This window comes from Alligator mississippiensis, chromosome 1, assembly GCF_030867095.1.
Source record: "Alligator mississippiensis isolate rAllMis1 chromosome 1, rAllMis1, whole genome shotgun sequence".
Lineage (NCBI taxonomy): Eukaryota > Metazoa > Chordata > Crocodylia > Alligatoridae > Alligator > Alligator mississippiensis.
The window spans coordinates 68,949,288-69,237,645 of record NC_081824.1 but is presented as its reverse complement, the minus strand read 5'-3'; the positions used below and the strand labels follow the sequence as shown (position 1 = coordinate 69,237,645).

Genomic DNA, 288,358 nt, shown 5'->3' with positions numbered 1-288,358 from the left:
TGATAACTATTCTCCAGCCATTTGGGTTGGTCTAATAAAAGATATCAAATTCACCCAAGGAACCTTGTCTGCCTAAGTGAGAGAGACAAATTTAAAATAAGTTGAAAACCACTTTCATCCAGTTCCCATCCGTGGTCCTTTTCCTTTCCTACCCAGGAGATCTGTTCTTTCTCTGGCCTACTTGCTTCCCCTAAGCTATACTAATAACACTTTTTGGGTCATCATTTGATTTAGAAAAGTTGACTGTGGCATTACACTTCTGCTCATTCAAAAGGGGAAATGGAAATCCTGAAGCTCTGTTCCACTCAACTGAATAGCAAAAGCCACTAAATTTCCCACTTATTAACACCTTCTCCCTTTCTGTGAAAGCAACCACATGCCTTGGCCTCAGCCCTTGGTGATGTGCTTCACAATAGCCTTATGGCACCTGTAATTGTCTATTCCCCCTCCAACAATTTACAGAAGTGAATACTTTGCCTTTCATTCAAAACCCAGAGGGTCACATTGGACTAATATTCTTCCAGTCTAACCATTTTGCTCTTCAAGATTTCTATTTGATGCAGTATGTGAAGCCAGCCAGGAGACTAAGATAACAGGAGCCAAAAGATCAGCAACATAAAGATGCATGGCTACATATCACCTGTAACAACTTGTGTAACCCTCCCCCCCCATCTCCCACTTCTCCCAGTGCCTAACAGCACTTGGATGAAGAGCAGCTTGCTACAGTTAATCCCAGACAAGACAGAGATTGTGGGGAACTCTACTTGTAAGAGCCTTGTGTTTATTTAATGTAGACAAAGTTGGAGTGGTTTTAGAGTGACTGAACAGCATCTAGTACCAGGAGTAACTACAGAGAAAAAAAAAATCCTAAGTGAAAGAACGGAGCAGCTAGAAACTGTAACAATACCGAAATCTTCAGAACTGTGGAAGTAACTGGAAGATCATAGCGTTTAATTCCACCACCGCAAGCGCTGGGTGACAGCAAAAAAAGGATAGAAGCTAAACCTGATTTTCAACCATGGGTTGAAAGCACTTGATCTACTTAATACATTTCCAATTAACACAGACAGAGGATGTTAACTAATAGGGCTGTACAAAATTTCGCCAGCTGTTTCATTTTTACATTGTTTCTACTCATTTCAAGCTCAAAACAGCAACATCGAAATGAAACAAAGGGCTTCGAAACAGCCTTGAAACAAAACGAGGGTAGTAGAAATGTTTAAAAACTTTCGAAACATTTCAAGTTTCAAAGCTCAAGCTGGGCTTGCCTGCAGGGAAACAGAAAGTAAGGAGAGGGAGGGGAAGGGTGGGGGGAAGGACTGCTGTCATATTGACTGTGTACACCATGATCCTTCCCTGAGGTTCCTTCCAATCTCAGGGCTCTGGGGGAGGGATAGAAAAACAGTATAAAAGGCAGCATTGTTTGAACTGCCCCGCTTTCTGTCTTGGGGTCTGACAGTCACTGAGCTATGTCTGCCAGCACCTCAGGAGCATTAGACAACAAAGGCTACTACTAGCATTGATTTGAATGATTTCCTACTTGCTAGCCTAGCATAACAAGTGGCATTCCAGAATACCTTTTTCTACCTTCTAGACCCTTTCATTTTATTATTCTATTAATTGCTTTATTCTTCTCAATTTCATAATTATATTGGATATTACACTATAGAATTTAATTTATATAGGAAGGGAGATATATTTGTATCACAACGACAAAAACAAGCAAGATAAGGCTCATGGGAGGCATGCCGGGAATGACAGCCTGCCCACTGTGGATGCTGAGTGGGTGCAATACCAACTAGAAAAGCTAGACATTTATAAGTCAGCGGGAACAGATGGCCTCCATCTGAGAGTGCTGAAGGAGTTGGCTGAGGTCATCGCGGAACCCCTGGCAAAGCTCTTTCAGAATTTGTGGCACACAGGAGAAATCCCTGAGGATTGGAAGAGGGCCAACATTGTGCCCATCTTCAAAAAAGGGAAGAAGGAGGACCTGGGCAACTATAGACCAATTAGCCTAACCTCTATCCCAGGGAAAATCCTGGAAAAGCTCATTAAAGAATCTATATGCGATATGCTCACGGAAGATAAGATTCTGAATGACAGCCAGCATGGCTTTGTCGTGGGTAGGTCTCGCCTTACCAATCTCATCTCCTTCTATGACCAGGTCTCTTGCCACCTGGACATGGGAGATGAGGTAGGCATTATATATCTAGACTTCCAAAAGGCTTTGGATCTAGTATCCCACAATATCTTTGTGAGAAAACTGGACGATTGTAGGCTCAGCTGCTTGATGGTTCAGTGGGTGGGAAACTGGCTGCAGGATGGGACCCAGAGAGTTGTAGTGAACGGAATTGTGTCATTCTGGCGCGAAGTGGCCAGTGGTGTCCCTCAGGGGTCTGTGCTTGGACCGGTGCTTTTCAACATCTTTATCAATGATTTGGATGGGGGAGTGAAAAGCTCACTGGCCAAGTTCATGGACGACACCAAGTTATGGGGCAGCGTGGTCACCTCAGCAGATAGGTTGCAGATACAGGTGGACCTGGACAGGCTTCAGAGTTGGGCAGACCAGAACCAGATGAAGTTTAACACTTCCAAGTGTAAGGTGCTCCATCTTGGGGAAGACAACCCTCAACACACATACAGACTCATGGTGACAGCTTGACTTGCGCCACGGCCAAAAGGGATCTAGGGGTAATGACTGACCATCGCATGAATACGAGCCATCAGTGCAAGGTGGTGGTCAGCAGGGCAAATAACATGCTGGCATGCATCAACCAATGTATCTCATGTAAAACTGAGGAAGTGATACTCCCACTGTACTCCTCACTGGTGAGACAGCAGTTGGAGTACGGCATCCAGTTCTGGGCCCGCACTTCAACAAGGACATAGGAAAACTTGAGAGGGTCCAGAAAAGAGCCACCCGTATGATCAGGGACTTGCAAGACAAGCCATATGAGGAAAGACTGAAGAACCTGGGCCTCTTTAGCCTAAAGAAGAGACGGTTGAGAGGGGACTTGGTAGCAGGTTACCTCTGTATCAGAGGAGTGCATCAGGAGCTTGCTGAACAACTGTTCAATAGGGCACCCCTGGGGAAGACCAGGACCAATGGCTTCAAACTCCTGGAAGGCTGCTTCAGACTTAATACCAGGAAGAACTCCTTCACAGTCAGGATGTCCAGACTGGAATGAACTCCTTCCAGAGGTGCTGAAGTTACCTACCCTGGAGGTTTTCAAGAGGAGACTGGACAGTTGCCTCAGTGGGGTTGCCTAACCCCAGTTGTCTTCCACTGTCCCATGCTAGCACACCACCCACCATCCAGTCTCCTCCTCCACCACAGGCACTGCCAATGTGAGTCAAGGGCATAGCTTCCATGGCGGGCTCCAGAGGCACCAGACCCCACCATCAGGCAGGTAGCACCCAGGCCTTGGTGGCTGCCTATCTTGCTGAGGATGTGGAGATGCTGCTGTATGACCCCTTGGCCTACTGAAGTCCCCTTGGACTTGGCAAGCTGAAGCCAGGTCCGGCTGGATCTGGTCATGGTTGCCCGGAAACACCGGTCCTGTCCATCAACCAGTGTTCCGAGTGAGAGGGTGTTCAGTATTACAGGGGATATAGTGACACCCCACCTCACCTCCTTGGATCCTGGTTTGGTGGAGCAGCTGGTGTTCCTGAAGGTGAACCTCCCACTGCTGGTGTTCCCTAAGTTTCAGGTGCAGACAGAGTGAGTGCCACTCTCCTCCCTCTGTCTGCACCTATTTCTGTTTTATTTTTTTAAACCAGTTAATGCCCCACTCTCAGCTGGAGGGGGCATTCACTGCATCACCAGCCAGCAGCGGAAGAACATGTCCCTGCTTTGCTCCCATGCTAGGATGAACTTAGAGGTATGAGCTGGGGCTATGGGGAAGAAGGAGGCCCCAGGTCCTGGGCATGACCACTAAAACTTCACTCTGCCAAAGTTGGCAAGGCCTGTTGGGACTGCTGGTGGTGCTGTAGCCCCAGGAAATGCTAGGACTGAGGATCCACCTGGTGAAAGGTGGGTAGGAGGCACCATAACCTCCACCTACCACACTCACGCACACAGTCCTGGCTGGGGAAAGTCCAGATCCGTCACATCTCCGAGAGGCCTGAGGCTTGGTGGTTGCAGTGGAGTTGTGAGTCTCTAGGTGAGCTCAGCTTAGCTGCCCAGGATGTCAGCTTTCGGGTTGAAAAACGCTTTGTCAGGCTGAGGAAGCACCTTCAATTGGTGTCTCTGTGTGCTGCTCCTGGACAGAAGGAATATTAAAGAAGCCAGAGGCTGGCATGAAATGCAGGCAAGAAAGCCAGTCAGTGAAAGTGGAAATGGAGGCATCAAGGGGTGAGGGACAGGCTGGGGTGGGGGAAGTAGCAGCACAGGTAAAGGTGGAGAGGTACCTGTGGAGTCAGATATCCGGCAGGTTGTAGTGTGTCAGAATTCCAATGTCTATATTGGAGTACGGCATCCATGAGTCCATGTGTTTCTGTACCTAGGAGGTTGATGAAGTGAAGTTCATAGGCCCAGCTGTGAAAAATGGTTTGTAAACTCCCTTTCAGGATCAGGTCTGAGAGACTGGAGACAGAGCAGTTTTTTTGTGAGGAATGTGCCCCCACCAGTAGTTGGGTATTCTTGTCTTTGATAGATTCTGGTGTGCAGTTTGTGGGGGTACTGGAGATTATTGGTGGGTTTTGTGTTTTGAACTGTAGGAAGTTGGCTTCTGGTGATGAGGTTAGGATAGCAAGGTTCAGTACTTGTTTGAATTTACAAACCATTTTTGGACCCTGTTCCCCACAAAGGCTGCCCATGGCCCCATCTTGCTCCCCGCTGGGCCCTGCAGCTGTGCATTCCAGCCCCAGTCCCCAAGCCCCATGCACCTCCCGGCTGTGCAGCAGCCCCAGCCCCCCCCAACTCCCGCCCCGCCCCCCCCACCAGACTTACCTGTGGGAGCTGCTCTCCAGGCTGCCTGGCAGCCACGTGCATGCATATACATGCACGTGGCGCTTCCCCCCTGCAAGGCCCTTGCAGCCTGGAACTCTGTCAGCCTGCAGAGAACTCTTTGCAACACTGCAAAAATTCATGGGTTTCTCCATTAAAATGAAAAATCCATGTTTTTCTCAGGTCAAAGGGGAAATTCACGGGGTTTTTTCATTTTTCTGGGGGGAAACAGGAAACCCAGATCCCTGCTCATTATCCAGGTCAACTCTGAATCCAGCTGTGGTCAACACTTTGGTCTTTGAAAAATTAATCATGATGCTGTATCTCTTTCCTGTCATGACTAATAGTTGTACTAAGACTTCTAGGTCTACTAGAGTAATGGTAACCACAACAGTGCCTCAGATCCCCTTTGCATCCTGGTAGTGTTTCAGGCATGATAATTTCCACATAGACAGTGACTGAGACAAAAATGCAACCTTGCCAAACTCCTTTCCATATCTGGAACCATTCTGCAACGTTAACTGTGGCTTTCTTTTTTTGTATAGTTTATGCAGGAGGTCAATCAAACGTGGTGGGAAACCCATTCCAAGCATACAGTTTCACATGTCCCACCAAATCAAGTTTTAGGGAAGTGAACACAACAGAGGTTACAAAACTTGTCCAAACTCTGTGTTCTCTGTCATGATTTGCAAATTAGTCACCTGATTTCTTATCCTTCTGTCCCGCCAAAATCCTGCTTGCTTTGTGCATTCTCTCTTTCTAATTTACTCTATAATATTCTCCCTTGAATTATTTTTAAGAGTATTTTGCCTTTATGAGAGACTAGTGAAATCATGCAGTAGCTTGAACATCGCTTTGGATGGCTGTTTTCCTGTATTGGTATATAAACTAAGTTCATTCTGGCCATTTTCCAGTTTCCTATACTTTATAGCAAATATTATGCATAGCATCTATGACCAGGGTGCCTGTATTCTTAGGGAAATCTACTGAGATTTCTTTGGAACCAGGAACCCTTCCTGACCTGTTTTTTTTTGTTTGTTTGTTTTATTATCACCAGGGCTACTTTAGACTTAAGTGGTGGTGGTTTTCATGTAATTCCACCATCTTTCTGTTATCTGATTAGAGTCAGATTGCCCAATTGCGATTTGATGACACCTACCAATAGTTCTTTGTTAGTGTTCTCAAATGTTGCAAAAACCTCGCTGACTCTGAAATATTACAAATACTAGCCAAATATCTTTTCTCATCTCTTCTTCATGTTCTTTATCGTCTTGTTTATGTTCATAGATTACTCCTTGGCTTATACAGTATGCAGATTTTTTTCCCCCCATTTCTTCCTTTTCCTTAAGAGGTCCAGTGCCTCATCTGATATCCAAGGCTTTTTTCTTTTGTCTGTGTAGTACTGCTTTGATGGCTGCTGGTACAGGTTTCCCTGGGTTTATGCGTGTTCTGTATGTGCAAATTCACATTCATGAGATAACCCTTTTTGTACCAAAATTTCATTATATGCGAGGTAAATTCACTCTTATGCAATCAGTGTGGTGGAAGCCCACAGTCAGTGGGTCCCCTTTATATGAATTTGAGTTATGTGCCCTTTACCAGGAACACATGTATAGTGAAGGTGAAGGAAACCTGTATCGTTTTTGTTATTCCAATTTTTCTCCTGGTACGTACTTCATCCCTTAAGCCTCTCAGAGATCTGTACCTGTTCTTGATTGCCTCGTTCTTCAACTCAGCTGACAGGAATTGGCAGTTATTGCACCTAGTTAAGTTTTACGACTTCCACCTTTGGCTTGCCAAGATGTAACAAATTCGATTCCTGGCCTTAGCACTTGTAAAAATCCAAGTGTATCATCATTGCTTTTGTTACTGATACAAAAGATGAAAATAAACATTTGCAATTCACCCATACATTAGGTGCATCTGTGTACTGACCCCTCATACATTCTGCATTTATAGCCCTACCTCCTGAGACCATGTGCTATGGGAGCAGACGAAAGGGTATAAGATTCTGGATGTGTTCAGCCTCCTCCTCAGAATTTACTCTATGCCACTGTGCGAGACACTAGGCTGGATGAACAGCTGGTCTCCACAAATAAACAGTGTTTCTAATTTTCTTATCTAGATCCGGTATCTAAACCTGACTAAAAAGCAGGATGCCCAACCTGTTTTCGTGGTCTCACCAGAACCCTGCCTCAAATTCAATTAAAACTCAAACACATCGAGTCAAAAACGTTCTGCTCGAGACCCCTTGAACTAGTATTTTCCAACAAAGAAACCTGTCTTAGAAAAAAACCCAACCCTCTCCCCCCTCCAAAAAAAGAAAAAAAAACAGCTGCAAGGATTTCCCATAATGCATCGTAATAGAGAGAACGTGCACATGCATGCACACAGAGCAGAAAGTGAGTTGATGTCCTTGATGAACTCCTGTTGCACAGGGAGCTGGGACGAGGAAAAACTAGTCAAACTAGTTACACGGGCAAGGTTAGGAGACTTGTACATGCAACTCAGTGTGCCGAGCTGGGTACTTGATGCATCCTTAATCACCAACCTACTCTGCTTGCCAGGGATGAGTCAGTATTGGCTGTCAGAGTATTAGCAATGTTACACATTCATTAAAGCCATGCCTAGGGCCAATTGTATGAATAAGTGATTACAAACTAAGTTGAGAAAGTTATTACTGTAGAAAGGGCCTGAATGTGTATGTTTATACACTAGAGCAAAACAGTCTACTTCTCTCCAAAAGTATTGCAGTTGGACAGTTGTTTTAGCTATTGCCCTAATGTAGGTCTTCCTTCTGCTCCAATACCTCCACTTGTGTTATCCAGACTTAAAGAAACAAATCTAGTATTTACAATAAAAAGTCATGTCAAGGAAGTCACTCTAAAATTTAAAAACTTGTATAACTCTTGCTGAATGTTAGATAAGAGGTAAATGTAGGAAGTGCAGGTGTCATGGCATAGACATGTCTAAGGCTTTGCTGAGATACAAAAAACCTAGTTAAGAATCATAGAATCACAGAAGTAGGGTCGGAAGGGACCTTGTAGATCTTCAAGTCCGACCCCCTGCCTGGGCAGGAGGAAAACTGGGCTTGAAGATCTACAAGGTCCCTTCCGACCCTACTTCTATGATTCTATGATTCTTAACAAGGTTTTTTGTATCTCAGCAAGACATGATTAAGTTGACATGATTGCCTTTCAGAAAAGGCTGGTCTGAAACTGTTTAATCGAACATATTTTAGAGTTGGTATCAATCTATCATGAAAATGAAGCTGCTGCTTGTGAAACCTGTTTGAAGACTAAAATTTAGTCTCGTCTCTATTTAGTCTTCTGATAGCAATAGAACAGCCAAGGCATTAATTCTGGCACTACTTATTATGAGTTTCAACCCTATTCTAGAGATCAATTATAAAAAAAGATAAGATGGTCTCTATACCTAAACAGTGCTAGAGCTTTACAAGCCCTGCAAGGCATTCTCAGCAATCACAACATACTTTTCCAGGGCCTTCGACTGCACTCAAGCTTGCAAAAACCTTTCCCTCATCTCTGCCACAGAAGCATGGGATACAGATTGAGATACCCTAACTTTTACAACCCAGAAGGCAGAAGCTGGGAAGTGCAGACAACTCAAAGGCTACATTTAATTTTCAAAGCAATGTGCTTTGAACACTTAAGTAAATTAAAAACATAAGTAAAAGTTATTTCAGCTTCTCTTCTTTGCCAAAGAAATACAACGGACCAGGGCATGAACACATGAAAAATTAAAATCTTCTGAATTTTTTTCAGCTCTAAAGTCCGCATCTTTTTTGTTTGTTTATTTTAGTACCTTTATGAAGAAGGCTAATGCCTACAGGCTCCTGGGTAGAACCAAAACTGCTCAACTGTACACCTTTACGGGTAGTATCTCAAAGAAAATTTTTTGGAGACCTGAAATGAAATAGTAGGTATTTGTGTTTTGGAGCATCTGTTCCTGCCATGGGAAAGTTGCAGTCATCTGTGATGTGCGATAATGTGACAAACAAGAAAGCAGATGGAAGTCAGTTCTTTTGCCACTCCTAGGTCACCGTGGCTTCCTACTGTGTCCCTGAAGCACTTATGAACATCTAGACAATAATCTACCTGGCACATTCACTTGCTGGTGTGGCAGAACTTGACTGCCACATACAGCAACAATGCTGCAGAGAAAGAGGCACTCTAAGTTTTGTGCATGTATTTGTATTACTGTCCTTCTTTCTCCACTTCCCCCTTCTGTTCGTCTGCCTTTCTTCTGCTCCTTTCCTCTTCCAACTCACCTGGTTGGGACCCATGCTGTTTTGTCTTTATTTGTCCCACTCAAATCATTCCTTCTCCTCATTTCGCTGTATTCTGCTTATTTTTCACTCTTAGGGGTTCTCCTTTACAGTCTCTCACCTACTTTTTTTGTTCAGAAGTATGGAGTGACTCTTTCCTGCTTCCCTGTCTTCCTCCAAGACATAGATCAAGAGAACAAGCTATAATGGCAATAATAATTGCACTACATTGGGCACATCTACGTGTGTGCTTTAATGCACAGTAGCGTACTTTACTGTGGATTAAAGCAGCATGTGAAAAAATGCTATTATGCTAATGCAGAGTAAAATAAGCTAAGTAAAATTGTAGCAGAAAGCCCCCTTTTTCTCTTGCCTGCATTTGCTCTCCCCTCTTTGGATATGTTTCTCTTTTTCTACCTTTTCTTCCTTCTTCTCTCTTTCACTTTAAGATAAGGAATTGTGTTTTAAAATTTGTATGTATGCATTTTGTATCTCCCCTTGTAGTTTGGTATTTTTATCTATTTGTGTGCCATGGCATTTGTAGCTTATATTTTATACTCCTCACCTTTCAACTGAATGTGTTTAGTTTCATAAGTAAATTATACATTGTAACAATGTTAACAAGGGCAGGAATCAAACTGCCCTTCCCTGTATCAGGCTGGCCTCTGAAAGAGCGAGTGAATCAGTGATTGAATGTGTAACACAGTAGCAGCAGACAGCAATTATCACCTGGAAGCTGCAGATCAACCAACGGAAGAACTCAATAGAAGACAATGTAACAACCGGGAAATCTCTAAACGTCACTGATCAAGGGCTAGAAGCCCTGGCCTGAGTTAATCAATGCCAGAGACCAACTTTTGGGCTGAATATCTCCAGATCGACCACTCTAGAGCCCTATTCTAAATTCATCAATGGACTCCCAAACCTGCACATACATGCGGACGACCCCTGGGGCTGACAGATGCCATCCAGTAGCCACTGAGGGGGGGGGGGGGGGGGAGTCCCACGAGGGTCAATGACCCCTGGATTGGGCAAACCTGAAAACTGGGGAGTCACCAGTCTGCCAAGGACAGATAAAAGGCAGTGAAAAGTGACCCTCAGTGGCGCCCTCTTGATCTCCAACTCGACCAGAACTGTCCAGCCAGAAGGACCAGCCGGCGAACCCCTTCTGGAAGATAACACCACGCTGAAAGAAGCCTCAATGACAGACTCCAGCGCTTGTAGGATAGGTATACCTGACTCTGTAGCCTGCTACTGTGTGTGTGTGTGTGTGTGTGTGTGTGTGTGTGTGTGGACCAGCCCCAAGGTTTATGATTACAGTGTTTCAATCCACCTAATAAACTAGAATTTTAAGGATCCCGAGTTGGACATTTGTAGCCAACAAAATAAGCAACTGCACATGGAGATGCTGATACACAAGATGCAGGAGGCTGCTGGAGCACGGTCATTGCCATGCTCCAGCAGGTTCAATTAATTGAGTCTGCTGCAATGTGCTAGAATTCTGTGCTCATGTATAGGTGCCTGGAGGTACTAAAATTAATACTCATTAGGAAAAGCCCATTAATGCACCTGTAAGTGAGCCCTCTATGGGCCAAATTTTTTGGCAGGCATGTCACAAATGACTGCCACTCAGATCCCCTTCCCTTGTCCAACCTGCCACTCTGCCTCTGCTCCAGGCCCTCTCCCCTATCTGCCACATGCCACACACACACAAACACGCTGCCTATGCCACTTGTGGCACATGTGCCTCAGGTTGGGTACTCCTAGCATAGAATTTTTTTTTTTTTAAATAAGCAATAGAAGGGAAAGGAGGAAACAAGGAAAAAACCCAAGGTTGGAATGGTTGGGATAACCAGGGTTTTTTGTTGTTGGTTTTTTGTGCAAGGAATACAACCTAAGTTTTCCTACTTCTGTGCAGCAATTGTTTAATTGTAACATTTTACTACATGTCTTTACAAATACAAAAATATAAAACCAGAAGACTACTGGATACAAGCCAGCATTTAAAAAAAAAAATCAACTTATTTGCTTTTACTTAGCGACAACCTGAATGTATGTCTGTAACCAAGCAGAGAGGGGAGCAAGAGCTCATTATGCTTATACATGAGATGTTTGACAATTGAACCAATACATATTTAACCACTGACTTTTTACATACATAATTATTAAGCATCCAAACCATTAGGATTGTTCTTGCTCCTTGAATTAGTCATCTCTACCATTGCAAAACCTGCCTGGATTTTAGCAATTCATCTAATTAGTACTAGCGTCCCAAGATTGCACCACTCTCCTGCTGCCAACCAGCATGAGGAATTAAGGTGAAAAGTCAGATTTTATCTTGGCTTTTGTTTCAATGATTCCCATGGAGGCCTACAGGGGAGACTGCGTGAGGTGTTGTCCTCCTTCAACACAGATGTTTCCCGCACAGCCGTGGACACCGGGACATGTTCTCACTGTGGAAAGAATTTCCCACTACATCAGTGCACCCTCCTCAGCACTTACTTAGTGATAAGTTTCCCATTTTCTTCATTTAAGAAAAAAAAAATTGTGGCATAAATGAAGATGTAAGAACCATCTGAAAAGGTATCAAAATGACTGGGAATTACACAAACCCTTTGCAATGCTCTATACAAGGATATGGCCGTTTCAGGAACAGACCCGCTTTTGGCAAGAGTACTTTGGGATTATTTCTGGGAGTACACTGGATGGGATACATTTGGAAGGACTTGCTATTAGTCACTGGTATCTACCAAAACAGGAAAAAAAATCTTCATTGGCCAAAAAAAAAGAACCTCCCTCAGATGCAAGCATTAGCAAAGAGAGGTCTTCAATAGCCCTATTTTTATTTAACTATGAGTGAGGTTCCAATTCTGCTAACTAGTGCAGCTATGAATTCCACCCCTTGCATTACCTCAGACTGCTTGTGCATTGAATTACACAAGGGATTGGTCATCTCTGACAGAATAATTTATTCTCTAATCTTATCTTGAATTTACCAGTTGCAGTGCTGGTATAACTAGTTATTACCCATCCTAATCCCCAAAGAGTTTGTCTATGGGGCATTAATGAGCAAGAATTACACTTTCAAAATATCACTTCCTTCAAGGAACCATTAGCTGTCCAATTTATATTTAGACATTTGCCAATACTTACCGGTATAAATATTGCAGTCTTTGGGGCTACTTGCGTGTGTTCAATTTCATAAGGTGGGTCTAGAAATTAGGGACTGATCATGTCTGACAGAGAACAATTTAGCTCTTCAGGAACCATTAGTTGTTTTAATTAAGTTTAAAGACAACCTAACAATTTTTCAGCCTGGTAATATCTTTTTCATCACTAGAGTTAATTTATGCTCTTGCACACATGCTGTCTCCAGAAAGAATGAGCACAACAGTGCACTAATTAAATTAACTCCATTCAGTGACAAAAATATGAGATATTACCAGGCTGAATTTTTTTTAGGGCTTTCTTAAACTTAGTTTGCATTACATTTTTAGTAAGTCCAAGTGCAGAGTGGGTAAATACAACAACCAGTTTCACCAATAACTGGCTATTTGTATGCAATCTTCTATTGTTGCATACAATTCAAAATCTAGTGATTAAACTATAGAGCAGCTCTATTAGAGCAGTAGTCAGAATCCAATGTCAGACAAACTAGAGGTGTTTTCCTTTTATTAGTCAATATTGGCAAAACACCTAGTTCAGAGGCATGTGTGTACATGATTTTAATAGGTCCAAATTTAGGTTTAAGAGGCTATGTGAACTGTATGACATCAGATTCCTGATTTTTACAGTATTTTTAAAATTATCAAAAGTTATATATGATTTTTACTTCTCTCAAATTCCTGTGATCCTGGTACTTTCAAACTCAGTTTTATTCTGTGGCAATAGTCGGTCCAAAAGCAACCTTGCCAGTCTTCAATAGTAGCATCAGTTTTCTGGTGCCTATAGGCTGCTTTAAAGTAACTTCTATTCAATAGAACGTGTGTATATCTTTTTTTGTTGTTGCTTTTGTCTAATACTAGTTATTAACCTAGGCCTGCTTCTTTCCTTATAAAAGAAGGAATGTATCTATTTTGGCTTATCCCAGTAGCATTCAGTCAAACTTTTACTCTGATGTGAAAAATTAATGCTATTTAAATTCCTAATTCTCCACTAAGGGCAAGGTGTGCAGAACCATGCTCCTTAATGTTTTACTATACTTTTGGTAGTTCTTCCAATGACTTTGTTCAGGATGTATTCTGGGTTTTTGAAAAAAGCAGGGAGACTGTTCTCATTAAGCCTTTATTGTAACAACTCCCTCTACATTTTAAAAGCTCAGGATTATATTCCTTTTTCTTTCCAGTCATCTGTTTAGCCTATCTTCTGTTATCTTCAATTTATGCAAACGATTGTACTAGGTAGAGATTTGTTTTAAGACATAGCTCTGAAATTTGACAATTATTTCCAGGTAATTAGAACGTGGGGTGAGATTACATGTTAGTCATCAGGTGCTGATTCTAAGGAATATTAATTTGTGTTAGGGTAATGCATAACTGATCATTACAATTAGTTAACCTTTACTACTCCATCCCTCCCTTCTCAGGGGATAACTCGATACAGTTACAAAATGAACCTAAACAAAGCAAAAATATTGGTAAGTCTATTTGTTTAGACCCAACTAATTCACAGGTCTGATCTCTTTGGTGAAACTGAGGTGTGTCCAGACCTAGCATGGTAAACTGCTGGGATTTAGCACACACGTTCTCAACTCCTAAGGAGACCACAAGGTGTCTTTACCCAGTATGAACGAGGTGCATCTGCCCTAGCCTGGATGGTGCCTTGGATCTCTAGCTTTGGGATCCAAACTTCCTGCTAGGGAGAAAAGAGTAGGTACATGTCTTGAAGCATGCCAGGTGTCATAGTTCCATCTCTGCCAGTCTTTTATCTGTTTGTCGCTCTCGCAAAATGCCTGTGGATTGACAAGTTTTGGCACCAAGTCATTGCTCATGCTTGGGAGGGTTTATGGAGTTGATGACTCATAAGCAACTCAGCTGGACTCCACCCATGTTCCAATGGGGTTGAACAGTAAATCAAGAGTGCCTTATAAAGATCTTCATTCTTCTGGAGGAAATCCTTCACTGTATGCACTGCGTGTTCTGCATCTCCATTACTATGGGGAACACGTGGACTGGTGGTGGCCATGTTTAAGCAGTTTGCAGCTTAAACATGGCTCCAGAAAATTGTGGGCCATTATCAGTTCTTAAAACTGAAGGTATGCCTTTACTCTTCAGTGCCATTATAACTATCTCTGTTGCGGTGCTCTGTAATTGCACCATCTTCATGTAACAGGTATCATAATCAATAGCAATGAGGTAAACAGAACCCTGTCAGGTGAATAAATCAGCCCCCAACATCTGCCATGGATAATCTGGTAAATCAGACGTGAGGCATGGCTTAATATGGCTCACCTACCCTGGAGGTTTTCAAGAGAAGACTGGACAGTCACCTCGATACAGTTGCTTGACCCTAGTTGTCTTCCTGCCTAGAGCAGGTGGGGTGGGAGGGGGGTGGAAACGGGGAGCTGGAGCCAGTGATCTGCAAGATCCATTCCAGCCCCTAACAATCTATGAATCTATGGACTGGTCGGTGTTGGGCACAAACCTTACAACTGGCCACCCAGTTGTGCATGTCATCACAGATGAAGGGCTACCAACTGCCTGGCAAGCTGCGAGAGGGGAGGCAAAAGCCCCCCTAACTTGCCCCAGACCCTCTCCCAATGCACCCCAGTACTCACCATGGGGGCCAAGAATGACAGCTGGAGAGATACACCAGTGCAGGCTTGGTAGTTCAGGAGCTGCCCGAGCCTGCGAATTGGCAGGTGCCGGGGGGCGTGGCCTCAGCGAAGCGCAGGCTGTTCAAAAGGCAGCTGGAAGCACAGCTGGGCTGGGGCCAGGAAGAGCAGAGAGGAATGCCAGCAGGGAGACACCGGCTGCAGAGCTGGGGAGCACAAGCCCCCGACACAGGGAAAGGAGGCTGAGCATCCTCCAGAGAACACCAGCAGGCGAGACAGGGAGCTCAAGCCCCGGAAGCAGGGGGATACCGGGGAGCTCTACTGGAGGGAAGCAGTTCCCTGGGACGCCCAGGAGAAGAGCCAGGACTCTGACAGGGCACCCAGGTACTGCACTGGGGAGTGGCAGAGAAGGGCCACCAACACCCTTGGGCAGCCCAGCCGGAGGGAGGTGCAGGAAACTATGGAGCCCAGCGCAGGAGACCTAGGCAATGCCGGCTGGTGAAACCCAAGCAGCCTAGCCGCAGGTTAGGTGGACTTGAAGGGGGAAGGGATATAGATCCAAGTGGGACTTGCCTGAGAGGGCCAGCAGGGTCCCAACACATGGTGGCCAACCCTTCCAAATGCCTAATAGGCAGAGAGGGATGACGGAGTCCTCGACAAGACTGAAGACCCCTGGGAGACAAGATCCTAGGAGCCCATCAGCGGATGCTGACCTCGTGTTCAGTTTTCTTCTAAGTTACAGTTAACCCCAGACTGGGGCATGTTTAGTTGCCCAGGCCGCAGTCCAGAGACAAAGGATGGCCTTGGGAGGAGTGACGGCCAAGACTACACACCCCATGGAGGCAGGTGGTGTGGATGAGACAGGATCATCCTGGGTAACACGTGCAGAAAGCAGAGTCCACCCCTGGCCGTGGATGGTGGGGGGGGGGAGGGGGGGAAGGGGAGGCTGGAGCCCCACGAAGAAATCCAGGGTTGAGTTCTCCTTTGGGCCACCTATAGGGAACTGCCTCCCAAGAAAAAGAACAAACATCAAAAGACATGGGCAGGCGAGTAGAAGTACCTGAACCATCTCAGTGGTGCCGAATCTGGATCTCATCCTGATATCACTGGGGGGGCAAGGCACCAATCAGCAAGGGGCCAAAGCCCTATAACACCTACTAGTGACACAAGCCCTGACTTGACACTTTGTAATGCCCTAGTGAGCATCATGAATCTTCTCTAGGATTTCCTGGTGTAGTGCAGAAGAAATCAGTACTCCGTTGTGGAACATAACTAAGACTCTGACAGCATGGAGACAGTCTCTCTTGTTGGTACTTTGCTAGCTCATAGTCCTTGAATCTTACTTGAGGCCATCCTTCCAAGCAGTATTTCTTTAAATATTGGTAAGAGAAATAAGCTTCTTAAGCTTCCTGAATTCTTGTTTGTAGTGAAGCAGATATGGGTATCCCACCCACAATAAAGTCCACGTAAACAGCACTCTCTCGCTCCTGGCAGAGTTCCTCTGGAGACAGTGGAGTCTGTAATGGTACCCTAGAAAGAGCATCAGCTGTTTGTATCTCTTTTCCCAGGATATGTACTATATGGTAAATGAATTTCAGCATTCTGAGGTGAAATCACTGGATTCTTGGTGGAAGCTCATTGAGAGGTTTGTCTCCCAACAGAGACAAGTGGTTTGTGATCAGTTTGTAAAGTAAAAGTAGGGCCCACAAGGAAAGTTCTGAAATCACTCATATATCTATGTAATTGCTAGTGCTTCTTTTTCCATTTGTGCATATCGAGTTTCAGGTGGAGAAAGCATTCTCGACAAAAGCAATAGGGGCCCAGTGGCCTGCTTCTCGAACTTGTTGTAATACTCCTCCAATCCTGTATGCTGAAGTATCTGCTGCAATACGAGTTTCTCGTGTTGGATCATATTGGGTCAGTATCAGCGATGAACTGAGCATAGATTTGATCTCGTTAAAAGCCGACTGCTGTAGTGGTCCCCAGAGCCATATGTTCTTGTCACTTAAGAGGTATCTTAAAGGTTTTGTTATTGTTGCCAAATTTGGCATAAAATGGCCCAAGTATGTGGCCATGCCTAAAAATCTGTGTAATTCAGGGATACCTTTGGGTTCTGGGAACCTCTTGATGGCTGCAACTTTCAATGGATCTGGCTGGATCCCATCCAATGCCCCACAAACATGGGTTGTGAAGCAGCAAAGGTACATTTTTCATTAAGTGTAACTCTAGCTTCTTGGAGTTCTCTAAGCATTGTATCTACTCTTGCATAGTGATGTGCATTGATGGTCTTAAAAATCAAAATATCATTGGCATGATAAAGAACTCCTAGGACATCCAATATCTGTGACATCCGAAACTGAAAGAATTCAGGAGCTGATTAGATTTCAAAAGGTAGCCGTTTAAACAGTTAGCATCCAAAAGGGGTAATAAAAGTTGTTAGCTTGGGTGATTCAGTGCCTGGAGAAATCTGCCAGAACCCTGCCCAAGCATCCAATTTTGTAAAAAACTTTGGCTCCTGCAAGTTGAGCCAAGGTATGTTCCACAAAAGGAAAAATGTCTTTCTCTGCACACGTACTTGTTCAGCTGTGTGAGGTCAACACATATCCTAATCTTACCATTGGGTTTTGGCACAACCACCATCCCAGAACACCAAGGAGTAGGTTCTTTAATCTTTGTAATGAATCCCATTTCTTTCATGCATGTTAGCTCTTCTTTAACTTTGTCCATTAGAGGCAGTGGTACCTGTCTTGGACTAGTTAATGCAGTTAATGGACTGGAACCAGCTTTTCGGCATATCAGATGCATCCTGTCCTGTGACTTCACAGACTCTGGTGGTGACGTGACAAAGAGAAGCACAGTGACCTTTCTTTTTGCATCGCCAACGTAGCTCTTCCACAGCAGGACACCGAGCATGACTATGTCCTGGAGTTTGTCCACACCTGTGGCACTGGCTTCCTTTCCTGCTTGTTTGCCACTGTGGGGGCAGGGGAGACCACTCTGTGTTCGTTGTCCCCATCAGTTGTATTTGTAATTTCTTTACAGCGTGCATTGCATCCATATTAACCAATACCTGATAGGACTGAGAATCATTCTGGATTTCTTGCTGTTGCTACTTAAGTAGTTCTGATTGGTGAGCCTGTGAGACAGCCTTCTGGAGCATTAAATCAGGCTCCAACTGTAACCTTTGTGAGAGCTCTATACCACAAAGTCTCACAATTAAGCAGTCTCTAATTAGCTTCTCCTTAAGTTCCCCATATTGGCAGGATTTGGCCACTGTATCCAAAGATGTGATGAACCTGTCCACAGGTTCTGAAGGCTTCTCTTTAGGGATGTTGAATCTAGCTAGTTCACAAATCATATTTCTTTTGCCCAGAAACTGATCAGTTAATGCTTCTATCACTGTAGCATATTGCTTTTTGTCAGCATCTGTAAGAGACAGTGACAGTAGAACTTCATCCGCCTGATCTCCCAGAGTAGATAAGATTCATAGATTCATAGATGTTAGGGTCGGAAGGGACCTCAATAGATCATCGAGTCCGACCCCCTGCATAAGCAGGAAAGAGTGCTGGGGCTAGATGACCCCAGCTAGATACTCATCTAACCTCCTCTTGAAGACCCCCGGGGTAGGGGAGAGCACCATCTCCCTTGGGAGCCCGTTCCAGACCTTGGCCACTCGAACTGTGAAGAAGTTCTTCCTAATGTCCAATCTAAATCTGCTCTCTGATAGCTTGTGGCCATTGTTTCTTGTAACCCCTGGGGGCACCTTGGTGAATAAATCCTCACCAATTCCCTTCTGTGGCCCCGTGATGAACTTATAGGTAGCCACAAGGTCGCCTCTCAACCTTCTCTTGCGGAGGCTGAAAAGGTCCAGTTTCTCTAGTCTCTCCTCATAGGGCTTGGTCTGCAGGCCCTTAACCATACGAGTGGACCTTCTCTGGACCCTCTCCAGGTTATCCGCATCCTTCTTGAAGTGTGGCGCCCAGAATTGCACGCAGTACTCCAACTGCGGTCTGACCAGCGCCCGATAGAGGGGAAGTATCACCTCCTTGGACCTATTCGTCATGCATCTGCTGATGCACGATAAAGTGCCATTGGCTTTTCTGATGGCTTCATCACACTTCTGCCTCATGTTCATCTTGGAGTCCACTAGGACTCCAAGATCCCTTTCCACTTCCGTGCCACCCAGCAGTTCATTCCCTAGGCTGTAGGTGTGCTGGACATTTTTCCTCCCTAGGTGCAGCACTTTGCATTTCTCCTTGTTGAACTGCATTCTGTTGCTTTCTGCCCACTTGTCCAACCTGTCCAGGTCTGATTGCTGCTGTTCCCTGCCCTCCGGCGTGTCCACTTCTCCCCATAGCTTTGTGTCATCTGCAAACTTGGACAGAGTACATTTCACTCCCTCGTACAAGTCACTGATGAAGATATTGAAGAGTAACGGTCCAAGGACCGGGCCCTGCGGGACCCCACTGCCCACACCCTTCCAGGTCGAAACCGACCCATCTACCACGACTCTCTGGGTGCGACCCTCCAGCCAATTCACCACCCACCGGACTGTGTAGTCATCCAAGTCACAGCCTCTTAACTTGTTCACCAGTATGGGGTGGGATACCGTATCGAAGGCCTTCCTGAAGTCTAAGTATACGACATCCACCCCTCCTCCTGTGTCCAGGCGTTTTGTAACCTGGTCATAAAAAGAGACTAGATTGGTCAGGCACGATCTGCCCGCCACGAACCCGTGCTGGTTTCCCCTCAGCATAATTTGTCCTGCTGGGCTCTCACAAATGTGAGCCTTGATAATTTTTTCAAAGACTTTACCAAGGATGGAGGTGAGACTGACTGGCCTATAGTTGCCCGGGTCCTCCTTCCTCCCCTTTTTGAAAATGGGGACCACGTTGGCCCTTTTCCAGTCCTCCGGGACTTGGCCCGTGCACCACGAGCGTTCGAATATTCCCGCCAGTGGCTCTGCAATGATGTCGGCCAGTGCCTTCAGCACCCTCGGATGGAGCTCATCTGGGCCTGCCGACTTAAAGGCATCCAGTTCTTCCAAGTGACTCTGCACCACCTCAGGATCTACGTATGGAAGTCTGGCGCCTTGCTGCTGCCTCTCTACAACCCCAGTGAGAGACTTATCGTGCCCCTCACTTAGGAACACTGAGGCAAAGAACTCGTTGAGGAGTTCAGCCTTGTCCCCCCTGTCCGTCACCAATTGTTTCTGCCCATTTAGCAGGGGTCCTATTCCTCCCTGGGCCTTCCTTTTACTCCCTATATATCTAAAAAACAATTTCTTGTTGTCTTTTACTTGGGTTGCCATCCTCAGCTCCCTGGTAGCTTTGGCCCGTCTAACTGCCTCCCTACAAGCACGAGTAGAGGAGGTATATTCGTCTTTGGTGATCTCTCCCTGTTTCCACTTTTTATGTGCTCCCCTTTTGGCCCTTAGGCTGCCCTGGATTTCTGTTGTCAGCCAGGGAAGCCTCCTGGCCCCTTTCCCTCTTTTGCCTCGCACGAGGATTGTCTTGCTTTGTGCCCGAAGGATCGTTTCCTTAAGGCACAGCCACCCTTCTTGGGCTCCCATCACTTCAAAACTCCTACTCTGCAGTGCGTCCTTGACTAATCGCCTGAGTGCATTGAGATCAGCTTTCCTAAAGTCTAGCACTTTCACCCTACTAGTTACCTTACCCACTCGACGTTTTATAAAGAATTCTATTATTAGGTGATCACTGTCCCCCAGATGGCTACCGATTTGTAGGTCCCCTACCATGTCATCCCCCATTGCCAATACCAGATCCAGTATGGCATTCCCCCTAGTGGGACCGTGTACCTCCTGTGTCAGGTGGAGGTCCTGTACACAGGTTAGAAACCTGCGTGAGCGGTGGGACTTTGCTGTCTGTGACTCCCAGCAGATGTCCAGGTAGTTTAGGTCCCCCATGACTATTGCCTCTTTAGCTTTTATGGTCTCCGAGAGTTGCCTTAGGAGCCCCGAATCTATTTCTTCCCCTTGATATGGGGGTCTGTAGCAGACCCCTACCACCAAATCCCTTTCTCCTTGCCCCCCATGTAGCCTAACCCACAACCCTTCTACTTCCTCATCCTTGGATTCCGTCTTGATGAGGGTTGATGTATATTGCTCATTGACATAGAGCGCAACCCCTCCCCCTTTTTTCCCCCACCCTGTCCTTTCTGTACAATCTATAGACCTCAATATGTACTGCCCAGTCATGGGATGAATCCCATCAGGTTTCTGTTAGCCCCACTAAGTCATAGGTGTTTAGTGCAAGCAGGAGCACTAGTTCATCCTGCTTGTTTCCCATGCTCCTAGCATTAGTATATAGGCACTTGAGCCCTGCGACTGGTGCCTTTGCTGCCCCCCCCGCTCCGAGTCCCAAGGGGCCCTTTGTTTCTTACCTTCTTGTTTCTTACCTGTGCTGTAGTGCTGGCCTCCCCCTGGCTTTCAGGTTCCCAATGCTCTCTTTCTTCAGGCTGGGCTGTCCTTGTGGGTGCCACATGGTTTGGTGGTCCACAGCTTCCCCCGCCCTCATCTTCCCCTCCCCCCAACGAGCCTAGTTTAAAGCCTGCCGGAGGAGATCCGCCAACCTAGAAGAAAACACATGCTTACCTTTGGGGGACAGGTGAAGCCCATCCCAGCTGAGCATGTCCCTCGTTGTAATGTGGGACAAGAGTACTTACTTGGTAAGAGTGAGTACTCTTGTACACAATTACCAAGAGTACTCACTTGGTAAACTTCTGGCTGTTTCTCCAGACCTGACATTTCCCTGAAGTGATTAAAACACCTGATTCATTGAGGCCACGTTCTAGGGGATGGGAAATCAAACTGTTTTGGTGGTGCAACTTTGAGTGCCTGCATGGTCTCTTTACCCAGACTCAGTGCTGTGCTGGGCTCTGCTGCAGGTAGAGGCACCAGGCCCTGCTCTGTGCTGGATTCAGCTGCTGCTAGATCTGGATCCATCAGTTGGGAATCACTTCTTCAATTTTCTGTTGGTGGCAGGATTCACCACTCCTGACACCATGTGTTATTCTGGGTTTTTTGAAGAAGCAGGGAGACTGTTCTCATTAAACCTTTATTGTAAGAACTAACCCCTGACCCAAAATGGTTCACTGACCACTTCCTGTGGATGACATCCCTCTTTAGTAAGGTAGTTAACCCTTACTACTACACAGGACATTATTCTTGCTCATGCAAAGTAGTTGTTGCTACAAGGACTTGATGGCAAAGGATGACAATCAGTTCAAACACCAGTTATACTGGCTTATCCTGCAACAAGGACTTTTAGGCATCTGCAGTACTTCTTCATGTATGAGCCAGTCTGCTACTGCAGTAGTACTTTCATGCATAAATAGTTCAGCTGACCAACAGAAATAGGGCATTTTTTAAGTAGACAGTTAGTAGCAACATGGTATCATAGATCTGTTTTTAAATACCATAGCTTTTCTAGTATTTAAAAAGTCTAGGCTTATCATCAAGTGTCTCATGGTACAAATTGGGGTACTTATGGCACCTGCCACTAAACACAATTAGGGAATGAAGAGCACTTGCAAGATCAAGAACAATGTATTCTTGTAGACTTTATAACTTATTTTCTGTTTCTGTCTTACACCAATACATTGTCCTAAAGGAAGCTTATTAAAGCTGAGAGCTGGAATCGATACAGAATTGCATTGCTTTATTTTGCAATATTGAGAAAAAAGTGTTACCTGAAAGCTTGTTGCCCAACATTAACAAGCAGATTAAGTTTTTCTGCCTCCTATAATCATGCAAATCTGGTTATTAGGTAATATGTGCCTTTCACAGTAGCATCCCTTACAATGCTCCACATAGCCCAATACAGTCTGAAACTAGGCATTTGTGGATTTTCTCACTAAAAAGTTAAATGTTCAATCTATTTTTAAATTATAAGAGATCATTTTTATTCATACTTACTTCTAAAGTGGCCAAATGGAAATTCGAATTTGGCAGACAGGTAGGCCTCTGGCACGTTGAACCATTTAAATACTACAGATGAAAACAATTAAAACCACTTTCACAGATGGGTCACAATGGACACCTGTTGCTAGCTAGATGTGGTTCAATTAAGCTCTGTTTTCTATGGTATTGCAAAAATACAGGAATACTTGCTTACCTTCCTAAATCAGTGCCTGCCAACTGCTAGTTAGCTTGCAAATGTAAGATTTTCAATTAGATATTTACACATGAAGTATTAACAAACAAAATCCTTAGGACTTAACCCACATTTTGAGGATCTCCAGCTTCTGCTACTTTTTCAGATTATTTAAAATTTCTATCGCTCAGATAGCACTCCAGCACCAAAAAAATAAAAAAGTTGTATTCTATTGTGCCTGGTGTCTTGGCCAGGCTGAGCCGACCTGAGGTGATTTAGAAATTGCTCGTTCGTCAGGGCGGGCTGGTGAATGGAGAGGCTGACAAGGTTTAACGGTTGTAAAAACTTTACTTACGTCACGGGTGGTTGCGACGGAAACGGTCCGGTTGTCTGAACAACAATGTAAGTTGTTCCAGCTGGCGAGGCCAAAGCCAGCAAATCCGTCCGTAACTTAAGCCGGCGGGAAAAGGGTACGTCTGGGATTGTGCTCAGCGATGGGAAGAAGGATCGATAGGTGATCAGTCTATCGACCAGCTAGCCGCAAGTCGGATCTCTTTAGAGGCACTCTGCAGCGTGCTCAAAGTTCTTCAACTTGGGCGGAAGTCGCGCGAATTTTTAAACGGCCAGCAAACCAATTACCAGCTGCCACGTGTGAATAATTTAGCACTAGCCAATAGCAGGACACAAATTTGCACTCGAATAGCAGGAACTCTTTGCACCGTGCATCTCTGTGCTGCAAAGGGAAAATGTATCCTGAAAAGACAGCTGCAAATTGGCGGGAACTCCCTCCTGCACGCGGGTTCTTTATGCAGCAAAAACCCTCGCTGTGCAAGAGGCTCTCATGTGACAAGAAAATTCCATAGTGCCAAGGCACCAAAATCACTGGGTTATGACACCTGGGTTCAGCCTGCCACGCAGCGGAGGTTCTCAATGATATACAAAATAAAAGCAGCATAAAATAATACATGTTTCTCATAACTAATTCATGCTCAATCCACTCATTATGGGGACAGTTACTTGTTTCTCTCGCTCTCTCTCTCTCTCTCTAACTGGATTGAATGATGGTGCAAATCGTCAAGGAAGCCAGAATCTCATTTCAAGCTGATATTGTATAAAACCTTCTAGATAAGATGGTGGAAATCTTCAAAATCAATTTAAAATGTCCAGTCTTTCTAAGGTATCAGTGTTTTTATTCTATTTCCTGATGAGCAGCCTTGTCAAATAAGCTGTGGTATATGCCAAACATTCTATAAGGCAATTCATTATAAGAGGACTGAGACATACGGAAGAAATACAGAAGAGTTTCTTGAAGTTCTTCTTTTAACTGGTGGATTAGTCAAAGAGTAGACAGGAGTAGTGTTCTACAGTACACAACTGTCCCTATGCCACTAGTGAATGGGAATCAATCAATACTTAGGCAGGAAATGTCATTATAGAAAAGTAAAAACTGCTGTTGGGGCATCACTTCTTAGCCAGGGTGCCATGAGATCTTTTTAAGACTGCTCCAGAGCACCATGAAGTATGACCTATTAGGTGTGTGAACACCCATACATGAATCACAACATAAACTCAGAGAGTTTAAATAAAAAGCTAGCGTGAAAAAAAAAACAAAAAAACCCAACAAACCAAAACCAAATCAACCCGTTGTGGTCTTCAAGTTCTTTGCAACAGAAGAATTATAACCATCTTCTAAGGGATGCCTGGAGTCAATGGTTGAGAACCACTGTGTTAAGGTATGCAGTTTGGGAGCTCTGATCAAACAAGCCACCTACTTTAGGGTCCCAATAGTAAAATCATCAACTGAATGCTTCTGTATTAAAAACTGTCAACAAAATATGGTTGGAACAGAATGTCCATCTTCAACAGAGTGCATCCAATATACTGGTCAGACTGCAACAAAATCTGAAGGTAGCACAGAGGAGGAAAAGCAACAATCAAACGTGACTTCTTTACCATTTTCTCCAAGCAATGTGGAACCAACAAAGCAATGGCTCTACAGTCGTTTGTTAAGATACAGTTGTTTAAGGCAATGGATCTTTTAGAAAGGAGATTAATATAATAAGCAACTCCTATATTGTAAGAGACAATGTTGGTATTATTCTCTCCTGTTTAATGTGACAAGGCTCTTTGAGATGGTCTGTGTCATGAGAAATGACAATTTCTTATTAGGAAAGCAAGTAAGTTCCAACCGCTAGAAGTCAGAAGAGTCATTTTAAAATGCAGCCAAAAAATCGGAGAAAGGCCTCCTTATTTCACAACACTTGTTTCAGAAAAGCTGATGATTTCTCTCAGATTGAGGAAAGAATTGAACTTGTACCACCCACATCTTGGACAGGACAACTGTTCAACCACTAGGTCTTTGTAAGCAAAAAGGATAAGCAGTCAGACACCTCCCGTCAGAAGCAGGACAAGGCATTCCAAATTGTGATGAGAGCTGCCCATGGTACAGTCCAAGTGAGATGCCTAAAGTGGGTGAGAATTGAGACACTTTTCTGCTTAGCATGTTCCCCAATGACTACTTCTAGGCACCCAGGTTCAGTCTTCAGAAGCACCAGAATCTCCTATTGTTTGATAGGGACCTCAGGAACCTAAACCGAGTCTACCTGAATTGCCCTCTTGGAGCAATGCATTTAGGTTGCCTATACACATGCTTAGGAGTAGGGCCTAAATTAAGAGTGGTTCTGGAGAGCTGCTCCAATTAAAAAAATTGCAGCTTCATGAGAATTGAGTCCCCGTGTTTAAAAGTGGCCACAGGACCCTTTAACTAGAGCTCATTCAATGAGCTTTTGTTAAATGCCCCAGCAGCCATTTTGAAATGTGGGAGGAATTAATATATGTAACACTACGGCCATGCTAGTGTTCCAATTAGAACGTGTTGGAGCATATGTATAGGCAGCCTTACATTTTAATTATCTTAACATGAGTATGTAGGCATCTACACAAGTAAACTGATATGGCTTCAAAGGCCCAGCATTCTAGATGGAGCGAGATGAACAAGCACTCAGGGTATGTATATTCCACATGCTTAAGATGGGTTCTCAGTACTAGAGATTCCCAGTGATGTCACAACCTTCCAATTGAGCAAAACGTAGTCTGATGTATGCCACAAAAGGCATGTTTCCTAGAAAGCAAAGGAAGAATTTAATCTTGAATGCAATTTTGTTTGAGACTTGCGAAAATATCTTCCCAGTAACAGCATCATGACCATCATATGGTCCTTTACCACCTGGGCAATAGCAATCATCACCTGCTGGATTTCACTATCCAATGCAGGGCGTCTAGGGCTCACACCAAGGCTAAAGCCCTTGACTTCAGAAGGCCAACTTCAATGAGCTTAGGAGACTAGTGGGGAAGGCACTAAGGACCCAGAAGGTAGAGGAGATGGGAGCCCACGAGGGATGGTCGTACCTTAAGGGGGCGATCCTCCAGGCCCAAAGGATAACAGTCCCTGAGAGAAGCAAGGGGGGGTAAGAGCGCTCAAAAACCCCCTTGGCTCAGCAAGGGCATTCAGCAATGCCCGAGGACTAAAAGGGAGGCGTACAACCAGTGTAAGGGAGGAACTATCACCAAGGAGGAGTACTCCTCCTTGGCCCGTGAGTGTAGGAGGGCTATTAGAAAGGTCAAGGCAGAGATGGAACTCAGGCTAGCTTCCAGGATTAAGAACAACAAAAAGTCCTTTTTCAAGTATATTGGGAGCAAGAAGAGGGCACTAGGCAATGTAGGGCCCCTGCAAAACACAAACGGTAATCTGGTGGCCACGCCAGACAAGAAAGCTGATATTTTTAAGTTTCTTTGCCACCATTTTCCTGAACAGGGACCAGGATATCCCACCTACCAGAGGTAGGGACAATCTTGGGGATAGCTCTATCAAGCCTTTAGTCAGTGCAGATGTAGTGCGGGATCTTCTGGAAGGGCTAGACATTTTTAAATCTGCAGGTCCAGGTGCCCTCCACCCAAGGGTGTTGAGGGAGCTGGCAGGGGTCAACGCAGAGCCTTTGGCCCGGTTGTATGAGCATTCATGGTCATCTGGCCAGGTGCCGGGGGATTGGAAACTGGCTAATGTGGTCCCTATTTTAAGAAGGGCAGGAAGGAGGACCCAAGTAATTATAGGCCTGTAAGCCTCACCTCCGTGCTCGGGAAGCTCTTGGAGAGGATCATCAAGGAGCATATCTGTGGGGGGCCTGCAGGGGAGATCATGCTCAGGGGCAATCAGCATGGGTTCACCAAAGGCAGGTCCTGCCAGACCAACCTAATTGCCTTTTACGACCAAGTAACTAAATCCTTGGACGATGGTGTTGCTGTGCACATAGTCTTTCTAGACTTTAAGAAGGCCTTTGACACTGTCTCACCCCATCCTCATCAATAAATTAAGAGACTGTGGCATTGATACCAACACAGTTGGATAGGTAAAAAATTGGCTGACAGGGCGCACCCAGACAGTAGTGGTGGATGGGTTGTATTCAACCTGGCGAGATGTGAGCAGTGGGGTACCCCAGGGCTCGTCCTCGGGCCCACACTGTTTAACAACTTCATCAGCGACTTGGACGAGGGGGTAGAAAGCACACTGTCCAAGTTTGCTGATGACACTAAGATGTGAGGCAAGGTGGACACACTTGAAAGGAGAGGCTGCAACTAGATTTAGACAGACTATAAAAGTGGGCAGATGAGAACAGGATGGGGTTCAACATAGACAAATGCAGGGTGCTGCACCTTGGGAGAAGGAATCCACAGCATACATACAGGCTGGGGAGTTCCCTTCTTGAAAGCACAGAGGCAGAAAAGGATCTTGGAGTCATTACTGACTCCAACATGAACATGAGCCACCAATGCCAGACCACAGCCAGCAAGGCCAGCCATACCTTGTCATGCATCCAAGGTGCATCTCAAGTCAGTCCAGAGGTGATACTCCCCCTCTATGCGACTTTGGTCAGGCTGCAGTTGGAGTACTGCGTCCAGTACTGGGCACCGCACTTCAAAAGGGATGTGGCCAGTCTGGAGAGGGTTCAGAGGAGGGCCACCTGCTTGGTGAGAAGGCAGCAGGGCAGGCCCTGTGAAGAGAGACTGAAGGACCTGAACCTGTTCAGCCTCAGCAAGAGGAGGCTAAGAGGGGAACCTGGTGGCTGCCTACAGGCTCATCAAGGGGGGGGATCAACAGCAAATAGGCAGAGCTCTTTTCTCCCCAGCACTACCTGAGGTGACGAGGAACAATGGTCATAAGCTGATGGAGAATAGGTTTAGGTTGGAGATCAGAAGGCAATATTTTAGTTAGGGTGGCCAAAATCTGGAACCAACTTCCCAGGGAAGTGGTCCTTGCCCCTACCTTGGGCAAATTCAAGAGGAAATTGGATGATCACCTGTCTGGGGTCTTGTGAACCCAGCATTCACTCCTGCCTGTGGCAGGGGGTCAGGCTAGATGATCTGTTCAGGTCCCTCCTGACCCTAGCTACTATGAAACTATGAAATATAGAACAAATACCAAAAACATGTGCCTGGGTAATCTCAACTAGAACAGAGTCAGCCACAAGGTAGCTTAAATGCATCTCAAGTCCCATTAATCAGGATATGGAATTGCTTACCTTCATAGAACATACTGTCCCTGGATGTATTCCACTGTGGAGGTAGGGTTGGTATTGTTTGAACAGTCAAATAAGGTCAGACGACCACAGTCAAATATCAAGAATTGCCTTGTGTAGGTGGCAGCTTATCCTTTTTATTGCATTATGGTGTAATACATGAGCAAGGATAGAAGTTAGGGCTCTTTGCTCCAACCCCCCCAACACCACCACTCTGGAGAAATTCTTAGCAAATCTAATGTTCTTAGATACATGATAAAGCATCCTTAGTTCCTGGTTGCTGCTTAAGTCCGGATCATAGTTTGCAACAATATGAAACTTGTCAATGCCTGCATCCAGTGGGCTGTTCAAACAGATACCTGGAAGTCTAGAGTGCATTGTCTTTTTGACACACCCTGTGGCAGATGCCAACTATCATGTTACTCAGAAATGAGACCATGCTGAACCTTTGATTTTTGGGACTCCCAGACCTTTTAAGGAGGCAGAGACACAAACTTCTGTCTCATCTTAGAAAAGGGAAATATGGTGATAAACTGCTTGTTAGGAGAGATTTACTAGCCTACCACAGAGAATCCAGCTAAATTCTGTGTGGCAAGTCACTTAACGTCTTAAAGAAGAGATCAAATTATCTAGTTTTTCCTCATTAAAAAAAAGAATCGAATGTGTTGCATATTTAACACGAGATGAACAGATCTTTATGAGGGAGCAGATTTTTAAACCAAGATTCTGGAAGCCATCATTTCTGCTTTCCAAAACTTAACAACTGGTGGAAGCAAAAGGATGAAGAAGCAAGTGAAATGATGCCCTGTTTTAAAGTTTTCCTGGGGCTTCTCTCAGGAAAAGTAAATAAATAAAACAAAAAATAAGGCTGCTTACAGATGTAGTCCCCCCACACCACAAAGCGTGCTTACAGCTGCATGCCCCTGTGCCAAGCCCAATTCATGCTCAAAAGAGGCAGCACGTTAGTTGGACCCAGCTCACCCAACATTTATATAGATCAGGCGCTCAAGCAGCTCTTAGATAAAAGCATCAAAAGCCCTGTTGAAGCACTTGATCTATAAAGACATTGCAGAACTGGGTTGAACTAATGTGCTGTTTCTTTCAGTAGTGTTTTTTCCCCCATTTCTGCCAGCACTTTAATTGATTTTAGGCACTGATGTGCCTAGCTGGCAGGGGAAGCTCCTCTGACTTCTAATCATTTTTGAGTGTTAACTAGGAGTTCCAGTTGGCTGAATACTGAGGCTTGGTCTTCAATACCATGTTCTGCCAATATGCCTAGGTCAGGTAAGGTGTGGCAAGATCACATTCCCAAGCCCATATAGTTCTGTTGGCAACCCACCATTCCTAGTCTGGAGGAAGCTGTGCTAACAGAAGCAAGCTTCTGGGGCTTGGTTGCTGCTGCTCAGGAAGGTGGTATAATAGAGCCAGCAGAAAGAGGCCTTCCATTGCTATTCTACTCTGTTTTCTCACTAGGACAGTATTAAAAGCACTGGAACAGGTTAACCCAGAGAGACTGTGGAATCTCCATCCTTAGAGGTTTTTAAGACCCAGCTACACAATGCCTTAGCTCAGATGCTATAGTTAGGGATGGTCCTGTTTTGAGCAGGGGGTGGATTAGATGACCGCCTCAGGTCCCTTCCAACTGTAATCTTTTATGATTCTGAATGTTATATTGAAAACTGCCAAAGGTAGCATTTTAAGACATACAAGCACCGACAGAGCTGACTCAGGAGGGAAGAGCTGTGCCTCTGGAGAAGCTGATAGTGAGAAAGTGACAAGTTACAGTGTTTTTTGGTCAGTAAATGGGCAGGTCAAAATCTGAAGAGCTTGCTGGTTAGCTTTTAAGGATGGCAAAACACTCTTAAGGCAAAAAAGGTAAACTAAAGTTAGTTAAACATATTTAGAATTCAGTAAGTTACTTAAAAAACAAAACATTTCTAAATCAAAAGCCAAAACTTTTGGGAAAACAGTACTTATTCAACCTAAGGTAACAGAACAGAAATATTAAAAAAAAAAATCCACAAGCTTTCTTGGAAAAAAAAAACTTTTTACATACAATTTTCAGTTTTGTGTAGTAGCCCCAGCATCTTACATTGAATTAAGTACAGCAACTTTAATTGAAGAGCCTTCTTAAAAGCAAGTATTAAACTTTAACTAATTTCTGATAGCAACAAAAACCTGGGTAAACATTATCCTAAGAATAATTTTGCTATTTAAAAGGAAAAAAAACCACACACACAAAAAACAAGCCATTCATGGATTCTAAAGGGATTTACAAAGAATGTTTTTACACAATGAGAGCCATTTTATTTACACTATTTCTTTAGAGTTTTAATCAAAATGCCTCCAACATGCAATTTTCCACCTAACTGCAATCTGCAAGAGACTTTCATTTTTCAACAAGTGCTGTAGTTTAGCACTCTTCTGCTAAAAAAAAAAACCACAAAAAAAAAAAATACAGAAGTGGTTATTTTCTGAAACTTAAGATGATTCCCAGTTGAGCCACTGGGTGATGGTCAAGAATAAAAAAGAAGAAATACGTTACACAGGATATGCTTTCAAGTAGTATTTGCAGGGATGCAGTCAGATGCTTTGGATGTGTAGGCTTTTAACGCATTTACATTTTTTTTTTCTTTTTCCTCATTTGAGCAAAAAGTTATTTACACACTCATACAAAGATCTGTAAACCAAACTACTGAAGGGCTGTGTGAGTACATTTTCACTTTTCAACCCAAGTGACATGCAAAGAGTAAACAGGCAGCACACCGTGAAGAGTATGAGATTTTTAAAATTCTGTTTTAGTAATCAACGTTGTTATTAGCTTCAGAGATAAAGAAACAGAATCTTTATTTTGTTAGTGTCCTCTTAAAATGTATGAATTGTGCTGCTTTTATTAACTGGATTAACATATATTTAGTAAATCGCGCTCAACAGTGCTTCATTTTGTTGTCCATGTTTGGTTGCCACGTTTTGCAAATGCAGATACATCAAGTCTCTTGCCACTGCTGCACTGTTCATATAAAGTCTGAAATGTAAGAAGGAAAGAGTAGAAATAACTGTTCCAAAAATAATTTCCAACTAAAATCTTTGCAACAAAACAGTGTGTAGAGCTCTACCCTTTAATGCTTATTTATAGTGCCATTATGCACCAAAATCTGGCCTCCAGAGAATAGGGAATACAGAGAAATTAACAGGATACCCAAGTAAAATAGTTTTAAATATATTTAGAACCAACGTGATAACCCTGGAAGGAAATATTTAAAATTAAAGGAAATTCTAAATTGAATTAAAAACTTCTATATAAAATCAGGAACATTCAGAAGAAGGCAAGCAGATGCATACAGCTGGTAGACAATGTAGCAGAGTAACAGTCTAGAAGACAATGCTAATCATCTTCTGTGATGTGGACCACCACATGGAAAAGCAAGCATTTTAACTATCTGCTCATGAAAACAGGCTTCCCAGGAGGCACTGGAGAATGTTGGGTAGCTAGCACAGTCATGTCACAAGAAGACAGTGAAGTGAAAGCTACTACATAGCTACCACTTAAAATGAATAGATGACCAGACCCAAGAATGGAAGATGCATCTATGGAGAAGCAAACATAGAACAAATTAAAGTGATGGGATATAGGTAACCTTTTGCACCTGAAGGAGAGCAGCCAGACACTCAGACATGCCCTCTTCAAATTCAGCAAGCCACTATGTGGTAAAATGTGATCGTAATTCAAGTACTGCCCTGTTTGAACTACTGCTCAACAACAACATTTTACATCTTCCTGGCATAAGATTTCACAAACAGGTAAATCTCAAGTACTTAGATTTGAGAGATCCTGCCAAATCAGTCTTTGGATTGGAAACTAGGCCATAGTCATGATCCATTTTATGGGGTTTGAGGTGGTTTTTAAGAAGGGTAAATGATAATTTCCAGATTCACTTAATCCCAGCATCTTCCTTGGAAGAGAATGAATAAAGTAAACCAACCAAGGGATTGTCGTCATGGAAGGACAGAGGGAGCCCTGTTTTGATTGAGGATTTCTGTTCAATGGGTATTTTTAAAGCTTTTTAGCATGTGGGAGATAAACCAAACCCTCCCCAATTGGGAAGAAATCTGTGAAGATGAGGGAACAGATGAACCCAGCAAGCTACTTTGTATCCACCAATTTCATTCTCTTAGGCTATCTTCAATTTTGGATGGGGACTGGAAAAATCATTACACTTCAAATGCCTAATAAAAAGAAGTTGCAGGACAATATAAAAAGGGAGACTGTCATAGAGCAAAACATTTTCACAAGAGGAAGAGTGAAAGGATTCTTTGGGGGGGGGGGCAGGGAGGGAGTTCAAAATCATGAGTTGTGGTAATAACACTGTTTTGGAAAGGAAGGTTACCCCATACCCCAAAATGGGTAGGTCTTCTCTACCTCGATCCATAGGCCTTTTTGGAGATGCTTGTGAAGAGTTAGAAGGGGATATCAAAGGGATTTTTTTATTTATTTATTTTTTACTGGGAGGAAGGGGAGGAAGGAAGGCTGAAAGATGAGGCATACTACAACTGTTCAGTAAAAAAGGGACACCCCACCTCTGCAAGTTAGACGCACTGGATGCCAAAGCCTAAAACTGCAGGAAGAGCCAGGCATTAGAAGCATCTTTTGGCTGCCTCCCCCAGCTTTTTCTAAAATGTTGTGCTGTAGCTCTTCAGAGGCTTAGGAGACACAACATCAGAAGCTTGCTATCTTCTTCTAACCATTGACAGGGTTAACAGAGGAAGCCTGCCAGCATACCAGAAAGAGAAAATGCAGCAGATCCCCAAATCCTGCACTTGAATTGGCTGCTGACTGACCAGTGAAAACTTGTTAATTTGTCCATATTGGTAGTATCCCTATCAAGGAAAGAACAAAAGGTAGGGAAACAAACACACACTTCCTAGGACTTGCACAGCTGATCCACTTTGTGAACATCTAAGATGTTGCTTGGGCTGTTATTTCCAAAGATCAGTCCTCTCCCCCGCATCTGGGGCTTCAGAGACCAGATCCTGTGAGTAAAGGACCCCAGGTGCCACAACTTGACTTGAGGCCTGTGTCTGCAAGCAGGAAAATCTCTGCTTGTAGACATGCCTCCATGTCAGGGTGCAAGGGAATTCCCTGGCACAGGATTCAAGCGCAAAGTAGGGAGCTCACCTAGGGGTTCCTCCCCCCACTCTCCACTTGCATGAGGTGCCACAACCCCAAGGCAGCAGTGAGAAAAGTGCACTGAGTGACAATATGCTTATCATGGTGCTGTCCCCAAGTCAGGGACCACATGCAAATAGAGGGGGGAACCCCTGGGGGAGCTCCCCAATCCACACATAGAAGACCCACACTGGGGGGAATTAAGTCATCCTATGCCTGTCTGCAAAATGCAGAGGGCTCTGTGCCTGCCCCCTCCACTTGCATACCAGTGGGGGAACCAATTCCCCTGCGCAAGGCTGCAAGCTGAAGGGTGCTCCCCTAGCAGTTTCCCCCTGCACTTTCACATGGCCCCTGACATGGGAGCAGCAGCTCAAAAGAAACGCTAACACCCTGCATGCATCCCACCACACTGGGGGACTCTCCACTTACAAGAGCACATCTCAAGTCCACGCAGGGCACTTTTCTACCAGGATCAGGCCCCTATAGCTAGGTGAGTCTGGCCTGGGGTGGTGGGAGAGTCATCTACTGTAAGTGAACAGACAATAGACTGCAAAAAGATGAAACAAACTGTTAACTACCTTTGGTGGGGTCACAAAATTTAAGCATTTGTAGTACAAGAAAGGGATGGCATCCATTTACTCAGCTTTTGTGCCACCATAAATATTTTTATGGCGGCAAAGTCAAGGTCTATTTGCAGCCTAGCAGAGGAGGAGGAGGAAAACAAGCAACAAGACCAGTACCACCCCTTTAATCCCTATTCTACTCTACAGAATCAAGAGATAATAGCTTTCAGCTAGCAAGTTTTATGACAATTATGCACCTCCTCTGATAAAAATGTGAAGCTTAGAATGAAACATGGTTTCATTCATTACTTTAGATTTCAATTGTTCAAACCGCTTATATATTTTATTAAATCTGCAAAATATTAAATGGTACAGTATTATAATATTACATTAACACAAAGCCAAGTACTCACTCTAGCAGCTCTTGAAATAGAGTTGGGAGAATTTAGGTTAACAAGTTGGCCAAGAATGAGCTTCATCTCTTCTGTTGTTCCTTTTGCATTTGGACCACCTACAGTTCATTCAGACACACAGTGATGTTGAAATATTTCAAGTCGTTTACAAAATACAAAAACTTTGTTTTAAAAGTAGGAATTTCAGAATTAAAAGTTACTTTAGCTCTTGCTGAAACAAACAGATATGCATACATTCAAAGCATGAGTCCAATTCATAGAAAATGTGCAAAACTTACAAAAACATAAAATAAAACCTTTTGCTAAAGCAATGTAATTTTAAAATAAATTTAAAGAAGTTACCTGTCTCTGAATGGGCTTGAATGTTGACATATGGATGCATCAACAATTCGGAAACAGATGCTCTTTTTTTGGGGTCCCTTATCAAACAGCACTATGAAGAAAGAGAGGGGGTGATTTTTGGGTAAGGAGTAGAGTGAAGTTTTAGCTTTGCCTTCCACTGCCAAATTCTCATGCCTGGCATTCTAAATAATTAAAATAAATACTATGTTATATATAAATCTAAGTTATGAAAGCTGTTGACATAGTATACCAACTTAGCTGGGTTCAAAAAACTGAACCAAGCCATAGCCCCATGACATCTCTTTCAAATTTAGAAATCTTTTAGGGACTTTCCTGGCAAGGAAAGCTAAACTATCTTGTACTGCACACTTTTGCAGCCATCAGGGAAGAAGAGCAGGCCCAAACTTCAATTCGTAAATGCCAAGCACTTTGTTTAAAATGTACTTAGCAGTCATGCTACAAGATTAACACAATACCATGGACAACTCACTGTCAATAATAAAGGACAACTGTAATAATCCTACTGGATTAGTGAGCTAGGAACATCAGGAAATACAGTCTTGAGGGATCTGTGTGTACGTTATGAACTGTGCTTGTTAGCATACTAAGACAGGACACCACCACGTAACTATCACTTTACCCTTACCGAGGCTGGGGAAAGAACACATGACCGTTGTAGGAGGTAATTTTACACCTTTTCAAAAGACAAAAACGCAAATTTAAGATATGTTAGCAAACTGGAGCAAACTGCTTAGCCCATACTCAACAATGAACCAGCTTCAGGAAAAAACTCTCTCTCTTGCTCTGAAAATTCCACCTGAGACATTGCCTTCACTAACCTGGGAAACTAGTCATATATTCCAGATTGCTAACACACTACTGTGAAATGCATCTCTGAACACTTTTAATAGCCTACAGAACTAAATATTGAAAGAAAATGCACTCACAGGAAACCTGCCCTGTCCTCATGCTAGGAGAGCAGAACCACAACATGTCTCAGCACTTTCTACTACCAAGGTTCATCAAATGTCCAGTCCAGCAGCCTGCAACAGATCCCTACTGTTCTCACTACAGCTAGCAGACCCAGTACTTAGTTCCCACGCATATGCTAGCATGCAGTTTCCTGCAAATGGTAGCCAGATGCGTGGCTCTGCACACTTGAGACCCTGTCCATGTGCATCTACCTGACCAGTGTCATGACTGGCTGCCAACAGGACCAATGAGAATGAGACTATACAAGATGCCATGAGGCCTGTGGTGCTCTGGAAACATCTACCATGTATTGGCACTTTTGGGGCCTTTTCGCAAGGCAAAACATGGAAGGTTGGAATGCATTGTCCTCAGGACCCAGGACAACCAGCGGTGGCCACAGAATTTCTGCATGCGTCAGGACACTTTCATGGAGACACTTGCCAAGCTGGCTCCATGCACTGAGTGACAAGACACTGACATAAAGGGTGCCCCTGACTCCTGAGAAGTGCATCACCACTACTATCTGGAAGCTGGCAATTCCCAACCAGTTTGGCTTGGGCAAGTCCACAGTTGTCGAGGCAGTGTGGGAAGTATGCTGGGCCATCCAAGAGGTTCTGGTTATGTGCATTATCCACCTAACAAGCTCAATGCAGGTTCCCGAGGCTCACCACCACAGCAAACGGTGCACAAACCACAAGTGAATCATGGTTAGGGAGGTCATGGAAGACCTAGAGAGACTTCCTGGCCCACATGCAGTAGGTTTGACATCCCTGACTTAGACCAATTTAACTATGCCAGCAAAACCCCTGGGTTTGGGCACAGTCATGTGACAGAAAGGAAATTTGTTAGAGAGGTGAACTCACTAAGCCAGTAGGAAGCTTCATAATATAAACGTGCCCTTTTGCATGTGAGGAAAGACATCTACACCCTCGTCTGCAGAAATGTGAAGGAATCCACTCATCATGGTAATATGTTAAGCTGAATAAGAACACCCCAGGGAAATGAATACAACATGAAACTATTTCACTCCATGCATCTCAGTAGGCGTTATCACCCCTCCAAGGCATGCACTTGTGATTCTATGTGATGCATGATGCCCATTATCTACTCCTATGCACTGTGTCTGGATGCCAAACAACTAGGCACCTACTTAATTCACAGTTCTGTGGATTTTGTTAAATCTGGGACTGTCCACAAAAATCAACAAAGAAAATTATTTTAAAAAAAATGCTGGCTCCCTAGTGGGAGTTAGTGATCCTCACAGCTAGGGGAGGAAGGCGTGAGCTGGTGGGACAGCACAAAGGGCAGCAGAAAAGATGGCAGCTGCCCCTCGTTCCTCTTCCTCCCTAGGGCCTTTTCACCAATCGGCTCTAGGAGACGGGGCACATGACGGGCAGCCAGCTATCAAGATGGCAGCTGCCCCCTCGTTCTTCTTCCTCTTCCCTGGGTGTCTCTGCCAATCAGTGCTGAGGAGGGGGGCTCCTGCAAAGTGCCACTAAAATCAGTTCTGTGCACTGCAAAAAAGCCTCTTTCTTGCCACAATTTAAGTAGGTCCATGGACATTACTGTTCTCAATTCTTCACTGAAAAAGATAGGAATTCCCAGAGGACATCTTGTATCAGACAGAATCCAGGGAGAGAAGCTCAAACCCACATCAGAAAGGCAGAGCACCAAAGATCTTTGCTTGTACCTGGCAGACAGGATTAGAAGCAGTGGGCCCTTTTACTCCCCTCATTATCACTGCCATACTTGTTCCCTTTTCTTACAAAGCATCACCTATCCCCAGATTTTGAACTCTTCTGCCCCACTCTTTCCTGTCCCATGTTTCTCCCACCCTTAGCAGTACTAACACACTGCCACATTCCCTTTCATGGTCTTGACCCATTATTCCCTAGCTTTGTGCCAAGAAGTCAAAGATTCCACAAAAGTTATGAGCACCTTGCATTAAGGGACCATATACCAGGAACCCTAGTACCATTAAGGGCTCAACATTATCCTGACTAACCAAGTCATCCTTGTTAAATCACCAAAGAAAAGGTAAACCAGTTATTTCAACAATTCTAAGTGATCATTGACACTGTTGTTACAAAACTGGTACACAGAACAACAGCAACATGGCAAGCAATAACTTACATATTGGGTGGAAAGATTCACCTGTGCAAGCTTCAAAGGAAAAAAAATATTGGAGCATTTTAGAGGTTCCTGCAAATGGGTAGAATCTGATGGGTTAAGGTTCGTATGTACAGGCCTGAGCTTATTTCAAGCCACTTGTCATCATAGCTGGGTAACTTCAATGATTACAGCAAGACACCAGATAACATTCAAATTTTATTCAGTTAACCTATAAAGGTGTGCATCTACCCTGCTTTCTGACTGACTTCAGACTCTAACACAGCTCTGTTGCACCTCTGTAGCATATAGACATTTCAGTTTTTTAGGCTCATGAGTTTTAGCCCGCTGCATTGAGAACTGACTTTTTTTTTTGGCGGGGGGGGGGAAGGAGGAGAGAGAGAGTCACTTCCTAAGAGGCAGTGAGCATCATGCACTACTAGACCCAAGTGTTGAGAAACAAAGACCAGTTGGGAAAACCCTCAGAACCAAGATGGGTAGGGAAAAAAAAGAAAAAAAAATGTTAAGAACCAGCCAAATTTTGTAAAATGCTATTTTTCCCCAGGAAGCTAAAACTCTTGCTAAATTTGGGCCATTACTCAATCTACAAGCTGGTATACATGTATGATCCTGTTGTGTTGCATGTAAACAAAATCAACACAACTTTAAAACTTGCTTCATTGGGGATCCAAGTTGGAGCATGTTTGCTGCACATAGTGCTGAAAGATTATGCAGGTGTAACAGTTGAATACTATCAGCTTATACTTGTAACAACTAGATTGAATCATTACACCAGTACATTCTGTGTTCTGCACAGAAAAAGAATCAAGACAGATATATTCTTTGACATCAACCAAAGGAACATGGTCATCCTGCCCAGGATATTCATTTACTACACATGTGTTAACCAAATTAAAATGTCTTTTTTTTTTTTTTAAGTGCAAGTAGAAGCTAGGCAGCTAGCCTGACCTTCAGCAGTTCATTTTTAGAATACTGTGCAATACACTACATGCAGTATCAGAATAATGCCCAGCTGAGAAAAAACAAAAGTTTTTCCAAAGTGTAAGTCAGATATACAAGCTATCTAGAATAAAGCCTACCACAACTTGAATCTAAATTCCACTTTTTCCTAATACAAAATATAAAAGAGTTACCTTTAAGACATCCTGAAGATCCTTTTCTGAAATCTCTGGGAACTCTATTTCATGATTAGGATCAATTATAGCATGAAGTTTTGTGATTTGATTTGTTATGTGCTGAAATGGAGTCCTCCGGTAAGTCATACAATATAAAATGCATCCCAATGACCAAATATCACTTTTGGGACTTATCTAAAACCAAATACAATTATTCAGATAATTATACCACTTAATTTAAGAGGAAGCACTTCTCATACTTACCAAATATCATAATTTATATGTACAATTAAAATTTTGCTTACATTGCTGTGTCTTTTTAGTATGTATATCATTATGCAAAGCCTAGATGGTAATATACCTATCAATGATGCCTAAATGCCAAGAGTGAGTGCGCCATTAACCAAGATAGATAATACAAGGTTTGTAGAATGCCTGGTTACATTAATTCCTAAAGAAATACTTTATTCAGTAGGAGAACTACTTATGACTAGTATCCCAACAGCTTACATTTGAAAAAAGCACTCAGTGACTTCAAAGGCTTCAGAAGCTCAAATATTAAACTCTCTCCTCCCGAGAAAAAAAAAACAGGTCCACTTTTGGCCTATTTGACAAGCAATGTGGCTAAAAGTATAACAAAAAATGTTTTAAATGTCTTCAAAAATGAGGTCCTCTGTGAATGTGCAATGCTAAAAATGATAATATATCCATTGTAACATTTTTTGTGCTTAAGGTAACATCTGGAAAGTGAGCACTCAATTAGTTAAAAACACAACCACCCAGTTCCTGTTGCAGGAACTGGGTCTACCACTCACACAAGAGAAGCACTCTCTTTAAGTTCATCAAATAAGCAGATTTGAAAGTGCATTTTTATGGTCAAAATTACTTTTTCTTCATCTGCACAATTAGTTTGCCTCTTGCTGAAAAGAACCTCTAAAGAAATGAGCAGGAAAAGTCATTGCAGAATCATTAAATAAAAGTTCAGGGCACATTATGTAAATGAGTGCTCCATGAGAAAATGGACATCAAGATTGGTCTCAATGGTTCTCCTTTTTTGGACTCTTCACTGGGTTCAAAACACCCTTCATCAGACTTGAGGCCCCACACCATAAAACTTATAAGCACGACCCAAGTTCAAAAACCAATTTATACACTGCAATGCTTATTCCTTTGCTGAGGAGCTGGGCAGTGGCAGTGGAGGATCGTTCAGGCAGGCCTGTGTTTATCTACCTAGTTTACCTACTTAACTCCTTATACTTTGTGGCACCCCTCCAAGGAGCTGATGGCACCTCACATGCCTCTGCACCCTGGTTGAGAATCACTGGTCTATGCGCACATCAGATTTAAAGATTTTTTATATTTGTAAGCAGAAAAAGAAGGATGCTTTAGTTGATATTGTTTCAAACACTAATGGAAGAACATTCGTTGCAAGCCCTGCTGGAAATAAAGCAACATTTGAAAAATGGTAGCTTGGTCTTTATTAAATCAGTTCCTTGTATTTGTCTTTCAGCCTGTTACAAGTCTGCCTATTTCTATTCCAAATAAACAGCAAATCTAATTTAAGACAGAAGAGGGCATCACATAAATAAAAGGAAGATAACAGTAAAAAGGGTAAAACCCAAAGATACGGCCATGTTAGCCAAACCCACACAATTTCATAGTTTGGAATAAATTTAAGTAATGTAATCAGCAATTTATACTGCACACTAGGGTTGAAAATAGTTTAAGGATTTCCCCCAAATCGACTTGGACTAGCTTGTACCTGACTAGAAGATAGAAAAACCATCTTCATTTAAAAACCAACATCAAAAGATACAATTCACCAATTTTTTTTAATGATATCTATACACGTATTTTAGTACCTAATGCCAGGATATTGAGTAACAAACTACTTTACACCCCTAAAGTTGCAAGGACCATCCAGCATGCCTTTAGTCTGAAACCTCTGCCCAGTTACTCAAGAGCAAATTTTTAATAGTTCTGGTTGCAATGGAAAAAAATATAAAGATTTGAATTACTTAAGTCTGGAACATTTTCTCCTTGGATGGAGAGAAAGAATTAAGGAAAGAAAAGATGTTTTACCTTTGATCTGGATTTCCCATTTTCTCCATAATTGGACATATCTTTAATTGCTTCTGGTGGCATGTAATTAACTGTGCCAACCTAAGAATGAAGAAATAGAAAGTTATGTAAATGAAGCAGGCATGCAACACAAGTAAAACTTATTTTTTTTAAATTTGCTGCAAGTATTTCTTTAGTCATTTAATAGCTTTTTTTGTTTGTTTTTTTTAATTAAGACTGGTAATAAAGCACAGAACATTTACCTTTTAGAATCGTACAACATCAGGGTTGGAAGGGACCTCAGAAGGTCATCTAGTCCACCCCCCTGCTCAAAAGCAGGACCACCCTTAAACTAGATCATTCCACTAAGGGCTTTGTTGAGCTGGGGCTTAAAAGCCTCCAAAGATGGAGATTTCACCACCTCTCCAGGTAACCCCTTCTAGTGCTTCACCACCCTCCCAGTGAGAAAGTTTTTCCTAATATGCAATCAAAGCTTCCCTGGCTGCAAGCTGACACCATTGCTCCTTGTTCTGTCATCCATCACCACAGAACAGTCCAGCTCCATTCTCTTTGGAGCCACCCCTTCAGGCAGTTAAAGGCTGCTATTAAATCCCTCTCAGTTTTCTCTTCTGCAGACTAAATAAGCCCAGTGCCCTCAGCCTCTCCTTATAAGCAGGGATCCTGGTTTGAACATTATATTTTATTAATATATTTACAATTTTAAAGCCATTTGGAAGTCTACCAGTGTGCCCCAATAATTATAATAAAATAAATTCTAAATACCTATACATTTTGCCGTTTGCTTTTATCATGGAAAAATCAGAGCTCCTCAGGCCCCCTTTGGCCACCAGGATGCAAGTCCAGCTGCAGTGTCCCCCACACTGGCTTGTGGTGCTGAGCAGTCCTGACATGCCAGTGTCCTGCCCCTGCCCACGCCATTGCCCTTCACTCCTGGGCCACATGCCCCCCGGCCCTGCCAGTGCCCCTCACTCCCAGGCCACAGTACTGCAGCCCTGCCAGTGCCCCTCACTCCCTCACACAGGATCATACACTGGGGGGTGGCTCAGAAGGGGATGGGTGCGTGTGCATAGGCAACACTGCAGGAAGGTGAGGGGTAGATGTCCCTCCCAGGTTTCTGCACCCAGTGGGGCTGCAGCTGGGCCAGACCAGCTCCGGGCATAAGCCACCTCTGTAGCCTAGCTGGCAGGACCTGGCACGGGATGGAGTGTTGCACCACCATGACTGAGGTGTGGCAGCGCAGAGTTATGTCCCCATTGTTGCCGGGCAGCCAAAGGGGGGGGGCAAGCGCTCACCTTGGCAGCCATGGCAGTGCAGTGCTCCTTCCCACGCTGGGTCTAGGCTGCTGAGGCAGCTCTTGCCTAGAGCTGGACCAGCTCGGCTGCAGCCCCACAACCCACTGTGGGCACAGAAGTCTGGGGGGCACTTGTGCCTCCCTCCCGCACCCCTTCACAGACTTTATAGGGAGCTGCTCTCCATCACCCTGTCTGGCTGCCATGTATGTGTGTGTATGCACACATGCACATGTGCCCCCTGCCCACACTCCCCCACAGTCCCAAGCATCCCCTTGCATGTTGGAACTCTGCCAGCCTGCAAGAGGAAAACCTACGGTTTTCTGTGTTTTTCTCTTTTAAAGGAGAAAATCCACTTTTTTCCCTGCAGCAAACAGAAAACCCAGATCCCATCTGATAAGTCATGTGCCCTGCCCCCTAAACATTTTTGTTGTCTTCTGCTGGACTCTCTCCAACTTGTCCACATCTTTTCTGTGGTGGGGGGCCTAAAACTGTACACTACTCCAGATATGGTCTCACCAGTGTAGAATAGAGTGGCATAATTACTTCCCTCGATCTGTTGGCATCACTCCTACTAAAGTATGCTGTTAGCCTTCTTGGCAACAAAGGCACACTGTTGACTCATATCCAGCATGTTGTCCACTGGAACCCCCAAGTTCTTTTTTGCAGAGTTATTGCCTAGCCAGTCGACCTCCAGCCTGTAATGTTGCATGGGACTGTTCCACCATAAGTGCAGGACTTTGCACATGTGACAAATTTGTTAATCATTAGACTGGTAATCATTTAACACAATAAGCACTTTAGAGAGTGTTTTTCTAAAAATATTTTCCAAAAAAATTTCACCTGGGAATCTTTAACAATGCTTGTTACATCTGGCTGCATTTGGTTTGCAATACCAAAATCAATTAGCTTTAGCATTCCATCAACGATCAGAAAGTTTGCTGGTTTCAGATCACTGTGAACAATGCCTGCAAGGTAAAAACAGCTCTTAAATTCAATACACAGTTATATTAAGATGGGAAGTTCAAATTAATTCATTAGGTGTACTTTTTCTATCACAGAAGTGAAGCAGCACAATATGTATCTATTAGTAGGGACCACTATTTTGAGACCATTCACTCCTGTTGAATCTAAAGCTTCATTTAAAGAGGCTTCCAGTTCTTACAAAACTGTGAATAGAACAAACTTGAGATTTTTGTCAGAGGAGTGTCATTCCTTCGAGGTTGCAGACAGTCAGAAAGATCTTTGTGGGCAAGATTTACTATTGAACCAACTGCATGACTGGAATAGACTTAGACAAGTTTCCATATGTCGAGGAAAAAACAGGCACTGCAAGAACTAAGAACAGTTGACAGGGCTATGAAACTGGAGAACAGAAGAATTCCCAGGAGTAAAGAGCAGAAGGATCAAGACCTTTCATGAAGGAAAAAGGGTCATCATCTCCTGTAAAGTAATGATAAACAAAGATTAGCAGGAGTTCTTGACTCCTAATGTCCAGCCAGCTCATGAATTTTTGTTCTCAGGTGCACCTTCTGCAGGTGCTCTATAAGTTTCCCTTGAGCCCGAGAATAGTGAAGTCAAAAAGTGAGTGGTTGTTCTGTGGAAAAAAAAGTGTTGTCCTACATACATTTGTGGTGTTTTTGTCCTTAATGTTTTTCTGTGATCATTCATTCTGGTGCATTTGAAAACTTGCCTAAAGTCAATCCCAACCATGCGGTTGGTCCAATAAAACATCACCTGCTACAATCCTTGCCTCTTGCATGTTTCCTGAACCATCACAACTACTTCATCACTCCAACTATTAAAAAAAAACCATCTACTTGTAACAGGAGCCAGGAGCCCCTGGTGGACCAGGAGCAGCTATGGGGGCAGTTTGAAGGCCACAGGGGTACCCGAGAGACACCCACTATAGAGCCACCTAGCAAGGGTCAGAGACCCCAGGGACAGAGCAGCATGCAAGCTGCCCAGGCTGCCACACAAGATCAGGGCTAGGGGCCCAGAGCCTCAGAGGGTGAGGTGAGGCGGGGCCCAGAAGCTGGGCATGACTATGGGGGTAGCAGGATGTCACAATTATTGCTCTAATAGCCACAACTGCAACCATCTTGAAGGGGAAATCCACCCCAGAGTTTGGGGCCGAGGAGTTCTGAGGAGTGTACACAGAGGAAGGGCACCCAGGAAAAGGCCTCCCAAGTTAAGAGAATTTAAGATCCAGGTGTGACATGTGAGAGAGAGGAGGTAAAAGTGAAGCCTCAGAACTTGGGCAAGCAGGTCTGACAACTGGGGGGCATCAGATGCCAGGAAGATCTCCTGAGCCTGTGACACTACTCCCAAGTCCTGTATCTTAGTCTTGTACAAAACCTAACACTTTAGGTTGAAATCATTGACTGTGCATCTGAGCAAGTTACACAAAAAAAAAGACTATTTGGATACTTTAGCTTCCTGCAAAAGGATCTGGAAGTAAAGTATACTTCTGGTATCTGATAAAAGAAATATAGAAGTCACATATTCGGTCATGAAACTACGTTTTTAAAAAGCCAATCAAACTTCCAACAGAACAGATAGCAGTAGCCCTTCAAACCAACAACATGTTCAACATCTTCATTAATGATGTGGACACTGGAGTCAGAAGCGGACTGGCCAAGTTCGCCGATGACACCAAACTTTGGGGCAAAGCATCCACACCAGAAGACAGGCGGGTGATCCAGGCTGACCTGGACAGGCTCAGCAAGTGGGCGGACGAGAATCTGATGGTGTTCAATGCCGATAAATGCAAGGTTCTCCACCTTGGGGAAAAAAAACCCGCAGCATCCTTATAGGCTCGGCAGTGCTATGTTGGTTAGCACTATGCAAGAAAGAGACTTGGGGGTCATCATTGACCACAAGATGAACATGAGCCTGCAATGCGATGCTGCGGCTAGTAAAGCGACCAAAACGCTGGCTTGCATCCATAGATGCATCTCAAGCAAATCCCGGGACTTCATTCTCCCCCTGTACTCGGCCTTAGTGAGGCCGCAGCTGGAGTACTGCGTCCAGTTTTGGGCTCCACAATTCAAAAAGGATGTGGAGAAGCTTGAGAGAGTCCAGAGAAGAGCCACGCGCATGATCAGAGGTCAGGGAAGCAGACCCTACGATGACAGGCTGAGAGCTCTGGGGCTCTTTAGCCTGGAAAAGCGCAGGCTCAGGGGTGATCTGATGGCCACCTATAAGTTTATCAGGGGTGACCACCAGTATCTTTGTTCACCAGAGCGCCCCAAGGGATGACGAGGTCGAATGGTCACAAACTACTACAAGATCATTTCAGGCTGGACATAAGGAAGAATTTCTTTACTGTCCGAGCCCCCAAGGTCTGGAACAGCCTGCCACCGGAGGTTGTTCAAGCGCCTTCATTGAACACCTTCAAGATGAGACCGGATGCTTATCTTGCTGGGATCCTATGACCCCAGCTGACTTCCTGCCCTTTGGGCGGGGGGCTGGACTCGATGATCTTCCGAGGTCCCTTCCAGCCCTAATGTCTATGAAATCTATGAAACATCTATTTAATCTGCATCACAAGCAGTATACACTAAACCCTAGAAATATGATAAAAATCCCTGTTTTCTGTCATTCTAATAGCTGGCATACTCTAGTAACCGGCACTGCGCCACCGCCGTCTTGCAGCTGCCATCCACCACTCCGCACCATCACAAGCAAACACCTGGCACTGCCACCCACACCACCACCATCCCCCTCCCCCCTGCATGCAACGCCGCCCCCCCAACACACACCACTGCCACCATGTGCAAGCCCTTCCTCCCCCCTCTCTGGCTCCAGTATTTTTACATAACCAGCATTTTTACGTTGTCAGCACCCGGCATTCTCCACTCGTGCCAGATAAGGGAGATCTTACTGTACCGTGCTCATGGATTGTGTGAACAGCTTCCAACATGTTTTTCCAGTAGCTCTTTCTTTCCCATGGATCAATATTCTTTTTCTTTTTAAGCCAGCTATTTAAATCAATATTTCCACATTCCATTACCATGTAGATATGCTGTTCAGCAATTTCACTAAAAATAAAATATAGTTACACTGAGGTTAAACTTTTAAAGTAACCGCTTTAAGCAACATTTTGAAAGCTATTAATGAGTGTAACATATACTCACTAGTCATAAAGTCTGATGATCTTGTCACTATGTTGCTGCAGTTTATTCAAATGAGCAATTTCATTCTTATAGCTATCAACCGTTTGCTGATCAGCTTCTTTTAGATTCACATATTTGACGGCATACAGATGCTTCTTTTCATTTAGTACCTGAAACACCTGTAACAAAACACAGACAGAAAGGACTTTATTACATATTTCCAATATTGGTTCACTTACTGGTGCTCTATCACCAAACCTTGCACAAGCAGACAGCCTTGTTTGGTAGATGAAGCAGCACATCTTCATTTTACAGAGGATATACAAAAACATTTCCCCATAAAGGCCCCACGCTACTTTTGACTTTCATTTGAAATACGTATTTCCAAGGGAATCAGAGGGTAGCACAGTCCTACAGTCAGTATCACCTTGGTTTAAGTGTCTACTTTGTATGAAAGTGGCCATTTACATACTTGCCCTTGGTGAATCCACACTGATTGTTCTTAAATCACTTTCTTCTCCAAGTGCTTAGAAATTAATTCTTTGAGGACCTGTTCCATGATTTTTCCAGGGACTGAAGTGAGGCTGACTGCTCTGTAGTTTTGGGGGTTTTTTTGTTTTTAAAAGACAGACACTATATTTGCCCGTTTCCAATTGTCTGGAACCTCCTTCAATTGCCACAAGTTTTCAAAAGATAATGTCCAGGGGCTCTGCCATCACATCAGCCAACTCCCTCAGCACCCTTGGATGCATTGCATCTGGCCACAGGGACTATTCAGAAAAGCTGGATGTGAACAGGTCCATGAGTAGTTCATTACTGAGGGCTGCTCAACTGCTGCCCAAATTGTGCTGCCTGGCACAGTAGTCTGGGAGCTGACCTTGCCTGTGAAGACCAAGGTAAAAAAGGCACTGAGTACTTCAGCCTTTTCCTCACCATTTATCACTAGGTTGCTTCCCCCATTCAGTAAGGGGCCCACAAGTTCCCTGGCCTTCCTCTTGTTCTCTTAGACCCCCTTCATATCCCTTGCTTGCTGCAACTCCAATTGCACTTTGGCCTTCCTGATTTGACCCCTTCATGCCCAAGCAATATTTCTGTACTCCTCCCTAGTCATCTGTTCATATTACTTATTATTAATCCATATTACTTATTCCATTTCCTACTTTCCATTTATTCCCTCTGACCTACCGAAGTTCATTGATTCCCTTAAGCTTTCAATTTACATAAGATAAAAATCAAAATTCAAATCTTGCCAATTTGTCAGTAGCCAAAACCTACGCTGTTCCCTGCATAATAGTTTGGGTCCTCTGGTGAACATAAATCTCTGAATGGTGGTACACAATGCCCACAGTCATAAGTGTAAGCCAAATCTAAAATAGCTTTGAAATCTTTATTAAGAGCACATGAAATGTAGATAAGTTATATAGACACTTTCCTGTGCAGAGGCAAGGCCAGTCCAAAAAAAAAATCCTAAAATAAAAATGAGAAGTTGCCAATAGAGTTTAAGTTTGTTTTTAAGACTGTATCCCTGCACTTCCCCTTTAGCAGTTTTAAAGAAAAGGAATCTCTTAAAACACCTGGGCATGGTAATTGCAGCATGAGAACATGAGCATGTTCTAACTTTAAGGTTAAATGCAAATTTTGCCAACTTCAAGTACATAACACGCCCAGTTAAATTTGCGAGGAGGTTTCAACTTAAAAACAATGATTTACATATCCCATTGAGAAATAATTTTCTGCAAGTGATGAAATACGTAAGTGCAATATGAAACTATCATAAAACTGAGTAAGGTTAAGTTTAAGAGCCTGGGGTGGTAGTCAGGGAAAGCCAGCTTTAAAATATTCTCACTCCTATTCAGCACAAGGATCTGCATGATCTAGTAGACTGAGCTCTTTGCTAGGATTAAAAGAAATTCTAGTATCAGATCAAACTGATTTTCCTCTGCAGGATCTTCAGCAAATCAATTTAAAAGGAGAATTTAAAAATAGAATATTTCTCTACTGATTTGGATATTGTAAATTATTTTTAGTCAATACATATCCCTGCAAGCACCTCAGAGTAAATATAAAAACCATGGCATCCAATTTCACTTTTTGTTCTTCATGTATGCTCAACCCCTATATGCCTTTGGGGGGGGGGGGGGGGGGGAAGGTGAGGAGAGATAGGGGAGGACTTGTTACCAATCATCTTTGGGCAAGGCCCCAGCAGACACTGAGGGAAAAATTATACATATTTTTGTATATGATGGGAGGGGACTAGTTAGTGTGCTGCCACCAGAACTAAGTGGAATGACTCATGGCTTAACCAAAACTGTGATCAATTTCAGAATTTCTATAGCCAGGTTGTCTGACCCTAACCCTACCCCCCGCCCCCAAATGGGCAGAAGAGGCAGCTTCCAGGGCCTGCAAGCCACACATTAAACATGGCTACCAGTTGGACATCCTTGTTATAAACTAGTCCTTCTTTCAGCTAAGTGACTCCCTCCTTCTACACAAGCTCTTTACTACTAAACATCTTCACGTTCCATCTATCACTGCTTAGAGGCAGACAGATATCAGAGCAAAAGTAAATCATGGTCACAGGCTATGTCATCGCTGCAATAGGTGAAGGATGGAAGCAAGGCTGCAATGACCAGGTCATAGGCAGTCTAGCTTAGTAGGCCACCAAGGGAGGGCAAGAGGGAACTGGGGGATCAAGAGCCAGACAGGGGGGCAGGAGCTACAGTCCCAGTTCCCAAATCCAAAGGGACACTCCAGAGGTAGAGTCTAAGTCACAGGCTGAATCCAGGTTTTAGAGCTCTTCCAGAAGAGTCATTCTTCCCTCCCACCCCTCCAGGTTTGTCTTGGGCACCCCAGGAAAAATAATAAAATAAAATTTTTCCCTGCAGCAGTTTCACAGAATGTGCTTTCAAACTGTTGTGCTGTAATCCAAAGACATGTGTCTGCAAGTGGAGGGACCCCAAATGATTGCCTACTTGCAAACATGCACCCTGGGGCAGGGCATCATAATATAACATGCAAGTCCCAGGAATCCCTTGCAGGGGATTCCCATGGTGTTTTCAAGCTGCCATGCCACAGATTAGGGCACAGCACTCAGGGCCACTGCCCCACAGGACTGGGCCCCTGAAGTCCCTGGAACAGAAGAGGTCTGAACCTGAAGAACAATGGTGACTGGCCTGCAGCCACAGGTAGACTAATATGGGGAGGCTGACTAGTCATATCCACTGTGCTGGGACACATCCCAGCACAGCTGATACAGCAAAAATTACATCTGTTTTCAGCCTTGGAGGAACCACAACTGGTAAAGAGTACTCGACTGGGAGGTAGCTGGTTTCTGTCAGAGTCTACAGGAGAAGGGAACTACAATCAGAGAAGTAAGTCTGGAAGGGATAAGAGGTTACATAGTCTAACCCCCTGCCTGAGGCAGTCATCCCTATCCAAACCATCCCATACAAATTCAACGTCTAACTTCCTAGCAAAACTTTACAGTCAGCCCTGACATAACACCCTAATCTGCCACAGGTAAAGCAGAAGGACCACATTATCCAACACACTGCTGCTACAAAAAGTTAAAAATACACTTGAGAGATCCCAGGAACATGATGTGCATCACCAAATTAGCAACTTCACTTACTTAGTCTTTGGCAAAACACCACTGGCTCCAAGTACATATTGATACATTTTCCTGCTACATTCTTCATATTTGTCCCACTCTTATTTTCCATAGAGACTTGCATAAAGGGTCATTCCCATGAAGGCTAGAAGCTAAATTTTCACTTGCACTGAAGTTTCTTAAAATATTTGTTATATGGATTATTTAAATACTTTGTGCAGGCTACTCTAGCACATGAGCTATATCTGACACCATGACTCAAAATGTGAGTTGGTGTATTTGACTTTTGTTAGTCTTAAAAGTTAAAAAATAATCTTACCTTACTTGAACCTCCACTACCTATTTGCTTTAATATGGTGTATACTCTCCCTTTAATGGCAATGCATTCATTTGAAGGTATAGAAGCTGAAACCTGAATACATAAAAAAACAGAATGAAAATAATTTTCACATCTGCAATGGAATCCGATAGATACTTGAAAAATTCACCCAGCACTTAATAAATGAGGACAGTTTGCTAGTCAGAATGAAATATACCTGTGTGACTTCTCCCAACATGGCAATACCCAACTGTTTGCATTTAAGGAATAAAGATAATTGCTTTAAAGTAATATGTTTTACCAATTCACTTGAATTCAGCAAGTTTAAGAGATTGTGGTTTTCCATGTTTTCCTTCCTCTCACATTTATTGTAATCTTAGTGGACAGTACTGTCTAGCACCGTCTTTACTCTTTTCTTTTTTTGTTCTTCCTCCGTCTACTTCATTATAGTTTCCCCTCCATTCTTCCACTCCCCCATCTTGTCTAACTTAGCCTATCATGGTTTCCTCTTCCCCCCTTCTGCCCCATACAGCACAGCTGTCTTAATAGGACTCGGAAAAAATGCCTAACAGACAAAAAACAGAACCTACAGTAATGGGACCGTGTCCAGGGAACTGGCCAAGTGAGAAGTCAAGCTCAGCTCTTGGCCCCAAACAAGGAGTGGGATTGCCTACCAATGAACAGTAATGGATCTCTACAGCCATGTCAACAGAACATACAGAAGCACAATTAGAAATAAGTCTTGGCTATTTATTCTCACTCTCTTAGGGCCAAAGCCTAGAAGTTAGGGAGCACAGGTGGCTTGAACAGGCCTGAGTACATCCCCCATCCCACTACAAGCCATCTGCACCAATATGTAGCCTTGGGTGCACACAAATAGGTAGGGTTTATTTCTCAGCAGAGATCTGAGGTTTGCTCTAGTGTACTCACAGTCTAGCAGTACAGTCTCCATCAGTCAATCATAAAAAAATTACTCTAGTAAATAATGGCAGAATAAGGAGTTCCATCAAGAAAGAGGAGATTTGGTACTTCCCTGTATATTAGTCATTGATTCTAATAGCTAGTGACAGTAGCAGAAATACTGGAATTAGATGTCTAAATACTACCAAAGTCTCTAGACTCTACAGAACTGTTTTACACTTGACTCACGTTTGAAAAACTAATTCCCAGAGGTATATAAATAAAAGTCCCCATCACCTTTAAAACATTTAGGCTTCTAAAAGTTGATTGACTTACTTCAGAAAAAATAAAAAGCTGATTTCTTGCCATTCTTAAGTAAACTCTTCAAGCCATAAACTAAGCAGCAATGTATATTTTGGTAAAACAGTAACAGCAGCCTAAGTGTTGCCTCCACATTTATCCAGAAGATGGTTTATAGACCAATTTTAGACACAAATCCTTAAGCCCGTGCCCACCAACCTCCATAAAAGTCGTTTATTTTGAATCACTATGGAAGGCTGGAAAAACTCTTGGGAAAATTTATAAAAAAACTTCAAGAAATCATTTTACATTACCTGTAAGCCAAACTGGTTTTGAAATGGAGTTGCTGGTGTACATGGCTGAAAATAAGGAAGTTGGTTGTATGGAGTGGAAAACTGATTCGCTGGTGGGAAGTCACTCTTTACAACTGGTGTTCTGAAACTGAGGGGGGTGGGGAAAAAAAAAAAGAGTCTGGAATCAATTTAATTTTTGAAGTATGAACTTATTCCAATACATGTTGCAATCTGAAGAACCTAGATTTATCACAGTTTACCCAATCAGTTACCAAATGGCTGTGTTACTACTGTATTTATGCTACCTTTCATTATGAGAATTATAGATATATGCTCTCAAACCTCATTGTACTTATCTACCTCTTAAGCACTTAAAGTAATTCAAAAATAAAAAGTCTTTACAAGTATTTCATAAATATTTAACTATACCAAAACACCTGAGGTACCAATCTCAATCTCTGCAAAAGTTGGAAAAGAAAGCTGGTACCATAACTCTGCCCAGGCTCAGAGAAAAATTCTCTGATGGAATCTGCTTTCCTGCTCCCAAGCTTTTACAAATATTAGTTCCCTCTTGGTACAAAGAAAGTGAACAAGATTAAGCTAGTGCTTAAATTTGGAAACCCAGGTTCAAATTTTGGACACCAAAATAAAAAGTAAGGACCTTTTAAGGCCTTGCCTATTCTGCATATAGCCAAGTATGACTACATTTAAAAGAATATTAAACTTGCAGTAAGCAAGGATTCAGAAGTTGGGAAATGCCAAAATTAAGACTGGCTCATTTAGTGCACAGGACAGATAATGTACACAGAAATTAGTTACACAATGTGACATACAAAGATAGCTCTGTTAGTCAAATTGCAAGCTATTCAAACCCTGCACTACTACAGTATTAGTTTCCCCATTAGCTTTATCAGTCTTCCTCCACAGTATCATGTTGTATTCACTGATATTTCCAAATTATGGTCTTCAGAGTATGCCAGTGAGGCAAGATATCTTCATTTTAATACAAGTGGGGGACAATTGAGAATAAGACAGAACTGAATAAGTGTCCACTAATTGCGCGTGCCTGACTTGCAACATGTTGGACCTGTGTTTTTTGGAGTTTGTGCATGACAAGTACTATACAAATCTTACATATTTAACATGGTCAAAGAGCTGGTTTCACCAGCTGCAACTGCAGGAACTCAGCATATTTGTATTTAGCTCCCACAAGTACTGGCCATCTGCACAGAGCTCCAATTAAGCAATTTGCACAGCATAACACAGGGAGCAAGGATGATATCCATTTCTCTAGGATGTAAAATTAGTTGATTGTCAACAAAACCAACTGCACTTTCTGCAGTCCTGTGTTTCAGTACCTACACATCTTCTAATTTTTACAAGTAAAATTAGGAACCCTGCAGAAAACAGCCTCAATTCAGCACCATTCCTAATGTACTGCTCATCCTTTGCAATGAATTAGACAATGGTCCTGTGAAAAATAATGCAATTGTGTAATTAAAAAGCACAATATAATATCCACAAACAGGCCACATTAAAGGTTTCATGGGCAACCTTAAACTGATATTTCCTACTTTGCGTGGCTTTATAAACATGAGCTTCATGTTAAATATAGGGGATTTTTCCATATAATTATCTCCAAGTTTATTATGGAAGCTTTAGTTGACCCACACAAATAATGAAGCAGGGTTTCACAGCACAGATCTTTATTACCCAAATTAATAATTACTAGCATTGGGAGGCCGTTTTCTTTTATATGGAAGGAAGGAAGAAACTAGATGTGTACTTTGCCAATGGGTTTTTACAGCAAGAGGACTTTTGAGACTTCAGAATCCTGGGTATAATTCCACATTTTGAATAGGAGCATCCTCTAGAGATTAAAAATATCAGACTTATCTCTCTCCAGCCTCTGACTACTCATGTCTTCCACCTTCTGCATTTCTTCTTTCTTTCCTGCCTCTAAAGAGCAGTCAAGATGTCATGATTCCAAAAAGGAAACTTAAAATGTCTACAACACTGCTTTTGTAGGGAAACAGATTCAGGTTAATTGTTCAAGCAGACTAGGGCCTTTTACCCAAATAGTTACAAAATGAAAAAAGTTCAAGACAAATACTCTCCATTAGTGATTAGAGACCAACACTTAAGTACGTGTAGCAATTCCCCATTTAAAGAGTACTGAAGCCTCAAATTTGACATTGAAAGCTAGTAAATTTATTAGCCTAGTTAATTACGAATCTTATAACATGGTACTTGGCATCAAGCACTAACTGCACAGGTGTCTTTCTAGCTCTTAAGAATCTGGAACTTAAGTGCTAAACTAAGCAACTAATAAAATATTTAATGAACAATGTTACACAAAACACAGAAACTGATCAAACAAAAAAAAAAAAAAAGTAGTTACCAAGACATATAATCATTCAGTGTGTTGCTTGGGGTTCCACAAATAAATGCTGGATCATTTCTTTTAGGAACAGCTTCTGGTGGTGATAATCCTTTTGAAATGGGAAGGGCAGGCTGTTCAAAACTTGATGGTTTTCCCTAACAATAGCAAAACAGGCTGTTAATTCAAACTTTTCAGGCAGAGAAAGACTGACCAAGACTCCCACTTTTCAGCAGGAAATGAGTAGCTTCTCACAGGCAAGATCAGGGGTATACTGTTACATTTAACCGCTATATTAGAGTACCAGGGGGGAACAAAACAAAAGACACACCTAGATAACTAAGCTAAATGGAGCCAACACATTTTATACCCACTTGAGCAAAAACAATAAAAGTAAGTTACCTCTGCATAGCTCCTATGATTCCCCACTTGAATTGTTCGTTTTCTTCCAGGCATAACACAATTTAGTTTTAACTGTTCCTCTTGTTCTCTTTCACTTCCAGTGGAACCAGACTGTTGCTGGTGACTTTCCATGCATTTCAGCTCTGGCATCTTTGACCCCTGATACTGCACTTTGATTTCTGAAATATGCATTTTTTAATTTAAACAAAAGAAAAAATGATTTTAACCTAATCATATGTTTTAAAAGAGATTCAGATAGGAACTGTAGGAAAAGGCTATAATAATTTCGTTTCATCATATACCCCAAATAAAAGTTAGTGCAGAGGATTTAGGGGGAGTCTCAGGAGATTTTTTCATAGCTATTCTACTTAAAAAACAAGGGTAAAACATTCCACATTTGTTACAGTCCACTTGCAGGTACATCTGTTTCCACCAAGCAAAAAACAAACCACAACACACAAACTTGGGTTATTACTATAATTATTCTACTGGACCAGTGCGCTACTCCAGTCCTTTCCTTCATTAGAATACTTAGCAAGTGTGGCTTTGCTAAGTTAGGGTGAAAAAAAGGGTTGACAAGGCACTCTTGAAAGAAGTAACAATATTATCCAAAAAATAAGATGGTACTAAATAAGCAGAATTTTACCTTCCCTAATATCTGCTGGAAGATTACAGCCAAACAAAACATCAAGCAAGTTCCTAACTTGTGTGGAGAATAAAGTTTCAGTTCCAGGAAATTGAAGATATGATTAGGGGATTTAACTATGTTATTTTGTTCACAGCAATAAGGAAGAATTGCTTGAGAGTATACATGTGATTGTAAAACTTCAGAGGAAGAGACTATGGGGCATAACAGACTTTATGATTCTAAGAAAAGGAAAGTCTGGCATTAGCAAAATAAAGACACTGGACTTCAAAAGGGCAGATTTTAATGGACTTGGAAAAATAGTATGTAGCCCCCATGAGAAGACAGACCAGAGGATAAAGAAGGACTGGCAGTTTCTAAGTGGCATAGTATGGGAAATGGAGCAGAAAGCTATTCCAACATGGTAGAAACATAAGAATGGTAGGAGACTTGTGTGGTTACTCAAGGAGCTTCTTTAAATGCCCCAAAAATCAAAGAAACATGATTATCTAGTGACTTGCCCTTCCTGTTATCAAGAAATAGCAAGAACTCGCAAAGAAAAAAAGTCAGGAAAGCAAAGATAAAAATAGAGCTGAACCTCATAAAGGAAGTTACCAGACAATGAGGAGGGGTTGTCTAAATACATTGGACAGAAACAATAGCCCAAGAATCCACTGCTTAATAGCCAGCATGAGCTATTAGAACAGAAGAGAAAAAGAAGGCAGAGATGTTCAATGGCTGTTTTGCTTCAGTCTTCAAGAAAAAAAAAGAAACAAACTGCAACAACACAGCTAACAATAATAATACAGCAGAGAAGATGGGGAAAGACAGCAGGTCTTGATAACTAAAGAGCTTTTGATCTTGTCAAGGCCTTGCTTTGGACTGGCAAGGAATGAGATTTGGGAGAAAACTGCTACATGACTAAATTGATTAAACATGGAACTGTGAGGCAACCCTGGACAAAACTAACTTAGGTAATATCTAGTGGCCAACTCCACCCTGAAGAAAGAATAAAATAGGCCTGTCATGAGGGATTGAAATACCTTTATTCCCCTAATAGATAAACAGGAGTGAGCTATTAATGGAATAGCCAGGGAAAGCTATTAACAGAAAACAAAGGCAGTCTTCATCCACAGGTGACGGAAGGAAAGTCCAACAGGCCAGCGAGCACTATATTGAAGTCCCATGGGGAAGGGAATAGGGATTTATAGAAAGGCTGGTCAAGGCACTCAGAAATGTCTTTGGAGTGGGATTACAATGTACTGAGCGGCTGTGCTAGACACAAGTAGTCGAGATGGCAGGACATCAAGCTTCAGTTCTCAACATTACTACAGCATGCAAAATGCAACTTAACTTTTTTTATTTTTTAAATGGGATGATGGAGAAAAGGAACAACTTTTTATAAGTGCTTTTCTTAATCCAAAAAACGGTAATCTTGGACTATTGAAGAGATTATTGAAGGCAGAACAGCTGACCTGCGTTCGTAACAATGTAGGAATTATCAATACTGTTACCTTCTTTTCTTTTTGTTGCAAGACTTGAACCCGTTTTATTTTTTAGGGTTACAGTGGAAGCAGTTGCAGTTTCTATACTCTCTTCATCCAACAACTGTGATTGGACAAAGTTTTTGTCCTGTAAAAACTGAAGAAAAAAAAATGTTTAAAGCATGAGAAGAAAGAGCCCAAACAATATTTTAAAGTAATTTCCTCATTACAGCAAATTAGCCATCTGACACGGGGGAAAAACAAACACTCACATTAGCTCCAGTATTTCTTCAAACATTTTGAAGACTCCATAGGTATAATCTTTCTGCTACAGTGTTAAGATATTTTGTTTCTGGTATGCTGTTTTGAGGTTTGGTAACCATACTAAAAATAACTTAAGCTACTCCAATTCTTAGCTATATTACACTAGTAACTTAATTTGGTATATTTCTTGAGTACCTCTGCACATTACTTTATTTACACCAAGAACAGCATTTTCTTTCTCTCTCGTCCCATGGGAAAACAGCTCCTCTATATATGTAGAGAAGGGCATAAACACTGAAAATAAAGTTAAGAACTGACCAAATAAGACAGAAAGCTGCATTTAGTTTGCTTAAAGATCCTACTTATCAAACTTGGCCATCACTTTGCCTGCACTTTAGCCCCCATCTTATTATCATGACTTTTCACAAGAAACAGTAGCCCAATTTTCATGTACAACTCCCATGAAGTTGAAAACTGCAGTGTACTCAGCACCTTTGAAGAATACAGTGCAATCTGTTCATAATAAAGCTTGTAAACTGTGGGCACTCCAACAAATTTAAGTACAGTACAAGCTCTGTTACCCGGCATCCCCTGGGAATGGGAGATGCCGGATAACAAAATATGCCAGTTAACTGAGTGGCCTGGGCCACTGCTTCTCCCGCCACATCTGGGGCTTCCCGCTGCTTTACCACCCCTCCCATGGGCCCTGCGGGACAGGGAGGCGGGCCCTGCACAGCCTGTTATGCCCCTGGGCCAGGGGGCTCGGCAGCGCAGGCTGCTTTGCCTGGGGCCATGGGGGCTCGGAGAAACCAGAAGTGCCACAGTGGGCACTTCCAGTTTCACTTTACCTTACAAGCTGCCATGCCGGTTAGTGGAGCATGCCAGCTTGTAAGATGCTGGTTAACAGAACTTTTACTGTAAATGAACGGTGCCTGCCATATTCAGTATGGGCACAAAAACTAATTTCAGAAGGAAAGTCAAGAGGCAGGATACTATAGTTCTTCTACTTGAGCAAGCAGACCTCAATTAAGCCCTTATCTTGCTCTGCCTTTATTATAATATCATAGTACTTGGGGTCGGAAGGGACCTAAACAGGTCATCAGGTCTGACCCCCGGCACTGCGTGAGAAGAGGTGCCGGGGTCATATCATCCCAGCCAAATATCTGTCCAGCTTCCTCTTGAAGACCCCCAAGGTGAGCAGGGAAGCAAGAACTTACCCTACAATACAGCCTGCTGCTAGCAAGATGCCACTATCTGAAATGGAAAATAGCTGGCAGCCACTTAAAATACTCCTTGTTCACACAGGTGTTCACCAAGGGTTTAGGGAAGTCACTTGGTAAAGCAGTACCCCTACTATTCCCAGAACAGGCCCAATTTGATATACTCCCATTCTGAAGATGCAAGGCATGGTTCAGAGACCATAAATTTCAGTTTAGAATCAGAACACAGTTTCTGCAGAAAGCCAGTTTACAGCTTCAAGGACCGCAAGGCCAGACTCCTATGATAAAGGGATCTTATGAGTCCAGTAATTAAGTAATTTGTTAATTTAAAATGTGCATTCTGGCATGCAGTAAAAGCTGTGTTAACCAGCATTTTATTAACCAGAATACTCTATTAACCAGAATTTTCCCAGCCCCGCACCAGAGCCAAGGGCTGAAGCAGGGCCAGCCTCAGCTGCGCTTTCAGGCTGGAGGGGATGGAGCCCCCACACCCGCCCCACCAGGCCCTACAAAGCCGAGGCAGGACATGGGACAGAGGGCTCGTCCCATGCTCATCCAGGGGGCACAGGGAGGGGTGCCAGCTCCTACACATATCCCAGTTATTTCGATAAACAGAATGATTAGATAACTGGCACTCCCTCTTACCCCACTCATGCCAGATAGTGAAGCTTTTATTGTACTTCACTTTGAAGGGGGGCCATGGATTCTCATGGATTTTCTCTTTTAAAAAAGGGAAAAGAACAAAAACACCCAACAACAACATTTTTCCATTGCAAATGTCAAACCTGGATGCTTGCTCATGAGTCAGAGAGGCCACTTCTCTCAGATGCTTTGCTAAAGAGGAGTCTATTTCCCCCATTACAAGTAGTCAATGCCTTGGGTATATACACTAAATATATCATGAAATTACTGAAGTACATTTATATCAAACACCATAATATATAGTTATTGAAATGACAAAAGTTGAACCCAGTTCCACACTAGCTTCAAATAGAGCCTAAACAATACAGGAGTAAACCAAATTTTGGAACTATCCATGAATGCCACAAGATAAACCCCAAAAGGCAACTCAGTTTTGGGGTGAATCTGTGACAAGGGACAAGTGTATTTGTCCCTAATAAGCCATTTTAAGCAAGTGATAAATGGGTATCTTATTTTAGAAAAAAAAAAAATGAAATCTGTATCATTTGAATGCATCATGATCCTTAAATGTTACTGAAAAGGAGCAAGCTTATAATACAAGGATTCAATAGTCATTTTGTAAGCAATAGTCAAAATAAAAAAAGTACTGCACCTTTCCCCTGCAATATAAGCTTAGGGGTCAATCCCCCCCCCATAAGAATTCTTTTCTAGCTTTTCTGCATCTCATCCAAAACATGCTTATCTATTGTCCAGAGTTTCTTGTTACAATTTACTTATGTTACCTTTAGATCTCCCAGTTCGTGTGAATCACCACCACAAGATTTTGGTTCATGCATTGTAAAAGGAACAATCAAATTTGTGCATTTGGAGCTGGATACCTGCCTGCATAGAAACAAAACGAAAGGTTAGAGACACAACAGACTTCAAAATATCTAGGTTTAAAAATCACCTTTTTTCAAACTAACTTGCCCTTCAGGCAGAAGGGAAACATTTTACATCTATGAAGCCAGAAACAGAATTCTCTGAGTATCACAGAAATCATAGAAAAACTAGGGCTGGAAGGAACCTCAGGCAGCCATCCAGCCCAACCCCCTGCTCAGAGCAGGAACATCCCCAACTAGGTCATTCCAGCTGGGGCTTTGCAAAGCTGGGCCTTAAATGTTCAAGGATGGAGATTCCACCACCTTTCTAGGTAGCTTATTCCAGTGCTTCACCACTTCCCTAGTGCAAAAGATTTTCCTAATATCTAACCTAAACTTCCCTTGCTGTAACTTGAGACCACTGGTCCTTGATGTCATCTGCCACCACTGAGAACAGTTGAGCTCCATCCTCTTTGAAACCACACTTCGGGTAGTTAAAGACTGCTATCAAATCCCTCCTCAATCTTCTCTCCTGCAGATAAGCAGCCCAGTTCCCTCAGCCTCTCCTCAGAAGTTGTGCACCCCAGCCCCTGAACCATTTTCCTTGCTCTCTGCTGAACTCTCTCCAACTTGTCCACATCCTTTCTGCAGTGGGGGACCCAAACCTGGACACAGTACTCCTTTGTGCACAACCAGTTAAGCAGCAGTACTAAATACTGAACTGCCTTTGTGCGTGGGGGCAAGTATTTTGTTAAATATAGGAAGTTAGTTAAATTCTCAACCCACCACGCACTGTCTCTACCATTTTTGCTCAGTGTCAAGTTACATAAAACTCAAGGGGGAATGCAAGCATGTATGTAGACAACACTTACTAGTATTTTTTTTTAATTTTAAAGATGTCATTTCCCTAATATTTGGGAAATTCTCCACAAACGTATGTTAGTGTAGGTGACCCCAAGAAATGCCCTCATAAGTAGAGGCGGGTCTCAGAATCCCTTAGATGAACAGCAATTGAAGGGCCAAATGTAGTATTGGAGCTCAAAGCTTCTAAAGGAGTGAAATGCTTAGCAAACGTGTATTGCACCAGGGCAGATCAAGGGAACATAGTGGTGTTGTTTCACATCCCGTTTGATTCCTCTTCTACCCCAAGTTTAAACGCAACTGCCTGGCAGCGACAGCAGCACTTTTATTCAGGCAAAAGTAAGGAGTCAACTGAGGTCCTGGCTCATTACAACCTACTTGAACCCTTCTAAACTCTATGTTCCATAGGTATTAACAACCTTCTCTCTTTTTAATGTTTGCTAATGGTTCCACTAATCAAGCTATCCTTTATTCTGCAAGTCTGCTCCATTTGCTCTTCTTTCACAGCCCAGCAGACTGTTTTCAACTCTAGCTAGAAACATTAACTCAGGTGTCGAAATAGGTCTCAGTGAAGCAGTGGATGCACTGTCAAGATTCTCAAGAAGACTAGATTTTCAGATTCATAAAACAGATGTACATTTAATTAAAATGACTATGGGACTAATAGAATGCCTTTTGATTATTTTTGCCTAGTCTATGGGGTTTCATACATAATATATGAAGTAACAAATTAATGTACCATCCAATAAAAGTTGCATTTGTTTTTGCTTGGATTTTAAACTGAATAAATTGAAGGTCCCAAGCCTATTAGTAAAGCTCCTCATTTCTTTTTAATTGGAGGAAAAAAAAAAGTTGTGTGGTATACCACACAATCTGCACACCCCCAGGGTTCCACACATGATTGCACTCCATGGATGCATCCACACATGCAAGCATATGAGCTTGCAGCAGCTCAAACAGGAGCGGCAAATTTGAGCCGGGGATTTTTGTGACAGACATGCACTTTGGTGTGGGGCAAATTGTGCCACTTGGGGCCCAGATCCTCCTAGATCTGTAGCCAGGGGGAGCTAGAAGTCTCATCCTGTCTGGAAGCTGGCCACGAGTGTGTGATGGGAGGAAGTGGGGTTTGCAGGAGTGGGGTGGTGGGATCTGGGTGGGTATGGTTAAGGTGTGGGGGCAAACTGCTCAGGAGGGGTGGCAAGAGGCACATGTGGGTTCATCTGAACGTGCTCCATGTGACCACACTATAGATACACTTCCCAGATTGGCAAAGAGCAGAAAGCCAAAATAAAAGGAAGAAGTTATGGGCATGGGTAGATATACTTCAAACCAAGGAGGTTAGGGAAGGGGAACACAGAGAAAGATGTTGATATGCAGGAGTGAGCAACCCTATAACAAGCCTCTTGCATAGAGAGCACACAGCTACATGCCATTGCAGTAATTTAGAGTTCTCCAGTGCAGGAGCTCTTTCTGCTTGCAGCTGATGTACTTGATTTTTAAGTGCTTCAAAATGCAGCAGTCTTTGAAATATTTAAAATATAATATCTGTCCAAACCCTAAGCCATGGCAGTGGACAGAGGGAATATACTTGGGGGATGAAGCTCAAGAATGAAGTGTTGTCCTCGGCAGGTAGCTCAGGGGCAGGCAATTACTTCGGGCAGAGGGCCACTTACCAAGTTTTGGGAAGCCATCGAGGGCCACATGGGTAGCCCCACTCCTTGACAGGTGCCCCAGCCCCTAATTACCAATTTGGGACAGGAAGTCCCACCCCTAACCCCTGACTTTTGCCATTAGAAGTCTCGCCCCTTGCCCCATGGAATTACCCCTTTCAGCAAGGGGTTTTGCCAACTCTGAACCAGAAAAATGCCAAATTATATTCTAAAAATCAAATACGTACTACACATTCACAGATTCATTTCAAAAAAGTTTTGTCCTGATTTACATGTATTTGTGTAGTTTACATAGAAGTGATAGTATAATAGCTTAAAATGAAGTGTTATTCTTGGTGTGTGGGTATGGGTTTTGTGGGGGGGTGGGTAGCTGGGGAGGGTTGTGGTGTGGAGGGGGAGGGTTTGCCCACAGCTTGTCTGCCCCGCCCCCCGCAGCAGGCAGAGCCCCTGCCAGCACTCCCGCAAGCCCGGGCTCTGTGTCCCTGCACTCTATGCTCCTGGTCCTGGGGCACTGGCACGGGCCCCATGCTCCCACTTGCCCCCCCACCTCCCCATCTGCCACTTTCCTGCTGCTGCCCCATCCCTGTCCCTCTCCCCTTCTCCCCCAGGCTGCACTGGCACTACTTCCCAGCTGCTCCTACAGTCCCAGCACTACACCTGGGAACCACATGGTGCCGAAGCACGGTGGGCAGAAGGAGAGAAGGAAAATGGCTGTGGCAGGTAAGGGAAAGGGGCAGTGAGCAGGCGCATAGAGTGTAGCGACAGCCAGGCAGGAGCACGGGCCTGCCCCAGAGCACTGGGGCCAGCGCCAGTGGGGCCCAGAGTAGGATGGCAGGAGCATGGGGTCCAGGCTACCAGAGGCTCTATGGAGCCAAGCTGTTCTGCTTAAGCAGGGAGAAAAGGGAGCCAGCCCAGCTCCACAGAATCTCTGGTAGCCCAGCCCCACTCTCCTGCTGCCCCGCTCTGGGCCTGAGGCACCAGCGCAGGCCCCACATTCCTGCCTGGCTGTCACTGTGCTCTGCACGCCTGCTCGCTGCTCCTTCCCCCCACCGCAGCCATTTCCCCACTTGCTCCCCGCCTGCCTGCCAGCCAGCCTCCAGCACCACATGGTTCCCAGCTGCAGCACCAGGACCACATAAATCGGGCCTGGCTGGCCCCGAGGACTGCGGCAATCATCTACAATCACCCCTGCCTCCCTCCCCCCTCCTTCTTATCTGTATTTCCTTTGGTGCAGGGAGGCAGAAACAGTCCCAGGCTGAGGCTTGGGGTGGGGGGAGGCTGGCGGGGGGGCAAGGCCAGGCCTTCTGTGGCTGTTCAGTTCTGCCACCGGCTCTCCCTGGGTCCTACTGCCTCTGGCTCCTGTTATCTTTGACGGGCAGCCAGGGGCAGATTAAAATTTTAACTTTTTAGGGGCCTCACAGTCCAGATAGAATGGCCTGGCAGGCCAGATCTGGCCCATGGGCCGTATTTTGCCCGCCTTCAACATAGCTGTACCCCTTTTGTAACACTAGGTAGCAGTTAGTGACAAATGCAGTGTCAACAGGGATAACTGCACAGATATGACTACCAAGTTTATCACCACTCCCAAGGTGATTTTATATTTCTTATGTTACCCATATCATCATTTTATTTAACATTTAAACATATTAAAAATGAAAACAGATTACTGCCAGCTTTGACAGCTGTAGTGTAAGCTGTCAAAGATAGTATAAGAATTATTTGCTCAAAATAAAATAGAAAAAAAAAAACACAACTTGTTTGCATCCTATCTTTGAGACCCACAATTAGGCAAATCTAGACGTCTCATAGATTGTAAGGGCTGGAAGGGACCTCGCAAGATCATGAGGTCTAGCCCCCCTACACTAGGCAGGAAAGACAACTGAGGTCATGTGACCCCAGCAAGATGAACGTCCAGTCTTCTCTTGAAGAACTCCAGAGTTACTTGTGGCTATCAAATGGCAGGCAGATTATAACGAGCAAAAAAACTCAATGTCTAGTTTGACAAACAAAACTTTTTGTAGAGTTAAAGCGGCAATCTTAAAGAGATTTTCAGTAATATAAAAGGCACCAAATACCCCCAAGTTTAGAACAAGTTTTACACCCTAGATACTGGTTTTCCATTGTATTACCCTATAACAGCATTATCTTTAAAGAATTAGCCCTGCTGTAGGAAAGTACATAACTATACCTCTTTGTAACACTAGCTGTAACTGGAACTTCCATCATCTTCACATCATCAACATCTGTTACTAAGTTAATAGGAACTCTCCCAAATGGGCCAACCTAAATATTTAAACAAATAGGAAATTATCAAGATGTGAAATATTAATTTTCACAACATGTGAGGACCAAAAAAAGTGACATTAAACTTTAAGCATTCAAAAAGTTTCCACCTGATTAATCTTGTTTAACTGCTTTAAAGGATTGTGGCCACCAAAGACTGCATCAAGCTCTTGAGAGTTGTTCTCCCTAAAAACAAAAAAACCACACAAACTATAATTCTTGGCCACTGTTGAAGAAAGCCTTGAATAAAAAGAATAAAGTTGTTACCCAAGAGAATGTCTGCTGAAATTCCCAGAAATGTCACCAGAATCACTTTTTTTCCTAGTCCTGTAACTTCCAAGCATGGTTTGTAGTCCGGATTCTTGCGAGCCTGACGCTGTAAGTAAGTAAATGAATGTGAATTATTCTGAGATTATCACATGATGCATTAATTTCAAAATAATGCAACTCAGGTAATAGCCAAAGCTATGGACATATGATCTTCACTATAACTAGGGCTAATCACCTTGTACAGCAACGAAAGTTATTGCAGCATGCAGAATAGGCATCTAACCAGTTCTCCAAATACAAGTACAGTAAAATCTGTTATCCAGCATCCCCAGGGCAAGGGAATTGCCAGTTTTACAAAAGTTTCAGTGATGTGAAAACACCCAGCAGGGGTTTTCAGATAATGGGGGGGAGGGGGGGGCGGAAGGGTGGTGGCTGCACACGGAGTGGGGGGTGGCAGAGTGGTGGTAGCCACGGCCACATGCAAGCTTTCCCCCACCCCGCCTCCATGTGCAGTCGGCCGGAAATTCCGCTCAATGGAATCTCCAGTTACTTAAATTCCAGATAGTAGAGATTTTACTGTACCTCCATTAGCCACTAGATTATGGAAGTACCAGCAAAAATGTCTGCACTAAGCAGACTACCACCCCAAGTGGAAGACTGAATAGAGCTACAGACGTGAGGCTCATATACCAGTGTGCCCATTTCCCCGTTCACTCCGATGTGCGTAACAAAACTTTATTGGGTACAGATACAGGAAACAGAAATTAAATTCAGTTTTTAAATTATAGGTTTTTTGAGCATTCCAATCCAGGTCTTATGGAGCCTAAGGCCAGTGCCGAGTACTGGTTATTTGATCCAGCCGTTTGGTTTGTGCCATATGAAAATTACTGAAGTGATAGACAGGTCTATAGGGAAGACTTTAATCCTGAACACTTAAGTTAGTAATAATTCCTATCTCTTCTAGTAGGAAGTTCTACAGTCAGGGTCCAGACACCATAAAAGTTTTGACATCCCAAATCTTCTCATAACCAATTGATACTTCCATGGGTCCAGTGTAAAACAATCATCAGCAGTCACGATGCCCGAAAACTGACCAGCTCCCTTGTTACAGTCCGTTGTATGGCAGCAAGTATATAGGTGTAAAATAATTCCTCCTGGTACACTTTTGGTCCAGTTTTAGAGTGGTTTTTCAGATACACAGGTCCGTATGCTTGCCTTTTATACTAGTATAAAGATGATCATACTTCTGGAGAAGCACTTCAAAAAACGTGCTGTATCTGCAGCCTCAGTATCATTAATGGATTCTATCCTCAAATCACCCGAGAGCTAGAATAATACTATTCCCATGTCATGGATGGCAACAAGGAATGGAGAATTAGTGTAGATTAAGCAAGTTGTCCAAAGTTACGTAAGCCTAGCTGACTAAATTTGAGAACAGAACACAAATCTTAAATCCTAGTCCATCAGCTTATACACAAAAACTTCCTTGCAACTCTATCCTGCTATTGCATCACCAGAAAATAAAATGCATATATACATTCAGTAAGTTTAAAATACTCAAACTGTGCTGACCTGCAAAGTTCTCTTTCTCTTCATCTGAAAGCAGCTGCCGTTTCTGACAATACAAATTTTGCAGAGCAACTTCCAGCATCTCTGGTGGAACTGCACAGCATTCAACAGCTTTTTGAAGAAGCTGTTTGCACTTCTTTAAATTTCCTAGTAAAAACACCAGAAAATTAGAAATTTAGTTAAACAGGGATGAAGAGCTGTATTAAAAAGATAATGTTCTTAATTTGAAAAATACTATTAAAGGCCCCTGACCCTTGTTACATCCATTTTAAAATTAAATTGTTTAATTGCACAATAAATTTAGACCCAATACACAGGCAAAATATGGATCGTTGGCTAATTTTTTGGGATAATTAAATTGTTGCTTGGAAAAAAAAAAAAGTGTAGAAACCAGCTATACAAGTGTCCTATCAAGCTTTAAATCTGAACATGTGGCATGCCACATACAGGGTGATAGAGTTTGTCTTGATTCATCGTGATCTCCCGAAAGACACCATGATCCATGTCTACAATGCAGTCATCATCCCCACACTCCTCTACAGATGTGAATTGCAGATAACCTGTCATCATCTCAAGAGCCTGAAGAGTTATCACCAACACCTCTGGAAAATTCTCCACACCAAATGAGAAGATCACCGCACAAACACCAGCATCCTTGTTGAAGCCAGTGTTACGAGCATTGAGTTGGTAATCCTCAAACACCAATTTCACTGGACAAAATATTGTGTACAGATACCCAACTCTCAGCTCCCAAAACAAGAGCTCTACTCCCACTTTAGTAACTGCCGGAGATCTTGTTGTGGCCAAAAGAAATGCCACAAGGACACATTGAAGGCATACCTCAAGAACACGAATGCTGACATCAAGAGTTGGGAGGACCCACCTTCCAACTGACCCCAGTGGCACTGCAAACTCAAAGCAGCAGCCTGTTTTGAGGCAAAGCATCTTGCCCTCAAAGCACAGAAAAGAACAAAAAAAGGAAAAAGGGAGGAAATCCAGCCTGCAAAAAGACCTGCAACTTCTACAGACGGATCTGTGGCTTAAGGATTGGACTCTTAAGTCACCTCAAGACCCATCAATGAGCTGTGATAGAGATCAATCTGGAATCAAGGGATTGCAGATTGTGTGTTTGGCCAGGTCCTCCAGCACCCCAGAGTAGACTGCTCTTTCTCCACCACTCCACCTTTCCTGCAAGGGAATTCTGTGACTCATGCTTCATTGCTACTCCAGGGCACGGCTCAATAACTAGAAACTCACTGCCCCTACTTTCTTTCTTCAAAACAGCCTTTAAGTAGCCACCAGCACCTCTCTATGAAATCCGGAGTGTAAACAAACACATGCTTTACTCATCTGACACAGCGGAAAATGGGGTATTTGTTCAGAAACCTCGGGGGGAAGAACATGCACAGACACAGAAGCACCTCAAAGTCCCTAGAAAGTTTGAACCCTGCTGTTCCTAACCCTCACCCCGGTCTCCCCAGAACTGCACAAGGGTTGGGGGAGCAGCTCCTCCACCCAGGGGGAATCCAGCTGGCTTCTAGTTCCAAGAACAGTTGAAGAAAGATGGGATAACAGACAGTCCCTGCCAGCTGCTCTCCAGCTCCCCTTGCGGGTAAGTGCTGGCAGAGCAAGTTCTCATGGTGCATTTTTCTCCCCTTCTAGATCACGTTCAGAGGCCAAGTTAAGGTCACACAGCGCAAGTTTCCTTCGAGTGGTACTGCCTGTTGCTTGATGGAAGTAATGTTTGCCAGGGCTCTTAGTCTTATAAATGCAAGCATGCATTATTCTTGAAAATAATACCCAAACCATTACTGAACATGTGTTTTCTGACTAGTAGTAGTAGGCGCAGACTGTCCACCTACTTTATGGATATACATCCACCTGATATGCATAAGGCAGCAAATTATGACAAGAGGAGGGAGAGAGAGAGAGAGTTCGCTATGTTAGTCTTAAGCCAGCCAGAAGGCAGGGCAGATATGCACCTTTATATAGGCTAAGCAAATGAAAGGAAAAAAATAGCAGCCACATTTGCACACAAAACAGTTCACTGTACAAAATGGGTTTATGCATCATCATCCTAAAAATATGTTAGTTCTTCTGACAGAACTACAAAGGAACACAGTATTCATAAAATCTTTTTACTTGTGGAAAAAAGTTGATCAACTCATGGGACAGAAGGATAGAATAGATGGACTGATATTCTTTCTAGACCTACTTCCTATGATTTTAAGCAGCAGGGTTTCATACCAAGTGGCAGATTTATGAAATAAAAGACTCTATTCCACCTCTACTAGATGGTGAATTTGTTAAAATTTGTAATTTTAAAAAGATAAATTAATCCATAAAAATGTGGAGCCAAAAAAGCAGTCATAACAGAAAACACCCAAGAAAGAGATGGAGCGAGAAAAGAAAGAATATTCCTTCATTAAAGAGGGGAAAAGTACGTTCTGCATGCTAATTGTCCCTTGTAATGAGAGATTATTGACATATTATGGTACTCCCTTTAAAACCACTAATTTTTAAAACTCAATTGAGAGACCAAGGCCCTGCCAGTCTTCACCCTTTTTATACAACCAAATATGTTCAGAGTAAAGTTCTCATCAACTTTAGCTCCAGTCACAAGTTTGCATTCTGAGAGCAAAACTATTCCAGAACAGACCAATCCTAAATAGGCTGAGGCCTTACAGGCAGGCTCTCTCGCTTCATAGCTCCAATGCATGCCTATGCTTTGAATTAGAAAAAAGATCCTACAGGGAAAACATCATCATGCAATTTATGATTGTATCACACTGTAGGTGCACAACAGAGCCGAATTTAGGCTGAACCCAACTGTCCAGTATTGTTAACTTCTGAATTCTCAACTTTGCAGTCTTTTTAAACTAGTTACTGTTTATGCTGGTTAAGTGATTAGGGCAATGCTTCCAGATGTCTAGTACTGGTAGAAAGATTCAAAAAAAGAACTGAGAAGATGTTGGAATAATTAACTTGTTCAAAAAACAAGGCATTAGCTCTCTGCCTCCCTACCTGCAACTTCTGGGAAGAATAATCTAGCTGCATGCAAGCAGGAGAGGAAGTGAAGAGCCAGCCTCTAGGGGCCACTACTACTACACAGGAGTCATAGTCAAAGACAAGAGGCTTTTTCTCCAGGAGCAGGGACATCTAGAAAACAGTTGGGCAGTACCTCTCAAGAACAAGAGAACTGAAGTTGCAAAGAAACTTTAAAAGGGGACCAAACAGACAGGGGATTAGGAAGCAAAAAAAAAAAAAAAAAAAAAACCAGGACAGAGAGATCAACAGAAATGGTTAATTAACAGTACTAAATGTTGCTAAACACACAATTAAAGTGAAGGTACTAAGAAGGTATTTATCTTCTGCTACAACCCAAAGAACTATATTTGATCATTATAAGAGGACAGGTAATCAAGACTAGGGGGTGCTTCACAATGAAAACGTTGAAAACTCCTGCTCTAGCTTACCTACTAAATTTATAGCAAATATTAAAAAGAAACTTTCAAAGCCATCACAACTTCTGGTTGTCTAGTGAAAGGGGGGGGGGGGGGGGGGGGGGGGGAGGGGAGAGAAGGTAGGTTGTGATGGCCTAGACCAGTGGTTCTCAACCTCATTAGACTTGAGGCTTCCCTTGAGAAAAATGCTAGCCTAGTTTACAAGCATGTTTTTTCCCCTACAGAAAAACAGAGCAAGTCTTCTGTTGTAGAGAACTCAGCAAGACTACAACAGGTCAGAAAGTTTGACACTAAGGATTTTTATTTGAAATCTCTGGTTGATCTTGTGAATAATGTTTACACAGTACTAACGTTGCATGGCACCCTTGAAAGGATCTCAAGGAACCCCAGAGTACCCGGCTGAGAATCACTGCCCTAGAAAGTAGGGGTTTGCAGGTTGCTTCATCTAAAGATGAAGCTACTTCTCTATACTGATGGAAAAACTACATACAACACCCCCCCCCCAATCATTTAAAATATAGTAATCAGTTTCTGCATTAAAAAAAAAAAAAAACAGAAAAACAAAAAACCCAAAACTTGAGACAGGAAGTTCTCAGACTTCTAGATGGCAAAGCAGTATTCTACCACCTCATTTCATGCAGGAAGCTGTTCTAAAGAATGTTGCTAGATCTGTCTTCCTAGCATCTTGAAGAAAAAAAGCTTTAGTAATAGTTCTTAACTGTACTGTATTCAATAGAAAACATTTTCAATATTGTATATACATTTTTTTTTGTAGTAGGTAGACAGCATTACCCACTTCCTTTTAGATCAATAAAGTAAAGAAGAATAAATTTTTAACTATTTTCTAAATCGTTAGCCGTTACTAGGGACCACTGGAATTCGCACTGGAAGTGGGCTGCGTGGCTCCTTTTATCTTGCAGTTTCCCCTATGCGCCTCCCCCGCCCCACCCTGCGGCCGATTGGTAGACAGGCCCCATGGACCCCGCCACTTGCTGCTCACCCGTGGTCAGCAGGGAGATGAAAACCACTGTTTTAAACGCACTGCAGTCTTCTGCTCAACCAGCAGCAAGCAGTGGAGCCACTGAGGCTTCCGCCAAAATCAGCAGCAGGAGACAAAACCACAGCATATTTAAAACTGTGTTTTTCCCCTCCCTGCCAAACAGGGGCGAGCAGCAAGGCCCTGCTGCCAATCAACTGTGTGTGTGTGGGGGGGGGGGGGGGGGCAGCAGCACGCAGAGGAAATAGCAAGATTAAAAGAGCCACCACACAGCACACTTCTGGCACAAATTCCAGCGTCCTTAGCTGTTACTACCTTAACTACCCCTTTACTTGAACAGTATATAGTAATTTGTGGGGGAGGGGGGAGAAGGGACGGACACAACTTTGACATACCTTGTGACATTTCAAACTGTGCAAAAGCCACATGGACAAAAGCAAATTTCTTGCAGTTCAATCTGGCAAGATGAAACTGGTCCCGTGCCTCATCTGGGTCTTGAAGACTGTAAAATAATTAGAAAATTGAGGAGATTAAAAACAGCAAAATTTAAAGTGAGAGGGTAAAAGGAGAACAAAATAAAAGGTAGAGCTCTGGAGACCCACCCATTGCCAAAAAAAATACCCTCCATAAAAATTCCCTCTCCTCCTTATTACTGAATATAAGCAGTCTTCTCTCTGTCCCTGGCTGAGTGTAGTATCCACAGTGAGATTACTATCCACTACCCCAAATAACCAGACTGCTTAGTCCAATGTCAAATCACAGGAAAAAATAATAGAAAAAGCTTACAAAGTAGTCCAATCAAACAGCTGAAATATAAAAATACCAGTCAGCATTTTGACAAAATAAGACTTTCATAAAAGTAATTGCATGGCTCCAACATATTGCATGAATTTGCCTCAAGAAATTAGCGCTATGGAGCACCAGGACAGCATACAGTAAATCCATTAAGAACTCAATGCCCTACCTAAAAAGGATCATTTGACAATGTCAAATCATTATTAAAGGGTGTAGTTCTACAGGGATTAAATTTAGGCCTGATTTAATATTCTTCAGTTTTCTAGAAACAAACATAAGATCACTGTTAATGACAAATAAAGTAGCAATGGTGAGGACAAAGCAGTCAGAAAAAGGGACTGAATCTGGGAAGCAGTCACCCTGAAAACGCTTTAATGGTCATATTGTACAAGCGACTAAACGTACTTTAAGAACAAGGAACACTGTGGCTAAGAGAAGGAGGGAAGTTATTTTACTGTTCCAATGCCACAGGCAGAAGTAAAATAACAGCTGTATCCCTCTTATAAAAAGGATGTTTGGAAAAACAAAGCAAAACAAAAAACTGAGGCACATACAAGAGCTACAACCTTGAGGACTAAGCACTAAAGATTTTTTTTTTCCCCTGTATCTCAGTAGGTCATACCATTGATTAAGTAACTAGCTTTCATTGGGACTATTCTACTATCAATAGAACCAATGACAGTATCACTTAAAAAGCATTATACAGGTAGTCCTCAGACTTGCAATCCAATTGGTTCCTGTGTCTTAAGTCAAAACATTGTTCCTATGGGAAAACCAGTTCCAAGTTACAATGTTATAAGCAGGGGATTGGCATAGCCTCCACTCCCAGCTCCATCTGCCGCTGGCCCGGATTGGAGCCCAGTGCAGCTCTGGCCCCATGCCCTCCTGGACCGGCGGTGCACAGTGGCGAGACCCCCTCCGCCCAGTGGGCAGTCGCTGTCCCAGCCCCAACCCCAATCCCTCCCTCACTGCAGAGGTGTTGATCTGCCCCTCCACAACAGACCTACCAGCTGGAGGCAGCTGTGTCCAGTGTTGTAAAGTCAAAACCCCGTCAGATACCCAAAACAGTGTCGTAATTTACAAAGGTCGTAAGTGCCATTTGTCATAACCTGAACAGTCATAAGTCGAGGACTGCCTGTATAAGTTTGCATGCTTCTTTAACAGTGCAAATGAAACAAAGCCAAATTAACTTTTGCCCTGTTTTGTTAAGGGTTAACATAACAGGGATGCAGGCAAGAGCCCTGTTACTAAGGCAAAGTCAGGCAGGATTGACCTGACAATTTCCTCCACCTGGCAGGGTGCATTACACATCCAAGACAAGATCACCCAAGACACGATTAGCCCACCAAAACCTGCATAAAGCCGGCAGCGGGACATTTACTTGTTGCCTTCGGGCACAAGAGGATGGACAAAGGGGTTACTGAGACGCCGGAGAGAGAGAAAATGAGGAATATGACCTGCAATCTAGAAGGACACGGTGAGCACGGGACTTCAGAAGATATGACAAGTCAGACACAAGGCAGATTACTTCTCCAAGAATAGCAGTTGCACTGGTGAGTGTGGTGAAGTACTGAGGCATCGGGAGGCAGCTCCGCCAGGAGCCATGGGAAAGAGATGGTGTCTCTCAGACAATACGCAGGTGGTAGGAGCTAATCCAGGCTCCTGATCCCATCGGGACAATGACAACGCCAAAAACAAGACAGACAGTGAGGGAGCAGCAGGGGGTCACTCCCGGCACATGGCACACACGAAGAGAGATGCAGAGAACGTGCCCCGCTAACGAAGCAATTGGTGGCAGAAACTACTAATTAGGAAGTATCTTTAAGGTATCCAGCGCAGAGTTTCCTCATCTGCAGCTCGGGCTTCCCTCGCCAATGAACTAATTGGCGAGACTACTGTTACTCTACCTTTTTATTTTGGAAAATAAACTAACACCATAAGCACGTAACACCTGGGTGGCATTTATTGATCCCGAACATCAAAAGATCAGATCCCTTTCCTTTTCTTTCTAATCCAAGTTGCGGCAGGCGAGTAGAGGAGAGACGAAGCTAAGGTTGCCCAACCCGCTTACAGTTAAAGTACAGCAACTTAGCTCATTCCCTGCATCCCTCTCCATAGGAACAGGTAGACAGAATAGTTCTCACAGAACTGCTTAGGTACACTCCTAAGCAGGAACTCCACCTCTTCTTTCAGAGTACTTGAAAGTTAGGCTAGTCCACAGCTTAAATAACTTGATAGGAAAAAACACACCTGACGCTAGATGACACTAATCTAGCAAAGAAAAGGAAAGCAAAACACCCAACAGCTGAAACCTAAAGTCAGACAAGGCACAAAATGTTAACATTGTACAGGCAGTCCTCAGACGTACGACAATTGGTTCCTGAAAACCACGTCTTGAGTTGAAACGTAACGTGGAACCGAATTGTTCCTATGGAACAATGTTATAAATCTGGGATTGGTTCCTGAACCAAGGCCCAATCCCCTATTTTCACCAAAAATACCCCAGAATTTTGTACTCGAACAATTATAGATGAGTAATATAGCTACATTAATGTACTTATATTGTAAGTAGCAATCATATCGATTTGGAAGGACTTCTTTGAGGTGACTTTGCTGGACTTTTTGAAGGGTTCTTGGCTGAAGTCTTCTCAGGAGTCTGGCCTGCTTTCTTAAAGAAAGTGTCCAAGGAAGTTTGGTCAGATGTTCTCCGGAGAGATGGGAGACGCAGCAAACTTGTTTGCTGGCATGGCATCAAGCATTTTAAAACTGAAACTGACGTCATAAACATTGTAAGTATAAAACGTTGCAAGTTGCGGAACGCCTGTAGTTAACCTATGAAATAAACCACTAAAGGAAAAAATGGAATTGCCATCTTTCAGAGTCTTCAAATCAAGAATAAGTGCTTCTAGAAAATATACTACAGTTCAGCACAAGTTACTATGAATTTCATGCTAGATCGTGGTATGTTGTGGTTGCTGTTCATCCTTCGAATTCAAAGATGACCATGACATCACTGGCTGATTCGGTTTCTGTGAGCATGTGAGTAGCTGACCAGGTCAACTTGGGCTTTGAACCATCTGTAGCACACTGGGCAAGAGATGTCATTTTGGGTTACTTGATCAACAGCAGACATGCTGCTGATGCGAGATCTACACTGTTTGCATTTCTGCTGCCTCAGCAGCTCTCCTTCGCTTAGACTGTAGCTCCAGTATGGATGAGGCTTTGCCAGGTGGAACAATCATGAACGAGATCTTCCCAAGACCTCAGGGTCAATGTTGAAACATTTCAAGGATGACTTGAGAAATCCTTGAAATGTTTCCTCTGGCCTCCCCGAGACCACTATCCCTGCTTTAGCTCACCACAGATGATCTTCTTTGGCAGTTGCTCATTAACATGGTAGTAACATGGCCTGCCCATCTCATCTGTGATTTCATCAACAGAATGCAGATTCTTGGAATGCCTGGCTGCATGAGAACCTTGGTGTTTGGGACCTTGTCTTGCCATCTTATCTTCAGTCTCCTCACACAGCCCATGGGAAACTGGTACAGTTTCATTGCATGGTGTCTGTACGCTGTCCAGGTTTCACATGCATACATCAGGATTAGCAACACAATGCCAGTTTTGTTTGTTGACTGATGCCTCTGCACTCCCACACATTTGTACATAGTTTGCCAAAGGCTACACTTCCTCTGGCAATTCTGGCACTGGTTTTAATGTGAACTGCACATGATAGTGTACTGCCAAGACAGGTGAACTTGTCCACTGCCTGGAGGGTTTGGTCATTAACTGTGATAGTAGGCTCCATGTAAAGCTTTCCTGGTGCATCACTTCAGCCTTCTTAGTGTTGATTGAGACCAAAGTTGTCACAAGCTGTAGAGAAATGAACCATACTCTGCTGAGTGTCAGACTCGCATTTGGCATTTGGGGAACAGTCATCAGCAAGCAAAAGATCACAAACAGGCACTTCCTGGAATTGTGTCTTTGCCTGTAGTCTCCTCAAATTGAAGAGCTTGCCATCAGTCTGGTATCTGAGGTCAATCCGTGTCACAGTCATGAGAGGCATCTGTAAGCATGGCAGAGAATATCATACTGAAGAGGGTTGGGGCTAGCACCCCACTCTGCTTGACTCCATTGGTGACTGGGAATGGTTCAGATGACTTGCCATCATCTACAACAAGAGTGAGCATGCCATCATGGAACTGCTAAACCATTGCAAGACAAGGTTCCTTGGGTGAATTTGATATCTTTTATTAGACCAACCCTAATAAAAGATATCAAATTCACCCAAGGAATCTTGTCTGCCTATATCCTTAGACCAACACGGCTACAACCTAAACCCCTAAACCATTGCAATGAATTTCTCCAGACAACCAAATCTTGCCAAGATCTTCCAGAGTCCCTCCTGACTGACCATATCGAATGTTTTTGTCAGGCCAGTGGAAGTCATATACAGGTTGGAGTTCTGTTCTCAGCATTTCTCCTGAACTTGAGAAGCTGAAAATATCATGTCTGTGGTCCCACATCCTTTCCTGAAGCCACAATGACTCCCAGGCAGGAATCCTTGTTCCATGTGATGCACAAGATGATTCAGGAGAATTCTGGCAAGAATTTACCAGCAACTGACAGCAAGAAGATGCCCCAATGGTTGCTGCAGGACTGTCTATTGCTTTTCTGCTTGTACAAGCGGACAAGGGATGTTTCTTTGTATCCTGTGGTATAGTTCCTCAAGTCCACATTGACTGGAAGAGCAGAATCAGCTTCAGAGCTATGTGGGAGCTTCCGGCCTGGTAGACCTCTGCTGGTACAGCATCTGCTCCATGTGCCTTACCATTTGACAGCAGGTCAATTGCTTTCATACTCTCAGTCAGTGTTGAAAGATCATCAGGAGATGACTGACTGACCCAGGTAGACATTAACAATTGCCTCCTCACTAATAAATGATTGTTGATTGAAGATGTTGTTGAAGTGTTCTGCCCATCTTTGCAGCATCTTTCCTTCGTCAATGAAGCTGTGTTTTTGGCTGTAGCCATGTTAGGCTATAACCAAACAGGTTGTTGGCTACAGGTTCCTTCCCTGGAACCTGCACAGAAAATCCTCAAACAGTTGCAATCCATACTAGAAGAAGACCTGATTCTTAAAGAGATCATTCCAGAACTACCCATCCTAGCTTCAAACAAGCACCAAACCTCGCTAACTCCATCACCAGAAGCAAACTCCTTATGACCCAAACTATACCAAATGGATCCAGACCATGCCAGGACAAGAAATGTTAAACTGTCAACACATTTCCACCACCCGCACTATAACTACACCCCTCAACAGAACCATCACCATGCCTGGATCTTACCGCTGCACCTCCAGAAATATTATATAATCTCATCCAGTGCACCAAATGCCTTGATGAAAAATATGTTGGAGAAACTAAACAACAACTATGCACAAAAATGAATGCACACCAAAAATCTATTAAAGACAGAATACTCAACTACCTGTGGGGGCACACTTCTCACAGGACAATCACTCCCTATCCAATCTCTCAGTTCTAATCCTCGAAGGGAACTTAATAAAACACCTTCTGTAGGTAAGCCTACGAACTTCACTTCACAAATCTACTGGATACAAAAAAAAAACAAACAAACAAACAAAAAAACAAACAAACCATGGACTCAGTACAGACATTGGTTTTATGACACATTACAACCTGCCTGACATGTTTAACAGGCACCTGCCTGACCTGACCTTTTACATTCTTCTTTCTACCCCCCCACAACCTTTTCTCCCCTCCTCTACTTTGCCCTTTGTCTCCCTGATTTCCTACTATTTCCTTCTTCACTTAGGCCAAAGGGAAACATTAGAGGTAAGAAGGAGGCTCTTTCTCCACCCCCGCTTTACCTTTTGTTTCTCTTTTCTACCTATTTATATTTTCACTACTTTCTCTCACACTGATCTTCTCTCATTCTGGTTTTCTTGATCTCCAACTATTTTCTTTGTCACCGACAGCCTCTTTATCACCTTGTATTCTATCACTGGAATGTCTCCCTTTAGCCTTTTATTCCCCTGCTCTCTTCCCCCTCACCTCTCTGCTTTACCTTTTGTCTTTCTAATTTCTATCTATTTACATTCTAATTGACATCCTGCCACACTTTTAGCTTCTCTCATTTCTTGGAGTCTCAGAACAGTGGAGACTCCCCATGCCTGAAGAAGGGTGACTGTGCCCAAAAACTGGCTAAGAGCTTTTTTCCAGCTACTCAGTTGGTCTAATAAAAGATATCACATCTACTCAAAGAACCTTGCCTGCCTTTGTCAGTGAACAGTGTGGTGCCATCAGCACTCAATACTGGAGTGCAGGGCCAGACTGTTGACTCCAGTGGACGGCTACACCTGGCTCTCTCTAGAAAGACCTCTTCAATGGATCAGGTGGCCAAGCAGATATGCTCATGTACCCAGCTGTGAAGGCAGATGGCAAGAGCTATATGGACAATGTAGGGCATCAGTTCAGGTACAGCAGGACCTGATGGCCATCACTGCACCCAGACTTTTCTCCAGATGTCTCAACACTCTCATGTCACTGGATTCAGAAAGGCTGAGAGAGACTGAGGGCGACTCTACTCTACTTTTCCTCACTTAAATTCAACTCACATGCATGTCACAATATCATCTATACCCCCCACAGATTCACTCAAGTTCTGTAGCAATGTGGATACAATGAAAGCTATAGCTGCAACCTTCTACACAAGCAGCTCGGGCAGGGGGTTGCTTTTCACTGGATTGAAGCAGAAGTGGTATTCAGCAGTCCCCTGGGTGACTGAGTAGCCCTATTTAGGATCACACCGTTCACCTCCGTAGCATAAGGAAGGGGCTAGAAAAGGTTCCCTAAACATTGTTTGCTTCACCTTAACCCTGGTCGGCATAGCACGGCTGATGGGGATCCCACTATAGCATTTGGGGGGGGGATATCACACCAAGACAAAAAAGACAAAGCTGACACCCCACCATTGGTGCTTGGAATGTGAACAGACTAATGGACTGTACGAACAGCAGATAGACCAGAGAGAAGAATAGCTCTAGTTGGTAGAGAACTGGCCGGATTCAACATTCAGATAGTGGCCCCAAGTGAAACTAACCTAGCTGAAGAAAGACAACTCATTAAAAAAGAAGCTGGCTACACCTTGACACTTTAGTAAAGAGCACTGTGAAGCTGGTGTTGGGTTTGCCATCAAAACACAGCTAGTCAGCAAGCCTACAAATCACCCAAAGGGAGTGGATTACAGACTTATGCTAATGAGATTCCCCACTGTCTGGGCAAAGATGTACAACTATGTACAGTGCCTATGTTCCCACCATGAATAACCAAGATGTGATTAATGACAAATTTTATGAAGACATGGAGTCCTTAAATTGTAGAAGTGCCAAAGGCAGACAAGCTCATCATCTTTGGTGACTTTAATGCTAGAGCTGGCACAGATCACCAGGCATGGCCAGGCATCATCAGAAAAATGGCCTTGGGAAATGCAACAGCAGTGGGCTCCTCTTGCTGAGGAAGTGTGTTGAACTTGATCTCATCACCAATACATTCTTCTGCCTGCCCCAAACCACAACAAGCCGTCTTGGATGCACCCGTGTTCCAAGCATTGGCATCTCACTGATTACATCATTGTCAGAAGAGACAGACAGGATGTCATAGTGACAAAGGCCATGAGAAGTGCAGAATGCTGTACTGACCACAGGCTCAGTCTCCAAGCTGAATATCCAGATACATCTTAGTAGATGTCCACAAGAGAAAAAAAGCACCCAAAAAGTTCAATATCTCTAAACTGAAATAGAAGAATGTGAAACAGGCATTTGTTGAAGAACCGTGCAGCCAGCTAGTAACAATTGATGTAAACTCCAATAACAAAGGAAACTGGGCATCCTTTAGAGACCGTGTACTCGGCTGCATCCAATACCCTTGGTCCCACCACATAAACATCAAGATTGGTTCGATGAAAATGATAGTAACATAGGGAGACTACTGAATGAGAAACATTGGCTCCATAAGGCCTACTTAGGAGACAGCACTTCAACATTTTAGGCAGCTTTCAACAACATCAAAATGATTGTCCAACGCAAACTCAGAGAGATGCAAAATTCATGGCTGAACAAGACAGATGAGATTCAGTCTTATGCAGACAAGAATGATATGAAGAACTTCTATGATGCTCTGAAGACAATCTATGGGCCAGAGTCATCAGGAACATCTCCACAGGGATAAGGTGTCGACTGACCACTATCTACAAAGTAGCTTTTAATGGCATCTTCCTGTAATTTATTTGTACGTTTTCCGTAATCTACAGAATATCCACCCTGTAGCTATTTAGAGGGAGATGGAAGCCAAACATTTTATCTGTTGCCATCAGAAAAAAAAAAAGAAAAAACACAAACTGAGCATATTAAGACTACCAGAACATCCTATCTGCAGGTGACAACCCAAGGAAGGACACGAGACAGAAGCACAAGGAGAAAGCTAACTATGCTGCTCAGGAAAAGCAGGAAATAAAGATGCAGAAAAACCAGAAAAGAAATAAAGACTATAATTCTTAGGTCCTAAAATTGACAGGCATTCCAACTACCTGCCCCATACAGTCACATATTTTGAAGGAATACGAATCGTTACCAAAAAGACAGTTATAGAAAAAGCAGGACTGCAAGGGACCTCAGGAGATTATCTAGTTCAATCCCTCGCCCAAGGCAGGATCATCTCCACCCAAGCCATTCTACACTAACTTGTTCTTAAAACTGTGCAAACAACCCTCTCATATAACTGTCAGACACAATGACTCAAAACACTAAGGATACCCTAACTTGCTACAGGGGCGAGAGATCAGGAGGATGGAGGGCACAATCCACATCCTACCGCTGCCGTGAAAACAGAGTAATTGTTAAAATTACACTTAAGAAATGCAAAGAAAGGGACCATCTCTACCTCCCCTCCCCCCACTACAGTCCATGAGGAATCTGACTAGGGTAAAGTTACTTTTTGATCTCAAATGCGGGAATCAGTGAGGCCTTAAGCAGAGGAGCAAGATGTTCTAACCAGAAACCTCCATGGAGCAGGGGTTTGTTTTGTTTTGCTTTGCTTTTTATATAACCAGCAGAAGCATCAGCACACGCTAGTCAAAAATCCCCAGCATTAGCTGCAGCCACCCCTAGAGGTGTACCGATACATCAGTCCGATATCAGATCGGCACCGATATAAAGAAAAACGTCCGTATCGGAAACCGGCCATATTAGGCTGATAAGAACGGCCCATGCACGCGCACAGCCGCAGAGCAGGCAGCGAGGAGCACAGCCCAGCAGCTTGGAGAGCTGCATGCAGCTGCTAAATCTGGTGTGGTGGAAGGGGAAAGGGGAAGGGGATTTAGGCCCCTGTGGTGAGAGGAGTGGGGTGGGGCAAGGGCTTCCCAGCCAGGGTGAAGTGGGCGTAGGACATGGCTGTGGCTCATCCATGCGGGGGGTGCCCACTGTTCATCTAAGAACCGCTGGCAGTATTTGCCTGCATGAGTGGTGGCAGGAGCCACGAGACATCTGGGATGGGAGGGCATGTACCCCAAGATCTGCGCGGGGCAAGGCAGACTGGGCTGGGAAGGGTCCCGCACAGCCCGAGCCCACAGCTGCAGCCTGCCTGGCACACCACACCCCACCCTGTGCAGGTCCAGGAACACATGCCCCCTCCCCCATGCCCTCCTGGCCAAGCGGCGGTAGCAGCTGTGGGAGCCACTGGATGAGCAGGCGAGTGGCAGACAAGCCGCAGGCCAAGCGGTGGGAGCCACCCCCACCATTTGAGCCAGGGCTTCATCCCATGCCTGCCCCACTCCAGCTGGGCAGTGCTTGCCCCAGGCCCACTCTTCCCTTACCACAGGCATCTTGATCTGTCCCCACCCCACACCCCTTCCTTTCCCCTTCCCCCACACCAGACTTGCCAGCAACACACACCTCTCCAAGCTGCCAGGCTGGCATTGGCCAATATACCTCCTTAAAAATCAACTATTAGTATCTGCCCCAGAAATCTCTATTAGCACACCCCTAGCTACCACCCAATGCTTCTGTACCAACGCACGCAGTATACCCTCAGAATTGATGTTCCAAACTTAAGAGCTGTCTCACCAAGTCATTGTAACGCCAAATCACACCATTATTTTCTTCGCAGGCTATGACCTCCACTTTATAGTGTTTGCTGCCCATACTCCTTGCTTTTATATACATGCAACTGAAGTATTTTCCATTTCGACCTACTTGTCTCCCTTTTGGGCTCCTTTATGTTCTCCTATGGTTCTGTTCAATTTATATCTTAACAGCAGCATTGGCGCTGTAGTTTGAAGACACAAATTGTCAGTCGTCCACCTTACTACTGGAAGTTGAACATGGTTAGTGCTTTCTCTAGCTATATTTCAAATGGAGTATCTCAATTTTCCCAGAATGGCTTCTATCTCTACATATACACACTTTAAACTACAGTGGAAACTTGCTTTAACAAGAAAAACAGTGCCATTAAAAGGTCACATTTAAATAGTAGAGCTATTAGTGTTAGAAATTTCTAAACCTAGTAATTACAAAAATATTTATCTTGTAAATTCGGTAAAAGGAAGGCTAGCACTATTAAATAAGGAACCTGATGGCTAATGAAGATTCCAATTCTGTCCTGGTGAGGTCCTGTTAGTCAGTTTGTTTCCTTGAAGTAGGTAGCTTATAAATGGCTGAAAGTGTGGAAATAATTTAAAATTGAAAGAGCTTCCCCCCACACCCTCTAAGGAGATGGGGTTGGATATGGGGCAGCAAAGAAAAATAGTACTTTCAACATTCAGAAAGCAACCAGAAAAAAGGAAACTGAACAAGAAGCATTCTTACTCTTAGTGAAACAAGAGTGGAACATCGATTGAGAAGATAATAGCTATCTATCCGTTTTGATCAATTGGGCAACTAGCTTTTGGGAGGCAGAGGGCATAGTTCCCCTTTCTTATGGTAAACAACTTGTTTCCACATTGGAATGGCAAAAACAAAAGGAGGTAAGAGTTACAAGCATGGCACAAAGATAAACTCAGAATTTGGTTGTTCCAGGTGCTCCTTAGGTTATTTCCAGTCTATGTCTCAAACAATTCCCAGTCACCTTTTTGCAGATGTTTTAATAAATGGAAAATAAGAACAACATGGGGAAATATTCCCCTATATTAAAAGCAAACTCCAGTCGTAATAATTGGAATGTTTATACTTTACACTAGGGTGTATTAAGTTAATGAAGTCAGCCAGGCTTACTTCAATCATTGGCTACTCAAGTAGCATTTTTCTAATATTTTTTTGCCCTCTACTCGAAAAGTTTTCACATGGACATTTATGCTATTACATATCTCGAGGTAAAAGGTCCCTTTTTAAAGCTTTTATCCTTGCTTTTAAAGTTCAGAACTATGTTTCTAGGGTTCTAACACTGGAAATTGTTGATTAATACTTACGCTTTCAGCTCAGCAAATCTCACTAGGATACGAGCATAGCTCTTATTTTGACTATATTTTTCTGCAGGTAGTGCAGCAACTGCTTGACTGTAACGACCAATTAATCTATTCAATAAGCCCACATCAGCCTGTGGGATGCCCTTCTTTTCCAACTTAAGCAAGAAACTCAGCCAGTCTTCAGGATTATTTGCAGTCATCATTATGTGATTAAGAGTGCCTGAGTTGTCTGGGGGGGGAGGAGAGGGGGTAGAGAAAAAAAAGAAACAATGTAAGATACTTTAGAGTCAGATATATGACAATATGGCATTTGCAACAGATAAAAACCATTTGCACATATTGACAAATGTGTAAAGATTAGTTTAAAGTATAAAACTAGTTTAGGATACAGCTTCTGGGTAGCATTATCAAACAAAGCTGAAATTTGACATCTGTCTTCAGCATGCCTTTCAGTCTTTAGTCTAAAGAACTGTAAGAACTTGAGCTTTTTACATAAGAGCTCTCTCCAATTAATTGCTGCAGCATGAACAGCAAAATGACACCAGAAAGACAAAGTTACATACCTGTTGAATCAACTGACACTTTGGTGAAATTGAATTCATCAGTGACATTGTCTTCGTTTTTGTATTTACTTTTCAGGTCTCTGACTCTGTTCATGATTGAGGCAATTGTCGGTCCCCCTTCACTTAAATCTTCTTCCTCCATCTGTAGACACAAAAATAAAAGGCAATATTACTACTGCAGAGCTCTACTGCCCTCAAAAGTTTAAACTGGAGACTACTTGGGAAAGCTTTACATCTTTCCTCCTAATATTAGTTTTGCAAGTGAGTTATATATCCATATCTACTTCAGTTCAGCCCATCAAGAGAGGCTGCCAATACTGCTATACTGTGAGCAACTTAGTGGAATGCAACTCCTATGAGCAGAGTTCTTTCACTAGTGTTAGCTAAGCCACCTGTAGAAAAAAAAATCAACCTCCACTCCTTTGTTCTGTAGATGCCACCCTAGATACTTATTATTTAAATACTTGTTTTGATTTTTATAATGCTTTTAAAATTAATAGCTATTTTTATTGCATCAACAGTATCTATAAATAGTCATTTGGTACTATTTCCTAAACAGCTGACATATTTTAATACTCTCTGACTATGCTCCGGTTATTGGATCAGTATCAGGTGACATGCCTAATGAACAATTGGCTATCTGAGTCAGTGAAGAAAATCTCTATCAGTGCACCCCTAATATTATGCAATGTGTAGCAGGGGCCCAAGTTGCATAAACTCTGTTAATTCCTTGTTGGTTTATGGCAGTGGCCTCCAACCTATTTATGGTGAAGATCAATTTCTGAAAGTTAAGGGCACCCCAGGATCTACCGTGCTCTCCGCCCCCCACAAGCGAGACGTGTCCCATTGCTGGGCGGGCAAGGGGGAAAGGCTCAGCCAAAATAGTGTAGAAATAACAGTATAACACTAGGTGGCATGGGAAATGGGTAGGGCCGCAGAGAATCTGGGCTGTGGGCTCTGGGTGGCTGCAGCAAAGGAGGAAGGGCATGCACGCAGCTATGATCGCAAACCAGATCCCACGTGCACCCAAGGGGCCACTCAACTCTTCTGCACCCCTGGTTGTCCCAATGGTGTGGGGGTAGGGGGGCTCCCGCCACTGGGCACAGCCCAGTGGAGGCCCCAGGGGCCCCTACTACTCCCCCCACCCTGTGCTAGGGGTACAGCAGGCACTGCACAGCAGCAATTGCCTCCAACCTGAGCATGGAGGGGCGGCACAGGTCTCCCCCCCTCACCCTTCCACTGGGCTGTGCCCAGGGGCAGGAGCGCCCCCCCCAACCCACCATGCTCCTGAATGAGCAGATCTTCCCATACCGAGTCTGCTGCTACGCTGAGCTGCACCTGCCCAGCAGCTGGATGCACGCACACCCAACTATTCCCAGACCAGGATCAACCTAAAGATGCTCTGGGATCAGCCAGTTGATCATGAGCCCCAGGCTGGTGACCACTGGTTTATGTGGCTGAAGTCACCATGAAAGGATGCAGCCTAACACTGAAAGTAAGACTTGATCACAGCACAATAAATTAGAAATAAAAGGCTAATGAAGAGATAAGGGGATATGCGTCAAGACTGGGAGGAGGCAGGAGTGGGGCAGGGAGAAAGATAAATATCATCTTCCACAAATCTCTTCCTCAGTCTATACAAGAGCCAAGAGAGAGGTCAGAGTTCAACATCTAAAATTTTGCTTTTAAAAGAAATAAAATGTGTTACTCTACCCTAACTGTAGGATGAGGATGTTTTACAAGGTTATTATTAAGAGGCTTTTGCTGTTTTAGCGTTTACTACCTTATGTAAGAGATAAGTATTCTTGATGAGCAAGGACAGGTTTAACCTTTCCCTGGCATCTCCATTTTAAGCAAAATAGAGCTATATATTCTCAGAGCCACTTACTCCAGATTCAAAGATGCAACAGAATCATTCGCACGTGCCAGTTTATTAGCAAAGCAGCTATTTAAAATGGATATATTGAACATAATGAACATGTGGCCACATGCCTGTTTTCAGATTTTTACCACAGAAGCTTGGCAAATTATAATGGACCAGCCCCATCTATCCTATATCCAGGGAGAAGAGGTGTATAACCTAGGGCCCCATCTACACATTACATGTAAGATGTGATTAACTGGTTAATCACGCCTTAAGTTGTGACCAAGCCACAGGTTCAATAAATTAATATGATAAAACAAGGAATAAGCCACAGAGTTATTCCACCAAAAAAGTGTAATAATTTTGTAACTCATTCTTATCACCCCATTAATTGAACATGTGGCCAGGTACTCCCTTGTCACTGGGAGCCCCACCAGCTGATGGAGTTCCCAGCTGCAGGGGTGTATCACACACTGCAACAGCTGTAAGCCCCACAGATGACAGCTCACAGATGCAACTTGCAGGATGCTGCCCCAGCTACAAGCCTTGTCAGCTATGGGAGCTTGCTACTGGCTGGTGCAGGGGGAGCCCAGGATTATGATAATCAGGCTCCTGGCAATAAGGTGCGATTGGATCTTATGCTAGATCCCAGTCATGCCTCTTGCCATGCAAAAGACGAAGGGGAAAGAACCTATCCAGCTCTAGTGGGACAGCAGAGGTACAATGGCAGAAGAGCACCTAACTCCTAGGGAGGCTGATGAATGCTGGAAGACCCAGGAATACCCTGGTCTCATTCTATACATCATACAGGTATGAGAATCAGTGAAGCAATTCTATATAGCACCTCACTCAAACGGGTACTATTTTGGAACACTTCAAAGCTCTCCAAAGATAGCCTGAAACACAAACACACTTGTATATCCCTTTGAAGCACTTCAGAGGTCTGCAACCAACATTTGAAACTTTCTCCATATAACACCACCTATACTGAGGAAACAGGTCATATAAGTTGTTTCTGACCAGTGCATACCGTATTTTGAAACTGTTCCCTGCTTTTATCATACATGCAGCACATATGAGGTAACCAAAAGACCCTACCCACATCTTTGCTTAAGCAGCTCCCACCAGTTTGGAATCCCTGTTCTGAAGTGCAGTTTCTAAACAAAGGCAATCTATCTGCAGAAGTTTAGAGTCCTCCCTCACCCCTCCAGTTGTAAAAGTCTCCAAAAGACACTAAGGTTATAATACACTATTCAGTATCTAGGGATCTCAGCATGTTATATCTTCTGTCTAGTCTTGTTGCAGAAAATGTACTTAAAAGGTTTTCTGAAACTGATGCTATTTATTCCTGTACTTATACATAGATGTTAGGGTTGGAAGGAACCTCAATAGATCATCAAGTCTGACCCCCCGCATAGGCAGGAAAGAGTGCTGGGTTTAGATGACCCCAGCAAGATGCATATCTAACCTCCTCTTGAAGACCCCCAGGGTAGGGGAGAGCACCACCTCCCTTGGGAGCCCAGTCCAGACCTTGACCACTCGAACTGTGAAGAAGTTCTTCCTAATGTCTAGTCTAAATCTGCTCTCTGCTAGCTTGTGGCCATTATTTCTTGTAACCCCCGGGGGCGCCTAGGTGAATAAAACCTCACCAATTCCCTTCTGTGCCCCCATGATGAACTTATAGGCAGCCACAAGGTTGCAACTCAACCTTCTCTTGCGGAGGCTAAAAAGGTCCAGGTTCTCTAGTCTCTCCTCGTAGGGCTTGGCCTGCAAGCCCTTAACCATACGAGTGGCCCTTCTCTGGACCCTCTCCAGGTTATCCACATCTCTCTTGAAGTGCGGTGCCCAGAATTGCACGTAGTACTCCAACTGCGGTCTGACCAGCGCCCTATAGAGGGGAAGTATCACCTCTTTGGTTCTGTTCGTCATGCATCTGCTGTTGCACAATAAAGTGCCATTAGCTTTTCTGATGGCTTCGTCACACTGCCAACTCATGTTCATCTTGGAGTCCACTAGGACTCCAAGATCCCTTTCCACCTCTGTGCCACCCAGCAGGTCATTTCCTAGGCTGCAGGTGTGCTGGACATTTTTCCTCCCTAGGTGCAGCATTTTGCATTTCTCCTTGTTGAACTGCATTCTGTTGGTTTCTGCCCACTTGTCCAACCTGTCCAGGTCTGCCTGCAGCTGTTCCCTGCCCTCCGGCGTGTCCACATCTCCCCATAGCTTTGTGTCATCTGCAAACTGGGACAGAGTACATTTCACTCCCTCGTCCAAGTCACTGATGAAGACATTAAAGAGTATCGGTCCAAGGACTGAGCCCTGCGGGACCCCACTGCCCACACCCTTCCAGGTCGAAACCGACCCATCTACCACGACTCTCTGGGTGCAACCTTCCAGCCAATTCGCCACCCACCGGACTGTGTAGTCATCCAAGTCACAGCCTCTTAACTTGTTCACCAGTATGGGGTGGGATACCGTATCGAAGGCCTTCCTGAAGTCTAAGTATACGACATCCACCCCTACTCCTGCGTCCAGGCGTTTCGTAACCTGGTCATAAAAAGAGACTAGATTAGTCGGGCACGATCTGCCTGCTACAAACCCGTGCTGGTTTCCCCTCAGCATAATTTGTGCTGCCGGGCTCTCGCAAATGTGAGCCTCGATAATTTTTTCAAAGACTTTGCCAAGGATGGAGGTGAGACTAACTGGCCTATAGTTGCCCGGGTCCTCCTTCCTCCCCTTCTTGAAAATGGGGACCACATTAGCCCTTTTTCAGTATCAACAGAACCATCTCCAATTTTTCCTCCTTGAGTTTGATCTGGGCTCAGTAGACTTAACTCCGAGATGCCTTAAATGAGGACCTGAAGAAACCTAAACCACTTCAAGTTTTCTAGCTTTTGCATAGTGTTTTCTAATCACTGGCTCCTCAGGTGGAGAAAGACCAAAATTAATTTGGTCCTGAATTAGCTCTAGGTAGAGACCAATACCAAGATCAAGAAGTCATCATCCATAGACTGGGACCACATTAAGGCATGAATATAGCAGATTTTTTAAATCTTCAGATTAGCGATTCTAGAGTGAAGAAAAATTCTTGTGTAAAGCCTATAAAATGTAACAGCTATAAAAACTATGCTTAACTACCAATTTACAGATACTCACTATACCAATTAGAAGCAAGTCCAACAAATTCCTAAACCATTAGCTATGACTGGATAACCTTTGTGTGCACACACACTCACTTTTAGAAATTAAACTAATGTATACTTCAGTACATAACACCAGTATTAACTCTCCCTAACTTCCAAGGGTAGACTACTTTACAGCAGTCCACCACTGAGTCTCTATTTTCTACCTCTAAAACATCAGGGAAGGCCCCAGCCAGATTATCTACCTCTAGTGTGATCTGATGTGGTAACTCCTGAGAAGAAAGCTTCCCCCTTCACCCAAACCTAGTCAAGCAAAAAAGCAGATGCTGAAGAAGTAACACAAAAATACCACACTTTGATAGATCCAAATCCAACAAGAATATTGTAATTAAAAGCAAAAATGAAATTGAAGACCCTTGCCCTCACATTAGAGCGGTTTGGGGGGGGGGGGGGGGGGAGGAAAAAACAAAACAAAAAAAAATACAAAAATCTATTTTCATTAGCGGACTCCTAAAAAATTTTCAAATGGAGGGGTGGACCCCAATGAATTGCAAGTGTGGTAGTGGCATACTTTTGATTATCATAGTCATCTTTTGTACACCCCTTAGGACACAGTCTGCAGACCCCCAGGAGTCCATGGACTACAGGATGAAAACCACTGTCCTAGAAAATTCAGAAAAGTTTAGATTGTTCAGTTGACCTTAACAGAACATCCTCCCAGGCTTTCCACAAATATATTTCTACTTATTTTTGTAATATCTTATTCTTAAAATAATTTACAAAAGCACTGAATGAGTTTTCAGGAATCTGGAGACAGAGACTACAAATTCCAATTCAAGAAGCTGCTATCATTGTGGTTGTGGGCAGAATAGTTTTAACACATACACATTAAAACATTCTACTTTTGTCCTGATTCTTATCTGGATCATTTACCACCTTCCTTTGCTCTTATCTGTATAAAACCTATAATTAAGAACTCTAAACAGTTGCTCCTGTATTTTTGGTTTCAACTGTCACCGACCACCTTAGCCCACTTGTTTGCCTCATCCTTTTCTTTTCCCTGTCACTTGTACAGCACTTAGCATACTGGGGCTAATACTTTTGCTGGCCTCTAAGTGCTAACATAATATTATAGGTTCACATTTCAGACATTTGAAGCCTTCAGAAATAAACAACTATTCTCACTAAGCACTTCTGATTCTCAACATTAAGTATTTTTCAGTAAGCCACATGGAGCTGTGTGCAACTCCTACTTAGCTAGGGATACATTTCATACAAGCTAATCCATATACCTGTGTTAAGACTCCATCAAGGCAGGTAGGCACATATGAAAGGACTCACTCATGCAGAATAAAAGCTCACAAATCACATTACGTTTCTTAAATGTATATGCTGCCTTCTGCCAAAATGCTAAGGGAAGTTAAAAATGAGAGCAAGAGAATCACAGAAACAAAATATTGAAGTAACAAGAAAGCTTCCCTGGCCAGAGAAAGAAAAATAAATTCAAAAGCAAGCTACCCCTACCTCATCCACTCCCCTGCCTCCGACCAAGGAGAGCATCTTCCCTACTGCACAGGTCTGAGCTCTATTCCTGGTATTTCTCCTGAAGTTAAAGAGCTGCAAACACCACGTCTATGGTCCCACATCCTTTCCTAAAGCCACAGTGACTCTCAGGCAGGAGCCTTTGTTCCACATGTTGCAGAAGATTCAGCAGAATTCTGGCGAGGATTTTACCAGCTATTGACAGCAAGGAGATGCCCAGATGGTTCTCACAGGATTGTCTTTTGCCTTTCTGCTTGTACAACTGGACAATGGCTGCATCCTTGTACTCCTTGAGTCCACGTTGACTGGAAGAATTCAGTCAGTTTCAGAGCAATGTGCAAGCCTCCAGCCTTGTAGCTCTCTGCTGGTACAGCAGCTGCTCCAAGTGCTTTACCATTTGACAGCAGGTTAATTGCTTCCAGTCTCAGTCAGAGTTGGGGAATCAGCAAGAGATATGACTTAAGATAATAGGCAAATCATATGAACTATTCCCAGTCACCAGTGGAGTCTGGTGGGGGGGCAACCCTCTTCAGTAGGATGTTCTCTGCCATACTTACAGATGCCTTTTGTGACTGTGACACTGGGATTGACATCAGATACAGAACAATGGCAAGGTCCTCAATTTAAGGAGATTACAGACGAAAACACAATTATAATAAGTGACTGCTCATGATCTTCCATTTGCTGATGGCTGTTCCCCAGATGTGAGTCTGACACGCAGCTGAGTATGGACCATTTCTCCTCAGCTTGTGACAACTTTGGTCTCACAATCAACATTAAGACTGAAGTGATGCACCAGGAAAACTTTACATAGAGCCTGCCATCACAGTGAAGGACCAAACACTCCAGGCTGTGGACAAGTTCACCTATCTCAGCAGTGCACTGTCACATGCAGTTCACATTGATGAAACCAATGCCAGAATTGCCAAAGCAAGTGTGACCTTCGGCAAACAATGTACAAATACGTGGGAGTGCAGAGGCATCAATCAGTCAACAAATAAATCTGAAGGTCTACATAGCTAATCCTGATGTATTTAGTCAACACTTGAAAGGTATTGCCAATCTTCACGTATGTATGCAAAACTTGGACGGTGTACAGACACTATGCTGGGCACGTTTACATAAGATGCTACATCACCATAGCACACGTAGCATCTCAAAATAATCATGCACCGCCAGGGCAACGCTGTGTCAGTAGATACTGTGCAGTCATTTAGTACTTGCTGTACTAGATGCGCAGTCAGGGGCATGTATAGATGTGCCCACTATGAAGCTGAACCACTTTCCCATGGTCTGTATGAGAAGACTAATGAAGATAAGATGGCAAGACAAGGTCCCAGACACTGAGGATCTCACGCAGGCAGGCATTCCAAGCATCCACACTCTGTTGATAAAAGTCACAGATGAGATGGGCAGGCCATGCCAGCAGGATGTCAGATGGCCAATTGCCCAAGAAGATCTTCTACAGTGAGCTAAAGGAGGAAAAGCACTCTCAGGGAGGCCAGAAGAAATGTTTCAAGGACTCAGTGAAATCACCCCAAAACATTTCAACATTCACCTAAAGTCTTGGGAAGATCTCGCTCATGATTGTTCCACTTGGTGAAGCCTCATTCATACTAGAGCTACAGTCTATGAGTGGAGGAGAGCTGCTGATGCAGAGAAGAAGTGCAAACACAGTAAACCTCACAGGAGCAGCACGTCTGCAGTTGAGCAAAGACCCCAAAATGGCATCTCTTGCTCAGTGTGCTACAGACGGTTCAAAACACAAGTTGACCTGATCAGCCACTCTCATGCTCACAGAAACCAAACCAGCCAGTGATGTCGTGGTCATCTTCAAATTCGAAGGACCAACAGCAACATATCTAGATCTTTCAGTTCTTCAAAGATTGCATGTTTACTATCAGCAAAATGTTTACCCTCCTTGGCCATGTCATGAGCTACAACACAGCTGGTCAATGCAGAAGCTTTGCTGCCTTGGACAATATTTTTAAAACTGACAGTTTTACAAGGCCTTTCACATCCGCTCTAGTTTCTTTTGGCCATCACCAACAAACCTTTGAGAACTAGGACTTGTATCATAAACCTGCTGCATATTGTATTCCTTTGTGACTGATCTTTTGCTTCCTAATAAAAGCACAACACTATCGTACTGTTCTGGAACAAATGTAGGCTTCACTGTATTTCTCCTAAAACTTTTTTTTGGTCAACTACATGGCCAACTACTAGCACTCTTCTCCATGACCAACAGATATAGAGTCTGACTACTTACCAACTCTGGGAATGCCTCTTAAACTCAGATGCATGAACATGCTTGGGTAAGCCTGCCATGCCCAACCCTCATCCCAAACTATTTGGAAGCCTGCTACCAAGGTTATTGCTGGCTACAAGCAAACAGGAGTTCCCAACATTTTGTCCCTGAAGAGCCATTTCAAAAAGGCCAGTCCTTGATGTGACAAGCCCGACTAAAAACTCAGATACGCTCCCTGCACATGTCATAATACTGTATAAGTGAAACAAGGTAGATGTTTTTATCATGAGTTTAACTTCTAAAGAGTACTGCTGGGCCACAGGCTTCATGAAAGGGGCTTGCAGGCTGCATTTGGCCCACAGACCATACTATGAGAAGCATGGCTCTATAGGGACCAAAGATGTTAAACTGCAGTACTTATAAGCCATCAGTGAAATGGAGTTGGAAGAGGAACTGTACACGGGCACAGTAATAAAAATGCATGAAAATTAAGAGCCGGCATTTTCTGAGGGATATCTTTAGTATCACGACTGCCTCAAGCCTGAGGACCACAGGCCCACACAAACTACAGAGGAAACTGACTTCAGTCTAAGCCTGCACAGCACTTGCATTATGTTGTTCCCAGAAATAGTCTCGTTGATTTCAACAATACTAATCATATAAGCAAGAATGAGTATGGATTTTTAAGTACTCTGCAGATCAAGCAGTCACTCAGCCGGCATCCTGCGCAACGTGGAGGCAAGCAGGAGTGGGAGTGGGGGTGCGCTTCCCTCCCCCCGCCCAGCGCGCAGCTCCGGGGCCCAGAGACTCAAGGCCGGGCTTGGGGAAGAGGACGCCCAGCTGCCATCAGCAGTGGCAACACCCGAGCCGAGCCGGCTCGCCCCAGACGTCCCAACTGCCGGATCAGGGCCGCGCCTTGAGAGAAGTCTAGGACCGCTCCCGCCCTCCGAGACCGGCGGCCCCGCGGGGCAGACACGGCTGCGCCCAGCTCGGCCCCCATCCGCGCGAGGCGGGAGCCCACCTTGCCCGCGGCCCCTCCCCGATGCCCACCTCCGGCCGGACCGCGCTCACCGTGGGCTGCTCCGGAGCCGCTGAGAGAAGCGAGCGCGCGACCTACCGCGTTTGAATTCGGCCACCGCCGAACAAGACAGCCGCTTATTGGCTAGGTGAGGCTTCCGGTCGAACGCAACGCCGCGGATTGGCCGCCGCTCTTCCCTGAGCCCCGCCCCTTCCTCACGGTGGCATGACTCTTCTCCCCTCCCTGCAGGTCCGCTCCCTGCTGCAGGGGCCCGTGCCCCCTCATTGTTCCGAGCGTGGTCTCGTCCTCCAGCCTGCGCAAGCGCAGCGTTGACTTGGAGCGCGACCCCTTGCCCTGCACGGCTCTCCTCCGCGCGCGCTGGGGGCGGGGCCTCGCTCCCCGCCTCGCCCGGGGCCGAGAATAAATAACAAACTCGTCTCTTGTTTTCCTTAAAGCTACTCCTGTCCGCTACAGCCAGAGAGGAAAGTGCGTTTCCACCCTCTGTAATTGCCCTTTAGGTATCAAATCCCCACTCCTCTGCTCCACACTGACCTGATTGAACAGCTAGATCTCAAACGGGGTGCGGGAACACTTCCCAGAATGGCACGTCACAACCTAGTGCTTCAAAGCTGGGCCCTTGGCAGCGGGGGTGCAGATGGGGAGGTGCCTCGTCACCAGGGATCCTGGTTTTCTCGGATTAAAAAATAATCCCCAATTTGCAGTTTAAAAAAAGTAACCCCAAATCCACATTTTTCTGTGATGTGTGGAAGGTGTGGGCAGGGACATAGGCTGAACACAGGCCTCCATCTCTGCCCTACCTTTGAGGCTAGGCCAGGTCCCCCTTTCCCCCACTCCACCACGGGCCCAGGCCTGGCTCCCCCAACCTCCCCGCTGCTGTTGCGGAGCCGGGTCCGCCCGTCCTCCTGCCACCGTTTTGGGGCTCGGCTAGGCCTAGAGTGCCCCGCCCCCCCCATACCATTCATTTTAGGGCCAGGCTGGGCCCAATCAGCCCCCTACACACCTTGTCCGCCACTGTTTCAGAGCCAGGCTGCTCCCCCCAACCCTCCGTTTGCAGGCTGGGCCAGGCGCACCCTCCACCGTCCCTGCTGCCATTTCAGGGCCGAGCCGACTCCTATCCCCCTACCACCCCGCATCGGCCCAGGTGTGGTACTCCCCAGCCCCCACCACCACAGCATGCCAGCTTCTCCCCCCCAACTTGGGCCTGCTCCTCCTCTCCCCCCTGCTGCCCTTGCATCAGCCTGGGCCCGCTGCTCCTCCTTCCCTGTATCAGGGGGAGCAGCTTGGCACAAAGAAGAGGTGAGGCCAGCAGTGCTGGGCAAATATGGAAGAGGGGGTCCATCTGCAAGGAGCAGGGGGGCACAAGGCCAGTGTTGCTGCCCTCGGCCCCGCCCCCCACAGTGTCCTGACCCTGCTCTCCCCTGTGCTGCCGCCACCACCTCCAAAGAGTAAGGGGGGAGGAGGGGGCTGGCTGCGTTCTCCCATTCCACCCACTCCATTGCCACCGCCTCTAGGGAGCAGGGCAGTGGGAGTGAGGCCAGCCACATGGGCCTTGTCCCCCACCCGCTCCATCCCATGTCCCAACCATCACAGCGGCACTCCAGCACACCACAGGCTCCTGTCCAAATGCTGTATTCACACTCTGATTGGTTGTTTCCGTCAGCTAATCAAAGTACGAATAAAGCATTATGAAAAAAAGACAGACAGACTAAGGCTTTTATAATATTAGAGTAATACTAGTGTTTCATTTAAATCACAGAAAATGTGGATTTGGGGTTACTTCTTTAACTGAAAATTGGGAATTTTTTTAAAATCAGAGAAAACCAGGATCTCTGCTCATCACATATAAAACAACACATTATTTATGCAGTTAAAAATAAATTACAAGCTTTACTAATAGGCAAGAGGCCTAGGTCTGTACTCTTCATTTTAAGATGGGAGCAAAAAGAAGTACAACTTGATTGGAGTGAGTTAAAAACAGCCTGCAGGCTATGAAATAGGAGCTTTGTTACCAGGAGCGGCTAACAGACAAAGGAATTGCAGAAGGCTAGCTTGATTGGTGGAACATCAAGACCATTAAAAAGAGGACACAGTCTTAACACCTGTGGAATTAAGAGTTTAGAAGGGATCAAGTGGATTATAATTATAATGAAGTCAAGTGACTCTACATTGCCTGACTAGAAGTAATGCTGCCACTTCCAGGCAGTCAATTTTGAACTTTGGGTGGAGCAAGAATAGTAGGTTATTAAATCAATACGACAGTAGTAAAGCCCTGGAACAGGCTTTAAAGAGGTTGTGGAATTGTCACCACTGGAGGTTTTTAAAACTGTGCTAAACAAAGCCTTGGCTGGGATGATATAGTTGGGAATGGTCCTGCTTTGAGCAGAGGGTAGGACTAGATGACCTCCTCAGGTCCCTTCCAACCCTAACTTTCCAGGAATCAAAGGGGAGGAATGCCAGTGTACCCCCTGGATCAGCCCCTGCTAGAGCAAAACCCAGAACCTAGGTTCCCTACGCAATGCATGGGGGGAAGTTAGGTAGACAAAGTTCTTTGGGTAAATGTGATATCTTTAATTATGTCAACTAAATAGTTGGAAAATTTGTTCTATACAAGCTTTTGTGCACAAAACACTCTCCTTCATACACAGGGAGAGTCTGCTTGTGTTTGTGTGCTCTCCTGGGTGGAATTGAAGCTGAAGGCAATATACAAAATGTAAGTCTGTGGAAATGTAAATGAATGGCAGGGAAGATCAGAGGATGTGAGTTTCATAGATTCATAAATTATAAGGCCGGAAGGGACCTCAGAAGATGATCGGGTCCAGCCCCCTGCACCAAGCAGGAAAAATAACTGGTCAGGTGACTCCAGCAAGGTGACTGTCTAGTCTCCTCTTGAAGATTTCTAGGGTAGGTGATTGCACCTCCTCTGGAAGAAGCTTATTCCACAGTCTGGACACCCTGACTGCATAGGATTTTTTCCTAATGTTGAGCCTGAATCAATCTTCCAGGAACTTGTGGCCATTACTTCTGGTTTTCCCCTCGGGTGCCCTGGTGAACAGTTGCTCACCGAGCCCTTGATGTACTCCTTTAGTGTAGTGGTAAGCTGCTACCAGGTCCCCCCTCAGCCTTCTTTGCCTCAGGCTGAAGAGTCCCAGATCCCTCAGCCTTTCTTCATATGGCTTGCCTTTTAAGACTCTAATCATACAGGTGGCTCTTCTTCGGACTCTCTCAAGCTTGTCCACATCCTTGTTAAAGTGTGGACGCAGAACTCCAGCTGAGGTCTCACCAGTGCTGTGTAGAGCAAAAGAATCTCCTCCTTGGCTTTGCTGGAGATGCATCGATTGATGCATGCCATAGCATTATTTGCCCTATGGCTACAGCATCACACTGCTGGCTCATATTCATACTGTGGTCTATTATTATCTCCAGGTCCCTTTCATTCGTGGTGCTAGTCATCTTGGTGCCGCCAAGCCTGTAGGTGTGTTGGGGGTTGCTCATCCTGAGGTGGAGAACTTTACATTTCTCAACGTTGGACTTCATCAGGTTTCAATCCGCCCAACTTGCTAGCCTGTCTAGGTCCACCTGTAACTTTAGCCTATCTTCAAGCATGACCGTGCTCCCCCCATAACTTGGTGTTGTCTGCGAACTTGGCCAGTGAGTTCCTCACCCCCACATCTGAATTGTTAATAAAGATGTTGAAAAGTACTGGCCTAAGCACCAACCCCTGCAGGACACGGTTGCCCACTTCTCACCAGGAAGATACAGCTTCATTCACTATGACTCTCTAGGTCCCATCCTGCAGCCAGGTTCTCACCCACCTGCTCAGAGTTAAGCCCACAATCCTCCAATTTTCTCGCGAGGACATCATAGGATACTAAATAAAGGCCTTTTGGAAGTCTAGGTATACAATGTCAACCTGCTCTCTCGTGTTCAGGTGGCAAGTTACCTGGTCATAGAAGGAGATGACGTTGGTAAGGCAAGACCTGCCCACAATGAAGCCATGCTGGCTGTCATTCAGAATCTTACTTTCTGCAAGCTTATCGCAGATAGACTCCTTGATGAAATTATCTAGGATTTTCCCTAGCGTGGAAGGTAGGCTGATTGGCCTATAGTTACCCAGGTCCTCCCTTCTGCCCTTCTTGTGGATGGGCACAACATTGGCCCTCTTCCAGTCCTTATGGACTTATTCAGAGCATCAAGAGTTCTGGAAGAGTTTTGCCAGAGGTTCCACAATGACTTCGGCCAGCTCCTTCAGCGCTCTTGAATGAAGATCATCTGGTCCTGCTGACTTGTATACGTCTAATTTTATCAATTGGTCATACACCAATCCTACAGCAATAGTAGGAAGGCAATTATTCCTACTGTGCTCATCCTCTACTCTTCCTGGCATGGTTTTTCCCATAAAAGGAGTTAATAGGAGTGAGACAGGTAGGTGCAGGGGGAAAGTGGGGAATGTTGAACTGGTGGTAAAACATGGCCAGTAAAATGTAGAGAGGTTACCTGGGATTATTGGATAGCAGGAAGATTGGAATGCACCATAAATCCAATATCTATATTTAGTCCATGATTTTTTGTATCAAGTAGATTTATGTAGTGAAGTTTGTCAGCTCATCTATGAAAGGTATTTTGTAAATTTCCTTTGAGGATTAGAACTGAGAGATTTGAGGAAAAAGTGGTTGCCTTGTGAGAAGTATGCACCCACAGGCAATTGGGTATGTTTGTCTTCTTATATTGGGGGGGGGGGGGGGGGGAGAGTTAAGCACCTGAGACTTGTCCACAAGTCTCACATGCTGAGCAGGTAATTGTCTAGATCTTGCCAGTAGGAAACACTGAACAGGAATGTATCTGAAAATCTATCCCTCTTTGGAGCTTCAGCATCTACTTGAGAGCTGCAGGGAAGTGATTATGTACACTCATGATCCAGAGCTCAACTTCCATTAGTAAGGGTAAGTGGTTCATGCTTATGCTTTTCTTTCAAAGTGACAGTCATGGCAGTTGTGATGGCTCCTACCTTTTCTGTATTAACTGCGAGGATCGAATACTCATCCAAGAAGTGTGGTTCTACGTGAGATATATGTTGTCTCTCCAAGTGCTCCAAACCCAGTCTACAGGGAGGTGGGAAGTGAATTATACCTAGGGACATGAATGCCGTGTGCCTCTGGAGGCTGCGGGGACATGGCGAGCTCCCACAGGCAGCTGCAGTGCTGTCAGCCGAGGCGGGTGGTGGTGAGTGCCAACCAGTGGTCGGTGACCACCTGGAGGTGCTGCCGGCAGTGGCAGCAGCAGAACAGCCCACAGACACCGCCAGCAGTGTAAACGGCGAAGCAGGGGGCGAGCGGCAACTGCCCACAGACACCGCCGGCAGTGTCAATGGTGCCTTTTTGCAAGGGGTGCACCGCCAAACTCAGGGGGTGCACGTGCAACCATGTGCACTCCCTATGTGTCATCACTGCCTAGGGACCTACCTAAATCACAGCAATACAATGTTTTTTTGTGGTGTTACCTCTCAGCTGTGTGTCCTGGGGAACCGTGGCACAGGACACAGGCTGTCTGACTCACAAAGAATTCCCCCCCCAACTAAACGAAACTGATTAAGATGTAGTGGGAGACACACCTAAAACCCTCCAGATAAGGGTGACAAGAGTGAAACAACTGCCCTAGGTCTCATTTGCATCCAAGATGGAACCAGATGACCATTCATTTACATGAGAGATGGAGAACAGAAAGCCTAAAGCAGAGACTGCAGTGAATTCTGGGATCAGAGAAGCAGGGGAGCACTGCATGATGGGGAATCTGTGCTCCAAATGCTAATCAACCCACATTTACACACACCCAGTTCAGCATTTATCAGACCAGTTCTAATCTGGATTTACAAAGGACTTTTCCCCCGACCCACAAACACACACCTCTAAGTTTAATAGGCATCTCGGGCTGTACATTCCCTGGTCCCACTATGGGAGGCCTATTTAAACTTGATTGACTAAAACTCGGTTGCCGGGTTAGGGAATGCTGAGGCAAGAGACCGAGTCCGAGGGGGTATGGGCAACATTTGAACAATGGTAAAGGGTTCATCACAGCGTCCAGCCCGTTGGAACCCTGACCACAAGTGTTGTCATCCTTTTCCCAGGACGACTGGTGGAAGTCTTCCTGCCCAAAGGTTATAAACACTCCAATAATTGCTTTAAGCCTGTTAAAAGACTATAGTAAGATCTGGAAAAGTCATGCTAAGCTGAGGATTGTTCACAACAGGTAAAAATCTAAAACCCTGATGCTGCAAGCTATCTATTGTTTCTGAAGAAACCATGAGATATCCCATCAGTATATCTGCTATACATAGGAATTTCAAGCTGGCTCCCAAGTATCTGGTTACTCCCTAACTTTATGTGTTTCCTGATTATCAATCAGTTTCTTGAGATGTTCCAAACCAGATAACCCCTTGTCAATAGAAAAGACAATGATTTACACTATTGAAAATACTTTGAAGAAGCTGAACTGAGGGTATAAAAATCTGTAAAAAAAGCAGCAGTGGGGGTGCTTCAAGAAGAAAAAAATCTCTCTGATACCATCCACTGTTCTTCTTGAGAGGCTGGAGGAAACATATCATCTCCCTTCAAGGATTGTGCTATGAACTTTACCTGTCAGCTTTACAACCCGAGTACCTTGGACTGGTGAGATCCCAGCGCTCTGTCTCTCTTTTCTTTCTCTAGGCATAAATTTCTGAATCGGAACTGTATTAGTTAAGCTTGAGCTAAGTTTCCCCAAATACTTAGTGAAACCAGGGTAGTATTGTAATTGTTTGTGTTTGTTTTTCTTTTCCGTATCTATTACTACTAGTACCATTATATATTTCATACACTTAGCAATAAATAACTTTTATAGTCAAACTGGTAGTAACTGAGTATATTTTTCCTTCTCTGCTTCTCCTTCCTCACGTGCTCTGCAGCAACGCTTCTTTTACCTAAGCTAAAGATCCCTGTGAAGCCCAAAAATACTGTGGGGTCTGCTCATCAAGAGGCTAAAGATTGGGACGTGCTGAGTTTGAAACACATAAGGGGATCAGCTTGTACAGGCTGATTGACCCAGTTTGACTCAGATGTGCCCTTATGAACTGAATGCTGGCCCATGAGGGTGTCAGCTGGACACCCAGCCGGATTCAGAGGGATTCTGTTCACCTGTGTGCTTGTGTCTGACTGCAATTTATTGTTGTTCTGATGAACTGATTCTTGGCATATGAAGGTGTCAGCCTGTCCATGCTGATCAACCCGGCTGGGTCAGGCATGTCACATTAATCTGTGTGTGTTTGTGTGTATGACTGATTTGGGGACTGGGGGAACCCAGCCCCATTGCAACTGAATCCTGCAAGATAGGTCCATTGAGGGTGAGGACTTGCAGAAGGGAGATATACAGCTGTGTATAGAAACACAAGTAACACAAGCAGCATGTTGACAGAATTACCAAGACCCTAGAAACGTATCCCTAATACTTTGGGGCGTGCTCATTTAATGGCAAATCTGATAACAGCGGCTTGCTTAAAGCACGCAAAGCTAATTTTGTGGTAGACTAGCATCTTGCTGCTGATTTTCAGAGGGGCCCTGACAACCCCACCCATCACTGCTGATTGGGAGAGGGCTTCTTCACTCAGTCTATTTCACTACTACTTTTTTGCCATGCCCCTCACCACTAATTGGCAGAGGGCACCTTCACTCAGTCTGTGTTACTGCTGTTTTTTGGGGGGTTGATTTTGGAGAAAATCACTACCAAAGCCAGATTTCCCAGCAATTGCAACAATCACAGACAACACTGTTTTTCACAGTTTCTGCAAAATTGTGATTTAGGTAGGTCTCCAGTTATAGATATACCATGACAGTAGTGTGTCCCAGCATCCAGCGTACTGCTTAGGCCAGTGTAGGATGTCCCCATGTAGACATTCTGGAGCTCCTGGTCTTCAGCATGCTTGAGAGCAGCCACTATAGATGATCTCAGAGCAGCCTTAGTCATCAGTGCATTTCTAGGTTTGGAGGGTATAAATGGAAGCAGTGGTCAGGCCACGTTCAAGGGTGTTTCTGCTGGACATACTGCTGCTACACATAGACCAAGGTGTCAACAACCTTCTGCTGCTCTAAACTGAAACTTGCAATCTGGGCCTCTGCTGCTGGCTGCAAATCTCCACCTTCCAGAGCACTCATGCCACCTATGCTTACCCTCACCACTGATGCTCAGTTTCTGCAATGGAGTTATGTGCAGGCAAGAGAGAGCAGCAGGAAGCACTGTGGAGGGCGGTGATATAGACGGGGGCTAAGTACAGAGTCAAAAAGCCCAAGGTTGAATCAATTTAATCTTTGCAGGTTAGTCTAAATTGCAGAGATAAATTGAGAAGCAAGTGAACAGACATTCATTTTTGATTCAGGAAATGCAGTCACAGGCCTGCGGTGGCTCAAGCCAGAAGCCAGGGATTGGGGGGGTGGGGGGGTGGGAAAGAGGCATAGAGCATGCCTCCCAGCCTGCTAACCACTGCCAAAGGGAAGGGAAGAGAGAAACCCTCCAAGGTTTTCCCCCACTCCCTGCTCGAGTGGAGGGGGCATAGCCAGGTCCCACCCCTAGACTAGCTAGGGTCTGCCTGGGCAGAGTGAAGGGGCAATGCCTGTTAGGATGAGGAGGGGGTGGGTAGGGAAAAAGGTAGTGGCATTGAATTCATAAAAGCTTGAACAAGAATAGTCCTTTCTCTTAAATTAGCACGTATTAAGTACAGGGTTGTTTGCAACCTCAAGTGCACTGTATGTTTGTTTCCTCTTCCTACTGCTCCCCCCCCCCCGACCCTGATCTCTGGGATTTACAGTCCAGAATCACAGTAGCAGGACTCTCCTGGGTTTCTCATCAGTTTTTCTTCCTGCTTTCAGGTGCCTCTGGGATTTGTAGCGCACGGCTGCAGCCAGCAGAATGCTGGAGCATGGAGTAGGGGACGTGGCCAGCACACTGAGATTGGGGAAAGGTCCCTGGCCCCAAATCCCAGGCAGGGTTTGCCTGGGGGAGGAGGGGCAGTCCCTCCCCCCTGCAAACCCAGCTGCATTCCCCCACCAGGTTTCTCACTCCCCACCCTCTTGTCAGCCAGCTGGCACTGCTCCAGGTAGGGAGCAGAGGGTTGGGGCCAACCCTGCTCTCTGGAACAGACACCACAGCCCAGCTGAGGGCTGCAAAGCATCCTGGGATACTGGGGGACTGTGATTTAAATTGATACAGGGTTTGGGATGGAAGTTTCATAAACTGGCTTGACCTAAATCAGTTGGGTCAGATATTACATTCAACCAGGTTTATCTTAAACCAGTTTCAGCCATTTTGAAATTGGTTTATGTGCACTGAGCTTCTGTTCTGGTAGAAGTTTAAACCAGTTTCTGAAGACTTAAACCAGTTTATAAGCAACTTCTGTCCCTAGCCAGGATGATGGCACAGCACAGATGTATGCCATCCAATCCCAATTCTCCATTCAGTTCCAATCCTGCACCCTACCCCAGGCTGAGTCAGACTTTTGCAGGCCAGTACCTATCTCTTTGCAGGTTGGATCCAGCTTGCAGGCTATAGGGTGCTGACCCCCATTATAGACATACTAGCAAGTTGCCCGTGAAGAATGACAGGGGAAGTGGCGACAGAGGCTCATGTCCACACCCCCCCCTGCAATTTCAGGGATGGGCCTGCTCACCCTTCCTCCCCCCCGGCCACTTCAGGGCCAGAGCTGGGCCCACTCCCCCCATCCTGCCTTCCCTTCACTGCTGTGAGGCTGGGCCCACTCCCCCCACCCGCTTTCGGGTCTGGGGCCTCACCCCCGCACTCAGTCCACTCCCTCACCGCCACCTCCACTGTGCAGGGCTGGGAGGAGGCAGGGGCAAAACCAGCAGTGCTCATCCTCGCCCCCCTGCTCTGTCCTCAGCATCATGGTGGCACTCGGCCATGCCGCCACCACTGCCGCTGATCCAGAATGCTGTTGGAGCACTATGATTGGTTGATTCAGACAACTAACCAGAGTGTGAATAAAGTATTATGGACACAGACAGACCGACTGAGGCTTTTATAATATTAGAATGCTTAGAGTCAAACAGGGAGGTGTCTTGTGACTTTAATCACCCCGAGGGTTAGGCAACAGCTGACTGGGGAATTTGAGAGAGCAATTTTGGATTTAGACACTAAATCCTCAAGTCCTGCTTTAAGCACCTAAGTCCTTTACTGGATATAATATAAAGTAACTACATGGAACTTTATCAAGGTAGAAATGCAAAAAGTACTTTCCTGCATTAAAACAGGATGCTAGCAGTGCGCATCTCTCCCTAGCTTTTGCCTAAGTCATAGTATAGGGTGCTCTGGGTTTTTTTTTAATAGTTCCCTGTGGCTATTGGCTACCACTCATGGTAAATGATAGCATTAAAATACAGGTTACTGGACTTGGTGCCCCAGCAAGCCCCTTCCAGTCCTTTGTTCCTATGGGCCTAAACTAGCCAAGAGATAGAAAACAATGCATAGGATGGTCAGGAACAGTGCTCTGGAAGCTATTGATCTGGAAAGAGGAGGAACAGTGAGGTGGCAACATTTGCAAATCTTTCTGTAATATTATTTAGTTTAGATCAGAAAAATACTCTAAGGAACAACATAGGGATAGAGAAATTCTGCACTGACAAATACAAAACAACCCGCTTATGAAGATTAGATTAAATTAAATTATGTGTTTTGATGGACTTAAAGGAAACATACAAGTTAAAAAAAAAAAAACCCTGGGTATTATTTTATACCAATAGTTTAGTAAAAAACGCTACTCAATACAAATTGCCTGTCAAACAGGCAAACAAAACATTAAGATACACCTGGCAATTTGGCTAAAAGGGGGGTGGTCCCTTCTTTGTCAAGCCATCCCTGGTTGTGGTTTTTCTGCAACTAAAGATGGAAACGCAGAATTTAGGCTTATGCAGAATTTAGATGCTTTCCAGGACAGATCAGGATTGAAATAACATGCAAGTGAAATAGGTGCCTTTGTTGAACCTTTCTGAGCCTGCTTAGAACGCCAAAATGGAGATAGGTAAGAAATCGGGATGCCCAGGTGGCATAGTTGCTCCTGTGTAGGGTGAATTAGGTTCATATGTATTGCTTTAGATGCCTAAAAGCTGTATACATGCCTTGAAGAGAGGTAATTTTAATGCAATACCGGTTCTATGTCTTTGGCCTCCTTCTACTGCCTTTGACCTGTAAATCCAACCCCCTGCAAGTTTCTAAAAATTGATCCACTGCTCATTTACCAGAGTCCTCTTTGGTACCTGAATATGCCAAGAATTTAAGTCTCTCCTGCTCCTCTTCCAGCTCAGGTGGGGACTCTTCCAGCCCTTAGTCCTGCCAGTGCCAGCTTAGAGGAATTACTAGCTCCAAGTCACATGTTGAATGTTTGTAGCAGATCTGGATAACTCATCTCTTTTCTGAAAGAAAGTTTAGGGTACTATCAAAGCTGGACCCCCAAGGATAGGTATGTAGGGAGCAGGCCTCAGGCCCCAGCCTGGAGCTGTTACCACCCAGCAACCCAACCCCATGATCCCACCCTCACCCACCCCTCCCAATCCTAAACACTGCTCCCCGCCCACCCACAGCTCCATAGGGACTTTTGGCAATTTGTTGCAAGGGGGAGGAAGTCACTGGCTGGGTCAACACAGATCATCAGAATTCCCCATGTGGCCCTCTGGCCCAAGTATTTACCCATCCCTGATCTAGGTTTAACTGGAATACCAGCTCAGTTTCCCTCATCGGAAACTGGAATCCTAATATAATACCAGCATTACTTGTTGACGTGAAAGGGAAGCCACATTTTAGGATCCCATGATTTGTCTGCATTAGGTGGAAAAATTGATACTGGAATGGAATATCCTTGGTACAGTCCTAGTTGTTTACAAATAATTTACAAAGTCCTGCTTTTCTTAGGCAGGTAGAATCAAATGAAAAGAATTAGGTTCTTTGCTCATAGCTCAAAGCCCAAATGAGCCAGAACTCAACTCAAAACACCTCTCCCAGTTTTTCTTGTGGCTATTCTCTCTGGCTGTCTAGCTTTTCACTACTTTTCTGTGTGGCAGACTTAGTGATACAGCCCAGCAAGTCCAGGTTCAGAGGAGCTTCATTGTGAATGGTGGAGCACATCTGCCAATCAGGTGATTGCTGGGAGTGGCTGGCCCTGCCCCTGCCCGGGGGAGGGGGACGTGCGAAAAGCCCCAGACCTGATTGAAGCCTGCACCTTGCAGGTCTGACAGCACTCTGGGGCCAGAGCCTCTGGAGAGAATAAAAGGAGCAGCATGCCCAGCACGCGGCAGACACGACAGGGGATGACGAAAAGAACGGAGCTTAGGTGGGCTGGAAGAGCTGCCAGCAGAGCGAATGCCCCTGAAGAGCTCCTGAAGACTTCCTGTGGTGGTGTGGAGCAGCAGTCAGCTCCAGCACTCAATGCGCAGCACAGCACACAGGACAAAACCCTGGGAGCAGTGCCAGGCAGCTTGCTTCTCCAGCCACTCTGGCCACAAGCCGTGCACGGAGCTCAGACCCTGGGAGCTTCTCTGGGCAGCTTGGATCTGCAACCCCGGAATGAGGCCGGAACCTTGGTACACATGACAGTGCATGGGGCCAGAAGGGCCATGGAACGCGGTGCAGGCAACACTGCACAGAGGATCCAGAAGGGGACTGAGCCCCTGTGCTTGCACGAGGTGGGCCAGGCCTCCGGCCACCAGCAGAAGGAGAAGCCCTCAGTGTACATGACAGTGCACAGGGCCACCAGTAGCCAAAAGGGGAAGCATCTCAACCTGAGGAGGCCCATTCATCTGGGCCCACCCCAGAGTCATGAGTGCCAGGGGAAAAGGGTCCCACATGGGAGAGGCAGCACCCCATACCTAGCCGGGGAAACCCTGTGAGTTACATGCTCTTCTATGGGAGGGGTGAGTGATCCCAAGGGGTATTCGGGGCTTCCCCATTAGTTCCTTTGACACTGACAGAGCTCTAGGGGCTAGCCTGGACGTTGGGATCCTTTAATAAGTTCACTTTATTGCTAGTATTGTGCACCTCAAATTTTGTGACAGTGCCTTATATTTTGTTGTTCCTGTGAAATTTATAATTGTTGATTCATGTACATATGGCTCCCTGAAATCCACACTGAAACCTCTTCCCTGCTACCCTCTTGTTTCATACCTGTTCCCCTTCGATTCACACTTACCTGTACTGTTTGATTATTTACCCATGTGTTATTTGTGCCTGTCTGCGTTAATTCATAATTTACCTGTTCCTGAGTGGAACCCCAAGTGGTAGTATACATATTAAATACGTATATAGAGAGAAAGAGATACACACGCACACACACACACACACACAAACATACGTGTATATATATTCTTTTGATTCAGCTCTCAGCATAGATAAGTTGTATATTAGTAAATATGTTCATTAGTTTACCTCTTATGACATTATATATAGATAAGATATTCTGTGCCCTGGCCTGACTTTATGGGGGATAGAGGGAATTGACTGACAGCTGCAGTTCCCTCACAGCACTCATGCCTAGCCACCTATACCTTCTGTTTGGAAGAGGAAAGCACCATCTACACAGAGCCTACTACTTCTACAAGGCTTTGTTAAATTTACTAGGCCTTATTACATACAAGGCCTCACTAATCTTTGACTTTCATTAGGCTCTTAACAACAACATATAGCTTCATATTTGAACAAATGACAGAAAAACACTTGGTCTAATTTTCACAGCATTCAGCAAGCACCTTAGACACAATTTTCAGCTGTCACACTCCATCCCTTGCTTGCTGAAGCACTGTGATAGCTACAGTTGAGATGCTAAAGCTACATGCGCTACATCAGGGAATGGGGAGGGATCTTTAAATTTAACTTGCATAGTATGAACAGATTTACGACAACAATGGTTAAAACACCATTTAGCTGTTGCCACTAGGGCAGTACAGAGCACTATGATGCTTAAGATAGTCAGCCATGTTGTTGAAGTGATACCTGGTGACATGCGAAAAGTGCAAAACACATTGTACCATTTACGTGGCTCGGGCACGTTGACAGCCAAACTGATGATCTGCCCACCCTCCCAAGCAAGGAGGGCCAACTGAGTTCCTTGCCAAGCTTTTGCCTCAAGGCTTTGCAGCTTATCTTTTACCTTATTCCAGTCTTCTTACCGTGGCACGTCCACATCCGATACCCATGAGGTGGGTATCGTAAAGTTGAGAGGTATAGTCTCAGAGGAAATTTCTGGACATTTCAGGGCAATAGTATGGTTACTTAATTGCAGCAGAGCAACAACTCAACTCTTAGCTCCTAAGCAACACAAATTGCACGAAGTCCAGGTGGTACCATTTTCATATAGTAAGCGACCTGGTCCTTCCCAACAAACAAGTTGCCCTATTGACGCACATATGACAGGTTAGATAGTTCATGTATGCAGGTCATGTTAGGTGGGCTGAGAGGCTATCCTCTCCATAGGGTCCCTAATCCAATTAAGGTGTTACTGATTTGAACTAAGGGGGATAAGTGATGGAGACTTGCGGATACAGCCTCCTTTTAGTTGTATTAAAGTGGGTACCATTCCACCACACCCCTATGTAGGTATGATTCACAAACCATGTAATAACTTTGTTCCAACCTGTTTCCACCTAGTGCGCTTCACACCATCACTAGAGAGTGTCATCAGCCATAGGAATGGGAGGGGGTAGATTCTCCCATAAACGCAGTGGCTCAAGAGGCTGAACAGATGCAGAATGCACAATTGGGGGCACAGACTCAGGGGCATTGAGCTCAATAGGGTTTCCCTCAGGAAGTATGGAACAACAAACCCATAAATGAGCAGAGCTACAACAATTACCTCCCCTCCCACAGTTAGTCATTACAGCCTTCAAGTAGGGAATGTAAGATAATAACTGGACCACAGGTGCACTGACAGTTACCACCTTGCCAGTCAACTATCCTGTTTCTTCTACTCAGAGACCAGGATTTCACTTGCTCCGGGGTGGTGGGTTTCTTCCAATATGGATACTGCAGCTGGACCACGTGAAGGTCATCTGAGCACGTTTCTAGGGGATGCTCTTCAGGGTCAAGCCACTCCTTTAGGTCTTCAGGAGCAAATTCATTAATATCTAATATCTGGGTAATAAGAAGGATAGTAGCCACGCCTTACCCAGGAAACACAAAAAAGCATTAATAAGAAGAATACAGTTATAACAGTCCACCACTTCATGGTGCCAGTCAATTCAGACAGGTGACAGAGCAGGACTCGTCTTCAGTGGCAGGCTCAATTAGGAATGGCTATGGCTGCATTTGTGGACAGATCAAATCTGTAGTAACAAGACAACAAGGAGCTTGGCTCCCATTAGATGAATCTGGCTTAAATCCCCACCATGTATTATGCATACCTTTTGCCAATAGTGTCCCCTCCCATTTATCTCCCTGAGGATGCTTCACTACCACCCAATCTCCTGCCTGGAGCTTTCCCAGGTCACCACCCCTAGGTTGCTCTACTGCTGGCTCTCAGGGACCACCCAATCCAAAGGCCTGTTGCATAGGGCTACCTCCCAGACGGGGTTGGTTATTGGCCCAATTGATAGCTCGATCCAGGTGCAAGTCCCAGTCCTTGAGAGCTAGGCCAGCGGCTAACCGCAAATTGCATTTAAGGATGCCATTGGCTCACTCTACCAATCTGTTAGACTGTGGATGGTGTGGGGCGTGAGATGTCCATAACATGCCATGTTTTGTGATCCAGTCATACACAAGATGATTGCAGAAGTGAGAGCCATTATCGCTTTGTAGTTCTGTGGGTGGTGGATACACAGCTAGCAGAGTTTCCAGTGCTGCACAAATATCCTGGGCTGTAGCTCTTGCTGAGGCACAGGCAAATGTTATTCCTGTGATAACTTCTACAGCTACAAACACGTACTGTCGCTTCTGGGAAGTTCGAGGGAGGGGGCTTATGAAATCACATTGCCATACCTGCCACGCTACCTTTCCCCCACGTAATGACAATGGGACAGTCGGGCAAAGTTTTAGTCGCATTTCTTGTGCTTCTTTTTTAGTTACATGAATGCCCCAAGATGTGGCCAGGCGGGCAGTTCCATCACTCCCAGGGTGCCCATGTTGTCAACGTAGCCATTCTGCAGCTCGTTCCCCAGGTGTACAGTGGGAAGAGGAATTGAGCAATGTTGGACTAACTGCTTCATTTTCTTCTTTAAAATACAAGGTTTCAGCGCCCTCTTCCCTTGTTAGCTGATCAACTCACCTATTCCACGTTGACTCCGGGCCTTCTCCTGCTTTATTCCCGTGTGCTGCACTCACATGTCAGACATGTAGAGGAAGCTCATCTTGGGCTAACTTCCATAAGGTCTCCCATTCCTTGTGGCTCTAAATGTCCTGTCCTCGTCTTTTAAAGTTTTCCTTGTTCCATAGGGGTAGCCATTTAGTACATCCTTCTACTATCATCCAGGAGTTGCTATAAATATAAATGGGCTTTACAGGATGTGGACCTTCTACTAATTCCCACACAGCTACGCCAAGCACTGCTTTGAGACCGGCATACAGCATGCTTTTTCTGAGGCCTTGTAATACTACTTGCTTGCCATCTTGAATCCTCAAGGTGGCTGCTCTCCAGGCACGACCTCAAGCAGACCTGTCTGTAAACCAGACTTAGATATTGGCTGAGGTCTCCATTTCAGGTGAGAAAGGGGGTGCTTCTTTGATGGGTGAAGGTTCACTACAGCTTGTTTAGTCAGGATAAATGCTAAATCATACTTTCTGTGACTCTTTCAACTAATGCAGGCCGTCCCTTTGGGGTTACTCGTTGGACCTGGCTGAAGATATAATGAATCCACTTTTGGACTGTGGTGTCTTGGGCTCTTCCCCCAGGTGGCAGCTGGCAGTCTGACAGAGCCATTCCGAGAATAGGTATTGGAGTAATGATAACTGTAGGTAATTCTCCCTTAGCACTTCTGTGGCTTCCAGGGCCACTGCTGTTGCACACAACATTTGTTCTAAGAGAGTATACCTTGCTTCCGCCCCTCTCCAGCCTCAGCTCCAGAATCCAAGGGATTTTCCTTCTGCTTCTGAGGATTCCTTCTGCCACATGCTCCGGTGTGGTCCTCCTTCCAAGACACCTATATGAAGCCAAACCTCTCCTTCGGGACATTGTGCTGCTAGGGAGGCATGGACATTTACTGCTTCTTTAAGAGCCTGTAAGGCATATTCATCCTCAGGACCCCATTCCCATTTAGTCCTCTTCTTACATAGGTTATACAAGGGATGAGCTAATATGCTAAACTCAGGAATGTGCATACGCCAAAAATTGAGTGCTCCCAATTGGGCCTGTAGTTCTTTCACATCAGTTGGGGTCTCTACTACACTCTACAGCCCTTCAGCTGGTATTGTGCCCCCCCCAGAGATTCACACTGGAGCCCTACTTCTTGGATTTTCCAATCAGACAGCGTTAATCTGAAGGTACGCACTCTCTTTTAATGATTCAGAGGCCTTGGTGGCAGCCTCTTTGTCTTGACTGCCCACCATGACGCCATCTATATACTGCTACATGCGTACATCAGGGTACTTTTCTTAGACCTCATGAACTACGGTAGCTAGAACCCCGTAAGCCAAGGTGGGGCTGTGTATCCACCCCTGGGGCAACACAGTGTAGGTATACTGCTGCCCTATCCACGTGAAAACAAATACTGGCCAGTGACTTTCATGGATGGGAATAGCAAAAAACAAACAAACCACAAAAACAAAAAAAGTCCTTGATATCAATGGATCCCATCCACACAGGCCCATAACACCAGATGCTTTCTGTTAAGGCTGGTAGTGATGGGATGGCAGCTGTCAAGAGGTCAGTATTAGCATTCAAAGCTCAAAAGTCAATAGTCAGCCACCACCCTCCATTTGGCTTATGCACTGGCCACACTGGATTGTTATATGGAGAGTGGGTTTGGATAATAGTCCCGTCCTCCAACTGCTGACTGATAATACACTGGATAGGTTGGGTAGCCTCAGGGGGTACTGGGGTCGTTGTACTCCTTTAATGGGAGGCAGGGTTAATGGGGTCATGATACATTGAGTTACAGCTGTTATAGTAATTTCTTTTGGTTCCTGGTGAGGCACTGTGCACCCAAACTGCCAATTCTCTTGCCAGAGAGGGTGCAGAGTGAGACAGGGCCGTGGAGAGCCCGAGTGCCAGTGAGGCGCTGTGTGACACAGGGCTGTGGAGAGCCTGAGGACCAGGGGGCCAAATTGTAACAAGGCCCAACACCAGAAAAGGCTAGAGCCTTGGAGTCAAACCCTGTTTGGTGGGTTTTGGATGGGGAGGCCTAGCTCAAGAAATACTGGGGTCAGGCCCATGTAGGCAAAAGACCCCAACATACAAAATACAATAGGGAGTCTCCCGCTCGCAAGAACATCAACAATAATTTCCATCAAGACGTGGCAGGAGAGTAGAGGGTGGGACATAAGTGCTCCAAAGCAGACTCCAAGGGTGCCCCACGTAAAGTGCAGATTAACAGGGAAGATGGCGTTGGAGAGGGCGACCTGTTACATTGGTGCATTGGACAGGAAACTTCCCAAGGTAATATGTACACTGAGACTATGGTTGATCCGAATGAAAGAAAGAACCCTTGGGTCCAAAAAGAAGATGGGACAGACCCAAATCTCAGGTTTAAAAAGGCTACAAATGGGATTGGAACTCATGTACCAAGTGGTTCAGGGTCTGCAGAAACAAGCAGAAAGACAGCAGGCATTGATTGAGAGGATGTTGAGAGACATACCGACAAACCAAGCCCCCACCATGGGCAGTTGTGGGTATGTTGCCTGGGTTTACAGTGAACCAAAAGAGGAACAGCCTGCACTTACCATAGATGTGCGGCTTGAGGGACAGAAAACAGAAGCTATGTTAGATACCAGTTCATCCCACATGATAGTGCAGAGAGATATCCTACCAAGAGGGGAGAGCGAAGTGTTGGACCAAATCACCATTCAGTGGTGGAGCGGGGAATTGCTAAGACAAGATCGAGTATGGGTTACTCTGCAAGTGGGAGAGAAAGTACGCCGAATGTGGGTCGAAGTGGCTGAGCACTTACTGTACCCAGTGATGCTGGGATGTGACTGGCCAGAGCTTTTGACAGTTGTAGCCTAGGCATACAGTTTGGGAGGGGCGACCCCACAATGCTACCCTAGTTGCACTAGGGGGGAAGCCTCTGAGGAGAATACAGAGGTAGAAGGCCCCAGCTGGAGACCACTTGGAGCAGGGAAAGGAGGGTGCAAGACAGTAAGGTCCGAGGCGGCATCTGGGGGTGCCCATACTAAGAGGCGTTCGCCAGTGAACTTGAACTACCTCTATCAGATGAAGAAGCAGAACAGAAAGTTGACATGGCACAGTTGTGGGAGGATGAACACTTCAGGTTGGAATAGAGCAGAGGAAAAAGGGTTTTGGTATGCCTTCCAGGAACACCTAGCCCAGCAGAATGGGGAAGTGCTAAGACCAGAGTTGATGCAGACCACCCCATGATTTGAGGTGAGTAACAATCTTCTATATAGAGTTGAATGGGGAAAACACGGGGAAGAGGAAGTAATACAATTGTTGGTACCTCAGCGATACCGAAAGGCCCTACTGAAGGTAGCCCATGAACTCTCTATGGGCAGACATTTGGGATGAGACAAGACCAAGGCTCACATCCGGAGAAGATTTTCTTGGCCAGGGTTAATACGGGAAGTGGCCAAGTACTGCGCATCTTGCCCCGTTTGCCAAAAAGTAGACCCCAGTCATCCTCCAAGAGCTCCATTAATACCACTACCTTTGGTGGAAGTCCCCTTTGAGCAAGTGGCTGTGGATATTGTGGGGCCACTGCCTAGAAGCAGTTCAGGGCACCAATTTATTTTGGTCCTCCTGGACTATGCGACAAGGTATCCGGAGGCTGTACCCATGCAGACAGTGTTTATACCCAAGGTGGCAGAAGAGTTATTAAAAATATTCTCCAGAGTGGGGCTCCCTAAGGAATTATTGACAGACCAAGGGACAAACTTTACATCTCATGTGTTCGAGGGAGTGAGCAAAACACTGGGCATTAAGCACCTAAAGACCACAGTATACCACCCCCAAACGGATGGACTAGTGGAGCGATTTAACAGGACCCTGATACAGATGAAGAAGTTTGTGGTAGAGAGCCCCCAGAAGTGGGATCAGATGTTGCCACCCTTGTTGTTTGCAATAAGAGAGGCACCCCTGGCCTCAACAGGATTTTCCCCCTTTGAACTGTTATATGGGTGGCAACCAAGAGGAATTCTTGATTTGGTTAAAAAAGGCTGGGAAGAACAAAGTAAAGACCGGAACCTGGTTCAGTACTTAATACAGCTTAGAGAACACCTGGAATCGGTCTGGAAGGAAGCTCTAGGAAATCTGAGGGAGGCCCAAGAGCGGCAAGCAACCCATTACAATCGAGGAGCTCAAGAAAGGAAGTTCAAAGTAGGAGACCGCATACTGGTTCTCTTACCAGATCAGGACAGCAAGTTACTAGCACAATGGCAAGGCCCTTATGAAATAACACGCCAACTAGGGCCTGTAGATTATGAGGTATATCAACCAGACAAGCAAAAGAAAAAACAGACATACAACATTAACATTCTGAAGCCATGGCAAGAAAGAGAGTGCCTGTTCTTGGCCCTCCAACCAGATGAACCTGAACTAGGACCCTCCCTGAGGGAGAGGGAAGCGGGTAGTGAAGTAGAAGTGGCTCCCCGACTCTCAGAAGAACAGAGACGGCAGGCAAGGGAACTAGTGTGGGAGTATGGAGATGTTTTCTAAAAGGTCCCCAGGGAGGCTCGGGGCATGATACATCAAATAAGGACCCCCCCCCCCCCCCCAGGCCAGGTGATCCATGAGAACTGTAGGCGAATCCCACAACAACTACAAGGCCCGATAAAGGAGGAACATGGGATGTTGTTAGAGAAAGGCATAATACAAGAATCCCAAAGTGAGTGGCGCAGTCTCATTGTGGCCATGCCGAAACCAGATGGAAAAATTAAGCTCTGTATTGACTTTCAAAAGGTAAACGCAGTGGCCAAGTTCGATGCTTATCCAATGCCAAGAGTGGATGAAATGGTGGAGAATATAGGGCAAGCTAGCTCTATCTCCACATTGGATCTAATGAAAGGCTACTGGCAGGTCCCCTTAGCACCTGAGGATCAAGAAAAGACAGCCTTTGCAACACCATGGGGCCTATTCCATTTCCGACGCATGCCATTCGGATTGCATGGGGCTGCTGCGACATTTCAGCGGCTAATGGACAGAGTCCTGGCTTTGCTTGGGGGTTACGCTGCGACACACATAGATGACATTATTGTGTAGACCGCAGATTGGCCAGGACATTTAACAACACTGTGGGTGGTATTGCAGGACTTAAGGAAGGCAGGATTAACCGCCAACCCAAAGAAGTGTACCATTGGAAAGGAAGAAACAGTACCTTGGGTTCCAGGTAGGAAGTGGAAAGATACTGGTGGACAAGGTAGAGGCAACAAAGAAGTATCAAATTCCATGAACAAAGAGACGAGTGAGGGCCTTTTTGGGAATGGCAAATTATTATAGGAAATTCATACCTCATTTCACAGACTTAGTAGTGCCTTTAATCGAAATGGTAAAGGCAATGGCTCCAAACAAAGCGAGATGGACACCAGAAGCAGAAGCAGCATTTCAAAAGGTGAAGGAGGCACTGTGTACACAGCCACTACTGTATACACCAGACTTCAACAAACCATTTATGGTATTAACAGATGCGTCCAACTGGGCTATTGGTGGCAGTGTTAGTCCAAATGGAGGAAGGAGAGGAACATCCAATAGCATAATTAGTAGAAAGTTACACCCGCCGGAAAGGAATTATGCGACAATAGAAAAGGAATGCTTGGCAATCAAATGGGCCATAGAAACGCTTCGATATTATCTGTTAGGTTGGAAATTTACATTAATTACAAACCATGCCCCGCTGCAATGGCTCCAGAGCATGAAGACCGATAACTCTAGGCTGATTAGATGGGCCCTCAGTCTCCAAACATACTGCTTTAAGGTGGAGCATTGTCTAGGGACTAAGAATGTAAGTGTCAATTTTTTATCTAGACAATATGAAAATGGTTCAGAGGGGAAGGGAAGACCCCAGACAAAAGAGAAGGGGGGGGGTGTAACAGGGAACCCTAACCCTGTCACCAGAAAGCAGGCCTTCCCCTTTAAGGCCAGAACTTTCTGGGCATGAAGTGCTGGTAGGGAAAGGGTTAAATGCAGAACCTGGCCAGCTAGTCAGCTGACCGGAAGGGGCAGGACTATAAAAACCCTGGACAGAATGGCAGTAAGGCGGACAGCAGCTGAAGGGGAAGGAGTGCCTCCAAGAGCTCCATAGAGGAGCTGGGTGAGCAGTCCAAAGGCGGGAACTACGAAGCTGTGGAGAGATGGCAACCACACCACAACAAGGACTGTAGCTGATGGTCGGGAGCTGAAGCACGAAGCCTGCGAATGTAAGCTGACCTGCTGCTATGCTTCATCATAGTGACTGGTGGCAGTTATTATTTTTTCCTTTTTGATTATTGACTAACACCGGTGGCTTAGGTGAGGCTATTAGGGGATGGAGGAGACCTCATAGGGGACCCACAACAGCGTGGGGACCCTGGCACCAGAGCAGGCGCAGCATTTGGGGTGTGCCGAGCCTGGGCACCAGAGAGGGTGCAGCATTTTGGGGTGCACCGACCCTGGCACTTGAGAGGGTGCAGCTTTTGGGGTGCACTGACCCCAGGTGCCAGAAAGGGCGCAGAGCGAGACAGGGCTGTGGAGAGCCTGAGCGCTAGAGAGGGCGCAGAGCGAGACAGGGCTGTGGAGAGCCTGAGGACCAGGGGGCCAAATTGTAACAAGGCCCAACACCAGAAAAGGCTACAGCCTTGGAGTCAAACCCTGTTTGGTGGGTTTTGGACGGGAAGGCCTAGCTAGAGAAATACTGGGGTCAGGCCCATGTAGGTGAATGACCCCAACATACAAAATACAATAAGCAGTCTCCCGCTCGCAAGAACATCAACAATAATTTCCATCAAGACGTGGCAGATGAGTAGAGGGCGGAACATAAGAGCTCCAAAGCAGACTCCAAGGGTGCCCCACGTAAGGCGCAAATTAACAGGGAAGATGGCACTGGGGAGGGCGACCTGTTACAGTCGGCTTGGCAAGTCCTGGCTTCTGTAAAATAGGTAAAAGCTGCACTAATCGCCAGATTGCATCTCTTACCAGGTGATTCACTGCCTCTGGCTCCAAGGCCAACAGGGCTGAGGTGCACTCTGTTGGTGCTTGTCGGCAAAACCACCTCCACAATGGTGCTGTCACAACTTCTGCATCTGACGTGCAAGTCCAAACTGCTGCATGAATAATTTCAGTTAGTGCTAACTGATACAAACAGTGGAGAGCCTACTCTAAATTGGCCCATGCCTGAGGGACAGGGTTAAGCTCTTCTTCCATATTACCATAACTGGCCACAGTTGCTTGCATTGTTGCAGAAAACAAAGTAACATTTTCATCTCCTCCTGCAAACTGACTCAACTGGAGCTTGGGGTGCAGGACTAATTGAGCAGCTTCTGCATGACTCACTGAAATCTCAGAAGCTCCTTCATTATACATTTGAACTAGCCAGTCTATCACTGGCTCTCCCGTCTTGGACCTATGCACAAATCATCTCCTTTATCCTCACCCACAGCAACTTTCACTTTCAACAGTCATCCCTTCCTGTAAACTATGGGCAGAGATGCCCCCCACCCCAGTATGCCAACCTCTTTGTGAGCCACCTAAAAAGAAATGCATTCTAGAAAACTGCACTATCAACCTGCACTATATCTGTATTATATAGATGATATTTTCAGTATCTGGACTGAACACCTGAACTCACTTGTTGACTTCCACCACAGGTTTAACAACCATCATCCTTCAAATTTAAATTTTCTCTGGAATACTCTTACATTAACATCAACTTTTCCAATACCACAGTCCACATCTAGGATGGCCCCCTACAAACCATTATATACAGAAAACCCATAGACCACCATACTTATGTCCACAAAACTAGCACACCAAAAAAGTGGTTATCTGCAACCAGGCCCTCAGATACCACCATACCACCTGTGATGCCCACCTGACCAGCCTGAAGTCTGCCTTTATACTAGGATACTCCATTAGAGAAATAGACCACATGCTTGAAAGAGCTATCCAAATACACCACAGTAACCTGTTACAATACAAAAATAAAACCCCTGTGACCACACCCCCTGGTGGTGACCTACCACCATACACGGAAACCAATCCGAAGGATCACCAATCAACTACAACCTATACTGGACAAAGACCAGACCTTGAGAGAAATATTCCCAGCCCCTCCACTCCTGGCTTTCAAACAGCCCCACCAACCTTACCCAGATCATCATCAGAAACAAACTCTCCACTGCCCCACAGACATCAAGTAAAATGCAGCCTTACTTTGGCAAGAAACGCTTAACCTGTCAGCACATCTCCACTGCCACAACTATCAACACCCCACAAAGAAACTCTCAGAATCCATGGCCCCTACACACACCTTTCCCCAATTGTAATGCACCTGATCCAATGCACCAAATGCCCTGATGGCAACTTTGTGGGTAAAACCAAACAGCAGCTATGCAAGAAAATGAACTCGCAGAAAAAAAATATAAAAAGACAGAGACATACACTCATCATTAGAAGCACATTTCTCACAGAACAACTACTCTTGTCTCTGACCTCACTATTCTACTGCTCAAAGAAAATCTACCTAACCTCTTTTCAAAGTTGAACCTGGGAACAAAAATTCACAAGCTGTCTGGACACTAAAACCAAGGACTAATCACTGATACTGGATTTATGACCCATTATATCTATCCAATTTCTGAATACTTTCCACATAAGGAAAATGAGACTGCCTCACTCCCTTTTGATAGTCCTTGATCTCCTAGTACTCAGCTTCTTTTTCTTTACTAGTGACCTGTCTGCTACACCTGATTTTCTTTTGCTAATTATGTGTCTGCTACACCTGATAATTTCTCTCAGCCCCTCCCCTATGCTGTGCCTAGCATCCTATAATCGGAGACCTGAGGAAGAATATCTTGGATTCAAAATCTTGTCTAACTTAATCCCAACTATGTAGTTGGTCCAATAAAAGATATCACCTTAAGAAATCCATGACCCAGGAAAGCAGAAGTAGGCAAAGTCAGGAAGCAAGGGCCTGAACTGGAGTCAGAGGATTAGGAGGCTAAATTCTGTAAGGGACTGCTATGTGGGTGGTCATCAAGATAGAATGAAGAGCCAGGGAGGGTCAGTGGCAAAAAACAGGGATCCGGACTGAAGTCACTAGCCAGGGAGTCCAAACTAGGTAGCTGCAGCTGTGAGGGACCAGAATGTGGGTAACTGCATAACTAGAGCCAGGAGTTGGGCATCAGGGGGCAAAGGTCTGAATTGGAACCAGGAGTCTGTGGTTAGAGACCAGACATGGATTCAGGTTGAATCCAGAACAGAGGGAGAAGCCCCTGCCCTAATATATAGACTCCAGAGCACTGACAGGGCTGCTTTTTAAATATGGGGGGAGCCATGCCCATTCCGGTAATTGGGACCAGCTAGGATTAGTTAGGGCACTGGCAGCCAAGCCCACTCAAGGAATCAGGGCCAGCTAGGGCTAAAGCCTGCCTGCAGCCCTAATTACTGCAATCTCAGTGTTCCCCTTTTGGTGATTAAGACCTTTCACCCTTGATGATCTCTGGAAGTTCACTACTTGAATCAAAATTTAGAGGACAACTTGTCAAAACAGGTAACTTGATTCATCAAGGTAGATACTCCTTTGCTTTGAACAGAAAGAGATAATGGTGATAGCTATTGTAGAGGTTCAGTATCAACCCCCACAATATAGATATAGATTACAGCTTCCACTGCCAACAGGATGATTGTTCATCTAAATAATAGGTAATTACTGACTTGCCCTTGGGGGCTTTTCATGCAAGGAGCTACACTGTTTCATTCCATCATTTCCCCGGTACATTTGTTGGGCTGGAAAACAAAGAATTAAGGAAAATAGGAAATTTATGCACATTCTCCCTGCCAGCCAATTAAGTAATACAATGGGCAGGTACTAATGAGCATGACCCAAGCTTCCAGCATCTATCATCTAGATGCCTGATCACTCTGAGAGGAGCTCAGATCTACAGCTCAGATAGTCAATAAAGCCTCCTCAGACTCGAATGAAAATGAAATGAATTACAATGGTTTATTAACAAGGTCACAAACACCAACTAGAAGGTACCATTCAAACAAAAATCTGTACTATAAAACTATGTCTAATCTTGCTATGCTAATATCCTGTTATATACAATTCTATTTACATAAATAAGACAAGCCCCCCATAATAATAGGGAGGAAGAGGGGTAATAATCACCTTATGGACTGTGCGCTGGTACTACCAGGGAAAAGCAAAGTAAGTCTAGGACCATACTCTAGCAGTCTCCTAGAACAGCGTGGACTCAAATTCCAGTAGTCACAGCTTTACTTTCTGCTCTGAGATGAGAACAGAGCTCCTTGCAGTGTTGGATGAATGGAAATGGCCACAGAATTTGGAGGTCACTCACACTCTTGCTGTAGCCAAGTTTCACACTCAATCTCCCAACTGCTTCAGCTCTCTCTCTCTCTTAGACAAACCTGAATATACTTTCAATCACTCCAGACCATGCAACCACAGAACTCTCCATGCAACAATGGAAACCAGCCAACCCTCACACTACCTCAAAACCTCTCCCTTTTAGGCACACACACACACACACACACCCCTCAGTTCTCCTCAGGGACACCTTATATACTCCCTTTTCACATGGCACACATATTCCAGCAGCATCTCCTGTGCATGGCACACTACTCCTCACGCCACACTCCCTCACAGGGGACCAGTCCTGGTAATTTTCCATACCAGCCTGGGCCGCAGAGTCACCAAAACGTCAAACTAGATGGAGCCTTATACAAAGTGTATACAAAACCACTTGGAAAGTTAGTGATGAGATGTAGACTTTGGTACCTCCACTAGGAGGATGACTTGCAGCTGCTTAGGTCTTTTTCATCAGATCCGGCTGGTACTCTTCAGCAACTTATTTAATATCTGAGCACATCAGGGGATATAGGAGAATGTATTTGAGGGTAGGAAAGAACTAGGAAAAATAAACAGAGGCAATATTGATTCCAAAGGTTAAGAAATTGTGTTAATGTGTTATTCAGGTTTGCAACTTGGAGTCATGCCGGATCCTTAACTGCTGTTGTATGCCCAGGTAACCACATTAGCCAAGAACATGTTTTTTGCCCACATGTATTTGCCAAGAAAATTGCATCCTTTTCTTTTGCATGTGCATGGCATAAATTATTTATGTGGCTGCTGCTATCTAGTCTACATCCGAGTATAATTGCAGAATGTCAGCTGGTGTGGAATGCAATTGCCTGCTTCTTTAGGAACACATGAGAAAAGGACTCAAAGGTGCTTTTGTGCCAAGTCCAGCCCCCTGCATTTGCAGGCAACCATTTATCCAGAGTCCTACAGATCATACACGCCAACCCCTCACACAACACAGCCACAGAACACATCATAAGAGCAAAATCAAGAACACCCTACAGTTTGCAGTAAGTAAAAAGTAGGGAAAGCAAGAGCAACAGAAATTCCTGTCACTGAAATTACAGAGAAGTATTTTGGTTTATATGTACTCAGAGGGTCCTAAAAGAGGACCAGACTTCCTGCCACAGAGGAAAGCCAAGTCCATTTCAATTGTTGCAAATCTGACTTGTGGTAAAGATTCTTGACTTCAAATCTGGCAATTCCTGCATTCTTTGACCACTGAAAGTTCTCTCTCCTACTGATCAATCCCTTTTCCCATTCTTTTAGATCCTCAGCTTTCTCTTAGGGTCCTGTTTAATGTGCTTATTCATCCGACTAACTCTTCTCTGCCATTTTTCCTCTTCCTTGGAATGCATGCTCCTGATAGCATTTGCATATTTACCTTAGAGTATTTCCAGGCCACTTCTGTATCTGGATAAAATATACAGTAAATTTTGAGCTCTGAATTTTGACCTACAAAGTTTTATGTAGTGTGGCTCCTAGCTACCTAGATACTACTTCCCTCCAGGTAGAAAACCTTAACAACTGTGGTCATTCACAGCCTCTTATTTTAAGCAGAAGCACTCAGAGAACAGGAACTTCTCTAAGAAGGATTTCGTTTTAGGAATCTGGTCCACTATGCTTGCTGAACTTCTGTCCTTCCAAGCTTTTCTTGTAGTTGAGGGAACTGAAGATTTTAAAACGGTAGGCTTGAGAGAACATTGAGTTTTTGTGGATTTTTTTTGAAGGGAAGAGAGTCTTTAGATATTTTTTTTATTTGAACAGCAAGTTCACGGTAATAAAGACAAGAACATGCATAAGTGCTTGCAGGATCAGGACCTACATACTCAACATACTACAATTACATCATGCCATCACTGCATTGTATTGTAAGACTATTACTACATGAAGATGGCCATGATAGTGCTGTGCAATGAATCACCACATCACTCCAACATGTACCTTTAGATGGGAGTTATTAAAAGCACCTAAGCAGCAATCATGATTATAGATATAAGACACGTGGCCAGGGTGTCAGATACTTCTTGCTTTAAAGCTTTAAAATAGAAATATAACATCACATGCATCCTTTCAGAGATTATGTGTTAATTCCTATTATAAATTACTTATGACATGGTATCAGCTGCTAGGAGCCCGCACAAAGATGCAGAGTTATTCCTGCTGATACACCAGTACCAGTGAATCCTATTAACTCCATCTTTCAATTAGAAAAAGAGATTGAGTTGTTCCTCTGAGACAGGAGAAAAGGATTAAGCACAGAGAAAAACCTGTGGTTGAAAGTTCAAGGAATAACCCAAATTCAGAAGAAAGTTTACAATAGAAGAGGCTGACATGAGTCCTTGCAAAGTAAACCAGCTTTTGAATTCCAAAGACAATGTTAGTTTATATTACACACATACTCCTACACATGTTACTACTACCTTGAAAAAGAAATCTTGAAAATAGAAAAGAAGAAACTCGATTACCAAACTGGAAACGAACAAACGTAGTGGTTCTGTATCTGCACATGTACAGAGCCCTGCCAATGCATACTTTTCTTCTTATTGAAATCTGTCACATTTCAGTGTACCCCAGATTTATCTTGTTCACTTTCTCCAGAAATTAAGCAATCTGCATGGATCTGGGAGGGAGGAGCACAGGTTGCAAGAAAAAAGACTCTGAAGAAGGTTTGGGGAACCTACCTTATTTGCCGCTGTTAAACTCATGGTTATGTGTCCTCTCTTCTACGGCAAGAGAGAATCACACTTCTCAATTTTTTATGACATCCTTCTAAATATTTGCAAAAAGCCAGCTCCCTTTAAAAGTAGTGTAACTAAGACAGGGCAACAAAGGCAGCCATATCAGGTGCTGATTTGGGGTGGAGAGGATGGGTCAGAAATATAGTTGCTGCTGCCTCTCTACCTCACAGCTGTCCTGTGCACCTGGCTGACTTGTTGTATAGGGTTACCATACATCTGGGTTTTCCTGGACATGTCTTCTTTTTGTGTCCTCCCATCTCTGTCTGGGTGTTGTTTGTTTTTTTTAATATCAACAAATGACCAGGATTTAGGATTTCGTTCTGCTCAACATCCAAGTTTTCCCCAGCTCTGGGCGGCAGCAGGGTGGAGGAGGCGCCTGCTCCTTCAGTGGGGGAAGGGAACAAGGGAGGGGCAGCAGGGAGTTGTGTGGCTGGGCTGCACTGGTACCTGTGCTCGCAGTGGCTGGGCAACTGGGAGATACTTGTAGGGCTGGGGAGAACGGGGAGCTGTGGGTCAGGAGTGAGGGGCACCAGCACGGTCTGGGGGGCTGTGACTTGGAAATGAGGGGTAGAGGCAGGGCATGGGCATATCACTGCTCCCACCCCATCATATAACTTCCTCCCCCCGCCCCAACAGATGTCCTCTTTTGTAAAACTGGAAATATGGTAACCCCATATGTTATGCCTCTGCCTTTTAATCACCTTTTCTCCAGAGTAAACCTCCAACCTTTCCTCATAAAGGTTACTTTCTAACCTACTTATTACATTTGTGGCTTACCTCTGGATCCTGCATGGTTTCACTACATTCTTCCTATAATTTGGTGACCAGACTGGACACATGATTCCAGCTGAGGCCTAATCATTCCTGATTGAAGTGGTACTATCACTTGCCTTGTCTGGCATACAGTGTTTCTGTTATAGGAATCTAAAATTGTATTTGCCTTTTTTGAGACAGCGTTGCATTGCTGACTCATGCTGACTGTGGAAAAAAGTACATTTTAGTTGCTTTAAAAGGGGTGCAGAAGCTGCTACTCAGGGGCTTGGAGCAGCTATTATGATGTTTGTCACCTCAACTTTGCTTCAAATGAAGTTGGGCTGAAGTTGAAACAGATGTACTACACTTGTATCTCTAAAGTCATGCAAATATAACAATTGCATTGTAACCCTGGTAAATATAACCTTTGATATCAATATGATTGTTACTCCTGTCTATACACTTGTTATCCATCATAACTCCTTGATCCTTCCTGGCAAAGCAATTGCCTTTACCATTATTCCCTATGTCTAATACTTTGTCTTTGTTGAATTCCATTTTATTGTCTCGAGACCAGTTCCCCAGTTTATCAACATTTCTTTGGATTTTAATCTGGTCTTCCCAAGTGAACCAGATGAAGTTTAACACTTCCAAGTGTAAGGTGCTCCATCTGGGGGCAAACAATCCTCAAAATTACATACAAACTTGGTGGTGACAGCTTGACTTGCACCACGGCCAAAAGGGACGTAGAAGTAATGACTGACCATAGCATGAATATGAGCCATCAGTGCGAGGTAGTGGTCAGCAGGGCAAGTAACATGCTGGCATGCATCAACCAATGCATCTTATATAAAACTAAGGAAGTGATACTCCCGCTGTACTCAGCACTGGTGAGACCACAGCTGGAGTACTGTGTCCCGTTCTGAGTGCCACTTCAATAAGGACGTGGAAAAACTTGAACGGATCCAGAAAAGAGCTACCCGTATGTCACAGAGCACGGAGGTGCCCTGTTCCTAGAAAGGGGAAAACTGCCAGGGAAAGAGCCCTAGCAAGGAATAAAGAGCCCAGCTGGGGGTTGCCAGGACAACCAGGAGGTCAGCTGACTTAAAGGGGCAGGGCCTGGCTCCTATATAAAGCACAGACAGGAGGCCAGAGGCAGTTCCCTGCCAGCTACCAAAGAGGAAGGAGCTCTGCCCTGGGAGAGAGGGGAAACTTGATGCAGGGGCTGCATCTGAGAGTTAAAGGGTCACTGGTAGGACCGAATGTTGTTTGGGATGGTTGGCTTCTGTTTTTGTTATAGCCGAAGGGCTTGTGTTTTGTTGTTGTTAGAACCAGTGGTTTGGGTGAGGCTATAAGGGGATGGAGGAGGCCTCATAGGGGACTCACAGTGGAGTGTGAGGACTCCAGCATCAGTGAGGGCGCAGCATACAGCGTGCATAGACCCCAGCCCCAGAGAGGCATGTTTGAGAAGCCCCAGGGTGGGCGTGGCGAGCCCAGAGAGGGGGCCCTATTGAGAAGCCTTAGTGTGGGCGTGGCAAGCCCCAGAGAGGAGGCCCTATTGAGAAGCCCTAGTGTGGGCGTGGTGAACCCCAGAGAAAGGAGGCACTATTGCGAAGCCTCAGTGTGGGCACGGAGAGCCCCAGGAGACGGTCACATTATTGAGGAGCCCCAGTGTAGGCACAGAGGGCCCCAGGAGGGGGCCGCATTATTGAGGAGCCCCAGTGTGGGGCGCGGAAGACCCCAGAGCGTGGGCCGCATTGTAGATGAGTCCCGGAGAAGAGGGCACAGAGTGAGATAGGGACAGGGAGAGCCCTAGCACCAGAGGGAGCATGTATCCAAGGAAGGAAGGCCCAGAGAGACCAAGAAGGGGCCAGCTAGTGATAGAGCTGAGACAACAGCTATTCCATCGGCAAGGTGTGGACTGCGGTGTAGGGGAGGAAACGGAGCCGCAGATAGCGCCCCCTGGCAACGGGGCAGTACAATGGCAGGCTCCTGCTAATTAACATCAATTAATTAATTAACAGCAAGGCATGGCAGGCGAGAAGGCAGGTGGTTGCCTCAGGAACAGGTGTGCGGGCCACATTTTAGCTCAGCCCAGAACGGCTACCTGTTACACTGTATGATCAGGGACTTGCAAGGCAAGCCATACAAGGAAAGACTGAGGGATCTGGGCTTCTTTATCCTAAAGAAGAGAAGGTTGAGAGGGGACTTGATAGCAGGTTACCTCTATATCAGTGGAGTGCATCAGGAGCCCGGTGAACAACTGTTCACCACGGCACCCCCAGGGAAGACCAGGACCAATGGATACAAACTGCTGGAAGACCGCTTCAGGCTTAATACCAGGAAAAACTCCTTCACAGTCAGGGTGTCCAGGCTGTAGAATAAACTCCCTCCAGAGGTGGTGCAGTCACCTACCCTGGAGGTCTTCAAGAGGAGACTAGACAGTCACCTCACTGGGGTCACCTAACCCCAGTTGTCTTCCTGCTTAGAGCGGGGGGGGGGGGGTTGGACCCCATGATCTGCAAGGTCTCTTCTAGCCCCTAACAATCTATGAATCTATAAGTGTTTCCACTTTAGTCTTATCTGCACATTTAATCACTGCTATCTGTATCCCTACGTCCATGGTATAAAAAAATGTTAACTAGCACCAGCTACAGACCAGTCCCCTCGTGAAACCCCACTTAAGATCTGCTACTCTTACATTGATTCATCGATAGTTGTTCTTTACTGGAGATTATTCAATCAGTTTTGCATCCATCTAATTCTATTTAGCCTATATGTCTTATAAGAATGCCATATGGAATGTATCAAAAACCTTAATAAATACCTGGTATTTTTGGTCTATCACATTCTCTTTATCCACCCAACTGTTTTTTGTGTCATAAAAAGAAATGACATTGATGTGACATGATTTGTTCTTAATATAGCTACATTGGCTCCTAGTGATCCCCTCATCCTTCAACTGTATACAAACTGGCTGTTTTAAAATGTGCAGTAGTTGCTCCCAGGTAATAAGATGAGGCTGATCATAGGGTGTCTATAGTTTCCTGGATCCTCCTTTTGCTCCCTTTTAACAATGGGCACTTTTTCAGTCCTCTGGGGCCTCACCTATTATTTAAGTGTTCAAATATTTTTGCCAATGGCTTCAGAATTCCTTTCAAGTTTCTTCAGCAGCCTGAGGTCAGCCCTGCTGACTTAAATTAATTCAAATTTGGCAAATAATAATGAACAAGAATTAGTTGTGGTGGGAAACGCAACAATAGTAACATAAACTATTTTACAGACCTCTTTCATATGTTGAGGCTAGTTGTTCTTAATACAATTTTCAGACCTTTCTGATGCTAGAATTGAACTAATTGATGTTCCACAAATGCACTCAATATGCTTGTGGCCACCTGCTACAAAATGAACTCCTTTGCTGTATTCTTTATCATTATTGATAAGAGTAAATGAGAGAGACAACAAAGTTCTGGCTTCTACCAATACCCAGCTGAAATGGTACAGAAAGTAAGAGTGAGGTGAGGTTGCTGTTGCTCTGAACAAGAATGTTGCAGCTTTCATCTCTCCCTGTAATTTTCCACCTCAAATGTCAGAGATTGATATTTGCAGTAGCATAACTAAGGCAGGGCAACTAGGGCAGGAGTCTTGGGCACTGTGCCTCTGCAGGCTCACAGCTGCATCGGCAGCCAGGAGTCACTATTACAACATGCATCTCTGCTGCTTTTGGCACCCAGCTATCCTGTTACACCTACTTGGAAGGACCCTGGGGTCCCAGTGTTCCTTGATCCCATCTATTACCCAGAGAAACCCCGCCTTAGGGAAAATTGTCTACAGTTGCCAAACCAGTAATCACCCACAAGTCATATATTTGCATAGATAGAGATACCAACCATTACAAGCATATGTCCTCAGTTTTAGACTGCAACAAAACCACAATATGAAGAGGAGTTTTGGGGAGCAGAGTATTTAACTGAGTTCTCAGGTACAAATTAAAATAATACTAAACGTGTAAGTTCATTAGGGAAAAGACATTCATATATATTTGTACAGTACTTGGCACTGGTAACAGCTTGTCAGGAGGTAAACAGAACACAAGCTCCAGGCACTGATTCAGAGGAAGTGCCAAAATGGCACTCCCCAGAGAAACTGCACAACCACTGCAACCCAGCAGTCTTTCCTGGCCAGGTGCAAGGGGGCTGGACCTGATGATCTTGTAAGGTCCCTTCCAGCTCCTAACATCTATGAATCTATAAAACCTGCCCCCCCCACCTCCTATCTTGGGAGCTTATGTTGAGGCAGAAACAGTCTGTACCACCACTGCAACAGTGACAAGCCCTCTGCTAGGAGGAAAGTGCTTTTTTCCCTCCCTCCTGTGCTTCCCAGAGTGCCAGTATTTCAAGTTACACCACTACCTAGCAGAGTGCTGTCTTGGTTCATAACTAGGGTTTTGGCCTTGTTGAACAGGCTTGGAAGGATTAAATCAGGAAAAACTCCTGAAGAGATAGTTTGTGAGATGGATTAACTGAGGATGGGCTGCATCTGTACAACAAGGGCAACTGCTGTAACTAACCAGGGAGGCATGATATATGGCTGGGAAGAATGATGGAGGCTTGGAGCAGAGGTAGTCCCTACCTACCTAGTTCCAGCAATGATAACAAACAAGTTAAATGATGTTGCATCAAGATTTGGAAAGAAAACACAATTTAGGTACAAGTATCCTAAGTATGAGAACAGGCTTGGCATGTAAGTAGTGTTCTGAGTAGGTCCTGTATGATCAGGGAATGTAACTATAAAATTTACTGTGTGTTAGCTTATGATTTGACTAATGATGTACCTATATATGTATAAAAGATATAAATTTAGAAAGACTTTGGATCTGTTTACCAGCTGACAGTGAATAAGGCTAATCAGGTTATACTCACTGTATCTATCTACTGCAGTGGTTCTCAACCTTTTTAGATTTAAGGCACCACTCTATAACTTTTGTGAAAGGAGTGGCACCCCATTTCAAAACTAATTTATTCATTGCAGCGCTTACCAGCCTGGGATTCTCTGTTACTTTAAGAGAGAAGCAGCCCAGAAAGGGAGCACTGTAGGCCAGGCAAGGTGCAACTGCTGCAGGTTGCCTTAGTAAATGGGCAATGAATGAGATCAATTAGCAGTCACCTGCAGGCAGTCCAGGGTAGCTTTCTGGCTGAAAGGGGGCAGGGCCCAGGGAGGCATATAAGCCCAGGGCCTGAGCTAGCAAGGAAAAGCTACCAGGAAGTACTAGATGGACTACTGTGCTGCCTTGAATCACTAGTGAGGCTTTGGGAGCTCACAGCGGTATAACCCAGAGTTGGGAGATTATCTTCGTATCAATGGTGAGGGAAAGTTTGCCCTTTAAAGGGGCAGAGGGCTGCTTCTCTTTTTTGTGTTGATGTTGATGGGCCCAGAAGGGAGAGTTTATATTATAGCCTGGACGCTTATTGTTTCATTATAGTTCAAACTGTGGTTTGGGTTGGGACTTTGCGGGGTAGTATTCAGAAGTCCCATTACTACCTTAGGGGCACACAGTTGCCTTGAGCCCTGCCAGAGGCAGGCTCAAGGCTGAGCAAGTGCTGAACGTGGAGCAGGGGAGACTGTTAAGCCACAGAGCCCAGAGCAGAGCCAAGGGGCCCGATGCCCAAGAGGTGCACAGACAGCCAGGGGCCAGGAGCCTGACACCTGAGAGGGCCAGACTACAGCTGGTGCCTCAAAGCCAGGTCAAATACAGTGGGTTTAGGCTAGAATGTCCAGCTAGTGGAAAAGGGCAGAAGCCAAGGAGGTTGAAACCCCAACAGGAGATCTTGATGGTATAGCAATGCACATGAGGCTTGGGGGGTAGTGAAGGGCAGGAACAGAGCCATGCAATTAGTCCTTAAGGTTTATAGGTGCCCCATGGGCACAGGCTAGCAGAGAACACCTAATACAGCTCAGGAGGTGGGTCAGGACCAGCAGTGTGCAGGAGGGACCTGCTGGTAGTGGACAACGCAAGGCTCAGTCTAGGATTCTCAAGGTAGCCTCCTTTTTAATCCCATAATTATATCAAGGCATGGCAGGTGAGATGGAAGGGAGGGTACTCTAGAGGTGAAGTGGAGCATGGGTCTGGAACCACAAGGGGGTGCCACAGCTGCCCCTGGTACCCCAACGTGCTATACCTCCTCATATAGGGGACCAGAAGTGTGGGTGGGAGAACTAGCAGCTTGACAGGGACAAGCATATGCCTATGTCCTTGCAGAAGGGCCAGGTAGTGGAGGCATGGGAGTATCCAGGCAGAGAAGAGCCTGCACTTATCTCCTCATACCCCCCACATCCGAAGGATCTCACCACACCGCACTGATAATCACTGGTCTACTTGAACCATGTGGCAGTAGGAGCTGATAGCCCCTTAGGAACAGCAATGGAGGACTCATAGGGACAATGGTATTATTATTATTTCTATAACATATTTCTTTTGTGGTCCTTTTTTCATAGATTTCATTGACATTAGGGGCTTGAAGAGACCTCATGAGATCATCAGGTCCAGCCCCCACCCCCGCAGCCATAGGCAGGAAGTCAGCTGGGATCAAGTGACCCCAGCAAGAAATAAATCCAGACATTTTTTGAAGGAGTCTAGAGTGGCTGCTTGCACCACTTCTGTGGGGAGTTTGTTCCAGACTGTGGACACATGCGCCATAAATAACTTTTTTCTTCTATCCAGTCTAAATTGGCCTTCCTGAAGTTTATTGCCAATAGACCTTGTTATCCCTTGGTAGAACACCTGTTCACCAGAGTTCCCCAGGTCCTGATGTATCCCTCCTATGAAATTGTAAGCTGCCACCAAGTCCCCGAGCCTTCTCTTCTACAGACTGAAAAGTCCCAAGTCCCTCAGCCTCTTTGCACGGCCTTCCCTCCAGGCCTTGGATCATATGAGTGGCTCTCCTCTGGACTCTCTCAAGCTTCTCCACATGCTTTCTGAAGTGGGGGGCCCAATACTAAATAACCTGGAAGGCAAAGCTAGGTAGGATTTAGAGGGTATGTCTACATGAGACACTACTGTGAAGTCATTATTACGCATTTATTTAGTACTTATATTAGCAACTACTAAATAAATCTGCAGTAACTCAAGTTACTCTGCAATAGCACCAGTAAACATCTTTTAGGTTATGCTCTTGTGCAGTAGCCTAATAATACTGTGCAGTAGCATATTAGCTCTGTCCATGCTGTGAAGCGCTACTGCACTGTATTGTTTGGCTACTGCACAGTCAGTGTTTCATGTAGATGTGCCTGGAGAGACCTAGAAAATTTGGGGAATTAGACCAAAATAAATCTCATGAAGTTCAATAAGTTCTGCACTTAGGACACTTGTGGAATCTCCATTCTTAGAGGTTTTTAAGGCCTGGGTAGACATAGCTTTTACTGTCATGGTAGTTGGGGATGATCATGCTTTGAGCAGGGGGTTATACTAGATTACCTCCTGAAGTCCCTTCCATCATATTTTTTATGATTCTGTGAGTCAGAGGCCTGAGTTTAAGGCTCCCTATGCTCAAGGCTCCCTACATTTGAGGGTGTTTGAACATCTCATTTTCCAGTATGGTGATAACTATAAAGCCACAGATCACAAGCAGTCCAAGCCCTTATCAGATGTTCCTTCTTGAGATTAACCATTGCCCTTTGCATTTAATAATAACTGGAGAAAGTGGATAGTTATCTCACCCAAAGCAAAACCCCAGACACCACTCCTAGGTCAGCAGCAGGCATTTACTGAGCCACACACACCCTATTTTGCTAGCCAAAAAACCGTGTCTGAGGGTGACTTAGGTGCTTAACTGCCACTTAAAGTGCCTCACCTAACCTTGGATATATCTAACTTCCCTGTGACAGGTCGCCCTCCCCAGCGCCATCTTCTTGGTCATCTGCGCCTTACGTGGGATGCCCTTGGAGTCCTCTTGGACCTCTGCTGTCCTGCTCTAATCTTGCTTGCCGTGTCTTGATGGAATTAGTATGCGAGCACAAGACTGCCGATTATACTGGGTATGTTGGGGTCTCTCCTATGATGGTCTGACCCCATTTTTCTCTAGCTAGGCCTCTCCATCCAAACCCACCAAACGGTTAGACTCTGAGGCTCTAGCTCTTCCCTCCAGTACCTTCATAGATTTCATAGACATTAGGGCTGGAAGGGACCTTGGAAGATCATCGAGTCCAGCCCCCTGCCCAAAGGGCAGGAAGTCAGCTGGGGTCATAGGATCCCAGCAAAATGAGCATCCAGTTTCATCTTGAAGGTGTTCAACGAAGGCGCTTGAACCAACTCCGGTGGCAGGCTGTTCCAGACCTTGGGGGCTCGGACAGTAAAGAAATTCTTCCTTATGTCCAGCCTGAAATTATCTTTTAGTAGTTTATGACCATTCGACCTCGTCATCCCTTGGGGCACTCTGGTGAACAAACGTTCCCCCAGATACCGGTGGTCACCCCTGATAAACTTGTAGGTGGCCATCAGATCACCCCTGAGCCTGCACTTTTCCAGGCTAAAGAGCCCCAGGGTTCTCAGCCTGTTATCGTAGGGTCTGCTTCCCTGACCTCTGATCATGTGCGTGGCTCTTCTCTGGACTCTCTCAAGCTTCTCCACATCCTTTTTGAATTGTGGAGCCCAAAACTGGACACAGTACTCCAGCTGCGGCCTCACTAAGGCCGAGTACAGGGGGAGAATGACGTCCCGGGATTTGCTTGAGAAGCATCTATGGATGCAAGCCAGCGTTTTGGTCGCTTTACTAGCCGCAGCATCGCATTGCAGGCTCATCTTCATCTTGTGGTCAATGATGACCCCCAAGTCTCTTTCTTCCATAGTGCTAGCCAACATAGCACTGCCGAGCCTATAAGGATGCTGCGGGGTTTTTTTCCCCAAGGTGGAGAACCTTGCATTTATCGGCGTTGAACACCATCAGATTCTCGTCCGCCCACTTGCTGAGCCTGTCCAGGTCAGCCTGGATCACCCGCCTGTCTTCTGGTGTGGATGCTTTGCCCCAAAGTTTGGTGTCATCGGCGAACTTGGCCAGTCCGCTTCTGACTCCAGTGTCCACATCATTAATAAAGATGTTGAACAGTATGGGTCCAAGGACAGAGCCTTGGGGGACCCCACTGGTCACAGGACACCACAATGAGTGATTTCCATCAATTACTACCCTCTGGGTTCAGCCCTGGAGCCAATTTTCCAGCCAGTGGATCATGGAGGACCCAAGGCGACAACTGGCCAGTTTCTCCAAGAGGTGATCATGGGACACCAGATCGAAGGCTTTTTTGAAGTCAAGATATATGATATCAATCTCTTCTCCCTTGTCCAGGTGATAGGTCACCTGGTCGTAGAAGGAAATGAGATTGGTCAAGCAAGACCTACCTGCAACAAACCCGTGCTGGCTATCCCTTAAGATGTTGGCGTCGGCCAGTCCATTAAGGATGGCCTCCTTAATAAACTTTTCTAAGATCTTCCCAGGGATAGAAGTCAGGCTGATGGGCCTATAGTTAGCCGGATCCACTTTCCTCCCTTTCTTGAAGATAGGCACCACGTTGGCCTTCTTCCAGTCTTCGGGCACTACACCAGAGCGCCAAGAGTTTTCAAAGATCCGCGCTAGAGGCTGGGCTATGATGCTCGCCAGCTCCTTGAGTACCCTGGGGTGAAGATTGTCAGGGCCGGCTGACTTGAAGGGATCCAGCTTCTCAAGATGTTCCTTCATGAAGTCAGCATCAATGGAGGGCAGGGGATCACCCTCACCTGGACTTCCCGGCCCTGTAGTGGGCATGGGCGTCCCATGGGGCTGATGAAAGACTGACGCAAAGTACCTATTTAATAGGTTGGCTTTGTCCTGGGCGTCAGTTGTCAGTTGCCCCATCTGGTTCAGCAGGGGTCCAACGTTGCCCCTGCTTTTCCTCCGGCTCCCCACATATCTGAAAAAGGACTTTTTATTGTCCTTGATGCTCAAAGCTAGCTGGAGTTCAGTTGCAGCCTTGGCTTTCCTGGTCTGCTCCCTACAGGACCGGACCAGTGCAGAATAATCCTCCTTGGAGGTGGCTCCCATCCTCCAACCTTTGTAGGCCTTTCTTTTTAGCCTCAGGAGGTCTGCTAGGTCCCTGGAGAGCCAGGGGGGGCTGCTGTGCCCTCTTGCTGCCTTTCCTCCAAGATGGAATAGACTTAGTTTGTGCATTGAGGATCGCTCCCTTGAGGAGCAACCACTTTTCTTGAACTCCCCTCTCCCTGGGGTCATGGTCCCTTAGGGCCTCACTGACAAGCCTCCTGAGCTTGTCAAAGTCAGCTTTCCTGAAGTCAATGACTTCCGTGCTGCTGACTGGCTTGCCAGCTTTTCAGCGGATGGTGAAGGTCATCAGCTCATGGTCGCTGTCATCCAGCTTCCCATTGATCACTAGGTCGCTGACTAGGTCATCCCCAGTAGCCAGTACCAGGTCGAGCAGCGCTTTGCCTCTCGTTGGCCCATAGACTTCTTGAGTCACGTAGATGTTATCCATGCATGAGAGGAAGCTCTGCGACCGCTCATATTTTGCTGAGCGATCCTCCCACGAGATGTCCGGGTAATTGAAGTCACCCATGACAACCATGGTCCTGGAGCAAGCTGCCTCAGCCAGTTCCTGGGCAAACTCCTGGTCAAGCTCAGGACTTTGGGTGGGAAGTCTGTAGTAGACTCCCACCATTGTGTCCCCTGTGCTGTGTTCCCCACAGATTTTAACCCAGAGGGTCTCCAGCCGTCCACCCTGGTCGCCAATATCGGCTTGCAGGGACGCATAGCTTTCCTTAACATAGAGAGCTACACCCCCGCCCCTTTTCTCTACACGATCCCTCCTGTACAAGGTATAGCCATCTATCCCCGTGTTCCAGTCATGGGTGGAGTCCCACCAGGTCTCCGTTATCCCTATGACATCGTAATTGTTTGCACTGAGCAGGAGGATGAGCTCCTCCTGCTTATTCCCCAAGCTCCTGGCATTAGTGTACAGGCAGGCAAGTGCCCCCTGGGGGGCTCCTTCCTTGCCCACAGATTTTACCAGGGCTGGGGCTGGGGTGGGCTCCCTTGAGTGCCGTGATCCGCTGGCTTTGCAAGGATTGCTCAGCGGGCCAGCAGTGGCAGTAGTCCCCCCATCCCCCAGCGGGCTTAGTTTAAAACCCGGTGGAGCAGGTCAGCCAGTCTGGCTGAGAAGAGCCTCCTCCCTAGGGGAGAGAGGTGGAGACCATCTCTTCCCAGCAGCTCGCTGCCTCTCTCGCCAAAGAGCGGGCTGTGGTCATGAAAGCCAAAGCCTTCCTGACGACACCAGCGCTGCAGTCTTTGGTTGACCACATAGATCCTCCTGTCCCTTCTCAGCCCATAGCCTAAGACTGGGAGGATCGACGAGAACACCACCTGTGCCCCCAGACCCTTTAGCCCCGCTCCCAAATCCCTGTAGCGCCTCATGACCTGGCTGGGAGTGCTCCGAGCAGTGTCATTGGTGCCCACATGAATAAGGAGCATGGGATAGTGGTCTGTGGGTTTGAGGAGCTTTGGGATCCTCTCCGCAATGTCCTGGATGCGGGCCCCTGGGAAGCAGCAGACTTGCCGGGCTAAAGGGTCAGGGTGGCAGATTGGCCCCTCGGTTCCCCTCAGGAGGGAGTCTCCCACAACAAACACCTTACATTTTGTCTTGGGGAGAGCAGGGGTGGGAGCTGCAGTTAGGCCCATGTTGCCTGTGGGGACCAGCAACTCAGCAGGCTCTGCTGGGGCAGCAAGAGGTGCATACCTGTTGCTCAGTTCTGGTGGGGGAGGGGCCTTGGTGCGGCAGGCCTTAGGGCCCTTGACCACCTTGGTCCATGCCCCTGGGTGGACACAGCAGGAGGTCCCAGAGTCCTCCTTTGGCGTGGAGGGAGACTGTGGTCTACCCTCCACCTCCCGGGGGAGAAGGGCCTGGCAGTAGGAGTCTATCTCCTGCTCGCAGTCCCTGATGGCACGCAGTCTCTGGACTGTGGCCTGGAGCTCCTCCAGCTGGCGCGCCAGAGACCCCAAAAGGGAGCAGACCCCACAAGGGGAGGTCACCATGCTCCCAGGCCCCAGAGCCTGAAAAAGGGACAGGCAGCCCCCACAGCCGAGAGCCAGGGGCTCCATCTGCGTGGAGCCCGGAACCAGGGGCTCCGTCTGGGTGGCCGTCTCTGAGGTGCCAGAGGGGGGGCTGCGGCGCCCGAGGGGACCCTCGGTGTGCAGCGTGTGCCCATCCGTGTCATGCCTCTGGTAGGCTGGCTACGGCTGGGGCTGTCTACCCTGGGGGGTGCGCTGGCAGGGTCCAGGGCCCTCCCGTGCGAACTCTGCGCTAACTCACACGCTGGCAGAGAAGCGCACCTGTTTGCGCAGCCTGTTCGCGCGGCTCCAGTCACATGGCTCCCTGGGGGGCTGGGTGAAGTAGGGGCCTGGGCAGGGCTTGGCCCAGCCCGGATCCACTCAGCCGCCTCCTCCCACACACACACTAAGGGCTTAGCCCCCTCTCTCCACGGGCCCCGCTTACCCCTGGCTGTGCTGGGGGTCGGCAGGGGGCTCCGCGGCTGCTGGAGGGTTTCTGGGGGGCTTTGGGGGAGCACAGTCCTGGAGGCTTTTGGCCCCCTTTTCTGCTCCCTTCCAAGGCACAGCACCCCCTGGCCCAGAGGCACGTGCGCCGGCCCCACAGTCAAAGGGGTCACAAGCTCAAAACCCGGGCGCGAACCCACCTGTCCAAACAATAGAAAAATATACACTTGCACCACCCCAGGTGCTCCAGGCCTCCCTGGCCTTTTTAAGATCGTCCCAAAATAGTGTCCTTACTGGCACTCGGGCTCTCTGGAGCCCTGTCTCTCTCTGTGCCTCACTGGCACTGGACTGTGCCCCCAAAAGCTGCGCCCTTCCTGGCACTGGGGTCTGAGCCCCCCAAAAGTTGCATCCTCACTGGCGCCAGGGTCTGAGCCCCCCAAAAGTTGTGTCCTCACTGGCACTGGACTGTGCCCCCAAAAGTTGTGCCCTCACTGGCGCCAGGGTCTGTGCCTCCAAAAGTTGCGCCCTCACTGGTGCCAGGGTCTGTGCCCCCAAAAAGCTGCGCCCTCACTGGCAATGGGGATCCCACTCTGGAGTGGGTCCCCAAAATGAGGCCTCCTCCAACCCCTAATAGCCTCACCCAAACCACCGGTCTTATTTCATCACCAAAAGAAAACAAATAAACAGTCCCATCCATGGGTAATATCTGCCACCAAAAAATGGGAATAAGGAAAGCAGTATGTCAGCTTACAGTTGCAGGGTTTGTGTTTTAGCTCCCCACCATCAGCTCCAGTCCTTGCTGCAGTGCGGCTGTCGTCTCTCCAGGGCTTCTATAGTTCCCCTCTTCCTGGCTTTGGACTTTCCACCAAGCTTCTCCATGGAGCTCTGAGATGCACTCCTTCCCCCTTGGCTGCTGGCCACCTTACTGCCTTTCAACCCAGGGTTTTTATAGTCCTGCCTCTTCTGGTCAGCTGATTATCCATCCCAGTTCAGTAGTTAACCCCTTCCTCCCCAGCCCTCTGTGCCCAGAAGGTTCTGGCCTTGTAGGGGTGCATCTTCCTTGTGACAGGGTTAGGTTTCTCTGTCACGTTCCCCAAATCCAAATTCCCCCAAATCTATGTTTCTGTCCAAAGACATATACAGAATATCTCATCTTTACATCACAAATCACCAATCTCAAGGTAAAATCCCACTGGGATTCACAAACTAGAAATTCCCCAGCCTATCTTGCATGGGAGCTTGATCTAGTATATGTTCTGTGAAAACACCTATGTACAGCCCAAGGAAAAGGCGGTATCCTATTCACCAACTGACCAGTAGATAGAGCACCTAAATAGAACATTTTAGGCACAGGTTCAAATATATTTGCTGTCTAATTTGATAGAGCAACTTATTTTCCTAAATACTAGGTGAGTGCCCTAACTGCATGGTTATCAAGTCAATCTCTTGCCTGATAAACATTTAGTCATGCATGCAAAGATCAGGTGAAGAAGTGGAGATTGCAGGGTGGAAGTAAGGGTGAAACCCATATTTAGTCCTTAGGAAAGGACTGGTTTCTATTGAAGCATATTCTTCATTTTTATATGCAAATTCATCCAGGGGTAATAGAGAGCTCCAATTGCCCTGATGATAATTCAGAATACATCTTAGATATTTATCTAGGACTTTTTTTGTTCTTTCTGACTGCTCATCTGTTTGAGATTGGTATTCTGTAGACATGTAAGATGAGGTGTGTGGCAGGAAGCCACCTTTGTTTCTCTCCCAAAAACTCTGCTCTGTGACAATTTGATAAGGTTGGGCCCAGCAGAGAGACACATCCTTACCCTATCTCTTTAGGTAACCTGAGCTGGATACATTCCTGAGGGAGGGGGGAAACCTGCTCTCTCTGCCTACGTGACTGGCATCGCATACCTAGTGAGGGGCTTCTTTCCTGGTGGGCTAGAGTCTGCCCGGCAACTAGTGATGTATTTCATATTGGTTGGCTGACAGCCAACAGGTGCTGGCCTCCATTGGACCAGGTAAATGAGGTCACAAGAGCTATATAAGTTAAGAACTGCCTAGGAGGAGAGGAGCCAGCAGCCATGAGGGATACTCAGGAACAAAGAAGAGCTGTACCATCTGAAACTTGCTCTCTCTCTCAAAACTCATGATCAAGGAACTGCCTGCCTCCAGCAGCCTCTGGATGATACTTGTGAGTAAGCTAACTGAGATCCAACTAGATATATAACTTGCAGTAACTCAGATGCAAGATCAAAGGCTACCCAGCCACAGGAGTTTGCTCAATGGGATTTCTCCGATATTGCTCTACCCTGTCCCCTATTCTAGCCCTACCCTCTGTAACCAATAAAGTTCTCCTTTGTACCTAGTGTGGGAGACTTATTGAGGGGTGGGTTTAATTATGCCCAGGAGGCCCCTTGGGTCTGCGGACTAAGGGAGACTATCCTTTTTGTCCCCTGACTTGGGTAAGTGCCCCAAGTTCTTGTATTGGGTCAAGTACCTGTAGGACTATTAGGGCTGTGTTTCCCCAAGGACACAGGACCCAGATAGTCCCTTCTCAGGGTGGTGGCAGCACACATTACTCCTGGACTCTGCGGTGGGGCTCAAAAGGGGGTCTGCCAGGACTTAGGCACCCCTGGAGAGACACATGGAGTCTGGAAGATGGACAGGCATAGTGAGGTGGGAGTCTCAACACAGGAGCTCCCCCTACTGGCCCGCCACAAGGTGCACCTCTTTCCAAAAGCAGGAACTTTTGGAAAGAGGTGAACTGCTTTTGGAAAGAGGTGTCCATGATCAGAGAGGCTATGTTTCAGAAGACTATGTAATCAAAAGATATCCTGGACTAGGAGGTTGCCTATATCTTTTGTAAATGGGAAATGGGCACAGAATAGAAAGTGGGCCATCTTTGTTAACTGGTTTACTATGGTTAGAATGGTATTCTGATCCTGGATGTTGGTAACTCGACTATGAAGTCCATGATAATGGGGAACCAGTCTTCATGATATCTCTAAGGGTACTAAGAGGCCAAATGGTTTATGATGAGGAGTGGTTCAGCTGCAGAGTCCAGGACCACACACAGGCTTGTACAGAGTTCCTCAGTCTTGGTCTGAATGAAGTGTCTTGCACAAGGAAGACTGTAGCAGGCCAGAGTGAGTCATGCCAAGGGTTCTTTCAGGGAGACTGCAGCAAGAGACCAAGCCTGAACCTTGCTATGCTCACTCCTCCAGGCAAGCCTGAGCAGAAAGCCTGGTTACTGTGGTTATGGGGCTCATGGAGAAATACTGGAGCAGCCACAAATAAGTTACCTATCAAGCACTGCAAACTGGCGCAGCTGGGGTCAACTCCCATGAGTCAGAGGGAGTTCTGAGCCTCTTCAAAAAGAGAACCAGCCTGAGACACTGAGCATCTCACTTGTCCCCTGAAAAGGGGAAAGCAAGGGGACTTACCTTGGATTCCACATGGAGGTGGAAGCCACTAAGAAGGGAAGAAAAGAGCTCCAGTTACCGGAGAAGGAGGGAGTTGGATCCTGTGGCCATCACTGCATCTGGTAGGGAAATCATCTCCTCAGTTAAGGGAAAGAGGGGAATTCTGATCTTCTCCCCAGGTGAGCTCATGCTGAGCCTGGAGGGAACATGCAAGAAAATGAAGAGTGATGAACTGTGGGAGGGCTATTGCCAAGCCTGAATTATATGAAAATGGCCACTGAAACTAATTGAGGTTGGATAAGGGAGGAGATTGATTGATCAGAGTGTGGACTGTGTTATGTGTAGTTCTGAAATAAATTAGGAGTTAGAGAGGGAAGGAGATTGGTCAATTAAAGCACAGACTGTATTATGAGTGTTTCTGAAATTGATTAAGGCCTGATCAAGGAATAAGGATTGATTAATCACAGCACAGAAGGTGTTATAAGAGGCTCTGGAATCTGTTGAAGAGTGGGAGACAGGAAAGTTAATTATGCAGAATGTGGATCATAATTACATGAGAATCTGTAGATGACTGAATGTGAATTGAGAAGGAGTATGGTCAATTAGAGTATGGACCTCCTGGTCTGTGAATTAGATTTAATTGAAGCCAGTTTATGAAGGGAGGCCGAGTAATCTAAATGGGCTGTGTTAGTTCAGATGCAATCACCAGTTTCAGACTGACCAGGAAAAACTTGAATAAGAAGAAAGATCTATTTGGGTTGGGAAGAGCCTGAATTACTCCAGAAAAAGGGATCAGCGTTACAGCCTTGTGATGGACTGAGATTGACAACAGGTCTGGCTGGTGACTAATTTAAGTTAACCCAAAGTAAGACTTTTCAATCAACTTCAAACCAAGGTCGAAACCTGGGAAGGTCTGGGAGGCCAAACCCCAAGAAGAAGGCACAAGGGAAGCTCCATGAAGTTGACCCTCAATCTAGAGGAATACCATCTAGGAGAGTGATGGACCAGGGTGTAGGTGAGGAGGAGTCCTAGGAGACACCTTGAGGACTTGCAACATTACAACCCACTAACTGGACACCTACTCTCCCTGTTCATTTAAATTCCATCTTAGGGAGGTGGGCAAGAAAACAATGAGCAAAAAGGGGGAGAAAGTAAAGAAAGATGGGTTAGTGGCTAACAAGTGACCATAGAGACCAAGTGTATAAACAGGAGTGAAGTCAAAGGGATCTCTGGTGGTCTTGTCTGGGTGTCAAGCCCTTTGACAAATGGGTCATTAAAGAAGCCAGCTTGGAGCGAGGAAAAGAAATTAAGAGATGTGGTCCCAGGGTGTCAAGTCAAGGGTCTAGACAAGCTTGTGGTCAGGGCAAGCAGTTGATCAAGGCTGGATACTCCAAGACAGGAACAAGAGTAATCAAGAGAATACAACACAGCAATACCCAAAAATGCTGTTGCTAAGACAAGGCCATGAAGGGTGTGGGGCAGTTTTATAGCCCTCCAGTCAGGGTCTTGTGGCTTCAATTGGTCTGCCCAGATCACATTGCCCTAATAAGAGGGCCTAGGCTGAACTGAGACTGGTGTTTCGTCAACTGCCTGGCAATGCTGCAGCCTGGGCTTCTGACTGTGGGTGTAGAAATTTGGGTTTGAATCTCAGGGGTCCAAACTGTTAATTTTTATTTTCCATGCATTCTGGAAGGAGCTTAGGCACCGAGCTTGTGAATACCACTGGTTGACATGGGTCATGCAAGTTAGGTGTCAAAATGCTGAGCTTCAAACCCCTTTGTGAGTCAAGGAGAATAAATTAAACATGAATTAACTATGAACTATGTGATTCAGCAATGAAAAAGTCCAATGCAATTTTGGGCCCCATGTAACAGAACGGGAATAAGAAGAGACCTCATTGGGAACTTGCAACCTTCTGTAACTGACAAGGGAAAAAAGCAATAGAAATCAGGAAATAGTCTAAGCTGAGGCAGTAAACTGTACTTCTGTGAAAATACTGAAGCAATACCTCCTCCCAAAGAGGTTGCTCAAGCCTAATGAAAGAATGGAACTAAAGTCAGGATTAATTTAAATTGAATGCATGAAAGCTGAAAGTGACTTATTAAAGCAGGTGTTCAGACACATTGTAACAGCACTGATATTGTCTTGAGAAAACATACTAGAGTACATTCACATTGCACGTTCACAAGAATGTGATTGCAGCACAGGTAGGTACTCCTTAACTGAGCCAGCAAGGGTAATATTAACAGTAAACGAGTTAATTAGCGATGGTAACCTGATGTCAGGTAGAAAGCAGGGCAGGGATTCTTTAATGTGCCACTTTGTCCTACCTTCTAGCAGTAAGAGTTGATAGCACAAGTCTAAAACTACATATCCAGTTTCCTAAAAGCCTTGTATAGCCTGTACTGAGGTCCACACCATTGCGTCTTCCTGCTGGTGATATCTGGCTGGATAAATAACTTGAGAGGCAAGGGCTTTTTTGTGATATCTTTTCTTGGACCAAGTATATAACTAACATGGGTATGCCTATCCATACATGGTCCCAGATCCTGATTGCACTATATGCAGAAATGACACCTGAAAAGAAAGTGTGTGCTAACTAGAAGTGATCAGGAATGGGACTTGTCTTCACCACCTTAAAATGTTTCCTTTTTTTAACCCTATGATAACTAGTGGGAATACTGTTCTGTTTGTGTTGATGATGGCATCTTAACTGTTCCTGTGCTGGTCAATCCATACAAACTAAGAGAGCTTGATTATTGGCTAGAGTATTATTAAGAAGATAGCATCTGTGATTCATTTAATGAGATACCAGTAGCTGGCAGCAAGTGAAAGATGCTTATGAATCTATGCCTTACCGTAATTTCCCCAAGTTGAAGACAGGTATGACTGAAATTGAGAGAAAAAAAATGTAGACAGGAAAAATTAATGGAAACTGGGACTTTTTAAAGATGGTGTTATTCAATAACCAAAAAACCTATGATTCCACAATCAACAAAGAAGATATCTTTCGCTGAAAGACCATCTTGTTTATTTGCAAGGTGAAGGTGGTCTGTAGAAAAAAAAGGCAATATATCATGTATCAGGGTTTGTGTTCATGGGGTAGCTGTAATGCCCCCTGATATCCTTGTAAATCTTGGTCTGCTTGAGCTCTAGGGTGACCACCCCTTCTCCCTTTCCTACTATGCCTTGATGTATTTATTTAATTGAAAGGGAGGCTGCTTAAGAGTCCTAGAATTCTTCTAACCACCTGCAGGTCTCTCTAGGACCTCGCTGTTCTCAATTCTGCCTCTCTCAGGCTAAGTGGGTCCTCTTGACTCACCTGTGCCTCCCCAGGGCACCTGTAGCCTGAAGGGCTATTACATGGCTCCATTTGTCCCCTTACACTACACCCATGCCTCATGGAATTACTGTCCAATCACCCCCTTGTTGGAGCCTCAGCCTTCTCAGCCTCTACCTCTTTCCTCTGGCTGCAAGCCTCTAGCCCTGGCCCACGGGGTCTGGCTATCTTGGCTTCAGCCCTGTCGATAGTTAGTATCTCTGGGCCTCTAGCCCCTGTGTCCTCTGTGCTGGGCCCCTGGCCCCAATCTTACCCTTCTCTGAACAGTGGGCCCTTGGGCCTGATTCTGCCCTTCTCAGGCTGGGCCCCCTGGCCTGATTTCTGCCCCTCCTGGGCTTCAGCTGCTTCCACCAGTTTTCAAGCTTCTGGCTAAGCCTGCCCTATGCCTTGAACCCCTAGTTCTTGGCTGGGCTCAAGACACTCCCATGCTCTCAGGCACTACTGGGACCTCCACCAACCACTAATAGTCCTACCCCAAACCACCAGTTGTTATTTGATACCACTTATTTAGTATTAGAACAGTGAGGCAGTGGCATGGATTGCCTAGAAAAGTTGTGGAATCTCCATCATTTGAAGTTTTCAAGAAAAAAATGGATAAGCATTGGTCCAGGATCATCCAGGAGGAGCTATGCCTATAGCATGCTATGAAAAGCAATAGTTAGAAGCACAGGAGATTCACACATACACCACCACAGAGACCTTTGAAAGCATCATTCAGAGACCATGAGAAGATCTTTGCAGCCTAGAACAGATGGAAATTGAAGAGGACCATGTTCAACAGCAGAGCTCTGCAGCTAGCATGTTTATGATAAAATAGGTATGGCAGGGATAGAATGATATGGAGGAGAGAGTCAGGGTGTATGATGCATGAAGTTGTCTTTGTGCTTTGAGGTTGCACTGCACAGTGGAGGGTGTTCATTTTTCCCCATGCTTCTTGGCTTTGCTGGTCACCTTGTGAAGCCAAGAAGGGATTATTTATCCTGTTTTCTGGGTTATTTTTTGCCTTCCTTAGAAGTCAAGTCTTGGGATTTTGACTGGGATGTGTTCATGCTTCTGCTGGGACTTAAAATACCCAGAGGCTTCTGGCTAGAGCGTGTTGTGCCTCCACTCAGAGTCAGACATATTGCCATATATAGGATAAGGAAGGAGTGTTACCCCACAGTCAGATTGAAATGCAAAGGGGAGGGAGGATTGACTTCTACTGTAGTGAAGGTCATGGTCTTCATTCTTCTATTTTGTATTTTAACAAACTACTTCCTGTTCTTGAAGCAGCAAGACATTGACAGTGTCCTTGTCCCCCAACATTACCTTTGGCAAGTTAAAAGGTACTTTTGATGTTACAAGTGTTATGGTAGGTGTCTGTGAGGGATGTTTAAAAAGTTTTTAAGAACAAGTTAGACTAACGTGTTTCTAGGATGGCATAGATAGGGATGATTCTGCTTGAGCAAGGGGCTGGACTAGCTGACTTCATGAAGTCTCTTCCAGCCCTACTTTTCTGTGATATTACCATTTATCTAAGCAAGGGAGATTTCATACAGCCATGACCCCAGGTATCCATCGTTTAGCTACGTCCACATAGAAAAGCAAAGGGGGTAGGGCCACAGCTTAACTTGTGTTATATCCTCTACCTCTGGACAAGCACAAATGCAATGTATCTGGACATGCATTTAAGGAATTTCAATATAGGTAGGAGGACTCATACTTGGAGGGCTTGATCTAAAGCCCAAATTGAAACAGTATTGTCACTGGGATTTGGACCAGATTTAGAAATAGTGGTTAATTTTGCCTGCAGACTCAGGAAGACATTGTTTTTACATTCTGTGCATGTTTGGAAGCACTCTTGAGTATTAGAAATGTAGGGTTTTTTATATGAAAAGCTCTGATTCTTCAGAATCTAAATTGCCACAAGATGTTGTGGAAGCTGACAGTTTAGCTAAATTCAAAAAGCAACTGGACAAATTCTTGGAAGAAAGGGGCATCAGTAGCTATTGAGCATGGGAGTTTCAGAGTACAGCCTCTGAATCAGAACTTCCTAGATCTTAAATGCTGGAGGCAATAAGTAGGAAAGGAACAGTGGAAAAAACCCTGGTTAAACCCAGTTCATTTTTCCTTTTAGCATCCACTCTGCCACTGTGTGACACAAAATACTGGGCAAGATGGACATCTGGTCTGACCCAGTAAATAGCAGTTCTATGTTCTTATGTCATGTGGGCCATAAAAATGCATTGAGCAAAACCAATCCTGTCTGTGATCCAACTTTGCCTAGGACCTGTGTTAGACCTATACCATGTTTTTTACCATGGTATAAGTACTGCACCAACCACACCTTAACCTGTTTACTCTGTACTGAGCTGAAGGACGCTTCATAGTGCACTGTTTATATTGAACTAGGAGCCACACCTTATTATTACCTTATCTTTTGGGTATGACTGAAGGATGTTCTTTAGTATTTGTTTCAGCTATAAAGGGAGGCTCTGCTGCAGACCCTTCATTTGTGACCTGGAACGAGTTGCTTAACCGCTGTCTGCCTTCTTCTATTCAGCTTTTAATTGGAAGAAGTTCTTTCCTCACAGGGTTGTTATGAAGCTATGTTAATTGATGTTTATAATGTACACAGAGATATTGGATGGGGGGAGTTTTTTAATCATAAAGTATTATCAGTACTGTGAATAATAGGATAAGACATACTGAAATTTTATATTTTTGATGAATTAAGCTGCAAGGTATTTTAACTGTACCATGGGTCTTTTGTTGGACAACCAATATGTGTTATCATTTGCAATATAACAGGGATTAAATGATCAGTTATATAAAAATGTAGTGATTTTAAATTTGTTTGTATTAATTGTTTGTTATTGTACCTTTATATTAATAGTAAAAAAAAATTACTAATTTTGTATTTGGATGTATGGATGAATAAGTATAGAGTGATTGATAAAAGCAGAGTAAGCTATGTGTCAATAAACAAGTTACCAAATGGTGAATCATGCTGAAAAGGCTGAAGAGGTAAGTCTGTACCAGGTGATAAATAAAGATAAGCAGAAAAGACAAGATTGAAGACAAGGTCTGCAACATCCCACCTTTTGGGCTGGACACAGCCTACACAAGCGATAACAGAAGAATGTTGGAAACAAAGTGATTGAAGATCATGAGCCTGACCGCTTGTCAGGATGGAAAAGTACTGAGATTCAGACAAAGGAAGCACAGAATCAGAAAAGGCAGTCCAGTCACCCAACACCAATTTGATAGCCCCAGTAAAGGAGAGAGACTTAGCAGCAAGAGGTTGGATAACACTCTGCAAACTTAATTGGAGCACAGACATGTGTCTGTATGCCCCACTCCTTATCTCATACTCCTAGGCTGGCCACTTAGTGCAGTAGTGAGCAACAGACTTTAACATCTGCAGAGTGATTGGGAGTGAGTGTGTATATAGAAGCGCTCTTTTGAATATTCTAATCAATAAATACAACATTTCGCCTTATCCCCCCTCATAAGGTCTCACTCGTCATTTGAGAAAATTGGTAATTTGTGCAACAAAAACAATGCATCATCAGCAGAACCTTACAATCAAAGATGATTGTCTTCCGTGATTGTCTTATCTGTGGGTCCAAATGTAGCTGACAAGGCATATCCAGGATCAACAGACTCTGCTGCAGCTCAGGTACATGTTTCTGTGTGAGGTGGGTAGCTCTGAGTTCTTGATTCAATCTGTTTCTGCTGCTTCCACTTTTCTGTCTCCTCTTTCAAAATACTGAGATCCTTGCAGCAGATTTTTCCTCCATTTGAGTCAGTCCTGGACAATAGGCCATCACAAGTTGATGTTGGTGTTGCATTTTTTTATGGTCCTTAGGATGTTCTTGAAGCAGTTTCTATGCCCTCCTCTTCAGCGTACACCTTGACTGAGCTTGTAAAATAAAACCAGCTTCAGGAGTCTCGAGTTAGATATCCAGATGACATGGCTGGTTCAGTGAAATTGATACTGGATGATCATTGCCTCATGGTGTTTGTTTGTGAGAGGATGTTAACATTAGTGTGTCTGTCTTCCCACTGGATTTGAAGGATATTCCGCAGGCAGCACTGATAGTACTTCTCCATCAGCTTGAGATGTTTCCTGTATGTTGTCCATGCCTCAGCTCCATACAGTAAGGTGGGACTCACAACAGCTTGACAGACCATGAGCTTGGTTTCAGATCTGATGTCATGATCTTCAAACATTTCCTCAGGTGTCCAAAGGCTTCACTTGCACATTTAAGGGATGTTGGATTTCTTTGTCAATGTCAACCATCTGTCGACAAGTCTCTCACTGGGGTTGTAGAGAGGCAGCAGCAAGGCACCAGACTTCCATGTGTAGACCCTGAGATGGTGCAGAGTCACTTGGAAGATGCCTTTAAGTCGGCAGGCCCGGATGAGCTCCATCCGAGGGTGCTGAAGGCACTGGCCGACATCATTGCAGAGCCGCTGGCAGGAATATTCGAATGCTCGTGGCGCACGGGCCAAGTCCTGGAGGACTGGAAAAGGGCCAACGTGGTCCCCATTTTCAAAAAGAGGAGGAAGGAGGACCCGGGCAACTATAGGCCAGTCAGTCTCACCTCCATCCTTGGCAAAGTCTTTGAAAAAATTATCAAGGCTCACATTTGTGAGAGCCCAGCAGGACAAATTATGCTGAGGGGAAACCAGCACGGGTTCGTGGCAGGCAGATAGTGCCTGACCAATCTAGTCTCTTTTTATGACCAGGTTACGAAATGCCTGGACACAGGAGGAGGGGTGGATGTCGTATACTTAGACTTCAGGAAGGCCTTCAATACAGTATCCCACCCCATACTGGTGAACAAGTTAAGAGGCTGTGACTTGGATGACTACACAGTCCGGTGGGTGGCGAATTGGCTGGAAGGTTGCACCCAGAGAGTCGTGGTAGATGGGTCGGTTTCGACCTGGAAGGGTGTGGGCAGTGGGGTCCCGCAGGGCTCAGTCCTTGGACCGATACTCTTTAATGTCTTCATCAGTGACTTGGACGAGGGAGTGAAATGTACTCTGTCCCAGTTTGCAGATGACACAAAGCTATGGGGAGATGTGGACACGCCGGAGGGCAGGGAACAGCTGCAGGCAGACCTGGACAGGTTGGACAAGTGGGCAGAAACCAACAGAATGCAGTTCAACAAGGAGAAATGCAAAATGCTGCACCTAGGGAGGAAAAATGTCCAGCACACCTGCAGCCTAGGAAATGACCTGCTGGGTGGCACAGAGGTGGAAAGGGATCTTGGAGTCCTAGTGGACTCCAAGATGAACATGAGTCGGCAGTGTGACGAAGCCATCAAAAAAGCCAATGGCACTTTATCGTGCATCAGCAGATGCATGACGAATAGGTCCAGGGAGGTGATACTTCCCCTCTATCGGGTGCTGGTCAGACCGCAGTTGGAGTACTGCGTGCAATTCTGGGCGCCACACTTCAAGAAGGATGCGGATAACCTGAAGAAGGTCCAGAGAAGGGCCACTCGTATGGTTAAGGGCCTGCAGACCAAGCCCTATGAGGAGAGACTAGAGAAACTGGACCTTTTCAGCCTCCGCAAGAGAAGGTTGAGAGGCGACCTTGTGGCTGCCTATAAGTTCATCATGGGGCCACAGAAGGGAATTGGTGAATATTTATTCACCAAGGCACCCCCGGGGGTTACAAGAAACAATGGCCACAAGCTAGCAGAGAGCAGATTTAGATTGGACATTAGGAAGAACTTCTTCACAGTTCGAGTGGCCAAGGTCTGGAACGGGCTCCCAAGGGAGGTGGTACTCTCCCCTACCCCGGGGGTCTTCAAGAGGAGGTTAGATGAGTATCTAGCTGGGGTCATCTAGACCCAGCACTCTTTCCTGCTTATGCAGGGGGTCGGACTCAATGATCTATTGAGGTCCCTTCCGACCCTAACATCTATGAATCTGCAAGAAATGACTTCTAAGGTACAGGAAATAATGTTCTCCAGACTGTCACCATGAATCTGAATGACCAGAGATGGGGATTGCTCAGTAAGAGCTTATTAATGGAGGACCGTAGTCTTCTGAATGTTAAATGCCAGTCCTATTTTCTTGTATGCCTCAGTAAAGATGTTGATGATTGCCTGAAGGTCTGCTTCTGAGTAAGTACATGCTACAGCATCATCAGTATACTGGAGCTCGATGATTGAGGTCAGGATGGTCTTGGTTTTGGCACGGAGTCAACTGAGATTACATATTTACCACCCATTCAGTATCTTAGCTTCACTCCAACTGGAAGCTTGTTGGTGGTCAGATGTAGCATCATGGTAAGAAATATTGAGAAGAGACCCATTGCTCACATACCATTATGGAGCAGGCAAAGAATGGTTATGAGTTTCAGTGGACTTCCAGACTTCAGAAGGATCCTCCACAACACTTCTTGGTTGATAGAGTCAAAGGCTTTTGTTAGGCCAAAGAAGGCCAGGTAGAGAGGTTTATGGTGTTCTCATCATTTTTCCTGCAGCTGGCAAGCAGTGAAGATCATGTGAATTTGCTTCTTGATACCTTAAATCCACACTGAAATCCCAGAAGCAGCTCATCAGTAGAAGGAGATGGTTCAGGAGGGTTCTTACAATGATTTTTCTTGTGGTGGACAGTAAGGCTATTTCTCTGTAGTTTCCACAGTAGATGTGTCTCCTTTCTTGAAGACTGTCACAATCATGGTGTCCTTGAGGTTGTTCAGGATTCCCTCATCATTCCTAATCCCTAAGACAAGGGCGTGGAGCTATGGTGTGAGCTCCTCTGTCCCCTGGTTGAAGATTTCAGCAGGGATCCTGTTCCAGGTGTCTTGTTATACTTAATTTGCTTGATGGCTTGCCTTACCTCATCAAGGGATTCCGAGATTGTCTCTGAATGGGTGTTGTGGGATGGAGTTAAGAACAGTCTTGTCAACAACAGATTTACAATTGAAAAGATCTTCAAAATGCTCCTTCCAATAGGATGGCTCCCCTTTCCTTGATCAAGTTTCTTCCATCCTTAGGTCTCAAAGGGGTTGGTCCCTGAGTGGTCAGACCACAGATAGCTTCAGCTGTGAACATCAGTGAGATGCTGAATCTCCTCTGTCTTGTCTGCCTAATATCTGTTCTTCACATCAGTAGGGCTGCCATGGTAAGGCTAGAATGTGTAACTAAGAGCCAAGGCCAGGGAGCAAAGGACTCCAGATTAAATGAGCAGAGGACGCCAGCCCTACAGGTGGGCTGATTGATTTAGGAGAGTGGGCTGTTTGGAGTGAAGGGTGCTCGTGGGAGTCTGAATATCTGGGAGGAACAGATGACCACGGTGGGGAGAAGTGCATCGAATTAAAGTGAGGAAGCCAAAGTGGCCATATGTTTAAGTTAACTAACGGGTGACTACGTGAGAGATAAGAGAGTTCAACATAAACTAACAGTGCACTGGAATTATGATGTGGCATGTTCAGGACTGTTTCCTTTACTCTGTGATTTGCACTCACCTTATGTTTATGGGTTGGATGAATTGAACCTGAATAAAAACAGTTCCAGCTCAGGATTTGAAGAGTGTATGTGGAGAGGTGAAAGGATCTAACCCCTTGCCATTGAACTGTGATTGCTGAAAGTGTCATCTGAGTGAATGACAGACCAGGGTGCAGGGAAGGAGGATCCCTGGACAAGATCCACATCAAGGCAGGTGAGAAGTCAGCAGACAGTAGAGCATAAACCCTGGGAAGAGAACAGCTGAGAGGAATTGTCCCCAGGACACACTTTCTTTTAGTCTCCAATAATCCCATCAAAGTGTGTCAGGCAAGAAATCCAATGACAAAAGAGAGTTGACCCTAAGTGGGAAATTTCCCACAGACCAGATAGCACTCTGTCACACTCTGGCATTAAAATTGCCATAAAGAATTAGTCTGTTTCTTTCCAGAATGCCAGAAAGGACTCAGTCAAGGTTGGTATAGAATTCCTTCTCGGTTTCAGTGGTGCCATCAAGGGTTGGGGTATATGCACTTATGACAGTGGTGTACTGGCTCCCTGCCAGTTTAATATGCAAAGTCATGAGGCCCTCATTAATTCTGATAAGGGAACTCATTGACTTGATTTAGAAGTTCATTCTTGATGACAAAACTATCTTTAAGCTCTGCATGAAAGATGCTTCAGAAATTGGGAAAGAAAAGACAGCACATGTGATTGGTAGAGACTGCCAAAAAAGTTCTCTTAAAGATACAGTTACATATAAAAATGGTTTAATAATATACCTTGACATAAATAGATAATTAAGACTCTATTAGGTAGTGTGATACTAACAGAACAAAAAGAGAATGAACAACATGCAGAACTGAGATTAGTGACGTGTATATACACATGTAGTGGGTTATCACTTTTCACAGCACAGTTTTTATTTTTCCTGGGGCAAACCTGTCCCCACAGGATACAACATAGACCATAAAACAAACAAGTACATAAACAATAAATGATTAAACCAAACCCTGCAGTCCTTTCCCATACCCTGGGAGAGTAACCCTGGTTCTATACTGCCTCCTCAGCACCTCAGCCTTCTCTCTCTCCCTTATTTTCCTTCCCTGGGAGTTTTTAACTTTCTCTGGGATGCAATCATCCCCATCAGCTGGCACAGTGCTCCTAGGCAGGCAGACAGGAGCCTTCCAACTGCCTGCAGCTAGACTGCAGCCCCTGAACCCTGCACCCTGCTACAATACATTTCAGCATGACCTAACTGCAAATAGGAGTTATGACAGGCAAGTAGGAGACGGGCAGCTGAAAGAACAAGGAAGTGGTTATACCCTCTTCTGGAAGGGTAAACAGGAAGGAGAACATTAGCGTTATGGAATTGGTTTTGCCATCAAGAATATGTTGAATGTAAAGTAGTATTAGTAAGAATTATTATTTTTGCTTATAATACTATAGCCTCTAATATTCTAGGCTACCATTAATATTATCATAACTATACATTTCCCAGATATGATATGTCCTATATGTCCTATACACTATCCATTAATTTGAGCAAAGCTGAAGTAATTAAGGTTGATATATATGAAATATAAATATAATTAATATTATGTGATGCATACTGGAAGTATGTCTAGTATGGTCTTTGATTGTATGTTGTACGCTAGACAGTGTTTGCCCATACTAGAAAAAAATACAATATAAATATAAAGACAGAATTGCAATATTATACACAATGGGTATAGAAAGAAACATTGTAAAAAAGTGAAGGCATGGACAATGCATGGCACTAGAGTGCTACAAGTAGCCCAACTCTTGTAAAAATGACCTCGGATGAAACATAAATCCATCCAAAGCACTTCAGGTTACACCTATTCTTTCCACCAGAGCACAATAGGGAGTTCATTCATCAGTCCTCCAGTATCCCACAGTGATTTTCTTCTAAACCCCTCCACCCAGGGAGTGGGGGGAGTGCGCCTCTAGGGAAAAATTGCTCAGGGACAAAAAAAAAGAATGTTTAAATTTGCAAAATAGTGTTTCTGTTTTCAAGTGAAGATAAGGCAAAGCAGCCAGACTCAGAGTGATAAAAACATTTTAAAAAGTCAGTGCTCACTTGTGAAGCCATACTTAACCTCAGTGATTGCCCCCTACACAGACCAGTGTGACTCTTTCCAGAACGGCAAACTCTAACAAAAACTACAGTCAGACAGAAAGACCCATTTCCTATCTCTTGGTAGCCTGAAGCTTATATAAAAAAGGCTCAGAGTGACAATAGACTGGACAAATCACATTTTTATAGCACACAGCTGAAAACAGGATTCTATCCATTTAGTCCCTTGCACTTACACTGTTAAGTGTCCTGAGGAAAGTTTGTAGGCTGTAGCACTAGGACAGAAGCAGGAAGAGGAGGAGAGTTCTTGGAGCTTCACTGACAGCAGCAAGGATGCAGAAGGGAAATGTTTTGCTTCAGCAGTGGGTCCAAGTAAGAATAAGCGAACATTTTTTTTAGAGCAGCAGAAACTTCAACTAGAAAGACTTTGCAGTGAATACACCTAGTGCCTCGGGGTGGCTGCAAAGAGTGAGCGGTTCTGGGAGCAACAAGAGTTGAAGGCATGCAGCCAATGCTCTGGCATTGATGAGCTCATAATTCCAGGAAGTAATCAAGGATTATTTCAGCCTCAACAGGAGGTACCCTTGTAGCTTTCCTCTTAATTAAAAATCAACCCCTTTTTCTTTGAGATGGCCTCATAACTCTTCTGGCCCTTTCAGAGGAAAAGATTGTAAAGTAGCACCATCTTCCTGTGGATTAAAAAATGTTATGCAGAAGGGCTTCCTCCAGATGTTGCATAGAGCTGATTGTGCCTGGCAATTGGCACAAGCAGGAGGACCAAGGAACAAAAATCATGGTGGCCTGCAAAATAGAGGTATGAGGGTTAGCTAAGGTTTTCATCCTCTCTGACCTACCCAGCAAAATCCAGGGAGAGTCTCACTGTAGACTAAGTAGTACTTTCCCTGGGTTGACCTTACAATGTGGAATCACCCAAAAAAGGTCATTTGCCTGAGGGTGACAGACTGCCAGGGCACATCCAAAGAAGTGTGGATGTATGATATGACCCATCTGCAATGCCACTCACCATATATGCAGGTGTTCCCCATGCCGCTACTTTGCAGCATTTGGGGGGTTGACTCTGGGAGATCCCGGGGTCAAAAAAACCCAAGCTAAAAAAAGCAGGGTGGTGCACGTGGTAGCAGCACGCACCACCCAAAACTGAAGCCTGGCTGGCTGAAGCCGCACTCTGGCTGCTGGCCAGGCTTCTTGCCATAGCTGCGGCTCCCCGAGGCCTCCAGCACTCAAGGAAAGGCTGCTGGGCCTAGCACAATTGCTGGCCCCAGCCTCCCCTACCTTGCCTGGAATAACCTGCTGCATGCCAGAGCACACGTAGCATGGGTGTTTCCTGGGGCCAAGTAGCAGTGGCACAAGGTGTGCTGCTGCTACTTGTCCCCAGAGAAACAAATGTCCACACTCATCTGGATGCACCCCAGGGCCCTTACCCTGAAGCCCAAAGGCAGTTGTACTGCTGACCTCAGAAACCTGCAGCATATAGAAAAAGGCTTAAGAGCTGAAATATTAAACCTTTTGAGGGAATTCATCACCAGGTCAAGCAAGTCTAACAACAATTCCTTGTCTATTTTTCATCATCCCAGGGTCAATGGTTGCAACTATGGCTGCTCACACAATGGTGCCATTGAGTTCCAAAAGTTCTAGCCTGATACCACAGCTCAAAGAGTAGCAGGACTGAGAAGGAATAAGAGGAGGAAGACTAGCAAGGAGGAAATTTTTGGAGAGCTGATGGCATCCCCAGAGAGGACAATTGTGACTTCCAGCATTGCCATGCATGGATGGAGTACCATCAGGACTGCTGTTCTCATCTAGTCAGGAGAGGGATTTCCCCCCGGCCATGTATGCTGCATTGTTTCAGGAACAGTGGAACACTGAGGCCAGCACCAAAGCCATTGTTGTGGCAAGACAGACTATGGCAATGCTAATGGAGAATATTTGTGTTGAAAGGGACACACATCGGTCTTACATAGCTATCCTTACCTGGCAGGTGGAGAGTATTCAAGCAGGGAGCATTTTGCCTCCCATTCCCAGGCTTTTCTTCCACAGGCACAGTCTATGCCTCTCCGGTTCAAAAGCAGTCCAACCCCCCTGCAGCTCATGCCAACTCCTCCCAGATTTCTGTGCCCTCTCCTTTCACCAAGGCCAGGGCTAACCACTAGGGCTGTGCAAAATTTCAGCAGTCGTTTTGTTTTGGAGGTATTTTGGCCCGATTGGCTCCTGAAACACTGAATCCGCAATGAAACAGAAGACTCTGAAACATCTCTGAAATGAAACAAAACCATCTGAAACATTTTTAAAATGTTTCAGATGTTTTGGAATGTTTCAGAGGCGCCCCTGGGAAATAGTCCAGCATAGCCCTGCAGCCCTCCTTTTAAAGTGCCAGGAAGCTGGGGCTGGGTAGGGGATGGGGTTGGGCAGGGCAGGCATAGAGGCGTCACCCGTGGCTCCCCCTGCCAGGGCAGAGGCAGAGGCAGGCACAGCCAGAGGAGCAACAGGTGAAGACCCCATGGCTGCCCTGCCTGGCCCCATCCCCCACCCATCCCCAGCCTCCTGGCACTTAAAAAAAAAAAAAAAAAGGCCCACACTCACTGGCTGCAGCAGCAGAATTCAAATTATCTAAGGGCTCATGGCACAGCCCCCCTGTGCAGTGCAGGGCAGTGGGGGATAGCAGGGATCGCCCCTCCCCCCCGCTTGGCACCCACGTGGCAGCTGTCACAATGCAACATGGCTCGGCAGGGTGCCACACACTGTCTGGGAGCTGGGGCAGCTCCAGTAGTCAGCTGGAGCTGGGCACCGCTCAGCCCCAGTGGCCGCAGCTCCCAGACAGCACACAGCGCCCTGCCAAGCCATGCTGCACCTGAGCCATGGGACAACTGCCATGCAGGTGCTAGGCAGGGGGGGCAATCCCCTTTCCCCCCCCCCCCACTGTTCCATGCTGTGCTGGGGGATTCTGCCATGTGCCCTCAGAGGCCCTGATTGCTGCTGCTGCATCTGGTGAGTGCGCAGCTTTTTTCTTTTTTAAGTGGCAGGAGGCTGGGGCCAGATGGGGGATGGGGCCAGGCAGGGCAGCCATGGAAGCTTCTCCTCTGGCTCCCCCCCACCCAGGGAGAGGCAGGCACAGCTGGAGGAGCCACAGGAGAACCTGCAGCCGCCCGGCTGTGCCTGCCTCTCCCTGACCAATCTGAATCTCCAAAACAGCATTGAAATTCCAAAACAGATTTGGCTGAATTGAAATGGAACAGTGATCCAAAACAGCAAAATAAATCACTGTCCTCTGAAACAGCTGAATCCAAAACCAAAATGAAACATAGCCATTTTGCACAGCCCTACTAACCACCCCAGTCCCAAACACTCCCCCGGCACACACTTTAATGCTTAAGACAGCTCTCCCCTACCTCCCCCATATAAGTCTTCCAGTCCCAGCCTCCCTTTCTTATGCCCAAACCCTTCCCTCCCATCTAGAATACACTGTAAGCAGACGTCAAGTTTCAGTCCTCAAACAGTCCCATTTCTCCCCTTTGTCCTATCTTTCAGCCAGCCCTACTGTGTCTCAAACTAGCTTCCCCCACCGAAAGTACCCTGAGTCCTTTCTCCAGCATAGCTCTGAAATAATGTTATTCCTGGAAGATGTGGGGATATGGGTTCAAGAACAGCTGCTCTCTACCTTATAGGGTCTCAGGCAGTACTGCTCAACAGAAAATGGCATAGTGTGGAGCTCCAATCCGTTAGATCCACCTATGCAATATACCCTCCTACTCAACACTTCAAGACTCCTCACTTTTCATGGGGCATCTCCCTTTACCATACCCTTCCTCAAATTCACAAACTGCTGCCTTTGCACCCCATCCCTATCTGCAAAACACTTTGCTTGTTTCAAATGCACAGCACCTGGCATTTGAATGTCTGCAAGGTTTAATAAGAAAAGGGCTTTTGTTTTTTGAACAAACAAATTCTCAGTGAACTGATTGGAATGATACACAGTGGTGCTGTCCTCCTGCTCCACAGCCTAGCGCCGCTCATCAGAATGCTCTGACAGCAGTGGTGCTCAAAGAGCGCTGGGTCTGGGGCCTGGTACCAGCTGGCAAACCTTTGGGTCTCTGCCCACAACTCTGGGGAGGTCTCACTCCTGACCTGATAGCTGTTGTATAGTATTTTAGGCTGAAATGACCAACTGAAGCAGGTTTCACTCACTAGGACACAGGCATATCTGCAGTGCCCTCCATTATGCCTTGACTTCAACAAAAGGCTGCCATCCAGCAGCTGCTCAGCCAATAGTTGAATAGCTCCTTTCTGGCATGCAAGTATCTAGTGTAGGGTTTCTTGAGCCTCAGGAGGAGTGGATAGACTGGGTCCAAGAGCAGCAGGTGGGGATAATCATTTCTCCAATTCTGTGCTGGGCATACTGTAGGTAAAAGCTTCTCATGCCATCAGGGGCACCAGTTTGGAGTTCCTAAAGATCCTGGCATGGTGGACCTTGCCCATCCCCACCAGAGCTGACCTTAGAGGTGGGCAACATGGGCAACCAAGCAGGGTTTAGTGGTCAGGGGGGTGCCAGAGGCATGGTGCAGCTCTGCAGACAGAGGCAGGGATAGGGCAGCATGCTGCAGCTCTGTATTACTATTTGGGCAGCTAAGGGAGCTGTTTGTTTACACCTGTGAAGTAAAGAACAATGGGTCATTAGCAGGCCATTAACTCCCTTAGCTGCCTAAATATTAATACATACCAGAGCGGCACGGGGTTGGGGGGGGGGGCGGCATGTACTGTTTGATGGTAGCAGCAGAAGTAGGGCCAGAACCAGGACACCTGTTTTAATTTTCATCAGTATGTGCATGTGCAAGTGTGTGCAAGCCTATGCTAGGGTGTGCAACATGTGTATGGGTGTGCAAGCATATGCCAGGGTGTGCAGGTAAGTGTAAATATATGCAAGCATGTGCCAGGATGCTTGTATGAATTTTCACTGGCCATGAAACCTGACAGGAAACAAAATGTCGCAAGTACCTAAGAAGAGAATGTCAAGGACACAGAACAGGAAACGGAAAGCTCAGTTAATGACTGCAGTGAAAAAATATGCAGATGCAATGAAAATATACATGAAATTTGTTAATGACAATCCATGCAGTAGTAACAAGATGGGCACAGTGGAGACATCAGATGAAAAATATATAAATGATCCACAATTCAACTTCCAAGAACCAATGCAAGAGAAACAAAACAGAAATTCTTCATCTGGACCGAAATAATGATGATGCCACTACTAGTAGAGATTAAATGACTCCCATTAGGGACTGGCAATACCATTTCGGATTCTGCTTTATGGCCGTTTGACAACCAGAATTTGAGATCTGCTAGTGACCAACAGTCCACCAAAAGTAAAAGAAGTGGATTTTCCTCTGGATGAGCAGAATTGTCATTTTTCAATGACATTTTTATACAGAAATCTTGAAAATGGTGAAGTTCTGAAGCAACACTGGCTACTTTACTTGGAGTCCACTGATAAGTCTTTTTGTTTCTGCTGCAAGCTCTTTAACTTGAATCCAATATTATCCCTAGCATTTGAGTGATCAAATGATTGGAAGCGCATGTCTCAGATTCTCACGTCATGAAAAGTCACCTACCCATTTCAATTCCTACCAAATATGGGTTGAAGCAAAGGATAAAATGGGATAATTATATCAGCATGGAACTTCAACATATAACTAAACAAGAGACAAAACACACTGGAAGCACATTCCAGAGAGGTACATGACAATAACCCTTTTTCTTTCAAACAATAACTTGGCTTTTTGAAGCTCGTCTGACAGGCTCATCACGGTTAACAATGGGAACTTCCTGGGTTTGATGGAGCCACTAGGAGAGTATGATGATGCAATGAAGGAACACTTTCATTGTGTACTTTCCAGGAAGGTGATGGATCACTACTGTGGAAAAACAATCCACAATGAGATAATTAACTTACTGGTGAAGAAACTGCTGCAAGACATTTTTAAAAGGTTGAGGAGTGCCAAGTACTACTCCATGATATTGGACTGCACTCCAGATGTGAGCGATTCTAAAAAGAAACCTTTCACTGGTTGGCTTCTTGACATTTTGAATGAAAGAGTGACCATTCAGGAGCACTCTATTGGTTTTCAAACAGAGGACAAGTCCACAGGGGAAGGACTAACTGATAATATATTTACTACTCTGGAGGAATGTGACATAACTCTGGCTCTGGCAGTCTTGGATATTTATGACAACTGTACAAATATGAAGGGGAAAAACAAGGGTGTATAGGCAAGGATTTTTAAAACCCAAGAGCATTTTTTGTTCCATGTGAATTCCACTTGCTCAATCTCAGGATGGCTGGCACTGCAACATCTTCAAGAGTCCAAGTCCCTCTTCAGCATTGTTCAAAGGATCTATGTTCTGGTCTCTGCCTCTGTTCATAGTTAGACATGACCTGTGAAAATCTTCCATGTCACTGCTAAGCCAGTATGCGAAACATGCTGGGAGTTCAGAACTGAAAGTGTTAAAGCTGTTCAATACCAAACAGTGGAAGTCCATGATGCCCTCATTGCATTGTATGAATAGGAGCAAGCAGACGCTGGTATCCGTCATGAAGTACTCACTCTGGTATGTCAACTCACTGAACTCAAGTTTCTTGTCTCGCCTGTAATGTGGTACAACATCCTTTTTCAAGTCAACATGGTGAGCAAAAAAGCATACAAAGCAAGAACAACTTTGACATTATTGCAGGCATAAACTTGATAAATGTTGGTTGTGACTATATTATAAACTACAGGGAAGTCAGGTACAAAGAAGCTCTGACAATAGCTAAGGAAATAGCTGAAAATCTTGGTGTTGATCTAGTATTTAAACCAGTCCCTCACATTCACTGTAAAAAGTGTCAGTTATGTTACAGATGTGAAAAACTGCGAAGAACTTGGCTATCTCCGAAGTCTACTTCCAACAGACTGTAGTGCTCCTCAAAAAGTTCTACAGTTTATTTATAACAATGAACTTCATGACAACTTCCCAAACACATGAATAGCACTCAGGATCTTGTTAACTGTGCCCATATAAGCATGGGTGATTGGTGCCTCTTGGGTCTGGGGGGCACCAGCGGCTGATTGCCAACTGGGGGGGGAGGGGGGTTCCCCAGCAGCCACTTACCAACCGAGCTGGGGGTGGTCCCTCAGCAGCCAATCACTTACCCCAGAAATGACGGCAGCAAAACCAGAAGTGATGGCTGGTGCCAATCTTAGGGGGGCACCAGCTGGCCAGTGCTTCTCTCAGTGCCCCCACTCCCTGGCTGGTGAGGGCCAATCTCGGGGTGGGGTGGGAGAGACGTGCCTCCCCCTCCCCCGTGTTTCCTCTACACGTTCCCTTTGCATATAAGTGGTGATCAGTGAATGGAGCTTCTTGAGGTTGAAGCTCAGAGAAACATATTTGCAATTGACCAGGAGAGACGACAGGCTGGTATCCAAAATGCTGTGGGTGAAAATACAGACCTGTCACAAGCAATATCAGAGTTTGTGGCCCTAAAAGCATGCAGAGTCATCTTCTGAGTTTTGGAATCTTAGTTAACAAAGTTTCTTTTTAGTTATTCGTATTTATTAGTTTAGTGTTTAATTTAATGTTTAGTTTATTTTTCACTTAGCTATAATGTTATTTTATGACATATAATTTGTTATTAGAATAACACTGAATTTAATTAAATGGAGTTGAATTTTGTGTCTTTTCTTCAGTATTTTTTTAGTAAATTATAAAAACTTTTGAGATTACAGCTTTATTTCTGAAAAGGGGGTGGGGGAGTGGTACCAAAAATACAAGTTTGCCTAGGGCATCGTTTTCCCTAAGGCCAGCTCTGGCTGGCTATATGCAGCTCCTTGGCCCCACTGGCCAAGTTTGTCAGTGGTCAGGCCCCCTGCTTTGCACCACATGGGCTGTACCTGCAGTATACCCTCCCAACCAGGTCTTACTTCACTTCTCAACAGTGGGAATGGTGGCTGCAGGAGCTCATGGGCTGCACGTTAACCACTCTTGGGCTGTATGCAGCCCTGGGCAACCAGTTAGATAGCCCTGTATTAGAGAATACTACATAACCTAAGAAATATGACCTAGATTAAACTTTCAAATGGCTGCCTAACTCTTTGGAAAACTGTGCTCATTGGACGCATCCACACGAGCACACATGTGCCCCTTGCAGTGTCTCAAAGTCCTTTGACACCTGTCTGGAGTGCATCAGGCTGCAGACCCTTCGCTGCCTCCTCCAGAACCACCTGCTGAGATTCTGGCTGCACTTCTATCCACACCTTTTTATTTATGCGTTCCCCATCCATGGCCCCACCTAGTCCCAGGACCTTCTTCTTAACCTCCTTCTGGCCCTAGCCAAGCCAAGCTAGTGATCTATCTGACTAGGAAGGAGGCTCTGGCCAGGTGGACCTCCAAGGACTGTGTGGCCATTCCTGTCCCTGGTACGATCCTGTCTCTGGGCAGAGTTTCAATGGGCAATGTCCACTGGCTCCTTGGTCTTGTTCGTCTTGTGTATCAGCATCCCCACACTTCAAAATGGTGACTGGGGTGCTCTAGATTCACCCCTGCTGCCATTTTGAAGCATGGGGATGCTAATACATGAGACACAGGAGGCTGCTGGAGCGTGGTAACAGCCACGCTCCAGAAGACTCAATTAATCGAGTCTGTTTCAATGTGCTTGAATTCCAGCACATTGGGAGCAGCCTCCCTGCTCATGTATAGGAATCCTTAAGATCTAGGATTCAGATGCTGTACTTCTAACTCCCATGCTCAATACGTACTTATGCCCCTTTCCTCCAAGAATTTGTCCACCCCTTTTTGAATCTGGCTGAACTGTCAGCTTCTACAACATGTGGTGGCAATGAGTTCCACAGTTTAATTACAGACTCTGTGAAAAAGAACTTTTGTTAGTTTGTAGCAGGCTTACCTTTCAGAGGTTTGGTTGAATCCCAGCTTGAGATCCTACTTTTTTGATTGGTGGAGCCCATCCACCAATCAGGAAGCAGCAAGAGAAATAACTTCATGCCCCTTTCCTGAGGGAGGGGGAGAAGAGCTCCCCCAGACCTGATTGAAGACTGCAAACTGTCAGGTCTGGAAGGCTTCAGGGGCAGAGCCCTGGAGCATATAAAAGGAGCTGCGTGCCCAGCACCAGGGGCAGATGCATCGGGGACAGAGAAGAGAGAAGAGCGGGACTTAGAAGAGCTGAGGAGAGCTGCTCAGCAGAGCAAAGCAGTAGCCCAGGAAGAACCCCTGAAGACTTCTATCAGCGGAGAGTGGGGGACGGCTGCAGTGGTTAGGTTCTTGGTGCGCAGCATGGCGCACAGTGTCCAGACCCTGGGAGCTGTGTGAGATAGCTTGGGTCTGCAACCTCTGGTGTGCGGCCAGAGACACAGTGCACAGGCTGGTGCACAGAACAGGATCTTTGGAGCCCCTGGGGTGACTCAAGTCCTCAACCCCTGGAATGAGGCTGGGAGCTTGGTGTAGGAGACACTGCACAGATGGTGAAAGACCTTGGGAGCCGCTTGAGGTGGCTCGGGTCTACAGCTGCTGACACGGGGCAGCAGCTCAGTGCAGACAATACAACCCAGAGGCCCAGGAACAGACCAAGCCCCAGTGCTGCACAAGGCTCTCCAGGCCTCCAACCCTTAGTACAAGGTGAAGCATCCACGACACATAGCGGTGCATTTGGCCCTAGGCCAAGACAGTGGGAGCAGAGTCAGGTGGCAGGAAAACCCAGTGGGGACAGAGCTTGACCTGGAGAACAAGAGGCAACCCTCCGGGACTGTGGAGTAGTAGTAAGTTACCCTGGAGAGAGGGTCCCCACAGGGGAGGGCCCTCTCCCCCCACCAAGGGTTGCAAAGGGGCACCACATGGGCTACTCGTGAGTGACAGCAGGGGAGCTTAGGAGTATTTGGGGTCTTCCTCTCCTTTTTTTCTTTCCCTACACCTCCTTTCCTGTAGTGGTACCTTGGGAGTGGGGCCCCTCCCCTGGAAGGCACCCAAATATGTGCTGCTGATTATATTTGTGGCCTGTGTCTTACAGTTTATGTGAATAATTTGAATAGTTTGTATATGAATAGAGTTATAAGGTTGCCCAATCAATATCCTTTGGTCTGGTTTTGTTCTATTGTCTAATGGTAACGGGGTGTGGTATATCTGTTATATATATATGTATATATATATATATATATATATATATATATATATATATATATATATAAGCCCATATATTATAGGGTTTATTGTTTTGTAAACTTGTTCATATATATATTATCTATGTCCTTACCCTTTAATGGTTTTGTTGTGATAATAAATCTGTATATAGTTAAGTAATTGATTGACTAAACCTGACTCTATAGGGGATGGAGGTGGCCACTGAGCTGTTGTGTCCCTCCACAGCACACTGCCCTGCCAATAGTTCCCTTCATTGGAGAGGGAAGTACAAACCTGTGTACACCCAGGCTACATTTTGGGGGCTCACGCAGGATTTTATTTGCAGGAGCTTAATTTTGTGAAGTGCTCTATAACTCTATAGAGTCAAGCAAGGAGAAAATCAGTCCCAGGCACCAGGAAGAGACAATGCCAGGGAACTCCCTGGAACCAGTGGGGCAACAGCCTCGCCCAGCATCACCCAAGAATGGGTTGTGGCTACACAGCAGGTCCTTAGGGAGGCGGCCAGCTCCTCCAATGACCGGGCTGCATATAAAAGACTAAGAAACTTTTCTGGAAACCTCCCAGTCCTCATCGGAGAGGAGGGATATGAATCCTGGGCTGCCCACCTACAAGAGACTCTCGTGACATGGCAAATACCAGATGAAGAAAAATGTCGTCATCTTTTGGATGTGCTGTGAGAACTGGCATTTTGGATAATCAGGACAGCCAAGCTCCAGAACCCCAGCATTAACTCAACGGTGCCTCCAGACACTGCAAGATGTGTTCAGATGATCCACCCAGGGCAGAGGAGCCTATTATGAACTGCTCAGCACCTTCCAATCCAAGGGCGAGGCTGTTTCCTCATACCTTATTTGACTAGAACAGGTGTTACAGCAGGTGGTGGCCCAAGGGGCCCTCAGTGTGACTGAAGCCAACTGTACAAGACTTCGGCAAATACACATAGGGGCTTGCTATAGTCTACCCCTCATTAGGGATCTCAATTTGGCTGGAAGTAAAAATAAACCTCCCAGTTTTCTTCCTCCTCCCTTTTGGAAAGAGGTACAGGAGGAGGAAGAAATCCTCCACTTGAGAGAAGTTATGTGGGCTCTGGAGGATGTTTCTCCTTGAAGGGGACCAATTAGCTGAGTCTTGGCAGTAACTCCTCAAGAGGAGGCCCCTCTGAGGACTGAAGAAGAGTCCCTGTCCCCGATACTAGTGGCTGCTGTCAGCAAGGCCCCTCCTGGGGTGCAAACCCAACTGAGCCTCCATGCTCTGGCCAGGCCCAGGGTAAGGAACCACTCTTGAAACCCAGGGTTCTGTTATAGGTGTGGGGACTACAGGCACTTGGCCTCAGAATGTACACAGCTGGAGAACCCAGACCTGGTGTTCCAACGGTTGAAGACCCGGTGGGAGGAGGGAAATGGGGAAGGGGCAGAGGAAGGGAGTCGGCTCTGCTCCGGTCCCTATCAAGCTCCCAAACCCCAACCCTGAACTTCCTGCTGGAGTGATTAGTGGGGCCTAGGGCTGAGTTCCCAGTTAAGGTGAATAGACGTGAATGTCATGCTATTCTGGACAGAGGATCCCAAGTCACCATTTTGTTTGAGTCTTTTTATAGGGAATATTTCAGGCATTTGCCATTGCACCCTCTCACGGGTCTGGGGCTGTATGGACTGAGTCAGGACCCCTACCCCTATAGTGGTTATGTTTCCCTATGAATAAAGTTTCCTGCATCTGTGGCCAGGATAGAGAAAGAGGTATCCACTGTTGCACTGGTATGCCCTGATCTAGGGTGGATGAAGGGAGCCTCTCTTATCATTGGGACTAACTCCAGCATATTACGGTTCTTGGCCCAGTACTATAGGCAGCAGGTGGGCCCAAGCTATCAGAAACAGCTTAAAATGCATATCCTGTGCTGTGATGCCTATGCCAGGTGGGAACAGAGGGGTATGGGAACTAGCTCCCAGGTCTTGGGGACCTTAGAGCTCTCTGAGGTTACCTCTCAGAGGATCCCCGGGAAACGTCAGTGGGCCCTGCCCACAGTTTGTAAGTGGGAGCAGCAACCCCAGCAAATAGGGTTGGTAGTGGTAGATACCTACCCTGGGAAAGGGGGACCGGGACTTTGAAGGTTCCAGAAGGGGTGTTTGAAACCTAAGGTCTGAACAAAAGTCCGGTTAATGTTATTGTGGTTAACCCCACCATGGGCAATGTTGTGGTGCACTCAGGGCAAAAGGTGGCTACTGTAAGGGTAGCTGAAGTGGTAGGCTGGATGCCACAAGGTGACTCCCCACTTGTCAACTCCAAAAGATTTTTCTTCGGGGACTCCCCTGTGTCTGAGGCACGGAAGACCCAGCTCTGAGAGAAACTCCAGAGCAGATCCAATGTTTTTTTCCCTGAATGAGTGGGACGTGGGGGAGGCTAAGGGCGTCGAGCATCAGATCCGCCTTAGTGACCAATGTCCTTTCCGCGAGAGGTCTCACCGCATCCCATTAGCCGAGATGGGGGAAGTCAGGCGCACTTACAAGAATTGCTGGATCACAAGATTATCACGGAATCAAAGAGCCCTTATCCCTCCCCCATAGTCATTGTACGGAAAAAGAATGGGAGTCTGAGAATGTGCATTGACTACCGCACCTTAAATGCATGCACTGTGATGGACCAGTACACAGTCCCACGAGTACAGGAAGCCCTGGATTGTCCAGTGGGCAGCAAGTGGTTTTCTATACTTGACCTGTGTAGTGGGTATTATCAGATTCCTCTGCGGTAAGCTGATAAGGAGAAAACGGCTTTCATTTGTCCTCTGGGATTTTACCAATCTGTATTTTAAATAACTGGGTGTGGTATATCTGTGTGTGTGTGTGTGTGTGTATATATATATGTATTATAGGGTTTACTGTTTTGTAAACTTGTACATATATATATAATCTATGTCCTTACTCTTTATTGGTTTTGTTGTGATAATGAATCTGTATATAGTTAAGTAATTGATTGACTGGATCTGACTCTATAGGGGATGGAGGCGGCAGCTGGGCTGTTGTGTCCCTCCACACCACACTGCCCTGCCAATAATTCCCTCAGTTGGAGAGGGAAGTACAAACCCATGTACACCCAGGCTACCAGTTTAAATTGACTACCTACTACTTTGACTTTGTGACCCCTAGTTCTTGTGTTATGAAAGTTAGTAAATAGTAAATCCCTATCATCAACTGAATTTTCTTGAGCAGGTCCAGCTGAGTTTGGCCCATGATGCCCACTTACTTCAAGGAGCTATGAGCAGCTGATAAATGGAGTGACACAAGGTAGCTTGCTCAAAATAAAATATTTAATTATCTACGGGAATATAACAAGCAGAGAACAGCCAGCGTGCTTATTATCTTACCTATGCTTGCTATTTCCTTTACATTGCTTGGTAAGTCTGTCTTAATTTTGAAACCCCTCTGTTCCCTTTGGAACTAAATTATAGCCTGTTTTTATACACATCCCTTTGTTCTTGCTTTCTCAGACTCTACTCTTAAATGTTCCTAAACTCTTTACAGGGCATAAGTATCCAGCTGGGTTCTTTTCTCCCCATGTGAGACCAACCAGATTCCTGCTTCTGCATTTGTAGATGCAAATGACCAATAAATTGTCATGTGCATTGTTTATGTACCAACCGTTGAATTCATCTAAAGCCACTGACCAATTCCTTACAAATCACAGCTAACTAACCCTTTTGTACCCTTTTGCCATCAACATAGTTACCCTCCAATCCAAAAGAGGCATAAGATTAATCAAATTAATACAGATAACTATGGCAGATAAGGTTCTTTGGGTGAATCTGATATCTTTTATTAGACCAACTTATATAGTTGGAAAACAATTATTAAGCAAGCTTTCGGGTTCAAAAACCCTTCGTCAGGCTAAGGAAGTTTCAGCAGTTGGTGTGTGCTCTTCCTGGATGGAATGAAAAGTAAAGAAACCAGAGGCTGGGCTGGTATGCATACAAGACAGGTAATCAGTGAAATGTAGATTGAGGAGTCAATGGGTGAGAGACAGGCTGGGGAGTGGAGGGAAGAGAGAGAAGGTGGATGAAAGTGGAGAGATCCCTGGGGAGTCAGATGTCAGGCAGGTTATAATGTGTCATAAATCCAATGTCTATATTTAGTCCATGATTTTTAGTATCCAGGAGTTTGATGAAGTGGAGTTCATAGGCTCGTCTCTCGGAAGTGTTTTGTAAATTTCCTTTGAGGATCAGGACTGAGAGATTGGAGAGAGAGTGGTTCTCTTGTGAGAAATGTGCCCCCACCGGTAATTGGGTATTTCTGTCTTTGATAGATTTCCGGTGTGCATTCATTCTGGCGCACAAGTTGTTGTTTGGTCTGTCCTACGTATTTTCCATCAGGGTATTTGGTACATTGGATGAGATATATTACATTTCTGGAGGTGCAGCTGGAAGATCCAAGGATGCTGATGGCTCTGTTGTGGGGTGTAGTAATTGTGGGGGTGGTGGAGATGTGTTGGCAGGTTTTGCATTTCTCATCATGGCACGGTCTGGATCGTTTTGGTGTGTTCTGGGCTTGAGGAAGTTTGCTTCTGGTGATGAGGTTAGCAAGGTTCGGTGCTTGTTTGAAGGCTAGGATGGGTGGCTCTGGGAAGATCTTTTTAAGAATAGGGTCTCTTTCTATTATGGGTTGCAATTGTTTGAGGATTTTCCGTACAGGTTCAAGGGAGGGGTGATATGTCATAACCAGCGGTGTGCGATTTGTGGGGGGGTTTCTTCTGTACTGCAGCAGTTCTTTACGTGGTATCCGGGTGGCTCTTTCAAACATGCGATCTATCTCTCTGGAAGAGTGTCCTTGTTGGGTGAAAGCCTTTTTAAGATTGGTGAGGTGGCAATCCCAGGTGTTCTCTTCAGTGCAAATTTGGTGGTATCTGAGGGCTTGGCTGTATATCATAGCTTTTTTGGTGTGTTTAGGGTGATTGCTGGTTCTGTGAAGATATGTATGTTGGTCTGTGGGTTTCTTGTATAACGTGGTCTGTATTTCATCATTCTGGATACTGATCATCGTATCTAAAAAGGAGATGCTGGTGCTGGAGTATTCTAGAGAAAGTTGGATGGAGGGATGGTGATTATTGAATTTCTGATGGAACTCAATCAGAGATTGTAGGTTTTCAGTCCAAATGATGAAGATGTCACCAATATATCTTAAGTATAGCAAGGGTTTGATGGTGCAGTTCTTGAGGAAGTCTTCTTCCAGGTGGCTCATAAAAAGGTTGGCATACTGTGGGGTCATTTTGGTGCCCATAGCTGTTCCCATCATCTGGAGGAAGTGTTGATTATTAAAAGTGAAATTGTCGTGTGTGAGGATGAAGCGTATAAGGTCAGTAATATCTTTGGGTCTGTATTCTGAGTTGTAATCTTGTTCCTGTAGATATGTAAGGCAGGCTTGGATGCCATCCTGGTGTGGGATGTTGGTATATAGGCTGGTAATGTTCATGGTGGCTAGGAGGGTGTTGCTGGGAAGGTGGTCTATGTTTTTAAGTTTCCATAGAAAGTCTGTAGTGTCTTGTACAAAACTTGCTCTGTGGGTGATAAGCGGTTTTAGGATTGATCCAACAAAACCTGATATTTCCTCAGTTAGGGTCCCATGGTTGGATATGATAGGTCTGCCAGGGTTCCCTTGTTTGTGGATTTTAGGGACCATGTAAAAAGTCCCCGGGTTAGGTAGTGCAGGGATCAAGGTCTGCAGTTTTTCTTGTAGTCTTGATGGAAATGATTTGATGATATTGTTGAGTTTCTTGGTGAAAAGGGGAGTAGGATCTTCTTGTAGTTCTTTGTAGTAGGTGGTGTCAGAGAGTTGTCTGTTGGTTTCCTTTATGTAGTCTTCACGGTTTAGGATGACTATGGCTCCTTCTTTATCTGTTAGTTTTATTACTATTTGGTGGTTAGAGCTTAGAGATTCTATGGCCTTTTTCTCTGGTAGAGAGAGGTTGTTGTGGTGGCATGTGTTGCTGATTAGTTCATTGTTCATTCTTTCCCTGAAGCAGTCAATGTAGCGGTCAAGGTACAGATAACTATTGCATTCTTCACCTTTTATTAAAAGTAAAATACTAGAAATAAATAGAATATGAAAGTGTGTTATGAGATTAACCAATTGGGTCAGACAAGTAGTGAGATAATAAGATAAAAAACTGGAGAAAGGTAAAGAAAAACAAATATCTTAGAAAAGTGAATAGTATAGGACATTGATATACTCTGTTTTATTCTTCATCTGACTGACAGCTGTCATCTGTTTCAGTAAGTGGGAAATGTCATAATGACTTTGAGTGCCCTTATAAAATAATGCTGCCTTACATGAGCTGTTTTTTAGAGTTAAATAAGAGGAGAAAGAAAACAAGAATGTAAAATTCAGACACCACTCCATCAGGTGGCTGTCTAATGTCCCAGCCTCACTTAGGGTTCTATTCAAAACTTTTACAAACATTGGCAATACTGTACAATATTGTAAAGGGGGGGGGAGGGGCAGAAGCCCCAGGCACTGCCTTTGAGGTGGGGGAAAGTGTGCAAAAATAGCCAGAGCTGGTGGCTAACTATGCCACCATCAGCAGCTCAGCCCACACACTGCCCCATGCACTGAAGCTGCCCAAGGTGCAGAGCTGCTTTAGTATGACTCTATGTATGCTCTAGCATTGGGCTGTCCTTTAGGGCTGTGTGAAATTTCACTGGGTGTTTTGTTTTGGAGCTGTTTTGACGTGTTTTGAGCTTGAAAAAGTGAAATCAAAATGAAACAAAAGGCTTCAAAACAGTTTTGAAACAAAACAAGGGCACTCAAAACTTTATGAAAGTTTTGAAACATTTTGAGTTTTGAAGCAGGGCTTAGTTTGCTTCAGCACTGGTCCCAGCCGGCAGCTTCCTGTCATCCGGAGCACAGATCTGGGGGGGCCGCACACCCAGGAAGAGTCTACCACAGCCCCACAGCCTTCCCAGGGGTGCAGGCCCCTGGATCTGTGCGCTGGATGACAGGAAGCTGCCACTGCCAGCTGGGACTGGTGGCAGCAGAACTCTTCCCGGTGCTGGGTACCAGCTGCGCCCAGCGTAGGTCCCAGGCAGCAGCAGCAGCCTTTTCTCATCTGGCGCGCAGAGCTGGGGGCCCGCACACCTGAGAGGAGCCCAGCACAACCCTCCAGCACTCCCTGGGGTGCGGACCCCTGGATCTGCATACCAGATGACAGGCAGCTGCTGCTGCTGGCAAGTGTCACGAGTTTTGCTCTGAACAGTTTGAGGTGCAGTTTCCCAGAAACCCCTGCACCTATCTCCTTGAAACTTGGCAAGTTTCATGCCCTCAGAAGGCTACCTTCCCTGCAATTTTCATTCAAATCAGGCAAGAAATGACAAAGTTTTAGGTATTTTCATGATTTCCCATTATAGCTTATGGGTGAAACGTCAAAATGTGTCAAAACAACAAAACAGTTTCAACAAAATGAAACGGAACAGTGCTTTGAAACGAAACAATGAAACAAAACACTGTCCCTTTGAAATGGCAAAATGGACGTTGAAATGAAATGGTGCTGTTTCACACAGCCCTACTGTCCATCCCTGGAACAGCCAAGGGCTGCACATAATCCTGGTCTGCAATCCTCAAGCTGCATGCTGCATAGGCCATATACTGCAAAGGCAGGCTCCCAGGTGTGTGTGTGCGTGCGAGCATGTGTCCACTATGCAGGCTGCGTGTGGCACACAGCCCCCACCCCACCCCACCCTCTGCATGTGTGGCACCTAATCCCTCCACCATGCAAGCCCAGCCTCCCCAGCCCTGGACCCTCCCCCACTGCACAGCAGAGGGAGAAATGGCTGCAGGGGCTTGCCAGCTAGACACCACTTCCCTAACACAAGTTCCACATCTGCAGCAAAGCAGAGCAGGAATAGGCCAAGGACCCACTCTCCTTCAATTGCTTCCCCCTCCCCCTTTGCAGAAAATAAATCAGCTAAGTTTGGAAGGAAGCCTAGAGGTTCATGCCAGTGATTTGTCCTCCAAATCTGGAGGCAAGTCCAATGCATCAAGACTTGATAACAGTGAATGAGAAGTGTTTAGATTTGTGGAGGCCCTAAATATTTTCCAATGGTACTGAAAATGTTTAGCAAATCATTTTACTTCTTTGAGACCTGATTTCCATTCTGCTTTCTCTAGGGTGTTTTAAATTCTTGTTTATAAAGTACATAATTCCAGTGGCAAGTGATGCTGAAGGACATTTTGAAGATAAAACGAAGCAAGTAATGGCCTAAGGAGTGGCACTTTGGTAATCGTTCAGAAAAACATAGGTACCCAAGATATCATGATGATAGTGAAATGCTGAATGTTTTCAAGGACACTCGGGTCCAAGAGCCTTAAGGCTGATATACTTTCTACATAATTCCTCTCTCATAATTTTTCTCTCTTCACATCACACAAGTAAAGGTATGCTTAGTATAGAAGTTACCATCCATCCTTAAAGAAGCAACCAGAGACAGCATAATAGCCTACAACTTGCATAATCAACACTCCTCCACCTAACTATATTGTTGCAAGCGGCTTCCACAGTGGAATATGCCCTACATTTCAGGCCACTACTAGTTCAGAAGTTAATATGTGAAATTATCCCCACAAACAGGTATATGCCTTCAGGTATGTGTCACACCTACTGAGGTGGGTGAATAACAATGGCACACACCTATAGTGTAAGAGCCAGGAAAATGTTGCATCTATTAGTTAGCAACGTTCTTTAGATCTGACTGTACATGTTACTGTAATTTCAACATAGTGCCCTAAAAACATCAGCTGATAATTTGGCATATCCATTCTCCAACATGTACACATATGCATCTTTCATTGCAAAAGGGTGTATGCCACACCTCAGAAATGGTAGATTCTATGATAGATCTCACAGCAGATATAAATCTTAGCTGTGTGCAAGTATGAGAAACATAGCCTAAGTTTAGAAGAGGTACAGTACAAGACAATAAGTTTATACCCTCCAATGAAGTTATAACCACTTTCATGCCTATGATACACTAATTTGTGTAGTGTTTAATAGTACCTTTATCGAAACAAATCAGACTATAAACACATATTTGCAAAGATCAGTAGTGGGTTTACTATGCTATGTATAATAAGATAGCTAAATGTCTCCTAAGTTAGGATGAAATCCCCTGAAGAAGAATTAGATACGGATGTTTTAGGATGCGGCTAGGAGCCACTGGACTAATGGGGAGTTAGCCTCTGATCAATATCGAACAAAGGTCCTTATCACTTATGCAGGCAAGTTTCTTTGGGTAGATGTGATATCTTTTATTAGACCAACTGAGTAGTTGGAAAAAAGTTATTTGCAAGCTTTCGGGCGCAATCATCCCTCTTCAGGCATAGGGAGTCTCTGCTGTTCTGAGACTCCAAGGAATGAAAGAAGTTAAAAGTGTGGCAGGTTGTCAGTGAGAATGTAAATAGGTGGAAATTAGGAAAATAAAAGATAGAGTAGGGAAGGGGGGGCATGAGGGGGAAAAAAGCTAAAGGTAAGTAAGGAAGACTCTATTGTAGTAGTTTTCTAAGGTAGAAAAGAGGCTGTCTGTGAAATGATTACTGAAGAGACACAGGTCACATTTAATACAAAACTAAGTTGGGTTAAATAAATCCTACACAGATCTCTAGTATAATTTACACAATATTTATACTTCAATAGATATATTTTAACAAATAAACATTTAAATATTTTCCCTAGTGTTTTGGACCCAAGTACTGTACCTTTCTTCACAATGATGATGACAAAACAATTAGCAAGAAACAAATATGAAACTGACTCTATAGTTTCATTGCCACTATGCAGGAAAATGCAGATGAACAATGAATGAAAATTAATGGGTTTAATTCTTTATAATATTTAATTTTTATGACCTATGTAATTAAACATCTTTTTGACCAGAGTATATAGCCATAATATCTCCTGGCATTTTTCCTCAAAAATAGAGATGTCCCCTTTGTCCTTGCTGAATTCCAATGTGGATCATTGCAATCTTACTATTGTCATGAAAGTTTCAGTTGGATCCAGCTGGGACTGTGATTCCGTTGTGGTAGACACTGTACAATAGTAGACAGACAGTTTTTGTTCTAAATATATAGTGTGCATCCAAACCGTAGGTGCATTGGTAGGGTTACCATATTTCCAGTGCCAAAAAAGAGGATAGCTTCCAACCCCTGGCCCTGCCAGTGCTCCTCATTCCCAACCCACAGTTCCCTGTTCCCTACTGCTGCCCTGCCCAGGCCGGCCAGAGTGCAGTGACTCTGACTGTGTGGGAGGCAGGGGAGCAAGTCCAGCCCTGGCACAGATGGGAGGGAAGAAGTGATGACTGTGGCACCTCCTACCCAGGGCTCCAGCACCACACCAAGTGGCCTGGCCATGCACCTCCCAGTGTCTCCCAGCCAGCTCAATCCCACAAGCAAAGGCACCAATCCCTGTGCTATCAGCCTGACCAGTGTTCTCCACTGCCCTCAAAGAGCCCCCCAATCCCATTGCCCTGCTGCAGCCCCAGCATCCAGACAACTTCCCCCAGTGCCAGCAGGCACCAACCCCCTAACACACCCATTCCCTCCACACACCCCTGCCACACACACAACCTGGACAGTCCTCAAGTCCTGGCCCTCCATCCCCTGCTCCCCACAGACTTACCTGCATGCAGCTGCCGGGGCTGCTTCCACCACCCTGCCTGGCTACATGCTGATCATATATATACATATACACGTGCACACACACGATGCTCCCTGCCTCCAATTGCCCTCCCCCTATTCCCACCAGTGGAGCAGAGCAAAATCCTGGACATTGGTCCAGATTTAAAAAAAAACACCTGGACAGAGATTGGAAGATCCAAAAAGAGGACATGTCTAAGAAAACCTGGACTTATGGTAACCCTATGCATTGGCTAAGAAGCAACGGTGGGCTAGCTACTTATTCTTGCAATTGTATGAAAAAGTAGTATTTTTTTCCTATTCAGTACAAAACTATTGGTTAGTTCTGTTATGCATGGAGAGGTAGAATAGAGATTATAATTAGGGACATACCAAAATTGTGATTTTACAAAAAACTCCCAACAAAACGCAGCTTGCAATTTGCAGATTCAGAAAACGCAAAATACAGCATTGCCCGAGAAAGTGGACAATGTCCATGAAATTTGCAGGGTGGGGGAAAAAGAAAACTGAGTGAAAATAAAATGTTGGATCCCCAGAGGGAGCCAGCAGTCCTCACAGCACTGACCTGGCTGTGCAGCCTGCCAGGGAACATGAATGCCGTGTGCCCCTAGAAGCTGGGGGGGCACAGCGAGCTCTGGCAGGCAGCAGCAGCGTTGTTGGCGGTAAGCAGAGAACTGCCGCAGGCAGCCACAGCTCTGTCAGCAGTGGGGGGTGGGAAGTGCCAACTGGTGGTTGGAGACCGTCCGCAGATGCCACCAGTAGCGTCAGTGGTGGCCAGCGGTGGCAAGTGGCAACTGCCTTTTCACAGGTGGTGCACCACCACGCTCACGGGGTGCATGTGCACCGCGTGCACCCCCTACACTTCACAATGCCGGGGAGGAAGATGGGGGGCGGGGGAGGAGGCTGCCAGCACACAGGGAAGCCCAAGATGCCTGCCACTGATTGGCTGAAAGCTGCTTGTTGTGCGGCCCTGCCCCTCTCCACCAATTGGTGGTAAGGGGTAGAGCTGCATGACAGACAGCCCTCACAGCCAATCAGTGGCAAGAGGTGGGGCCAACAGGGCCCCTTGGCCAATTAGAGGCATGGGGGCCCTGGCCATGATAAGCCCTTGAAAATGGCAGCTGGCCCTGTGATCTGCCTGCGAAATCAGCCAGCTGTCTCTTTGAGTTGGGTAGACCCCTAATTATAATCTGCATTGAAAGCACTGTTGGTATTGGTCTTTACTCAAACTGAATTGGAGATGAAGTCAACAAAATCTGGTGTCCTTCAAGCATTTAAACAAAGCTATTACTGAATATAATTACATTCTAATTTTATATGGGGACACAGTAAAATTGGCTGGAACTCTGGCATACCTATAGACTCAAATCAATGGTACCAGATACAAGTGCAACTTCTGTCAACATTACCTTCAACAGTACAGTTTAACACCAGTTATGCTACCAATGGTCCTGATTTGAGAATTAGCATTTTGTATAAATTCTGAAATAACAGACAAATTTACCTGGGGAAAAACTTTTGATTTAAAGATACATATGAAATGACTGATTATAGAGTTAGAAGAAAAAAGATCTAGGATCTGTTCCAGCTCCACCAGTGATTTGTTGGTTAGTTCTGTGAAAGCTAGTTAGCATATATGTGCTTAAGTTACCCCATTTGTGCAATGGAGCTAATGATGCTGGATTTGGTAAAGGTTCTTGAACTCTGGAGATGAAAGACACTGCAATTAGTATTAAATATTATTATTTTAATGTAATTAAGACTATCTGAAGATAGCTAACTGAGCTTGTATGTAGAAAATTACCTTAAGTTACTTGATGTAGCCTAAAGTATAAGAATTAATATACATGCCTGTGCAGCTATGTTTGTTTGTTGCAGGTAAACTCTTTTGGCACAGCCAGCAGTGTCAGTAGGGCATACAGACTAAATAGCTATAAATCATGGAGCTTATAAACTCTACTGGGCAACTCAGAAGACCTCATGAACTTTGCAAGATTTTATTATCTTTCCCCCTTAAGGAATTTAAGTGTGAAAATCCAATGCCACTGTAACATTAAGAAGCATTCCAAAGTCAGCAAATTACAAGGGTTAAAGTCACTCTGGCAATATTAATCTAGTTATTTCACACAGTTATTGGTATGCATTTCTTTCTTTTTCTGAAGTATAAATCTTATTACTTATTAAAATCTACCAGATCCACTCTCATCCTTCTGTTAAACCCACTCAGTGATCTCTGTTCACCTTTTCCTCTCTTTCAAAGGTATTGGATTGTAGATATTCTCTCTTTTACTGAGGAGTGCTCTTCTCTGTCATTCCCTGAGTTGTCTAGAGAGTAGACAGAAATAAGTAACATCTTAGGCCCGTGATGCTTCCTTCCAAAGCCATCATCAACAAATTTTATAAAACTCATTCAATTTATTTTCATATCACTTCACTCAAATGACCCTTATCACTAGTATCAATATAAACCCAATGAAAATATTTCCACTCCCTAGAGAAAAATATTAAAATCTCAGAAAAAATCTATCCTTGGTTTAATTTTAAATTGTGTACATTACTAAAATTACTGATAATCTGCAAACTGTCACTTTTCTGTTCTCTTAGATATGTGTCATAATGAAATAAAAAGCAGCTGGAGTGTTTCTGAAACAAGATCTGTGAAAGTTATCCTAACCTTTTATGAAAAAAGGGAATGCATGGGGAGAAGCTGAAAGAGAAATCATTTGCTAAGGATCTGAGCAAACAAAGTCTAAGAGAAGTTGGGATGAAACTTTCCTTGAGTTAACCCATAACTACCTACAGTATCTTTCATTCTCCTCTGAAGCACTCTGTGGAAGATTAGCCGTGTTCTCCCAAAGCAAAACTCTTTCCCGCAGGACCAGATAGTCTCCTTTAATTGCAGCCACCATGACTTCGAAAAGGAAGGAACAGATGATGAAATACAGTCCTGAGATAGGATTAGCACTAGTTCTATAGCTTAGAAGGTCATCTCCTCTACACAGGGCTCCACCATCCCTATACCCTGTCCTTTCCATACCAGGTGTTATAACTTTACTTGCGTTAGTTTTCCACTGAGGGAGTCTGTCTCCAGACTGCCCTGATCAGTTACTAGGTGGCTGGTTCCTCGCTCTTGGTCACTTGTGCTGTTCTTCCCTGCGTGGGTCCCAAGCCACTTGTCTCGCAGCTTGTCCCTGCCCTTAGCTTTCAGGGCAGACTTATATTGGGCCAATGCCACAAAGTCACTTACAAAAAACTAGAACTCTTGGTTCCAAAATGATACCTTTTATTTTGGAACCAAGAGTTCTAGTTTTTTGTATGTCTTTTTGTCTCAGACCAACACGGCTACCAAGTACACCTGAGAAACAAAGTCACTTAAGCACTCGGCTCCATCTTTTTCCTTGCAGGTCACCGGAACAGATTCCTGCACCCGCTGGATTCACGCTCACTGGCTTGGATGCAACAGCCGCTTTGTCTCTCTGGCCCCACAGGTAAGTCAGTCTTTGGGACTCTCTCCCAAGTCCACTCGGTTGGCTGCATTCTGTCATTTCCCTGAGTTCCCCGGGTCTCCTCCAGAATGGTTTCCCCTTTTCGGCCAACCCTGACTGCCTGGTCAGCTCCCTTTTAATTTCCCATGCTAATCATCTGTGAGACTGGCTGCAGCATTCCATTCGCTGCCTGGCCAGCTCTCCCAGCTGAACATGCTAATTAACATCTGAGACTCTTGGCATGGCTTTTCTCTGGTTCGGATTTACCGGCATGGTAAGTCTCCCTCTGTTCTCTGCTCTTTCAGCATCACGTGACAGGGTGGACTTCTCACCCTGTCACAGACTCATTATAGTTCTCTCTTTGTGAAAAGATGCTGGAACTGATGGACCATTGATCTGACCCACCTTGGCGCTTTCTATGTTCTGCTAGAGCTAATGGTAAGATGCCAACAAAGAGTTCACTCTCAATGGACATAATAGGAGGGTTAACATATGGCAAGCACAGAATTCCCAAAAGATGCTGCTTAGATCCGGGTTCACAACATATAACTCATGGCCAGGGCAATCTGTGCCATTTGGTTTCCTACTTGCAAATGACCTGAGGATTTGCATCCAGTTGAACTGAATTCAGGAAGTGGTGGTGCTCCAGTTATCTTTATCCCATGCTGAAAATAAAAGGGCTGTGTCACACCTTTCTTAGAGCTATTTTCTGTTTTCCTGTGAGGAAGTGCTGTATCCAAAATGGCACCCAATTGGATGTGTTGAAAGACCTCAGAATTATACACTGATTTTGAAACTGTTTATTAGCAGACTAAAGATTAAACTAGCAAGAGTTAATGCTTACTAAATTAAACTAAATCAGTATTAGCTATATAAAACTTTCCAGGTGTTTCTGCACAATAATCTTCCACTGGTTTAACTCAGCTGAGTTAGAGAATGACTCATTTAACCCAGTAGAATTCCTCTGTATAGCCTGAGCCTCAGTATACATGAATGTACATTTGCCAATTATGGTCCATGCTTATAATTGAGGAAGAGCAGGAACAGGACTGCACAGAAAAGTCTGCATAATATTTACCCAAATAAAAAAAGTAATTAAAAATTGTGCTAACCATGAGTTATATGAAACAAAACAGTTGACATAGTCTCCCATGAAATTCTCTCAATTAAACTGGAGGATACTGGCCTGGACCAGCTTACAGTGAGGTGGGTGGATAACTGGCTTAGAGGCTGGTCCCAGAGAGTTGTAATTGATGGGATGACCTCATCCTGGAGGACTGTTTCTAGTGGTGCCCCACAAGGATCAGTGTTTGGACCCGTGCTTTTTAACATATTTATTATTTGGATGAGGGGGTGGAATGCTCTATGATTAAGTTTGCAGACGATACCAAGCTGTGGGGAAATGCGGGCACACCAGAGGATAGGGCAGGGATGGGAAAAATGCAGCCCACGGGGCCCCTACAACATTTAGAAAATTAATCTTTATTTGCCCCTGGCTGCCTGTCATGTGGCCCTCAAGGGCTTGCCAAAATTCAGTACGCAACCCTCCACCCAAAATAATTGCCTGCCCCTAGGATAGGGTAAAGATCCAGGACGACCTTGACAGGCTGGTTCTATGGGCTGATTGGAATCAGATGAAGTTCAACAGGGAAAAGTGCTGGGTCCTTCATCTGGGTAGGAAGAACCTTCACTAAAACTATAGGATAGGTGGTAGCCCACTGGCTGACACAGCATCTGAATAGGACCTGGCAGGGTCACAATCGACCAGAAGATGAATATGAGCCAACAGTGCGAGGAAGTCACTAGCGGGGCAAATAGAACTCTGGCATGCGTCAGCCAATGTGTCGCCAACAGATCCAAGGAGGTGTTCTCCCTCTCTACTCAGCATTGGTGAGGCCACAACTGGAGTACTGTGACTGTGCCCAGTTTTGGGCACCGCACTTCAAGGATGCGGATAAGCTCAAGAGGGTGCAGAGAAGGGCCACTCACATGATCAGGGGCCTGGGGATAGGCCCTATGAGGAGAGACTCCGGGAGCTGGGCTTGTTCAGTCTGGGTAAGAGGAGGCTGCAAGGTGACTTGATAGCCGCCTACGAGTCTGTCAGCAGGGAACATCAAGATCTGGGGGAGCAACTCTTCAGCAAGGCACCCCCTGGGAGGATGAGGACCAATAGTCACAAACTAATAGAGGTAAGATTTAGGCTGGACATAAGGAAGAACTTCTCCGTAAGGGTAACTAGAATGTGGAACACACTCCTGGCAGACATGCTGCAGTCACTACCCCCCCCCCCCCCCCCCCCCGAGGTCTTCAAAAGGAAACTGAATAAGCACCTCATTGAACTAATTTGAGCTCATTAACCTCCTGCCTATGGCAGGGGACTGGACTTGATGATCTTACATGTCCCTTCCAGTCCACTGACTCTATGACATTTCTTTTCCTCACCTTTTCTTCCATATTTTCTTCTCATTTTTCCACACTTTTTCTTTTCCCTCTTCCATCCGGTATTTCTTCTTCTTGTTATGGCCTACTCTACTTTGAAGGTATGTTCAAATTACGCCTTGCCCACATATATAGAGCCTGTGTCTGAAAGGTAACCAATAAGCAATAAACAATTCAGACTAATAAAACACCCTGAAGCAATCTGACACTAAACCAATTATAGTGACTGTAATAAGGTTTGCTCTCTTTTAATTAATAACATGAATATAATCACTTGCAAATCTCTGGTGCAACACTAGTTATTATTTATAATATTATTATTGAGTCTTAGTCTTTTATTTTTCTTTGTTTGCTTGGTGGAATATAGGTGTGTACTGGAACTGAATACAAAAGAGGTCCACCCAGAAGAGCCTGAGTCAGGTAGAAGACGGATTGCTGGCTGGTACTCATCAGGAAGGATGAGAAATATTTGTGTTGCCTCCCTACAGATGTGAAGTCCTAGGGAGAAGGAATTTGACCCCAGCAGTCTTTCCTGCCCAGAGCAGGGTGGCTGGACCTGACAATCTCATAAGGTTCCTTTCAGCCCCAAACTTCTGTGAATCTGTGAGGTCAGCTAGTCCAACCCTCCACTCAAAGCAGGGCCGTCCCCAACTAGATCATTCCAGCCAAGGCTCTATCTACCTGGGTCTTAAAAGCCTCTAAGGATGGAGAACCCACGAGCTCTCTAGGTGTCCCGTGTCAGTGCTTTACTACATTTCTGGTGAGAATTTTTCCTAAGATCTACCCTAACCTTCCCTTGCTGCAACTTGAGACCATTGCTCCTTGTTCTGTCATCTGCCACCACTGAGAAGTCTAGCTCCAATGAGGCTGAAGTTGGTTGCTTGTGGGATATTATTTTACACATTGATTAGTACACGCACATAGCTAATGAAATTCTCTCTCATTAAGATGTGTAATTCATTAGCAACAAGCATATATTGGGTCTAGATTAGCTTTGAAAAAGGAACTGGGAACCAAGAATAAGGAACCAGGAACAAGCAACCAACTTCAACTTCAGCTAGTGCTCCATCTAAAGAGTCTGTGTAAAAAATTAAAGATTCTCTGTAAAAATGCAAATCTGGCATTTTTCCATATTTTTTCCATAGCAAACGGATTTCTAGAATCCCTGGTAATTAGATACCAGGAAGTCTAGGTTCCTAGAAGCCTCATGAGTTGTGTTAGTTTATTTGAAGGTAATTCACCAGTTATTCTGTTTTTGGTTAACCCTGAGTGAACTATTTCCCTCTTTCAGAACAAAGGAGCTCTTTGTATTTGTTACCAGCTTCCAAAATAGACCAATTCTAGTTACTTACTATTGCTGCTGTTGCTGGGAAGCTACTTTTACAAGCCATACATGTATGTATAGTACAAATGTCTTTCTTCCTGAGGGTTGTTATTCAGAAGAACTTTTTTAGTACTGGAGCACTGCCAAATGAGACCACCCAATTTTGGAAATATAAAGTAACAGTGCAAACTGGAAGAATGTTGACTTGCTATGTGGAAAAAAATATTAATTTCCAGTTACTAACAGATATAGCTTTGGCAATCAGCACAGGATACGAGGGCCTCATTCTATCTCAGATCATAATTTATGAGAGCATCTCCATGCTGAAACATGATGCTCAAAATGTGTCCCAATATATAAACATTTATTTAAGCAGCAGCTTGATTTCAATGGAATTTAATGCATTCGGGTCCTTCCTCGAACTACGGTCCAAACTTGAAGGTACTTCCTTTCTTTGAGAAGGTTCATGCAAATCAAGCCACCCTCCCTCAGCCTTTCCCAGTTGCTTAGGTAAAGATTTCCTTACCTGGACACAAGAGCCATACTACTTCAGCTGTACTCAACACCAGTCCCCCAACTCTGGATAAAGTTATAAAAGTGTTTATAACATCATAGGCAGACAAGGTTCCTTGGGTGAATTTGATATCTTTTATTAGACCAACCCAAATGGTTGGAGAATATTTATTAAGCAAGCTTTCAGGTTCAAAAACCCTTCGTCAGGCTAAGGAAGCTTCAGCTTAGCCTGACAAAGGGTTTTTGAACCCGAAAGCTTGCTTAATAACTATTCTCCAACCATTTGGGTTGGTCTAATAAAAGATATCAAATTCACCCAAGGAACCTTGTCTGTCTATGGCCTTACACCAACACGGCTACAACCCAAACCCCTTTATAACTTCATGGCTTATTTCCCATATAGAAAAAAAAAATACTGATAGAAAGGATCTTTTTGACTAGTATCATGGAGAGCTTGTGGGATATTATTTTACATCTTCATTAGTACATGTGCATAGCTAACAAGCTGCTCTCTCGTTAGGATTGCAATTCATTAATAACAAGCTTACATTGGGTCTAGATCCTCTTTGAAAAAAGAGACCGGGAAGAAGGAACCAACTTCAGCCTCAGCTAGCGTTCCATCCTCCTGGGAACCCCCTTCAGGTAGTTGGAGGCTGCTATTCAATCCCCCTCCGTCTTTTCTTCTCTGAAATGAGCCCTATTCCCCCAGCCTAGGGCCAGGGTGCGCTCCCCCCCCCCCCCCCGCACTAACGGCGCGGGAAGCTGGGCCTCGGGCTGCCCCTCGCTCAAGGGCCTCGGGGGAGGCTCCTTCCACCCCCTCAGCTGGGTGCCCGCCTGGGGAGGTGCCGGGGCAGCAGAAACCGCCTCAGCCAGGGGCCAGGGCTGCGCCCACCCCGCACGGATCCCCCAAAGAGCCCGCGGGGCGCGAGGCCCCATCACCGGTTCCGCCCCCCGCGCGGCAGCAGCGGCGCCGGCAGCGGTAGCACCAGCACCTGCCGGCCGCAGCTGGGCGGGGACCGCGCATGCGCAGCGGCAGCGTAGATGGAGCGGGGCTTGGGCGGGTCACGTGACGCGGGCGCCGCTGCTGACCCGGCGGGTGCCGGTGTTGGTGCCGGTGTCGGTGCCCCAGCCCGAGCCGTGCCGTCCGGCCCCTCCCTCCCTGCCCGCGGGCGCGGGAGCCGGCGTGAGGCGGAGTCTGCGGCAGATCTCCGGAGACAGCGATTTAAAACACATCCCCGGCGCCGCCCGCGGAGCCGCCGCCGCCGCAGCAGCGCAGAGGCAGGACGCCCCGAGCCGCACTCGCCACCGCCGCCACCATGGGTACCCCCGCCGCTGTCGCCGGGCCGGGCCGCGTGCTGGGCCTCGTGTCCAGCGTCGTCAACGACACGCTCGAGTTCTACCAGTGGTCCTGGAGCATCCGAGGTAACCGCGGCAGCGCCCGGCGCGAGTGCCGGAGCCCCCGCTGCACCGGCGGCCGCTCGGCAGCGCCCTCTCGGGTGCGGGCCCTCGCACCTCGCTAGTAGCAGGAGGCGCGGGCCCGGCGGGGGTCCGCTCGCTCGGGATGGAGCCTCGCCATCTCTCACGGGCCCCCGGGCAGAGTCCGTGGGCCCCGGGGGGACCGCGGGATGAAACCGCTCTGGACCCGCCTGTGTATGAAGCGAGGGTGAGAGATGCATGTGGGCAGAGACAGGAAGACATGTGGAGAGCAGCGGTAGGTAGGTGTGTGTGTGTGTGCGGGGACCTGGGTAAGCAGCAGAGAGAGAGAGGTTGGTTGGTTGGTTGGTAGGTAGGTATGGGGGAAAGAGAGAAGTAAACACTGAGGGTGGTGGGCGCTGGAGCAGGTTCCCCAGGCAGGTGGCAGAAGCTCCATCCTTGGAGGTTTTTAAGACCTGGCTCGACAAAGCCCTGGCCAGGATGATCCAGTTGGATGGTCCTGCTTCGAGTAGGAGGTTGGACTAGATGACCTTCTGAGGTCCCCTTCCAACCTGAGAGAGAGTGGGGGTGGGTGTGTGTGTGCGTGTGTCTATAGTTATGCCTGTAGCTAGATGGGTATATTTATCTATCTGTATATCTATATGTGTCTATATATAGATACCTTGGTAGATACCTCTATGGGAGGGAGGGTGCATGGGTGTGCTTTCAATCAATTGGCAGCTTCTAGCTGCAATACAGAAATTGTCGAGCGAGAACCAGAAGCTTGGGAATATGGGTTTGAGAAACCATGGGAAACAGCCTTCAGTTTGGGGATGGCACTTTAGATAGACGTCTCTGGCAAAATGGTCTAAGCGTGACAGCATTAGCCGTAAGGATGTTCAACTTGCCACCTTCAGGTTTCTGAGTTGGGTGGGGGAACTGAGTGGGGAAAGTTCCCGCTTGCTTTTGAATGCTGTCTGCAGACCCAGAAGGTGACAGTGCAGCTTACTTTTGGTTCATGATTTCATGGCTGTCTGCAGTTGTGCAACCAAGAACTTATTTGATTTTAAGCCTTTAAAAAAGCTTTTGGCATATAGTACTGTAAGAAGGGGTGTATTTTGTGGCTGTGAAATAACTGAATATGTGGGACTTTAGCTACAGATCCTGGGAACATATTACTGCATCAACTGCCTTGCCTTTCCCATCCCCCTCATCTTGCTGCCATCTGTCAGATAATAAATCTTATGTTATAGGTGCAGAGCTCCTTATTGCATGGTCTGCCTCCCTCCTGTCTCATGATTTTGCCTTCTAGCCATATTTTAAATATTAAATTAATCCTACATGCACATTTCTGCTGTGCTTAAAATCTGCCAGAAGATGAAATCACATGAAAAAGCTGCAGTAGCAGTGCACTGTAATCAGCCAATGGTCGCTCTCTATCTCTGCTTCCTGCTACATGCTATTTCTGTGCTCCCCAGGTAGTGCACAGAAGGGACACTTTTAGGTAGTCAGTGGTGTTTTCAGGCTCAAACAAAATAGGAGTGTGGAGGTCTTCCTTGAACCTCTCTCAGAGAAAAGATGTTCAGTTCTGATTTTCCAGAACGCTGAACATGCATGGGATTTCTGAGTATTCTAGTATCTACACAAGGTAACTTTAGTTGAGTAACAAGGGACAAAATATATTTTTGGAAGAAAGAGGAAACCTAAGCAAGGTCTCTGGGTTATTGCTTTAATTATTGATATAAGTTGATCAGTTTTCCTGGTAAAAGGTGGCTTGCATCCTAGGAGTCTATAAAAAAACCAAATTAGGACTGTCATCATCAGGTAGTGAATAAGCACAGCAGAATTGTTGCTTGAGAAGCCTGACTAAAATCCTACACACCTATGCTGTGCAACAGTATTTCTCAACACAATATTATAACTGTACCACAGCAGTTGCTCAACAAATGATACTGTGCATTAATGTTGCACAATAAACAGTATTGGAACATCACTACACAGCAGCGTTACACAATAAATACATGAAGAAATTTTAATTCCACTACAACTCCTACACAATCAATTTTTCTCAATTATTTCTGGCTACTCGTGCACCCAGATCCAGACATCTTGAGCATCTCCTATTTCCCTCTCCCTCTTCTAATCTGGAATACCAATAGTTTTCTTTACCATACATAAGCAGAGCTTCTTGCTGCTCTGACATTTCAACATTCATTTTTCATAGCCTCCCCAAACTCTTGGAATACCACTTGGGAAATCTTGGCTTAGCTTTGCCACAGATTTCTTCTGCTTCGCAGAAGGAGAAGAGAAGTAGCGTGTCATTGAAAATCAGTCAAGTCCATTCTGAGGTTACAAAAACTAATTGTACAGTGTTTGCATGGTGGTTAGTTATAAGGCAAAGCTAAGAGTATTAGGGTGAGCTAACTGTTCATTTTCATACCTACATATGAATTGGGGTTTTTTAAAGTTTAATGTTAACTCTGAATTTCCTGGGTTGAAACAGCTAGGTTTATGAAAAATAGCAACAGTCTTGGAATTTTTATTTTTTTAAGGTTAAGAGTACATGAGTAATTTCATACCATTAAACACTGGGTTTTTTGGTCTCAGAATACTACTCTATTCCAGTCCTTCTTTGTCTTCTCCAGTTAGGCTCCCCTCCTGCAAACAAAAGTGCACTAAATGGTATGGTGACCTTTTAAGGCCAAATATAGTAGGGCATGAACATAGTAAGAATCTACCCTAAAGTAAACTGTGGGTAGGGGGTTTACCACCCTGTCCTGTTTTGTGTAACTACCTACATGCATGCTTCTTGTCTCAGTAGATGAAAGCTGAATTGGTCTACCTCAGCCCCTTTGCACTGAAGACAAAGGTGGGCTAGAGGTGGGAAGTTCTTGGAAAGTTGGGCTAGAGCTAACAGGATGAAGTTCAGTGCAGACAAATGCAAGGTGCTATACCTCAGGTAGGGTAATCAAAAACACGTATAAAATGGGTGACACCTGGCTGAATGGCAACACTATAGAAAAGGACTGGGGAGTCTTCGTAGACCGCAAACTCAGTTTGAGTCTGCAGTGCGATGCAGCCGCACAAAAGGTGAATGTGGTTTTGGATGCATCAGTAGAAACATTTGGTGCTAGACACAGGGAAGGTGATAGTGCCTTCCCTGTGACTTGTCACAGGTTAGGCTGGATCTGGAGTACAGGGTGCAGTTCTGGGCTCCACATTTTAAAAAGGACATGGAGAAGTTAGAGAGGGTCCAGAGGTGGGCAAAGATGATCAAGGGCTTGGAAAGCAAGTCGTATGAGGAGAGGCTAAAGGAGCTAGGTATGTTCAGCTTGCAGAACAGTTGCTTAAGAGGGGAACATGATAGCAGTCTTTAAATACTTGAAGGGCTGCCATGGAGTGGGAAAGCACCTTGTCTCTCCTGCTGGAGACAGGAGGACATGAACCAATGGTTTGAAGTTTCAACAAAGTAAGGGTCTTGTTCCCCAGTAATTTTGGGCAGCTCCTGGCATGCTTAACCTCTGGATTGTCCACAAATAAACACCTTAAAGTGGTTCTAAACCCTCATTAGGCAGCTCAAAGTTATGCCACTCTGGGGCAGGATTATCTTGGATCCGCACTACCCAGCTCTTGTTACGTTAAGGTGTGGCCATTCTCCACCGATGTGCTCCCTCAGGTTGAAGTCTTTCTCTGTCTCAGGGTCTCTCACACCCTGCCCATAGAGCAGGGATAGAAGCCTGTCCTGGATTACCAGTGCTTTGGTGTCAACTCACAGCTAAAGCTCCTAGTTCTGCTCCAGCTCACCAGGTGTCTAGTGGAAAGTCACAACTGTGCAGGCAGGGAAAGTCAGAGAAGATTTCTAAACTAAGGGTGTGACTGCCTCAAACTCTAAGCTAGCATTAACACCATTCAACATTTTTTGGCTCACAGCATAAGGTGTAACAAGGCCCTAAGTTTAGATTAGATATCCAGAAAAAGATATTTTAGAACAGTGTTAGATATGTTTTAGATATGTTTTAGATATGTTAGAACAGTGAGGCAGTGGAATAGACTGCCTAGGGAAGTTGTAGACTCTCCACCATTGGAGACGTTCAAGAAGAGACTGCCATTGGTCAGGGATGATTTAGGTGTAGCTAGGCCTGTGTTCAGCTGTGGGTATTTACCATGGTACTGGGCTTTGCTGGTTGCCCCAACCCACTTTTCTCCTACATGTGTCAGGATGTTTTTAAGCCTTCCTTAGAAGCTTTAAGGCTTCCTAAGAGGCGTTGGGTGTTGGCTACAGCCAAGGCTAGAGATTTTGACTGGAGTTGTGCCAGTGCTTTTGCTAGGACCAATGCTGGAAGTTCCTGGCTAGGGGGTCTTGCCCTCTGCTTAGAATCAGACTGATCACTATATTTGGTGTCAGGAAGGAATTTCAGATTGGTATGGGTTGTGTGGGGGCTTTGTGGCCCTCTACCCAAAACCTCTTGAGCATACATTGACATTTGATAGAAACAAGACGTTAGTCGTCATGGTTTCCCTGCTTTACCTATAGCAGGTTCGGGTGTTACGTCTGTGTTGTCAGGGATTATGGTAGTCTCATGTAGAGTGTAGATTATGGATTGTACAGGATGGCTTGTATGAGATGCTCCTACCTCTTCAGGTCCCTTCCAGCCTGACTTCTCTCTGATTCTGCATTAGCTTTCACTTACCACAGGGTATAATTATGCATATAAGCAGTTAACTCAGAGTTACTGATATGTAGAAAATCTCTGTCCCCCTTTCAACCCTGTGATGAATCGTTTCTGTGCCCATGCTTGCAATCTGCACGACTAGTTAGCTTATCTTCATGCGTCAAAGGACAGTAAATAAAAATTAAAGAAATGCTAATATCAGTTACTTGGAGAGAGGAAAATAGTGTTAGGGAGGAAGAAAGTATAGGAGATCCAGGCCATTGCTCCTTTAAGGTCTTGAGACCAACAGTCTGGAGTGGACAGGGAAAAGCTTCCCTTTCTCTCAGCCAGGCCAGACAGGTGTCTGGAATGATTAGACTTGCCTGGGAAGGATTAAGATAGTGATTAGATAATTGAGTCCAGGTGATTTAAAAGATAGCCTCAAGCCTAAGCTAGGATTGCTGCTGGGGAAGGAGAAGCATAAGCAGGTATGGACTCTAAAAGGAGAGCTCTTCTTGGGGAGCTGATGGCTCTGAATAAACTAGATTCCAAAAGAATGGAATTTTACAGGGACATGAGATTATTTTTCCTGGACCTCAGAGAGAAACTGGCAGTGCCTAAAGAGCTATCTCCAGTCATGAGGGGGGTACCTTAGAATAGCACCATCTACAACTGCCATGGTTGGCAGGTTTGAGAGACGATCCTGTTTAGGAGGTAGAAGAGAGGGGAAAGACATAGGCATCATTCTTGGTTGGTATAGGGGACTGAAGTAATGTCTGGAATTTATCAGCTCTGTTTGCTAGGAGTAACTAGGGAAGTGTGTAGAATGGGTTCTATAGCAGGAAGACTTTGGCCATCCCAGAGGCATAAAGGAAAAGATACAGGAGACCTGCTTAGCCTTAATATAGAGCTGGGAGTTGGGAGTTTCAAATTCCTTTTTCACTGAGGGGGATACTGGCTATACTTTCAAGCCAAGGGGGAGAGAATTTGGAAATGGTGGTGGTTTTTTATTCTCTTCCCAGGATCTAATTGGGCACAGGGCTCTCCTCTAGAAGAATTATTTCAGGGACAAGTGGACTGATCAGAGGGACAGTGGGATTTCTTGAGTGAGGATGTTAGACAACAGATAGACTTGCCTCTTTGCATCTACAGAGAAGGATGTGGTAGTAACCATAACTCTTTCAGGAGCACCAAAACATCTCTACAAGCTGTAGACCCAGACAAAAGCTCCTGAGCAAAAACTGGAGGAGAGGATGAATGGTTGTGAGGTCCAGGTCTGGGGTGAGAAAGGGATTGGGGGTGATAAGTGAGAGACAGATGTTCCAAGTATGTGGAGAAGCTGGCCAAGCAGCAAGTGTGTACAAAGCAAGGAGAGTCAGTCCTTGGAAAACTGAGACTTTGTACAAGCCAAACAACAGACAATTTTGAGTTTAAAAACACAACCATTGGAAAAGCAGGGGGAAACGTATTAGGAACAGAATTAAAATGCTGTCAATAGATGTAGCTCATGACATAAAGGCAAAGGAAAGTGCATGACAGAAACCACAGTTAGAAAAAGTGACCATAGCAGCCGATAAGATATAACTTAAAGCATGGAATATTTTATTACACCATTTAAAAAAAAACCCAGGTAGGGGAGAAAACTAAACTGAAGTTAAATTCAAGAATGAATCGCTGTTACTGACCTGAAAGATCAGAATGGTGACTGGCAGGCTCATATCATAGAACTCACAAGGTGGCTAGAGAGAAAAAGAAGAGCTATAAACAGCTTTAGTAGAGAAGAATCAGCCCAGGAGAACATTGCAGGAAGACCTGGCATCCAAGTCAGCTGTCAGGGACAAATTGATCTCGGATGTGGGATCTAGAGGAACAGTAGAAGAGCTCTTTGAAGAGTCACCACTTCAGGACAGATAGGATATATCTATTGCAAGCATACCAGAAGCTGAGCCTCAGCATTATGCTGAAGTATAGATAGAAAAGAACAGCACAAGGAAGTGTGCAGGAAGGCTCCGATGTCCACGAAGTGACTTACAATCAGTGACTTCCAGCTTTGGGAATGATAAGGAGAGCCTACAAGGAAGAAGAGATGGTGAAAAAAAAACAGAAATAGATTCAATTAAGTGAAAGCCTCAGGTATGTCTGCATACCCTTTTCTTAGTCACTGAAAAACCCATGCTCAGAGAACCTGTTTCCCAGAGGAGATGGACAATAGCATTACATACATTTTTGCATGGTAACTGCCTAATTTTGTTGACTTCTGCAAAAATAGTCCAAGAGCTAGGTATATCCATAACATGTGGCATATTATAACTTAAGACTTTTCAATAACTCTAGGGAAACACTTTAGAAATTGTTTCCAGCACAGTGCTGAAAGTCCTTGGAAAACCAGGCTATTGTTTCTGGGCTTGTCTACACTATTGTGGCAGAGGATCTTAGCATGTTCCACCCACCCAGTAATGAGCTCCAAACTCAGATGTTTGTGCATGAGTTTGCTCTAGGTTCACTCCCAGTGACCACACTTGGGCATACTGTAATCAAGAGCTCAAGAGCAGGTATACAGAAATGAACTTGCAGCAGGCTTACTGACATTTTCATGTTTGGAACAAGCCTACACATGTGTTTGGGTAGGGCTTGCTTGGCCCTGTCCTCCATCAGGATGTGCTTCCACCCTGGTGTAGAAGACAACTTCTGAAGGGCCAGAGGCCAAGAGCTTTGGAGAGTGAAGCAAGGTTTTGTTTTCTTCCAGCCAGCCCAGACAGGTGTTTGGGTCTATTAGATTTGCCTGGGAAGGATTATAGGTGTGGTTAAGTGACTGGGTAGATGATTTAAAATGATGCTATAAGCTATAGTGATGATAACTAGGAAGAAGAACCAACTCTGGACATAGTCCCAAGAAAGAAGGATATGAAGAACCTGACCTTGAGGGAAAAGTTGGTGGGCAGGGGACACCCAGGACTCAAGGCACAAGCCCAAGAAAGACTGTGGAATCCTAAATCTGAAAAGAAAGAGGACAAAAGAGTATATTTGTTTTAAAAACTGGGTATGATTGGAGTTTTCCTGGAGCTCCAAGGAAACAGGCAGGGACCATTGCAGGCCATGAGTGGATGCTTTCAGACAGAAGCCATTTACTCACACTAACTTTATAAAATTAGAAAATTAGGGTTGGAAGGGACCTCAAGAGGTCATCTAGTCCAGCCGCATGCTCAAAGCAGGACTATCCCCATATATATCCTCCAAGTCAAGGCTTTGTCTAGCTAGGTATTAAAAACCTCTGAGGACGGAGATTCTACAACCTCTCTGCATAACCTGTTCCACTCCTTTACTACCCTCCTTGTGGGAGTTTTCCGCAATATCTAACCTAAACTTCCCTTGCTGCAATTTGAGATGATTGCTCCTTGTTTTGTGCCACCACTAAGAACAGTCTAGCTCCAGCCTCATTATAACTACTCTTCAGATAGTTGAAGGCTTCTATTAAATTTCCTCCCAGTCTTCTTATCTCCAGACTAAATAAACCCAGTTCCTTCAGCCCCTCCTCAGAAGTCATGTGCCCCAGACCCTTAACCATTTTTATTGCCTTCCATTTATCTCTTTGCAATTTGTCCACAACCTTTTTGTAGTGGGGGGGCCCAAAACTAGACACAGTACTCCAGTTGTGGCCTCACCAGTGCTGAACAGAGTAGAATAATCGCTTCCCTCAGTCTGCTGGCAACGCTTCTATTAATGCAGCCCAGTATGCCATTAGCCTTCTTTGCAGCAAGGGCACACTGTTGGCTTGTATCCATCTTATTTTCCACTGTAACCCCCAGGTCCTTTTCTGCAGAGCTGCTACTTAGCCAGTTGGTTCCTAGCCTGTAGTGGTACATGGGATTGTTCTGTCCTAAGTGCAGAACTTTGCACTTGTCCTTGTTGAACCTCATGAGATTTCTTTTGGTCCAGTCCTCCAATTTGTCAAGGTCTCTAAATCTGAGCCCTACCCTCCAGGTTATCTACTACTCCCCCAGGCTTGGTGTTCCACAAACTTGCTAAAGATGCATTCTGTAGTGCTATTGCTTGTCAAGACTCGCTTGAATAAGAACCCTATGTATAACTTTAGGCGCCTCAAAATGATATTCCAAAACAGCCAGCATGCTGAGCAGGGAACAGCAAGAAAAAGCTGAGTACAAGGGTCTCTTCAGTCCTGTCCCCTTACATGTCTCAGGCTTAATCCCCAATCTGAAATCTGTGCGGGCCGGGAGCAGTCCGAGGCCCTTTTTTCGCGTGGCGGGCTATGGCCAGCAGCCCGGACACGCCGGGTCGGGGAAGGCAGGCGGCACGCTAGAATTAGGCACGGACGCTTAATGGTTGATTTAAGATTGTTTACTTACACCGTAGATGGTCGCGGTGCAGGCTGGAAAATTTCCAGGAATACTTCGCTTAAATCCTAGTTTTAGGACTCGGACAGAGCTCTGGATTCACTCTCACGAAGTTTTCGAGGCTCCGTGGAACTTTTGCGCGCAGGGAAGGGTACGTCGAGGGATCGTTTGGCGATGGGGAGAGGAAAGAGGCTGATCAGACCCCTGTTGCCTTCTTGATATTCATGCTGGGTCCAATAGGCTCCGCAGCGCTTAGAGATCTCGAGACGTGAAGTCTCCTCCTCCTGATGTTCGTGGAGTCCTCCAACTTGGGCAGAAACCACTCAAGCCTCTTATACGGCTAGCAAGCCAATCGCTGGCCGCCACGTAGGAATAATTTAGAACTGACCAATAGTGGGGCACGAATCTAAATACAAATGGCGGGAACTCCTTGCAACGTGCATTTCTGTGTTGCAACGAAGAAATGCACCCTGCAAAGAAAGCTACAAACGGCGGGAAAATAATTTAGCAGTGCCAAAGCACGCACAAACAAAAAAAAATCACACCCTTGGGTTGTGACAAAATCAACTCCTGAAAACACCTGTCTACATCAAGAGGGCTCAGTGTCCAGCCCTTGGAGCCATGACATCACAGGAATCTCCATAGGTCAGAAAAAACTGGCAACTGGGGAGCAGGGAAACTCCACACTATGTTGTTGCTGGCCAGTTTTGCCTGGGCCTTTGCTGGCAGTGGCATCCAGACCAGGCTTACCCCCATGCATTGGGATTGGGCCAAGTTCCTCTGTGCCTCTTCCATACATCTGGATAGCGGCCCCTGCACCACACCCTGGCATCTGCATCAGGCCTGGGCTGCTCCCCACCTCACCCTTTGCCCTGGCACATCCAGATCAGGGCTGCTTCACCTCACTACCCTGACACCCCCCCCCCACCACCAATGGTCCAGATTGGGGATGCACCGCTGCACACTCCCCTAGCCCTCCAGACATGTCTGGATTGGGGCCACGCTGCTTCCCGCCACCTCACACCAGGATTGGAGGTTACTCTGCCCTGTCCCCCATCCCCCAGGTCTAGATCAGAACTGGGCTTTTCCCCACTTTCCCCTGGCAGACAGATTAGGGTTGGGCTGTGCATTCCCCTGCAGCAGGATGTCTACTCTCCTGGCCCTGCATGCCGCCTGGATCAAGCTCACCACCTGGATCAGGCCTACAGCCTGACCTGGCACTGCCCATCCAGGCTGCAGGGCAAAAAGGTTGGGCATCACTGATCTACATTTTTTTTTTTCTTTCAAGGGCACATTCTCCTTGTCCCCCAGAGTAGAGGAAAAGGTGGCTTTCTTTTATGTAATAGCTTATTGGTCAGAGTGCTTACCCAGGAAATGGGGTCCTTGGAAAGGGAGGAAATTGTCCACGCTTTCCATTTCTCAAGCACTTGCTCTAAGTAGCAGACTGTTCTCAGTGAAACTGCTTCACTAAAGATAAAAATGGATAATTCATTAAGCTAGAGAGTGTAGCAGGGATTTATGATTTTAGCCTCACAGTTGGAACATTCTTTTGAGGGAGAGATATTTGAATGCTTTTGGTAGAATGGGACTAAACCCCAGATCTCCCACATCCTGGACAAGGGCTCTAACCACTATCCTAGGATTGTGCCATGTCTCTTTCCCTCTGCCAACACTGTAAAAGAAGGCAGAAACCCGAGCCTGATTCTGTTCATGCATGTTCAGCATGCTCTGGAAATGCCTACTGGATCAAGCCCCTCAGAAGAATATGTTATTTCTGGATCCCAATTGCCTTAGCTGTCATCTGAGTAGCAGACTGGTTGTTGTCAAGACCGAGGTACTTCTGTGCATGTGCAGAATAGACCTTTCAGGGGCCTCTGCAATTTTAAGGTTACAAATGGAGTAATCTCTGAATTTGATTTCCTCCTTGGATGACTAGTTTAGTGAATGAAGGGAATGCATTGGGCATGATATACTTGGATTTCAGTAAGGCTTTTGACACCACTCCACATGGCATTCTTACAAGTAAGCTGGTAAAATGTGGGCTATATTGCATTACAGTTGTGTGGAGACAACTGCTTGAAACACTGCAAGCAGTGAGTAACTAAATGGCCTGATGTCCTAGTAGCAGGGGGTCTCAAGTGGGGTTTTTAAGAGTTATGTTCTCAATTTGGGTTAACATTTTTATTTATGATTTGGATGGAGGACTAGAGAATTTACTGAACAGATTTTATGGGCGGCATGAAACTGAGAGGTCTTGCAAATGCTTTCGAGAATAGGTTTAAAATACATGAGGATCTTGGCATATGGAAGTTGCTACACCTAGGGAAGAAAGCCAAACATGATGTACGGATGTCCTGATTGATAGCAGCATTACTGAGAAGGAGCTGGGAATTATAGGGTAGGAGGGGAGGGTCACAATCATTATGAGTCGCCAAATGTGATCTATTACAAAAAAAGCAAATGTGGTATTGGGCTTTATTAACATAAGCATTGTGCGCAAGACAGAGGTAATGGTACCAATTTACTCAGTGCTGGTTAAGCCACAGCTAGAGTATTGAATCTGGCTGCCATGTTTTAAGGAGTTTAAGGAAGGTTAGGGAAACTGAAGAAGATCCAGCAGTGAGCAACAAAGGGATTGAAACGCAAGCTACACAAAAAAGCTTAGGAGAGTTATTTACAATTGGTCTGGAAAAGAAGAAATTGAAGGGGGACATAATAGCAATTTTGTAAATATTTGAATGGGAGGCATAAAGAAGAGGCACCTGTCTCCTGTGCCACAGAGGGTGGGATTCGTGACATGGCAGCAAGGCAGATTTACATTAAATCGGAAGAACACCTTCCTAACTTAGAAGAGTCAGATAGTGGAACAAATTACCTGGGGATGATATGAAATCTCTTTCACTGAAGGTTTTCAAGAAGAGGTTGGATGGGCATTTATGTGGGATAGTTTGGAAGTAGGGCATCCTGCATCTGTGTTGAGCATTAGAACCATTAGGTTGAAAGGAACAGCATTAATCTGCATCATTAATAAACCTCTCTGTAGGTTAAACCAGAATGCACCCCTCAGGTGCCCCTCTATGGCTCCTCATCACCCCTTATAGCCACATCCAGTCTCCTGTTTTAAAGCTTAAACAAAAACATATGCCCACTGCCTAGAACTAAAATGCCCCCACACTGAGTCCTACTTCGCTACAGGCTATAAACCTTGTGCTGTTCCTAGGGCAGCTCAGGTGCCAGGCAGTCCCCTTCCTGCTCAGGAACTCTTTTTCCTGCTGCCTGCAGGGCCAGACTGACCCTTCTGGGTCAGGCCCTGAGTTTGTCTTGTAAGCTCTGCCTCTTCTGTTCAGGTGTCTCCCCAGCTACTCACAGGAGTTTCCACTTTGAGCCTGGCAGCTAGTGTCCAGGGCAGCCTATGACTAATACTCTGGCTGCCTTAGCAGTGCTGCTAGCCTAGCAATCAGTACGTGTAAGTTGTGCGTCCCTGGTGGCCTACTGCCTTGCAGCCAAGCCATAATGGGCAGTGTTTCCCCTCACCTGGGGACCTCCCTACTGCTGCTTCTCTTTTAAAGTAACGGGAGCCTCTGGCTCCTTGTTACACCACCTTATAATTATAATTTTATCTAGCTTAGATTTCTCTGATTTGCTTGTAAGAAGGTCATGTGGGACTTTATCAAAAGTCTCACCAAAATCCAAACACACTGCTTCCTCAACCCCTTCTTCCACCCAATTAGTTACTTTGTCAAAAAAGGAGATCAGGTTGGTGTAGCATCATTTGCTCTTAGTCACGCTGTCTGCTCATGGTCAGCTTTTCCTCCTCTAGGTGCCTATAAGTTGACTTCTTTATAATTTGCTCCAGTAACTTCATGGGTATTGAAGTCAGGCTGACTGGTTTATAGTTTCCCTGGTCATCCTTTTCACCTTTCTTAGAAAAGTACTATATTGGCCCTTTCCAGTTAGCTAGAACCTCAACTGTCTCCCACAGTTTTGCAAATATTATTGCCAAGGGATCCAAGCTAATTGAATCAGCTTTAGCTAAAAGTGCCAAAACAAACTCTCTGAAGCACCCTATCTTTACAGATGCTGCAGGGCTGGGTTGAAGTAACACGTTGCTGCTTCTGCTAAAGTGCTTTTTTTTTTTTTTTTTTTTTTTTTTTTTTTTTTTTTTTTTTTTTTTTTTGAATGTCTGCAGGTTTGGCTCTAGGTGCTGAGCACCTGCTAATTTTTTTTTTTCAGTGGGTACTTGAGCCGTGGAGCACCCACAGAGTTGACGCCTATGCATGGACTGGACTTCACTTCCACAACTTTTTGGCATTTCCTCCACAAGGAGTAAGACTAGCACTGCCCCCTCTAAGGTCCTCTCCTGCACAAAGCTATTGGCTTGTTAATGCAGCCAAATCAAAGCACCACCCAATGACTACGAACAGTCTGTAGACACAGTTGAGCAACTACTACCATAAAATGCAAAGAGTGCAGTGTGCTTTATTAACTGAAACTTTAGCTCTTCTGTTTGTTTATTGTGTTTTTAACTGTGTAATCACAGTGCTGCATTATTGTCACTTTCTATATTAATATTCTTGTTTCTTTGCAAAAAAGAAAGGAAAATTCTTCCATTTAAATGATCCTAAGTAAATCATTGTTGCAGTTGTATGACAAGAGTATGTTTGCATCAGTTTACACTGTTTACAATGTTTGTAAATGAGAAAGGGCAGAAACTATCTGTACACAGTTTTGTTAGATGCACTAAGAAAGGACCACAGGATCCCAAGATCTTAAATGTTTCTTCTATGCCTTTTACTCTGCCGCTGCTGTTGCGTGCAAGTTCTCTCTTAAACTTTCTTCAGTGGTGTGCTACATCTTTTGTGTAGTCCCTTTTGCTGTAACCTGTCCCAGCTGCAGGCCCACTATGCAAGATCTTTGGAATGAATATACGGTGATAGTGTCTTGCAGAAAATCTTTTATTATTTTAGATGGCTTTGGTTGATATTTTCAGATCTTGTCGAGAGATTACTTTTCCAGCAGTTTATAACAGGCATAGGCAATTATTTGGGCTGGAGGGCCACATAAGGAGTTTTGGTGAGCTGTTGCAGGCCAGGGGATAGGGGGGTGCTCACCTGGTCCAGTGGGGGAGGGTGGGGAGCACTTGATCCTATCCAGGCCCATCTGCTCCTCCCGGGCAGGGTCTCCGTGGAGACCAGCATGGGACCCTCACGGGCAGGGTGTGCTCAGCCAAGTGGATGAGATGGGGCCATGGACAGGTAGGAAACCATGTCTGAGAGTGGGATGGGTGGGCAGGGCCATGATCACAGGGTGGTGACAGTACAGAGCCAGGGCCTGGGGCAGATCCATGATTTGCTCCCCACACGTCCCTGCAACAGGTGCTAGTTCTGAGGACAGGGACACGTGGAGAGTAGATCAGGGCTCTGCCCCAAGCCCTAGTCCTGTGCTGTTACCACTCCATGATCCTGACCTCAGCCCCCGCCTTCCCATCCCCCTCATCACCTACTTGTGGCCCCATCCCATCTGCCAGGGTGAGCACGCCTTGCCCACAGGGTCCTGGGCTGGTCTCCATGGTGACCGTAAGTGTCTGCTTCATCTGGCACCCCCAGGGATGCTCCCCCAAGCCCAGTGGTAATACAATATCTTTTAACTAAGCTGCAACCCCTCTTCCTGGTTGTAACCAAAGAAAGAGTTGGCAGGTGAGTAGAGAAAGTCGACATACGGTATTTTCTTACAAACAACACACCCCAGCACATAATACACACCTTTTGTTTGAAGGGCAAAATGAAGGGAAAAAACATCTTTCCTTGTAGTAAATAACTAAGCAGCAGCAGCTAGGGAGCAGAGCCTTTTCCCTGTGAGTCCTGTGTAGAGTTTACTTTCTTTTTGCCAGTAACCAGCAAAAAGAACATTTTCTTATGCAGAAACTGTTATTACCATATTTCTTGTATATAATGCATATAGTTTCCAGCAGCTAGTTTTTAGGGAAAAAGTGTGTTTGTATGTGAGAAAATACAGTTTTTTGAAAGTGTTGACACTACTGCTTCTTGTGGCCAATTTTGGTCCCAAAATCCTTCGATGTTTATTGAAGCCTAAGACTTCTGCATTGGTAAAATTGCAGCATGATGGAACCACAGGGTTGCTTCATTCTGCTAGTTCATTTTAATTAAATGTTTCAGCATTAAGCCTACAGTCTTATTGTGTGTTTGCATATAAAACACTCATTTAAAATGCAGAAGAACATCCAGGGTCATATGCATAGGCTTAAAAAGGTTTACATCACTTCCAGATTACATTCTGTAGGTTACAAATCAGTTTGAGATTTTAGAGATTAGAAAACCTGCCCACAGCAATCTTAGCCCATTTTAAGATTTCACAATCTAAGTGGGACTAAGGTAGACCGATGGTTTGGTCTGGTATTGCAATTCTTATGTCATCCCAGAAACATACTGGTGCTCACTAATTGTCCTACAGCTTGACATTGTTTGGCTATGTAGATTTCTACTAAAATTTGGTATTCTAGTTTCAAAGTAGGAAAGAACTACAAGGTTGTTATAGGTAGGAACCTACCAAAATCACAGTGAGACAAAGGGATTTTCATGGGCCGCTTGCAGCATGCAGATCTGATTTTGAGGTCTTTTCTCAGCGAGCCCCCCTTCACCACCAAGAAGCCTTGGCAGCTCTGCCCCATGGTGCTGATTAGCCGAGAGGTAAAACCTGCAGCATAATTAAGTAGCAACGCCTGTGGAAATATCAAATAAATTACTGCATTACTATACACGCAAGTATTACATTTTAAATCTAAATTGAAATATGTTACAAATATAAATTGATGCACAATAGGAACTGTCATTAATATTATCCTAATTTATTATTACTATTCTACAAAAAGTTTTGTAATAATAATACTAACCTTGATAGAAACAATCCATGTTAGTTGTTAAATGCTGGCATTTAGCATCCACCAGCAGTTGCAGCTCACATTCTCTGTTTCTTGAGGTGTGAGCATGTGTCCATACACTAAGATTGCACATTCTGCATCCACTGAATTGGCTGGAATCATAAGGCAGCATTTTGCCAAATTGTAAAGATGTGGAAACTGATTTGGGAAACAGACTCCCAAAACACAGTCACATTCAGAGGTATCTGGCATGCTTTAACCAGGTTTATGTAAGCAGCGTGTTTCTTGTCATGTTCTTTCTGCCATCCAGGGATTGATTTCAGTAGCTGAGGGTCAAAACTCAGGAAGGGGCACCTGATTGAGGTAAAAAATGCAAACCACTGAAAAAGAAGGCAGTCAGTTGTTTAAACCATGGTGGTAGCAGGCTGATAGTACTTGTAGTAATGATTCAACTTTGAAGTTATTGCCTGGAACAGTTGTTGTCTCTGCTGGTTTTTGTGTTGACAGCTTGAAAGTTGTTGCGATGCCATGTCTTCAACCCAGCTTATCAAATCCATCAGCTTGTGTGCTTGGTGGATCAAAGCCTGCCAACCTTCAAATTGCATTAGAAGCTCCATGGACCAAGTCACATTTTCAGCCACAAACTTAATTTGATCTTCAGTGTCACCCTATCTTAAGAGATCACTGTGTGATGGGTGTAATGTCAAGCTCCTCGCACACAAATTGCTGGTAGTACTTCATATCCTTTGCATGGTAACAAACTGCATTAAACAATGAATTCCACCTTGAAAAGACTAGCTCTGATGGAAGTAGCACAGTCTCATGTAGATCCCCACTTTGATTCATGATGGACTCCCTGTACTGAAGCTCGCAGCCTGGATAATGTTTGAATGCTTTTTTAAACAGGAAACCAGGATATCCACATCAGTAAAAATCAAAGTTTTGTCCCAGGTATCATTTACTAAAGAAAGGATTTGTGAATTGCAGGTGACATGAGTTTCATTGGGCATCATTCCATGGATCACATCAGACAGTGCTTTGCCCATATACATTGCATTATCTGACAAAAATGCTGAGATCTTGTTAACTTCTAAGCCATAGTTTACAACAGCCTTCACTACAGCTTTAGTTTACAACAGCCTTTACTACAGCTTGTGCCACCATAGAAAAATCAACAGATGTGAGGTGAACTGGCTCTGCTTGAAAAACAGGCAGGTTGAGGTCTGTCCAGCTCCCAGTTAAAAACGAAATGTGTAGAACATAATTACCTTGGGCATCTTTTTTCTTCATCTGCTACAATTGAGATTGACTCATATTCCGCCAATGCAGATTTTGTAGACTGAACATGCGAAACAATTACTCCTTTTAGATAGTTCTGGTGAAGCTTGTTCACACATGGGAAACCGCCAGCATTTGGCACGCGTTTGTTCAAGTAGTCCCTTAATTCAGGGTTATCCTGACCTGCTGTACAATTAACGTTTTCTCGTATCTCTGTAAATTAAAATATCTGCTGGAATACATCAGCAATAAATGGAACCTTTTGAGATTCATAATCTCCTTTTAGGTTGACAGAAGGAAGTTAATAAAATGTTTACACAAAGTTTAGATTATTGTTTTAACATATATAAACTCATCCTTTTGGTTTAGTTTTTTATGACAGCATCCTTCTGCTTTCTAAAATCCTCTGTTAATATTAACAGGAAATTTAACTGAAGGTGCCTAGAACATTTAATGAACTAAAACAGATTATCTCAAGGAATGATTCTCCAACTAGTGATTTCTGGGGTGCAATTTTGTGATGGAATCAAAATCTGTCTCTTTTCAAAGGAAACTTTAAAGAATTATTTGGGGGAGAAAAAGCTTTCTTTTTAGAATACAATAGATGGTCTAAAGAAACCTGCTTTCTGGTAAGCACTTCTTTAAACAGTTAGCAATCACTTCTGTAAAGTCTTAGAAACATTGTCCGGGGCAGATGGATGTGCAGGATTGGCACTCTAAGTGTCTTTATGCTAAGAATAGTAGTTGTAGCTATTAATACTTCAACAGGCTCCCCAGATAAATTAGTGAGTAGTGATCTTGTAGCTAAGGGATATATCTTAGCTTTAAAATTCTAGATTTACTATATGTTGAGATGTGAAGTATGAATGCAGGAGTGGTCAGAACATGCATTTATGTATTTTAGGTACAACAATCTTTCTAGAGCTAATATAGAAACTAGAGATGGAAAAGATGAATTAGCTCATATAGTTTTCTTCCTGCCAAGTAAGGATTTCTCCCTATAGTACATACTGATAAGTACTCTATTCTTTTTCTTTTTTCACAGTTCATACTTACTGGCTAAAGTAGTTTGGAAAGGATATCTAATAACTGTAAGTTATAATTATACATCAGTTAAAACATATGCTTATGCAAAAAAAAAAAAAAAAGAGTACGTCTGGTTTGGCAGAAATGAATCATACACCCAAATATTGCATAATGTAATTTACTAGAGCTTCTTACAATTTCTAACTCAGGCCCACCATCAGATCAGCCTTTATGTTATCTTAATATGTTAATTTTGTGCTTTCTTTTGCCTGGAATAGTTATGTGTTTTTATTTTGTCCTGAAGTGGCATGAATATCCTAAGAAGAATTATGTACCACAAGAATATGTGCCTCAGTAATAGTTTAAATACATTCTTTTATTCCTTATTTTTGTTTTGTAATATGGAACTTTAAATAATTTTGATATATATAGATAGCTGTAAAGCTTAGTCCATATTAAAAAGTTTCTGCTTTGTTTCTGTTTTGTTAAACTACTTTCCTCAGTCTATTTGGTCTTCTTTTCTATGATTAAGTGCAACTGAAAATGTCTCTTGTAAAACACTTTTTACTAAAAGCTGCATCGTGCTGCTGTTATAACACAGTCATTTTATCTGTGATCAAATTAGAATCTGGGTCTTGGGATTTGAAAGACAAATGCATTAATCCACTGCAGCATTTAGCCACTTGTCACTTCTAATCAGATAAAGGCATTGGGATCTTTGAGGTAAAGCATTTAGACAGTTTTTAAATTCATGGCTCAGCTATGCTACTTTGTTTATTTTTCATCTTTAGATAGACTCATCTCAGTGTGTTGCATGTGAAATACTGAAGGCTTTAATGTATGTGTCTTTTTAAAAATAATCTGTTTTCTGTATTCAGAAGATATTGGCTATGATCATCAATACCATGTAGGCATTACAACACAGTAGTATTAATATAAGGATTTATTTTCCCGTTAAAATATTTTTAACATATGTTAATGAGTTTCTCTAAGACATTTGGGACAATATAGCAGACTGAAGTTTTTTGGGAGATCAGAGTTAAGTAAACTTCCATCAATAAAGTGAAAGTTGTTTTACTGAAATTATTTCATACCTGATTTGACCATGGCTATGTGAGCTAATATAAAGCTGTCATAACTTGATCTGGAATAGCCATGTTAAGTAACTCATAAAAAGTTGAGACGTATCTCCCTACAAAGAACTCTGTGCATTCTGTAATACTGAGTAAATTCCAGCAGCTGTACAGTAAGAATATTAGCATATTTAGTATATGTTCTCAAATATACACATGATAAATCATGATTCTGTAGGTATAGTAAAAATTACTAATACTTGAACTTAATAATTGTCCATACTTGAATGTATTAACTCAGAACTGAGGGAGCCTGCAGCTGGGCGGCTTTGTGTGATTTGAGGACCCTATGTGGTGTGGTAGGGCAAGGGGGCACATGGCATGGTGCAGTGTTCAGACCATGGGGATGCTAGCTTGGTGTTGTGGAGTGGTGGACAGCCTATCATTAACCAAAAAGTAGACATTCTTGTATCAACCAAAATTCAAAATGGTTTCTATCGTTAGTAGACTGTGTAAGGTCTTGTCACTCTTTATGTAGACACATTGTACCTAAAGCACTCCCCACATTCTTCCTTTTCTCTGTGCATCCCAAATCCTGGAAACAAGGTAATATAGGTGCCTTAGCGTCCTTGAGCACTTGCCAGAAAGCACACTGGTGACAGAGCCTGATTAAGTACAATTAAAAAGCCCAGACCCCTTCCTGGTTCAAGTTAAATCACAGTCCCTCAGCATCCCAGCATGCTTTTCAGCCCTGGGCTGGGCTGTCTGCTGCAGTAGAGAATGGTTGGGGTGGTGGGGAGGCAGGGACTGGAGCCAGGGAGAGGAGTTAAACCTATCTTCCCCCAAATACAGAGCTGCCCTGCTGCTAAACTTACTGAAACTTACTGTTGGCTGTGACTGGACTACTAATCCCAGAGGTTACCTGAAAGCAGGAAAAGGAAGTGATGAGCAACCCTGCAGAGTCTGCTTCTGTAATTTTTGGGCTGCAAATCCCAGAACCTCAGGAGCAGCAGGAAGAGGAAGCGAACACAGCCCATGCTGGCTATGTGCTAGGGGGCCTTGCTGTAGCATCCTCTTGGCTTCTGGCCTGAGCCATTGCAGGCATGTGGCTGCATTTCCTGAATCAAAATTAAATGTGTCTCCAGTTACTTCTCAGTTTATTCTCTGCAGTTTAGACTAACCTGCAGAGATTAAATCAATTCAGCCTCAGGCTTTTTGACTGTCTTTACTTAGTCAGTGAAGCACGTGTTCAGGGTGCTGGACAGTAGTTGTATTGCCTCATTTTTGGAAGTTGGTGAACACAGAATGCAGGTGAATAGGTGGGTGGGCTTCCTGACAGTGCTTTCAGGGACATTAGGGAGGAAGTGTGTGCGTAGTCAGAAAGACTGCCCTGCCAGACTCTGAACTCAGTGCACACTATAGAGCAGTAGTAAGTAGCCCTGTTCTATCTGAAAAAAGTTATATTTGAAAATATTTTTCATAGACTATGGGGATTTGGCCCGTTTTCCAAAAATTCTGTGTAGGGGAAATGTGGCAGGTTTCAAGCATGGCTACATCTCGGGAGCGGTAATAGGGACTATATAGTGTATGGGTGCTTGGTACATGGCTGGGAGGATTGCCACCCCTCTCCTGCATTTCTTCATGTTTTGTGCACAAGATGATTCGCCCTGTGTGGACTAGAGTCATATTGTGATATTTTTAGAGGCTTGTAAGGTAACCTGTAGTGTTTATTACTTTGTTTGTCTAATCATTTATAAAATGGCATTTGGGCTCAAAGACTATTGTAATGATACTTTCAGAAACTATTTTTCCCATTATTTGTAGACTTCAGTATTATGTTAATTTGTTTTGTTATTTTCTTATTGCCAGGTATTTTTTAGTGTAGTGTCTCGTCATGGGACATCTTTGGCTGGATTGGGTTTTCATGAGCAAGCAGCTGCATCTTTATGCAGCCCCCATAAGCCTCTTTGAGGCTTAGCACTAGGTGGAAGAGTATGCTTGCAAAGGTCAGTCTCTCTTTGTCTCCACCTCAAGGGGAAAGAAGGCTAGAAACTATTTCTCATGAACTTAATGGAGTTCACTGTTTGTCGTAGGGAGGTTGTGATAGAAGGGGTCTCATGGTTTTTGTATGGAAATCACTGAGAATGCTTGAGTACTTTGTTTACGGTTTCTTTATTAAAATAGTGGTCAAATACAATGGATTTTTTAATCTATCTGTGTCTCCTTTGTGTTCCTTTCTCGAAGTGTATCTAGGACTATGATTTCCAGCCAAAGGGGCACACTCTACTCTGAGTTCAGTCTAATAGGATTCTGCATATAGTTAATCAAATTAATTTCATTCCCTTGCTGATCTTTCTGTATCCAGGTGGAGTAGTGCTAATGCTGTCAACCCAATTTGCCAATAATGTTGAAGGTAGGGGAGAGGAGAATGGGATCCATGGGATACTCCATACCAGAATTCATAACAGGAAGGGTTACTAAATTCTTATTTTAAAAGAAATACTTACAATTCTTATTTTAAAAACACAAGAACAAGCTAAAACTAACCTGTAAAATGTGAATCAACACAGTTCTGATCCCCAAATCTTTACAGATTTTTTTTTTTTGTAATGTTGCAAACTCATTGTTTGTAAACTGAGTGAAATGCCCACATTAAGGTAACAGAGCTTAGAAGAGTGCAATTTCCCTTATGTTAATTTAATTTAATAAGTTTTATTTTTAAAATTAGAATCTGGTTAGTATGAGGTCATTCAAAAGCAGAACAGAGTGGCACTGTCTGAATTAATTCATTTAAAAAATAGTTAATCAGTAAGCATATCTGTGTTCATCAATTGTTTAGCCCAGGATGATGGTTTTTTTTTCTTTCATTTTAATAAACTGAAGTTTAATTTAGGGAGAAATGGTTCTACAACTTTAAAGTGACAAAGCAAGTGAAATGTCAGGTAGACAGGTCTGGAAAAAGATAAGATGCACTTTTTAAAAAAGGAGTATCTTTTAGCTTATTGACTTGCTTCTAGCATTCCATAAAATCTACTATTATGTTAAGCATTTTAAATTTGTTATATTTTTTTCCATACTTGACAAAGGGATGTGATCCCTGAAATATTTTAAGAATGATCAAAAGTATTTAAAATATGTCTTATGGTACATTTTGGAATTGGAAGAAAAACTACCTTTAAGAAAATTAATCCGTTCTCTGGAAACAAAGATTTGGTATGAATGCTGGGTTGGCAGCAAGAGGCAAATGAAATGAACCTTTTTGAATGAACTATAGAAACTGCATAGTGGATTATTAACTTTCCAAGAGATGCAATAAGTCAGCAGTTTGAGGAAAGTCAATCTGGTAAAATATGGTACAGGTGTTGGGATGATGGATAAAATGCTAATGTTTCTGACTTTACCCTTCAAATAACAGGAACACTCTTACACCTGAATTTATTCACACATTGAAATATGTTCATGGCTGCCAAGCTGAAAAGATGAATCTAGATTTTTCATATCTGTATCCTATGCTGCCAGGTAACCTGTCTTTCTTTTTACTAATGGATGACTCTGCACTTTAGGATAAAAATGAGGCATTTTATACCTGAGTAACAGTGGAAGTTCTTACAGAATTCTGGTTGTATAAGAGATTTAACCACTAATATATTATATATACTAAATAACATAGCAGTATGATATAATTGATTAAATTTCATCAGCAGAAGTTGAGGGCTGGAGTATATCTAGTTCTACCTTTTCCGCTGACTCTTTAGTATGTTTGCTGGATCACATAGCCCCCACCCATTTTATGAAACTACCAAAGAAAAAATGCTATGTGCGATTACTTTTTTCATTTGGAAAATGTAGAACAGTAATAACAGTCATAACAGAGCGCGCTAGTTATAAACCTGTTTAATCCACATAGATTTAATATTTTATTGGGGAGGAATAAAGGTAAGGCCACAGATTACGATTAAGTAGACTGACTAGATTCTCTGATAAAATACAGGTACTTTTATCTGAAAGCATTTAATAAATGTAGTCATGCTGATATACAAGCTAAGCCTAAGAGCTGCATCATTTCTGCCCCCTCCCCCAACAACCTCCCAACACAGTGAGAAATTCTTATCACTGGGTAAAGAAGTCCATTGTCCAAAAAATCATAGTAAGCATTCACAGTAGTCTGACCACGACAGGACAGGACGAATGCTGGGTCTTTTCTATAAAGTCCAGTTTCATGTCTCTGAAAAATCCCAGTAGATATGTATGGATAATCTATGTATGTATGCCACAGGCCCAGTGATGGAGCTTCCAAAGCCTATGCTCATGCTGTGTCTGGATGTTCATGTAGGAGAAGAATTCAGAAGAGACTTGAAAGAAGCAGACTGACTTTGTGCATATAGTTTCTGTACCTCTTTTGGAGTAAGGAAAAATGTCCATTGATGTTATACCAGATCCATTTAGATATCAGTAAGGCTAAAATAAATATTGATGCGAAGTCCACTTCAAGCAGTGGGAATCAGTGTTGTGACCATGCTAAAGAAAAAATCCTGAACCAGATCTGAAATCCTGAGATTTTGCGATCAGCTTTATTTTTATTTCTGTGTGGTGTGTCTTTACTCTTTAAGCAGTCTTAACTGTTGGTGCTACATTGTCAGTGCAAGGAGACTTACTCCTGTGTTGCTATGTTCTAGTAGCCCCTGATGCATAAAGTGAGAAGGAAATGTGCCCGAAACAGGCCACAACTGGCTTCTTTGGAGAATCCTTGTTCTAACTTGGCAGAAAGTGATCATTGAGAATCTGGGATTATTAATTTAAACTGTTTGGTGTAAATACTGGATTAGATCTTCACAAAGAGAAGAATAGTTGCTAAAATCAGAATGGAAGCATGGTTGGGAGGTTGGGCACAGCAGCCTGAATGGCAAGGTAAAATGGTAGTTACGCCAGTGTGATATTGGGGTCAATGTTTTTACCAGGGCTGGAAACAAATAGTGAAATACTGGGTATCCCAGAACTTGAATACTGCAGTGCAGTGGTTTTCATGTTCTAATCCAGATACTGTCCCATGGTCTATATCAGACACACATTATGCCTTCTCTAATCCCCATGTGGTATATTGGTCCCTCTCTGCATCTCTGCTACTCCTCCTCCTATATATACTTCCCTGATCTCCTCTACCCATGTTGCTGGCCTGCCCAAGTCTCTTGTCCTACTGTGGTTTCAATCCCATTGGCTCCCTGTATTCTGACAGCACCAATCCTGGCAGTGGCTCCAGTAGGTAAGGGTAGCTCCAAATCCCTCTTCTTTTTTAAATAGAGCAGCCACTAGCAAAAGCAGCTACTATGCTTCCTTTTAACATTCTTATAGGCCTCTAGGCTTTCCTCTTAACATCCCAGAACCTTATAAAAAGCAAGAAGGAAGAGCCAGCACATTTTGCTTTGCCTTTTTCTGAAGACCCCATTCCAGGAAATTCTGCTATGCATGGTCTCAAGATATTAGACCCTGAAATTAGGTTCTCATTTGTAAAAATGGCAGTGCTGATTTTACACTTGTCTTATGGATTTTGTTGCTGATTTGACAAATAAGGTGAGTAATCTGTCATCTTAACCTGGGATCAGGAATGCACTGTATTCTAAGCTATCTTAGCTGTACAAATATTACTTTTTATTATTCCTGAACAATGGTGTTATGTTCAGTGATGTCGTCCATGCATAATTATAAGTAAATTGTTAAGAGTGGTATTCAATAAGGAGTCCTGTAATTGGAATTTATTTAACAATTCTGCTGGAAAGTTTACTTTTTGATTATGAAGAAACCTTACAAGTCTTGCTGAAGATAGAAAGCAGATCTGATGAGTAATAAGATGGCTTCTTTTACAAAGATTTTTTTCCAAACTGGAGCCATATTTTAATACTGTGTCTTAAAGATGCTACTTGCGCATCAGACTAGCAATGCTTTTTTTTATACTGATCCAGGACTTAATACAGTAAAGTCTAGACTCTTAAAGAAGTGTAACTTTAGATCCCTTGAGTGACTTGAGACTGTAAATAAAACCCTAGTCTCACAAATAGTAGCATACAGAACTCTTACTAAGCCTTGCCTTTAAACTGTTTTATTTAGTAGTTCTTCTGTACCTTTATCACTAGCTTTGCATCTTGGACATATGAGGTAACACATGATAGCAAGCAGCAAAGGCCCAACAACATGCCCTGCATAAAATCAAGCTTTATCTTTTTTTTCTCTTAACTGCCTAATTTAAACTACTGTGTTTACTTGAATCTAAGATGATGCTGAATTTAAGATGACCCCCCTCCCCTCCCAATACTTAGATTCTGTATCTGGCAAATGTATACATTTGTTATAATTTTTCAGATATAGAATCTAATTATCAGAAGGTTGTCTTAAATATGGCCACCCCCACCACTACAGCATAGAAAGTAGTAGCTGGGGGGTGTCAGATGCACTCCTTGCCCTCTGCTCCTCAACTTCTTCCTCTTGTAGCCTTCCTGCCCCCGCTCCCAGCTCCCCATTATCTCTGCCCCTTCCCTCCCACCGGCTCCCCACAGTCTCAGTCTCTGCCTCTTCCCTTCCCCCCCACCCCACCCTTATTGTCAGACCCTGCCCAGGGTCTGTTCCCTCCCAGAACATAGCACATGGAAATGAAGACCCTGCCAGCCACGCAGCAGTGTTGGGCAGGGGACAGTGTTTCCATGTACATTGTGCCCAGGAGGAAATGCAGCCTGAGCCAGAGTCAAGCTGCACCTGTCAGTAAGGGGGCTGAAGAAGGCAGAGGCAAGGGGGCAGAAGTGCAGAGGACGTGGGCCAGGGGGCCAGAGGCTGCTGTTGGTCTGACTGGCTCTGACCCAGGCTCAGGGCCAGAGTTAGAACTGCAGCAGCTCTCTGCCCCCCTCCCCCTGACTTTGGCTTTATATGCAAATCTAAGATGAAAGCCTTTCCCCCACATTCTGATGGGGGGTAGAAAAACCTCTTTTTAGACTCGAGTAAATACAGTAAATCATTAAATGTTGTCTCTTTTTGCTACATTCAGTTACCTCTGCTTGACCATAAGCATACAGCGGTGCTAATTTATTTTGTTATAATAATGTGACTGCACTTTCTGATGAACAGTGATGCAGTTGTTTTTTGTAGGCCTGAGCACTGCCGGCTATCGGTACCAAATAGAGCAAAAGTTAAAGGGCATTAAGAAATGTGATGCCTAAAATTACAGTGAAATATCTTTTGTTTAAACTTCAAGCAGGGGGAGGGAGGCATCTAATCTCGGCTAATTTACTGTTTGTTTTTCTTTTCACTAGATAAACGTGTTGATAATTGGCCCTTGATGCAGTCCCCAATTCCGACACTGATTATAAGCACTCTATACCTCCTCACTGTGTGGCTGGGCCCCAAATGGATGAAGACAAGAGAACCCTTCCAGTTGCGCAACATGCTGGTTTTCTACAATTTTGGAATGGTTCTACTTAACTTCTATATTTTCAAAGAGGTTGGTCTTCTGACTTTCTACTTTGTACTAGGAGGGCATTGCTGTTGAATTTTTAGTTTTGGATACATTTTGTCACATGAATATTCTCTTTGCAGATTTGTTAGGTATGTTAGAGCTCTGCCACTGAAATGGCTATCTTTTTACTCAGATCTCATGAGCTTGTGAACAGACATATTATATGAGCATAAATGCAGAAGCCATATGTATTAACTTGACAATTAACTAATAGGGCTTTAGTCCTGATGTTAAATTCTAATTTGGGTAGAAAGTATGTCTGTCCCTGGCTCATATTCTTCTGATAGGTTATGCTCTTGTGAAGCATACAGCAGCTCAGGTGAATTAAGTGTACTTGTTCTAGATCAGGGGCAGGCAAAATGCGGCCTGTGGGCCAGATGCAACCTGCCAGGCCATTCTATCCAGCCCATGGGGCCCTCTAAAAAATTTAGAAAATTAATCTTTTTCTGCCCATGGCTGCCTGTCATGCAGCCCTCGATGGTTTGCCAAAACTCAGTAAACGGCCCTCCTCCCAAAATAATTGCCTGCCCTTGTTCTGGGTTTATACCAGGGTAACATTTAAATTTGTCCTTATAAGATACTGGAGAATATAAAAGCCTAAAATACTGAAGAATAACTATTTTTATTAATATATTATGTAAAAATACTAATGTAGAAATGAGAATTCAAACTTGGCAAAAATAACAAAGGTTTTTATTTTGTAAAGTTAATATTTAGGTTGAAATCATAAACAAATGAACCTTATTATTTATGTAAAGGGACCAGGCAATATATTGAAATAATATTCACAGGGTTCTAGTGAAAATCATGAGATGTCATAAACATGTTTCTCTAGGAACAAAGTTACTTAGTTGCTTTACTTTTTCCCTTCCTTCTGATTTGTCCAGACAGGGAAACTGACCAACATCTCTAATGTGGAAAAGGCTATTCAGTAGTAGCTATACCAGTATAGCTTCTCATGTGGATCTTCTGTTTTGGAAAGAAATATTGTCTATATGAGGATGTATTCCAGTACAATTATTGCAGAATACCATTTATAGCTGTAATCCTGTGGAGAAAATCTCAGTAAGATCAAGTTCAGTAACGTAAACCAAGAATTAATTTGCATACAACTTCAAGTGGGAGGATTCAAGTGAATATTCCAACTTATCAGATATCCACCTGTAGTGTACGTAACCCATACTGGTCGAGCAAACTCTTTGCCCACTTAAAATTTGTGACAGTCTTTGTTTACTTGCTGAAAATCTTCCTTTAGATTAACTCCTTGATAAAAGAATTTAGGTTTTGTTAGCACAAGAGCTGTTCATAGAAATCTGGCATTAAGCAAACAAGCCAGGCAGTTGAAATTAACAGCATATGGAAACTGAACTCATGAAGATCTATTTTTATGTTTTTTGTCCTGTAAGTGGTATTGTTTCTGATGATCATTTTCTGTTTATTGCCCTTGTACAGGGCTTGTGTTTCTGCATTTTTTTTGTCTTGACACAATTCGCTTAAAAACTGACATAATGTTTTCATTAAAATAAAGTCTATTCTTGATACCTCAGACGTTATCCTCCTATTAAATTGTTTTTAATGGGTTGGGCTAAATTCTTTTCTGATTTGCAATCCCACTGAGAACAGCAGTATTATAGGAGTATAAGTCAGGGGTTGTCAACCGGGGGTACTTGGAAGGGTTCCAAAGTGTATGCGAAGGTGGCATGGAGAAGCGGCGGTTCTTGGAAAGCATGAGGGGCAGGGCCGCCTCCATCCATCGCTCCACGTTGCACCATGCACCACTTCCCCACACCCAAGTAGCACTGCTTCTCCATGCTGCCAGCTTTGCATCTGGCAGCCAGGGCGGGGAGCAACAGATTTGTTGGTGTGGCGGGTGCCAGCACCGGGCAACGACCCCAGGCACAGGGGAAGGGAGGAGCTCAGCCGGCCCTGACCCAATCCTGGGCCTGGCTTGGCTCCCTCCCTATCCCTGCCACGTCCCAGCCCTCTCCTCTCCCATAGCCAGCTGGGTGGGGGGCCAGGGGTACTGACATCAGCACCATCCCCTGCTGCCTGGCTGGAGGAGAGTACAGTCCAGAAGGGGTACCCACAGAAGGGGTACACTCCTTAAAAAAAAGTTGAAAACCCCTGGTATAAGTTATTGCAGAATTTGCTGAGTCTGTCATAAAATTGCTGTCCCATAATTGCAACAAACAAACAGTGTAGTACTAGCATTAAACTTTATTTATTCAGCAAGAGCTGGCAAGTGTTGCAAGTGTTCAGGTCCTCCCTGAAGATTTATGGCACAACACAAGTTGGGGAGGTGTTATGGGCTGAAATAAAAATGTTAAGTGCTGTTTTATTTGCAGGAAAAATACACATTTGCCTGCAAAATATTAATTGCAGGCAAGTGGCAACGTCCAGTAGAAATACAAATGTATAATTTCAGCTTTCAAATCTATTATAAGCATAATTCCAGTTTGCTCATGCATATTACTGCTTCCTATCTTGTGAATGTTGCATTACTGAAGAACACTAGTGTTCAAATTGTAGACCATAATTTCAGTACCTTCTTTCATCCTTTCCTGTTTTTTCATATACTGTTTCAAAGTACTTCTTATGTTGCTGCTGTGCCATAATGGGATCCCTAAAGCTATTTGACTGTCACTGAGGCCTAGAGGCTGACTTAGTGCACAAACTCCAGCTACTGCTACCATGAGACTTCTCTGGTGTGTTTACCTTCTGAAACAATTTACATTACCCATAATTGTGAATGCTGAAGTCCAGTAACTTTTTAAAGTTTAACACCAAAATCTCTGTAAAATGAATTGTTTTAGTTTTTGCAACATGTTTGTAGAAATCTGCCTCCGAGCTGCATTTTCTTACTGTTTTATGTCCACAACTAGAGAGGTAACATGCTCAGGTATTTCTGGAGGTCTGATACTATTTGATATCCAGCTGTGTCCAAAATTCAGTTGTTCTAGCTTGGTAGGTACATTGGCCTAATCGTAGAAAATAATCAGATGAGTGATGAAAATGATTCTACTTCTAGGAATTCCAAATAGCCCTAGAAAAGTTGAATTACACCCTTCCTTACCTGGGAAGAAACTTCTGATCTTCTCTGGAGGTCATGTATACCCACACTTTGCCATTATGGTTCACAACCTAGAGACCATACCTGTCCCATTACTTTCCTTTGATTCCCATATAGGGTTAGAAGAAGAGTACATGATATATCTTTTACAGTTAACCAGGAGTCTGTGAACTGTCCCTTATGATGAGACTTTGTTGTAGGATTCAAGCCTGTCTCCTCCAGACCAAATGATTGCAATGTGCTTTATTTGGGATGACCCTGCAAGAGTCTGTGGAAGTTTCTCCTTGCAAAAAAAAAAAGTGGTGATATACATCTCCAGTCATGATGGTCTATGGATGCGTTACATTGGTGCTATTTTCAGTTATCTTGGGTTTTGGGGTGGGTTGTGGGGTTTGTTTGTTTTTTTGGGGGGGGGAGGGGGGGAAGGGGTGCAGTTCTGAGTATCAGTTACAGTCCTGTAGTTCTACTTGGTCTAGGTCCCAGCTGTCTTTTTTCTATACACAGGAACTTCTTTTTCTATACCCAGTCATGAGGTTGCTCTTTGCAATTTCACCAAAACTGATGTGAAGCATTTTTTGTCTCTGGAACTTCTTCCCTCTGGTGTTAGGACCTGTGTTTGAAAGGCTTTAGGAATTCTGTTGTGACCTATTCCATTTAGGTCTCTAAATATCTCAGTGTATTTCCCCCACAACAAAGCATTTTGTTTGATTTATAGTCTAGGCAGTAGGCACTAAGTATTGTGTTGTATTGTTCTACAATATAGTCAGTGTTTAGTCTTTGTATCACAAATACATTAAAAATTCTTTTAGGACTAAACTTAAAATAACCAAATTGATAATTACTCTTACTAGTAAATAATTCTTTCCTTGTCGAATATTTCCCCTTACATCTTAATTTAATATTTTCAGCTATTCCTGGCATCAAGAGCTCGAGGATACAGCTATATCTGCCAGACTGTGGATTATTCAGATAATGTTTACGAAGTCAGGGTGAGTACATAAAAAATCTGTTCCCCTCGACCTGAGAGTCTAAAAACAGTGTTTCAGAAATTAATAGTATTGTACTAGTCATGTTTCTATTCTTTTATGCTGTTTTGCAACCCTTTTGAGTGTCTACACCACCATCAATGGTGGAGGTAATTGCAGAATGTGTAAATGTACAATCAGAGAAAATAAGGCTGGAAGGGACCTCAAGATGACTATCCAGCCCAGGGATGGTCAAAATGGTGGATCCAGCTGGTGGCCAGGCTCCATTTCTCAGCAGCCCCTGTCTGTGCGTGGGCAGGGCATGCAGCTGGGCAGGCAGCTGCTCCATGGCCAGGATCTTGAGGCAGTATAGCATGGGGCTATACAGCAGAGCTATGATCCACTCCCTGTACACCCCTGCCCGCAGCACCCACAGGCATGTGGGCAGTGGATTGTGCATGGCCCTGGCCCCCCACCCAAAATCCTGGGGTGAAACAGACTGTGCCAAGGGCATCATGTCCCCAAAAACTCACGTTTCACAGGACAAAAACGTGTTCTGCACTGGATTCCCCCTCTCTAATCCCCAGGGGCCCATGTCCATGTGAAGGGCAAAAGAGAAAAGGATGTTAAAGCAGCAGCAGGCCCTCTCTGCTCTGCTGCAGTTTGGCTCCATTTAAGTCCTGGGTGACACTGGAAATTTGCCCCAGTTCTAGACATCCTGGGAATCCCCCCGGGCAGCAATGCTGTGGAGTTTGTCTGCCTTGAACCCGGGGAAGGTGCAAAGTCCTGGCTTTCCTTCTCTGCACGAGGGGTTTTCAGAAATGAAGCTGTGTTGGTGATTAGCTGGTTTCCAGTCCAGCCCTGCCCACCCATCTCACTCCTGGCCCCAGCCCCACCCCAGCTGCGCACCCTGCCCATGTGGGTTCTACCCCCAGTGGTGGGTGTGAGGTGGACAGGCTGGGGTGGCCAGGTAGTGGGGCTGGGTCTGGCAGCGGCAGCCAGAAGATGGTGCCACCACAGGCACTGCTGGGAGATGGTTTGCTGCTGGCCTGACCCAGTCCGCAGGCCAGACTTCATCCACCCCGATCTAGTCCAACCCCCTCTTCAGGATAGGATCATGCTTGTCTAACCAAGTGTTTGTCTAATCTGCTCTTAAAAACTTCCAAGGATGGAGATTCCACAACCTCTCTAGATCATCTGTTCCCATGCTTAACCATCCTTACAGTTATAAATTTCTTCCTAATATTCAAATTAAATTTTCCATGCAGTTCGTTGGTTACTTTTTTGTCAGTCCCATGCAGTCACAGTTCTTCTCACTCTTCTCTTTTTTCAAATGAAATTATCTCAGTTTTTCCGGTATACCTGAACTAGCTCTGATCTAGATAACGTGTTTAACCAGAACACTGAGCATATGTTCCTAATTGGCTTCTGTGCTTGTTTTGTAGGCTAACCACAGTCCCTTGGCATGTGCTCAGGTTGTTAGTCTCTACTGAATTCCATGCCAGTGCCTCTTCCCTGTACTTGTGCCAGCTAGAAGTAAAAATAGAGCAGTTTTGCCTACATATGATGCAGTCATGTCTTCAGTTACAGGATAGACATAACCTGTTTCTTTCTGCAATGTTTGGCTGCTTGTCTTCTTTCAATCAATTTTTATTAGACACATTAACACAGTATCATATTGCAATATATCACTTTACAGTTATTGTTTTGGCATGCACTGGAAATGGAAAATACAGACAGTAAAGTTTTCCTAACCAGAGGCATAGCAAAGCATCTCCATGTCCAAGGCAGCTGTGCAGCACCGAGGGCAGTGCCAGCTCCTGCCATACCAGTTGTGGTAGTGTGATCAGCTGCTGCTATGGCAACAGATGCTTTTGCAGACCCAGGGCTGCTGCTCTACTTGCTCCTCCTCAATTCCTACCTAGCTGATTTACTGACATAATAGATGATTAACATTTTAAGATGCAGTGCATGACAGTTTTTGGGAATTGCCTGCACAAAGTGAGATCAAATGGCAGGTCATTCTTCACGGCAACTCTCATAGATGTGACGTTTAGACATAGCAATGTATGGCACTTACTGCAGCCACTCTAGGGATAAGCTTCTTGTCATAATCCAGAATGAGTTACAGTATAGTGAAACAAAACAGAATGACACGTGTTGCATGCTACTTATGCTCAATTAGGCAAGATACCGTTGCTCTAGAAATATTAACGTCAAATTTCATGATAATAGGTTCTTGATAAACATTCATAAATGTTTAAATTAATCCACATATTCTAACTCCATAATGCCTTGGACTTGTAATTAATACATTTGTAATATCAAATTGAATGTTATATATTACATCCAAATAGTAATGATTGGCTTGGTATTACTAACCAAACTGTTGCAGATACGGTTCACTATGAAAAGTTGGTTGAATTTTCATTTAAAATTTCTGGTAGTTCTGCCATGTAAATTCCATATTCATGAAAACATTTTGAATGTATTACATTTAACATTTTTTCTAGGACAGGAGAAGTTTTAGGAGGAAAAACCTTATAAATCTGCATAATTCAGTAGGTGTGTTCCCTTCTCCTGTAATGCAAGTGTGATTACCTAAATTGAGAGCAGAAATTTAACTTATGGCTTGAGTTTCAGTAAGTTTCTGTATCTATAAAAAAGGGTTCAATTTCATTAATCTTTTTTTATCAAGTAGGGAATCATGTATTTTTGAAAATCCTAATTCCTATCATTGCAGGTTTTCTTAACTTATCCGAAAGACCAACTCTAGGAGTATTCAAATCGTTTTAGATTTTTTAATATTTACAATAATGCAGTTTTAAGCTTCTTCTCAAAACTCAGTACTTGTTACTTTTTAAATAGATTGAGGTGTCAAAATGATTATTTAGCTTGAATCAAAACTTTGTTAGTTTAATAAATTGGGTTTCTCTCTGAAGAGAAAAGCACTGTTATTACTGTATTGGAATAAATATTCCCAATAGTGGTTGAATGACATGTGCACAGTTTTCAAATGTCTAACCACTTGAATGGCCTGAATTTGCTCTGTTCATATCACTAGAATTCTTTCCTTGACTTGATTGGGAGCAGGGTATGACTTAGCAGTTGTAGAACTTGTTCTAGAAGTCAATGACTTCAGTCCTGTAGGTGGTGCAGAAATTCAGAGAGCTCAGTTCCAGGCAATATGAGGTAATGTACTACTTGAGAAAACCAGACATAGTGGCTTAAGCCCCAGAGTTGGGAGTAGGTATGAAGCCAGGGCACAATTGAATTGGGGGTGGAGGGGGAGGGAAGAAATAAGAATTCAAGTACAGTAAGAGGTTTAAAATGAAAGAACTAAAGTAGGAGCCCAAGGAATTCGAGGAATTGATAAATGCAGCCCAGAGGAGGTCTGCTTGGCAACCATGTTGAAGGAATGGAAATTCAGCTAGAGGGCTGCTTAATGAGTTTTAGTGAGCTGTTGATGGATGCAGGGATAGCCCCACCCCTTTACAGGTGCCCCACCCCCTGGTTGCCATTTTGGACCGAAAGTCCCACACATACCCCTGACCTTTGCTACAAGAAGTCCTTCCCCTTGTTCCAGAAGTACTCCTTGGGGGGGGGGGCATTGCCAGCTGGGAACCAGAAAAAAAAATCATGTACTAAAAATCAAACATCTTCTGTAACATATAATGTTATATCAAAAATATTTTTGTCCTGACTTTTATGTGCATTTGCATAGTGTATATAGAGGTAATTGCATACTAGTTCAAAATAAAGTCTTTATTCATGTATATTGTGCATGGTGGGGTAGGGAAGTATGGTTGGGAGGTGGGTGTAGGGGCAGTGTGGGATGTGTGTGTGTGATGTGGGTATTATGGGGGCCGATGTGCATGGATGTGTGGTGTGTGTGTGTGGATATGGTGGTGGGGTGTGTGGTTGGTGTGTTGGGGAATGTGGAGGTGTGTGTGGGTATAGTAGATGAATGGGTGTGCACATGTGGCAGCTCCCCCCTCCCCCCCCCTTCCTTCTTGACTTGGCTGAGCCCAGCCCCTCCACAGAGGGGAGGAAACAGCATTGCCTGTCTGGCTCTTAGCATACTGCAAAGGGGCAGGAAAGCTGCTGCTGCCAGCAAGCAACAAGGGGGAAGCCTGACTAGTTCCTAGGGGAGGGGAGGGGAGGAACTGAGTCACCCGCTCCCTTGGCCTGTGTCCTATGTCTGCCTGGTGGGGCTGCAGCCATGCCTGCTCTGGTACCTACTACTGCTGCTCCTGCCCTACTTGCCTGTTTCATGCTGCCATGTGCCAGCCCCACCCCACCTGAGCCATTCCCTGGTGCCCACTCAGAAGTTGTACATACTACCCAGGGTCTGGAATGAGGCCAGGGTCCTCTGGCAGGGGAGGGTGGGAATGCAGCACACTCTGCCCCTGGTAGGAGTGGCCAGGGCTCAGCCCCATGAGGAGCACAGCAGGAGCAGCTGCGTATCAGGCCGGGTACAATTAACTGTTGAGCACCCGCCCGCAGGCTTGATCCAATTAGCTGGTACACCAGATCCAGCTCACAGGCTACATTTTGCCCACCCCTGCTGTAGAGTCAGTAGGCTTGCTGCATACTGATATTGACATTCCTTTTTCTGGTTTGGGAAAAAGCCATGATAGCCAGCACCAGGAGATTAATGAGATCTGGCAACTTTTGGTGCCTCATTTTGACACAAATGAACAGATTATAGGAGAAGAATGTAGGTTGTGGAGGAGGTGGAATAGGGGTTGTAGCTTGGTAAATACTCCAAACTAGTGAAAGTCAGGTTCTACCTCTTGCTGCAAAGGTGGAGGCGGGGTGTTGAGATTCTGTGAATTCTGTGCTCATGACTCCGTGGAGGAGCCACTACCATGAAAGAGAACCAGAAGATGCTCCTCATCTGTTATAATCAAAAGACTTGCTTGTATCCTTAGGTGCGTCAAAAGTATAAATGTGGCAGTTGGATCCCGTCCAGTAGCACAACTGAGAAGAGGCATGGGGTGGGAAGCAGAGCATCAGCCATGGGCACCAAATATTATGGGGGGGACCAGAATTGCTCCCCTGGGAGTCTAGCACAACCACAGGAGCTGGGCAGGTGCAGCTGCACCCTCAACAGTATTTATGGGGCCTGAGGAGCAAGTGTACCTGAGCAAAATGGTGCTCTATCCTCCCCTCAGCTTCTCCGCCTCAGTGCCACAGTAGATGCAATCCTGCACCCAATAGCATGGGGAGGTGGAGGGAGGAATAAATAGGTACCAGGGGCAGCACAGGATTGTTGCTGCCCACCCAGTACTGCTACCGCAGTGCCAGCAATATCGGCTGTCTTCGCTGTATGGAAATCAGTGGGAGGTAAGACTTCACTTTCCCTCCCCTCCCTTTCACTTCCCTTCATCTCCTTTTTTGGTCTTGTCCTACCCTGCCTCACCCTACCCTAGGCACTCAAGGAGCTTGCTAGCTCTGATCCTGTTAAATGCTTTTCAAGTGATAAATATTGGTAAAACTGCTTGAAGGAGTAGCACCTGTAAGTGACATTTTCTACTTATAGACATTTTTCTTTAAAATATAAAGTAGGTAGAGTCCAAATGAGAGATTAGAGGACTGAGGCACATACAGCCCTGAGTCTAAAATTCTTCCTAACCTATAGGATATGAATTGTCTTTTCCATGGCTTCAGTATTCCCAGTGGGACTATCCACACCAAGTTTTCCAGGATCAAACAGCAAGTTGTATAGTGTAATGGATGGAGAAACCAGGGGGCACTTTTACATGTGCTCTAGGGTTGGGGCAGCTCCGAGAGCTGCTCTAATTAAAGTGCTGCAGCATCCCAACGAACTTTAGTTCAAGTACCCTCACTGCCATTTTCAAATGTGGGGATACATGAGATGCAGGAGGATGTAGGAACGTGGTCATTGTCACACTCCAACATGTTGGAGCAGCCTCCCTGTTCGTGTACAGGCACCCAAGTTATCTGGCTAGTTAGGTGCCTCAGAATGGGATTCAGGACAGCCAGCAGACTGAGCAGGGAGATGACTAAACTAGCCACCAGGAAATACTGATGAGTGAGTCATCACAAATGTTGCTCCCTCTTTGGGGCTTAGGCACTTAACTGTGGGATAGAGGGAGGTGCTTATCTCAGATTGGGATTCACACCAGGAATCATGCTCCTAGGCTTAGAAATCTGAATTTTTCCTTTCAAAAGGAAATACAGATTAGTCTTCTCCTTTATAGCATGGGAGATGGTTGTAACTGATAGTCTAGTGGCAAGGGTACCTACCCAGGAATTGGAAAACTTGTTAGATTCCCTTCTCAGCCAGGGCAGTTTTGAAGCCTCATTTACCACCTTCCAAGCAAATATTCTAACCAATAGGCTGCAGACTTGTTCTGAGATGGAGAAACTTTCCGTCCCTCCTGTGAGAGCTGTGCTATCATACAGAAGGACTTCTAAGATTGCTTGGGCCAGAGAAAGGAAGTAAGGAAGAGTGATTTAACTCTGTGATTAGTACATACAGGGAGTGTCTATATGAGACATTAACTGTGCAGTTGCCTAATTAACTGTGCATTAAATGTCTCGGTGTCTACACATGTGCCCCTATTAGGGCGCACAAAACTAATAATCTCTGCAGCAGGGTAAGACTTGTATTAACAAGTCCGACCCTGGTCTAGTTTTTTCATGTGCAGCAGCACATGTGTAGACACTGACCCGGCTGGCTGGGGCATGAGGGTGCTTCAGTTGTGGGGGCTCCCTGCCAACTGACCCTACACTGAAACACCCTCGTGCCCCAGCCAAACCCTCCACAGCACACTGAGCCTGGTGGGAGCAGCCCGGAGCTGGTAGGCTAGCCCCCTGCCAGCTGGAGCTGCTGTGATCCAGCTCAATGTGTTGTGGTCCGGGTGCACATGCAGATGTGCACCCAACAGTAATAAGCTCCAGTGTTTATCACTGCACGTTAATAGGCATGTGTAGATGTCCCCTCATTGGTTCTGTTCCCTGCTCCCATGATTACTGTTGCATTTTGACTGTTTAATGTGGAAATTAGGGATGGGAAGTCTGGGGTTCACTCTTCTAGGTAGCCACTGTGTTTTGAGCAGGACTCATTGCTGGTATATGTTAGGTGTGTTTTGAGCATGCTTACTCAAATTGGGCCCCTCCTTGGAGGTGGTATTCTTCTGCCTATGCTTGTTAGGAATCATGAGATGCAAGACAAAGTAGTAGTAGTACTGGCTACTTACAGAAACAGAACTTTGGCAGTCAGGTAAAATGAAAGAACTTCCAGACTACAGGCACTTAAGTAGTTAGTCACTGATGTGGGGCATCTTGGACTTAAATATCTAATTTTCACCCATGTTCTTTTGTGGATATGGACCAAAGTTTTATTCTTAAGTACTCAAATGAGAAATTGCTTATTTTTCATATATTATTTCAAAGGTGGAACATCTTTCAGAATATTTGCTGTATCATTAATGGGTGTAGCCCAAGCCTTGATGTGGGAGTTAAATATATGACTCCCTGACCCAGAGGCATAAATGCTACTTATTGAGCAACATGCATCTTAATAGTTCCTATGGCTTGCTTTATCTGGGAACTCTGTGTGATCTGGGAGTTGTCTGGGTTTTTTTTCTCTTCTCCCTGTTAGGACAGAACTTAGTTTTTGCCTTTGTATAAGCTGATGCATCTGCATATCCTAAAATGTGCAGAGTACATGAGACAGGTGTTCACTATTTAATAAAGAAAGCATGCAGTTTGGTAGCAATAAGAAGTGATGTTATCCTTGTAGGAAGTCACAATGTCTGCAGTGCAGAATTACAGCACTTTTTAGCTCTTGTCATGCTTTCTTGCTTCAGATCCTCCCCCTTAAACTAGAACGCTTACTTCACTATTCAGGGTATGACTGATGCTTCATCCAGCCTTAGTTGGCTGGGTACAGATTATCAAGCAGTGTCAAGAGCAGTATTATGCACACTTTCTGTGTCTTTCTCTCCCTGCAGGGCATATATGAGGGAGACATTCTGCTCCTTTCTTGCTCTTTCCCTTCTTCCTCCCTGTGTGGATACAAGACTATTCCATATGGCATAATTTAGAGAAGCTCAACATGCCTAGTCCCACTGTCACTGGACAGAGAAGTCACAAATACCAGTGTGATGGTTTGGATGCCTGCTGGGGCAGGCATAGCATTTGCTTGCTCTTTTACTCTCTATCAGCAAGTCATAATTTGGGCTCTGTTCCTGCCCCACCCTTACCTGGCAAGCTAAATCACTTAAAATGCCAAGAGTTTAACTAGTAACTAAACCATTTCTGCAGCCTGGAAAACATTTTGTTACACATAGTGCAGTTGGCAGATTGTTGTGTGGGGTTTTTTACCTTCCATCTAGCGTCTCAGAGTTTGGGCTTGGGAGCTAAAGAACTAAAGCATCTATTGTTCCAGTGTGGTTGGTGGACTAAAAATGATCTGATGTGGTGTCTCTGTAATCCAGTGGACTACTTGGGCACAGGCATAGAGCATGACAACACCTGGTGTTGCACTGTGTCTCTTATGTTTTATGCAGTATTGATCTTTTCTCATTGAGGCCCTGTGTGGAGTGTGGGGAGTCTCCTGAGCAGCTTGCTTCATTTCATACTTTCAGGACAGGTTGGGGAGGGTGTCAGAAGGAGTGCCTTTACAACTACCTTTGAGTTTGTATAATACAGGGCCACTCTGGCCCAATTGAAATCTCCATTCCAGCAGCTTTGCGAAGTAGTTTGGAGTGGGGTGGGATAATTTGTTTCCATAGTTTAAAGGTTTTATTGAAGTTGTGGCCTCTGCATATTGCCAGTGTGGTATGCCTGTCATTGTTTCAATGTTCCCATCAAAACATAGTCTAATTGGTACTGAGTGCCCTATTGGCAATTTCTATGGAAGAAGAGGCTACAGTGAAAAGAGAACTCATCAGAGTGGTAATCCACTCTAGAAATAACCCATATAAGATTGTATATTGAGCCATGTTCTGAAGTCCCTAGCCAAACTAAAATCAAAAGGATCCATATACCCTGATGTTGCTGGTTTTTAATAAGTTCTCCTAATGAATTGTCCTGTTTCTGCTATAAATAATCAGAATAACTAGTTCTCTGAAATGGATTAAAGTATCTGGGGAAAGTGATTTGATCACTTATTTCTCATTTTATATTGATGTAGTTCATTTTCATTTCATTCCATTAAAATCATTAGAATATTTATTCCTTATATTACAGATAGCTTCTGCTTTATGGTGGTACTATGTCTCCAAAGGAATTGAATACTTGGACACAGTATTTTTCATCCTGCGGAAGAAATTTAACCAAATCAGTTTCCTTCATGTTTATCATCATTGCACCATGTTCACCTTGTGGTGGATTGGAATCAAGTGGGTTGCAGGAGGACAATGTGAGTAAAACATTTTTTTCTCTCGAGAACACGGACCTAATAATGCAGATCATCCCATTGGAAATTAATAAACGGACACTTATGGATGTAACCAAATTTCATAAGCAAACTGATGCAAACAGCATTGGGAGGGTGCATACTTTAATGTGTGAAATGAGGGGGAGGAGGAGAGAACAGAGCTGTAGTCTTCTGAATTGCAAAACACTTTTCACGTGAGCATCAAATGCAAGGTGAACTTCTGCCCATAAATTCTGTCTTGAAAAAACAGTTGGGTGATAAATTTGCATTATCTGATTTAGAATTCTACAGCTATGGAGAAATTGGAATTCTAGTTATGGGCTAGATTCTGTGTGTAAACTTACTGAAGTTAATTGAGGTACTATGGATTTTTATTAGAGCAGAATTTGGCCCTGTATCCAAGTTTAGGGTTTGTTCTGTTTCATAACATAAGCACCAAAATCTAGATTACTCATCTGAAGGTGAGCAATAAATGGGTGTCACGTAACTTCATAGAATCTGTTCAGAATGGCACAAACCTATAATTCATTCAGAGGCTCCTCCTTTTCCTGCATTTTCTTTGAGGTTTTTTTCCCCCTGATATCTCTTGTTTCTCTAAAATTATAAATTCTACAGAAGCGCAGGTTAAGTGAAAATGTCCTAATCTCTTTTGTGATTAGCAATGTAAACTTCACATACTAAAAATAGCTTCTGGTAATAATCCTTTAACTAAACTTAATCTATTATCAATATAGCCATATATTAAAATATATATATTTGTATACATCATATTACTATTTCACCCAAAGCTATAAAATTTATTCAGATCTTTGGGTACAAGGTTATAGGAGGCAACTTACCCAGTACATTTTCAGGGGGAATGGATTTTTTCCACAAAAATTACAGCTCACTGCACTCATTCACTGAGGGTTCTAGAGACTGAATATGTGCAGTTTGTAGTCTCACTTGCCATTTCACTGCGCACCTCTGAATCACTTGTGTCTAGTCATGTTAGGGTTTGATTGTACAAGGTGCTGAGTGCCCTCAGCTGCCATAAGTCTGTAGATGAGCCTGTATAAAGCTTATCTTGGCTTTGAGAGGTCCAGCTTTGCAGTCTGTAGAATTCTTGGCCTCTGCAAAAGAAATGCATCAATCACCCTTCTGCAGCAACAGAGGCTGGCTGGGATCAGGATTTTACCCCATTTAGACAGGAATAAATCATAGAGTCATATAAAAATGGGCTTGAAATGGACCTCAGGAGGTCATCAAGTCCAACCCTGTGATCAAGGCAGGATCACCCTGTCTAAGCCACCTGTGTTTGTCTAGCTTGGTCTTAAAAACTACCAAAGATGGAGATTTTATGACCTTTCTAAGTAATCTGTTCCAGTGCTTAACCACGTTCACACTTTGAAAGTTTTTCATAATATCCTGGTTGCAGTTTTAAGTCCTTTTACTACTTGTCCTCTCTCCTACAGAAAAGTCTGTCATGCAGTCTTCTCTTCTCCAGATTAAATAGCTTTACTTCTTCCCACCTTTTCTTGTAAAGTGATGGATCCTAGATGTCTGATCATGTTTGTTGCTCTCTACTAGATTCTTTCCAATTCGTCTGTATCTTTCTTGAAGTGCTGCTCAAAACAAGACACTGTACTCCAAGTGGGGCCTCACCAGTGCTGAATACAGTCAAAATAACAATGTCCTTAATTTGTAGGTAACACTCCTGTAGCTTACACTCCTGTAGCTTACAACTCAGTAAGCTATTGACCCTTGTTCAGTTTGCAATCCACTATAAGCCCCAGGTCCTTTCAATAGTACTGCACTATAGCCAGTTGTTCCAAAGCCTGATTTGTTTATTTGATTGTTCCATCTGAAGTACACTTTTCTGTATTGAGTTTCATTTGATAACTTCAGTTAATTTTTCTAGTTTATCAAATAGTCCTGTCCTCTAGGATTACTGCAACTGTACTCAGCTTCGCGTTATTTTACATATTTGGGTCATAATTTTGGTCACTGTTATTAAAAACATTATCCTAAATGCAGAAAATTCTTAAATGTCAAAGTAGACTCCTGAAATATCACTGCTGCATTTCTAAAGCTAATTTTTCAAGCACTTGTTATTTAAAGTGATTATTAAAATACAAAACTGAATGTTGATGGAAAATGTAGGGCCTAATTCTTCAGGTTCAGGTTCTACAAAGTCATGTGAATAACTGTTTCTCTAAGTAGTTCAGCTGAAGAAGACATGAACAAAGTTATTCATGTTGGTACACAGTACCAAGATTGGCCTGTTGCCCAAAGGCTAAAAGGAGATTACAAGTTATGTTGCAGTTTTGTTCTTACTTTATGTCCAGTATGGACAATATATACAACACTATAAGAACAAGTGTGACTATTTTATATATAATGTGCAATTGAAGTAAATACAGACTCTTCTGTCTTTCATGTTTTTAAAAATGTACTTTTTTTTTCTGGACAGCTTTTTTTGGAGCTCATATAAATGCATTTATTCATGTTGTTATGTACATGTACTATGGATTAGCTGCCTGTGGCCCTAAAGTTAGGAAGTACCTCTGGTGGAAACGATACTTGACCATACTACAATTGGTAAGTAAAATCTTTCTCTAAACCTACCTCTGGTGAATATGTGTTTGTCTTTCAATTTTCTGTACTTGAAAAGGATGAAGTCTCCAGTTTGTCAGCAAGTGTCCTTTGGCTCTCATTCTAAGTGGTATGACACATGAAAAGTCTCCAGTGTACTCATCTGTTTAATCTTCCCACACAAACTACTGAGGAAACCTGTTGTGATGATCACTGTGGGCTGGTTTGAGGTCTACCAGGCCTCTGTCCTAATCAGTCACTCCCATTTTCACTTTTTTAATGTTCCATGATAAGCCTTGTTTTTTCTCAAACATTTTAAAGTATGTAGCATCTTCTAGTTTAAACTTAAATACATGGACAGAGGGTTGGGCTATGCTTACTGATCATTTATTACTATTACATAATATGGTCATGCACAAATCCTTTTTTCAATCATAGAACATCAGAAGCATATTTGTTTCATATTTGTTTCAAAACTTAAGCATAGATTAACATACCTTTCAAGAGACTTTCCTGTGGCTTTGCATACCTGAATGCACCTGAATAACTAAATTAGGTCTAATTACGGTAACACCCTTTCTTATTTCCATGCAAGTCTGTGTATGGGGAGTCTTGGTTCAAAAGTAAGGTGCATTTATTTTACCTGAAGGGTACTTTTTCCAAACTTAAATAATTCATAGTAGGACACACTTATTCTGAAAGAAATTGCCCACACACAAACTTATGCTAAAAGAACAAAAGAGGTAAATTAAAACTTATTTCAATACAGACTTGTGTGTAGTACCATCTTTTGTCAGGTCTTTTATGCAGTTGTTCATGCATAATAAATAGAAATAGGAGAAAGCTGCTGGAGGTGAAGGGAGCTTTTGAAATAACTTTGTAGATTTATGACAAGAATTACCTGTTGATGCTGAAGGTTGTACCTTAGTCAACAGCACGGAGGGAGGGGAGATGGCACCATCATAGGCAACAGGTTGCAGAAGGTGCGAGAAGTCAAGTGTTCCATGTTCATAGCAAGCATATGTATGAATAACTCTTAGCAAAATACAGGGATTTGCATAACTGGGAAATACCCAATCATCTGTGGGTCATTAAGTTTGCAGTTTCTGTAATCTCTACCAGAGACAGCTGTTCCTTGTTAGTACAATTGCTAGGGACTTTTGTGTGAGACTTAACATGCTGGGAACATAAATGTGTGTACTTTTTACTTTCTAAAACAAAATACATACAATAGTAAGGCTCCTGTATAAATAATTATTGTTTGTTGAGTTTCACAACCCACTCAGTTTTCTTTTGAAAATTGAATATTCTACTGTACTGTATTTTCAGTATAAACTGAAATAATCAAACCTAGTAAAACATAATAAAACTTTTTTATGTTAATTTTTATCTTTCAGGTTCAGTTCCATGTGACTCTTGGCCATACAGCCTGGTCTATTTATATTGGTTGTCCCTTTCCCAAATGGATGCACTGGGGTGTAATTTTCTATGCTGTCACCTTCATTTTCTTGTTTGGCAACTTCTACTATCGGACATATAAACTACCCACAGCGCCTGTAGAGAATGGCAAAATAGCGAATGGTGCTGTTGCAAATGGTGTAATCAAATCGGAAAACAATCTAGTGGCGGAAAATGGAAAGAAGCAGAAAAAGGGAAAAGCAAAAGGAGAGTAACCTGATCCAGGCCTTAACCCTTGCTGTCAATGATGAACCTCCAGTTTGATTTAAGGAAAATGTTTAAAAATAAACACTATCGATCTGTACCCGTTAACCCTTAGGTTACTGGAAAGCTAGAACACACAGATATTTTCATTATTTATGAAGATTGTTTTAACAACAACACTTCAAATTAAATTTCTATTGTAATTATGTAATTATCGAGCATATGATCTCTGTGTAAACTTTATAGATGGCTGGTGTTGGTGAGTGTAAGAAAGAATTGCAGTAAATAACATGTTTTAGCAGTCCAGAAGTTGATCCTACCATTGATGGGACTGATTTGTAGCAGTCCACATTTCTAGCGGGGAAAAGGTTGCTTTGGAATACTTATGTTTCTGCCAGAAATTTATTAAATTTCAAATTATGATTGTGTATTACCTGATTAGAATATGCAGTTTTCTTGTCTTCACTAGAAATATCTCAAGATACAGTTATGTCTGTGTGTTATTAGAACAGACTGTTGAATTTTCACGTTACCCTTGTTTTGATTTAATGTCTGTTACAGTTTTTCCTGTGTGGAAATATACCTACCTCTTCACGTGCTGAAAGCAACATTTAACATTAAATAACTTCAATTTCTGAAGTATGGAGTCCTCCAAGACAAATATGAGATGCAATTTGGAGAGAGCTGGGGTAGGAAGGGGACCATTTCTTTTAAAATCATCTCCCTTTTCAATACAAATGTGACTTTGGGATGTGAATTTGAATGTGATTTAGTGGAGATGACCTTTTTAAATGTATTTATAAATACAATATTTATGACAGTCGATCTGATGAAAACTAAAGTAGTTTTGCCCGCCTGCTTAAAATCTGTGGTGCTAATTTATATGCTACTGCAAATGATTAGGTGGTGTTATAATGAGGTTGAAATTATACTATAAGTGAAATCACGTTTGCAAACACCGTTTCTTATGTCAAATAAAACAGAACAGAGGTGTTTTCAGTGTAAGTTGTAGGTTCTAAAACTGTTTGCTCACCCACAAATTGGACGTGCTACTTCATACCGTAATGACTGCAAGCAACTTACCGATTTAAACATACACTGGATGTAGACAAGTATTGTCTTTGTCAGGCCAGTACAGGTAGGTTAGTTGTTGAGATTTCATTCTTTCAATATTCCTGGCTCTTGTCACTTTAACATATAGGTTACTTTTCCAATTACTGTTTAGTCAAAACTACTGTAATAAGACAAAATGGCTTTTTACAATTCCTTTCTGCTCAGAACACTTCATAACTGTTAACTGATTAAATTATGTTACCATTCTATGACGAAAATATTTTATTTGCATTTGTATTTTGTGGGTGCTACAACATAGACAATTTGTTACTTTTCATAACTCAAAATGAATATAAGGCAGTTTTCAAACTTGACCAGGTCTCATAACTTCCAATTCACTACACTTAACTACAAGAGCTGACTGGCTGTTTTCTAAATAAATTCTTTACAGTTGTGGTCAAAAACAAGTTCATCACATAGTGTATCTTACATCAGGAAAAATGTGATGTGTAAAGTTTGTGTATAGAATGTAAAATATTCAGCACAATTACAATTTTTTCATCTTAGTTATCCTTCCTGCCTATTATAAATAATAGGCAAAAGGAATCTACAGCCTTGATTTATTGTGGGGGTTTTTATCTTTTATCCTTTTACTCAAAACTGAATGCAAATCCTAAGTAGTTCAGGAGAAAAAGCAATTTTGACTAAATCCATAATACTTGAAACAATTACTGGTTAAACCGGAAAATGGGTCTTCAGTAAGAAGCCTGTGTTGTAGGTTACATGGCAGGAAACTAGTTTACCAGGGCAGAGTAACTCTATTGGACTGTAACTGGCCTGTTACCATTAATTATCTTATCTGCTTAGTCTTGTGGGTTACCAGTCTTGATGCTTTCAGGTAAAAAATAAAACGTATTACATTTGTAAAAATGTGTCTTATGCATTGGTGTATGTGCAAGGGAAAAGAGTCAATACCCTTTTAAAAAAAAACTTGCATGTATTTTCTCTGTTTGTAGGAAACTAGCACTTTTTCTTGTATGACTTTTTTCTTCCTTTATTTTTAAAAAAGATTAGATAAAATAAGCATAAATTCAGCAGCTTCTGCCACAGGGCTTTTTTCCTTGATCCATTTCTTGTTTGACCATGTGATTTAGTCCTGTTTTGAGCTTGAATATAATGTCACATTCATGGCACACTTCTGCAGTTTGAGGAATAGCATAGCATGGCTGCGAGTGGAATACTTCTTTTGTTATGACTGAGCAACCAGTGTCATGGAAATTGACAGAGCTAACAATATACAACTACTTCTCTTTCCCCAGATATCAGTCAGGCACAAGGTAGGCACTCCAGATTCTCCTTGTTTTTCCTATTTTGCAGCTTGTGTGGTTACCAAGTCTGCACAGTTTGGGCCCAGGGGTAATAAGAATATGTAAAAGTCTGTGTATTATAGATATGCAATCAAAACTCGAGTACCAAAAAACTTGCATGATAAAATTTTCTTACTATGTGTTTTTTGTTGTTTTTTTACACTTGTCTGTAAGATTGTGAGTCCCTGGCTCTTTGAAATCTTAGATTTTTTTCCATTAAAGGACTTGCGTCCCAAGAAATTTTGAAACCTTTGGGCTAATATAACATCAACTGTCACACCAGTTACTTCCCCACAGGGTCCTTGATATCCCCTCAGACTTACCTATTTTTAACCGTCTCTTTGCTCAGTCAATTTTTTTAGGCAGTTTAAGTAGGATTTTTATAGGGTCCCATAATGTTTTCCCAGTTGATGAAGTAACTGGTAATTTTTAAATATGAAGTTTGAATGTCTCTAGCTCATAGAAATTAATCATAAAAAACAAAGCTGCTTTCATATGAATATAGCTTCAGAACTAGGCTTTTCAAATGTAGATGGTATTTGCTGGTCATTTTAGACCTAGTAGGCTGAGATCTTCACAATGCCAGTTGGTCAAATGTAACATAAATATTAAGACCTTGAACAGAGATTAACTGATGGATCCTTGTCACCTGAACCAACAATTCACTGTCATACATGCTCTGTAACCTAACCAATGACTATCCAATGGTAGAGGATTTTAAGAAAACTACATCGTGAACCAACTCTGCAGAAGTCTCTGAAGCCACGGAAATGAAGGGGACTTTTAAGAACACATTAGTCAGTGTTGAAATATTGGTCCTATATCGAATGAGTATCTCTATATAATGGCCATATTGATAAATATTGCCTTGCAGCAAAATTGAATCTTTTCCATTAACTATTTCCATGTTAGAAAAGTAGTGTTAATAATTTATATAGGGATGCAAAAATGATGCAAAATCACTTAGGCTATCCCACACTTCACTTCTTCCAAATACGTGCGTCTATGTGTTCACCATGTGCTGGGGTTGCTAAGGGTGGTTACTTATACTGAAAAGCCTCAATCCTGCAAAGATATAGGGTCATGCTTAATTTATGCACAGATTAAAAAACCTTACTTTAAATGTGTGAAATTTAATCCTACATTATGTTATGTAGGATCAAGGCCATAATCTGTAAATGAGTGCTTTTAATATTGTGTTGTAATTTGTTGTAAGGGAAGTTTACAGCTGGGTATATGCATAATGCATTCATCTTCATCAGTTGCAAACACAGACACTTAAAATCCTCAAGGGCTGAGAAGTGGCAAATCATCTTTGGGTAACTCCTAATCACCTTGCACTGTGGTGCCAGAGGAAGTAGTACTGAGATGCATTCTCTGCCAGTATACTCTATACATCAGCAGAAAACTTCAGTCCAAAAGGAATGGAAAAATATTTTATTTCTATGCTTCACTTGTAGACAGAGGAAAGGAGTGGTTTGGGAGCCTGCTCTTGCATAGGATGTTTTGTTTTTGTAAACTTTTAAAATAAATTTTATTTTTCATGCTGTCCACAAGTTTATTGCTTATGATTTTCATACAGGCATGTTTTACTGTATCCTGTCTTGCTTTGTCAAACTTGTCAACTCTGTTTCACTCACTTTGAGGTGCTGCTATTTGTCACAGCACAGACATTCATAAGACACATTCTTTCTCTTTTTTTTTTTTGGTGGTTTTTTTTTGGAGGCACATTCTTCCAGTTAGTTAGGGTTTGGGGTATTTTTAAACTAAGTTCAGGTTTGAGTAGGTTCCTTTGAAGGACTGGGGCCCTTTTAAAGGGATGGAAAACTTAGTGCAGAATTTGGCTCCAATTTAAAACCTATATAGCCCATGGAAGTGTTTGAGCAGTGCCCGAGCCAGTGACAAATGTGATCCTAAATGTCAGCTTAGGTCAACAGAATCTAGCACTGTTTGTTTCTCAGGCAGATTTGACATGTGATGGCTTTCTAGCATATCATATAATATTATGCCTTGGATAGATGGGCAAGAGAGAGTGAATTGGGTAGGTATAATGAAATGTCCTCTGTATCTGAGCGCTGCAACTATATATTACTGTATATTTATTTCATGTCTTACTGTAAGCTGGAGAAGATAACAATGAGAGAAACTTTGCACCCTCTTGAAGTCTTAGACACTTCTATCTTGGCAGTGTGGGGGCCGAGTATAGCCGGAATGGGGCCGCACCGATGGAGTGGAATTAGGTACAAACGCATACCGGTTGAATTGAAAAGAACTTTACTTAAAAACTGACGTACAGGGACTTGCGTCGATGCACACAGTGTAGGTACGCTCCGTTACAAACAAAAGAAAGAAACCGGGTGGCACACCAATGTTTTCTGAGCATGCAGGGTGCGGGGTACGTCGGGACAGTCGGCAACAGGGAGTGGTTGGTGGTTGATCAGGCCTCCAATTTTACTCCAAGGTACACGAGGAACTCGTTCCCAATGTACACGCGGAGTTCTCCGACTTGGGCGGAAACTACCCAAGCTTTTATACGGCTAGTGAGCCAATTGCTAGCCGCCGGGTGTGAATAACTTACAATGAGCCAATCGGTAGCATGCATCCAAACAGTGCAGCTGCTAGTTTTGGCGGGAACTGATTGCTGCACCAAGGCTTTTCCCGCCATAGCGAGGCCTCCCTTCCACCGAGTACTCGCATCGTGCTAAGAATTCTGCTGTGTCAAGGCACTTTTAATTACTAAGTACAGACATGCCCCCTTGCCAATGGCACAGCTGAAATTGGAGCACATGCGAGTCGGTCAAGTCGTCGCCTTGCCCGAAGGGTTTATAAGGCAAATAGGTATGAACAAAGGTAGATAATGAAACAAGTTCGTTCTCTAAAGATCAGATTAAACAATAACCTAGCAGAACACAACTACACATTAACAAATTTGTCACAAAAAGTTCAACCACAAGGACTTCGGTGGGTGTCATGATGACTTCCCTCTTTCGTCTGGCTTCGGCACGCATCTCGGATTTCAGACCTTTGGAGAAAGAAACTCTCTAGACAATTAACCAATTTATCTTACAATACTATTTTAACAAGATGACTCATCATCTAGCTTAACTGAATATCAAAAACCTAGCTCGTATGCTAGTTTCCATTGACTCTCATCTCCCAAAATTCGCAATTGCCGTTTTGTGAGTCCAGAATGCTGCAGGAGGAATCCAAACATTATCCGCTCCTCTGGTGTTCTCTGCGGCGACACGTGTGGTCGTCGCGAGCTGGACTTGTGCGGGCATACGGTGGATCGATGCTCCGAATCACTGGTTGTTTCTATGCCCGGCTTGATGAGAGCTTGCAATCATGGGAGTTGACACAAAAGATTGCCTGCAGGCCGTCCAACTAGTGGGTTTAGAAGAATTCAGAGAATGGTGGTGGCTTTTCCTCCGTAAACTTCGATGCAGGCTTCCACGCCGTTGAGCGTTATCGGGACAGCTCTAGGATCTTGCAGGTAACGGTGAGGTCGCGGTCCTCTTTGCTGGGGTGGTGTCAGTCCCAGTGCGTGTGTTATAGGATTCCAAGTGCAGTACGAGATTCCTATCGTTGCCAGTAAGATTTGTTTTATATCAACCTTTAATGGGCGACCTCCGTGCCATGCATAGAACTTGCGGCTAGCCTGATCTGCAACAAGCGCTGGAAGTGGGATGGGCCAGTGGACATTACATATCACTATATCAATGTCAGTGGCATGTCCTCCGCTCCACGAGGCTCGTCCAGTCAGAAAACTTGCCTTCTCTCTGTCCACTAGATCGGACCCAAACTCCACAACCAGGCATCCCAGCCACATAGCCAAGGTTTCTTCAGGTCTCATCTTGGACTTCTTGCATAACTCTTGCAATTCCGTCCAGGTTTCAGCGTGATAGATGTTGGCAGTGATACAAGCTGTACTCTGCGCACCAATCACTCGGCTTCTCGCTGCCACAGGATGTGTGGCCGTCTGAGACATCGCTGCATCCGTTAGGGGAACCAGATACAGCTGTTTCTCCGTTGCCCCCTTGCTGTACTGCGAGGGCGAGGCAGTCGGGAGCAACGCAGCCTCATGGGGTGGAGTCATTAACTGAACTCCCGCCTGTCCGTCGAAGGATCCGCCTTTCTCTTCCGAATCCTCCCGGCAGCTCCCTTCCCTCTTGGTGCCATCTTGAAATGGTGGGGGACCGGGGTTTTTTCCCGTTGCCGTCTGTTCAGCCACCTGAACAGCAAGCAGTCGGGCTTCCAGGTCTGCCTTTTCCTGCATCAAAGTTGTTATCATGCGGAACATTGCATTTAACATTTTCCCCTTTCTGTGTTCCGAGCCAGTCCTTCCAATCGCGGGGTGACTTTCCCCTTCTAACTTTCCTCAGAGCTCCGAAAGAAGCTCGGGGGGTCTCAGCTCAGGCGCCAGTGTTAAATTAATCAGCGCCGGCTCTTCGCCCTCCTGCACATAACGCATGCGGCGGGCAAACTCCTGGCTGAGGGCAGTACTTTCTTCGCTCAGCTTTGGTCCGGCGAAGAGTTCTGTGCCTCCTTCCTTTTGGGGTCTAAATAGAACCCGCTCACTTCTCATCACACATCTGAACGCCCCAGGATGGAGATGTACTTCCCACTCTTTCGCAGTTTCCTCTTCTCCTTCAAGCGAGAGGTAACTGCTGACGAGTCTTCCACCCGTTCCGCCCGCTTGGTGGTAGGCGATATGTGCACCTAACTCCACGACGTTCTGCACGTGGCGTTTTCCATTGCGCCGGGGCAATTTTTAACTAATTCCAACTCCATTGCGTCTTCCCCGGATACTGATCCTGTTCGTGACGCCATATGGGGGCCGAGTATAGCCAGAATGGGGCCGCACCGATGGAGTGGAATTAGGCACAAACGCATACTGGTTGAATTGAAAAGAACTTTACTTACAAACTGACGTACAGGGACTTGCGTCGATGCATACAGTGTAGGCACGCTCCGTTACAAACAAAAGAAAGAAACCGGGTGGCACACCGATGTTTTCCAAGCATGCAGGGTGCGGGGTACGTCGGGACGGTCGGCAACAGGGAGTGGTTGGTGGTTGATCAGGCCTCCAATTTTGCTCCAAGGTACACGAGGAACTCGTTCCCAACGTACACGTGGAGTTCTCCGACTTGGGCGGAAACTACCCAAGCTTTTATACGGCTAGTGAGCCAATTGCTAGCTGCCAGGTGTGAATAATTTACAATGAGCCAATCGGTAGCATGCATCCAAACAGTGCAGCTGCTAGTTTTGGCAGGAGCTGATCGCTGCACCAAGGCTTTTCCCGCCGTAGCGAGGCCTCCCTTGCACCGAGTACTCGCATTGTGCTAAGAATTCTGCTGTGTTGAGGCACTTTTAATTACTAAGTACAGACAGGCAGTATTAGAAAAATCAAAAAGAGAAGCCAGGTGATTCAGTAACCAAGTGATAATGCTTTGTATTTATACAGCACTTTCATCTGAGAATCTCAAAGCTCTTTATGAATGTTGGGCCAGTTCTCCACTGCCTTCTTTACTGGTCATGTATATGAATGGTAAGTGGAAACCCAAGATTTAATGTATTTGCCCTCCAAGTTTGCTTAGGTGTACATGATTGTTCATTGTGCAAGCTAGGGGAGAATAAGATCTGTTAATGATCAAAATGGCAACGGTCTTCCTTTTTTTCCTTTAAATTTTTACTGTTATTGAGGGTTATGGCCAGATTCTGCTCTAATTTGCATTCCTTGCAGTTCCGCTGAAATTAAAGAACTTGTATGGAAGCTCAGGGCAGCACTGGACTCTTAGTTGGTTAGAGAGAACAATACTTAATAGTAGTGAGCACTTAATCTAGATAGCTCATGTTTTATTCACCATGCTATTTCCTTAACTGCCAGTAATTAAGAGGAGGTATATGGGACCAAGTGTTGTGGAATAAAATAATTTGATAGAATCTCTGGGTTCTTTGTTTTGCATGTATCATTTGATATGTCAGCCGTCTCTTCTGACTGTCACTTTTTTGTCATGACCTATTTATTAGTTCCAAGATCAGGGGAGTTAGCCCGAAGGATGAACCAGACCACAGAGCTTCCTAACTTTTAACTAATTGCTATAACTTCTTTATGAACTCGTGCCTTTGAGTATCATTATTATGATTCACATTTTTTTAAGTGGCCTACAGGCTACAAATATAATTATGTATTGATAGCTAATATGTGACAGATCAGGTAAATTACAGAATTTACATGATAGACTGTGGTTGTTCAACATTCAGTCTTTTAATATCAATTGCCTGTGAACTCTTAGCATACATTGTCCTAATGGAGAGGATCAAGGCTGTGGTCTCAGGAAGTGTTGGACTGAGCATTGCTGGAGCCATAATGAAAAATAAAACCAATTTCTATACGGTGTTGATATGATGGAAACAAACTGGCCTCATACAGAGGTGCTATTGTCTGTCAAATCAATGTGGTAGATCATACCCTGTTCCATAAAGCAAAAAAATTGATTTTTAATAGACTGAAAGGCAAGTGCAGTCTGTTCTTGATCCTTAAGTGGAGGGCAAGTGTCCGATGATTCCATGATAGACTCATACATCATGCAAGAATTAGGTTTATTTATTTTTTAAGAGATAAAAATGATGACTTGGGGCAAAAGCTAGCAAATTCAGAGTTAGGGTTTGATCCTCTTTTAATTTTCAGTATGTGGAAGTCGGGTAACAATTATGTAATTCTTATTTATTTATTATATATACTGTAACAGTGTATTATAAATGTACTTGATGCTTTGCAGAATGCATAGAAGCATCTTTTTTTGCTTAAGATTGCAATCTATGAGTTGTAATACCTCACCGTAAGTGCTTTAGTTAAGGACAGAATATTAGACACACACACCTATAATGTTTATAAACATAACAGTAAACATTTGCTCTGAATTCTCTGACTTTTGGTCTTCATCAGATTTTTCAAAATATTTTAAAGCGTTTTAAAGGTGGAAATTACAATATAAGTGCCAAGTTACTACTCCACAGACTTTCTTTATATTTGCTTTGTAATTGGTATTTTTTCTGGTCAGATGCCTGTTACAGTTTGATCTCTAAAAGGACTATATTATGTTACAATGGAATCTCATAAAGCAGTGATTTTTAATGTTTTTCATTTGTCGACCCCTAAAAATATTCTAATGCAGGTGCAAACCCCTTTGAATTGTAAGTGCAGGTATTCACATACTTTTGGTTGATTGTGGTCATCTTTCACGGACCCTTAAACATAGTCTACAAACCCCCAGGGGTCTATGGATCACAGGTTGAAAACCAGTATCATAGGAGCATCAGAAGAGTGATACAGTAAAACAGACTCTACAAGAACATTCCTATGGAATGCAAGTTGAGGCCTTGACATTTCAGCTCTTTGTCTAAGTTAAAAAAACAGGGGCCAACCTCAACACAAAGCAGACATGATCTGGCCACAGCTGACCATTGGGAATTTGCCTAGTAAAGGCAGATTTATAGACTTGTCACAGCTAGTTCTCCCCCAGACATACCCTAGACATAAGAAATAGCAGAAGTTGCAGGGCTGGGGAAGGAAGATAACAGAGCTCGGTTACAGCTAGCATACGTTAGAGCAGCCCCTACCCTATCTTGGCCCCTAGGAGTATGTTTCTTAGTATATATTTAGAAGTTTGGGGTGTGCAGCTTGGGCTGCAGAGTTTTGTCTCCATCCATGTTTTCCTTAGTAATCATGGAGATTTGGAATTTATTCTCCTTTCAGTTTATCTTCTAGTTTCCAATGGTTGAGTATAAACAAAGTATGCCTGGGGTTTCCCAAACAGAAAAAAAAAAGTTACACTTACCTTTTTTTTAAAGAAAGTCCTAATTTTTAATGGCCACTTGTCTTTTCCCCCTTTCCCCTTGTTCTTTTCCTCCTCCTTTCTTTATGCATGTCTGTCTTTTCCTTGCTATGCTAACTAAAGTTGTTTAAAAAAACCTACAAGGAGGTTGCTGTGTGTATTCAGGAAATAATTTCACTACAATTTTCAAGCCAATCAAATTGACTTGTTTGGCATTTTGAAATGCGTACTAGAAAGCTATACAGTTTTAGTGGATTAAGCAGAAAAAAAATACTTTGCACTTAGTGCTCTCAATTCAAAGATGTCAAAGCACTTTAGTAAAATGGGTATTCTTGAGGTAACAAGCTTTTCAGTCCACTAAAATAGTTTAAATTTTGTTGAGTGTTGCCTACTTGCAGTAGAAATTACTTACTGTGCGACAGCAGCAAACTATGGTTTTGTACTCCATTATCAACATGTGTATGATAGGGCTATGAGGATTCAGTGTTTACTACACTATAAAAATGATGGAGATTTTGTAATGAGATATTCTGTTCTGTGATCTATCAAAAGTTTAATAAAGAAAAAAAAATTAAGTGTGCCAATTTTTTTTGGTCATTTCAATTGTGGAAGGTATAGGGTAAATATGTACCTTTATAAACTAAATAAGATCTATAAAGAAAGCACAAGTTTTTATGAACTTAAGTTCTTGTCATCAGATGCCGTGGAAGAACAAGATAGAGCAGAATATGAAGTGAGTGATAAGAACACAATAGGTGGGAAAGCAGGAGGGAGGAGAAGCGGGGAGGGAGAGTGCTGTGAGAGGCATGAACGCAAAAAAACCCATAGGAACAAAGGAGTCACAAAAGATAATCTAGGTAATGGGGTAAGAATCCATAGTCCCTTTTTAAACTATACTTATAGTTTGTGGATGATTTCTTGTTAAGCAATTTCCCATTCAAATTTCTAATTTATTTTTTCATCTATCTCATGGGGCTACCCAGGGTATTGAAATTTGATGTCAGAGGCATAGTGATAATGTTAATTGATGTTTCCCTGCTGCCAAATTTCTAGGCCAGTGGGGCACTGTAAGCCAGGTAACATAGCCATGCATGCCAGATTATGGTACTGTGCAGCTGGAACTGGTAGGCAGACAGTGCAGGGCTAGATCCGAGTTGTGTAGGATTGAGCCCACGGACCAATCCTGGGTAGGATCCAGCCCACAGACCAACTCTGTGCTATTCATCCAGCCAAATATCCCACTGATCTATATAATAACTAGCAAATTGCCTGTCATGAATGATGGGCGGATGGGGCGGGGGGGAGAGCGTGGTGCCGCCGCTCCACCTCTGGCCCCATGCACCTCATCCCCCCGTGTCTGGCCCCATGCGTCCCTCTCTACCCCCTGCCACTCCATCCCATGCCATTGCCAGCTCCCAGGAACAGGGGGGAGGGGACCTTGCACACAGTGGCAGCCACTGACACCCAGCGCCAAGCAACATCCCCCTTCCCTCCCCCTCTCCTCCTTTCTTGCCACCTCCCCCTCTCTGCCAGCTGTTGTTGGGGCCAGGTGATGGCAGTGCTAACAGGGGGGTGCTGGCACCAGTAACTTCCCTTCCCACTCCCTCCCTTCCTCCCCTCTTCCCCACCACCTCCCCTTCCCTGCCAGCTGTTGGGTGGTGCAGTGGCTCCCTCACTCTGTCCATAACACTCCGGGCCCTCGCAGGTGGCACATGCCCTCTCAGTGGCACATGTGCAGTTGGCTTAGAACATTATGGACAGACAGACACACTAAGGCTTTTATTATATTAGAATGCTCAATTTTATACGTCTAAAAACATTGATTTGCTCACACACAGTGATCCAAAGCCCAATGAAATCTGAAAGAAGTATTTCTTTAATAAAAATTGTATCCACATGTTAGGACCCCGCTAATATTAACTGAGCAGGAATTGGAGGATTTTTGGTTTTAAAATTATGTAAGCCTTTCCGTATTTGTATTGCCTCATGAAAGAGATGGCTCTATTTATTTTTGAACAGGAATATAAATAGAGTGTATTTCTGACCCACCAACAATATGCACCTTTGCTTAAAATTTTAGGACCTAGTTTTGCAAACAGACTTCTGAAAAACAGGATTGAGCCTACAACAGTGTGGTTTAAATAATTTGTTGTAAATACTAAGGAACTTGTTGCCTGACAGCCCAGTAGATTAAGTATGAAACATTACATGAAGCATTAAATCTATGAAATATGGCATTTAGGTTTAACATTTTTTATAATTGACTGAACTCTGAGTCATGCATGGCTTTGTCATATTACAAGAGTTAGACTTTCTTAGCACCAGAACCTGATATCCTTAATCATATGCAGTAGGATTCTACTTTTAAGGTGTCTTCCCAAAATCAGTCAAGCTGCTTGTGGACAAAGATGATGTTCAGCCTAAGTAAATGTATTAATCTGTTTGTTAATATCTGCAGATTATAATAGAATGCTTCCATTATTTAATAAAAGAAGAGGATCACCAAATAAAGGATATAGTAAAGTTGCTTGCTCTACTAGGGTTTAAAATTTGATATTGAAAATACTACATATGCTTTAACCTGGATTAAATTATATGGCTATTAATTTATTCTTGTGGCATTAATACTATTTAAGTCCCTGCTGACTTTAAAGGGCATAAATTGAATCAAAATAGTGTGAGCATCATTTTCTGTCCTAATCTAATCTGTGTTTCCAGCTAAATTTGATAAATTATGGGTGCATCTACACACCACCCTATGGTGACATAGCGACATTCTATATCACCGTACAGTGCGCTATGGCAACATAGCGATCATGTAGATCTACACATGATCACCAGCTCTGTTGCCATAGCGGTGTGCTCCCCCAGTATAGTGCGCTGCTACAGCCATTTGTAGACACACCCTAAGTGAACTGCTGGGGACTTGTGAGGGCTACCTTAATATAAATTTGATCTACTTTATACACCAGGGTTGCCAAGTACAAAAATATACTAGGCCTGTGCGAATCAGGAAATATTCATTTCGGCTGATTCGGAGGACAGTGATTCGATTTGGAGATTTGGATCACTGTCCCAAACCAATTCGGCTGAATAGGTTTTAGAAGATTTGGTACTGATTCAGAAAGATTCAGTGATTTGGATTAGCCAGGGGGAGGCAGGCACAGCTGGGTGGCTGCAGGTTCTCCCATGGCTCCTTGGGCTGTGCCTGCCTCTTCTTGTGGTAGAGCTCTGCCCCACCCCGTGCAGTGCAGAGCAGTGGGGGGCAGCAGGAATCACCCCCCCCCACCTGGCACCCATGCAGCAGCTGCCCCATGGCACAGGTGCAGCGTGACATGGCAGGGTGCCGTGTACTGCCTGAGAGCTGGGGCTGAGCAGTGCCAGACTCTGGCTGACACATGAAGCTGCCCCAGCTCCAAGACCGTGCACTGCACCTGCATCATGGGGCAGCTGTTATGCAGGTGCCAGGCCAGGGGCGGGGGAGGGTGATCCTTGCTGCCCCGTGCTACATGGGGGGGCTCTGCCACTGCACCCAAAAGCCCCAATCACCGCTCCTGCAGCCGGTGAGTGCAGGGCTTTTTTAAAGCTCTGCACTCACAGGTTGCAGCAGTGGTGATTGGCACCTCTGGGCACTCATGGCAGAGGCCCCCCATGCAGTGCAGGGCAGTGGGAATCACCTCCCATTCTCCCCCACTTGGCACCCACATGGCAGCTGTCACAACGCATGGATGCAGTGTGACTCAGCAGGGCACCATGTGCTGTCTGGGGCTGAGTGGTGCTGGGCTCCAACTGACAGGTGGAGCGACTCCAACTCCCAGACAAAACGTAGCACCCTGCCAAGCCATGCTGCACCTGTCATGAGGCAGTTGCTGCACAGGTGCCAGGCAGGGGAGGAGGGGCCAATTCCCAGTACCCTGTGCTGCATTGGCGGGGGGGGTGGGCTTTGCCACGAGCCCTTGGAGACCCCAATGGCCACTGCCAGAGCCGATGAGTGGGGGCTTTTTTTATTTTTGCTTTTTTATATACCAGAAGTCTGGGCTGGGCAGGGGATGGGGACAGGCAGGGCAGCCATGGAGGCTTCTCCCATGGCTCCTCCAGCTGTACCTGCCTCTGCCCTGGTGCAGGGAGCTGCAAGAGCTCTGTCCTGCTGCTGCTTGCCCACCTGGTATGGGGCAGGAGGGGCACAATGCAGGAGTGGCTTGGTTTGGGCAGCAGCAGGGCATAGCCCCCACTCCAAGTCCTACCATGCACCCGTTAGCACTCGGAGTGGGAGCTCTGCCCGGCTACCACTTGCCAGCTGGTGTGGATACGGCCATGGCAATGCTGGGAGCAGGGGCTATGCACTGTTGCTGCTTGCCCCCCTCCTCCTGGAGTGAGCCGTGCCCGCATTCCACCCCAGCTGGGCAAGCAGCTGCAGGGCATAGCCCCTGCTCCCAGCATTGCCGCTCCTGCATCCCATGCCTCCCACCCTGGCTGGGCAGCTTGTCCCAGTCCCAACCCCAGCCCCAATCCCTCCTTCCCTGCCCTGTTCCCCAACCCCAGCAGACCTGCTACCTGGCGGCAGCTGTGTTGGCTGCCTGCTTAATCTATAGCTGAATCTCCAAAGCAGCCAAACTTTTTTTCCAAATAGATTTGAATGTTTCAAATTGATTCAGAGTTTTTAACTGGTCTCCCGATTTCGATTCAGTTTCAGAGATTCAGTTCCTGAATCAGACTGAATCTCCTCCAAATCAAATCAGCTACCAAAGCTTCACACAGCCCTAAAATACACACACACACACGTTTAAATTAAAACTGCAAGAACTGATAAATGCAATGTAGTCCTGAAAATATTCAGATGTGTAACAGTGAGTTTGGTCCCAGCTCTGGTGCGAGACACACAGATATAAGCCTGCTGTGCCCCCATGAGCCTAGGGACCCCAGCAGTGACCCCAGGACCCCCGATGAGTCCCAGCCTGCCTGCAGGTATACAAGGGCCTGTGGAGGGAGGGACCTAATCAGCTGGGAGTGGGCTAAGTGGGCCAAGGAGGGTCACGCCCCACCTGGCTCCTACTTCGCCCAGCCCTCCAGGGAGTCACGCAACTGGAGCCTCACGAACAGGCCATGCAAAAGGGGGCACTCGTAGACCCGGTGCGCAAGTTAGCATTGAAGTTCGTGCGGGAGGGCAAGTGGGAGGGCCCGAGGCCCTGCCTGTGAGCCCCCCAGGGTAAACAGTCCCAGCTGCAATCAGCCCATCAGCGGCATGATGCAGATGGGCATGCACCGCACCCCGAGGGTCCCCTCAGGGCCTGCAGCACCCCCCTCTGGCACCTCGGAGACCACTACCCAGATGGAGCCCATGGTTCCGGGCTCCACGCAGACAGAGCCTCTGGCTCTCAGCTGCGGGGACTGCCTGTCACTTTTTCAGGTTCTGGGACCCAGGAGCATGGCCACCTCCCCTTATGGGGTCTGCTCCCTACTGGGGTCTCTGGCACGCCAGATGGAGGAGCTCCAGGCTGCAGTCCAGAGACTGCGTGCCATCAGGGACTGCGAGCAGGAGATAGACTCCTACTGCCAGGCCCTTCTTCCCCCGGAGACAGAGGGTAGAACACAGTCTCCCTCCAGGACAAGGGAGGACTTGGGGACCTCCTTTACTGTCCGGCCGAGGGCTTGGACCAAGGTGGCAAAGGGCCCCAAGGCCTGCCGCATCAAGGCCCCTGCCCCGCTGGAGCTCAGCAACAGGTACAAACCTCTTGCAGCCCCAGCTCCCACAGGCAACAAAGACAATACTGTAGCTACCACCCCCGCTCTTCCTAAGACCAAACGCAAAGTGTTTGTTGTGGGAGACTCCATCCTGAGGGGGACTGAGGAGGTAATCTGCCACCCCGACCCCTTAGCCTGGGAAGTTTCCTGCTTCCCGGGAGCCGGAATCTGAGACATTGTGGAGAAGATCCCTAAACTCCTCCAGCCCACTGACCACTACCCTATGCTCCTCATCCATGTGGGCATCAATGACATGGCTCAGAGCACTCCCAGCCAGGTCATGAGGTGTTACAGGGATTTGGGTGTGAGGCTTAAGGGTCTGGGGGTGCAGGTGCTGTTTTCTTCAATCCTCCCAATCTTGGGCTACGGGCTGAGGAGGGAGAGGAGGATCCAGTAGTCAACCAAAGACTGTGGCACTGGTGTCATCAGGAAGGCTTTGGCTTCCATGACCATAGTCCACTCTTTGGAGGAACAGGCAGCAAGCTGCTGGGAAGGGATGGCCTCCACCTCTCTCCACTGGGGAGGAGGCTCTTCTCAGCCAGACTGGCTGACCTGCTCCACCAGGCTTTAAACTAACCCCACCAGGGGATGGGGGGACTACTGCCACTCACAGCCCGCTGAGCAGCCCTTGCAAAGCCAGCAGGCCAAGGCACTTAAGGGATCCCGCCCCAGCCCTGGAACAAAATGTAGACAAGGCAAGGGCCCCGAAGGGGACACTTGCGTGCCTATACACAAATGCCAGGAGCTTGGGGAATAAATAGGAGGAACTTATTCTCCTACTAAATGCAAATAACTATGATATCTTTGGGATAATGGAGACCTGGTTGAACTCCTCCCATGACTGGGCCACAGGTATAGACGGCTATGCCCTGTACAGGAGGGATCAAGTGGACAAAAGGGTTGGGGATGTAGCTCTCTATGTCAAGGAAATCTACGCGTCCCTGCAAGCCGACATTGGCACACATGGTGGGTGACTTGAGACCCTCTGGGTTAAAATCTGTGGGGAACACGGCACGGGATACTATGGTGGGAGTCTACTACAGACCCCCTACGCAGGGTCAAGACCTTGACCAGGAGTTCACCAGGGAATTGGCTGAGGCCGCACACTTCTGGTGTATGGTTGTCATGGGAGACTTTAACTACCCAGACATCTCGTGGGAGGAGGGCTCAGCCAAATCCGAGTGTTCGCAAAGCTTTCTCTCAAGCGTGGATGACTATCTGACGCAGGAAGTCTACGGGCCAACGAGATAAATCGCTGCTTGACCTCGTACTGGCAACTGGGGATGACCTAATCAGTGACCTAATGATCGAAGGGAAGCTGGGTAACAGTGACCATGAGCTGATCACTTTCACCATCTGCCATAAAACTAACCAGTCAGTCAGTAATACAGAAGTCCTTGACTTCAGGAAAGCAGACTTTGACAAGCTAAGGAGGCTTGTCAGAGAGGCCCTAAAGGGCCACAACACAAAGGAGAGGGGAGTTCAGGACAAGTGGTTGCTCCTCAAGGGAGCAATCCTGGATGTGCAAGCAAAGTCCATCCCATCTCGGAGGAAAGGTAGCAAAAGAGCACAGCAGCCCCCTTGGCTCTCCAGGGAACTGGCAGATCTCCTGTGTCTTAAAAGGAAGACCTACAAAGGATAGAGGACTGGAACCACCACCAAGGAGGAATACTCTGCTCTGCTCTGGACCTGCAGAGACCAGACCAGGAAAGCCAAGGCTGCGATAGAATTCCAGCTAGCTACAAATATCAAGGACAATAAAAAGTCCTTTTTTTAGATATGCGGGGAGCTGGAGGAAAAGCAAGGGCAACATTAGACCCCTGCTAAACCAGATGAGGCAACTGACAACCAATGCCCAGGAAAAAGCAAACTTTCTAAATGGGTACTTTGCATCAGTTTTTCACCAGTCCCATGGGATGCCCCTGCCCACTGTGGGTCAGGGAGGCGCAGGTTAGGGAAATTCCTTGCTCTCCATCGAAGTTGACCTTGTGAAGGCACCCCTTAACAGGCTGGATACTTTCAAGTCAGCTGGCCCTGAGGGGTTATACCCAAGGGTACTCAAGGAGCTGGCAAGCATCATAGCTCAGCCCCTGGCACAGATCTTTGAGAGTTCTTGGTGCTCTGGTGAAGTGCCTGAAGATTGGAAGAGGGCCAATGTCGTGCCTATCTTCAAGGAAGGGAGGAAAGTAAATCTGGGAAACTACAGGCCCATCAGCCTGACCTCTATCCTGGGGAGGGTCTTGGAAAAGATTATCAAAGAGGCCATCCTTAACAGACTAGCTGAAGGCAATATCCTGAGGGATACCCAGCATGCGTTTGTTGCAGGTAGGTCTTGCTTGACCAATCTCATTTCTTTTTATGACCAGATGACCTATCACCTGGACAAGGGGGGAGAGATTGACATATATCTTGACTTCGGTCTGGTATCCCATGATCACCTCTTGGCTAAACTGGCTAACTGCAGCCTCAACCTCACCACAATCCACTGGCTGGGGAATTGGCTCTGTGGTAGGACCCAGAGGGCAGTGGTTGACAGGAGCCAGTCGTCTTGGTGCACAGTCACCCTCAAGGCTCTGTCCTAGGGCCCATACTATTTAACATCTTCATCAATGATGTGGACATTGGTGTCAGAAGTGGACTGGCCAAGTTTGCCAGTGACCGCAAACTCTGGGGTAAAGCATCCACACCTGAGGACAGGAGGGTGATCCAGGCAGATCTTGACAGGCTCATGAAATGGGTGGACAAGACCCTGATGGTGTTGAACACTGAAAAATGCAAGGTTTTCCACCTTGGGAGGAAAAACCTGCAGCATGCTTATAGGCTCGGCAGTCCTACACTGGTTAGCACCACAGATGAAAGGGACTTGGGGGTCATGACTGACCACAAGATGAACATGAGCCTTCAATGTGATGCTGCAGCTAGTAAAGCGAGCAAAATGCTGACTTGCATCCATAGATGCTTCTCAAGCAAATCCCGGGACATCATTCTCCCATTGTACTCGGCCTTGGTGAGGCCGCAGCTGGAGTACTGCGTCCAGTTTTGGGCTCCACAATTCAAAAAGGATGTAGAGAAGCTTGAGAGGGTGCAGAGGAGAGCCATGCACATGATCAGAGGTCAGGAAAACAGACCTTATGGTGAGAGGCTGAGAGCTATGGGACTCTTCAGCCTGGAAAAGCGCAGGCTCAGGGGTGATCTGGTGGCCACCTATAAGTTTATCAGGGGTGCTCATCAGGATCTGGGGGAACATCTGTTCACCAGAGCGTCCCAAGGGATGACAAGATTGAATGGTCACAAACTCCACCATGACCGATTCAGGCTGAACATGAGAGAGAACTTCTTCAGTGTCTGAGCCCCCAAAGTTTGGAATAGACTGCCACCGGAGGCAGTTCAAGCACCCACTATGAAAACGTTCAAGACACATTTGGATGCTTATCTTGCTGGGATCCTATGATCCCTGTTGACTTCCTGCCCCTGGGGCAGGGGGCTGGACTCAATGATCCTCCAGGGTGCCTTCCAGCCCAAATGTCTATGAGTAATATATCGCTTGTTATAGCTTGGATCACTGCATCTGGGGTTCTGCCCTATGTATTACAACAGGCTTGATGTGAAGTGTTTGAACTATGATTAATACTACCATTAGCTTGCATGCATTTGGTGCTAGGATTAAATCATAGAACCAGTGGTTTATAAATTAAAAATGACTTGCTACTGTACTCCTGGTGCTGGAATTTAGAGTAATACAACAATAGGGAAACACTGCAGTATATGCATAGGTATTTTAGGAAAAGACAAACTTACAGAAAGTGAATTGTTGAACATGCCTGTAGCAGTTGTCTACTAAATATTTAATATAGAAAATAAGGTAATGGTGTGTCACAACCCAATGATTTTAGTGCCTCGGCAAGATGGAATTTTCCCGCCACATGAGAGTCTCTTGCACAGCAAAAGTTTTCTGCTGCAACAGAAAACCCCGGTGCAAGAGAGTTCCCGCCATTTCGCATGCAAATTTGTGTCCCGCTATTGGCCAGTTCTAAATTATTCCTACGTGGTGGCTAGTAATTGGCTTGCTGGCCGTATAAAATTTCGTGCGACTTCCGCCCAAGTCGGAGAACTTTGAGCACGTTGCAGAGTGCCTCTAAGGATATCTGACCTGCGGCTGAGCTGATCGATGGCCTGATCACCTATCAATTCTTCTCCCAGTAGCCGAGCGCAATCCTCTATGTACCCTTTCCCTGTCGGCTTAATTTGTGGACGGATTAGCTGGCCTGAGCCTTGCCAGCTGGAGCAACTCATGGAGTTGTTTAAGCAACCGGACCACCTGCGTCGCGGCTATTAGCGGCGCAAGTAAAGCTTTTTGCAACCAATACGCGTTGTCTGCTTCTCCATTCACCAGTCCGCCCAGTGACCGAGTAATTTCTAAATCACCTCGAGTCGGCTCCGGCCGTCCAGGACATGGTGTACCATATTTACTCAAATAGAAGACAACCCTGATTACAAGGCAACCCCCCAATAATTAGATTATATAGGGAAAGGTTATACTTGTTTTATAATTTTCCAATTCAAATGCCTTAAATTTGTCCCTTTCCCACTGCTACAGCAGGGAAAATAAATCTGAGACATAAAGTAGCCCTTTGCTCTCTGCTTGCAGCCCCTTCCCCCTCTGCTTATTGTAAGACCTTGAGCACCCTGAGCACATGGAAGTGAGGAGGAAACTTGAAATTAAACATGGCTGTAGCAATTTGCATTTAGTATCCATGTACTTAATTCATTCAGAATGGATGCATGTTTTTTAATTGAGGCAAGGTTTAGCATAGATATTCCATAAACACTTTTAAGGAACACTTTGGCACGTACTTATATGTAGTACAAACCACATGTATTAGTCCCAAACCACATACTACATTGAGCTGGGCCCCACCAGAGTCAACAGTGTTTCAAGCCCTGGTGACCCTAAATCTCCGCACTGCTCAGTGTGGCCGCATCCAGACAAGCATGGCCATGTGGTATGTGGCACCACAAACACATCTGCAGTGCCACAAACTGCACATTGAGACGTTCTCCGTGCTGCAAGGGAGCAGTACACACACATGCGCTACTCCGCTTTTTTATTAGCGTGGTTTTTTTGACCCCTGGATATCCAGGGGTCAAAAAAACCCACAGAAAAAGAAAAGCAAAGCAGCACACGCACAGGCAGCACGTGCTGCCCAAAAGCGGGGCCGGGCCTCCCGGAGCCATGATCCAGATGCCAGCCAGGCTTCATCTAGCAGAATTGCCACTGCTGCAGCCTCAGGAGGCCCCCAGGACAGGTAAGGCTGCTGGGGCCAGCCCTGCACTGGCTGCAGCCTCCCTTACCCCACCCAGGGTAACTTGGCATATGCCAAAGCATGCATGGCAAGGGCATTTCCTGGGAACAAGTAGCAGCAGTGCAAGGTGCACCACCGCTCTTTGTCCCTGGGAACCCAAATGCCCACAGTCGTCTGGATGCAGTCTATGTCTATATAGTCCAGATCCCCTCCCTCCCCCACCCCTTCCACAAAGGATCCATGTGCTAATTAGGACCTACTCATGACTGTAACTGAGTGCTCTAGTCATGAGTCCTGGGATACTCCACAATTTATATGCAGATGAGGCACAAGGCAACCTGATCTGGTTTCACCTCATGGAGGTCAGGGCCATGCTAATTTATATGCTCCAGGTTGAGAAAGGATATCAGAGGGATTCTGGGTGAAGTGTATGCAATGTCAGGACTTGCCATGAAATGGCAGTGAAGGGGACTGCTCTGAATGGGTAGGTACTACCATATGTCTTATTCAGATGGGCTGCATTAACCTATTCTTGTGGTAAGATCCCATCAGCATGTTCGCCCAGTGTGGACCATGCATTTTACAGCCATGCTCAGTGTTGGCTGTATTTAATCAACTTCATAGTTGGTTTTGCATTGCTGAGCACATGCTGCTTTTGGCAGCAGTTGAACAATAGACTATTTAATGGGATTTCTTTTTATACAATAATAAGACAAGATGCTTTTTTCCCCATGCCAATTTGTGTTCAGGTAAATATGGTATGTCTTATAAGTAGAGATGGACCCAACTAAAATAATACCTGAAGTTCTGCGGTAGCCCATAAGTAAAGTTCAGTCATAGAAACCACTTTCTGTAGTGGTCAAACTGTAATCTTAAGTCAAAATGGCCTGGAACTTTGGGAAAGGTTTAAACACATCTGTATTGTCAGCTTTCAAGAGAGAATGTGCTTTGATAGTTGGTAGGTGTGTAATAAAGAAGTACTGACAAATAGCCCATAATATGCTAATGTGGTGAGACTCGGAACATAAAGCTAGATCTGAATGAATTTACATTGCATTTTTGCATTTTTTATCTCCTAGCTTTTGGGGGCTTTCCAGCTTGTAAATCATCCTGACAGTGAAAATATTGCTTTGTTCTAGCTTGACAAATCTGACCTCTGTTCCCAGTTTAAATGGGTAGCAAAGTAATTTTGCCTAAGTGGCATCTTGAGTTGGCATGAATTTTTGTTTTTAATATATACAGTAGATGCTCCATGCCATATGAGAGCAGCTTTCACTGGCTACATATTCGTTAAAAGAGTGTGATGCAAGGTATGTAAAGACATTGCCTACAAAAACGTTATTTGGTAAGCAGGGAGGCAAGGATTTTTTTTTATTTTTTTTTATAAGTGATGATCTTTCATAGGCTCAGCTGCATAGATTGGGAGGATACAGACAGGCTTTTGGGTATGAAGTACCCTTCCTCAGGTGTCTGAGAAAAAAGCAGATACAGAATGAGCTATATAGAAGACAGAACAAAGGCCTGTACTAGCTCATGTTAATAGAAGCAGGATATGAGAGACATTTCCAGGGACTGAAATACATTAGAAAGAGTAACCTGGTAAGTGGAAGAGCCAGGCCATGAAAGAGTCATTATCACCTGTGGAGAACAGAGATTAGCATGGATTATGTTATGGATGTGAAGTCAATGTCTGTGTTAAACCCTGGTTCTTAGTACCCAGGAAACTAATAGATTACTGCTCCTAGGCCCATCTTTTGAAGGTGTTCTGTAAAACTGCCTGAGGATTGTGAGGTCAGAAAGGGGAATGTTTTTTTCTGAAAGAAACATTCACCTGTTTGTGTTCTAGTGTCTCTAATCTTCAACTTTTTTACATCTGGTAAACACTGTATGCATATTTACTTTTTTCAATAATTCATTACTTAAATTGTAATAGTCAGCAGCCAATGGCTGCTAAATCCAGACAGAGATATAAAGAAATCCTTTGTAATGATATTAAAATAGCAAAGGCTGTGTTTAGGAGCTAGGAAACCAGAAAGAACTATAGGAATCTGTCTGTTTGGTTAAAAAACAAAAAACAAAAAAACCCTATCATTTTATTTGCTACAATAGTTTTATTTCTTTCTGCAACAAGGAGCACATTAAAACAAACCAAACCAAACCAAACCAAACCAAACCAAACCAAACCAAAACAGACTGTTATAAAGACCACTGCTTAATACTCTTTTAGTGGCAGGAAACTGCCCCCCTGCACCCCCTATGAGCTGCAGCTCCATCTGATGCCCTGCCCTACCCTTCCCCACCCCATCTAAGCAGTGTCTGCCCCTGTCCCAGCCCCACTCCCTCCCTCACCATGGGGGGCCTTGGTCTGCCCCCCCCCCCACCCTCCTCAGACCTACCAGCTAGATGCTGCTTTCCAAGCTGTGGGGCTGCACTCCGGTGGCTGCGCAGATGCACACACCATTTATCAGCAACATTATCGGCCACATCAGCTAAAAAAAGCCAATTGCTGATGATGTCAATTTTCCTTTTATTAGTCCAATACAATATGGACCAATGTACTAGTGCAGCTCTAGTATTTAGTGTTTCTTCTTAATGTCCTTAATTCACTGGACTCATTTAATTACATAAGAATCTCAGCTCCCATTAAAACCAGCAAACAAAAAATTTTATTCAAGCCTTTTAGCCCTTGAGGTTGTAGAGAAAAGTTTGAAAAGGTACCCACAGGTTCCAAATTTAGGAGGCAAAAAAGTCCTCAACATCTTTGGGTTTTTAAAAACCTTTGTAATTTTTTTCACGCCAATCTTTTGATTTCTGATAACCTGACTCAAAGGGGTTTTTTAGTACCTGACATTGCAAAATGAGACTTGTTATAAACAAGAGCAACTCCATTGAGTCCCTTCAATTCCAGTAGAGTTATCCATGCTTCCACTGGGGCTGGATTTGGTGCTATGTGTCCTCAAGTTGTGCTAAATGAGTAGAGAAAATATAGGTCTAATTCAAACTGTATTCAACTGACAAGGGGAACCCGTGCTCTATGAAAGAGAAGGGAAGGAAGCCAGTAAACAACAAGTGTTATACTTTTAGAAGTATTCAAAATCACAAAAAAGTATTCAACAGTTTAATACAAATCAGACAAATTATTAGCCACTTCCATTTACCTGTGGCTAGTTTGCTTGTGACTGCTTCTGTTTACAAACTTTAAGCTTCTAAATATCTTTAAAAAACTGGGCGAATTTTTAATACACAGAAATCTATGGGATCTGAGGAGAAATAAGGATCAGGTAGCTTAATCAGTGTTCAAAACATCTATTTTTGAGTCAAAACTAAAAAATAAAAAGGTTTTAAAATGCTTGATTGTTTCCTGTAATATGCAAAGGATTAAAATTTATTGTGAAAGCATTTATTTTACTGGGGATGATGAACTTCTTGTATGACACATCTCACTCTGATGTCTCACCAAGACTGCCTCAAGTTCTACCTCACCCCCAAAAAGCTTATAGGACAAACTGTGTAATGCTTTGGCATGAATAGGTAAGGGCCTTCTTCATTCCCACTTCTTTGGGTTCAGAGAGTTTAATTGATGGGTTATCCTGTGTAAAGGTCACTTTCCCCCTATTTTCCATAAGGCAGGTCTGATAGAATTAAATTATCACTGAAAATAAATATCTTCACTAGCATTCATAGGAGCTTAAGACAGCTGATAATGTTGCACATAATTTTGATTAAGGGTTGGTGTGAATAAAATGAAATGAACACTGAGACTAGGCCAGTTTCAAATCCTAATTTATTGAACACTTAAGCAATACCATTACTCAAGCAAAGCCCCCAAAAGTCTGTAAAGGTATTTCATAGATTTCATAGACTTCATAGACATTAGGGCTGGAAGGGACCCCGGAAGATCATCGAGTCCAGCCCCCCGCCCAAAGGGCAGGACGTCAGCTGGGGTCATAGGATCCCAGCAAGATGAGCATCCAGTTTGCTCTTGAAGGTGTTCAATGAAGGCGCTTGAACCACCTCCGGAGGCAGGCTGTTCCAGACCTTGGGGGCTCGGACAGTAAAGAAATTCTTCCTTATGTCCAGCCTGAAACGGTCTTGTAGTAGTTTGTGACCATTCGACCTTGTCATCCCTTGGGGCGCTCTGGTGAACAAACGTATTCTTATGCAGGACTTCTGAAGGATGCACAATTACTCAGCTGGCCAGGCATCATCATGGCACAAGAGGTTCCAGTTTTGTACACTGTGATCTCCTCTTGCTCCTTTGGTGACAACTCCCCAAGCTTAAGTTTTCTCCTTTGGTTTTTATACCCTTTTACAGCTCTCTTCTGTGTATTGTTACCAAATTTGCCCATTACTTTGGGGTGTGCTCATTTATTAGGGATAGTTTCTAGGGTCTTGGTGATTCTGTCAATGTGCTGCTTGTGTTACTATATGGAGCTGTATTTCTCCCTTCTGCAAGCCCTCACCCCCAGTGGAGCTATCTTGCAGGACTCAGTCTCAATGGGACTGGGTTCCTCCAGTCACCAAATCAGTCATACACACAAACGCACACAAATTAACATGACACGCCTGATCTGGCCGGGCTGATCAGCATGGACAGGCTGACACCTTCATATGCCAAGAATCAGTTCATAAGAGCAACAATAAAATGCAGTCAAACACAAGCACACAGGTAAACAGAATCCCTCTGAATCCGGCTGGGTGTCCAGCTGACACCCTCATGGGCCAGCATTCAGTTCATAAGGGCACGTCTGAGTTAAACTGGGTCAATCAGCCTGTACAAGCTGATCCCCTTATGTGTTTCAAACTCAGCACGTCCCAATCTTTGGCCTCTTGATGAGCAGACCCCACAATAACTTAGGCTTCACAGGGATCTTTAGCATAGGTAAAAGAAGCATTGCTGCAGAGCACAGGAGGAAAAAGAAGCAGAGAAGGAAAAATATACCCAATTACTTCCAGTTTGCTTATAAAAGTTATTTATTGCTAAGCATATGAAATGTATAATAGTACTAGTAGTAATAGACATGCAAAAGAAAAACAAACACAAACAATGACAATACTACCCTGGTTTCACTAAGTATTTGGGGAAACTTAGCTCAAGCTTAACTGATACAGTTCAGGTTCAGAAGTTTATGCCTAGAAAGAAGAGAGAACGCTGGGAATCTCACCGAGTCCACGGTACCCAGGCTGCAAAGCTGACAGGCACAGTCCATAGCACAATCCTTGAAGAGAGAGACGATCTGTTCTTCCAGCGTCCCAAGAACGACAGGGGATGGTGTCAGCACAGGAGTTTTCTTCTTCTTCTTTCTTTCTCCCTCTTTCCTCCTGCTTCTTCTTTTTCTTTCTCTTTCTCTTTTAAGCACACACACTTACAGATTTTTATACCCTCAGTTCAGCTGCTTCGAAGCACCCTCAGTAGTGTAAATCATTGTCTTTTATATTGACAAGCGGTTATCTGGTTTGGACCATCTCAGGAAACTGATTGATAATCAGGAAACACTTAAGATTAGGGAGTAACCCAAATACTTGGGAGCCAGCTTGAGATTCCTATGGATGGCAGATATCCTGATGGGATATCTCATGGTTTCTTCAGGAACAATAGATAGCTTGCAGCATCAGGATTTGGGATTTTTACTTGTTGTGCACAAGCCTCAGTTTAGCATGACTTTTCCAGATTTTACTATAGTCTTTTAACAGACTTAAAGCAATTATTGGGGTGCTCATAACCTTTTGTGGAGAGGACTCCCACCAGTCGTCTCGGGAAAGATACGACAACACCTGGGATTAGGGCTCCAGCAGGCTGGATGCTGTGATGAACCCTGAACTATAGTTCAAATGTTGCCCGTACCCCCTCTGACTTGGTCTCTTGCCTCAGCATTCCCTAACCCGGCAACCGAGTTTTAGTCAATCAAGTTTAAATAGGCCTCCCATAGTGGGACCGGGGAATGTACGGCCCGAGAGGCCTATTAAACTTAGAGCTGTGTGTGTGTGTCTGGGGGTGAAAAGTCCTTAGCAAATCCAGATTAGAACTGGTCTGATAAATGCTGAGCTGGGTGTGTGTGAACATGGGTTGATTAACATTGGAAGCACAGATTCCCCATCATGCAGCGCTCTCCTGCTTCTCTGGTCCCAGAATTCACTGCAGTCTCTGCTTCAGGCTTTCTGTTTTCCATCTCTCATGTAAATGAATGGTCATCTGGTTCCATCTCAGATGCAGATGAGACCGAGGGCAGTTGTTCACTCTTATCACCCTTATCTGGAGAGTTTTAGGTGCGTCTCTCACTGCATCTTAATCAGTTTCGTTTATGTAGAGGAGGGGAGGGAGGGAGGGGGGAAGTCCTTTGTGAGTCAGACAGACTGCATCCTGTGCCAGGGTTGCCCAAGAATACAGAGCTGAGGCGTAACAGTATTCCATATATGGTCATGCTATAGATCCTCATCAATTACCTTTTACGGTGGTTAGTTCATCAATCTGTCACCCTCCGCCTGTTTCTTTTGAATTTACTTCTCACCTACTGAGCCATCTTTGGGCTTGTTTTGCTTCTCTATGCTATCTTGTTTTTGTACATTCTCCAGCTATCTACGTTTTGGTTATGTTGCCTCTGTGCTCATTTCACTTGCAGCTCATGGTATTCATTTGGGAAAAAAAAAATTGAATCAGTTATATCAAGGCAGTTTTCAAGCCCACAGTTAGAAGATCATTGGAATAAAAGAAAGTTTCTGATGTGGTGACATCTTGAAAATCCTGGTACTTTCAATTGTTTACAAGGATCTGGCTAAGTGTGTTCTTCATTTTGTTCTAGTTCTTTCTAAGAATGTATACCAAGTCTCAAATTATGGCATGCCAGTCACATGGACAAGGGCATGCTCCACAACTGCTTACATCCCTATTCCAGCTACTTACAACCATACTGAAAAGGCAGAGGCAGGTTCTTCAAATCTACTTCTTCCCTCCACTGTAGATGAAGGTAGAGCAGGATAAGGAATGTGCAGAGCACAAGTTGCTCTATCTCTCCTCACACCCACCCAGTAGTGGTTGTTGGATACAGTGGGCATTATATTTTGCTAAGATTAGACCCGGTGCAACCTACTCTGTCTCTGAAACAGTAATCTTTGTTTCCCCCCTGAGTTTCCTGGGCCAGAGCAAGCCACATGCGTTGTTTACTCAGGGTAGACTGTTGTGGTGCTTGCAATGGATTTTGCCTCCAGAGACGGCCACAATGCCCCCTACAGGCTACTCTATGCCCATTCTACTCCAGCTTTCCCTATCTGACCTCCCCCTCTCTCACCTGCCATGTCTTGATGTCAAAAGCTAATAGATGTGGGAGGCTGCCTCCAGATACCCAGTTTGGCTTTCAGTGCCTTGCTCCACTCTGTTCATTATTAGGCTGCCAGTCAGCCTATCCTCACATCTTAACTGAAGCAAGGCTTTCACTTTTGTCTGGGCATTGGCCCCAGTCCTGCCTGCACCACCCTTCCACATGCCTATCCCTCTGACAGTTCCTCCAGGACTAGACCTTGTCGCAGAGCCACTGACTGAGTGGCATATGCCAGGCTCCAACCTTACAGCTTAAGGGGATGGTATGTTTCTCTGGCACCCATCACACTCTCTTTCTTTCTATTCTGGGTCCCTGTCCCTGCCACACTGCACTTATGCCCACGTCTTGGCCCTTTCAGCCTTACTCTACTTTACCCCCCCATCCCTTCACCTTTTCATCCTGTGGCATGGCTTCCACTTTAGCCGTACAGTCACAACCTGATCCTCCAGTGTAACACAAACCACAACAAAAACAAAACATGTAATGTATCTCCCCTTATACCACACCTGCAAATCTCTTTCTGTTGTATCTGGTTCAGTCTGACCCTTGCACCTCAGGCTCAGGCTATTATGGCTTTTTGTCCTCTCCCTTCCAGTCACCAATCTGGTTTGCTGTTACTAAGGCCCAGTTACTGCTAAGTGTGGCAGAATGCCCTCTCTATCTCTCCCCAAACTCTGCTATCAGGCTGATGACCAATCTGACAATTGTGTTACCATGGTCACTGCGGAGAGCAGACACCCACGGCCCCATCGGCTTCAGGTAACCCTGAGTTATAACCTGAGCTGGATGCATTCCTAAGGGAAGGGGGAACCTGCTTCCTCTGCCTATGTGACTAGCCTCACACACCTGGGTGCATGGGCTTAAACTCCCTATTGTTCTAAGCAATGTCATCATGACTGGGAGGGGGCGAGAGACCCTGCCAGTCTACCCAGCAACCAGTGATGCATTTCAAATTGGTTGGCTGGCAGCCAACAACTGCTGGCCTTCATTGGATCAGGTAAATGAGGTCATAAGGTCTATATAAGTTAAAGACTGCCCACGAGGAGGAGCAGCAGCCATGATGAGAACTCTCAGAGAAGTTGGACAGTCTAAAATTTGCTCTCTTTCTTGAAATTCATGTTCAATTAACTGCTTGCCTCCAGAGGGAATCTCCACCTGCCTCTGAATGATATTCATGAGTAAGCTACTTAAGATCTAACTTGATATCTAGCTTGCAGTAACTCAGGTGCATGATCAAAGGCTACCATGCCACTGTTTGCTGTAAGGGATTTCCCTGATATTGCTCTAACCTGTACCCTATTCCAAACCTATTCTTTGTAACCAATGAAGTTCTCCTCTGTACCTAGCATGGGAGACTCATTAGGAGAGGCTCTAGGTTATGCATTGGGGTCCCCTTGGTTCAGCTGACTAAGGGAGACCACTATTTGTGCTTCAGACTGAGGGAAGCCCCCAAATTCTTTCAGAGGGTCAAGTACCCTCAAGGACTACTAGGCCTATATTTCCCAGGGGGCACAGGGCCAAGATCAGTCCAGACCCTGGGTGGTGGTGGCGTTACCCCCAGGTTTGTGGATGTGCTCCAGGAAGGGGGTGGGCCAGAAGTGAGTTTCCCCCATGGAGGCACTCAGACCCTGGAAGGTGGTCGGGAGCAGTGAGACAGGTGGCTCAACATAGAAGCACCCCCTACTGGCCTGCTACCCTAACCCCCTATTTAACATCCAGTGTTCCACTTCCTGCAATCAATAAACTCTGTTCTCACTGAATTGCAACACCTCCTAGAACTTCTGGAGGCAGTGTTAACATACTCGGTAGGACTTTAATTGAAGTGTTGAATGGGAATAAACCAGGGCTATCCAACTGGAAGCCTGTGGACCCCATGTGGCTTATGAGGGTTAACACATGTTCCATGGGCTCCCTTCTGGCCACCACTCCTCCCATTGTTCCTGCTGTAGTGATGGCTGCCTGGGGGCTTTGGGCTCCACTTCTCTCTTCCAGCTTCTGCTTCCCATCCTGCTCCTGATAGCACTATGGCAGGGGGATGTCTGTGCTGCCCTATGCGCAGCCGGTGGGGAGAAGGTGGAGCTGGGCTGCCCTGGAGTGGAGTGTGGGACCCCAAGAGGGCTACCCTCATGGCGTGTAACCCCTGACAGGATGCTGCTCAGAGGTTGGAAAGCCCTGGAGTAAACTAATAGATTTCTTTTCTCATGCCAGGAATACTAACTGCCATTTATGTTGCTTTTTTAATTTTCAGTGTCTATTACAAAAGATGCTAACTATTTTCAGAATATTAACTGTTGCAGGTGTTGTCAGATATCCATGTAGGATGCTGACTCCAGTGTGAAAGAGGACATATTGTTGAAAAAAAACAAAAACCCAAAAACTTGCACAGCATAGAGTTAGAGGCCCCAGGAGCAGAACAGAAAATAACTGTGAGAATCAGGATCCTTGTCTATGGGGTAGGAGTAAATTACTACATCATGGTTCCTGGAACAGCTTATTCCTTATGATGTAATAAAGCAGACAATTTAGTATATGGGCTTTGGTGTTTTTTCTCAACTCTTAATCTTACCTTTCAAAACAAATGATGAAACTAACTTTCTTATAAAAGAACCTACTTGATGTCCACATTATGTCTTGTAAAGTTTCAATCCAAATATAAAGGCAAACTGTTCAGTTTGGAGGGTATTAAATTAGTTAAAACATTAGGAGAAACATTATAAATGAATCATTTGGCCAGTTTCTTAATCAGAATCCTATATACAAAGAGGCATGTATCAAATTTAAAATTGATTTGTCCTGTAGCTTTCTATGTTTGCTGAATAGATCTTACTTTGCATGGTTGATAGTTATGCTTGAGGAAAATTGAATTTTCTGTCGGCTGGAGAGACTATATGTTTGGTGCTTCAATTGATATATCCCTCATTCCCACACCAGACCATAAGACCGCTGAATAGCAATGGTACAGTAATTCCACTTACCTTCTAAAGCCAAAACAGTGGGCCCTTTAACAGACCACTGAAGAGACATGTTGGGTAAATCTTTAGGATGTTAAACATTACATATGTGTGGTTGCTGAATTCAGCAGACAACTGGAAACCTAAATCTAGATTTGGGGTCTTGATTGTAATGAACTGCATTTGAAAAGTTGGCCCTTTAAATAAAAATTGTTAAACTAAGGCATTTTTACTTATTCCCATACTCTGTAGCAGGTTGACCTAAAATTTTGTGGTCATGCATGATACAGGCTTCAAATTTATCATTATGTATTATTAGTAAACTGAAGTGTCTCATTTGTTTTTAAAGTAGCTCTATTATCACTGGTTAGCTCCTCAGTGAACATAAGATCCTTTTTAATGATGGAGCTAACAGGAAACATGTAAAACATCTGGGTATCCATTAGAATCTCTGGGCAGTAGCAACACAGGCCAGTGTTACTGGTAATGCTTTGCTGCAATTATTAAGTCTGTGAATTATGGAATACATTATTGAAATAAACGGATTTATACCATTTATGGCAAATTTTTACTTTATGCATCAAAAATTGCTCTTTCTACACTTACGAATGTTGCTAATTCTTCTCTGTTTCCATAAATTAATAATGTTCTTCAAAGATTTTCTGCTTCAGAAGACAAAATCTGCACAAGTATGCTATTTAGGGTCAGTCCTAATAACTCTTAACATAATTCCCAGCAATGGAAAAACATATCCATTATCACTGTTTTGAAGTCCAAGTAGCACCACTATGTAACTTGGACAACCAAATTCAGAATCATTGCTAGAGACCCTCAGGAAAGAAGAGTGGCAAGAAAGGTAACCAAAAAAGTGAACATCTGCAGCTAAATCCCCTTCTGTGCCTAAGCAGCACATACTTAGTTGTGTAACTGAGTGACAAAAATTGCAAAGTTTTATTTCTACCTGTGGCAGAACAGGATTGTCGAGGGGGAGGAACTTCTAGACCAATAACATAATAGTTAGGACTTTTGCCCATGGAAAAGGTCATCTGGGTTTTAGTCTCCCGTCACCCAAAGGAGATTTAAATTTGCCTGTTCTGCTTCCTAGCAAAGGGCTCTCATTGCCCAACCACAGGCTAGGAATAGGTTTTTATAAGCAGTTGGTTTCTCCTGGGAGAGTCACTGCTCATGTTTTCCCAGGAGAAAACATGAGTGTACAGATGTTCAGGTTTTTTCTCCCATGGTAAAAATGGACACTCCAGGAGAAAAATAACCTGGGAACAACCAGGGTTACAACAATCCCAGAGTTTCTCTTGGGACAGTGAATGTCTATATATGTTGTAGTTTCTCTCAGATAAGAAGATAGTCCTCCAGCATCCCCACTCTTTCCCAGGGAGAGAGTGGGCACTTCTACATGAGACATTTTACTCTTGATTAGAGCAAATTACTCTGCAGTAAATGTGCAGATGCTTATTGCACAGTAATTTGCTCTATTTGTAAGTAAATTTGCTACCTGTAAATACAAGTAGCAAATTTACTCTTAATTAGTTACTGTGCAGAAACACACATGTAGATGCTGACCAAGAGCAAATTTGAGACCCTGGAGTGGCAGGCTGTCCTACTGGTCAGGGCAGTGGAAGCCACTAAGGAGGGCCACTAAGGAGGACCACCAGGTGCTAGACACTGTCCTGGACCTAGTGGTTGCCTTCATGCCACCTGCTGCCCTATCTCCATCCCTAGCCCTACCTGCCCTCTGGCAGCCACCGGCCACCCAACAGCAGGTCCCTCAGGCCTGGGCTGAGGTTTGGTGGCAACTCTACCACCCATGTGCCCAGACCCACCCCTTCCCCCCGGGCTGAGCCCTGCCACTCACCCCAGTTCCACATGGCTCTGGAGCAGGAACTGCCTGCAGTGGGGGCAGAGCCATGTGTAGACCCTGCTGGCCCAGCCCACTGGCTGTAGGAGGGGGAGTCAGCTGCACTGGCAGAGCAGTGCCTGCTGTTGCTTCTGGATGAGCCCCTGCCTGCCAGGCTTGCCACAGTGTTTGCACCCACAAGGGTAGAACCAGAGGCCAGGGTGCTGGGTGCCTGACTCTGGGATCCAGCTGCTAAACACTCCCACCCTGTGGCCCCCTACCCTGGGAGGGCGCACACAGCACACACTGTAAATAGTCTACACAGGAAAGAGGGTGCTTTGTTGGTGGTGGGTGGTGTGGGTGGTAGAGGGGCTCTGTGGGAAGGAGAGAGTGGAGGACAGGGTCTGGTGCAAGGGAGGGAAGGGGGCAGGCTTTGTTGTGGGGATGAGAGGGGCCTCTGTGTTTGTGGAGGAGTATAAAGTGCTTTTCAGAAAACAGTCCACATTGGGTGTGGTGCTGGTTGTGCACAGTGAGGTAGGGCTCCGTGAGTGGCTGTCCAAATGGGCTACAGCAGGGAGTACAGGAGGAGGTTGTCAGCAAGTGCTTCTGATACCTGGTGCCATGGTCCCTGCTGTTAGGTGAGTGGCTTACCCAGGGCCTTGGCAAGGGATACCCACTGCTGTTGCTGCCACCACAGCTGGTGCTCCTTGTGCCAGGCATCCTCTTCCCACTGCACCACCTCCATCCAAGCCTCACAAAAGAGCTCCACCCAGGCTTTATGCAGCATGCAGGCTGTGATAGTGACCTGGGGGATGTTGGCCTTGGTGACCTTGAGGCAGGTAGTGAGTGTGCTCCAGCATCCTTTCAGGTGGCTAAAGGCACACTCCACCAGTGTGTAGGTCCAGCCCAGGCACTAGTTAAAGTGTGTCTGGTGGGGGTCCAGCTGGCCAATGTAGGGCCACATAAGCCAGGGGAGGAGTGTGTAAGTGGGGTCCCCAATGAAGAGGGGCAGGACCACTACCATGCCCAGCTGGAGGACCAGCACTCCCAGCATGTAGTACCTGCAGGGCTGGCTGGGCAGAGTTGGAGAAGGTGTGGGTATTGTGGACACTGCCCACCCAGCCAGCACTCACTTTTATGATGGTGCCATGATGGTTGAGCACAATGGAGTGGATGGTGCATGGTGGTTGATGGCCTGGAGCATGATGGAGTAGAAGCCTCACCCGCTGTAGCAGGGGTGGTCACCATAAGATGGGCAGGTGATGGGGATGTGGATCCCACCTGGGGCCTTGATACACCCGGGGAAACCCAGGGTGCAGAACCCTGCCACCATCTCCAGGGGGTCATGCACCTGGAACACAGCGTGTCCCAGAATGTCCTGAAGGGCACCACACACCTCCAAGATGGGCTCCCTGGTGGTCTCCTTGCCCACACTGAAGAGCTGACAGATGTAGTAGAGGATGGCAGGTGTGGCCAGCTTGAGCAAGGCAATGGCCAGCTGGGTCTCCACACAAAGGGGCTGCCTCATTGTGGTGACCTGTCACTCCAGGTGTGGGTGGAGCTGCTCAAGGAGATCCTGAAAGGTGGCATGGGTCATGCAAAAGGACTCCAGCCACTGTTCATCATCCCAGGTGGTCTAGATGACATGTAGCCACCAGTTCTGGCTGGCCAGCTGGGCCCACATGTGATAGCCCTGGAGGCCCAGGAGTGCATGGACAACCTTGGAGGTAGCAACACAGGGTCCGGATGGCAGCAGTGTAGAAGCAGGAGGCCTGGGATGGTGCAGTGAGCCAGGCCAGGTGCCCACCACATACAGGGGGCTGCCAAGGCTGAGACTGCCCCTGATCTGGTTCAGGCAGCAGTCCCTGTGGAGCATCAGCAGGGTGAGCATGGTAGTAAGCAGGAGCCCAGGGTGGTGGATGTCATCCCCTGGGCCTGGGAGTGGAGCAGCCATGGTGCAGCAGGCAAAGGCTATGGTAACAGAGCCACCATGTGCTGCCACTATGCTTTCCATGCTGCTCTGGGCCAGCAAAGCAGGTGGCCCAGGGGCATCATGTGGGGCTGCTTTTTAAAGATGGCCACTGGCCGCAGGCAATTGTGGCCGGTGTCTCCAGCTCCCCCTGGCTGCTGCGGGGGGGGGGGGGGGTGCAGAGCCAGACAGGACAGGAGCAGACTGCATCTCTGTATGTGTAGATGCCTGCCCAAGGTGGATTTACTCTGAAGTAATTTACTCTAGAGTAAACCCACCCCACAGCATTTGCATGTGTAGATGCTCCTAGTGTGTCCCTTGTTGGACTCTACTGCTCCAGCAGAGTGCAAATCATGCTCCATTCACAATCCCCATATTGTGCTGCAGGGAAATACAGGCTGACCATGGGCAGTCTGGGTCAGACAATCAGAGCTGCCCTATGTACTGCTGCCATCTGTCACCAAGCAGACAAAGGAACCTTGCAAAGCTTGTTGAGATGGACCCTGCTGGCTACACCATATCAGCACTACAAGCCTCATCACTCTTCAAAGCTTCATCATTTTAATGTCTGTACATGCAGCTCTGGGTAAGGTTCTCTACCAGGAGAACAAATCTGGAAGAATTCTCCCAGGTTCTTTGAATGTGTACATAGCCATTACAAAAAGCTACTGTTACTTTTACTAATTACTACTGAAGCCGTTCTTAAAGCTGGCCCTTTGGGGTGCCTGTAGGGGAAGATGTATAAAGCCAAGAGGACAGGAGGATGAGATGGATGCTACCCTGAAAACGGGTGTAGGGTTCTAACTTCTGCTCCAGAAATGATACCAGCCCCATTTAATTACAGCAGTATTCATCCATATTATGCCACTGCTGCTTATCCATGATTTTCAATTAATATTAAATGAAAGGTATGGAAAAACCACTATAGAAGATAAAGGTTTAACCCATGCCCTGCCAGGTGAGATGGCCTAGAACCCAGGTCTCTTGCACACTGGGCAAGTGTCCTAAAAGTTACCTATTGTCCTAAAAAGTATGACAGTCCTCTGCCTCCCCCTTATACTTACACTTGGGCAATCCTATTCAGCCACAGGCAGAAGCATAATCTAAATTGTGTGTAAATGCCAAAAGTTGCAGCTGGGTAGCCACTTACATGCATGAAGGTAAAATAAGATTTACCCCTTTATGACCAAGAGCAGAAAGGGAACCACACTAGATCTACTGAATTCTGAGAAAACTACCAGCTTAAGGACCTGTTTCTCAAGGAACCAAACTTTAAACACATTTAATGGATATTCTTGTGCAATAGTATGAAGCAAGCTGCTACCAAGATAGGTCATTTAGCCATCCTAGGATGGAAAACAGTCATCACAAAAGAAGGCAACCCTCATCAACAAGCCTTTTTGGTGCAATGGAAAAGTATACTGTCGCAGGGCACCTTGGTGCCCCTGCTCCTATGGAGGAGAAACTGCCAGGGAGCGAGGGAGCGTGCCCTGGCCAGACATAACGAGCCCAGCTGAGGGTTGCTCAGGCAATGAGCGCAGCTGCGGGTTGCCGGAGCAACCAAGCAGAGCCAACTGCTTGTAGGGGGCAGGGCCTGGCCCTTATAAAGCTCAGGGCTGAGGCCAGGCTGGCAGTTCTCTGCCAGCAGCCGGAGAGGCAGGAGCTCCCTCGGCCGAAATATGGGAAGGAGCCTAAGTTGCAAGTACAGCTCATGATAGCCCTGGAGGCTTGAGCTATGATGAGGAGTTATGGCCATGCGGCTTGCATTTGTGTTACAGCCTAGGGGCTTGTGGTTTTGCTTTGCCTTTGTATTATTACACCCGGAGGCTTGGGCGAGGCTGTAGGGGTTGAAGGAGGCCTCAATTACTCGCACGCCAGTGCGTGAGCAACTGGCGGCGAGGAGCGCGGCCAGTAGGTTGCGGGCGCAACCCGTGGGTTGCGGACGGGGACCTAGATCCCGGATTGCGTGTGGGGGAGCATAGACCCCGAAGGCGCAGCTCGCACGCCACTGCGCGAGCAGCTGGCGGCGAGGAGCGCGGCCAGTGGGTCGCGGGCGCAACCCGTAGGTTGCGGACGGGGACCGAGACCCCGGATTGCATGTGGGGGGGAACAGAGCCCCCCCGGCCCCAGGAAAGGGCCAGTATTACTGAGTAGCCCAGTGCGGGCACGGCGAGCCCCAGAGAAGGGGGGAGCACCATACTGAGCAGCCCTAGAGAGCGGGGCCATACTGAGTAGCCCAGTGTGGGCACGGCGAGCCCCCAGAGAGGGGGAACGCCCTTGTACGTTATTGAGTAGCCCAGTGTGGGCGCGGCGAGCCCCAGAGAGGGGGAACGCCCTTGTACGTTATTGAGTAGCCCAGTGTGGGCGCGGCGAGCCCCAGAGAGGGGGAACGCCCTTGTACGTTATTGAGTAGCCCAGTGTGGGCGCACGGGCATAGTGAGCCTGGCCGCAGGCTAGTGCGGCAATCCCCCTCAGACCAAGGCAGGGCGCTGCGGTTGCCCCTGAGAAGACAGGGAGTAGCAGCGCGGGGAGCCAGAGTCAGGGAGGGTATCTGTGCGGTTGGCCCATAGGACCAAGGCCCGCTGGAGAGTCCCTGAGCGGAACCACACCGGCAGGGGAGGCCCAGAGTGGGCCAGGCGAGAGTCCCAGCAAGAGGCTGGGCACGAGAGAGGAGGCCCGGGAAGCGGGCGTATAGACCGAACAACGTCCATTACATCTGCGAGGCTTGGGGCGTGGTATCAGGGGAGGTAGGAGCCACGCATAGCCCATAAGGCTAGGGCGCTTGGGTAGCGCCCATTATACGGGGAGACCCACGAGGGGTCCAGGAGCTGACAGGCCCGAGGAAACACAAGGCAGCCTCCCTATTACATATATTCCATCAAGACGTGGCGGGCGAGAATGGAGGGTGCCCTCGGGCCGGAGTAGCACGGTGAGAGGGCCTCAAGGAGATCACGGCCCTCCGCGAGGACCCCGCCGTGACATATACAAAAAATATACAACAAATGGGACAAAGTTGAAGTAGGCAGCAGTCAATATAAAAAGGAAAATTTGAAGGCTTCATGGGATACCTCAAAAACAAAAAAAACACAAAACAAAAAAAAGGTTCCAAGCAAGCACTCCCTTGACAAATCTGTGACACAAACCCAGAGTACTTCTAAGATATCTCTATTGTTCAAATGGGTAGATATTAGCCTGTACTGTGGATTGACTGCAACTTGCAATTTCCTCTTAGATTAACATGCTTTTTCAAGTGAACCTAACAACTTTGGGTGTCCAGGTATACTAATCCATTTTAAGTGTCCAAGTTCTCCATTGAGTGAAAGCAGGTGACCTATCTTAGGCATCCATACAGGAAAACGTGATGTGTTTTTCCACAACTTCCTTTTTTCTGCCTTCCATAAGATGCCCATAGAAAGCTCAGAGAACTTCATTTCCCAGGCTCCAGCCAACCTTACTCTTGTATTTACAGTCCTCACGTGTAACATTCTCCGAATTATGAAGCAGATGGGATTCCTTCTGGAATCTGCTGCTAAAACTCAGGGTGCTCCTGAAGGGCATGGATCTACCCACACCGGAGGAGTGCCTTATTACGAGTTCAAAATGTTCACATGGGAAGTGAGCAACAGAAATCAGAAATAGAGCCAGGTTTTTCCAATTTGCATGAAAGAACACTGTTGTTAGATTGATTTTAAATTTAGAAGTGTTTTTGCTTTCATGAGTTGCCACATTTACTATTTAAAAAAAAAAAAAACCAGTTCATTAATTCAAAATTATTTATTTTAATTTTTTTACTTAATATTCGTTTTACTGAATGAAAGATCTACCCTGCAGCATGCAACTCTATGTGCTCTATATTTACTGTAATCCATCCCTTGTACATCTTGAATTTCAATAGAATATAAAATTTCCAGGGCTCTGCCACGTAGTCCCTTGAGGCCAATAACTGGCAGAGGTGTTTATATCCTTAAAACCCACTAGGGGGAGCTCAATGACTGCAGTGACCCTTTTATTCACTTTCTGATGAAGACTGATTTACAATGCAAGGATTTGAGGCTAAAAAGAAACAAGGAAAAAAGTCACAAATTATCCTTAACAGTAATAGAGGTGATTACATAGCAGAGGAATGACAAGTAAATGGGTTTTCATTTGAAAGAAATATTACATTTTCTTAAAGCTAATTTAAATGCATCTTTCTGCAGCTCAGTCATATTAGAGTCCACGGGTCTCAAATGTGCACACATAGATTTGATTTTAGTGAGAACATACACACATGTAATAATTATATTATGTGTATTATTGAATGTGTGCAGAATCAGAGCTCATCCTGGTAGAAGCCAATCCAGGGGCTCCAGAGCTACTCCTGCTCTTCTCCAACTGGGTTGGACCAGGAGCTGGGCTCAGCCAGGACAACAGCAGCCATGGTGGGTGCATTTCCCCTCTCTTGGTGTTCCCCCTAAGCCTGGGAGCAGGCACGTGGATGAGAAACTTGCCCACCACAGCCACTGTTCCCAGAGGAGCCCAGTTCTCATAGCCCTGGCTAGAATGGGTTAGGAGCCACTAGGACAATGGTGGCTCCCCTTCCTGTGCCCAGAGACATAAGTAGAAGGGAGAGATGGGGAATGGAAGGGGAAGGGAAGTGTCACTGAGCATGGAGGGAAAAGAAAGAAGCCACTAAGAGTGAAGGGAGGGAGATTCTTACCTGATTTGGCAACTTAAATCATGGCTTTTGTAGGGAATAACAGTCCATTACTTTGGTCCATAAAAATGACATTAAAACAATGAAACATTGAATGGTAGGCCAGGGTTTCGGACTCTGGCATCTAAATTCATATTAGGTAACCTAAATAAGAGTGGTCCTACTGTTATAGATGCTGAATCATCCACAGCTCCAGCTGACGCTTCACAGCAATGGTTACCAACTTCAAACACTCATCTTTGAATATTTTGATATTAGAATCGTAGAAAGGACCTTGAGGCTCATCTAGCCCACCCCCTGTATGAATACAGGAATGCTCTTCGTAAATCATCCCTGACCAGTGCTTATCCAGCCTCCTCTTGAAAACCTTAACTTTCCCTAAACCAGAGATGCTCAACCTCCAGCCCATGGTGCCCTGTCAGACAGTCCAGGGGACTCTCTACAGGTCCAGAAATTTGGTGGTGGCGGAGCAGTGGCACCACTCCCTTGCTGCCAAACCTCCAGACCATGGGCAGCCCTGTACCCTGCATCCTAAATCTGGTATCCAATTCCAATGTGCAGGGTCAGGTAGGGGTGGTGCCTAACCCCCAGGGCCCAGTCCCAGTGTGGGGGCCAGGAGAGCACAGCACTGGGCCCCCCAGGACCCTATCCTGATGCACAGGGGGCAGGAGGGGGCAATGGCAAACTGCAGGGCAGATGGGACCTCCCCCATTCATCTGGCCCACAGAGCCAAAAGGTTGAGCACCCCTGCCATAAACAGCAAGTTCTACTGCCTTACTGTTAAAATTAGACCACAGCAAAATTAGGGCGGGATAAATCTATGATTCATTACATTTGTTCATGCATATTACAGCTTCCAAGTTTCAGTGTTCCAAGATACACACGTATATACAAAATGTTTAAAACAGTTTACCAATTTCTTGTACAAACTCTATTCTGCTACAGTTAGTAAAAATACATATTTTTGCTTCAAGAAGTCTGTCCAAATCCCAATAGATATCAACCTATCACTGCCCATTCAAGCATACTCCATGCCACTATTACATGCAAACATATAAGGCAAAGTGTGCGTCATCACTGCAGCTGGAAGGTACAATTGCAGTACAGGTAGGCAAACCTGCATTAGTTTTAATCTAACGTACAACAGAGGCTTTCATAAAGTACTCTCTAACAAGTGTGTGCAATTAATTCCCACTGGGTATGTGGTTTAGCAAAGTCATTTTGTACATTAATAAATGTTATTAATGGCAGTGAGGACACAGTGGCACAAGTTTCAGCACGGGCTGTAAAAGCCTACCAGAAACCTTAAGTAGGTAACTGAATTGTTAGCCTGTATTTAAGTTTGTGCCACCATATCTCCACTGCTATTATTACCAGCATGTTCTAGATTAAGTCTAGTCTATGTTTACCCATGTTCTCAACCACATCTAATATACCCTGAGGACATGTCTACACTGCTATTTAGGAATGACCTTGAAGTTTGCCCCAGACTAATCCAAGCCACATGAGTCACCTCTCCCTGTCTACATCTTATCTTGTAGCAGCTGCATGCCTATCACAGGAAGAGAGATGTAGTAGTCAGACTGATTCCTGAAAAAGTTTTTCCTACAGGAACAGGTACCAGAGCCCTTCTGGAAATCAGTCCACCCACTAGTTCTCTCCTCCTGTGTCTGGGTTTAATTACAAGCAGTAGAGACAGGAAATGGGATACAGATGGGTATAAAAGGACACAATGTTGTGGGATTGCTGCTGATGGATTTCTTGTGCTTGCATCCTGTAGTACCTAGATGAGTTCTGAATACCCAAGACAAGATGGGTAAGGGGGAGAGTTGGCCTTGGGCTCTAAAAATCAGGAGAATTTCTGGAGATGGGCTGGACTGCTGCTGATGTTTGAGTTTTCTATGCAATCAGCATAAGTAATCTTGTCAGCAGCTCTGAGGGCAGCTTTCAAGAGAAATATAAGCCAGTAGCATAACTAGGGCAGGACAACCAAAAATTACAGGTGCCACCGTAGCCATACAGTTATGCTAGTGCTAGCCACCCCTGCACAATTGTGCGTCTCTCTGCCCCTGATGTCTGGAAGATTTGTTAGGTCTTTGGTACAGACACATTCCTGGGCTAAGTACAAAGAGACAAAAAGCCCGAGTCTGAATTGATTCAGTCTTTGCAGGTTAGACTAAACTGCATAGATTGAACTGATAAGCAAGAGAATAGACATTCCCTTTTGATTCTGAAAATGCTACTACATGTCTGCAGTGACCCATACCAGTAGCCAGCAGGTGCTAGAGCACGCCTCCCTGCTCAGCTGGAGCAGATAGCTTGAACCAAGGCTAGCCTGCCCACCCCGGGAGGAGGGGGGGGGGGGGGAGTTCTGGAGGGAATTCGAAGCATCCTGGGATACTGGAGGACTGTGAGTTAACTTGAATCTGGAGGGGATCTGGGCCAGAAGTTCAATAAACCAATTTAACCTAAATCAGCTAAGTCTGATACTATATCCATCCAGATGGATCTGAAACCAGTTTCAGCCATTTTGAAAGTGGTTTATGTGCACTGAACTTCTGTTGTGTTACAGATTTGAACCAGTTTCCAATCACTTATACTGGTTTATGAGTAATTTCTGTCCCTAGCGCAAGTCATTTGCTCTCCCAATCCTGGGCTGGGTCCAGCCTAGGAACCCGTTTAAATTAACTCATTAATCCCATGTGGTCATACATTTTATCACAAGCATTTTGTATATTATTAAAGTGTAACTAATTCAAATTATTGCCAGAAAAATCAAGCAGCAAAGATATGATACAGTGACTTGGCAGTTGATCTTTAAGTGCCATGGAATATTGTCTCATCATTTCCTTACACATCACCTTTTCTGAACCCATCTGTCCTGTGTTTATATTGTAAACAATTGGGGGCAGGGCCTTTTTCTTTTGAATTTGCATAGCACCTACCAAAACTAGAGTGTAACAGGGGGCCTGCTCAGGGCTGACTTCCATGGCCTGCCCACCTGTTCTTGGGCCAACCACCTGCCTTCTCGTCCACCACACCTTGATGTTAATTGATTAATTAATAGATGTCAATTAAGCAGGAGGCTGCCCATTTGGCTGCCCCGATACCAGGGAACACTCTCTGCGGCTCTTACACCACAGCCCCTCCCCTCCCCTACACCACAGCCCAAGCCTCGCAGATGGCATCTAGGTGTTCTCGTTATCACCGGCCCCCGCACTGGGCCCCAAAATCCTCCTAACAGGACCCCTCCATGATCCCTCCATTCAGGCAGCCTACCTCCCTGAAACTATTTTCCCCTCTCAGGTGTGGTCCCGCTGGTTCCTTCAGCTACTAGCCCTGGCCAGTCAGGACCCCAGGCCCCCAGCTCTTGGGCATCCCTTGCGGTGGGCCCCTGGTCCTTTTGACCATCCTGGTCCTGGCCCCAGCATGGGCCAGTCGAAAGTACTCTCTCAATCAGGTTGAGTCTTTAGCCCCTCACTCTCTCCAGGGGTCTGCCCTCTGGGCCCTTCACACTGGGGTTACCCACCCAGTGGTGGAGGCTAGGGGTTAAGGCACCCTGACCTGCCTTTCACCAGGGTGGTAACTGGCCTGGCATTTCCTGGGGGCTCCCACACCACTGAGAGCCCCACCAGGCCACCCACTCCCAGCAGGGTGCAGTTTTAGGTCATGCCCAGGACCAGGAGCCTCCTGACCATCCCCTACAGCTCCTCCCTTACCTCCAGATGATCTCAGCAGCCCTCCAACCAGACAATGTTGTTGCCTGGCCTTCAGTAGCCAAACTGCCCTGTTTATATAGACAGCCCCTGACTCAAAATGGCTGCGCTCATCAGGCACCTGGTGGCTGCCAGCTCCAGACCCTTAAAGTGGCAGGCACACACAGTGCCCTGTCACACAGAGTCCTAATTCCTAACCAGGGCTTTGAAGGGTTATCATAATGTATAAATGATAATAAGTAAACTGATGCCCAGAGTATTTGGCAGGAGGCTTTCAATATGAAATTCTGCTGGAATAAAATGAGGAAAACCTAGCCTTGGCCTGCTGTCTTTCAATCCTTTCTACAGCAGTGTTAAGGTGCACAAGGTATATAAAGAGAGACTCATTGACTCCACAGCATCCTAGGGTAGCTATAGGCAAAGCACGGGCTGCAGTCTATCTCCACTGACTCTGGGAACTAAGAAAGGTCCAAAGAGCCAGCTCTCCAAAAATCAAGGCATCTTAAACATAAATGTAAATAAAAGTTAACAACAACTTTAATAATGAAATGCAAATAAAATGTAAAGGACTTAACAGTACAGGTAAGACATATTGAACAAATGCTTAAGAGTTTATAAAATATGCATTAATCCAAAGAAATATCAAGCTTTCTAATACTTAAACAAACTTAAATTTTCTAAGTCCTAAAGTAATCAAAAAAGTCTCTAATAGGTGGCCAGCCTATTCAGAAAAAGGACTTCTTAGGTTTCAAAACTAAGTTTTAAAAACCACTGACTGGGTATACTTGCAGGTCAGCAATTGAGCAAAAACCATAGTTCAAGACTGGGGAACAAAAATCCCAAGGGAAACCCAGAGTTTTATATTTAATTACCTGGCTAAATATCAAAAGCTTATGTTAAATAAGGCTAAAAAGTATTACAATGTTTTTAATAGGTTCTACCCTGATTAATATTCATACACCTATTTTTATTCCCTGTTTACCCTATGTCTTACTTAAAAACCTGGTCTAACTGGTATAAAAACCACTAAATGTGCTCTGAGCAATCTCTACCCTACTTGTGATTCTGCAGCCTCTTAAAAATTATTCTCACTTCCAACAGTATTCTGCCTGCTCGTTTTCCCTTCTGTCTTTTCTCACTTAAACTTTTGCCAAGTGAAAGCAACAAAATGCTCTACCATATTTGTATTAAGTTAAGGCCTACCATAGTCTACACCACATGTTCCTCTACGCTTTGGTACAGAGAGTTTTGGTAGATCAAAGGCTTATGGTAGATTTTCTTGTCTTCTGTATACCATGAAGTCTGTTGTCTTACTACAAGTGGCCACTTTGCCAAGTGGCATAATTACTAAATTGTGCCACTTTAAATACATCTTTCAAATTACCAGAGGCCAGAAATGTAAAGCAAAATGTGGCATATATCTGAAGTACTGCACATACCAAAGTGATTCACATAGGGAATTTGAAACACTGTGGCCATGTCTACATGAGACACTGACTGCGCAATAGCTTGTTACTACCATGCACAGGGCTGTCCCCGGGGGTGGGGCAAATTGGAGCAACTTTGGGGGGCCCCACAGACAGTGCCCTACAGGCCCCACCGTGGCCCCACCACTGCTGCCACCACCAGCTTCTGTGGGCAGTGGCCATCCCCGTCGCCACCAATGCCACTGCCGGCTTCTGTGAGCAGTTGCCACCCCCACCCTCCAGTCCTGCACAGGCTGATATGCCCTGTGCCCCTCACACCCCTAGGGATGGCTTTGACTGCACAATAGTGTCGTATGGCACAAAGCATGATGGGATACTACTACACAGTAGTAATGAGCTACTTTGCAGTCAGCATCACCAGAAAGCCATTTAGGGATGCCACAGTCATTTAATCCTTCTATAAGCTAGGACTAAATGACTGCACAGTAACAACTGTGCAGTTAGCGTCTTGTGTAGATGTGTCCAGTAGGACTCAGTCATATAGTTTAAATAACTCTTTATATCCCTTTAGCTTCATGTTCCTTTACTTTTGTGTAAAAAAATTCTGGTAAAGAATGAAAAGTGATGCTAAATACATGTGAAACCCAGGGAACTATTTACCCAGAGACATTTTTGGCATCACTTGATGCAATATTTTTCTGGCAAGAAGGCAGGAAAATATACCCCCTTCAATCTGCAGCATCCTTGCTTTAGAGGGATAATGACATATGGTATCACAAAATATGGCTCTTATTTGGTATAGTGCAGGAAATACAGGTACAAGGTGGGATATGAGAGTTCAAGAACATATCACACCCGAAAGTTTTATTACTAATCTGCAGTTAGTTAATTGAAAATGACATGGGATTCTATGATGGGGGGAGATCCTTGCTTAGACATTTGGTGCAGCAGCTAAGGGTGGTAAAAGTAATGCAGTGATGAAGATGTGACTGTCTTATGCTGGAGCCAATAAGGAGTTCACATTAAACCTCACAACTGGGAAGACTCCATCAATCAGGCTGCTGGGCAAGGTATCTCTCACTTGCCTTCTTTTGCGGTACTTCTGGGATGGACAGAAACTCACTGGCAGGAGTGCTTTATAAGCAGCTGGTAATCCAGGTCCTATCTTGTAGTTTTTCATGTAAGTCTCAGCAGAGGTGAAGAGACTGGTGGGAATCTCAGCTCAGGAGCATGTCAGAGGTTTCACTTGCCTTGGTTGACAGGTTAGATCATCATTCTTTCCAGTAATGTAATAAAGCTACGGAGGATGACTGGCACTCAGGCTGGCTATAGCAAACAAGGAATTGTGAGGAAAGGAGTCAGTCATATTCTTCGTATTTCACAAGGTTATTCAGAAATATTAGAAGAGAGGCTGGGAATATGAGAATGCTCCTTTTTCTATTTAATAATTGGTTTTTCACAAATACCTGGTGGTTTGGTGCCTTGGCTCTATATTAAGCTAATCCAGATAATTGGTCATTTTTGTTTTTACATGAGTCTTTTGTGACTTCTTTCCTATGAAAAAAGAAAGCTGTCAGCAGAAAGCACAAGGGGGTTCAGAGACTCAAAGGCCTACAGATAGACTGTGTAGCAAATTGTTCATCACATTCCCTTAGTAGCCCCTATGACTATGTTTTGACTATGTTCCATGTAGTGCCTTGAAGTCAAAAGTGTTCCTGATTTAGGATATAACATGATGTTACCAACTAGTGCTAGTACCATGATATTTTACCTAAATATGTACTGCAGCCTTCAAGAGGGAGAGCTTTGTGTGTGTCATCATTGGTAACTGACACACCCAAGGTCTTTTTAAATGTATGTCTTTTAAATGTTGACCCTTGAGTCAGATTATGTTGCTTCTGGGATGTTACCATGTAAACTGCCAGATGATGAACAGCAATGATTACTATTCAGTGATCTAATTTTATTATATTTGCAATCAATTTGAAGGTGAAGTGGATTAGTGACTTTCTTAGACTGGTTGAAAAATCAGATGATCTTATCATCCAAATAAGTCTGGAGTATTCACAGATTCTGTAGAAAGCTGAATGCTTCCCTAGCAACACATTCAAATTCATATTATTATTCCAGGCTTTTATTCCCCAATAAATGATACAAAGGGCATGTAAATGCTGGAATGTTCTCTGCAAGGATATACTGTTCATCTTCTGCTTTCTGCCTCCAAAAATCAATAGTAAGCATCTTATTTCAGAGAAGGGAAGAATTTATTCTTCAGCAGAACATCTGAGCTATTGACCTTGAACACTAATCAGTGTGATAGAAGGCTCTCACATGGGAGCTGAAGCTAAAAATCTAATTAAATCAGCAGAGGGCACAGTTTCTTCAAAATACCACAGACTGTGCTTAAACAGGAGTAGGGCATTTTTACACATGCAAGCACCGCAACGCCGGGGACTTTGGAAAGCGCCCAACACTGCAACACTTGCAGTTGTATAAGAGACGAAATGCACGTGATTGCTAAGAAAATGGTAGTGGCGCACTTTTGAACTAAAACAGCTCAGAGGTGCTTTCATTCAAAAGCGCACCGCTGCCATTTTCTGTGCACTGATGCACATTTTGCTGCTTATACAACTGTGTGCTGTGCAACGCAGTTCTCCTCAGCTTGCATGCTCCAAAGCGGCAGATCTCTGGCACATCATGGTAAAAAATGTATGTGTATAAATGCCCGTAGGGCTTTTTCCACACCCTTATTGCATGACACAGGGCTGCTTACCATTCCCATCATTAAATATATAGCATATTTTTTCTCTCTTAACCTGTTCTTTTAATTGCAGTAAATTCTTCCCTCCTCTTAGGACACGTGATAGGATGCACAATATCTTTTCAGGGTACAGACACTGAGACCACCCCGCTGTAAGCCAGCTCTGAAGAAAAAACTTGGGTATCTGTGCTTTTGCCACAGTGCACAGAGGTCCTTTAGGGAATAGCAAGGGTTAAAATAGTTGGCTTTATGGCCTTATATTGCACCAGTCATCAAAGTAATAACCTGACCACCTTGGCTGGCATGGAGTTGGTGAGAAAAACTAGCCTGGGACAAGGCTACATGGTGATGCCTGATGAGAAAAGGTACATTTTACTTTGAAGAAAACCCTGGAGGCAGAAAAATTACAGGAAGGAAAGAGAAGGAAAGGAAACAATTCTGACAAATTTGTGGTACAACCCTCCCTGTAACCACCACCTGTGGTGTCTGCCAGAGAGTCTGCATCCTAGGATTGGCCTTTTTAGCCATCAGCTGACTCATCTACAACCCTTTTCTTGACCCAGAAGAATGATCATCCTTCACCGTGAGGGATCACCAATTACAATGGTGACAGTGAGAGAGCCAACCAGGATAGCACAGGAAAGAGTATTACTCAGAAGGCTGACTGCAGAGATCTGCTGACCTTTCTTCCTCCATATTTTAGACTCTGTATGAGCCTGCTTATTTAAAAAAAATGACTGTTCAACTAAAAGGAAGCAGTGAATTATGTCTGTAAAATAAGGACACAGTGGGCACGTCTACATGTGCATTAAGTCGCTTTTCTTAATGCACATTAAATTTAGTACCTCCAATGTGAGGTGCTAAACACACATACATAGGCTGCCTTAATGCACATTAATGATTGCTCGTGGTTTTTAGGTGATGCTTAATGTGCAGTAGCCTATTTTCCTGCACATTAGCATAATGGCACTGTTTTTATGTGATGCTTTAATGCACTGTAAAATAGGCTACTGTGTATTAAGGTGCACGTGTAGACAAGTCCAGTATGTCTTAATATGGTTAAATGCTTGTAATGCAGGCAGCACCCAAGGAAGAAAACAATTATTATTGCATCACCCACAGTTTGTTGACTCTAGAGACAAGGAAAATGGAGACTTACTATAGTGCTTCACCCTGACTGCTGCCACTGGGGCAGATCTTGAGACCAGCTGCTTTTCATTTGCTTTGCTAAAGCTAAAATATCTTTGTGGAAGCCAACAGAATTAGTTCAGATGTATAATGGTGGGACTAGAGGAGAATCTTCACTCTGCTTTTGAATTTAAAGGGAGTTTAGAGCCTTTCTCCTAAGACTCTTACCAATATGGTCAGTTATGAAGGTGGTATTCATGATAACCTCTTTATGAGAAAGTGGATCTTCTATAACACACCAAACAGCTTTTGTGTAATAACTGTTTTCCATCATAACTGTACTGAATTGAACCAGTGAGTGTCTTTCTCACTTACAATTGTCTGAATGTAACAGGAGGGCCAACCTTGGTGGGGAAGGGGCTGCAGACAGGTGGCTCCTGCCCCAGTGCACAGGGCTGCAGTTCCCACCTGCTTTCCACCCACTCCACCTGCCCAGCACAATGAGTAGTCCCCTGCAGGTGGTCAAATGGGTGGAAGGAGGCTGGGAGCTGGAGCCGAGCTGGATCCCCACATACTGGGGCAGGAGCTGCCTGGCTAAAGCTTCCTTATCACCTAGAGTGATGCAGCAGGGGCAGGAGGAGGAGCCGCTGGAAGCAAGGAGAGCTGAACAGCACCCGGGCAGCTGCAGCAGCACCAGCACCAAGAGCAGCCCCTCCATTAAGTTGTGTGCACTGACCAGGACCAGACCGGTGGACATGGGTAGGAGTGCAGTGTGAGCTGACTCAGGTGGGAGTAGGTAAAGAGCACTGTGGGGGCAGCTGTGGACCACAACACCTGGACAAGCTCTGCTGCATGTTCCCTCTGCCCCCCACCCCCTTCGCTCCCCTCACCCCCAGCCAGCTCCTGGGACCTAGAGCCCAGGCAACCCTCCAACACACACATGCTCACATGCCCCCACCCCACCCACACACAGAGCAGGGACATGGAAGGAGCATATCATGTCTCTGCCCCAGACCCTGGCCTTGCACTTCCCTGCCTGCAGAACTGGGACTCGGCCCAGCCCCGTGGTGTCTCCACACCACGATCCTATGGTTTCCATGGAGGCTGGCTGGGAGATGCATGAGCAGAGTCCACAGCTGGGAGCTGCATCCAGGGCTGGGGCTGGGATCTTGGGGCAATGACAGGGTGGGGCCAGGGGCCAGGGCAGAGCTGTGATCTGTTTCCTACCCATGGAACAGGACAGGGAATGGACAATCCATGACAAAGGCATGTAGGCAGTGGATTGTAGTTCTGCCCTGGTCTTGCCTCTATGCTTTCACTGCACCATGACCCTGCCCTGTGATCCCGGCCTCGCCCACCCATCTCATTCCCAAACACCACTCTCCGCCCACCCACAGCCCCATCCCACATAGGGAGTTTTGGTGAGTTGTTGCACGGTGGGGTGGGGGGTGCTGATCTGGCCCATGACAACTCATCAAAACTCCTGATGTGGCCCATGGGCCCAAATAATTGCTCATACCTGAGCTAGCAGGACAGAGCTCTATAGCAGATGCCAAGAGGACACCAAATGTTTATAAGTATGGAGCTAGAACCTGATAGAGTGAGGTAGGAACAAAGGCCTGGTGAATCAAGATAAGGCTATGGGTCTGGTAGTCAGTGTGTGTGTAATTGCCGAGCCATATGATAATGTCCCCAGAGGTCATGAGCAGTTCCTGTAGTCCACTGCTGAACTTAGTCAGCAGGCAGTCATTGACAATATGTGACATAGTCTGTGTTTGGCCACAGCTATAGTCTGGGTTCTCACAAAGACCCCAATGGTAGAGGCTGGTCATGCACAGACCTTGTCCTGTCTGGAAGCTATTCAGCAAATCCCACTTACGGCATTCCAGGTTGAAACCAGGTGGGTAGACTATAGGATCTGTGATAAGTAAGTTGTTTGGTGATGTCAACCTCCATTCCTCACACCAGAGGGTCTCCACTATGCAGTCCAAGTGCAGCAGTTTGGATCACAGTGGGTATTATGATGGTAGACATGCAACAGGTGGATTTAAGAGATCAGTGTACAGTGTCAGGCTTGGATTTGAATAAATCTTCACCAATAGCTTGCTAGTTGCATCTTCCCATTGGATATGCAGGGGAACAATGTTGCTCAGGGCTGGGAGCCATGGTAGAGTGATCAGAGTTCATGAGATGATGCACATTGTTGAATGTAGCTGCACATCAATGAGTTTGGTGTGTGATGACTGATTCCAGACTGTTGCACAGTACTCTGCTGAAGAATACAAAATTGCAAGAGCTGACATCCTTAGAGTTGAGGTTTTTACACCCAATGGTGACTCAGACAACTAATTAAGGAGATAGTTTCATGTCTTAACTTTCATTGCTGTCTTTTTCTCAAGTGTCCATGATAGCTCAGTGTCCGGTCTAGTATCACACCCAGGTAGACAGGTTGTACTTCATACCTCAGCCTTTGGCCATTCAGGTAGATGTTCAGATCCCAGGCAGCATTGACATTGTGTGGGTGGAAAATGCTGGAAATCATCTTACTGATGCTTGGCTGGAGTTGGCATGCCTTGCAGTAGTTGGCCAGCTTTGCAACATCACTGTTCGGAGTGTGTTCTAGTTCAGAGAAAGTCTAAGCCTGGAATGCACAACAGATGTCATCATATCAGCATAGATGAATTTCTGTGACTGGGTTTGTGGCAGGTCATTGGTGTAGAGGTTGTACCAGATGAAAGCAAGCACAGATCCCTGATGCAGTCCTTTGGTCTGTCTTCTCCAAGTGCTTGTCTTCTTATCCATGTGCACCCTGAACTATTTGTTGCAGAGGAGCAGTTCGACAACATCAGTCACCCACGCAGGTAGGACTCTTACTTTCTTTATGGATAGATTAGTATGCCAAATGATATTGTACACTGCTGTGGGGTCAAAGAAAACAGTGTTTGTCTTGAGGTTCCTTTGAAACTGTGTTCAATGAATCTTGTTAAAGCAAGTTCTTGGTCACACATACTTCGACTTTGTTGGAAACCTGCTTAATCAATACTCTATCTCTAGGAGTATGTGCTATAGAATCAGGTGCTCCAGGACTTTAAACAGACAGACAGCAGCAATATTGAGCAGTAACTTGACACCTGGTTTGGGTCTTTTGTTTTTTCCTGGTTTTGGGAGACCTCTGACTTTTGACATGCATCAGATCTTCAGCAGCTTTCCCTTGCATGTGACCTGTGCAAAGAATTGAATCAACCAAAAATGAGCATGTGGGCTGAGGTGCTTCAGGAACTCAGGGGAGATGTTGTCATAACCTGGGGCAGTGCCAAACTTGATGTTATCCAAAACCTTGTTAAGTTCCAGTGAGTTGTACTTTCTGCAAGACTTGGGAGTGGTTAAAGTTTGGGGGGGAGGGTAGGAGTCCATGAAAGGGTGTCTGAGGACGTGCCATTGATGATTTCAGTTTTCAGAGGCTAGCAGCCCTGTACAGCCATGGTAGGTGATAGTGAGATGCTGAGTGTTTTAGTTAATGCTCCTGTGGCCAGCCTACTAATAGAGGCTAGTGAGGGAGAGCCTGAGAGGGTCTGGTGACATCCCCATAAAGGATACCAACACCACACTTTGGCACTGTGGACTTAAGGGACTGGTGGTGCAAAGCAGTGCTGGGGGAGCTACAGCAGAGAATGAGACATACAGTGTGTGAGCTGAGGCCAGTCTGAGAGAGAGCTACCCTGCTCAGGGCAAAAAGTTGGAAGATCAGGCCATACTGAGGCCACCCCATGAGCAGGGTAGAATGAGGCTTGTAAGGCCTCCTCCTGGTCTCCTGGTCCCTAACCTGTATTAATACTCCCTCAAGGCATGGCAGGAAGGATCTAGAGGGTACCCTGGTGATAGTACGTGAATCAGGATTAGTTTGGCTGCCATAGTTACCCTCTGAGGTGTCTAGTCACCCAGATAAAATAGCTGGATTTGGAGTGATAGCAAAATGATTCAATTTCATGATTTTCAAAGGTTTCACATAGATACATGGATGCTATTCAGCATTTGTCTCAGAGTTTGTTACTAGCACCCATCAGCATAAAATTTGTGTGGCTTGAAAAACAATAGCAACAGCAGAGTCCCTCTCAAATGTTATGGTGTCTCTAGTACTTCTCTGTTTGGGGGGCCAAAATAATCTTTTTTTGCAATAAGCATGTTGGTTTGGGGGTATGTTTATTTGCTTCTTGTTGGTAGGGAACTAGGGAAAGAAATCGGTGCTTGTGAGCCTCTTTCTTACGATAGAAAAAGGAAGTTTTTTTACATTGTTGATTAAAGGGTGGTCTGAATTTGCCTGATCTGCTCTGGGTGGTTCTGTAGCTAGAAACCATTAATTAAGAATGCTTGCTCCCCAGTTCTCACATGCTTCTTCCTGGACTTGGTGATCTGTGGGCATGTCTACACATGCACCTGACTGCATAGTTGCTCCTGTGCAGTCATTTAGTACTTGCTAATGACTGTGCAGTAGCTGCTGGTATTGCACAGTCCTGGTTCCACATGGGTCATTTCCAACCCTACTGCACAGCAGCAATGAGCTGCTTGTGTAGACTCACCCAGTGTTGTGCCATATGGGACACAGGTGCTGTGTTGGTTCATAGATTAAATCCAGACCATGATATAAATTGGGTTTGATCTGTTAATTCCTTTAGAAAGCAGAGCCAAGGCCTAGATTAGCATCAACAGCTGACTGGGAAAGCATGGAAGGATTTGAGAAGGGACCCTTAATGCTTAATGGGCCTAGGCCATGGACAAACTCTCAAACTCCCAGAAGTTGGCTGTTTGTCTCAATAGGACTAATTCTGGACCTGGATGCTATTAGATATGAAGCAAACTGGTAGAATTTGGCCCACAATGATTATGACTCTGCAACAAACCCAAATGGAGGTGCGAGTGTCATCTGACGTTATCTGTAGGTGAAAGGTAAAGCAGCAGCAAACTCAACCTACAGAGTAATTGAACCCTCATCTACCCCAGAAAAAAATTACCATAGCATTATCTCTTTGGCACATCTGCAACATGCCCTATGTATACAAGTCAAACTACTTACTAATGTGTGACTTACACCACTTAGTTATACATTGCTGTGTGAAACCTAGAAACTGGCTTCTTTCCAGATAAAGCAAAGAGGATTAAGGGAAGTAATTTCAAAATGGATGCTTTATATTGGCAATTCAGCCATGGTCGCTCAACATCACATTCACGCTCAGCCTTATTTGATGCAATCAGTAGTAAATCTAATTATGGAGCATATAAAATTATGCTAATCTGACCTTTATCCAAACAAGTTTTCCTAATCCAGTCCTGTTTTAGCCATGGCAGGGAATGCCCTGCCTTCAGAGGGAGAAGTTAACTTCAATTCATGCTGATCCCTTGCAGTAGAAAACGCTTTTATTTAGATAGGTATCAGTTCACAAGTGTTAATACACAAGCTATGGAGAATTCTTTGAACTAAGGAGAAAGAAGAAATTGGAGGCCTTTGTTATACCTTAAGCTGTGAACTGCACAAATGTTGATTGGCTTATGGCTAGCTTGCAGTCACATCTTCAATCTGAGTGGCACATCTGTGGGGAGTGGCTACACCTTAATGGAACAGGAGCTGGATCATGCAGAGCAAGAGCTACTCCTGCTCTGGAGTGGCATAATTTTGAGCTGCATAACAAGTGCTTTAAGCCACTTAAAGGTGTTAATGTGTAGACACTGACCTGGCTGGGTGGGGCATGAAGGTGTTCTAGTGCGGGAGCTGCCTCCCAGCTAGCCCCACACTGGAGCACACTTGTACACCAGTCAGCCCGTCTGTGGCACATTAAGCTGAGTCGGAGCGGCCCTGGGCTGGCAGGCTGATTCCCCAGGTCCCCTGCCAACTGAAGCTGCTCCAACCCAGCTCAACATGCAGCAGTCTCAGGCACGTGTATAAATGTGGCACCCAGGAACAATAAAAATATTGTGCGGGAGTTTATTGTTTTGCTTTAATATTCATATATAGACATGCCCTCCGTCCCTCTCAAACATATGTTTTGTAAGATGAATTTATTGCCCATCCTTTCTATCTCCATGTAGGCTCTGATCTACAAAAAATGCACTTATAGTTTCCACACATGGGTTTTTGAAGGTATTTTCTGTATATATCACCAAAAAATTAACATCTAATGGTATAAAACTGCATATGCTACATGTATTGTTATGTATGAGACCCTCAGTTCTAAACTAGATGCTATGATTAAAATTATTTATATATTTGCTCTGGTTTTTCATCTAAATTATCCTTGACATATTAAAAACCAAATTTCCATTTCTAATTTTGCAACATTAGCCTTAAAGTGGTAGCAAATTATCTCCTGGCAGAAATGATGATCAGTGGTAGCAAAAGCAAGTGGTAATTTGAATGGAATTTGTAGTCTGGACCCTGTAAATCACTTCCAATATACACACTAGGGCTATAAACCTGGGTTTTCAGTGTATCTTTTTGAAGAACTTAAATTTTTACTGTATTTGACTTCTTCCTTTATCAATTACATTCTATTAAGAATGTTTGGTTCAAATAAACTTGCCTAAACCCAAGAGCGAAGTGCTAGACCAGTTTAAACTAACATCAGGGCCATCTATCTACAGAGCATAAATTATGTAAATGCAATATCTAATCAGTATGATTTTGTCCAGACTTAGAAGAATGAGACAGCTTCTCAGACCTAGACATCCATGATGATGAAGTCTGGAGAGAGCAGTGGAGATTCCTCCATGTTTTTACTCTGAGAACTTCTATGCCAGCCCAAACCTTCTTCCCACGTTCAATATTTTCTTCATATTCAAGCCTTGTGTCAGAGTACTTTGAATGTTCAGTTTTTGAAAGTTGAGTTTCTCCTTGGTAATTGTATTTGTGATTATGTATATATTTGGGTGCTTTAATCAGCTGCACTTGGTTTCTTACTAAGGTACAGAAGATGGAAATCATGATATATAACATAAATAGGTATGGTAAAACAATGTCCATGATGAAGCATAACCCTGAAGGAATTATGATTTTGTTACAATATGGACACAAAGTAACTGCTTATTTTAATGACTGGCACAAAATAATACAGTGGAAGTTTTTGTTTAAAACTAATTTCCTCCCTCCACACACAGGCTTCTAAATGGAGGCCTTTGAATCATCTTCTAGAAACCTTTCATCGGTATTTTTCCACATTTTTTCTGTTTGTCAAAACATAACCTGTGTCTGAGAAGAGAATTTAGTATTCTTAAATTTCTGTACCAAATAATTATCCCAATTTCCTGTAAAAAGCTTGCTGGAAAACTGGTACTAAAGAAGAGCAAGTTTTGATGGCAGTGAAAAGACTTAAAAATGTCTAGGTTTTATATAGGACTCTGTAAATAACAAAGTATAGATAAAAGATTTTTCAATTGCGTTCAATTCCCGTGTTAAATCACACACTGTTAAGTGAGGGGAGTATTATTAACACAGTATTGCCAGCTGTTGTTAGAAAACAACGCTTTCAGAGAGAGCTATTAAATGCTACAAATCCATTACGTTCCACATACAGCTTTCATCTTGGCTGAGTGAGAAGTTTAGCTGAAGTGTAAGAATTTTTACTTACCCTTTCAGTTTAATAGATTCCAAGCCAGGTTCATGTCTCTAAATAAAGGCAACATTTTGAATTAGTGGCCAGAGGGGGTTGGATACTGGAAGGAGATCACCCATGACAGTGTCTATTTCTCTTTGATCAACATTTGTTTTGAAAGCTACTTACATTACATTCTTTCCAATTCCTTATGTCCTTCCTAGCCTGCTAACAAGGACCCCAAGGATTCAGTACAGGGGCTCAGCAAGATAGGACAGCATGGTACATCAGGGCATATCAAGTTTAATTAGAAAGCCATGACCACAGAAGAAAACAGGGATATGACATGCCTGAACTCAAACTTCCATGAGATACTATAGTGGCACTTCCAAGGAGAAACTGGTAGTTTTCAATCAAAACTTACTTTTTTTTAGTTTTCACTGGGCACATAGACATGTGCCCTTTAATAAGCATTAGCCTATTTTAATGTGCATTCAAGCATCACAAAAAACGTACTCTTTAGCTAATGTGCATTAAAATAGGCTAATGCATATTGTTTCTAATACTTCACAATGGAGGTACTAGATTTAATGTGCATTACCTAACGTTCATTAATGAATGTGTAGCAGTGCCCATAATCAGAAATTCTAGGCAATATTTTTGTGAGGGAGGAGCAAGAGAGACACCTCCAGGGAAAATAAATATTTTTCCATCTCATGCTAATGACAAGCCAGAGTTAATGGCCAAAGGCCAGAGAAATAAGACTATTTTTACTCATGTATTGGGTTAGATTCCAACATGGGTGAAGTGCAGGAGCACCTGGTGACTGTGTTATTCATTCCTCCTTTCACTTTCCTTTCAATTAAGACTCTCAGTGTGACTTCGACTATTTCACCTGGCTGAAAACCCTATTAGCAGGAACAGCATAATGCTGTCTTGTTTGGGCTGCACACCCAACAGGGAACATTTGCTCAGTTTCATTGCCTGTGCAGAGCTTTATAAAAATATTGAGAAATATTTAGTCTCATGTGGCTGCCTCTAGCAAAAAATATTCTATTTTTCACCTATATCAGACCTGCCTACTTCTTTAAAATTTCTTTCCATAGATTCATAGATGTTAGGGTCGGAAGGGACCTCAATAGATCATCGAGTCCGACCCCCTGCATAAGCAGGAAAGAGTGCTGGGTCTAGCTGACCCCAGCTAGATACTCATCCAACCTCCTCTTGAAGACCCCCAGGGTAGGGGAGAGCACCACCTCCCTTGGGAGCCCGTTCCAGACCTTGGCCACTCGAACTGTGAAGAAGTTCTTCCTAATGTCCAATCTAAATCTGCTCTCTGCTAGCTTGTGGCCATTGTTTCTTGTAACCCCTGGGGGCGCCTTGGTGAATAAATACTCACCAATTCCCTTCTGTGGCCCCGTGATGAACTTAAAGGCAGCCACAAGGTCGCCTCTCAACCTTCTCTTGCGGAGGCTGAAAAGGTCCAGTTAATCTAGTCTCTCCTCGTAGGGCTTGGTCTGCAGGCCCTTGACCATACGAGTTGCCCTTCTCTGGACCCTCTCCAGGTTATCCGCATCCTTCTTGAAGTGTGGCGCCCAGAATTGCATGCAGTACTCCAACTGCGGTCTGACCAGCGCCCGATAGAGGGGAAGTATCACCTCCCTGGACCTATTCGTCATGCATCTGCTGATGCACGATAAAGTGCCATTGGCTTTTCTGATGGCTTCGTCACACTGCCGGCTCATGTTCATCTTGGAGTCCACTAGGACTCCAAGATCCCTTTCCACCTCTGTGCCACCCAGCAGGTCATTCCCTAGGCTGTAGGTGTGCTGGACATTTTTCCTCCCTAGGTGCAGCACTTTGCATTTCGCCTTGTTGAACTGCATCCTGTTGTTTTCTGCCCACTTGTCCAACCTGTCCAGGTCTGCCTGCAGCTGTTCCCTGCCCTCCGGTGTGTCCACTTCTCCCCATAACTTTGTGTCATCTGCAAACTTGGACAGAGTACATTTGACTCCCTCGTCCAAGTCACTGATGAAGACATTAAAGAGTATCGGTCCAAGGACCGAGCCCTGCGGGACCCCACTGCCCACACCCTTCCAGGTCGAGACCGACCCATCCACCACGACTCTTTGGGTGCAACCCTCTAGCCAATTCACCACCCACCGGACTGTGTAGTCATCCACATCACAGCCTCTTAGCTTGTTCACCAGTATGGGGTGGGATACCGTATCGAAGGCCTTCCTGAAGTCTAAGTATACGACATCCACCCCTCCTCCTGTGTCCAGGCATTTCGTAACCTGGTCATAGAAAGAGACTAGATTGGTCAGGCACGATCTGCCCACCACAAACCCGTGCTGGTTTCCCCTCAGCATAATTTGCCCTGCCGGGCTCTCACAAATGTGAGCCTTGATAATTTTTTCAAAGACTTTACCAAGGATGGAGGTGAGACTGACTGGCCTATAGTTGCCCGGGTCCTCCTTCCTCCCCTTTTTGAAAATGGGGACCACGTTAGCCCTTTTCCAGTCCTCCGGGACTTGGCCCATGCGCCACAAGCGTTCGAATATTCCTGCCAGTGGCTCTGCAATGATGTCGGCCAGTGCCTTCAGCACCCTCGGATGGAGCCCATCTGGGCCTGCCGATTTAAAGGCATCCAGTTCTTCCAAATGACTCTGCACCACCTCAGGATCTACGTATGGAAGTCTGGCACCTTGCTGCTGCCTCTCTACAACCCCAGTGAGAGACTTGTCCTGCCCCTCACTTAGGAACAGTGAGGCAAAGAACTCGTTGAGGAGTTCAGCCTTGTCCCCCCTGTCTGTCACCAATTGTTTCTGCCCATTTAGCAGGGGTCCTATTCCTCCCTGGGCCTTCCTTTTACTCCCTATATATCTAAAAAACAATTTCTTGTTGTCTTTTACTTGGGTTGCCATCCTCAGCTCCATGGTAGCTTTGGCCCGCCTAACTGCCTCCCTACAAGCACGAGCAGAGGAGGTATATTCATCTTTATTGATCTCACCCTGTTTCCACTTTTTATGTGCTCCCCTTTTGACCCTTACGCTGCCCTGGATTTCTCTGGTCAGCCATGGAAGCCTCCTGGCCCCTTTCCCTTTTTTGCCTCGCTCGGGGATTGTCTTGCTTTGTGACCGAAGGATCGTTTCCTTTAGGCACAGCCACCCTTCTTGGGCTCCCATCCCTTCAAAACCATTCCATTCAAAATGTTTTATTCAAGTCAATCTTGTGCGTGTACCAAAGAAAGTAAAACTTATTTTTTAATTAAACACCTATTTACTATACTAACTCAGCTCATCATTCTTTTTTTAAGTATCCTCCTTCATTAAAAGTCAGATAGCTCCTTTTTTAAAAGCTTTTTTCAGTTTTGGGAAGAAACAGCAGTTGTTAGTATCCATGATTTGAGGACAAAAATTGACTACTGTGTGTTCTGCCAGTGTATTTCAATTTATCTGTAGAACTTCAAACACCTTCTATGCAGCTGTCCTTTTCAAATGAACCCTTCACAAAACTCCCATTGATTTCATTGGAAGAAGGCATTTATTGATATCTTTCTGAAGCCAGGCACTTCTCCACTGCCTAATCTATTGTTAATCTAGTGCAGTGGTTGTCAACTAGGGGTACGCATACCCCTAGCAGTACTTTAAAAGGTCCTAGGGGATACGTAGACCTAATGTGGCTGATAAATACCACATGCCTGCATTCAGCTTCAACCAGGTCTGGCTGGTAAGTGTGTTTGTGAGGGAAGGGGCCTGGGGGGTGGGGGCAGATTGAGGGGGAGGAGGGAGTGGGGCTGGGGCTGCCCAGCTGAGGTGGGGTGTTGAGCCAAACTGCATTGGGGGTGGCTCCTGCTGCTATGCGCACCCTGGAAGGGCACAGGGGGTGTGTGCCCCCTGGATCTGCATGCAGGGCAAGGAGGGCTTCTGCAGTTGGCTGGGGCTGGGCCTATTCTGGGCTTTTCCTGGTGAGGGGCTGAGCTGGGCTGCTCTTGGGGTGGGCAGTAGCAGCGGTGGGAGTGAGGCTATCGGAGGGGCAGCAGCCACCCCAGAATTCACCATAGCTCCCCCCCCATAGCCCTATCCCAGTGCTGCTGCTGCCTGCCCCCAGCACAGCCCAGCCCAGCCCCCTTCCAGGAAGAGCCTGACAC

The 288,358-nt window shown here is 44.7% G+C and overlaps 2 protein-coding genes and 2 long non-coding RNA genes across 9 annotated transcripts; 1 reads left to right on the top strand and 3 right to left on the bottom strand.

The window, feature by feature from the left end:
- Positions 1-30,952: 30,952 nt before the first annotated feature.
- Positions 30,953-94,140, bottom strand: TTK (TTK protein kinase). 4 transcript variants are annotated; one of them, XM_019496891.2, is made up of 22 exons: positions 94,053-94,140; positions 84,139-84,280; positions 83,579-83,804; positions 71,696-71,802; positions 66,843-66,986; positions 65,268-65,376; positions 65,111-65,186; positions 64,906-65,000; positions 60,109-60,208; positions 57,231-57,357; positions 55,092-55,270; positions 54,711-54,847; positions 52,331-52,457; positions 50,817-50,909; positions 46,909-47,066; positions 46,661-46,812; positions 43,613-43,737; positions 41,481-41,561; positions 39,417-39,593; positions 35,182-35,272; positions 34,840-34,937; positions 30,953-31,721 (listed from the first exon to the last, which is right to left on the bottom strand). In XM_019496891.2, the coding sequence occupies exons 2-22, from the start codon at positions 84,278-84,280 to the stop codon at positions 31,635-31,637; spliced, it is 2,631 nt and encodes an 876-aa protein (XP_019352436.1). In that variant the 5' UTR covers positions 94,053-94,140; the 3' UTR covers positions 30,953-31,634. The 4 variants fall into 4 exon arrangements, with proteins under 4 accessions (XP_019352436.1, XP_006270494.1, XP_019352435.1 ...); XM_006270432.4 differs by having other exon boundaries at positions 94,007-94,108; XM_019496890.2 differs by having other exon boundaries at positions 93,986-94,072.
- A 7,573-nt stretch (positions 94,141-101,713) lies between these two features.
- LOC132249966 (uncharacterized) lies at positions 101,714-137,599 on the bottom strand. The gene is made up of 3 exons (XR_009461514.1): positions 137,443-137,599; positions 105,263-105,418; positions 101,714-101,976 (listed from the first exon to the last, which is right to left on the bottom strand). It is a non-coding gene; the product is annotated as an uncharacterized LOC132249966 (long non-coding RNA).
- Positions 137,600-175,852: 38,253 nt separating this feature from the next.
- LOC109285526 (uncharacterized) lies at positions 175,853-182,348 on the bottom strand. The gene is made up of 3 exons (XR_002093273.2): positions 182,179-182,348; positions 179,797-179,937; positions 175,853-176,194 (listed from the first exon to the last, which is right to left on the bottom strand). It is a non-coding gene; the product is annotated as an uncharacterized LOC109285526 (long non-coding RNA).
- A 334-nt stretch (positions 182,349-182,682) lies between these two features.
- On the top strand, positions 182,683-230,067 carry ELOVL4 (ELOVL fatty acid elongase 4). Of its 3 annotated transcripts, XM_059731409.1 has the most exons (7): positions 188,161-188,183; positions 201,269-201,314; positions 209,618-209,805; positions 213,799-213,879; positions 223,081-223,252; positions 225,723-225,850; positions 227,242-230,067. In XM_059731409.1, exons 3-7 carry the CDS (start codon positions 209,644-209,646, stop codon positions 227,515-227,517), a joined length of 819 nt encoding a protein of 272 aa, XP_059587392.1. In that variant the 5' UTR covers positions 188,161-188,183; positions 201,269-201,314; positions 209,618-209,643; the 3' UTR covers positions 227,518-230,067. The 3 variants fall into 3 exon arrangements, with proteins under 3 accessions (XP_006270492.1, XP_059587387.1, XP_059587392.1); XM_006270430.4 differs by lacking the exons at positions 188,161-188,183; positions 201,269-201,314 and adding an exon at positions 182,683-183,052; XM_059731404.1 differs by lacking the exon at positions 201,269-201,314 and having other exon boundaries at positions 188,124-188,183.
- Positions 230,068-288,358: the final 58,291 nt, after the last annotated feature.

Coding starts and splice junctions, on each gene's coding strand:
- TTK (XM_019496889.2), bottom strand. CDS start 90,705: ATGCTCTCCTTGGTCGGAGGCAGGGGAGTGGATGAG. Junction 65,187..65,267: donor TTCAGCAGACATTCTCTTGG/GTAACAACTTTA, acceptor TTTTGTTTTTAG/GGAGAACAACTCTCAAGAGC. Junction 50,910..52,330: donor AAAACCAGTTTGGCTTACAG/GTAATGTAAAAT, acceptor TTATGTATTCAG/GTTTCAGCTTCTATACCTTC.
- ELOVL4 (XM_006270430.4), top strand. CDS start 182,947: ATGGGTACCCCCGCCGCTGTCGCCGGGCCGGGCCGCGTGCTGGGCCTC. Junction 183,053..209,617: donor GTGGTCCTGGAGCATCCGAG/GTAACCGCGGCA, acceptor TCTTTTCACTAG/ATAAACGTGTTGATAATTGG. Junction 209,806..213,798: donor ACTTCTATATTTTCAAAGAG/GTTGGTCTTCTG, acceptor TAATATTTTCAG/CTATTCCTGGCATCAAGAGC.